This window comes from Cheilinus undulatus, linkage group 7, assembly GCF_018320785.1.
Source record: "Cheilinus undulatus linkage group 7, ASM1832078v1, whole genome shotgun sequence".
Lineage (NCBI taxonomy): Eukaryota > Metazoa > Chordata > Actinopteri > Labriformes > Labridae > Cheilinus > Cheilinus undulatus.
The window spans coordinates 37,632,775-37,867,795 of NC_054871.1; the positions used below are offsets into that span (position 1 = coordinate 37,632,775).

A 235,021-nucleotide genomic window follows, 5' to 3' on the forward strand; every position below is an offset into this window, starting at 1 on the left:
TCCATTTTTGTTATTTAGTACACATTTAAATTTGGTACAAATGAAGAACCTTTATGGAGCCTAGAAGTCGGCCCTTGTAACTGATCTGAGCCAGTTAATTCAAATCTCTGTAAGAGACAACTGTGCCAGGCATTGATGTTGAAAAACAGACAACAATTTACAGAGACACACTGTACTGGACCAAACTAGACTGCTTGGTGGAAACAGATCACATGTGAGCTTTGTCTGACCTTACACCTCCAGACTCTGGCATATTACTCTATGTTTGCCCCTGAAGCCAAAAAAGTTATTCTCTCAGAGGCAGAAGGCCTAGTGGTTAGGTGATGCCTCATGAAAATGGATGGCCTGGGTTCCAGTCCTGCTTGTGGCTCCTTTCCAAGCTGTCACTCCCTACTCTCTCATCCCTGTTTTTCATCCACTTTTCTCTACAAATAATGGTATTCTCAGAGGAATCTTTTTGTCTTGGAGCTCTTTTGAAAATGTGACTTCCTTTTAGGCATGAAAGCCAATCTACCTGACGTTACACAACAGGTCTATTATTATGATTTTTAAAAGATTAGTTTAAAAGATTTTGAAAGATAGCAGAAATATACGGAACAACTCAAGGTGGATTTGTGATGCTTTTCTGTCAGTTAAAACAGCAGCAGCCTTTGAAACAAGATTGACTGTCATAAACACAGACAAATAGTGCTGCCATAACATGAGACTAAATATATTTACAATCAAATTTTTATTTGACTTTATTTCTTAAAAAATACTATTTTATCAAGTATTTATTTTTGTTAATTTTACAGAATAATTTATATGCTTTTTAGTTATTGTAAATGACCCGTTGTGGCCCACCTGTAGTAATACTAGGGCCCACAAGGGAGCCCTGGCCCACACTTTGGGAAGCACTGGCCTGGTGGTTAGGATAGGCTCCTTTCCTGCATGTTTCTCCCCCACTCTTTAATCCTTGTGTCTTATTCTATTTACTGTTCTTCTCTTTAAGTAATGGCAGAAAAGTCTCTCAAAAATATTTCTTAAAAAATAAAGTGTCACATCTTTGGACATGGAGTTTGAAAATTGGATGTCTCAGTCAAAACAGGATGCATGGTCGTCCTTGTTAATATATCCTTAAAACAGCCTCACATGGGTTAGCATGACTGCTGTGTTAATGGTTTTTTGTGAAACTGCACATTACTTACTTCATAGTCCACAATGGAGTAAGTTCCCCACACTGTTTTACTACCCTGAGAATTAATGGGGTGCCAGCTGTGAGCTAGTTCAGGCAGACAAGTCAAGCTGTGCTAATTTCACATCTGACATGCACCATTATCCAATCACCTGCCTAACACACTCCCTATTGATGGTGTTTGTGAGCTGCAAAATTTCCAGTCCCTCTTCTCTGCCATTGCCAGCTTTGGCATGAATCATAACTGAATCTAATCATAAAGGAATCTAAGATAAGACTAGATGTCAAACAAAAACAGTTTTTCTACTGCAATAAATCTTTTAACCATCACAAGCATCAGTTCTCTTACTGAACTTTAGTGTGTTTAACACATATAGTAGCATACAGTTTGATCAAAACAAGTCTCTCTAACAAAGCAATCTTCACCATCATGCATTGCTCTGGAAAAAAAAAACATTGATTGCATTCATTGAATCAGAAAAGACTGTAGTAGTGTTCAAATTGTATTTCATTTTCAAGAGAACTTGATATAACTCTTCACCATTTCTTAATGATTTTATGTAAAGACCCATTTCAGAAAGTGGTTACACAAACGATGGCTCGCTTCAGCTTTTTTTAGCCTTATCTAAAGCTAACATAGCTACATAAGTAGCTAAATTACATAAGCCCATGTAGCTAAGTTAGCTTAAGCAACTTTAGCTTTAGTAAACGTCACTAAAAGTAATGTAGCCACACTTATAACATATCCACATAGCTTACATAGCTGCTTTGTGGGCTAAGTTTTACCTCAATAGCTATGTAGCTACATCATTTATGTAGTTCCAGTATCCATAACTAAATAACCTTAAGCAATGCGAAAAAAGTGGCTAAAGTGAACACTGATGCTATAGGCGAATAATTTTTAAAAAACTGCTTTGTTAGCTTAGCTTTACCTACATTAGCTATGTAGCTACATGAGCTTTAGCAAATGTAGCTAAAGATAACTTAGCTACATAGATAACGTAGATACATAGCTTATGTAACTTACATAGCTGCTTTGTGAGCTTGATTTTACCTATGTTAGCTATGTAGCTACCTTATCCATGTAGTTTCATTATCTATGTAGCTTACGTAGCTGCTTTGGGAGCTTAACTTTGGCCATGTAAGCTATGAACTCTTTGATATGTAGCTCAGTTAGCTACGTAGCTCTGTTAGCTATGTAGCTCATGCAGCTAACATAGCTATGTAAGCTATGCTTGCTGCACTAGTTTATTAGAGGACAAGCTTTTTCCTGTTAGCAGACTTTTACTCACCTTCTTTTTCAATCAGTTTTTACAGGTCAGGTTCTTAAATGTCATCTTATCACTTACCTTAACCTTTACCCTAACCCTAGATGGATATTTAAACCAATTTTATTTGTAAAGTCTTATTTCTGTACTAAGATATACGGTGTCTCAGATGAGTGGTCTGTGAGAGTGGCTGTTAGAGATGAATGGTCTGCAGTCAGACTGTTGCTGAAGCTGCTGGGAGAAAAACGATACGTCAGTAACCAACACAGATGGTTTCATTGGGGCCATATCAGGTGCATAGCCTCTGTACACAGAGCATGTGACCTAAGTGGAAAGCCAACCAGCAGCCCTCAGTTTGTGTACTGTGATCAGGGGCATTGAAAAAAAACAGAGGTGAATTATAATTTAAAAAGCTTTATTGTCTGTTTGTTTTAGGCAGAAATGTTCATTGCAGGTACTTGAACCAAAATGATCAACCCCTGCATTACACTGTTACATGTCAATGTAATGTAGAGCTCATACTATGGATGTGACCTGTACCCATCTGTAAATCCGTTTTATTTTGATGTACAGAAGAAGATGCCAGTTTGTATGTCACTGTAAGTTTGCCTTTTGATTAACAGAGCCTATGTGATTATCATACATCAAGCAAGTGCCTCTTAATAAGTGTATTTTCCAAAGTAATTAAAGTTATGTTCTACATGTGCTTGTATGCTGTTTCTTACTTTAACTAGCTGTACCCACTATCTTAAAATTAGATTTCCATGTTACATATTGAAGAGATATTTCTGTTTTTTTGAAGTTGGGTTGTAGTTGGCAATAGTGCCATTAGTCTCCAGAGTTTTAAGTGAGCATTGTCCATTCAAACGAAGCAAGGCTATACAGCGTAGCAGATGGGTATAGTTTCTCTGTGTATATTAGTGAGTTTCAGGTAAAAATGGGAGAAAAGACAATACTGGCTCAATCATACGCTATAGCGAAAGTTGTTGAGGCATTTTATTTTTACCTAGAAAGCCTCTGTGTTTGGCACTGTTGCAACACAAGCTTCCCCACTTGTAACATGTTCTTCCGACTGAGCGTATCTGAACAGCTGCTGAGGTCTGTGGGCTTGATCAGAGAAAACAAGTACCTAATCTAGAGCTAATTATTTCAGCTCAACTTAAACAGCTGACACGTTTCCATAATGCAAATGTATTGTACTGACTGTTCTATTCATCAGTCTTTAGAAGAATAAAGCAAGAGCCAAACCCTTACCTGGATGTCAAATTACCATTCAGCTCTTCTGGTCAGGGTCGGTTTCTCCAATTTATCTTCAAAGAAAGTCCATAAAACACTGGCATCCAGTAAGGCAGGCGACTCTGGATGGAGAGTGATGTGGGCTGGAAGTGTCTGTAAGCTGCTATCCTCAATCAGAAATGTCCTGACAAAGTATTATGAAGTATCACTCATGTCAACAGCAGCGCTTTGGTGCATGGGTGTTGCAGTTTGCACACATGCCAGCAGGTAAGTTATGTTATGTTATGCCTTTATTGATAGAGGAGGACAGTAACCTTGCAAAGTAGATGGAATCGCCCGTTTCCTTGATTTTCACTGGCGAATCCATCTTGCAAAGCTCCCATTTGAACCGTTTGGCCCGGTTAGAAAGCGACAGGACCAATCAGCGACGAGGGGCAGTACTTGGTGCAGCGGAGTGGTGACGTATGCAAGTAGCAGCAAGACGCCTGTGTAACTATGGCGGAAGAGATTAGCGTGGATGCTGCTAAAGCACCAGTTTTATCAGAACTTGACATTTCTTCGTTAAAAGAACAAAGAACAGCAGTGAGTCAAAAGGTGAGTACTTATAGTTACCATATTTTGTGTTATTCCTCACTAGCTGAGCGCGCAGCTCGATAGCTGCTACGTCACATGTTTTGTTGCTCTGATTGGCCCGTAAAGATGTGACTGACAGAGCGTTCATCCAATCACACTCCGAGTTTTTTTCAAATCCTCTGCCTTTTCTCAAGCATTTCCTGTTGAAGCTTTCCCAGATGGATCTGTGAAACAAATCCATATGGCGTGTCAGGTTAAGGTTAGGAGGACAGTGGATAGAATCGTAAATAGGGAGGACAGAGTGGGGGAGGGGTATGTGGGAAATGGTGCCACAGGCCAGACTTGAACCCGGGCTGGATTGAATGTGGCGCGCCTTAAACCACTAGGCCTTCTGCACCCTAGGCCTATACTTTCTTACTAGGTTCTTGCCAAAAGGTTTTGCATAAACAATCCATTATTATGTTGGCATAAAAGAGCAACACAAAAAAAAGAATAAGGGGGACCTTTTTTATTTTCGAGGGAAAAGTAGAAATTTGCAAGTTTAAAAGATTGCAAATTTAACAGAAAAAAAATCTTACTTTGTAACTTGAAAGTCGTAAAATTGTGAACCGAAAGTCCGAATTTTTTAAATTATAAAATTGAAAAAAGCCAATTGTGTGGGAGTATATTATTAGCCTGATATCAGTTTTGGCAGATACTGGCTTTAAAAGGCAATTATAGGTATCAGCAGATATCAAAATTTCTACCGATATTTAAAACTGATGTTTTGGCTGTGCATATCAGCATATATTGGCTGTAAGTTTATGTCATTTGTACTAATTAGTTTGTGATGTTTAAGGGTGGATCAACAGACCAAGGGCTTTTTCTTTGTTCAATCTCTATCTTTTAACTATAAAGTGTGTTTTAAGTACTCAAGTTTTTTTTTGTTCATCCTTATACATTAAATTGTGTTCAACAAACTGAAGGTTTAAGCCTGAAATACATATTTCAATTTCAGTATCTATATCAGTATTGTCTTAAATTAATCTGTAAATATCAGCATATTAGATATCGGCAAATAATGCAATATTGTGCAGAGAAAAACATACTAGATGAAGCAGTTTTCCTTGCACATGTTGCCATTGAGAGCCTCATCCAATGATGTCTTTTACTGGGGCTGAGCAATAAGGGAGTACATGGTTTTAGCACAAAATCATCACATTATCATCTGGACTTAGAAGAGTCATTTCTGGAAACAGGGGCTTTCCAACCAGCTGTTTTCAGTTTGGTTTCTCAAAACTTTTTGTTTACAATGTTGTGAATTTATTACTTTAAAAACAGGAAATTTTCAAGTGTCATTATATGTAAACACAAGTGGGCAAAATTGTTGGTATCCTTCCACTAAGGGAAGAAAACCCAGCGATAATCTGTAGGGTAACTAAAAACCTGACAAAAGTATTAATAAATTAAAAAGTACTGAACATTTGCTAATGAAAATCAGACATTGATTTTAAATTGTGTTTCAAAAGATCATTATAAAAAACAAACTAATGAAACTGACCTGGACAAAAATGATGGTAACCCTAGAAAAGATTGAAAAAATAGGGACATATTCAACTAAGATGTGTCCTGTTATTAGCATCACATATGTCTTTAAACATGTAATCAGTCAGTCTGCCTATTTAAAAGCTGAAAGGTAGTCACTGTGCTGTTTGGTTTCATGGTGTGTACCACACTGAACAGGATCTGACCTGTACCTCCTAACACGGACAAATATTTGAATACACAGTGAGTCATCAAATGTTCACAATAATCATATGAGGGCACAGAGGTGAGCTGAAATCAGATGAAGCTGTGAGCAGAGGGAATGCTGGCAAAGTTGCTGATGCTCTGCTATGACTGGCTGATCTGCTGATGAACACTCTAATCAGGCCTTGTCTGCTGGCTGAGCAGGGGAATGGTATTCAGCCTTGAGGATACCACATACACCAACACACAGAATATTCCAGAGAGCGGATAATCACCAGGAGAGGGGGGCAGTCAGGCTGTAATGAGCTGGTGGTAGTTAATCTTCACTAATCAGCACCTTTCACCATCTCTATTAAATAAATATAGTGAAGAAAAAGTGTCAGACACTTCTAGTGGAGTAAAAGTACAGGCACAAAATGGGAACTATTCAATGAATGTCATATTCCACAAAGTGAATTGTAACTTTAAATATGACTATAACCCTCAGAGGATTGGATCTTGTATGCAGAGAGGAAACAGAAGTTGATCTCCTGACACCATTCACCAAAGTGCCTTTATTTTCAAATCCCCGAAAAGGTGGCTGCCAGCAAGAAGCATTCAAAACAAAAATTATGATCACAACTCCAGAAATGATGGTAATTGCTTTAAACTGTGCTCTGTCAGACGGGGAAAATGAACTGGAATTATCATTTCTCAAATTTATGATAAACTAATTCACCTTGTTTGTGGGAAGCTGTGAGTTGCTTTGCAAATTTGCTATGACAGACAAATTATACAGTCTGTGTGACTGCTGGTCAGAAAACTAAAGAGATAAAGATTCAGAAATATGATCTGGCATAAAGTCCAGGGGATCCATATTTCAGAGATCAGAGCCTTTTATGTAGGCTCCAGGGTAACAGTAACTAACGATTAGATTTCCAACACAAAAATTCATAGATGCAAGGCTACTAGAGTCCAAATGGGTACTGCTAGTTAACCTTCACAAAAAATAGTTAAACCAGAAAACAAATGATTAACTAACTGCTTGTTGATAGGGATTAATAGGGATAGGTTCAAAATGTCATGGTTAATTAAGCCTAATGTGTTTACACCAGATGCAAACAATCCCATGGTCTTGTGTATGTGAATGTACAAAGACAGGTAGTTCATTTGCTTAATTTCTTAGAATTCACCTGATTAACTCGCTCTACTCTAGCCTCAAATTGTGTGTTCACAAGTGTCCAAAAGACACAAGAGGGAAGGGGCTTCCTTTTCCTGACATTTCAGTCAGTTGTCAACAAACATGGCTTAGGTTACCTACACTGAGAGGATTGCTGCTTTGCATCTGCTGTGCATCTGACTTACAGACATCAAAACCACACAATCATTTACATATTGCACTGCATATCTTAGGGTGGCCATATGTCTAGCTTTTTGCCAGACAGTCCTGAATTCAAGCACCTCGTCCGGCGTGCTGTGCAACCTCAAGCCGGATGCTTATTTGTCCTCCTTTTGGAGTCACACCTGAATGCAACGCAGCATATTGTCCATTGCTCTCTTTCTCTGCACATCAGTCCGGTGGTTGTATGTTAAATATGATCCAGTTAATGTTTATAGAACCTTGACCAAACATCAACTTTACCTGGCCGTCCCACATTAGTAAATTAACCATAGAGATATCTAGGCTACATTTGGAGATCAGTGCCATCCATAATCAGTGAAGTGTGCGCAGTGTCCGCTGGCTCTCCCTCTCTCCTTATACTTGCTGCACAGAAACTTTCATCACGTCTGTCCTGTAAATTCAACTGTTGTTCTGCAACCTCTCTTGTAAAATGTCAGCTTCTATCATTGTTTAGTTTGTGAATTTATGATAAGACTCTGTGAAGTTCCCGCGCTGGCTCTGATCAGATATTATTTGACATTGTCAAACTTCCTCGCGTGTAAAACTGCATTTTGTGAGTTTTGGAGAAAACAGGAAGTTAAGACGCTCTGAGTTGTTGCTGATTGGTCAGATACTGTGATGTCACTTTCTGCAATGTTGACTAATCTTCCATGATTGGCTGAGAAAAATCATTTTTCTATTGTATCACATAGAGTTGGAGGAAGGCTATGAAGGAAGAGGACTGAAACGAATATATAGCATTCCTTTTTTAAAACTAGCAGTCTAATGAGCCCAAAATTGTGCTTTTTTGCTATGCTTGGCAGACATCAAACACTTCAAATCACCACAAACGCACCATCCCTACTGTAAAGCACTGCGGTGGCAGCAACATGCAGTGGGAGTGCTTTTTTCAGGGGGGGTCGCAAGATGAATATGGCAAAATAAAGGAAAATCCTGGAGGATAATCTCATTCAGTCTGCAAGAGAACTACAGCTTGGGAGCGTTATTTACCAGCAAAACAAAAGCTACACAGAAATGGCTTAAAGACAACAAGATGAATGTTCTGGGGTGGTTGAGTCAGAGCCTAGACCTCAATTTCAATAGAAATTTTTTGACTGAACTTGAAAAGTGCTTTTCTCGCCCGATCCCTGTGCAAACTGACAGAGCTTGAGCAGTTCTGCAAAGAAGAATTGGGTAAAATTACAGTGATCCTTTCGCTGACCCCTTTATTTTCCTTTACTGCCTTCACCAGGTCAAAAAGTCAAGCACTAATTTGGTTTATAAACTTATATTTGAAAACATAATCACATTCCCATTATCCTCTGAAATAACTATTTTTTTTCTGTAAGATTGACATACAGTAAACTCTGGAGGTAGTATGTACTCACTGAGGATGATTGCAACCTTGATGCACCTCCCTGCCTGATCACATGTCCTCCACAGCTGCTGGCATATAGAAAAATGTTACAGCACTCTGAAGGGGCTAGATTTCCTTAAAAAACATTGTGACCTTGCTGACAGAAAAATGTTTACTCTGTTCAATAAAGAGGTCTGACACAGGGACAGATGGGGGCGGTGCACGGTTGACACATCAAACACAGTGTCCTGTGGACATGGTGTTTCTAGGTAAGAACAGGCTGTAACAACATATGCTGGATAATTTAGGGAATGAGTCCTGGATGATAAAACCCTGTTGAGGGAATTGCCTGATGCCTTAAGCCTGAGAGCCACAGACGGCAGACTTGATGGCATTGACGGCATTGTTGATGGCACAGTAGAGCTAAAACAAGGTCATTGATTTTCCACAGAGGAGCACACTAGGAGCACCCAGACACTTGCCCACTTAATAACATAAGACTGGGGATGTATGACTTTAATGCCCTGAAACATTCAAAGTTGATGGGTTGAGCTGGGACAGGAAGAAATGTTTGGTGTCTCATGGAACTAAACAATAAGAAACCAAAAATATGACAATTTGGGTGATTTTATAGCTGTGATTTCAATTAAATGAAGGCTGCTGGGGTTTTTCAGTTTATGTGCATTTACATTATTATAAAATTCAGGATCTGTATTTGTGATCTTTATCCCAAATAGCCAAGTCATTCTAAAATTTCATATGCCTGCTGAGATGTTACAATATTAAGCAGAAGTTTTTATCCAAAGCCACTTAGATCTGAGTGATCGACTGCATTAAAGGTCCATGCTGGGTACTGACTGTACCCAGGATTTGAACACCCAAATTTTCTGCTGCACAGCCAGCAATGTAAACCACTGATCCATCCAGCTACCAAGATGCAACAATGCATAGAATTAACAGGACTATTGGCCCTGCTGACAAACATCAGCCATAATGTGGCATAAATGGGTATCAGTAGCCAATACTTAACTGTTGTGCTGGCCCGTTTTAGGAGCCCATCATGGGAGGGGCCCCGTATCAGGTAAGTGACTATATATGGTAACTTCAGCAGACTTCCAAAATAGCGTCACTACGGCCCAGTGAGGTCGACAAATCACGTGACTTCTCTCAGCCATTCAGCATGAATTTACACTATGTCACAGACAGTGACTTCACGCCTTTGGACCAATCAGCAGTGCCCCAGAGCTTCTCGAATTGTCAAAATGTCTATTTTTAGACATACGCCTGATGCTGGTAGTAAGTCACACTTGGTATTTTTTTACAAATCATGCATGATTACTTAGGACAATAGTATTCAGTAGTGACATAGATGTTGCCACAAGTTTATATAACATTATACAGTGATGAAGTGAGACATTTATACCCGTTTTAGCTATAAATAGTGAAATATGTGTGATTTTGGTACGACTTTAATGTGAAGAAAAATATGGTTTCTGTAAAATGCTTTGAGTTTCATGAAAGGTTCTATATAAAATTCATTATTATTAATATCATCAACAGCAAATCAGCAGCCTGCAGGAAAACCACCTGGAAGAAGGCTGACCTGAACAACATGCACCTGCCTAAATACACAGCACCCTCCCCTGAACTCTTAGACTGTCCCATTCTTAGAGTTTTTATACATATTAAATACATATTTGTTATTTAAGTTTTTTAATGTGTATTTGCTATTTATTTTAAGTGTATATATATTTATTTGTTGTGTTATATTGTTACATATTTGTTATTTATGTTATAGTGTTATATAATATATATGTGTGTGTGTAGGGGTGTGTGCATGTGTGTGTATAGGTTTGTGTAGGTGTGTGTGAAAGTGAGATTTATATGTTTGATGAAAAAAAGTTAAAATTCAATGTTCCTTCAAGGTTTTTTGTGTGTTTTTCTTATATTTTTTATCCATATATCCTAAGAAAAAGTTTTACCCTAAACGGGCAAGGAACCATATTTGGTCACTTCATTGATCTTGATTTTCTACATGACAATGTGAAATTTTCAAAAATGTAACTAAAGTAGATCAGTATTGTTCTGCCCTGCAATGACACTCTGAGGCTGAAATTTTCATTTTCCAGGTATTTCAATGAGTGCCTGATAAAGGGTTAAGGCCAGGAGAATAACAAGAATCATGCTTGTCTGGTTTGACTGTTGTGTGTATGTGTGTAATGGCTTGAATAAACTCAAGTCATTGTGATTGGTTAATGGGAAGTAGGTCTACTATGTAGTCACTTTTTAATGAGTAAGGGCCATTCCCATTTGTACCCCTTAATCCATCCCTTTAATGCATGTCCCTTTGTCTACCCCTTCCCCTTGCCCCTAAAAACAGAGTGGTAAGGTGTAGGGGTGAAAGTCTTACCTTAAGAGTTGCCATTGATTGCTGTCCATCATCACACATTGCTGAAAAATAGCTGAGTCATCGGAGGTGACAATAAAGCTTCGACCATCTCTTTCATACTATGGATCTCTATGTTGATCTCCATTAATGTTTACAGTTAAAAGCCCTCATTTACATGTGCAGTACATACCAAAAATACAATAAACTCCAATCCCCAGTGGCTTAAAATTGAATATGAGAAAACACAACTGCTGTGTTTTCTATAATCATTATGCCAAATTTTTGTTTACATTAATGCGCCTCCTTCGTAGTCCGTGTCCATGCCATTTCACAATTGAAAGCAGTGCATGGAGGGAAATTCAGCATAACCCCTTGATTTCAAGTGTGGTCCTGGAAAATCTTCGTTTCAAGGGCTATGTAGCCCTTGGCTCTTAGTCCTAGCCCTTGATTAAAAAGAGAATTGGGACAACCCTTCACCTGATGTGAACGCAAAAAAAGGGGGTGGGTGGGGTAGGGCTAAGATAAGGGCAAAGGGGTAGAAGAATCTTCCTCAAACTGGACTGAAATTTTTTCGAGTTTTTGTCAACTAAAACTAGAATTAACACTGTTCCACAGATTAGCAAAATACTGTCTGGATATTTTTAACCAAAAAAAAGTGTTGAGTCGAGACACACCAGTTTTCATGCTGATAAAGTGATGAATTTTAACTATAATACTGGATGAGCTCTTTGGCACTGAACAGGATAAGCGGTGTTAAAAAAAATGGATGGATGGAGTTAGTGACATTAGCTGAGTCAAGGTTTGCTCACAGAATGTGCTAGGCCCCTGAAAAACCCAGAGAACAGGCCCTCCCCAGTTTTTAATTATTGATGATATCAATGCAGGGCTGTACGTTAACTTTTTTGCCCATAGCGCTGGTGCTACAGAGGTTGACATTCTTGTAGCACGGAACAAAAAACCTGTAGCGCAATATATAAAATGCTTGTTACAGCTCTAAAGCCAACCAGTAACCAAAATATATGCTTAGTAAGTGAATGCACTTGAAAAACAAAACCAAAAGAATGTAAATTACAGCTCTCAGTTAATGTCTAACAAAGCAAACAGCCAGTCACAGAGAAGAGATGCTAATGGCTCGTTTCCACATTCGGACAAAAAACAGGAGCAAACTGCTGGAAGCTGAGTAACTTTATAAAAATGTTCATGCTTGAGGATGATTAGAGCAATATGATTTGGAAATCAGACCTTGAGATAGATCACACAGAGGTAAAAATGAGTTCCATTCATGCAGCTATTTGCTTTCATCCATTTTTTTAACTTTTGGCAGGACCAGCAGACAGCTGAAGTCTTTTTCTGTGTTCATCCTTAATACTTAAACTTTAATGTGTTTTAAAGACTGGAGTTTGTTTCTTTGTTCATCCATAAACTGTGTTTCAAGGACTGAAGTGTTAGGTCTGTGCATTTTTATATTGGTATTGATCTGCTAAATTTAATTTTTAAGTATCCCCATGTTGTATAAACCTCAATACTCTGCATTCCATGTCAAACTAGGAAATAGAGTAAAGTTTTATGTTCTTATGTGGGCCTTTTTAATGGATTTTTTGCGGGCCAATTTAAAAGGACCAAGGGCCACAGTTGGCCCATGGGCCATAGTTTGGACACCCCTTATATATTTACTGATACTCAGAGTAATAAGAAAACATGTCTAACATTATTAGAAATTCATTAAAGACTGTTAGAGTTTGGTCCATATTGTAGTATCACACTAGGGTCTGATGTTTGTAGAGCTAATGTAAATGAACATATCCCTCGTGGCTCTCTAACGCAATGTAATCACAACATCAGAACTATTGGAGTTAAATGGTAAATAAAACAAAAAAATATGAGCAAAATGTGGTTGTCATGTTTAAGAGAGCGCTGCTTAAATTCAAGTTATTAATTAAGGGAGGTAGGCTAGATGATGTTAAAAACAAGTATCTCCTCGACCTCTCCAATTACGCATGAATGGTCACAGTGAGTTGGCTGTAAGTTAGAGGACAGTCTACACTAACTTCTGATTAAAGGTTAATGTATAAAATGATGCTTTTCCCCTTCAACAATATCGTAGCTGCTGCTGTTTGGTTAACAAGACAACACACGTCTGAATTTAGCATACATGTCCGATATGAGACAGACAGACAGACAGCAGTGTATGAGGGAGAGAGAGTGACAGGAGCATGGAGGAGTGGATCAATACATCCAACACTACATAAACTTTATGTTTATTGTTAGGGTAAAGACACGGCCCTGAGCCTGCCCCTTCTGTAAGAGCTGCTGCGGGTCACTTTCTCACCATCGCATCAGCTGCGGAGCGTGGCCATTCACACTCCAGACGTGCAGGATTACGGATGACGAAATGGCACTCCGTTTGATTTTAAAATCTGCCAGAAACATAAATTAATGGACTGGGCATGAATTTCAAATCTCAAATCAAATTGGAATGAAGTTTTTGTGGCAACAAGTAAAACCTAAAGTCTTATCTGCATGCCTGGCGTGCACGCACCTCTCTCACTTTGTCATAGCACCTATGCGATGAGGGGCAACAACCTCTTAGCACAGACAAATTTTCTTGTAGCATTTCCAACATAAATGTCACACTGTACAGCCCTTCAGTACATCTGTGCTGGATCAGTACATTGGTGCTAGTGTCCTGGCTAACAGCTACCTCATGCTGGAGCCGAAAAGTGGTGGGAGTATCGATACTACAGTACTGATATATTGATATTTACCAAGTACTCTTTTGGTATCAATCCCTCCAGCAAAGTATCAATACCAAAACATTACTATAAAATACGTCTCACCACCGCTTCTCCGCTGAGTGCCTCCCTGCCTCTCTCTCTTCCAGACTGTTTCTGCTTTACCACCCGTCTGTGTCGTGAACTTGGAGACCAGCCAAACATGTCTTACCTGCTTGTCTGTGTCACATGGCTTTAAGGATCAATCTGACATTTCGATCCTGCCAGCAACTCCACTCGCTCGCTTATGAAGTCATTTTATAGTCTGTGATGTGAACCTGGCTGTCTTTCTCACTCTGTGTGGTCTCTAAGCAAATTTCAAAATTGTAAGAAAACATTAAAAAAATACTGTGACCACATGCCAGTAACAACAATGAAGACCTAGTTGTAGAAACAAAGCAAGATAAATATTTCTATGAAAATCTTTGATACCTTGTATTTCTTACATTTTTGTTCCAAATTAATGGGTGCAGGAAGCCAATATAGCCCTTCTATCTGAATTTTGTGGCAAAATGTGTCCAAAGTAGGCAAAAGATGTTGCAGAATTGGGCAAAAAGTGGCAAATAAAATTACAAATATTGGCAGAAAGTGGTTTGAAAAGTGGCAGGAAAGGTGAAAAAAAGAAAAAAAGGATAAATGTGCCATTAAACGGGCAAAAAAACAGCAAAAACTGGTTTAAAGCGGAAAAATGATGTGGCAATAATATATGGAAAAAAGTGGTGAAAGTGGTAAAAAGTATGTCAAATTATTACAACATCAGAAAGCAATAACAATAATAAAATTGACAAAAAGTAGCAAGTGGCAAGAAGTTGCAAAAACATGTTGCAGAAATGGGCCAAAAGTGCTTGAAAATATAGGACAAAAATGAATGAAAGGGCCAGCAAGGTCAAAAGTTCAAAAAATGTTTGAAAAAACAGCAAAAACTTAACCTGACACGTCAGATGGATGTGTTTCACACATCCATCTGGAAAAGCTTCAATAGGAAATGTTTGAGTAAAGGCAGAGGCTTTGAAAAAAACACGGAGTGTGATTGGGTGAATGTTCTGTCTGTCACATCTCTACGGGCCAGTCAGAGCAACAAAACAAGTAATGTAGCAGCTATCGAGCTGCGCGTGCACAGCTACTGAGGACTAACACGAAACATGGCGACAATAGACATGTAAGTAAACGATTTTGTCGTTTTTGAATAGAAACAACTCACCGCTGTTCTTTGTTCTTCTTTTAACCAAGAAATGTTGTCAAGTTCTGATAAAACTGGCGCTTTAGCAGCATCCACGCCAATCTCTTCTTCCATAACTGCACCAGCTTTTGCTGCTGCTTGTTTACGTCACGACTCTGCTGCGCCTGAAAATAATGCCCCTTGTCGCTGATTGGTCCTGTCACTTTCTAACCAGGCCCAAATGGTTCAGATGGGAACTTTGCAAGATGGATTCGCCAGTGAAAACCAAGGAAACAGGCATATCCATCTGCTTTGCAAGGTTAGCAAAAAGTGGCAAAAATGGCAATAAAACTGCCAGCGAAATAATTAGCAAATATGGACAAAAAGTGGTTAAAAGTGTTAAAATTGGGAGGAAAAGGGCAAAAATAGGATAAAAGTGGTAAAAATGTGCAAATTGGTTAAAAGCCGCAAAAAGATTTGACAATGAAGGATGGAATAAAGTGAAGAAAGCAGTTAAAAAGTACCACAAATAAACCATTGCAACATCAGAACCCAAAAATAACTTGATATATTTTTTAGTTCCAAAATGAGGCAACTGTTAGCCAGGATGCACCAATGCTACTGATCCAACACACCTGCATTGATATCATCATAAATCACAAGTAGAGAGGGCTTGTTCTCTGGGTTTTTCAGAGGCCCAGCCTATTCTGTGGGAAGACCTGACCTTATGGACTTGGAATATATCCTATTCCATAGAGATGTGAAACAGTCTGACGTGTCAGGTTACAAACAACATGCTCTCTCAAAATAGTGAGAAGTGCAGAGCCCTTTAAATGTATGTTTTCAAGCTGTTCTCATGCCCATGGCTGCTCAAAAGCCTGGTGTGTTTAAGAAATTTGATGATGGCCAGTGCTTCAGGCATCAGACTGATGTTTTGGTGTTTTGAATGGGATCTAAAAGGCTGTTCATGAGTAACAGTCTCCTCACTCCTCAGTAATTTGCAAAGCAGCAGAAGAAAATGATAATGATGATTAAAAAAAATGTATATTCGTTTAAAATCCCAAGAGGGGAAATTGCATTTCTTTTCTGTGTTTTTAAACATACTGCATACACAGGCAGGTGTTCAGAGTTCAGAGCTTGCTCAGGAGACAAGCTACGGCAATATTTCCCTATATGTACTTTGTCCATCCTGGGATTTAAACTCTCTCTTGTCTCCATACAGTTCCTGCTGCTCGGTCTTCTGCATTCCCTTATATACTGTAACAGTTACAATTGTGAACACCCAGACTGCACTGAACATCTCCGTTCACAATTTGGCAGCCTCTGGTGCCACCTTCAGGCAGACCTGTACTCTTATCTTGTTGGATTCAAATTCATCTCAATTTTCTCCGTACAATATTTCCATCATCTTTATCAGCCTTTCAAAAGCCAAAGTAAATGCTTCATTTATTAGCTCTATAGAAGACTGGGTGGATGGCATTTTATTCTAGACTTCAAAATTCAAGAACAAAATATTCCTGGAGCAGACGTGGTATTTGAACTTATTTATTGGGTTTAACCCTGAGACATCAACACTCCAGTTTATGGATGGTGATTTGTGGATGTGATGTGGAATCATTTTCTCTATGTACTGCTGTGTAGTCAACAGAAGATGAAAAAGTACAACACTATTGTCCTCGATAGAAGTACAGTTACTCTTGTTCAAACTTACTTAAGCAGAAGTAAAAGTACCGATTTCAGAATGTACTTTAAAAAGCACAAGTACATGCGAAAACTAATCAACCACAGTTACTTCAGTGAATGTACTTAGTTACTTTCCACCCCTGTACTCAGATTTAGATCTCCAGTGCTAATCTGATAGATTTCTAATGCTTTCGTAAGTAAGAGTGGACATCCATCAATCCATTTTCTATACCACTTCTCCTGTTGGGAATAGCGGGGGGTGGGGGGGGCAGATAAAACACACCTGAGGCTGACTGGGCTGCAGGCTTACTCCTTGTGAACCTAGGTTTCAGGGCTAGAAGTAGGTTTTCATCAGGCCAATGGAACATAGGTTTGATATGACATGACTAATAATAATACATGAAACTGGGTAGGGCTAGACCTACAAGCTTTCGAACCTGACACGCCAGATGGATGTGTTTCACACATCCATCTGGGAAAGCTTCTATAGGAAACGTTTGAGTAAAGGCAAAGGCTTTGAAAAAATCTCGGAGTGTGATTGGGTGAAAGTTCTGTCTGTCACATCTCTACGGGCCAATCAGAGCAACAAAACATGTGACGTAGCCGCTATCGCAGCTACTGAGGAATAACGCGAAACATGGCGACAATAGACATGTAAGTACACAACTTTTGTCGTTTTTGAAAAGAAACAACTCACTGCTGTTCTTTGTTCTTTTTTTAATGAAAAAATGTCAAGTTCTGATAAAACTGGTGCTTTAGCAGCATCCACGCCAATCTCTTCTTCCATAACTGCACCAGCTCTTGCTGCTGCTTGTTTACATCACGACTCTGCTGCACCTGAAAATAATGCCCCTTGTCGCTGATTGGTCCTGTCACTTTCTTACCTGGCCCAAACAGTTCAGATGGGAACTTTGCAAGATGGATTCGCCTTTGAAAAACAAGGAAATGGGCGTATCCATCTGCTTTGCAAGGTTACACGTTTTCAGGGTCTCTGAAGAGGACTCCATTAAATTGATATGGTTCATCATTGCAAATGAATGATAATACAATTCTGTCCAGAGGTTTGAACAATTCCTTTTTGATTAGAGTGGGGATGGTCTGGAAATAATAAGTACATTCAGGCAGCACTTTCATTTTTACAATATTAATTCATCCAGCCATTGACAGTGGAAGGTTCCTCCATCTTTCCAGATCCTTTCTACATTTTTCAAAAAAAAAAAAAGCTCAAATTCTTACTGAACAGGGATGAAGATACTGAGATGGTCCCAAGGTCTACCATTACTATTTTTACCAGGGGTGTCCAAACTTCATTTTATTTCTTGAACTGTCCAAAAGTTCAAGAAATAAAATGAAATACAGCCAAATTAGAACTGGAAGCTTGTGCTGTATTGTACTATTTTACTCTTAGTTTAGATAGGGGAAGCACAATATGCTGATATTTAGCCCAAAAATTCCTTTTACCTGATAGACTGATATCAATATAGATAAACATAGCTCTGACCTAAAATGCCAAAAGGACCATGGCAGCAAACATCAGCATGAATTGCACTCATTGGCTGAATCATCTCCAGATCCACTTTACAAATCATATTCAGGCACCATCACTCCTAAAAAGTTTGTCAGCTTTCTGTTTACTGTTATTTAGTGTCTGAATGTTAAGATGAGCCTCCAGCGTCTCCCCTCTCTGCTCTCATCCTGACTAGGGCCAGATCCAGGAGCAGACAGGACCACTTTATGTTGTGGCTAATAATGGAAAGCTCTAATAAAGGCCTTTTTTGAGTGAGGAAACTTTGCTCTTTGTAGAGTGCAGTGGCCCTGAAAAGGGCCTTTTGTTTGTGAAGTACTGTAGGGTTGGTCACAACTAAATGCCTCAAGGAGCGCTCGGCAGCCTCACAGGTGAACTACCAGGTGAACCTCTCCCTCTGCGGCATCAGCAACCTGGTGGACTTTTTGGATCCCAGACAACCGGCACTTTCCATGGGGACTGAGTCTTCAAGGTAGAAGCTTGGGCCTCTGTTGACCTCAGGGGGCTTTGGAGGAGGATGGAGGAAGCAGGTTGCTTTCACACAGGTGTCTACATGTGGAGATGTTTCTCCATCACCTGCCAGAACATCCAAAACCTGGAAACAAAGATTCCAAATGTGCGCTCTACCCCCAGCAGAGCCCAAGACACATGAACCATATATTCATATATATGAAACACATGCATGGGGTATCCTGCCGTGTGATTCTGGGAGCCACAATGGCAAGAACAGCATCAAAGTGTTCCTGGGACAGCCTGAAGAAGTTCCAACAGGACCCAACAGGAAGAGATATTTACGAAGAGAATTGTAAATATCAAACGTTTGATATTTACGAATAGGTCGTAGTGCCTCGAGTGGAGTACCCACAACAACCATTGAGAGCAAGCAGACGGGGTAGCGTCACAGGCGGATCATACGTACTTTCACCGCTCACAACCATAAACACAACTGTACCTTAATTTCAGCCATGATTTCATCCCAAGTCTTTCCCATGTTTTATGATTTTTGCTGCACCTGTAACGCATGCCAGGACAGCCTGTTGTGGAGAGACAGCAAGACGGTATCAACAGACATCCGTGTTTTGTATGTATTTAAAGCCACTTACAAGTCTGGAATTATTTGAAAAATCTAAAAATGAGAAGTTTATCTAGATTTGTCAGGTGAATGAGGCCTAAAGTAAGTGTTCAGAGGTATTTCTGACTAGAAGTAAGATGGACTGAGTCTGAGTTTTTGCAGGTGTCTGACACATAAGGCACTCGATAAGATTTCCAAGGAGGCAGAACAATCAGTGAGCTAACGGCAGCTGTTCTAAGTCAAATTACATTACTATTTACAACATTAAATAATCAGGAACAGTTCAACTGAAAATGATATCATATGCCTAGGAAAAAAAAAACAGTAAAAAAACCCACTCAGAAATCCAAGCTCACCATCAGGAGCAAACAAACAGAGGTATGGTTGCTAAAGACCACAAAACATATCCTCAAAAGTCCCATTTCTTTTAATGGGAAATGAAGACTTATAGAAGAGCTTGGTTGTATTTAAGAAACATAAGAGACTGCAGCATTCTGTGACAAAATTGTGCATTCATTATTATGATGAGGAATGGGGATCACTCCGAGAAGGAGTAAAAATGCTCTAGAGTCCGAGACAAGACCAAGACCTTCAAAATGTAGTCTCGAGTACAACAACACTACCCGCCACCATCCCCCCTCATCGTAGGACAAATAATTTATTATAGTGGGAGAAAAGCAATATTTTTCTTTTTCTTTACTTTTTAGAATTACTTTAATTTGTTTTGAAATTAAATATAAAAAAAATCATTACCCCCATTGGAGGACAAATAACTTTATTCTAGTGGGAGAAAAGCAATTTTTTTCCTTTTTTTTTTTAAATTGTAAAACTATTCTCATTCTAATTTTAAAATACTTAAACTAGATGATTATTATCTTTGATATTCTAAATATACTACCACCACCCCTCATCAGAGGACAACTAACTTTATTCTGATGGGAGAAAAGCAATATTTTTATTTTTAAAATTGTAAACTTATCTCATACTAACTTTAAAATACTTAAACTAGACGATTATTATCTTTGATAATCTAAATCTATTATCGCCACCCCTCATCAGAGGACAAATAACTTTATTCTAGTGAAAAAGACTACATTCTACTTTTTGATTTTAACAACTACTTGTATTCTATTTTGAAATCAGTTAACTGGACGTATATTATCTTTTTAATTTAACCTCGCCATCCTGCATCCTGCTGAGATTACCAAACCAACAGATCATTGCAAAGGTTAGAATAGACTCAATAAAAGAGGAGAGATCTATCAACATTAAATCCTCTCAGCTCTCTCAAGAACAGTCTCTGATTGGCCTTTTTGCAAATGGCGCCAACATAAGCGCCAAAGTTTAGCTTATTATCAAGGATGAAGCGTTAGTATTTACACTAACTCTCCACAGCAATGCCATCAATGAATGTTGGTGCACTAACAGGTCACTGTAGGCAGAAATCAATGAACTCCTCTTTAGTCTTTAGTCTTTCTCATTAAAATGCAAGTAGGAGTCCTGGCACCATTTAACAAAACTTTCCAGAGCTGGATCGTGGCTCATCTCATGGTCCTGCAAGAGGCTGACAAGTTAAGTTGTAGTTGAGTTATCCCTCTTTTACATACATTTTATTCATATTATATACAGTGGCTTGCAAAAGTATTCACTGTGGAACTTTTCCACATTCACATTACAACCACAAGTGTAAATATATTGATGTGTAGATCAACATAAAGTGGTACGTAATTATAAAGTGAAAGGAAAATTATACATGGCTTTCAAAATTTTTAACAAATAAAAATCTGAAAAGTGTGTTCTGTAAAAGTATACAGCCCCCTGGACTCAATACTTTGTAGAGCCACCTTTCCCTGCAGTTACATCTGCAAGTCCTTTGGGGTATGTCTCTACCAACTTTGCAGACCTAGAGACTGACATTTTTTCCCATTCCTCTTTGCAAAATAGCTCAAGCTCAGTCAGATTTGATGGAGAGCATCTGTGAACAGAAACTTTCAAGTCTGGCCACAGATTCTCACTTAGCAAGTCACTACTGACTTTTTGGCTGTTCCACAATGCTGCACTGACATAACAAAAAAAAAGAGATCTTCTATATAGACTTCTCAGCACTTTCTCCCTGTCAAATCTAGAATATACTTTAAAATTCTTCTCCTCACTTACAAAGCTTTCTTGACACTGGCCTGCTCGTAGTACCGTCAGTCTCTAAAAGTAGTGTGGGAGGTAGGTCCTTCAGACCCCTCTCCTTTGGACTCATCAACCTATCAGAGTCACTCTCAAGTTTTAGAGGAGGCCAAAAATGTGCCTTTTTAAATAAGCTTTTTCTTAGGCATTCCTAAGGCTTGAATCAGCCCTAGTTACTCTGCTATAGGCTTCGGCCGGCCACACACGAGACAATCTTCAAATCTGAAATGATTTTTAAAACAAGGGAGATCACAGACATGAGGTCAATTTTGAATGATTTTTTTTTCATCCTTTATCCTCTGAAGGCACACATTACAAGGCTCAGCCAGGTCAGGTCACTGGAGACCACACACCTGCCGACTTGCAGCGACGTCACGTGATCATGTGACCTCAGAAAAAAAAGAAACAAACTCAGATTAATGGGTTTACTCCGTATACCTGTGTGTACCCTGCACAAGAACAAGGGTTTTAGCTAATAAACGAGACACTTAGTCAAAAAGGACGTTTGTCTCACACTCCCGTCTTCATTCAACACAAAAAGAATTTGGCAAGCTCTGCGAATGCAGTTCTCTGTAAAATCTCACTCCTTACTTTTCTGGAAAGTTGGCAGCCCTGTTTTTACTTTTACTTGAGTAGATGCAGACCAGTAGCCTACTGTTACTTATTAAGCACATTTTGACCAGAGTATCTGTACTTTTACTTGAGTACACTAGTCGTGTACTTTTTCCACCTCTGCTACTCCGAACGAAGACAGACTCCCGGAGACACCGGAAAAAAAACTAATTTCTACACTTCTCCGGGAGGATTTGAGGATTAAACATGACCTCAGACTGTGGGGGGCAGCATTACGCCACTGCTGCGCCTGCCAAGCCGTAAGAAGAAGAAGAAAAGGTGGGAAGCGGAAATACCTCCATGGAGACGACGGACGCCCGAGTGGTTACTATGCATTAGGTTTTTGAACAGTAGGAGTGGAGGCCGTCTTGTGTTGCCTAATTGTGTGTGAAATCAAAATGTTAGCCTCAGAATGGACCTATGAAGCTCGCTTTGTTGGCGTCGCAGAATGAGGTAAGCTAGCAAACGTGGTTTTGTGTTTTTGCCTCTAGCGTGCTACCAATGCTGTCTTTTCTACTCATGTTAACATAGTTGTTAAAATAGTATTCCGTTATGTAACATGTTTGTAATTTATAGTTTATAGCTACAACTTAAACCCAACAGTTTAAGTCGAAAGATGTGGAAACGTGGCAGTCGAAGCTCAGCTCTGGACCGAGCTGAGGCGCTGCTGTCCGCCAAGAGAAACAACAGAGGAGTCGCTGAGTCTGTGCAGGAGTCTGCAGCCAGGCTACGGGCTCTAACAGTAAGTCTGACGTCCTAAATGAGGTTTAGTGGGGGTTTAGTGGTTTATTTGGGTTTTGTTTGGCAATAGAGCTTACGCTTTTTCCCCTTTCTAAAGGATACTGTGGATGGACATAGGATAGCCAGAACTGCGCCCCCAAACACCCAGATTATACTCTCAGATCTGAGCGACCTGTCCTCAGTAAGCTTATGTCCTGAACCTGAAGCAGCCACTGTGGGCTCTGCTGCTGTTGGGAGGACTAAGGGACCAGAGGAGGGAACCACCAGGGTAAACGACGTTAAATAAATATTGCTACAGTTGTGTCTGAAAGAAATGGGGCTTTAAAATATGACTAGGATGTTAGGAGCTACTAGTGCATCTCAGTAAATCAGAATGTCATCAGAAAGTTCACATTTTTGATGTGTGTTCAAAAAGAGAAACTTCCATGTTCTAGATTAATCACAGAGTAAAATATTTCAAAGGTTTTCTTGTTTTAATGTTAATTATTATGGCTTACAGCTCATAAAAATGAATTAGCCTATGTCTCTAAATATTAGAAAATTACTAAACACCAATAGTAAAAAGGATTTATGATACAGAAATGCTGACCTTCTGGAAAATTGTGCTCATATGCACTCCGTACTTGGTCAGTACTCCTTTTGCCTCTTACCACACTTTTCCCTTCCAGTCAAGTTTATGAATATGCTTTGATACAGTCTCTGAGAACAGCCTGCCATTTCAGCATTGACTTTCTGTGACATGAGACGGCACTTTTCCCCATGATTGTGGTTGTGTGTACTGAACCAGATTGAGAGAATGGAGGCTCAGGAAACCTCTGCAAATTGGACTTTTCCACAATGATCTCAATTTAGAGAGAGTGGATTTTTAGATTTTCGTAAGCTGTAAGCTCTACCGATCAAGATTAAAACAACAAAAAGACTTTGGAATTAGGGATGCACGATATATAGGTCTGATATCGGTATCTGCAGATGTTAGCTTAAAAAGGCACAGATCAGTATCGAAAGATATCAAAATTTTCTGTGTATTTCAGCATTTGACTTCAAATTTTGTCCATACGTACTAAAAAATTAGTGGAATTTTAGGCTGAACTGACTGACCTATGTCAGTATTTCTTTATATATCCTCATTCTTTAAATTTTTATGTGTTTTTTAGGAACTAAAGTTTGTTTTCTTGGTCATCCAAAGACCTTAAAGTGTGTCCAAAAGGACTAAAATTTCTTGTCCGAAGGGCATATTTAAATATCGGTATCGTTATTGGTATCAGCTAAAATGAATCTGTAAATATCGGATATCCGCAAAAATCCAATACCGTGCCTCCCTATTTGGAATATTTCACTTGGTGAAGTGATGTTGAATATATGGAATTTTTACTTTTGAAATTGAATTATCAGGAAAAAATGAACTTTTTCATTATATTCTAATTTATTGAGATACACCACTACATCTGGGATGCTGCTTGAGCCTTCCGTGTTTCCTTCTGCCAGGATGTCAGACCTCAGAGCTCTCTGGGTTTAGGAGGGAGCAGGTTCTTGAAGAAGACTTCACAACCTGCCACCAACAGCAACTATGAGCCACAACCCAGGTACGATTCTTTATCTGTGAGAGAGAGTGTATTTTCAGATTTATTGAAATGGTGAGCCATTTTCTGTCATTTGATCTACAGCTTCTACTATACTAGTCTATGCCCAAAATTTGGCTCTGTTGCTAAAATCTGTTTTGTGTTTACCTCTTTATTTGTCTGTACCATTAGGTGTGTGTCATCTTCACAGAGGAGCTCCCAGAAGGCTGCTTTGAATAAGCTGGCTCAGATTGAGAGTCGCATCCGCAGCCGTACACAGGCTCAAGAGCAGGCAGGATGGGGGTCAAAATCTGGAGAGAAGCTAACTTCAGATCTGGAGATCTCACCACCACCAGCTGCCAAGTCACTGGAGGCCCCTGTGCAACTCTCAGCGAAGTCTAGCAGTGACCAGAGCCTAGGAGGGAAACGTTTCCTCAAGAACACCACTGCTGTTGCTGCTAAAAGCAGTGATGCTGCTGATGGTGGTTTCAGGTCCAGGTCAAGAGTAGCTGAAGGTGGTTTCCCTTTAACAAGTTTTAAAACAAAATCAGTGGGGAGAGTGAGTAGTGTGAATCTGGAAAGTGATGAAGAGGACATGAAGAAGCTGCTTGGGGACTCATTGGATTCAATGGACAACAGCTTCTCAATACCAGTGAGGCCCTCCTCCGAAAGGACAGCAAACAAGGTACCCTTCTATGGAATGATTTTTAGTGAAACACTTTTTTCAATTGCATAAATAGGCTGATGTGATGGCAGTGGGCCTCTCATTTGGCTTTTACATTTAATTTTTGCAACACTTGTGTTGTGCAGAATGTACAACTGTATGTGTCAAGGCTTTTTCTTACCTAAACTCTGACTCAAATACTTTTTGCGATTTACTTTCATGCTTGTCTTTCTCTTATTGTCAGCACCCACAAGGTTTATTTATTATCAGTTCATTGCTTTCTTTAAATGTACTTTTACAGTTTGCTAAGCCGCATTTCTCAAACTATTCCTCCATTTTCTTGAAACATTGAACACAAATCCCAATTTTCAAGCTATTTTCACAAAATCTCTAAATCTGTAGTCAGAATCAAACAATCACAACAAAACAGTAGTAATTGTGTTCCGAATTAAACTGTCCTCACATCCCAAACACAGTAGTCAAAAGTCAAACACCAGAGAGCAAAATTAGAAAACGCTCTGGTAAATTACTGCTCCAGGGGGAAAAAACTGTTAATTTTTGAGACATTAATAAGGCAGAAAATAAGTAAAGTACATTACAACACATAATACTTTTGAAAAAAAAAACAGTTTGAAATTTGCCACAATAGATATTTAAAGGACAAAACCTTTTGTACATCTGGAGAAGTGAATATGAGAGATGCCAAAAATCACACTCTAGCACACTTCTCCAGCACAATTACAAAATTTGCTGGATTTCTTCAAAACTTTGCATTACTCAGACCTTCATCAGTTTGATTCATTATAGCAAACAACAAAATGAAGGTCTTGGTACCAAAATGTGACACTGTTGGGATACAACAGAGACAACAGTGTGTTAGAGTCTTTTTTTTCCTATTTCTGTTTTTGTTAGTTTGTTTTTCCCCAAAAGAAACACTTACAGCTTCATTATCGTTTATATACGGTGCATCTGGAAAGTATTCACTGCGCTTCACTTTTCCACATTTTGTTATTTTACAGCCTTATTACCTCCACCAGGGAGGTTATGTGATCGGCAGGGTTTGTTATTAGTTTGTTTGTAAGTTTGTTAACTCAAAAAGTTATGGACGGATTTTGACGACATTTTCAGGAAATGTCAGAAATGGCATAAGGAAAAACTGATTAGATTTTGGGAGTGATCCGAATCACCGTCTGGATCCAGGAATTTTTTAAGGGATTCTTTACTATTGGAAGCTAGGGCTAATGGCAGAGGTCTGCGCTCTTTGAGTGCTTTTCTAGTTCCATAGTGGATTAAATTCATTTTTACCTCAAAATTCTACACACAATGCCCCATAATGACAAATTGAAAAACGTTTGTTGGAAACTTTTGCAAATTTATTAAAGATGCTATTCAAAAATGTAGCTAACATCTACATAAGTTTTCACAGCCTTTGCTCAGTACTTTGTTGAAGCACGTTAGGCAGCAATTATAGCTCCAGGTCTTTCTGAGTATGCGTGTATGGTGCCTGGCACACCTATTTTTTGGCAGCTTCTCCTATTCTTCTTAGCAGAACCTTTCAAGCCCCATCAGGTTGGATGAGGCGCATCGGATCAAAGGCATTTTTCAGGTCTCTGCAGAGATGTTCAATCAGGTTCAAGTCTGGGCTCTGGCTGGGCTACTCAAGGATATTCACAGAGTTGTCCTGAAGCCACTCCTTTGTTATCTTGGCTGTGTGCTTTGGCTTATCCTGTCAGATGAACCTTCATCATGGATGTCTCTGTACGCCACTGCGTTCGTCCTTCCCTCAACCATGACTGATCTCCCAGTTTCTGCTGCCAAAAAACATCCCCACAGCATGATGCTGCCATGGCCATGCTTCACTGTAGGGATGGTATTGGCCAGGTGATGAGTGGTGCCTGGTTTTCTCCAGACATGACACTTTGGTATTCAGGCCAAAGGGTTCAATCTTTATTTAATCAGACCAGAGAATTTTGTCTTTCATGGCTTGAGAGTACTTCAGGTGGGCTGTCATGTGTCTTCTGGCTTCTGTCTGGCCACTCTACCATACCATGATTGGTGGAGTGCTGCAGAAATGGATGTCCTCATGGCAGGTTCTCCTCTCTCCACAGAGCAATGCTGGAGCTCTGTCAGAGGGACCATCAGGTTCTTGGTCAGGCCCTTCTACCCCAATCGTTCAGATTGGACGGACAACCGTGTTGAAGTCCTGCCTCCGGTGGTTACCATTATGCATCATAAGTGCATTACAATGAAAAATGTGTTTTGGAGAGAGATTGTAAGAGTTTTGAAAAAAGAGCAAATGAGTTTTGCAACTTGTGTCAGTGGAAAAGTGTTTTAAGCTTTTGCCAACAGTGAGGAGGATTCATTAAATGAGTTAAGGCAACTGACTGTTTGGTTCAGCAATTGTAGAAAAAGTGTGTATTACAATGTGGGGCAAAAGACGCACTGGTAGTTAGCTAATTTACCCCATCATCTGTATTGTAAACAGCTGATTTTCAATGTAAGGCAGGCTGGGATACCCTCTGTGTCTTTTAAGTTTTTGTGTGGCGTAAGGAAAAACAAATCTAGCTAATAGTCCAAATGATTTTGATCATATTAGATTTACACTTTGGTACAGACTGAAAATAGATACCATAAATTGCACTATGTTTTTAAAAAAAACTTAAAGTTTTAATGAGTCCTAAAGTAACTTTGTGAACTCTCTAAAGGCTATTATTTTAGTTTAACACAAAATCATGCTTTCCTATCTTGACAGATGTTGAACAAAAGAAGTCCGAATGTGGACCCCACTGCTGCTACATCCTCCTCCATCACAGTCCCCCCTCGCTCTCCTGGCTCTCCTTCTTGCCGCAGTTCTCCATTCCGTTTCACCGGCCAGGCTAAGGCCCACTTCAGTCCCTCTGTGCTCTCCCTGTCCCCCTCTCCGCCAAGACAGGATTCCTCTCAGAGAGCGGGGAGTCCTCAGCGATCCCTCTCCTCCATGTCAGGTCGCAGCGAGGTGATGTCTCTGGATGATCTCTGCCCTTTGCGGTCTAGTGCTCAGGATCCCCAAAGTGAGATGAGTGAAGTTTCCACTGAAGGTGAGAGAAGTTTGAGTCAGTAGGACTTATTATCAAAAGTGCTCTTTCTCTCCCTGTGTATCATTTAAACCAGTATCTTAAATTGTTCAGCCTGTATTTATGCAAACAAGACAGACAATATGGTGATATTGTCCATATTCTTCGCTTCATCCATCATGCATCCCAGATGGACAACAAGGTACTTAAATCATCCATCCGTAGAACTAGCAACAAATAAACAAAAAAGGGAGATAATATTAGTTATCATTGTTATGCTTTAAAAAAATAAGAGGATAAGAATATGATCAGGCATCATTGTTGAACATACAACACCATACGGAACAACTTTAATTTTCTAGTTTTTACTTTTGAAGATAATAGGGTATCTAATGCATTCAAAGTAATAACAGGGAAGATATGGACAGTTCATAGGGTGTAAATTGTCATTAATAATGATCTGCTTTTTTCAGACTTCAAAATAAATGTGATGACTTTAGATGACCTTGTTCCAGCCTTTCTTGGAGTTAATGAAGATACACCAGGAGATAAGGTGGGTGATGACCGTAATCAACCAAGCACTGCAGAATAACTGAATTGCTGAAGTACCCTCTCATAACGATTTGTCTTTTCACCCTACCTTTATTTTTTTAACTCCATTATTGGAAATTGTCCTTTAACATGTTTTGATTATATTTAAAAGTTGTAGAATTGCAATTATATTGTCTTTTATTAAACTGAGAATATTACTGTTGGAGTCACACCATGAGAGTCATTTTCATAGATTTACCTGTTTGTTAAATATGCAGTTGCTGTATTTGTGTTATTGTTTTTTTTTTTTTACCTTTATTAACATTGCTGGAAATCTGGACTCAAGTGTTTGCTTTATTTCTGAACAGAGTGAGGCCAAACATGGTGCTCTTCAACAGCTGCAGACAATAAAGGAGCAGAAAGAAGATGAAAGGCAACAAACAGAGGAAGACTTGGTTGACTACCAAAGTGACTTTGAGAGCGAGAGCAGAAAAGATCCAGAAAAAAGTGCCAGCCAGGTTTCAGAACACTTACAAGGGCATGGAGATGAAGAGGAGGTTATATCAGAGGTCAATGAGCGATCCTCGGATTCAGATGTTCCCCATGGGAGGACAGAAGATGATTACTCAAGCACTTTCTCAGACACAAGTCGCTCTTACACTCCAGGGTCTGCAGACCACAGTCAAACAGTTAGCAGAAGCAGAGACTCCAAATACTCCAGATCTTCAGTATCGAAAGACAGCAGATCGAGGAGGCGTGAATCAACTAAAAAGGTTTTAAGGGAGAAAGAAGCACAGACTCAGCCTGATCCACTGGCTGGCACACTACCTACTGGTTAGTTTGCCAAAACAATCAATCCCCTTTTTTATAAGTCATCAGTGTATCCGGGTTGTGGGAATGAGAGATGCTTCACAAGGGTGCTCGGTATTGCTGATTTTTTTTTTTTTTTAATTTTGGCTCTGCTTCCATTGTAGGTATACCAACTTTGGATCCAGCAGAGGGCATGGCTTACACTTATCCCAGCCCCATGGTCACTCATACTCTCAGTGCAGAAAGGGTGGATGGTAAGAACAGTTTAAACAGATGAAAATAAAATGAGTCAAAAGTACTATTTGCACAGGATTAGTATTACCTGTGGTTGACTGGCTCTAATTCTTATTTATTTGTCTTTGTGCTTCTGTTCCTCCATCAGCTCTCAGCACCTTCAATCCTGCTGCCTTTGCACTCACTGAAATCCTGAAACAGCAACTTACCATGATAAAGTGGTTTATGGATAGCAGCAGACAACTTTACCTTAACCAAGTGAAGAGTCTGGGTCCCCCAGACTACAGATACACCACGCTGGAGGATACGTTGGAGGTAATAAATGCCGTCCCACACAACCACAAGCTTGTGGATCATTTCTGGAAAGTATCACCATAGAAATAAACTCTTCAGGAGATTTTTTACGATATACTCATAACAATGTATACACATCAATAATACATACATACATACCTACATAAATAAACATCTTCATCATCACTTGTCCACCTACCTATAAGATTCTTGTTCTTTGTACTGATCTATTAATACTTGATTAAAACTAAATTTGAATTTCTTTATGTTATTACACATTTTAAGTTTAACATCAAGGCTGTTCCAGAGGATTACCCCACAAACTGAGATGCACATACTTTTGAGAGTTGTACGGACTGCGGTTTGTCTAAAATGAAATTCCCCCTGCAAATTTTACCCCCCTTGTCTGCTTGAGAAAAATCTCAATGTGTTTTCTGACAGTGCTCTGTGTTTTGCTTTCTACACAATCTGACCAGTTTTAAACTTAATTAAATCCAAACTTTTAGTACTTTAGACTTTTAAAAAAGCAGGCTAGTATGATCATGATATCTTGCATGATTTATTATCTGTATCACTCTCTTTTGCAATATGCATAACTTTTGTAGGTTGCTTTGTATGTGTTTCCCCAGACTTCAACACAATAAGACAGATATGGTTCAATCAGAGCACAGTATAAAGTATGCAACGTTTCTTGCTTTAGTCTGTATCTGGTTTTACTCACTATTCCTATGCTCCTTGAGATCTTGGTGCACAAACATTTTATGTGTGGTTTCCAGCAGAGCTTGTGGTCTGTTAAGACACCCAAAAACTTTGACTCATACACCTTTTCGATCTTTATCTTATCAATTTCCAACTAAAATTCTAGATTCTAGTTAGCTGTTGCAGGTTCCCCCTGGAACCTAAAATATTTGTGTCATCTGCAAAAATTACAAATTTCGATATTTTAGATACCGTATAAATGTCATTTATAGACAGGATATATAATTTGGGTCCCAGGACTGACCCCTGTGGGACACCACAGGTAATGCTCAGGCATGTAGACCTGTGGTGACCCATCTGTACAAACTACATCCTGTTACTAACGTAGTTCTTATAGTATAGCATAGTATAGTTATAGTTTCATATTATACTGTCAGCATTCCTGCATTTATTGTCATTAAACAGACAAGTACATTTCACAGAGCCTTTGAATAACATTACCAGTAGACGATCCATGCATGTATGAGCCTATCTGTAACATTTCTTCATTGTTTCAACAGAACATTCGCAAACAGAGATCACCCAAACCCACATTAGAGGAAGCCATGGAGGAGGTGATGAAGGAGATGAAAGACTTTCATCACATCTGACCACTGACTGAGATTGTCCTTGATTGCTTAAACACTGTCATAAACAAAAGACACTTTCCTTAAAGGTACATTTCGGTATTGATGAAGTTGGGTTGTTGAAGGTACTTGGCAATAGTAGTGGCATTAGCCTCAGGAGATTTAAACAGGATTCGCTTCTCAAACATTTTCAATATAGGGTACAATTGAGCCATTATTTTTTTGGCCCATTTTTAACTTAAACTTACTAAATTACACAGAGAAATTTATACCCATCTGCTGCGCTGTTTATCGTAGCTTCTCCAAGTGCATCCTGTTTGAAGTGATAATTCTTACTAAAATCACTAGAGGCTAACAGCACTACTATTGCCAAGTACCTTATCCAACCCAACTTAAAAAATACCAAAATACCACTTTAAGATGAGTTTTGTACCTTGTTATTAAATAATATTTTTCTACTATTAGCAGAATTATTTCTTGCATTTATCAGTGAAAAGAATGTGCCACAAAATTGGTACGCTTTTGTGAAGAATTGATCATACAGTCATTGTATATTCAGGTGTGAATATTTGTATGTTGTATTAAGACTTGAATAAGAGCACACCAACCCTGCTGTAAAAATACAATGTCACCATAACAACACTGTTATTCTACAAGAAGTACTAATGAAAAATATAAATCGAGATTTTTTTTCTGTTTTAAAATATGTAAACTATTTAACCATGAAAGAAGTTTCTGCAAACACTGTCATTAAACTCTAGATGTCTGAAACATATATCCTGTCTTTTAAAAATACTATGACTCACAGGACAAATATCAGTATTTGATATGATGGAATCAGAAAATAGCTTATAACATTTTTCTGTTGTTTGGCACAGCACAATGTAGCTCTTCATTTTGAAAGATTAGGCTGATACCATACTGACATGATCCCACAGACAACCTGTAAACACTCCTGTGAAGGAGTTGTGTTTTCTGTAGGTTCTGGCACCCTCCTGATGACACAGCAGTACCTCTTATTGCTTTGTCCCAAACATGTCTAAGATTTTTTTTTTTCTGAGTTAAAATGTCATCCTGTATCCAGTCAGATGTATCACTTCGTGAAACTCCTTTCCCATAAAAGTGTGTTAGTGGTGGTCTTGTTTTGTTTTTCTAGAACACAAAGGGGCAAAAATATAATTTCAGTCAGGACCACTTTGTCAAGAAACATGGGGCCATCAAGTTTGGGTGAGTAGCCAGTTGAGGATGCCTCTGGGTACCTCCCTTTGGAGGTCTTTCAGGCATGCCCAAATGGAAAGAGACCTCAGCGGATTATGTCCGATTTGGCCTTGGAACGCCTCAGGATCCCACAGGAGGAGTTGGAAAATATTGCTGGAGAAGGGATGTCTGGGTTGACTTGCTCAGCCGGGACCCTTACTGTGTGGCAGGATTAGTTTAACTTTAACAGTATTCTCTTTGGATGCACAATATTACCAATACGATATTAGCTTAAAAGGTTAACTATATGTATCTGCAGATATAAAGAAAATATATTTATAATATTTACAGCCAATCAGCCGTACATATCTGCAGTATAAATCATATGTTGGACTTAAATATCGGCAAAAAGCATGAATGTGAAATTAGGTTTAGGCGCCAACTTCCAGTCTACATCCCTGCTCCTCTCTTAGCTCAGCTTGACTCAGCCTCTCTTTGTACAGGAGACACTTGGTATTTTTTTAATTAAATTATAAAAAGGTGTAAAATTATCAGTAGTGTTATCGGTATTGGCTTAAATGAATTTTGATAAATCTTCATATCAAATACCAACAAAAATCCTACATCTTGCCCCCCTTGTATTTTCAGTATTCTTGCTTTTTTACACACAACAAACCCTTCTTTTAGAGTTCATTACAATAATCAACTTGCAAAAAAGACATCTAGAAGTGCAGTAATAAAATGTTTATTTAAAAAATAACACATACAGTACATGTACAGTCATTACAGATTTCCCAGTTTTAATCACAGACAATAATTTGAAATTTCTAATGATAGGTGCTCGATTTGACATAATCTTAAGATGAATCGTAGTACTAAGAACATTTATATATGTTTAGGAAGGTTGATGTGGTATCTGCAGTGATAATTGAAGGCACAAATTCAAGGTGTAGAGTGAGTGCTCAGTAGGGGTCGTTGAAAGGGTAGTAAGGATGTCCTGCATCCCTGGGAACACGTTTTCCCTCCACCTGTAGCAAACAAACAGTTAATACATTTCTGCCTGTACCTGTATTAAAGGGGTGAGCCACTTTAAGAGGAGTTGTGTTTTAAATTCATACTTAGATCCATCAGAGCAACAAGAATAATGACTTGGTCTTTTCAGATTACGGGCTTATCCTTATTATGATTACAAAGACGGGCTGGATATGTGATTGATTTTTCCAGTATTGTAAAATTAAAAGTGAGCACCATCCCACAATGAAGCCAAAAGCACCAGAAAATGGTGGCTGAGCATGGTATTACTGTGTTTGGTTGGCCAGCCAACTGGTCTGAACTGAACCCCATAGAAAATCTCTTTGGAAATGTCAAGAGGAAGATGAAAGATATCAGACTCACCAATACAGATGAACTAAAGGCTGCTATCAGGGCAGCCTGGGCTTCATAACACCCCAGCAGTGCCACAGACTGACTGGCCCCATGCCACGTTACATAGATGCAGTAATTTGTGTAAAAGAAGCTTCAACCAAGTTCTGAGTGCATACATGAGTGTAATTTTCCAGATGATCAACATTTCTCTATTATAAATCTTTTTTCAGACTGGTGTTTTGTGATATTCTAATATTTTGAGAGAGTGGATTTTTGTGAGCTGTAATCATCAAGATTAAAACAAAAAACTCGAAATATTTCACTTTGTGTGAAATTAATCTAGAATATATGGAAGTTTCACTTCTTGAATTGAATTACAGGAAAAAAAGAATCTTGGAATTGGATTGCACCTGTATTTAAGCCGACTTACTTCAATCATTGGTACGATGTAGCGCCACCCTTTGTGCAGTGCTGTTACACTTTTCATTTCCTCAGGCTCAAGGGTGAAGTCAAACACCTAAAACAAACAAATATGGTGAAAAACACAACACTATTAGTTATACAAAGTAATGCAAATCATGCGCACAACCTTGATGTTTTCTAAAGTGTGAATATTCCATTTAAAAGGCTCAAAAAACTGCCTCATGGTGAGGAAATTATTTGCAGTAACTGAAGTTCTACTCACCTGAATATTTTCTTTGATACGGGACTGGGTCACACTCTTGGGGATTGTTACCACTCCTCTTTGTGTCTGCCACCTGCAAACGCATCAAACCTGGGTTGAAATACAACACCTCCATTGCCAGCGAGTCTCATTTTACAAATTTTAGTAAAGTCAGTTGGGTGCAGAGTACATTTTCCATATCTGCAATAAGCTTCAGTGCATTTATTAACGAACTATAGTTTTTTTTATACCACAGGTTACTTCCATTCCATTAAATTGAGACCTACATCAAGACCTGAGAAGTACATGATGATAACTTTATTGTAAAACTTCACATAAGTTTAATAATGGCCACGGCCATTGGGTGGAAAATCATCAATAGACAACTGAAAGCAATGGCAGCAACAAACTCTTCAGAAGAGCCACTGTATATAAATAAATGCATGTGTATCAAGTTGAATTAAGTATTTTTTCTCGTTTCTTGAGTAGAGAAATCTTATCTATATGATTGCCAGTGAGACTAATATATTTTATTTGAGCACACACATCAGGACAGATGTTTGATGAGTGAAATGTAGTTGAAGTTCAATCACCTCAGGATTATCTGGGCTGGAGACTTTTTATATTTCTCTGCTAATGAGGCCAACACAGGCTCCTGAAGCAGAACAGGTTCATCAGGGTGTTTCCAGGCCCGATCAGGAGAACCCAGAGGACTGTAAGCTGTCATCACCAGACCCTGGTTCTTGCAGTGGGCCAGCAGCTCTACCTGAGCCAGGTAAGGGTGGCCCTCAACCTGTAAGACCAACACACAGAGATAACGTTACCATCTGAAGCTTTCAGAACAAAGAATTAAACCTTTTGCTCACATTTCAAAACGTTACCTGTAGGACAGTGGGTTTGATGCTGGCAACAGACAGAACATCATCAATTTGTCGGCTGTTAAAGTTGGACAGACCGATGGATCTGACAAGGCCTTTTTCAACCAGCTTCTCCATGGCAGTCCAGGTCTGCTTGTAGTCTATGTTGTCATACAGCAAGGTGCCGTCCTCCTTTCTGGGGAAAGGAATGTCTCCTCGTCTACAACAGAGAGAGAGGGCCATATTTGAAGCCAAGTTTTGAGGTTACCAAGTATGCTGGATCAACTGCTTTACCCCTTCCTCACACAAATTTGACATGGATATCTTGGCTCATCTTGAAATAGCATGTTGCACTGTAAACCGACATTTCCTGTCACCACCAAGGGGCGCTTTGATCTGTATAAAATATGACCTTATGAATGCATGCAGGCATGCACACTGAGTCCAATTGGACTATCCACAGCTGAGCTATGAACTACTTCCTGTTTTCAAAAAAAAAAATGCTAATTTGAGGGCTCGCCATGGACACACCCTTTGATGAAAGCTAAATTCCTTTAGAACTTTTCATCAATCATGTATCATCTAGCGGTATGCCATAGGGCAAGTTGATCAGATGAAATCCGATGGAGGCAATAATCCAGTTATGACCACTGGAAATGGTGGAAATTATTTGTTAATTTATTCAAAATGGCAGACTTCCTGCTGGAGATAGAGTGTTGGCCCAAGAGGCTTTGTTGTAGATCTCCCCAAGTCACATCTGCCCACAAAGTTTCATGGATCTACGACAGAGTCAAAGGAGAGGGGCTGTGACTGTGAAAACTTTTAGGTGAAGCTATTGAGGCAATTCTGAATGGTCGCATTAGAGACAAAAAAAATATCAATTTTTTTGCAATACCGGATGAGCCTGCAAAGTTTCCTACAAATCAGAGTATGTTCAGGGCGTCAAAAGTCCATGCAATGGTGGCAAAGTGTTGTTATAATAATCCTTGCAGAAACTATTAGGTTCTCACACCACTCAGTGTTCGGGCCCGAATAAGAAGTTATCAACATTTCTGTTTTGGAAAACATTTTTATGGAAATTTGTTTCTCTTTGTCATTGAAATGGTAACTACTTTCTTATCTTAACAAAAACAGAAGTGCTGTTTCAGGAAAAGAAGTCAGTAATCTCATTATCGGACATATATGAAGGTATAGCTCACTGGAAGGCATAGGGCCAGTGGATGAGGTAGAGATCCAGGTACTCCAGCTTCAGGTCCTTTAAAGTCTTCAAGAGGGCCGGCTCCACGTCCTCTGGGTAATGTCGATTGTTCCACAGTTTGGATGTAATGAACACATCCTCTCGTCTCAGGGCCTGGTGCATGGGCAACATGTCAGTCACGTTTTGACAATAAAGCTCAGTCTGGATAATAACCTTAAGGTAGCGATCACTAAATTCCAGTTCCCTCTGAAATATAATTTATTGTCATTTTGTTTTATGAAACAAAAGAAATCCTGATAAAGCTTTAGGATTATTACAATTTGATGAGGTAGGTTTACCTTGCCAGGGCCAAGTGTTTCCTGTAGTGCTTCTCCAATCTCAACTTCATTGCCATATATGGCTGCACAGTCAATGTGGCGATACCCGGCCTCTAAGGCCCAAAGAACTGCCTGCTTTACCTGTGAGAATAGATAAAACAGGAGGACAATTTTACATTTAAAGGTTGTGCTAACGGACATGCAGGCATGGCCATAAATTTGCAGAACGTTCAAATCAAGAAGTAAACATTTTATCTTTAACGCCCATTGTTTTTCATGAAAATAAGAGAAAAAAAACAACTTTGATTGCATAATGACATTGCTGGATGCTGAGATTCCTATCAAACTTAAGTATTCAAAACAGAACCAATATTTTCAGCAGCATCACTTTTTGATTAATCACAGTTAAATTATTTTTCATGTATAAATATTGATGAGTGCAGCTTAAATGTGCAAAAATAATTCATATTTGGATTCAATAAGGAAACTGTAACTGAAGCAGCAGCTAAGAGGCAGAGGGCATTTCTGCTTGTTTATGGCATTCATCTGGATACAAGAAATTATATTAAAGAATGCCCAATTTATTTATTTTTAAAGACTATGACTGCATATTTACCTGTCCTGGCTCACTCTTCCATGTCCCCAGCCCAATAAGGGGCATCTTCCGGCCCGTGTTGAGAACTGCAAAGTCATTCATGCCTCTCAGAAGCACCTTAAAGGACAAAGAGAGCCTGATTCAGACAGTGAGGAGAGCTGATGTTTAAAGCTACAGTAGCAAGACAGCTGTGTGAAAGTACACCCTTATATTTATTTTAGGCTGCATTCACACTGCAGGCCAAAGTTACCTGAATCTGATTTTTTTATTTTACCTGAATCGGATATTTTCATGAGAGTCTGAACAGAATGAGTCTCACTGAAATATTGTTTTCAGTGTTATCGTTTTCATATGTGAATCCAGGGAAGTGAAGGGAGTAGTCTGATACCCTGTTGAGACACTGCATTATGTTGGATTTTTACTTGTGTTGGGCATTAGAAAACAAGTGGAAATCCTTGTGTTTTTTGTGTGAAAGCACCTCAATGTGTACTGGAAACAGTTTGATATCCAATAGCCTCAAGACTCACCCTTAGACATAGCTTGCAATTTTTAGCTTGTACTTTTTTATTCAAGCCTTTTTAGTCTCGCTCACAGTGATGGACATTGCAGCTCTTTTAATAGATTGGGACTATTTGTCTCAAAAAATTAAAATTCCACTATCTCAAAATATTAGAATATTACAAAACATCAGTCCAAAAAAGGATTTATGATACAGAAATGTTGACCTTCTGGAAAACTATGCTCATTTATGTGCCCAGTAAATGTCACTGCTCCTTTTGTTGCTTATGTGACATGGCATCAATCAGTCTGTGGCACTGCTGGGGTGTTATGAAGCCCAGCTTGCTCTGATAGCAGCCTTCAGTCCATCTGTATTGTTGAGACTGGTGTCTCTTATCTTCCTCTTGACCATACTCCAGAGATTCTCTGTGGAGTTCAGGTCAGGCCAGTTGATGGGCCAATCAAACACAGATACCATGGCCAGCAAATCAGTTTCTGCTAGTTTTGGCTTCACTGTAGGCAGGTGCCAAGTCCTGCTGAAAAGGGGAATCAGTATCTCCATAAAGCATCTCAGCAGATGGAAGTATGAGGCACTCTAAAATCTAACAGCATTTACTCTGGACTGGATAAAGACCAGTGGACCAACATCCACCAACGACATTGGCACCTCAAACCATCACTGACTGGGGCAACCAAAAAAACACAGGATTTATAAACCTTTGGATTCTGTGCCTCTACAATCTTCCTCCAGACTCTGAGACCTTGATTTACAAATTAAATGCTACATTTACTTTGATGAAAACACAACTTGGGACAACTGAGCAACAGCCCAGTTCTTTTTCCCCTCAGCCCAGGTGAGACGCTAATGACATCCGTGAATCAGGTTTCACTCAGCACCAGGAACACAACACTTGTAGCTCATTTCCTGGACCCGTCTGTGTGTGGTGGCTCTTGATCCACTGATTCCAGCCTCAGTCAAGTTCTTGTATCTGCTTAGTTTGACAATCCTCTGAAGGCTGAGCTCATCCCTGTTGCTTGTGCATCTTTTCTCACCACACTTTTCCCTTTCAGTCAACTTTCCATGAATACGCTTTGATGCAGTCTCTGAGAACAGCCTACCCTTTCAGCAATGACCATACTCCTTAACCTCCTTGTGAAGGATGTCAATGATTGTCCTTCAGGACAAGAGTTAAGTCAGCAGTCTTCCCCATGATAGTCGTTGTGTGAACTGAGCCAGAGTGATAGAATGAAGGCTCAGAAACCTTTGCAAATTGAACTTTCCCACAATATTCTAACATTTAGAGATCGTGGATTTTCAGATTTTTATAAGCTGTAAGCTGTAATCACCAAGATTAAAACACAAAATTGTGAAATATTACACTTTGCATGAGATTAATCTAGAATATATGGAAATGTAACTTTCTGAAGTAAATCGTGGGGAAAAATAAATAAATAAAAATAAAAATTTTTCATAATAATCTATTTTTAAGATGCATCTGTATATTCTGAACTTCTTCAACAGCTGTTTCAGAGGAACTCAACAAGAGTACAAAGATGGTGCTGCCACACATGATGATCCATTAAAAAAGCTTCAGTCATGTTAGAAAGGTTTGTCAAGATCAACTGGATTTATATCCTGATTAATATTTACTTCTGAGAGAAAATTACAGCACAAAGCTCTGGAGATTTTCTCATCATAGTTTTGTCCAAATCAAGACCAGACAGCCCTAAGGATATCTTCTACAGACCAGCAGCACAGTTTGTTTCCATAAAAGCAAAAAAAAAAAGAAGCAGTAGATTTATAAAGAAGATAATTATAGAAAGTTCTATGTATTCAGACAGTAAACTGTCACAAACTGTACATAAGCACTACTTCTAAGATTAAGGGAAAATGAGATAGACACCAACATTTCTCACTCCCTTCATGAATTAATTTTTAAACTTTATAGCATTTGGAAACCTTAGAAGACAGCTGAATGAGATATAATAAACGCAAAGAAAGACTTACGGTAACCTGAATCCTACTTATCCTGGGTTACAGTTCAGTGAAAGTAAAGGACTTCTCTTTCAGTTCCACTCAGCCAGACAAAGGAAGAAGGAAGTGCTGACTGGCATTTTCCTCAAAGTCAGGAGACTAAGGGCCAATCCCATTTCTTCCCCTTAACCCTTCCCCTTAGCCCTTCCCCTTCATCTACCCCTTCCCCTTGCCCCTTGAAACAGAGGGGGTGAAAACATTCCCTTAAGAAATGAGACATCACTTGATTGCTGTTCATCATCACACATTGCTGATAAACAGCAGTGTCAATGGGAAATGACAATAAAGCTTCAACCATCTCGTTTATACTCTGGATATCCATGTCGATCTTCTCCATTTATTTATACAGTTAATAGCCCTCGTTTACAAGTGTAAATACTGAAAATTCAATTAACTTCCATCCCCAGTGGCTAAAGATTGAATATATGAAGAGAAAGAGAAAACCAGGGTAGAAATTTAAGGGTCAACGTACATGTCAAAGTAATACCAGTTCAATATAAATATAAAAAACTAAGTGATTGCATAAACATTCACCCCCGTCAGTATTTAGTAGATGCACCTTTGGCTGTAATCACAGCACTGAGTCTTTCCAGATAGGTATCAATCAGGCTTGCATATCTGGACACTGCAATTTTATTCCATTTTTCTTTGCAAAATCGCTCAAGTTCTGTCAGGATGCACGGGGATTGGACGTGAACAGCCCTTTCAAGTCTGGGCTTTGACTCAGCCACTCCAGAACATTCACCTTTTTGCCTTCAAACCATTTCTGTGTAGCTTTCGCTGTATGTTTCAGGTCATTCTCTTGCTGGTAAATAAATCTTCTCCCAAGTCTTAGTTTGCTTGCAGACTGAATAAGATTGTCCTCCAGGATTTTCCCTCATTCATTTTACCCTCTGCCTTTGCAAGCCTTCCAGGGCCGGCTACTAAGAAGCATCCCCACAGCATGATGCTGTTACCACCATGCTTCACAGTGTGAATGGTGTGTTTGTGGTGAGTTGTAGTATTTGGTGTCCGTCAAAAAAAGCGTCTTGTCTGACGGCCACAAAGCACCATTTTGGTCTCATCAAACCAAAGAACTTTGTTCTACTTGTCAATGGAGTCTCTCACATGCCTCTTGGTGAAATCTAGTCGAGATTTAATATGAGTTTTCTTCAACAGTGGCGTTCTCTTTGTCACTCTCCCATAAAGCTTTGACTGGTGAAGAACCTAGGCAACAGTCATTGTATGCAGAGTCTCTCGTATCTCAGCTGCCGAAGCTTTAAACTCCTTCAGAGTAGTCATAGTTGTCTTGGTGGCCTCATTCAATACTCTCCTTTTTGTATGGTTCCTCAGTTTGTGATGACGGTCTGATCTAGACAGATTTATGCATGGGCCATATTCCTTCCATTTCTTGATGATGGATTTAACTGAACTCCAAGGGATGTTCAGTGCATTGATTTTTTTGTATCTATCCCCTGACTTACACTTTCCAATAACCTTTTCTCTGAGTTGCTTGGAATGTTCTTTTGTCTTCATGGTGTAATGGTAGCCAGCAATACTGATTAACCAGTGACTGGTCCTTCCAGACACAGATGTCTTTATGATGCAATCACTTGAAACACATTTCACTGCACTCAGGTGATCACCATTTCACTAACTGTGAGACTACTAACACCAGTTGGCTGGACTTCTGTTGAATTATGCCAGTCACTTTAAAGAAGGTGAATATTTATGCAGTCATTGTATCATTACATTTTCAAATGACATTACTTTGTAGAGAATAGTTTTCACTTTGACATTTAAGACATTTTTCTATTTTTCTAGAAAGCCAAATTATGTTGACCATTGTTGATTTATAAAATCAATAAAAGGGTAAAACATCCAAGGAGGTGAATATTTTCATAGGCACTGTAACAGCTTCTTCAACTGTTCGTTTGCTTTTCTGTTCTGCAGCATCACTGAACAAAAAATCCACGTGAGCTTGTGCCACATCATCACTAAAGGTACACATAACTAGGTAATAGACTGTTTTTTGCCTGTGCCACTATAAATTCAATTTTAGAGTAGTGGAGAGGAGAAAAAAGGCAAAGGGTTAAGTTAAAAAAAAAAAAAAAAAAGATCTGGTGGCAAACAGGCACAGAATGGATTTTCTGTTTCTGTCTAAATTCATTTAAATGTCCAGTGTGCCTTTGGTTAATCATATCTTTCTCTTGCTTTATTCACTTAGCTGCAACTCATCACAGCACTGCATCTGAATTGAACCTGACAACATATCGTGCATTATGAAATCAAGGGTTGAAATAAGGGAAAGCTTACATCATTTTGACACTATTACGAAAAAAAAAATCTACAAAGTATAGCTATATGTCAAGTAATTAAACTGGAGTGCTGGATCGATACACCTTAGTAGGTGACCTGTCTGCAACAGCTCTCAAAATACGAAATCCTGTTTACGCCAGCATTAATATTTTACACGTTAGCACGAATTGGCTCAAGCAATATCCGAATTAGATGTAGTTATGAAGAATCGTTAATACGTAGCGCGTGGTGTGACGGTTCGACTGGTCACTAGTGAAAACAAAGGTCCATAAAAATCAAAACAGCTTGCTAACTCTACGCAAAATGACAGCTAGTTAGCGTTAGCCTCCTCTGAACAAACAAGAACTCTTGCAACTGCAAATATTCGCTCACTATCATCTTTATAAGAAAAACCTTTTAAACACTAGGAGCACTCACCCTGCTGCTGCCAGTATGAAAACATACACGACGCGCTATCTGCTTCAATACCTGCTGACATATGAATGACTGCATGATGGTTCCGCTCAGCTGGGTTGTTACATAACATGTAATACCAGCAGCGCTGCAAATGAACTTACTGTTTCAAGACTTTAAAACCTTCGTATTCAAAAAATGGAAATCTTCTTCTTTTCTTTTGAGCAGGAGAAATATACAAGACCGTTGTTTTCAGCCAAATGTTCAAAAACTCCACCTCATGTCGGTGACATTTCCCTTTCCGGGATGATCATTCCTCCATTTCCGGTGAAACCTGTCACCGAAGAGGTGAACGAAGACACCTTTATTGTTTTGAATATAATCCCCACAATTAAGTCTTTACTTTTAATCCTTCAAGTGTTTACTTTCTATATAAATAACAACAAAATCCCACTATTTAATCCATCTCTGAAGAAAATGTTATATAATTGGTATTTTACTTATTACAAAAATGCTGAACTCTGTTTTTGATTCCGTGTTTGGGTGAAATATCAAACACAAAAGGGTTAAACAGCACAAAAACTGCTTGACAGTCTAAAAGACTTTTCCACTGACTGGGATTGATATAAAATGTAATTATTCTTTGTATGCATATCTATTTTTTGAATTAAATTGTTAATTCCTTTGTTATTTTCTATATGAACCTCTGCTCCCTGTGTTATATGTGGATTTTGACTTTATTGTATTTTATTTGTTTAACTGATTATTTATTACGGCCAGAGCATCGAGGGTGGGGACTTTAACCTGAGAGTTCTGACCTTTTTTGTTTGTTTGTTTGTTTTGTTTTTTTGTTTTGTTTTGTTTTGTTTTTTTGTTGTTTTTTTTTTGTTTGTTTGTTTGTTTGTTTTTTGTTTTGTTTTTTTTTTTCCCCAAAATTAAAGGGGGAAAAAAGAGTTTCTGTTTTTTTTTCAGTGGCACTAATCCTCTTCCATACATATCGGCTACTTCCATCGGTGAAAGAAAAACTAACTATTTGGAATACGATCCCCAAATATATATTTAATCAAACTGGAGGACTTGAATTTCTGTTAAAATGTGATTACAAACCTGAAAAACTACCCATCAAACTATCAGACTTCCACAAACAGGCGTTGCTCTCCTGGAGGCTGATCCACAGCTTCTCACCAACCAGCTGCTACCTTTGGAACAATCAAAATGTTTAATATCGCAACAAATCACTATTTCTCAAAACCTGGTATGACAGTGGGATAGTGTGGGTCAACCAACTCATCAGTTCACAGGGGCAAACATTTCCGTATGATGAATTCATTGCAATGTATAAACTTCAAATCCCGCAAATTGAATATAGTAAAGTTTGTAAAGCAATACCAAATGGAATCTTACAACTCCTAAAATAACCTCTCAATTTAATAATCACATACAGAAAATTCAGAACCAATTATACATTGGAGAGATCGATAGTATGAAAAAACTTGCACTAATAAATACATCAGAAACCTCATCCAACCTATAAAAAGGCCAATAACTACTTCACAATGGAACTCATCATACAGAGAAATAAACTGGAGCAGGGCGTGGCTGGTTGGTGAGAAGCTCTGCATCTACAATAAAATCAAAGAAGTCTCCTTTAAAATCTTACACAACATATACCCTGCAAAAAAAAAAAAAACAATAGAGAGATTCAAATTAGATATAGATTAAAAATGTGACATCTGCCAAACGGAACAAGAAACCATTAGCCACCTGTTTTATCACTGCACCTACAGTAACAACCTCTGGTCTCATATACAGAAACTCATCCATAACAAAACAGGTCATGTGATCAGTCTTCAGGAGAGTGACATCATCCTTTATTTTGAAAATACAACAATTCCCACAGACCTTTCCCTCCTGATACAGACTCTAATCATGCTGGCCAAATACCCTATACATAAAGCAAAATGGACACAGACAAAACCAAATGGACATCATTTTGAAAACGAGATACACCAATACTCCAATACTATAAAATATGTTAAAAACAAAAGCTGTAAAACTGCATCACTCATTCTGCCAATACTTCAAAACTGTAAACCGCTAAATGTTGCCCTGCTGCCCTCTTTTTGTTGTTGTTGTTGTTGTTTGTTTGTTTTTGTTTGTTTTTGATTTTGTTTTGTTCTGCTTTTTGTGTATAATTTTCTCTTTTTTCTGTCTTCTGCTTCACTGACTTTATCTGTATAGATGTACACTTTTGGATCTATAATCTCATGTGACATATGTTGCACTTTTACTTAATGTGTTGTTACTGTTAACTTGTGTTCAATTAAAAAAAAAAAAAAAAAAAAACTTCCATCAGTGCCATTTTCAGCCAACAGGGCTAATATATGCTGACCTCAAAGTACATCTGTGGAATTCCTCCAAATTGCCTCTCAGCTTCTCAAAAATACACTTTTTGGTCTTTGAAGTGGGTTCTCTTTACATTGGAACCCATAACCATCCATGGTTTATATCTTTTAAGGTATTTACACATAATTTATCAATGTATATAAATTCAGAATTTAATATTTGAATGTGAGGACATTTTTTGTTTTGGATAGAGGCATTAATGATATACCCACACCACAAATCAGGTTATACTTCACCTTACTCTACCCCAGTAAAATACGTAAACTCAAAAACTCAGCTCTCATGCTGACAAATGACTTAGGTTTTCTTTTTTTTTAAGTCAACATGATGAACGATTTTTTAAGGGCTAAAGGTCGTTTTTCAGTTAACTTGGCTACAATACAAAGTGTTGTTGATGTTTTGGGTAACTGGCGATCAACTGAATATCTAACCGAACATGAAATTTAAAAACAATTTGATATTTTTTAATGGAAGCGCTTATGAGGACCCTCCTAACCGACAGGGGGCAGCCTACAGGATAAGTTAGGCTGTAAACATACAGGGAGGAGCGCTGAAACGGAAGTGAGATCGATATCAACAACCTAGGTTACAAGTTAGTGAAAACTTTACTTCACTCGAAAGCGAAAAGCTTCCCAAGTTTCAAAGAAGATTAAAACAATGCCGTGAGATTTACTGGTACGTTATGGGTGAGGCATTTTTCCAGCGTGTCGTCGAAGTGGAGTGTTATCTGCTCGAACTCAGAGGCTAGTTTAGCAGCCGAAGCAGCTAAGTTGGCTAACTTTTGTCAGCTGACTTATGTGAATTCATTTTGTCAGTAGCAGTATGTAAACAGTAGACTAATATGCACAGGCGTAGCTCTGCGTTTGCATTTAACAAGGTTGCAGGTGTAGCTTGGTTGTATGCTCGCTGTCGTTGACACGTCCAGGAAGTTTTTATGCGGCACTGACAGAGCAGTGCAGTTTGCAATGGTGCTGCAGCTGCTCCCACCTGTCAACTAGCTGGCCCCTCTCCTCCTCTTCTCCTATGGCTCACTGCGGCTCCTCCGAGCCGAACGCTAAGGTACAGACTCCCCGTCCTGCGGAAAGCATCGCGTCCTCGCAGGGCAGCGTCGACCAGAGCATGAAGCCGGTATTGTTCGAGATCTTCGGCGAGATGTGGACCGTCGAGTCCAGGCTTGGCCAGGGAGTCTCGGCCTCGGTGTACAGGGTCAGCTCTGGCAGAGCCACCACTGCTGCTGTCAAGGAGTTTCAGGCAGACACTCAGGGAGGAGACTACGGGTATCACAAGGAGAGGACCGTGCTGGAAGACATCCAGGGACACAAAAACATAGGTAACCACATCACGTTTGATTACTGCTCTGATGTAGTCACTGTAGACCGACATAGCCTTATTTGTTTGTTATTATGTCGGCACACAGAATTTAATCGAATTAAGTCACTTGTCTTTGATGGCATACATGGGAGAACTTTAACTTTGTCAGCTATAAAATCTCCACTTAAAAACCAATGAAATAGGATCTTATTTCAGTGAAACATCGTGCTTTAAGTTTCTAGTTTGGCTATTCTGCACATTAGTAATTCTTTGCATTAGTTAGTAGTAGGGCTGGACATTAACTCATTTGCCTTCCTGCCATAGCTGCTAGTGGATTCAAAAACCTACCAGCTGCTCATTTTTTGTACAAACATTGTAGTTTTACAAGCAGCAAAATGTATTGAGGCATAATGATTTAATGAAGGCTAGGTTTATAGTATTGAAGTCACAGATGAGGACGAAATCATGGAAAATTTTCTTTTTTAAAGTATATTCAAAGTGCTGTTAATTAAACAGAGCAAGAATTTTCAACACAGCTTTTCCAAACATCATAGTTTTATTTTTGATGCTTACATTATTTTACTTTGCACACAGAAACAAAATTATTTCACAAGAAAAACAAAAACTACCAGGGTCTAAATTATTTGCTACCTGATGCTAGTAATCAGTTGTGTCTCCGCATTCATTTGTTTTAGTTTTCAAACGGTCTGAGACACTTAGAAGACAAAGTGCTTCTAATTTTTAAGCTGGTTATAGTCTCCATTGCCACCAGGCACTCAAATTTAGATTTAACTGAAATAATCCCCAACTGAGAAAAAGATTATCAAATTATTGTTATGAGCTTTTCTTTTGTTCTTCTGCCTGCTTCTGCACTTTTTAATCCCTGTAAACTACCACTTTGTAAACTTTACAAATAAGTTATTATATTAGGCGAGTTACCACGATCATAAAGATTATCCTGGAAAGTGCAAGTGTTAGTTTGTTGTTACGTGATAATGCTCTTTCTACATATCTCATGTTTAACAATGGCAGGATGTTTTAAGAACTATTTAGACATGTACAGGACAAGATCAGCAATGAGCAGATGTACCATTTTCTTTACAGCGCTCCCCAAAATAAACACAAACTACATGCTTGTCACAGTAATGTTAATCATAAGTAGGTGAGCGTGTAGGTCTGTTTGGCTCTTCTCTTAAAGTAAGAAAGTATAAGAAGATTGCTGAGATTCAGAAAAAGCTGTTTATTGTTGCAAAATCAGTCTGTTGTGTCACTTCTGTTTACCCGCCACAGTGGCTGGTAGGTTGAGCGGATTCACCCGATGCTGCTAAAAAAAATGCCAACATTTGGCTCTTGGCTGGTGCTGATTTCCCACCCCTGTTTGAAAGCATGCTCAAGTTGTGTTTTTTTTTGTTGTTGTTTTTTTTTTTTGCTGATATTTAAAGATTAATTTAAGCTGATACTGATATTTGAGACCTAAAGATCAGCCCTTTTTAAGTTTAATGATGAGCAAAGAAACAAACTGCAACTGACACAGGCCTTTTTATCTAGCATAGTCTTCAGAAACCCATTGGACCATATATGGTCCATATTTACAGTGGATATATGCTGATATTTACTGCCAATATAAATATATCTGTTGTAAATATGGGCAAAAAATGTCATACCTACCAATATTTTGAGTTGCTTTTGTAAGCTCTTATGTGCTGAGATCAGGTTAATAATATTGTGCACCCCTAATTGTCCTAAAATTCAGCATTTGTTTTCATATGGAGAATAAAATGTACGCTGACAGATACATTCTCCCCTCAGTCACTCTGTATGGGGTGTTCACCAACCACAGCTGTATGGGTGTTGCTACCCGCTGCCTTCTTCTGGAGCTCCTGGATGTCAGTGTGTCTGAGCTGTTGGTGAGAGGAAGCAGTGGCACTCAGGGTGGTAGGTAAGTGAAATTCTGACTCTTTTTAATCACGCAGTATGACTCTGTTGTTAGTATAAAGGTAATTCTTTTATCTACCCACATTGATAGAGAAGTATTATTCACCAGAATAATACTGCCAGGAAACGGTCAAAACTCTGTATATATAATTCATTTGGCCACGTAAAAAAAACGTAAATAGAACAAGACCTTAAATGGATATTAGTAAACATCTGCAGAACAGCTGGAGCTTCTTAGAAATAAGTGTGGTATTTTTTGGCAGATCACAGCAGGGTCACTCTATGTGGCTAGTCCAGCATTGTGCCAGAGACATCCTGGAGGCCCTCGCCTTCCTTCACAGAGAGGGCTACGTCCATGCTGACCTCAAGCCACGCAACATCCTCTGGAGCGCTGATGATGAGTGCTTCAAGTTAATTGACTTTGGCCTCAGCTTTAAAGAGGGAAACCAGGTGGGTGTATGCAAATATTTGTAGGTCACTGGAAGCTGACTGTGGTATTTCTAAGTCTGTTTTCACACTGGCACTCATTAAAACTTCAAGCACTTTGCTCTGAAATCTTCCTGAATTGCTTGTTAACCCATGGACCTCACTGGAGGGGACTTTCCCTGTTAGACAGGGAGGGGGCTTAAGAGGCATGACATGACAAAAAAGGAATCGGAGGAAATGGGGGATGAAGCAGCAAGAGTGTGATGCTCTGATGAAAGTTTTCACCTTGATGGAAAGAGTGGTTTTATGCACTTCAAATAAAAGATAGGTGTTGGGCAATTCTAAGACCCAAGCAGGAAAAAAAAGAGGTATGCCCACACGTTTGTTCAGTAATACAAAAAAGTGTATAAAACCTCAACACTTATGCCAGTCTTCTCCAGGTGGTATTTTTCTGTTACATTCTATAAAAACATTATTTGCCCCATTTTAATTTCTTATTTTTCGCAGAATTGTCAGACTTAAATAAGTCATATCATTGATAAAATTGGTATTAGACAAAGATAACCTGAGCAAATACAAAATGCAGTTTTTAAATGATGATTTCATATATTAAGGGAAAAAGCCACCCAAACCAACCTTGTCCTGTGTGAAAAAGTAATTGCCCCCGTGGTTAAATCATGAATCAACTGTGACTTACCACATTTCTTGGAAAGCTGAGTTCAATTTCACTAGCTACAGACCTGAGTAGACCTGATTTCTGCCAGACATGTTAAATCAAGAAATCTCTTAAATAGAAACTGTCAGACAAAGTGAAGTAGGCTAAATGATCTCAAGAACCAACACACTCATGGCTGCTATCAAAAATTCCAGAACTGATGAGAAAGTCATTGACATCCATCAGTCTGGAAAGGGTTAGAAAGACATTTCTAAGGATTTGGGACTCCAGTGAACCACAATGAGTGCTATTATCCACAAATGGAGAAAACTTGGAACAGTGGGGATCCTCCTCAGGTGTGGCTGGCCTACCAAAATTACTCCAAGAACAAATCCACAACTCATCCAGGAGGTCACAAAAGAACCCAGAACAAGATGTAAAGACCCCTGCAGACCTCACTTGACTTGGTTAAGGTCAGTGTTCGTGATTCAACTATAGGAGACTGGTTAAAGCCTGTTACATCTCGAGTTAACTGAAAACAGCATTTCTTAAAAAGAACATCAAGCCAACAGTCAAGCATGATGAAAATTACTTTTTTCACATAGGGCCAGGTAGGTTTGTACGACAGAGTATTAGGGCCACACTGAGAAAAAAAATTTGATTATTATTATTGTTATTTTTTTTTTTTGACATTACAAGAATAAAGTCATAATATTACGAGAATAAAGTCGTAATATTACGAGAAAAAAGTCTTAATTTTACTAGAATAAAGTCGTAATATTACGAGAATAAAGTCGTAATATTACAGGAAAAAAGTCATAATATTACGAGAAAAAAGTCGGAATATTACGAGAATAAAGTTGTAATTTTACAAGAAAAAAGTCATAATTTTACGAGAATAAAATCGTAATATTACAAGAATAAAGTTGAATAATGAATAAAATATTACAATAAAGAGAGTCTGCCACGGCACCGCCTCCGTTAAAATGAGCAATGTTGAGCATCTTGTGAAGCTACTTTAGTATCGGTTTCACAAATAAGGAAATACTTCATCTTTTGGCACATCAGCATAAAATTATTATCAGAATCAGGACAATACTCCGCTGTAGATCCGTGGTGCCGCAGTCGTAACATTACGACTTTAATCTCGTAATATTACGACTTTTTTTTCGTAATATTATGACTTTAATCTTGTAATGTTACGACTTTTGTCTCGTAATATTACAACTTTATTCTTGTAATATTACGACTTTATTCTCGTAATATTACAACTTTATTCTCGTAATATTACGACTTTATTCTCGTAATATTACAACTTTAATCTCGTAATATTACGACTTTGTTCTCGTAATATTACAGATTTATTCTGGTAATGTCAAAAAAAATTTTTAAACTCTTTTTTTTTTTTTTTTTTCCCCTCTTCATGTTTGGATGTTTTTTCCCTTGATAAATGACATCATCATTTAAGAACTGCATTTGTGTTGACTCAGTTTATCTTTTACTAATATGATTTAATTGATGATCTGAAACATTTAAGTGTGACAAATATGCAAAAAAAGAAATCAAGAAGAAGGCAAACACTTTCTCACATCACTATACTATCAGCTGAAGAAGAATTCTGGTTGTATTGTTGTGGTTAATACTTTTTTTTGTACTGAACAAGTGTATATGCCTGAACATATAGTCAAAGTGGAGAAAACCTACTGGTAAAGAGAAACTTAATGAAGCAGTGTCATATAATAAATCATATTGCATTGGTATAAATCTGTGCATTTGCGTTTGCACATGTAGCTCATCTTGAAAATTTCAGGACTACTTTTTTTAAGAGTTTTATACAAGTGTGAAAGAACTCTAACTCTCTGCCCATTTCACCTCCTCCAGGATGTCAAGTACATTCAAACAGACGGCTACCGAGCTCCAGAGGCTGAGCTTCAGAACAACCTTGCTCAGGCCGGTGTAGAGGTGGAGGGGGACTCTGGCTGCACGTCTGCAATTGACATGTGGAGCCTCGGTATTATCCTGTTGGAGATGTTCTCAGGAATCAAACTTAAAGACACTGTCCGCTCAAAGGAGTGGAAGGTATGACAAAGATTTTCTCAGGGTAGACTCATGATAAAGTTTAACAAATCAGGCGAGCAGAGAAAATTGACAGAATAGTTCCATTATAGCACAAAAGCTTGATCCATGTTTTTTAAAACCAAATTACTGTCTTAATAAGAATAAAATATTTACCTCAACAGTAAGGTGACTTGGGATTTCCTACAGTAAAACCTTTTGTAGAATATTCTTCTTTAGCTGCATTTTCACCAGGTGGTTCAGTTTGACTGAGTGCCATCTGGTATGGTTCAGTACGCTAAACCCCAAAATAGTTTGCCTTTCCACAGACACCTGTACCCTCACTTGATGTGAGGACTGTAGAGGGTATGCATGCGATGTCACAGACAGTGCGAGTCTCTGCTGTTACAGGCACTGAGTGGCAGAAAGCATGAGCTGGTTACAGAAAATAGTTTAGATCCTCAGCTGATGGAATGTTTATAGAAATGTCTGGAGCCGTAACGGTGCGTTACTAACGACACAAGATGAAGTTTGGCTACTGTAGTAGACTAGAGCCCTGCGCTGGACTCTTTTTCTTAGTCCTGCTCCCGCTGGATTTCTAACTTTTACTGCCCTGCTCATGCAGTGCATGCCATCCAATCCCACCTACACCAGCAACAGGTCTGTACATCCCATCTGCATCCCGCACAGATTCTGCCAATCCATGTTTACTATTCAGAATAATAGACAGTGTGTTTGATTAAAGGAATGGCAATATTAATGTGTTCACAGAAACAAAGTTTCCTGATTTTAGGAAAATTCTAAAGAACAACTGCAACACTCAGATTTCATAGAAAATCTGTAGATATTTATGATTTTGTTATGGCACCATTTTCCAACCAGTACACCAAAGAAGTCTTCTTAGAGGTATCAAGGACAATTTGAGCAATGATCTTAAGCTTTGTAATTACAAAACTTCTACATTTATTCAAATTTCATATCCATCACTGATGAACCAGGCTGATGTGTGTCAACGTCCACAGTCCAGGGAACAGTATGGATCTTGGTTGAGTCCAGAATTTAAGTAGAAATTAGTCTGTTTTTCTCCCATTTTCACTCACTCCATATAGAGCAGACAGCCATGTTTTGTCACTCAGACCGTCTGAGCAGTTGTTTCTCACACTTAAAGTGACATCAGTGCATATCCCTATTGTGTGTGTAGCTCCACCTCTTTGGACCAGGTAGGGAAGCAAACACGTACTGTGCTGTACCAAAGTGAAGAGGATTGCTTGGTGAAAATGGCCCATTAGTCTGAGTTTGAAATCTTGCAGAATAGTTTTCTGTTTTAAGTTGCAAAGTAAAGGGAACAATAGTTTCTACAGAACTCGTGAAAAGTCAGAGAAACAACTTCACGCAATATAGAAGTTTCACAAGTTCTGAATCAGCTGTGAGCAAAACCAAAAGACAGAAAAACATCATCAAACTAAAGAATAACTGTTCTCTTCTCATTCAGGATAACTGTGCTGCCATTGTAGACCATATTTTTGCAAGCAACAGTCTGATGTACCCTGCCATCCCCGTCTATCACCTCAGAGACCTTATCAAAAGGTACAGTGTCAAACAGAGCTGTGAAACTCACATGCTTTTGTATGACCACACTTTTCTATGTTGTTTTGTTTATTTGACTTTAGTTATATTTAACTTTTTGTTACTCTGTATGTGCAGCATGCTTCTCAACAACCCAAAGCAAAGATGCACAGCTGAAACTGCCCTGCTGAGCCCATTCTTCAGTATCCCCTTTGGTAAATATTTGAAGTGTTTGTCAAGATACATTTTTTTGAGTATATACAACATCCATCTAAACCAAGCACCAAAAGTAAGGAAATTAGTGTTTAGTAGATGATTTTCTCTGTTGTAACAATGCTTCTTATCAGTACATCTTAAACTATTGGAAAGCCTCTTTTTCCCTTTTAAATGGTGCCACATTCGTAGGGAACATGCTTTTGTGGGACGAGCAGCAGAGCTGAGCATGTGGGTTGCACCCATGAAAAATTTGCCAGTGACTTTCTGCCTTTTACTCTTGTTTGGTGTTTGGAGGGTCTGATGATTGAAGTCGGAACAAACAAGACATATTGGCAATTTAACAATTTATTCATTTAACAAACAGAAGCCTCAGTAGCTTGTGGAAGAACCATACACAGCCACAACAGCCTGGCACCTCCTCCTCATGCTGGTCACTAGCCTGGTCACACACTGCTGTGGGATGGCATCCCATTCTTCAACCAGCATTTGTCGCAAGTCAGCCAACGTGGTTGTGTTGGTAACTCTGGCATGAACAGCACGCCCCAGCTGATCCCATAAGCATTCAGTGGGGTTTAGGTAAGGACTGCTGGCAGGCCATTCCATCCTCTCCACTCCCAAATTCTGGAGTTAGTCTCTGATAAACCCCGCTCTGTGGGGGCAAGCTTTGTCATCTTGGAGGAGTTTTGTTCCAGACTGTGGAGATATGGGATTTCCACTGGTTGCAGAGTCTCATCTCAATATCTCCCTGCATTGAGGTTCCAATGATGACAAGCCTTGTTTTTCTAGTGAGAGAGGCCATCACACTGCCTCCACCAAAAGATGTAACTCCATCCGTGCAGAAATCAGCATTGCATTCAGTGTCTTCTCCACACATTGACCCTGTGATCCAACTGCCGTAGGCAGAATCAGGCCTCATCACTGAACATAACAGGTGCCAATCAGGCACCTGATTGTCAAAACAAGAGTCAATAGTAACAGCAGAATTCGCTTTTTGGCATTGGCAGAGAAGATTTGGCACATTTGTCAATGGTGCAGCCCACATACCAGCTCTGCTGCTCATCCCACAAATGAAAGTTCCTTACAAATGTGGCCCGATTTAAAAGGGAACTAAACAGGCTTTCCAACGGTATAAGAGTTAATGCAAAGAAACATTGTTACAAAGAAGAAATACTCCACCAAACACAAATTTCCTTACTTTCTTCTTGGTTTATACGAAAACATGTATGTGTGTATTTGTGTGTGTCAGCTCCTCACATTGAGGACCTCGTCCTGCTGCCTTCTCCTGTCCTGCGTCTGCTAAACCTGATAGATGACAGCCATCTGCACAACGAGGAAGAGTATGAAGGTATCTATTCAAATTAGTAGTTACTTTTTCATAAAAGTAATCCATTACTGGAAAAATTGAGTTCTCCTCTTTCCCTTTCTTTGTCAAAAAAATGAAATCAAAGCATCTGCACAGTTTCTGTTTCTCTTTTACTTGTTGGCAGGTTTCTGCATAGCTGACAAAGTTAGACCTACAGTTTAGTCAGTATACATGCAGAGCTAGCTGATTAAACCAGTGACATGGCAGATGGCAGGAGGGGGCAAGAACAACATAAATAAAAAATAAGTTTAAGAGCCTATGCTGTATTGTAAAAGGGTTCTACTGAACCACTTTTTTCAGTATGTAACACGGTATCACAGAAAGTTACTTTTTAATTGCAGTTATCTTGTCATGTTAGAAGTTACTTTTAAAAGTAACATCTCCTAACACTGCTACAAGTGTACCAGCTTTTAAATAAGTGAACTGTCATTATTTTGTGCAGACATCCTGGAGGACATGAAAGAGGAATGCCAGAAGTACGGCTCAGTGGTTTCTCTGCTCATCCCCAAGGAGAATCCGGGGAAAGGACAGGTAAGACTGAATCACGGTGTCCTATCACAAGCAAGCATTGCCAACAAAATCACCTTCTGTACGTTGATTCTGTCGTAGCAACCTGACAGCCCACAAGGGATGTGGCATGATGCAGCACATTTTCCCTCCCTTGCCCTGTCCCTGGTTTCCTCTCCGTCACTCACCTTGAGATTGACAAGGAACAAGTTTTGAGGGAAATAAGAATCCATCAGGATTGTTGGACAGAAATATTTCCTATATTTTCTTTCACTTTTCTCACTCATTAGCCTCCATGTTGACTTGTGTCAACATGGAGGCTCACTGTCAAAGGCACTTCTGTTGGTCTGTATTCAAAATAAGAGGGCCGGATCACTGTTAGTTTGGCAACCCTTTTAAAATGTAGTCTTAGTCTTCAGATCAACTTTTGTTTGGTTTTAGTCACAGTTAAGTCATTTCTAATTTTAAAGCTTTAGTCTAGTTTTAGTTGATAAAAACTAAAAGACATTTTAGTTAATAAAGAATAATTACATATTAATCTTTATGTTCAGTCGAGGCATTATTTTCTTTGAAATAGTTTAAACAACCAAGTCTAAAAGTTGGACAGAAAATTGAAAAATAATTATTTAATGTCAAAGTGAAAACAGCTTTCTACAAAGTAATGCCAATTAAATATAATTTTGTAATGTAAAATAAGTGACTGCATAAATCTTCCCCACCTTTAAAGTGACTGACCTAATTCAACAGAAGTGCAGCTAATTGGTGTTTGTAGTCTCACAGTTAGTGAAATGGTGATCACCTGAGTGCAGGGAATGTGTCTCAAGTGATTGTAGCATAAAGACACCTGTGTCTGGAAGGTCCAGTCACTGGTTAATTAGTATTCCTGGCTGCCATTACACCATGAAGACAAAAGAACACTCCAGGCAACTCAGAGAAAAGGTTATTGAAAAGTGTAGGTCAGGGGATGTATACAAAAGACATTTATAAGGCACTGACCATCTCCTGGTCTTCAGTTAAATCCATCACCAAAAAATGAATGTGTGTAAGTCTGCCTAGATCAGGCCGTCCTCACAGACTGAGTGACTGTGCAAGAAGGAGAATAGTGAGAGAGGATACAAAGACGCCTATGGCTACTCTGAAAGCGTTACAAGTTTCAGCAGGTGAGATTAGAGAGACTCTGCATACAACAACTGTTGCCCAGGTTCTTCACCAGTCAAAGCTTTATAGGGGAGTAGCAAAGAGAAAGCCACTGTTGAAGAAAAAGCATCCAAATGTGCAAGCCTGACTGAGACCTATCCACACAGCCTCAGTGCTGTGATTGCAGCCAAAGATGCATCTAAATACTGACTTGAAGGAGGTGAATATCTATGCAGTGACTTATTTTACAATATACATTTTGTCTGAAAGCCAACATATATTGACCATGATTGATTTATAAAGTGAATCAAAGGATAAAACATCCAAAGGAGTGAACAATTTTTATAGACACTGTACCTGATGTGATTCACACCTGAAATTCCAAAACTTATTAGAATTAGATAGCTGCATATTTAATAGTATACATCTGCAATAATAAGAAGATACAAGGGAACTATGTGAAACTGAAAAATCACCCAAACTTATTGTGCACTTAGTGAATCATTGCCCCTCTCACTCACTCATCTACTTGTGCTTTGTGTGTCTCTCAGGTCTTTGTTGAGTATGCCAACTCCAGTGACTCCAAAGAGGCTCAGAGGCTGCTGACGGGCCGCACCTTTGATGGGAAGTTTGTTGTTGCCACTTTCTATCCTCTCAGCGCCTATAAAAGAGGTTACTTGTACCAAACTGTGCAGTGAAGTCCTAAAGCTTGAGTTTATACCTCTGCACTGTTTGCATGAAAAAAACTCAACTGCATAGAGCACCATAGGGGGGCTTGTCTTTTTCTCCCAATAGATATGCAGCTAATTTTGAGTTAATGCGTGTAGTAAAACTTGGGCATGTTATCCATGTAGTTTTCAAGAGCACATCCAGTGTTTCATGCAGAGTGTAAACTAAAGACTTTGATTCTGCTGCCTCCAGTCTGTGCATTACTCTTATCAATGCACAACCTTTTAGTGCTTTAAGGTAACCTACACCTTTATTATTTTAGAACTCTGAACAGAACTTTATAATCTGGCCTCCAGAGTTCACATTCAAACTACCATTTCACTGTCAGTTATTCACAGAATTTCACAGACTTCATTATAAGGATATTAAACCTTCCATTATTAGGGTTGCAAAGTAAAAGCCTTTGTTAAATAATAATGTTAGGAATGGGACTCATCCTTGAGGGCTAAATAGTTGCATCTCCTTGATAAAGTGTGAGTGAAACTCCAAATATCATCACTTGAATCAGGGATGTGATTATGAACATGTAGCATGATGACATTGATCTCCCAGCAGTCATGAGTGGGGAAAAACTTTTGTCAAATAAGAGTTTCCTGTGGCAGAATAATATTCTATCCTTGTTATATGAGTAATGTTCTTATGTTAATGTTCCTTATTTATATTAGTTGTGTAGATTTAAGTGATAAGTAACAATATGGTACAGCAGGATCTGCAGTTATCCTCTGCTGGCTCCTCAGGCAGGTTTCAGGGATGATGCCTTTAGTTGGTAGTCGTAACACACTAATTGACTCTCTGTTGTTACCGGAGCAGAGCTGAGGGCTTCTAATGTCCTGCCCAAGCCTTATGTTTTCTAACTTTTTGTTTGCAGAATGTCTAAGAGTGAGAGCATAATTATTGTTAGTTTCTATGCTCCCATTTACTTTGTGTTTGGTGTTTGACTGCAACACTGAAAGGGCACATAAAGACAATAACACTTTGAATACATGCTGAAAATGGGCAGATATATTAAAGATGTGTCATCAGAAAGTGATGCATGAATTGTTTGGAGTGCTTTATCCAGTAGGAAGAAGACTCTCTGAACAAACAACAAAATGAACAAATTAGCTTTAATTCTCTCTTATTTTTCTTACCAAGTTTATTTAACTCTGTGGAATATGAATTTGACTAAGCTGTGTATTGTTGTGTTTTCTTTTTGCAATTGCCAGTTTACACGCTTGAGTGTTCATCCGTCATGTAGGAATTTAAAGCCACTGTATGCAAAACATTTAGGGTGTTTGTCAGATATTACTAACAGCTCATGTTGTTGCTGTACAAAACAAAGGCAGTCGCGATTTGAGCTGGTGCAGTCTGTTTGTCTCCAAAGTCAGAGTTGTCAAATCCTTCATATAGTAGCTTTAAAGAGTGACTAGCAGGAGCTAAAGAGAGACTATGCAGCAGTTTGTGTACTGACCAGAGAGAAGTAGGGACATTTTATATAATTGTTGTGTTTGAACTGACTCTCTCGGTCTTTCAAAAAAATTTCTTGAGAAACTACAGCAATTAAATTTAAATATAGTGAGTTTAATGAATCAGCATAAATGTAATGAATTATGCAGTCTTGAAACGAATTAAATTGTGTGGTTCTTGAATGACTTTAAGACAGATTAACTGTAGAGTCGCGTGATTGTGTTTGATAGCAGCCCGAGAGCCAACCTGCTTGGCATTTACCGTATGAAAATATTTTTGGGCGTTTTGCCTTTATCTAACAGAGACGGCTGCAGAATGACAGGAAATGTTGAAGACAGACAGATGGAGAGAGAGATAGAGAGAGAGAGAGAGAGAGAGAGAGAGAGAGAGAGGGTGTGACATGCAGAGAAGAGGCCAGGTTGGACCTGTACTCAGGCCACTAGGAATGACTCTGCCTTAATGGTTGGCACTATGATAGGTGAGCAGCATGGATGTATTATTCAGATCTGGATACTTCACTCACTTCAAAAGTTTGTCAACATTATTGGCCTTTTTTTTTTGGTATGCAATTCTAGTTTCTCCCATTTATTCTGGATGAGTAGGACCTGATAATTTTAAAAGTTCAGCTTTGTCTTTGAAATTTTGAGCAAAAATGATTTCAAATCAGCACAATTATCTAACATCTCAAAGAAACCACCTAAAACTTCTGTGAAAAACTCTTAAACATATTTTCAAAGTTTCCCATAAAACTACCCCAAAATGTGTTAAAATACTCTTCAAATGTTTCAGTGAAACTTTATCATAAAGCCAAATTTTTTTTAAGATTTTCCCAAGGATTCCATATAAATTCCTGAAATTTCTCAAAAAGTAACCCAAAATCTTAACACAAATTCCCCCAAACAAATCCCCTAAAATTTCCATGAAATCTGAAACCTGAAATCTGACACCTTCTCTATCAATTCCTAATCAAATTCCCAAAATTAAAGAATAATTTCCCAAGTATTCTTGAGAATACCTCAAAGGTTCACAGTCAATTTCCCCCCAAAGTTCAACTTGAATTCCCAAAAATTACAAATTCAGAATTCCCTCTGAAAAACTTTAAATGAAACTCTAAAAAAATACAAAAAACCCAAAACTTCCCTGAAAATTCTTGCAAATTTCCAATTTATATTCCACCAAATTTCTCTGAAAATTGCTCAAATTTCATAGCAAATTCTCCCAGTATGTCAAGTGAATTACTCAAACTTAAGCGGACATTCCAGACATTTAACTCAAAAATCTACTAGTATAAATTAAAACTATGTTGTAGGACAGCCAAAATGTAATGTCCTCATGTACATGCAGTTTCTTAGGAGGTAATAGATTTCTCCATTAAAGTGTTGATTGAGCACCTTAACATGCATGCAATGAAATTAAGATCATTATGGAAACTATTGACATTACAAAGAAGTAACCGCAGAAATAACAACCTTTTTGGTAATGTGTGCCAGACTTGTACAATTCTCAACTCGTAAAGCATCAGGACTTATAATTTTCCTCCACATGAGCAATCGCAACCCAAGTTGAAAAAAAAAAAAAAATCAACCGCTGACACTAAGTTAAGGAAAAATGTCTGCATCTTAGGTGAAAGAATACCTGACTGAACAGAGAGAAGTACGGAAAAAAACAAACATATTTAAGTGGACAGAGTTGTAAGCATACATTTTATTTTACTACTACAGAAACTGAGAATTTAACTAAAACCAGTAGTAGTAGTCATTTCAGTGCTCAACTAAAAAAATGTTTCTTAATCATTAAGACATTTGAGAGAGAAAAACCTACCTGTTGTACTTTTAAAGTATTACTTGTTTTTATTTAAAACATGATAATAGAAATAAGAGGCATGGATACTTATTTATAAATTGACTTTAACGTGAAAGTTTTAAAAAATTAGAAAAACTGAATCAATTACTGTGATATGTGCTGTATCATTGTATCCCTACTGGACTGAATAGCTGCCCTCTTTTGGATCAGGTGTCCAGATCTAAATATTACATCAGGCTCAGTGTTTTTGCTGTGGAATATTTTTTTGTAGTAGAACTAGTCTTCTTTTTTCACTGGCATTTTTGTTCTTTTGTCTTTTCCTAATAAGACGTCAAAGATGTAGTACCCCCACCCTATCACAGATAAACATTAGGCAGTTTCTGCACAAGTGCCCTATGACATTCAAGATAGCTAACTAACCAAAATGCTGCTATAAAAACGGGTTGTGCTACACCAACATGCATTGCTTCCTTATGTAGCCTGAACCGTCTCATATGCCTTAGAGAGTAATCTCTTCCCAGCTGATGTAGTTCTGCTCAATGACAAAACTAACTGTTTGAGTGTCTTCGTAAAGATAAGTTCACATCTTAATCTGATTTATGGCTATTACAATTGATAATGACAATGTTGGATTTATTCTGCTGTTAATCACAGAGTTTGATAAAACTGATAGCATTAGACAAGGGAAGAAGGTCAGCAAAATGACTCAGTTTAGCTGCGATTTCAATCATGGATACTTAAGTTTACTATTGTTAGCTAACATGAGACAGCACACTGACAGTTTAATTATAAAGTCTGGTGTGTGGAGACTTCAAACAGGTTAACTCCTGTTGTAAGCACAAGTATGTAGTTCACCACTTTCTAAATGGCTAGCGTCTTTAGCGTACCTGAAAGATCTTCACAAGAAATGAGAAAATATTTGATATTCACGGATGTGCAAATCATCCTTTTCCTGTGACCAATTTACCAAATAATACGCGGTTCCCTCCTTGTTTAAAAAAGTATTTGAAATCTTGTAAATGATGGAGAGAAAGCTGTTGTGTGGTATTATATAAAAGCCTAAAAAAATGTATTTTTCTATAGATTTTATTGGTTTGTGCCTAGACTGTGAATTCCAAAGGTTCCACTCGACAGTGTAGCTGGCCTAAAAATCTTAGCAGTGCTGAATCATCAGTGGTACGTATGCTTGATTGTCAGTGTTGTTAGTTTGAAACCAATTACAAAAATGTGTTTAAATCTAAAGAACACATTTTCTTCCACAACTGATTGATATTTTTATAGTTTGTGAAAGAGCTGGTACAGAAAATGGATGTGTCCAGATATTCCTTTAGGGCCTTTGAAGTTTGTTTTGGTGTTTGAATTTTATTCAGAATATATTTCGCATAAGCGTTTCATTCTGTAGCTTGTAAAGCAAGGAGAGTTTGACACTGCTACAAGACGACACCCTCTTATTGTGAGACGACAGTGCATGATGACCAATAACTGTGTGAGTTGTGCTGCTGTTTACATACTAAGCAGATGTGTAAGTGTGTAGGGATGGGAATCAAGAACCGGTTCCAATCGGTTCAGTCTGTCGATATCATTTACGTTTAATCTTCACAATTCCCTAATCGATGCCTTACTTCAAGTTGCGGTCAGCACAAACAAGAACAGAGAAGTCGAGGAAGCAAACATCTTAGACCGTCACAAAAAGTGGTTTAATTTCTCAAAAAAAAAAAAAAAATGACACAATCAGCATGATGTACAATTTCTGTTTGACTGTAATTTCATGAAAGGCATGCATCTTTTGGCACAAGAGCTGTTAATTTTTTACAGGATTTCAGTTTACTTTTTATATGTCCAGGAATCTAGGTTCCAGAGACTGCGTTTATATTTATTTTAAGTTTTTATCTTTTACATGAAATTAGCAGTAGTGTTGTTTTCTAACTCAAGTTCACAGACTGAATGTCCAGAAAGCAGTTTGTTACCTCCGCCAAGGAGGTTATGTGATTGGCAGGGTTTGTTAGTTTGTTAGTTTGATTGTTAGCAACATAACTCAAAAAGTTATGGATGGATTTTGATGTAATTTCCAGGAAATGTCAGAAATGGCATAAGGAAAAACAGATTGGATTTTGGGAGTGATCCGGATCACTGTCTGGATACAGGAATGTTTTAAAGGATTCTTTACTATTGGGAGCTAGGGCTAATGGAGGAGGTCTGCGCTCTCTGAGTGCTTTTCTAGTTTTAACTGAGACATTTCCAATAAAAAGGAGAGTTTTGTACTTTGGCATGTTCTCCTCTCAAACACTTTATGTTTTACATTTTTAGTCATCGAAACTGTTTATTTTAGCCAGTAATAGAAGTGTGCTTGCCACTGATCTTCACTGAAGGTGGCACGCATCTTGTTCAGAGATGTTGAGTAGTTAACAGTGAAAACCTATATAGTCCACTTTTCCTAAAAGAAAATTCACAAGTAATTGATAAGGGAATCGATAAAAAATTTGAATCAAAATGAAGAATTGATAATGGCATTGATATCAATAAAAATCTTAACAATTCCCATCCCTATAAGTGAGCGTGTGGAGAATCTCATGATTGGAGCCTTGGTAAATGTTTCCGGAGATAAATAGTATTTTCATGACAATTTATTTAAAAGAACCAAAAATTCCTTCTAATCACCTGTAAGAGGAAATAGAACATTTGTGGGGAAAAAACCCAAGATAACCCACAAATTTAATATTTTTAAATGATAATTTACATTTTAAGTTTAAACAGTTGAGATTTTTGTGTGTTGAAAGGTCAAGAATTACACTAATAAAACATTTAAGGCACAAAGGACTTTTTAACAGCTAATATTGAATATTGATTTCCTTCAAGCACCACAAGCTTGAAGGAAATCATGACATTTTGTAGAAATGTGGTGTTTTTGTTGTTGTTTTTTAATATATTAGAGATGCAGCCCCCGTGTTTGCCTTTAATGTGAGAGCTACTAAGAAAACTTGAATGGGAAAGAGGGTGAAAGGTGGCATGCAGTCTTGGACAAAATTGATTTGGGTGGATCCTGGTCCATTTGTAGGCGGGTATTTTTGAAAATGGAGGTTTACAAAAATAATCTCGTCCACACTCTACATATTAATAACATCTTCATTCACATCAAAATGCACTGGTATGTGTTTTTAAGAGCGGGCCACATCATCAGTAGTCTGTCCTTCACAAAGTGGCTCTGTCAGAGACAGCAACAATGTCCTGTTGTGTGAACATTTTCTAGCTGTTCCTCTACAATGACCGTTTCATTTTCAAAGATGTCTCACCAACCCAAACTGGGTCTCAGTACCGCTGATGTAGGCAGTAGAGTTTGTGTCTTAAGACTACACGAATTCAGACCAGATTTTGGCCTGACTGCAACGTCACACCCCATTATCAAATGTGGATTATGAGAGTCAGGAATGACAAATGGTCTTGTTTTGCAACATAATAGACCAATCAACCAAAAAACGAGTCATCTGTATCGCCCCGCGGCCACAGTTTACAAGACTAACATGTAAAAATTTTTCTTGCATCATTGCTAGGGATGCCAATGTTATTGGCCTGAAATCAGTATCAGCATTAGATAATAGTTTTAAAAGGTAATTTCTGGTATCGGCAATTGATACTTGAATGTTTGCATAATGTGTGAAGCAGTGGTTTCTAGCCTGGGGTCCAGGCACCCCTAGGGAAGGGCGCCAAAGATCTCAGGGGGGGCACAGGGCTCTGTCTGCTCTGAGGTTGTCTAAATCAATTGTATTTTTTTAAAACATGATTTGAAACATAATGTACCATAGCATACTAGGGTCATACTTAAAGATACAAAAATAGAGAGGATCCTTTGATTTTTGGAGAAAAAAAAAAAAACGTTGACATTTTTGAGTAAAAAATAAAATTTTGATCCTCACAATACCTCTTATTGCCCATTTTGGTTCACTTTTTAAGATGGGTTTACACATTGTCTCAAAAACTACAAAAGTTGAAATTTCCTTTATTTTTCATATGATAAGTGAAAAATGTTGTATTGGATGAAGGCTTCAACACCTGCCTGGTTGTTGACTGTAAATGTTGCTGGGCAGTTTCAATGCTTATAATGGCTTCTAGCTTTATAAATCCCATAAGTACTGTTTGGATACACGAATGATGTATTGTAAGTGGTGATAAACCAAAGAAGCATTGAGGCAAATCCAAGGAAGACTATAATACCATGGCTTATTAATGAGAGTCAGTAGAAGAACACCCCTAGATAAAACCACAGTGCCATAGATGTTTGTAACTGGTTTATTGATTGGTACAGTGGCATCGTGGAGGAAGGTGCTGCTCCCTGATCCTAGCAGCATTTGGTGTGCTTTAATGTTAAAATGTTATAACTGATTGTACGTGGCTTCTACTGATTGTAGTTTACATAGAAAAGGGAAAAGCAGGTTTCTCTTTGACGGCTGCACCTTAGTTTTATAATGTGACCACCCTGCCTGTATGAATAAATAAGAATTGGACTAAGTGATGATATTGACAACAATATTAACAATATTTGATCCCTGCGCATCTGAGTTTGCTGCTGCTCTGACCTGGTCAGCTTTAGTCCTTCTTGGCATAAATTGTGCAAAAGAAAACCAGCTGTAGCAGAGAGATGATACATTTAGTAGTAGTGTTTAAATATTAGACCAGGGTTTCATGTAATTTTCACATGTAAATGATCGTGGCGTACCGCCATGCCCAAATAAAAGCCGCCATGCCTTCAGAATTATAATCTTTTTTATCAGATGTTAAAAATGTAAATTATACCGTATGAATTTCGCTTAGTTTAGTACTTCCCTGATTATAATCCGATGATTAGTGGTAAACTAGAGTAGTTATCTTCATCATCAACCGTATCACATGATGGAGATGAGATGCTAGCAATCTAAAAATATCTCGTTGTCGTAAAAACTCCTGTGGAACTTTAGTTTCTTTTCTGTTACAATACACGACTGGACAAAAAACAATAGCAATTGACTGTCAGGCGTTCATCTAATCCATGATATTTGCCTCACAGAGAGAGGAAGGAGAAGTGCGAGCTTCACAGTCACAGGGCGACAGGAGCAGTTGTGCTTGTGTGTCTGTGTGTGTGTGACAGAGAGTAGAGATAGTTTGTGTGTCCAAGCATTAACGAACTAACGTTAGCTTGTTGAATAACTGAGTGATAAATGTTTATAAGTTATCATAATATTAATAACTTTTATAGGCTGAGACTTACCTGAGGCTCCTCTGGGATAAAATAATTGCAAGAGGACGTAATAAAAGCAGAATCCCACTATAAGAGTCTTTCATTCAAATCATATCCCCAGGCTGTTGTTATTAGAATGGTCTTAAAGTGTTCATGTATGTTTGTAAGGGGGGAGGCAAAGTAAAAGCATAAAAAATATAATTTTAATTTTTTTGGAAAAAAAATCTATCCGTGTTTATCCTGTGGCATGTTCAAGTTATTTAATTTAACAGAACTAAAAAAAATGTTTTCTTTTAGTTTTAAGAATATAGACATTTAAACTCTAACATTATTATATATATCCATGTTCAATGGACCCCAATGTTTTTTTTTTTAATTTCTAAAAACATTAAGTGATAATTTTACTTTAAAAAAATCCGGGGGGTGGAAGGCAAAGCTCTCCCCCAGTGTTTCAAAAAATCTTGGAGGAAACCCTGAAGACTAAACATTTATATTTGGTACTGTTGTTCTGATCTAATAATATAAACCTGTAAAAATTGCTCAGTTTCAGTTGAGTGAACTGAAATCTTATTTTGAAATATCTGTCATAAAAACTGAAACTATTACTACTCACAGCAACTTGGGTCTCATGATGAGTTGAAGTGAAGCTTTGAGTTGGTTTGTCTTCCGTTATTTGTCCTCTAAAGAACGTTTTTCTCTCCTTTGCTCAGAGTGGCATCTTAGTGCACTGTCAGGTTCAGGCTTGTCACAGCTCCCAACCCTTAGGCCTGACTTAGATAATCTCCTGGCACATTTGTGCATTAGTAGATACTTCTGACAAGATGAGTGTGTGCTTGTGTAGAGTTTAGTAGCAGCAACAAGCTGTTAAAGATTTGTCTACCCGAGTACATGAAATGTATGTGTGAAACAGATATGCCACAGTGTGTGTTTGATCATTTTTCTCCACCACTGTTTGGGTGTGTTCGGTTGAAAGCTGACATATTTACGTCCAGTTCTTTGCAAAGGCAATCTTAATTCATTTACAATCACAGTCAGTTTAGAACTGAAGAATGAATATGCAAAGTGATTTATACTGTGACATCTGTAATATCCATTTGTTATAACAAAGCACACATTGTTTAAGGCTGATCTAAAAAAATGGAACATTACAGAAGGAGAGAAGTGAACTGAAGAGGTGTACAGATAAGATTGAATATAAAGAAAATGAGCATGATTGCTTTTTGAGTCACCCCTGAAGTTAACGCAAGAAATATGAACCAAGAACTTAAAGCTTACACATCAGAACTTTTTCTTAATGACATGAGTCATTTTTCCTGCAGAATCTAATTTAAAGGTGCAATAATTGTTAGATCTGTGTGTGACAAATCAAAACTATACTAAGGCTGGCCACACAACAAGATTTTAAGCCCAGTTTGAGGCCAGATTTGCCACTGACGATCATGGGGGCGTTTCCCAAGTGGGGACTCGTCTCAAGTGATTATTTGCCTGAATAATCCTCAAGTGTGTTGTGACAACACTATTATTTTACTGCTCCAAATAGCCTCATAGCCTTATGGACACTAAATATCAAATGTGTTTGATATTTGCGATTCTGGGTTGTAATTCCTCTGGCAATAAACCCACAACAACCAATGAGAGCAAGCAGACAGGGCAGCGTCACCAGCCGCATGTCACGTACTTTCACTGCTCACAGACTTAAACACAGCTGTATTTTCATTTCAGCCAGATTTTTATCCAGATTCTTTTCCTTGTTTTATGTTTTTGCTGCAGCTGTAATACACGCCAGGATCAGCTTATTGTGGAGGGACAGCAAAAGGTTATCAACAGACATCACGCAAGGTCATTGGCAGGTCAGAGTCGTCTAACAGTGGTTCCCAAACAGGAGGGGTGCCAAAGATCTCAGGGGGGATGCAGGGCCCGATCTGCTCTGACATTGCCAAACTTAGATGAACATATGCCATTGGGCCAAAACCTCGTACCTCCAAAATCCCCACTTTTCAGAAAATGAAAAAAAAAGCTGTATCTTTAAATTAATTTAACATTTAATGGTCATAGCTGGCATCTTTTTGAAACATATATATTGCTTTAGAATTTGTTAAAATCCACTGACATGTGTAAAGGTTAACTAAAAGTACTGCTATATATGAGAACAATTTAAAATCATGGAAAATGGTGATAGGAGGTTTTGGTCCAATGCCAGTGATGTTTACTTTTTTAATCTTGATTAGGAGCATAATGTATTATGGTGTATAAGGGCCACTGAAAAGATTTGAAGAATTAAGAGGATCCATTATTTTGTTAGCAAAAAAAAAAAAATGTTTTTTAAGAAAAATAAAAGAAAATTTTGAAATTGTAAAGTTGTATATTTACACCAAACAAACTCAGAATTTCAGACTTTAAAAAGTCATTAATTTACGTGGAAAAAAATGTGAAATTTCTCAGTTAATAAAGTCTTAAATTTTGACATTGATCGGAGAATCAAAAAATTCAAGTTTTAGAAATAATAAATCCACAACAGTAACAAGTCCAAATTTATCAGAAGCCAGACTGAAAATAGTTTTTTAATTTTTTACTTTTAGCTAGAGACCACCAGATTGGTGGTTTTATTCAGTCGGTGGGGGGTGGGGCTTTGAATTTGTCCCTATGTCTCTGGTCCCCGCATTTTTGAAAAATCATTTCAGATTTGAAAATCGTCTAGTGTGTTGCTGGCCTCAGTTGGATGAAAAAGGGGATTAGGGGTTACACATAGTTTTTGTATCCATCACTGATTTAAAAAATGCTTTGAATGTCATTTTATAGGATTAAAATCCTTTTTTCCATCAGCCCAAACTTAGAGGAATAAATTAGTGAATTACACCTAAATATTACCTTGGCACTATTCTTGAACCTCACTAGAGAATAAATGAAATAAATGCTGGATAAACTAAAACTAAAGATAATCAAAAGCAGGCACAACTTTCACAAGTATTGCTTTGTACATTCAATCTGACCAAGTAAAATGACAAGTCTGCTATGAAATATTTATTCAAATATCAAAGACAATCCTTCAAAAAGTTGTTTAAGGTAACTTTTTGAATGTTGTGTTAAAGTTCAAGATGGTTCAGAGAAAAGAAGGGTATTAGAGAATGTGTCATACTTTAATCTGGTTTGTATCTTTTTCTCAATGAAACATTCAAATAAAAAAAGTTAATGTAAATGTATTTTTCTTGGTAATCTTGGTAGGAAGTCATGCTCCTTTCAATGCCCCACTGGATCGAATGAAAATGATTGTTACGTTTTTGTCCACAAGTTTAAGGAAGCACAATGTGAGAAGGTTAGTGTTTGTGAGACAAATGCAACATGTGTAAAACTTTGTGAGTTTTTCATGCTTTACAGCCTTTTTTGAGTGAATCATGGCACACATGCTGTAGTGTTGGAGTTTCTCAAAATAAAAAGGATGCTTGACTTGAACTGATATTTGTCTGATCTTTTGTTGTTTGTGCTACATACAAACTATAAAATTCTATTTAAATCACTGCACAAATATGCAGGTGCATCTCAACAGATCTGAACATCATGAATAAGTTTTATTTCGTGATTTAATTCAAGAAGTGAAACTTGCATTTTCTTGATGCAGTTCATACAATGTGAAATATTGAAAGGCTTTAAAAATGTTCATGATTACAGCTTACAAAAATCCAACATCTCAAAATATTAGAATTTCACAAAACATCAGTCCAAAAAAGGAATTATAATACAGAAATGTTCACCAACTTTGTTTCCTGTGTATAGGCCTTGTGCCTTCTAAGTTCTCTTTTTGCAAGACTTTGAAAATAGACCTTGGTGAGTTTTGGAAAGCAATTTTTATTTTGCCACTCTGAGCCCATTTTACACATGCCACTTTCTGACAATTTTTGCAACTTTTTTAAAAGTTCTTTTTGCCCCCTTACCCCATTTCTCAGTTTCCTCTATTTTATTTTGTGGCGTTTGACATTTGTACACCATGCACATCATGGCCTAGTTTTAAAGTCTGATAGTATTTTCCTAATACATCAGTGTGTCCATCCACATTGTTAAGGTAATTCTGTTAAATGAAAAGGGTTTACATTTTGGAAAAAAAAGCTGTATTGTACTACAGCATAAATAAATGAAATTCCTGTTTTGTTGCTTTGATGAGAATAGTTATTATTCAGGTTAAAAATAAAACACGATTATCACAGCGTAACTTTACAATGGTCCATGATTTTGCTGACCTCCATGGGTCCCAAGTTTGGCTGGGCCCCAGAAAGCTCTCCCCTTTATCCCTCCTTAGGGACGGCCTTGATAGGGATCTATGAAAAATGTTTTTGATCATTTATGGATTAACAGACTCAGTGTTGTGGTTTTTATTCCATGCACCATTTTTAACCTTGGCCTGTGCCCTTCTTATGGTCCCTTCAGTGGCTGGCTTTTAACCAGTTTTTTGATGACGTACCTTTGTTTTGGATATTTCACTGATAAAACAATTAATTCAATAAAAGTTTTTTTTTTTTGTTTTTTTTTTTAACTTGTTTCAGAAGAGTGCCTTGGTTTTTATTTTCAACTTTTTAATGAGCATCCTGTGTTGAGCAAAATCATTCAGTCAGATCTATCGTATCAAACTAAAAAGGCATTTGACAATACAGCCTTCAGAGTTCCACATAGCACTGGACAAGACAGTTGGTGGTGTTTTATTTGTATTATTTTTATTTGATTGCTCTTTAGAGCCCTCTCAACCAACAATGTTGAGTTTGGTGCCACCCTGTGGCTGAATTTAGAACTACACCCACCATATTTCCAGTGTAAATTAAAGTCCTCACAGTAACTATAAACACTATTTTCTGCTCCTTGAGTTTCTTTGTTAAATTATTTCTTAATGTGAAAGTTTTCAGATTTTTTTTATTGTACCTAACTGTCTAATACCATGTACCAGTAAAGTCTTAAGAGTTTTCTGTCCCACCAAATCATAACAGACATTATCCTGGGGAATTCTCCCTAATGCACAAATATAGACTGAACTTTGTTTTTATTTTTTATGGCCAATCAGTACTTAGCCAGAAATATTAAAAAATAATCAATATTCATTTTTCCATTTCTCTAATCGTTCATGTAACCATACACTTCTTGTGTAAAGTTGCATGGTTTAAATCTATTATTTATTCGATATTTTTGTAATAATAGAAGTCAAGTGCACCACTAATTGGCCTTTAATTACTTGAACACATTTTCTGCATGTTAAGATGACTCCTGTAAATATCTTAATATTTACATGGAAAGAATAGAAACAAATTATTTTTACATGTTAGCTCCAGAAGATTTTATTTCCAACTTTTTCAGGTGAAAATCAGAATATTTGCAGAGATTTCTATATTTGGTATTGAATTCTGTTTGGATTTTGTTCCTGAGGTCAGATTTCTTGGAGTGCTCAGTGCTCCTGTACTGGAACAGAGACGTGTTCTAGATTTCTTAGCTCATCCAGATATCTATTTTCTCTGGTTGCCTGGTCGCTCTTCTACTGTGCTCCAAATCCTCCAGACATTTCCTACAATCAGCAAAGTGGCTGCTCCCCCAGTCCCTGCTATGGCTGTGACCACTACGGGTTTATTAGCAGCCACCTGAAGAGCACATTGGTCTGCTGTCTTGTATCAGGAAAAGACTGAGACATCAGCAGATCAGAAATAGCAGAGGAGAAACAGAGACAACATGATCTTAGTTTGGAGTAACACTGTGACCTCTCTGATGTCTGAATGGCTCCACACCGTCCAGACTGAAGAGGAAGTAGGCATTATCTCCTTTTATGTAGTTTCTGCTCTTCAGTCTGCTGTGGGTGATGAGCATACCCATCCTGTAGCCTGAGCCTGGGTAGTAATAGCTGCGGTCTGATGCAGTCAACCACCTCCTGGGATCGTCCCAGTAGTACTCAGAGCCTGAAAAAAAGAAAAATTCTCACTTAATGTTATGAACATATTTGCAACATTTTCAGCAAATTACTAAAACCTGATGAAGTATGTTCTCCTGTCATTATTATTTAAGAGGTGCTCCAGCACTCCTGAAATGGGTCTAAAATCATTTATTGTTCTGTCCTTTAAATACTAATTATTCTTATGTTCAAGTAAAAAAATCTCTCTTTTGTTAAAACTTGAAAATTAGTCCTTGTGGCTGCTTGGGGCTTCAGGTATATGGGCCTTTTTATGTTGTGACCTGCCACCCCTAGATAGGGGCATAACACAGCATTATTATTATGGTAATATGATAAATAAGTCTAACCCAGCATGCCAGATGGATGTGTTTCACACACCCATCAGGTAAACCACTCATACACAGTGTTTGGGAAAGGGCAAAGCCTTTGAAAAAACTCAGAGGGTGATTGGATGAACATTCTGTCTGTCACATCTTTACAGGCCAATCAGAGCAACAAAACACGTGACGAGCTGCACCCCTACCAAGGAGTAAACTCCATATAGAACTGCATAACGCGAACCATGGTGACTATAGACTTGTTAGTACACAACTTGTCATTTTTGAAAGGAAGACAACTCACTGCTGTTCTTTGTTCTCCTTTTAACAAAGAAATTTCATCAAGTTCTGATAAAACTGACGCTTAAGCAGCATCCACGCTAATGTCTTCCGCCATAACTGCACCGGTGCTGCTGCTTGCCTATGTCACGACCAGAAAGTACTGCCCATCGACACTGATTGGTCCTGTCCTGAGGAAAACTCAAATTTTACATAGTGTCATAGGAAAATGGAGAAAAGTGTATAGATAGATTTCTTCTTCGGGCTTCTTATAAAGATTTGTTTTGTTTTTGATTCACTAAAATGACCTTTAAATCTGTAGTTTGTTTTTTTTATTTCAGGTCCAAAATCAAAACACTTAATTCCAAGTTGAAGGAATAGCTCAAACCTTAATCAAAGTTCTTTTATAGAGGCTGATGTGAACATGTCAGGCTTACTCCCTGAACTTCCACTGGCAGTAATGTAAACACAAAAACTGTGTTGGCAGGAGCTTTATGAAATGGACTTCCATGGCCGAGCAGCTGCATGCAAGCCTCACATCACCACGGCCAAGCATCAGGTGGAGTAGCATAAAGCGCACTAGCACTGGACTGTGGAGCAGTGGAAACATGTTCTGACAAATCACACTTCTGTTTGGCAGTCAGATGGGCGTGTCAGGGTTTGCTTGATAAAATAATAATAATAACTTTATTTGTATTGCACCTTTAAAAAAAAAAGAGGTTTACAAAGTGCTCTGACAATAAACAGAATTACAATTACAAAGCATCAAACACAAACAGCAAAACATCACAAGAAAGACCAAACCTCCACAACAGGAGAACCCATGAAAAACTCATCCAGCAATGTAACATCATAAAAAACTAGCTGAACATTCTAAGCACAAAAATGATGTCAATTCAGGAAGACATCATAAAAACCCAGATATGTAAGACTTTGAAATAAAAGTGAAGACCAAGAATAAAAACCCAGAATAATCTAGACCAATCCAGGCAACACAGGCACCAACTACAAACAATTAAAACAACTAAAAACAATTAAAATGTGTCGCAATTAATAAGTCAGCATACAAAAATTAAAATTGTAGACAGTAAAAGATGTTATTAATGGTAATTATATTAGATGATGGAAGAACGTTACCTGCCTGGCTTCTTTTTGCCTACTGTGAAATTTGGTGGAGGAGGGATAATGTATGAGGATGATTATCAGGGTTTGGGCCCTTTGCCTCCACTGAAGAACAATCTTAATGCTTCCACATACTGAGACATTTAGGACAACACTATGCCTCCAGCTTTGTTGCAACAAATGGGTGAATGTCCTTTTCTATTCCATCATGATGGTGCCCCAGCGCACAAAGCAAGGACAGTAAAGACATAGTTTGCTGAGATCTGTGTGGTAGCCTGGCCTGCACTTAGCCCTGACCTCAACACCATCGAGCACCCTAGGGATGAACTGGAACTGGACGGCCAGGCCATGTTGACCAACATCAGTGCTTGTCCTCATAAATGCTTCACCAAACTGAATGAGACACAAATTTCCACAGAAACACTTCAAACTAGAAAAGCACTCTGAGAGCGCAGACCTCCACCATTAGCCCTATCTCCCAATAGTGAAGAATCCTTTAAAAAATTCCTGGATCAAGACGGTGATCCGGATCACTCCCAAAATCCAATCAGGTCTTCTGTCATAAGGAGGGGGTTTTGGGACGCAATTGCAGACCAAGGGTTTCTGAAAGTTATCCTAACAGGATAACCACTAAAATCACGAGCGATCAATGGGGAAGGGGAATGCTTATATGCAATAACTGAAAAGCTCCCTTTAAAATATAACCAAGAAACTAATCCACTGCTGCCATGCAGCTGACCATAAACTAAAACGTGTAGGGAGAAGGAGAAACTCTCCTAAAATAAAATACAAAAGCCACAAGGCTGGTATGAAAAGAGACACAAAAATGCTGAGTAAAGACATTCAGTACTGTCACACAGCTCTCTTGATACAGCTAGTAATAATATCAACAACAATCACCCAGAAAAGATTCTCAAAAGCTTAGCAAACTCTTCTTCTCATAAACACAAAGGAAAACACAAAGAGATGTCCTCACTATCTCTGGTGGTGAGATAATGAGTCAGCACAGAGTGCTGCAACCTAGGAGTATAAGCTTGCCACACCTGGCCACAATCAGTGGCAATCAGCTCCACACACCTGACACTGCACTGACTGATCACACTCAGTGAGTGACCAGAATAATCATCCTCACACCTCCTTATGCCATTTCTGACATTTCCTGAAAATTTCATCAAAATCCATCCATAACTTTTTGAGTTATGTTGCTAACAAACATACTAACAAACTAACTAACTAACAAACTAACAAACCCTGCTGATCACATAACCTCCTCGGAGGAAGTAAATATTGTGGAAAACTTTCCAAGAGGAGTGGAGGCTGTTATAGCTGAAAAAAGGGGGTCCAGTTCCATAGGAACTATGCAGACTGTAACCCTTTGTGATCGGTCTGCTTATATTGGGTGTTTGCCAGTCCATATTGTATGTGCTTTAGTGGGAGATAAACGGTGCATTTCTTCATCCATGTATCTCAGTGGCTGAACGAACATGAAAAATTACCCTGTCCCCTGCCTTAACTGACTCAGTGGCTGTACTTTCCATCTCTTTTGATGCCTACTTCCTTTACCTCTTTGCGATAAGTGCAGAACAATCAACTTCTGCTCAGTATTTGTCCGTTCCAAAATAATATGCTTGGTTTTAGTCTCCATCCTATATACAAACAACAGAGAACATGACATGACTGGAAACTGCCCTTATCACAAGCATTGTAATCGCACTGCTACTTGGCATTCTGGTGGAGTACTGTTGAGTTACACGGACACACCAGTTCACACGTATGTGGTGCTCACAGTGGTTTTGGCCACTACAGTGCAGCCATGGCACAGATTTGGCACAGGTATAGAGTAGTATAGACCAGGCTTATTACTGTAGCCGCACACACAGCCGCACAGAGCCAGACATTAAGGACTATCACATTGGACAACTGTTTAAACCATTTTTATTTTTCAGAGTTTTTGAAATCTTTCTCAAACAGACTGGAGAGACTTATAATCTGGTTTTCCCAATAACTTATCACTGGAAAACCAGGGAGTTTTTTTCTCAGGTAAGGGCATACATACGTCAAGATCTCAAGAAAAAAACCTGGATATTCTTTGCTTTAAAGGGGCAATGGAGTACAAAAAAATACAGGACCAAGTAGAGGATATTTGCTGAGGACCAATCCTCTACCTCTGCTACGTCCTCAGCAGTGTGCCCTAGGCTTTCAAAGATTTGTTTGTCGTTCTTCAGGTAGATATTTGTGAACATATCAGCAGTCACTTTGTCAGCTCTGCTGAGATCAGTCTTTAGCCCCTCTTTGGAGACCTAATACTCAAACTCTGTTATCTATGGACCTGGCTCGATCAGGCTGATACTGAAGACAGAAAAAGAAATACAAAATACAAACATAATCATGCAGGTTATTTTACTCATTATACACTGTGCAAAAAAATATGGGGTGTGGCTTCTTTCTGGTACCACCCTGCAGAGCTATTCAGGTTAATATTAGTGAGAGAGTGAGTCTTGCCAGCAATGTGGTGGCTGGTATGAGTAATACTCCTCTTTGTCAGTGGGTGGCAGTAGGGAGCGCAGTCATTACCTTTTTAATTTAAGACAACAGAATTAGTGATGCATGATAAATGTGGTGGTGACAAGAAGTGTGACAGCAATGGATAAATGTTTGAAAAGGGAAAATGAAGACTCTGACCAGGGTCCTAGCCAAAATTCTAACCCGGATGAGATGCCAAGAGTGAGTGGTGGTCAAAAGAAGCCAAAAGCAGTGAGTTGGAGGCAGTACAGCAAAATTTACAAGGGATGCAACATATTATCGGTCTGGTATTGGTATAGACAGATATAAACATTTCTGCTGATATTTATATCTAATATTTTTCATGTGTATTTCAGCATCAACTGTAAACTTTGAGAAAGAGAAACAGGCAAATTTAAAGAGAAAAAACACAAAGGTGTCTGAGAGAGCTCTCAAAGCTAGCTACTTAGTAGCTGAACTCATTAGCTGACACTAATGTGTCATTTTGTAAGATTTTTGGCTTGTGGTGTGCCTTGGGATTTTTCTTAATCTAAAAATGTGCCATGCCTGAAAAAAGGTTGAAAACACTGCTCTAAACAGTAAGTGTACACGCAAGAAGTTTCATGCTGTTCACACAGTTTATGGTCAGCGTTTTATTATGGACATAAATGGAACATCCATCGAACTGGAAGCAATGCATCTCTTGTTGAAAATTAGATTGAAAATCTATTTTTTTGTTTGTTAAAAAAAAAAAAAAAAAAAAAAAAAAAACGAATGAAACTGGCCTGGACAAAAATGATGGTACCCCTTGAAAAGATGTAATTTGACCAGAGGGACATGTTGAACTAATGTGTGTCCTGTTATTAGCTTCGCAGATGTCTTCAAACTTGTATCAGTCAGTTAAAGGGTGAAAAGCAGTCACTTTCTGAGCACACTGAACAAGGAACACAGAAAGCCAAGGAGACAGTTGTCCCAGGAGATTAGAAATAAAAAATGATGGACAAGCATGTTAAAGGTAAAGGCTGTATCTCAAAGCAGCTTGATGTTCCTTAATGTTCATATGCTGCCCAGTGTCAAAAAGCTTGGTCTCAGTCACAGGTCATGGGTCCTCCAACAGGATAATGACCTGAAACACAGGAATGCTAGTAACAAAACATTGGACTATTCTGAAGTGGCCTTTATGAGCCCTGATCTAAATCTGGTTGAACATCTGTGGAAGGAGCTGAAACATAGATAGTGCAGGACATTTTACATTAAGCAAGGCCAAGGTGCATATTACATGAAAGTTGTATTCTCTGGTACTCTGCCTGCTGAGTGGATGTATATATGCTGTTTTGCCAGAAATGTAAACCAGATTAACATATTTCAAACATAATGTAGTTTAATTTTTTCATAAAAATGATATTAAAGTATTGGTTGTGGTATTGGGCTGAGTTTGTGTTGAAAGGGTACTAACAGGAGTGGTTACATTAATGTTAATATTTTGCTGATTAAGTGAAAGGGAGAAAATGGTTTGACTGAAGACATATGACTGAAATTTACAAACTTTATATATTGACTTAAACTGGAATATACTCAGACTAACCTTTAAAAAATGAGTAAAATGGGACCAAAACTAATCAGCATTTTCTCCTAAAGACTGAGAATATCTCTGAAAAAGCTGTCAAAATTACCATAATTTCATAGAACATTTCGCTATTTCGTTTTCAGTCCATTTTCTTAGAGGTCTGCAGCGCCCCCTGCAGGATCATTTGGTGGACCTTGTGTTTGTTAAAAAACTGTGAAATCAGAATGAAAACCTCCGCATGTATTTAGTACGGATTTAAGACAGGGATGTCCAAACTAGGCCAGGGGGGCCAGATGCGGCCCACAGTCAACTTTTGTTATGCCCGCATTAGATTTTGAAAATTAAATGAAATATGTTCCACATTTGAACATGAAGTATTTATCGTGCTTCTTACTTTCAGCAGGAGGTGCTATCATGCTAATTCTGTAAACAAACATTTTGACAAGAAGAATTTATTGATGTGTGATCAAACTGAGACAAAACTTAAATGATCAACATGTTGGCAACCTAAATAATATTGGCATCTTAATTTGTAACTACCTAATTGAGTGCAGTAGCAAGTAGCAGTACCAATAGCGTTCCAGGGACGAAGCCAGTGGAAGCCAGGGCAAACCAGGGTTCCCTGAAATCTGATTGTCCTTCCAGAAATACTTAAATGAATTGTCTATTTGCCTTGTCAACCACTAGCTAGCCATGTGAGCATACTCAATCACTAAAAATATCTTAACCTACTTAGACTGGAAATAATTACTTTAATATCCTCAAGGTATGGTATATGAAACCGGCCCCCAAGTTCCTTTATATTTCTGTATGTGGCCCTCAGTGGAAAAAAGTTAGGACACCCCTGGTCTAAGGTATTTTATTTCTTTCACTGATTATAAAAAGTCAGTGTAAATGCATTGGTTTCTCTTCATTCTCAAACAAAATTTAGTTTAGAGATAAATTTCTTCATGTAACATCCATGATTACACAACCAACTCTTACATATGGGTGGATCAAGTAAGAAGGTGTGTCAGATTAAAGATAGAGTGTTATATAATGGGTGTTTCAGGTTTGGCAAAACAAAACAAAAACCCCAAAATCAATAAAAAAAAAATTAAAAAAAAGAAAGAAAACACCCCCCCGTTTCTCTCTCTCTCCTCTTTATTTTATGTTGCCTTGGTACCCAAATGTGTCTCATCCTCTCGAGTCCTCTGCCTCCCTCTTCTTCAGCCAACTTCTCAACCCTAACATGGACAGAAAAGGGCACAGGCCCTGAGCTGTCCCTTCAGGCTCAAGACTACCTTTGACCTTTGCCCTTTGGCTTTCAGCATGTGACTGTGTGTGCAATGAGCTGTGCTTAATTAGGTGTGATCACATCGCTGCCACAGGGAGGGAAGGCACAGATCCAGCTTTCAGATGGCTCACCACAGATGCACAATGCACTATTGATCCCTGTAGACAAAACACTGAAAGCATTTCTTGGTAACCTGGGAAAAAATACATTACAGATATAAAAAAAAGGCATACCATTTAAAAATTACCTCAAGATTTGGCCATTTCTGACAACAAATCACCAAACAGCGCATATAGAAAACAAACTGTGCTACTTTTGTCCGTTGAGCTTTATCACGTCTTTTAGCTTTAATATATACTTTAGATAACTTCACAGTAAAATTGTACAATTTTAATAACATTATAATAGATATATGTGGATGAACTTACAGATTTACAAAAGAAGTTATATGTTGTGAATGGTAGGGTAGTTATCGGAAAAAAAAACTTGATGAATGCACAAAAAACAAGAAATGCAACAGCTAGATAACGCCAAATGGTCATCAATAATAGACATAATTCATTTTTTATTCTAAGACAAGCATACACCAAAATGCATTGATCAGGCTACTATGTGTGAAATTAAGGGCATGCTATGTTGTAAAAGAAGACATTTCAACAAGTGATTTTTATGGTTCTTTTCTCCTGTCTTACATTAAATAATACAATATCAACATTCCTTTTCAAGCCTTACAATTCTACTTAAATTAAATGATAAATGTATGATTGAAAAAATTAAAATTATACCTGATAATTTGTTTTTTAAGTAGAAGTTCCAAAAGACACAACAAGAGCACAACAAGCAAATGCTAAGATCCAAATTTGTCACTATTGGGCCTTCGAACTATGGCGTTTTTGGACTTAGATGGGGGACATATAAAGCAGGTTGGGAAAGACGACCAAAAAAGTCCATGAAATTAAGTCTTTGAGTGCCGAACGATGACTTCCTGCCGAGATGGATGACCTGTACAGAGCTGAATTCTTTCCTCTCCATTGCCAAACCAGAGTTTAAGGTGTGGTCTTACTTGAAGAAAATGTTGCACAGCACCGACAGGATGCATTAGTTGGAGCTCAGAAACCAAGTTTGGAAATGAAAGCAGCTGCAGAGCGTTTGGTTCACCTGAGCCCTGCAGCCAGCTTCTCCATCGCAGCTTTCCGCTCCTCTGCCTTCTGCTGTGAGCGGCGCAGGACATTCCTGAGCTCTTGAAGATGATCCAGTGTGCCCACTAGCTCTCCTTTCACTGTTTTCATCTGGCTCTCCAGCATCTGTGTGTGATGGAGGGAGTTTCTCCTGTACCGTCTGCTGGAGCGTACTTTCTCCTCCAGGTCCTCCACTGTAACACAGAAAAAAAATACATTTAGTACAGAAAGAGGTGAATTATATTCAGCAATGACTGAAAAACTAATGTTTTTTGTTTGTTTGTAATACAGACCCATGTTCTCCTGGAGGTCCATGCTCTCAGAACCAGGCTCTGTCTTCTTCTCAAACCGGCTCTTAGTCTGCTGCAGCATCTTCTCCATCTTGACAAGCTCGGCAGCCTTTGTGTCACTGTCCCGGCGAATTTTCAGCATGTCCTGCTCCCTCTTAGACAGCTCACTGTGATAGTTACTCATGTTGAGTTTTCAAAAAACCTCAGCAAAAACTGCAACTTCACTCTGCTGAAGAGTCACCTGCTGCACAGCCACTAACCTCAACAAGCAGAAGACACAACGATAATGTTCCTAAGACAGATTTCTGCATCCAGTGCTGTTCTCTCTAAAAACAGACTCCTCTTTGTCCTGCATTGGAAGATGAAACGCTATGAACTATTCTGCTGGTCATATTAGGCTTTTTATAGTCCCTGACCTCAGTACATGTCTGGAAGACATCTGGAAACAGTTGACTCTCAGTACACACTGTTACAATTGGCAAGTCATAAGACCGGCTTCACAAAGCCTCTAAGAAAAATTATTCAGTTTTATACTTGATAACTGGTGACAAAACTCTGAGGAGAGCAGAAGTGAGCAACGTTACCCCTTTGTAGTATTTGACTAGATAAAACAACTGCTCCCACACCTGAGGAGATCATTGCAGCTGTTATATGTACAACAAAGTGAAGTAACTCTGGTAATTTGGGTATTTTACACCAAAAAATTCACATCAAAGTGAACTCCAGAGCTTCAGCTGAGGTACAGCTACCCTGGAATTTCAAATAATGCCTTCAAAGAAAGGGCTGGGATGAGGGGGATCAGACATGCCCACTTCCTCCTTCCTGCTGTCCCTAATCAGCCACAACATTTCTCAGTCATTGCTATTTTTTAGATTTGATTAGCAAAAATGTCACAAGCATTTAAGGTAGACTTATATTATGGTTAACATGCCAAACTACAGAAAAACTTTATCCCCATAAGTATTTGAACTTGATCCACACAATACAATGGTTAGTCCCAAGACTTATGTAATTCAAGAGACATTATGTTCTTCAACTTCGAGCTGTTTTCTGACCACATGTCTCTGTTTCCAGGTCTCTCAGTTTACAGGCTGCCATTGGCTTCTCCTCTTGTTCTCTTAGCGTGTTAAAAACTTTCCCAACCTCTGTGCCCTAGGCTGAAAGGTTGGAAACAAACAAAACACTTTGATTCTCAAAATCTCATCATTACAAAACTGACTCACACGGCAACAGCATGTACGCAGACATGCTTGTTATCAAGTATCTTTACTGAGAAAAAGAAAGATGGTTATAAACACTTTTTTTCGTTTACTTTAGCACATATTAATTGAACCTCTTAAGACAAAAACAAGATCATGTATAAATATAGATCATCCTGTTTTAAGACTGAAAGCATGTCCTTGGCAAAACAAACACAGGGCCTCATTCACCAACTGTTCACAAATATTTTTTCTTTCCCACTTACACAGTTAAAAAAAGTTATGACATTCCCCAAAGTTTTCCAATCTGTATTTTGTTTGTAATCAAAAACAGAATTGAAGGTCACTCCACTTATGCACAAATTACATTAAGAACTAGGACTGTAATCTGCACTGAACAGGCCCTCACACCTTCTGGGACTTAGTGCAAGACAGGTTATTGCTTGTTCATTGGGGTCTGCTGCAGTTTTTTCTTTGAAACAGCCATCATCTCATGCCTTTTAGAGACAGCATTAAGTGAGAGCACAAAGGGTTAATGCAATGTCGAGGGACTGAGGCAAATCCTGCAGGAAGTACTGCACATTACCAATAATTGGGACGATAATAAATGTGTATTGTTGGCATAAAGACGTGGTCAAGAGGGACTTGATTTTAGTTTGTATGAATAATTGTTACCTAGCCTATGCCTCTGAGAAGTGCATGTGACACAACTGTAAAACTTTGGTTGTATGTTTCCACCTTTAAATTAATGGACCATTTTGTGGTATGCCTGACTCAGCAGCAGTTTCTTTTTTTCTCAAACCCTTTCATATCAATTGTTTTGAAGTGTAATCATCATAATCAGGAATTCAAATGTATGCCTTACTACCTTGAAGTTAAAATCTTCTATGTTATCAGTCTTAGAATGGATGAATATATCAGAATTTTAAAAAACACAAGTAGACTGTGTTTAAATTTAACTGAAATATAACCCAAGAAACTATGCATATTCATTTATACTGTTGAATGATACTTTGAACTTCCAGATAAATTTTCATCCTCACCTAATCTTACCTTCTGAGTTTCAGCCATCTACTTCATTGTCCTCAGCAGTTTTTTTCTGCTGTTCTGACCATTCAGAACAGTGTTCATTTGAAAGCTGTTTTTCATTTTACTTTTAGTGTTAAAGCTATGATATTAAATAGTTTTAGTCCCATTTAATCATTTCAAACATTTATTATTTTACTCTAGATTTAGTCACTTAACAGGAAACTTCATTTTGGTCCAGTTATGGTCCAAAATAAGTGATTGGATTTTGGTCAAACTTTTAGTCAAACCATTTATTCTCTGTGCCCCAATCTGCAGCAAATTCTTTGTTCATTCCATAAATCCTAAACTGGAATCCTACTATCTACAGGTGAGAGGCAGAAGAGGTGTTGCGTACCTGTAGGGTAATCAGTTTTTGTTTTTGTTTTTTTCACAATGCTGTGATTAATCATGATAAATCACAGCATTTCTTTATTTTTAGTCATTTTTGGATTTTTAAATGTTCTTATTATCAAGTGTTTATTTACATTATTTTAACTTTATGTACAGCACTTTGAAAGCGCTTTTTACTAAAAAATGTATTACCATAATTATTATTATTATTATTATTATTATTATTATAAATCAAAATTTAAAATACTACCATTTACCTGTGTTCTGTTGAGATAAATTAGTACAAGTATGGTGTTTAAATGAAGAAATATTAAACAAAATAGAGTTTTAAACTTAATTGTGGTTTGTAAATCAGAGAGTCTTAATTCACTGAGCAATAGTTACAGACTGCAACTAGCCAGGAAGACAAACACATCAGGTACAAAACAACTTCTGCTGTAAAGTGAATGATCAGGTGTGCTGTTACCCCGAGCTAGCTGAAGTTGCTGACTGATGTCCAGTGGTCTCTCGTCAGAGTGATAAATGTAGCTCGAGCCAGCTGCTCCACTTTAGTTGCCTTTTAAGCTGTCATACAGTTCACGGATTCTTGTGACAGTAGTTCTCGTAGGTGTTCTGTGGTACAGGTCATCTGAAGCGGCCTGGATGATGTCTTGAAGCCCCTTGTCGTCAACGATGTCGATGGTCTGCAGTCTCTGGTGACCCATTAGAGATCACATTGGTTCGCTTAGAAGTTGTCGTTTTGGGGACAAATCCAGGTCTGCTGGACTGCGTCGGTTTAGCTTGGCGTCATGGGTTGATCCCGGGTTGTTGTAAGCATCTTTGCTAGCATTAGCAATATCAGCTATCATAGCTTGATCCCGTGTTGTTATTAGCGTCTTTGCGAACATTAAGAAAACATGGGCTTTTTTGTAGAGCTAAAAATGTTGTATAGGCTAAAGAATTTTACAAAATCCTAGGTTTAACCTGCTGCTGGGGCTGAATTTTTGAAATATTATAGGGGGCGCCACTGAGCAAAAAGCCACACCCACCATCAATTACCATCTCCATCATTTCATTTTACTACTGGGTATTTTTGTAACAAGTTTCACAGCTTTGCAAGTTTTGTAAGCACCAGATAATTCTACTTCCTGTTACATGGGGAATGGAAAATTGTCATGGCCACACTGTTTTAAGTAAGGACTCTTGATCTTAAAATTTGAGAAAGGTCAACACTGGGGGATGTGCCTGGTGTAATTTCAGCAGGATTTGGCCAATGGAATGTATGGAATCTAAATGGAAATTTTTAAGTGAGGACCAGTCACTTTTATCACATTATTCAACATTCAATTTTGAAGGGCCACCATGGCCACAACTTTAAGCTTATGATAAAGTTATGAATAACTTTTGACCTAAGACATCTCTTCTAGGTCTACACCAAAGATCAATTTGTTTGCATGAACGCTCTCAGACAAATTTTTTTCAAATACGACCCTTACAATATGCCTTGTTTTGCAAAAAAAAAAAAAAAAAAATCGAAATGGTGGACTTCCTGTTTGTTTTAAGATATGGGTCCAGGAGGTTTTTTAGTGCGTCCTGACATGTGACATCTGCCCACCAACATTCAAAAGTCCTCAGTTAAACCTGCTGGGGGGGCTGAATTTTTGAAAAGTTGTAGGGGGAGCCATTGAGTCAACAGGCCACACCCACCTACAAAATGAAAAAAAAAGAGTAAAGTAACTCGGCATGCGAATTTGATTTTTTTTGGTTACGAATCATTGCTCTACACTGCAAAAAATGGGTGCCTTGATATAAGATAAAAACACTAAATATGAGAAGAAAGGTACTCAAAACTAGTGAAATTATCTATCCATACAGAAAGATAATTTGACTTGACAAGATATCTTGAAATAAGATTGTTAAATCGGTGTAGACCGAGTCTAAATCCATGTTAAACTAAACCATAAAACTTAAAACTAGTCCATATTTTTAGACCATACATCTTAATGTATCTAATGAAATCAAAACTAGGATGGCAAGTAATAACTGTCACCATTTATTAAACCGTCAGCACAATCAGCAGTGAGTCAAGGTTGCTGCACATTCTCAAAATCAGTCTGACAACATTCAAGAACTTTTTATGGCTCAAAGACATTTTGACAGAACTTTGTCACCACAGAGCAAATGGCAATTATTGTACAAAAAGTATTTTCTTAATGCTAAAGGAAGACAAGACAATCCATAAGAAAAAAGGAAGAATAAAAATTAAAATAATGCTCTGTTATCTTTCAACCATCTTAGTTCTACATCAACATTTTTCAATGAAAGTATCTTTTGAAATTCAGGCCTCTGTAAAGTAAGAATTAGACGTAAGATAAACCCAGTGAGTGATTTAAGTAAACCCAGAAAAATGTGGAATAGCAAGCAATCCTCTTTTCTATTGATGCTTTTGTGTGATTCCTAAATCAAGCAACTTGAGTTTGTTACTTAATCTTGAAACAAGATCTATTTTAATGAGACTGTGGGTGAGATAACTAATGTAGCTTATTTTAACAGTTATTTACTTAGTTTAAAGACTTCCTGAAAAAATGAGACAAAAAAGACATGATCATGCTTGATTTAAGATTATACTTTAAAGTTACAGACTTAAAATAAGAAATTAACTATTAAAATAAGATAAATTATCTAACACTTCTTAATCTAAGTTTTTAAATTTTGGTAAGCACCAAATAATTTGCAGTGTGCATACCATAAGCCCCTGAAAATGTCTACTTCCTGTTGCATGGCGAACAAAAAATCGCCATGGCCACGCCTTTTGACGTATACCCTTGACCATCAAATGTGTAAGGCCAACTCCTGGGGTACTGCCTGAGCAAATTTCAGCATGATTTGACCAATAATGTCGGTATCAGAATGTGAAATTCAGGGGAAGTGACTTCCTGTTGCCAGAGGGTGACGCTGCACAATTCTTTCAAATTTCAACTATAAATGTGTTCTGACGTTGACTGTCATCAAGCACATGAAATTTGGTGTCAATGTATACCAGAGTTATGACCGTTAAAAAATTTAGACAGAGACTTTTTTGTTTGCCGCCCTGCCGAGGCCACACCCTCTGGCAAAAAGTCAGAGATGTTTGCACAGACATAAATCCACTTCTTTAGGCTTTCCTGACACAAACCTTGACATTTTTGTCACCAGTAGGAGGTGCTATGATCTATAGAAAATCTGATCATATGAACATGTGCAGGCATGGACACTCCATAAACACTGGAAGTTTGAGTCAGATTGGACAATGCACATGTGTTATAAATAACTTCCTGTTTGTCAAACGACATGCAAATTTGCGGGCTCACCTTTAGACTTATGAAAATTTTCCAAGGAACATTTTTCATTATCCATGTCTCATCTAGCTCTGTGCCAAAGTACAAGTCAATCAGATCAAATCCCTTGGACTAGGATGATCAAGCATGACCCCTGGAACAGGCCAATAACACCTCATTTTGGGCTAATTTATTCAAAATGGCAGATTTCCTGTTTGAGTTAGAGATTTACTCCAGGAGACTTTTTTGTAGAGCTCCCTTAGTCAAATCTACTTACCCAAATTCATAACTCTCGTTCAAAGTCCCTTTTGGGGCTATTCATTAAAAGCACTAAAGGTGGTGCAACTGAGCCAATTCCTGAGGGTCATCTGTGAAACCTATATCAACCTTGCATTTTACAGACCCCACATATGTATGCCGATTTTCTTTTGATTTGAGAATGATAAGGGGCCCAAAAAAGGCTTGGGACGCATAAAAATATAAAAAAGAATGACAAACCCTTTCAATTTCAATAGGGCTCTCGCACCCTCGGTGCTTGAGCCCTAATAATTCCACATTCCCTGACACATTCCAATAGCATAATACTCCCACCACGGTGTTTCTCTGTGGAGACTGTGTCCGTTAGGTCTTCTTTGGGACTTCAATTCCTATTTTGGCTAAGTCATTCCTGACCCTGGTAGTTTTTTTTTTTTTTTGTGTGAATAATTTAGTTTCTGTGTGCAAAGTAAAACAATGTAAACATCAAGCATAAAACTAGGTGGTTTGGAAAAGCTCTTTTTAACAGCACTTCTCATCAGGTAAGGACTTGTATCATTAAATAAAATGCCCAAATTTATGACCTTAATATGGTCAGCTTTTCATCTAACCATGCAATGTTTGATCTCAATTGTAACATGTAAAATCATTACATAACTGAAGAAATAAGAAGTACTTTTTCTAGAATAAGTGCAGATTTCCATCATATCATATCTATTTAGGAAAAAAATGACCAGAATGCCTATTTTCTTAAACATGTTTGTCTGATAACAGGGCTATGTGACTGAGTGATTAAATCTGATTAATCTATTTGTAGGATATATTTGATATCCCCGAGTTGTTTTTAGTATATATGTTAAATGCCACCTATTCCTGTTTCAATTCAAGCAGCACTGCATTGCCTTTAGAACTATCGAGACCTAAATATTTCTCAAGAGGGCAGTTAATGGTTGTTTTATACAATTTAGACATTAGAGATGTTTTGCTACATCTCTACATGCCTCTGTCCCTCCTTTATTTGTACAGCCCTGCAGTCTCATGTGCTTAGATGGGCATAAAAGATGTGACCTTCTATGCTAATTAGGTGAAACATGCACAAGCGTCCAGCTTATGAGCACACAGCATTCATCAGTTTAAGGTGTGAACAATTCAGCAGTTTCATGAATGTGATATAAGTTCCCCTGCAAAAAAATCTTAAGAACAAATTTAAGAAAAATCTAAAGAAGACATTAGTGGATGAGGTCCATTCTTTCTTATTTTAAGAAGAAAAGAGTGTGCCTTTTAAGGTTTTGGATTGATGTAAGCTCTATTTCAGGAATGAATTGAATACATCCTCAGGGTAATCTTTTCATTTCAAACCTCTCAAAGGCTCTAGTGTCCAAACAGATAAGACTTATCTACAATGAACTGACTATGCGGCAAAAATCCCCATACATACAGACTGGAGCTGTTGTAAACAAGGAATGTTCCTGATTAAATAAATTAAGATGATTAAACAATGCATATCACTGTGTTCAGCACATCTGATCCTTATCTTACAGCTCAGTGTCCAGAGGCCTGTGGCTGCAGCAGCAGCTGCTCCTGCTGGGTTATTTTAGATGGTATTTTAGATGGAGCTTCACCCGAGGATCTGATTCTCAACCCTGCATGCAGTGCATGCATCTGGCCACCAGGTGGTGCTTAAAATAACATATTGGCAAGTCAAACAAATTTTCTTTGATTCCTCATCAAACTTACAAAATCATGCAATAACAAGACAAAAACAAAGTTCACTCAAATGTATTAAAAAAGGTTAGAAAGCAAAGTTAAAAACAATCATTCTACGTGCTTACTTTATAAGCTTGTGACTGCTGCCACAGGCTTGTTTCAGAGCCTCATGCTGGCCTTTTTTTTTTTTTTTTTTTTTTACATTTTCCTCAGCAAAGGTGGGTACATTTTCCCTGCCATACAGCACTAGTTGTAAATACTTAAGATTTGCAAAATGAGGTGTACATTTTTATCTAAAGACCTCTTGTAATAACTTGATTTTTCAGGTATGTTGTACAATGAACTTCGCCTTTTTCTGCAGCATAAAGCCACAGTAACTGACATCACACAGACGTCTGTTAGTCATATGACTTGCCCCGATAAAACAGCTTTTCTTATGTACATCCTTGAAGGCTATATAAACATTTATAGGAACAAGGAAACTGGGGAAGAGTCTGAGGATAATCAGTAGAGGAAGGCAGAACTTTCCTCAAAGTGAGGAGGGCCAGCCAAACCTGGGGGTGAGTGTTTACTCCCCATGTGAGGTCAATAGGTGTAAAATTTGAGAACGGCTTGTTTCAGCACACATTTTCTGAAGGTAGAGAGAGACAGGGAGAGAGGGAATGGATTTTTCTGGTACTTGAGGAGATTGTGGACAGGCCAGGTGGACATATTTCTGTTAAAAAAGCCTGAAAAAGTGATTTTTGCATAATATGTCCCCTTTAATTCATAAATTAAATCACCACAAATATTATATATATCAACATGAATTGGAGGCTTACCTGTATTGTGAGTTATCTGTAATGTTGTCTTTGCGTACTACTCTCTATACATTCATTCTTGACCTTCAAAACAGAAAACACTAAAGCATAGAGGCAGCATACCTCCAGCTGGACAAATTGTATTTGTTACTGTCCTCAGAGTACTGCTCGTCTTTATAAAACAATCAAATACAAGCTAAATCTGATCAACCTGCTGTTGTCAGAGAGATGTCGGCTAAGCATTCAATGACTTTTAAAACAGAGTAAAAGCAGACCTCATCATATTGTGTATTCCTGCAAACCAGGGGTGTCAAACTCAAGGCCTGGGGGCCAAATCCAGCCTGTGGTACAGCTACACCCGGCCCGCAAGGTCATATCATATTCTTATTATAACTAGCCCTAAAATGTGGGGTCTGCAGATTTCCTGCAGTATAAATATGTAAACTTAGCCTTGATGATATGAAATATCCTTAAGTCATAAAAATGTGGGGTAAAAATAAAGACTAAAAATAACTATATCAAAAGAAATACATGGGAAAACAAATTTATTTGTGTTTTCATTTTATATTTTCAATTTTGCATTGCACAATTATGAGTTCAATCTATTATTTGGACTTTCATTTCACATATTGACCATTTTCAATTTATTATTTTAACTTTTTGTCACATATTTTGACCTTTTCAACTTATAATTTTGACTTTATCTAATATTTGACCTTTTCAATTTATGATATTGAATTTTTATCGCAAATTCTGACCTTTTCAATTTATTATTTTGACTTTGATATCATATTTTGACCATTTAGGTGCACCATTTTCAATTTTAAGCCATATTTTTGCCTTAAAACATGATTGTGATTTTCTTTTTTATATATACAGTGCTTTACAAGTTTATTAGACCACCACCCAAAGTAGGGTTTATGCCACAGCTGCCCTTAAATATCAGCATTGGTAATTACCAAAATCATTTTTTATGTTTCTGCAATGGTTAATACACCAATATGTAGAAGCTCTTAAACCCAAATGATATTTGTAATGCTAAAATATAATTATTATTGTTATCCATGAATTTTCAAATTTACTGATTTACAAAAAAACTGAAAAAATAGTAAAGCACATTATCATCTCTTGATTAATATGTCAAATTACAGTTGTCTACTTGCATTCCTGAACAGGAAAATGAGTTTTAGTAGTTGAATGTTATGCTTGATTCATTTCTGACCTCTCAGAGAAGCCCAGTGAGCCGGCTCAAATTTGGGAATAAAAAGGTGAATTCAGTTTGAAATCCCTCATTCCTGTTCAAAACGGTAAAATGTCGAGAGCTCAATGAAAATGAAAGAGTCTGCATTAAAGCACTTCATGATGCTGGATGGTCTCTGAGACAAATAGGGAAAGACATGAAGTGTTCTCACAGTGTGGTCAAGTATGCTTTGGGAGTCAATTGCTGAGACTGGTACTTACAAAATGCGTCGAGGAAGAGGCAGGAAACCAAAGTTAACTGAAGCAGATGTCAGACACCTCAAGATTTTAAGTACTAGAGACAGAAGGAAGACCACTGCTGATCTTCAGGCAGAGATGAATGCTTTTAGATCAGAGTCTGAGAAAGTCTCCAGAATGACCATAAGCAGACAACTGAGGGAACAAGGCTTAAAGGGAAGAATAGCTGCTAAGAAGCCATTATTGAGGCCTGCAAACATCCAGAAACGCCTCAAATTTGCCAGGAAGCACAAACACTGGACTGTTGATGACTGGAAGAAGGTACTCTGGACAGATGAGTCCAAATTTGAACTCTTCGGTCAGCATCATCGTGTTTAAGTCCACAGAAAAGCTGGAGAACATTTTGATGCCAGATGCATTGCACCCACAGTGAAACACGGTGGAGATTCCATTATGGTATGGGGTACCATTTGTGGGTACAGTGTGGGCACATTAGTGAAAATCGACAGTATGTTGAAGGAGAACGTCTACCACAACATCTTAGTGCATCATGGAATCCCTTCTGGACTGAATCTGATTGGTCATGGGTTCATATACCAACAAGACAATGACCCTAAGCATACCTCAAAGCTGTGCAGAGACTATTTGACCAAGAAAAAGGAATCTGGAGTACTGGAACTGAGGGACTGGCCACATCAAAGTCCGGATTTGAATCCTATTGAACAATTTTGGGATTTAGTAGATTCAAAGATTGATGGCAGAAAAGTTTCATCTAAAGCAAGTCTGTGGGAACAGCTAGAAACTATTTGTAACTCAGTAACAAAAGAGACAGTGGAAAAGTACATAAAAACAATGCCAGCAAGAATGAAGGCTGTTATCAAGGCCAAAGGAGGCCATATAAAATATTACGTTTTTTGGTTATAATGTGTGAAAAAGGACTATTTAGTTGTTTCAGTTTGTTATTTGCCAAATAAATAACAATAACATTTTTAGTTTTAAAAAAATAAGATAACAAAATATTTTTGTTTTCACGTTTTTATGACAGGTGGTCTAATAAATTTGTTAAGCACTGTACGTTCCTCTTTCTGTAAAACACAGCATTTCAGTCAGTCATTCAATTTCCGCAATTTCTGAGTTCCGTTGTTATTGGCCAATTCCACAATTCCGTTAATGCAGAAATCATAGGGCCCAAGATTTCTTGTCTCAGCTCACTTGTCTTTTCGTCTACTCTCTTTGTCTTTGTAATGATTGTAGGTCCAGGTCCAGGTCCATATCTGATGGCTTCTAGGTCAGGACACGGACCTCAGTTGGCCAGTAAGTGACCCCTGATTCAAAGGCTCAGTAAACCTTTGCAGGCGTTTTGAGTTAATTAGCTGATTAGGGTGTGACACCATGACTTACCAATATTGAACTTTTTCACAATATTCTAATTTTCAGAGACACTGAATTTTTGGTTTTCATTATCTGTAAACCATAGTCATCAACATTTCAAGAAATAAAGGCTTGGAATATTTCACTCTATGTGTAATGAGTATATATAATATGGGTTTCACTTTCTGAAATGAGTCACAAAAATGTTGAACTTTTTCACGATATTCCAATTTTTAAGATGTACCTGTAAATCAGCCACTGCTGTGGCATCTGGAACAAAATCCATTGTTAGTTTCTGAGGTGTACCAGTCCCTGTATGCGGATTATGCTATTCCTTTCCCTTGAAAAAAAAAAGACATAAAAAAGGAATGCACAGTTAGTGACACCAGGTTTCATGTGATGTCTGCTATTTACCTATAATTAAGTATGCATTTCAACATGTAATCTAGTTATCCAGTTTTTAAAGTGTTGATTTAATATTTAATATAGAGGCAATCACCAATGAACACAACACAATAGGCGTTTAAATTTTGACAGATGATGTGAAAGAACATCAACAGTTGACAAGCTACTAGTACTCTGTTGGAATGTTTGAGAAGAAAGAATAGTACTCTTGTCATTGAGAATTATTCCACCACTTCAACTTGTACTGGACAACAGATTTACAGAATTCTTTTCACTATCTTATGGAAACGGCAGATAAATACCTGGAATCCTGTGAGCCTTCCATGATGGCACAAATCTGTCTAGTCTAATGTGGGATATCTGGCAGGTCAGATTGGACACACAGTATTTGGTCAACAGATCATCCATGTCGAGTGTCTCTCAATCAATCATTTGTACCAGAGCACTTTTGATTGGATAGTTGACTATCAGGCCACATCCTCTCCTCCATATGGATCTGTTGAAGAAAAACATAAATGTATTTGTGAAAGTAGTACAATATGTCAAGCATTTGATGCAAACATTGCAGAACATACAAACAGTCTACCATGCTTTAATATGCATCACCAAAAAAACAATGCAGCAACTGAAGCTCAAACACGTGAGTGTACTTGACCTTAAGACTTGTAGTCGTAGTTGCCCAAGGTTTTGCTGCTACTAAAGGATGTAAATTTTGAATATACAGTTGCAAGAAAAAGTATGTGAACCCTTTGGGATTTCTTGGATTTATGCATAAATTGGTCATAAAATGTGTTCTGATCTTCATCTAAGTCACAACAATAGACAAACAGTCTGCTTAAACTAATACCGCACAAAAAATATGTTTTCATGTTTATATTGAACAAAACATGTAAACATTCACAGTGCAGTGTGGAAAAAGTATGTGAACCCCTAGGCTAATGACTTCTCCAAGAGCTAACTGGAGCCAGGAGTCAGCCAACCTGGAGTCAAATCAATGTGATAAGATTGGATGTGTTGGTTAAAGCTACCCTGTCCTATAAAAAACACACACAACAGTTTTGAATTTGCTGTTCTCAAGAAGCATTGCCTGATGTGAACCATGCCTGGCACAAAAGAGCTCTCAGAAGACCAACGATCAAGAATTGTTGACTTGCATGAAGCTGGAAAAGGTTACAAAAGTATCTCTAAAAGCCTTGATGTTCATGTGTCCACGGTAAGACAGACTGTCTACAAATGGAGAAAGTTCAGCACTGTTGCTTCTCTCCCTAGGCATGGTCGTCCTGTAAAGATGACTGCAAGAGCACAACGCAGAATGCTCAGTGAGGTGAAGAAGAATCCTAGAGTGTCAGCTAAAGACTTACAGAAGTCTCTGGCACATGCTAACATTTGTGTTGACAAATCTACAATAAGTAAAACATTAAACAAGAATGGAGTTCATGGGAGGACACCACAGAGGAAGCCACTGCTGTCCAAAAAAACACATTGCTGCATGTCTGAAGTTTGCAAAAGAGCACCTGGATGTTCCACAGCACTAACAGCAAAATATTCTGTGGACAGATAAAACCAAAATTGAGTTGTTTGGAAGAAACACACAATGCTATGTGTGGAGGATAAATTGCACAGCATACCAACATCAAAATCTCATCCAAACTGTGAAATAAGGTGCAGGGGTCATCACGGTTTGGGGTTGCATTGCTGCCTCAGGGCCTGGACTACCTGCTGTCATTGACGGAAAAATGAATTCCCAAGTTTATCAAGACATTTTGCAGAAAAACGTAAGACCATCTGTCTGCCAACTGAAGCTCAACAGAAGATGGGTGATGCAACAGGACAACGACCCAAAGCATAGAAGTATATCAACAACAGAATGGCTTCAACAGAAGAAAATACACCTTCTGGATTGGCCCAGTCAGACCACAGTCAGTGTTCTTTAAAATTTTTAGTTAATTTCACGGACATTTCAGATAATTTATTTATATGTTTCTGTTATTTTCAAGGAATTTTGTGGAATGCATTTGTAAATGTTGGGAAATTTACTCAAAAATCTGGGACTTTCTTGAAAATGTCAGGCAATTACACGGATCTTTTAAAGAAATATTAAATGGAATGTTAGGCTTTATGATTTAAGTTTCATTCAAACATTTGAGGACTAAAGAAATTTGGGGGTACTCTATGGGATACTTTTGAAATATTGTTTAGCATTTTCACAGGAATTCCAGGTCATTTCTTTGAAATTTCTAGGAACTTGTGTGGATCTTAAAAAGCAAAATGTCCAAGGCTGATGTTTTAACTGATCAGGTCCTATGTTTCCCAAACAAGTGGGAGACAGTTAAAATGCATTACAAACAAAGCCCCAGTCTCTGGAAGTCATAGGACATTATTCTGTATGGAGAATTTTACTTACAGTGAAAGCATTTAATTTTAATAATGCCATTACTATGATATCAATTATTACAGAAGCGGATTAGGGCCATTTTTGAAGGAGAAAATCATTTTGGACAATTTCGAGATTAAAGTCGAAATGACGAGAAAAAAGTCAAAACTTGTTATTACTAGCGGATCATAGACACTGTGTGTTTATGTGGCAAAGAGAGATAATCTTTGTTGTTAAATCCAACAATAAGGTATAATTTCACATATTCATTCATGTAAGGCACAAGGCATACTGTAGAGACAGGCATGATTCTCTGTTATTGTTCTGAATATACATCAATAGGAGCACAGCAGCGCTCGTGTCTCTCTTCCTCTTGTTCTCCGTCTGATCACCTGTAGAGAAGCACACGTGACAGACTCAACCTCATTACGTAACAGGAGAATAAAGGGAGATTGATTGCTCTTTTATTGATCATTGTATCGTTGATTGTTGTATTGGAAACTAGTTAACATTGTGTCTGATACAGAAAATGTTACCTGCGAAACACCATTTACACGATATACATTACATTTGTGTATGGAATTTAGAAATAAAAACCCCCATATGTTTTTATTGCTGCTTTCATACAGCACCTCAATGCTTCCCTTCAGATACGTCAGTAGATCTGTTTATATTGATATTGTCTGTCCCACCACAACAAACACTGATCAATAAACAAGTGATGAATCTCCCTTCGCTCTTCCATTACTGAGGTTGAGTCTGTCACCTGTGCATCTCTACGGATGATCAGACAGAGGGGAAGATGAGAGCTGTTCTCTCCTGTTGATGTATGAGTATTTAAGACAATAACAGAAAATCGTGACTGTTAGAGATGGGCGATACCAGTGTTTTTTAATTCGATACGATACTGATACTTTTTTATGTAATTTTATTGATACTGATACCGATACCGATACTTTTGAAGAAAGAATAAATATTGGACTTGCAAACTTTCAAAAGTTACACATTTCAGGCAGCTAAAAGGTGTATGCAGGTCATTCAGAAATTCATTTGGGGGGAAAATTCAATTAAATAAAAATGTTTTAGCAGGTAAAAAAAAATAAATAAATAAAAAAGTAAATAATAATAATAATAATAATAATAAAATATTAATAAAAATAAAATAAACATAATATCATATCATAGCACAACCTTGTATATAGAATTAAAATAGCCACAACATAACCAATTTCTTTTCTTTTTTTAAATTCAGATAGAAGGGCTATTTTAGCCATCTATACCAACTAATTTGAAACAAAAATGTAAGAAACACAAGTCAGTATTTTTTTTATGTTTTCTTACAATTTTAAATTTTACTAAGGGACCACAATGAGTGAGAAAGACAGCCAGGTTCACATCGCAAACTATAAAATGACTTCATATGCAAGCATCTTCTCCGCCTGCCTTCCAGGTAGATTTCAGGACCGGCTGGCAGGTTCGTATTTAAAAATCGCGTTTCGCTCTTTCTGTCCCCAAAAATGTTGCCGTAGACAACATGGCGGTTCGTTATGTCAGCCTCCATGAGCGCGACCCGCAGTAATGTAAATTTAAAAAGCTTTTTTCTAATTTTGTAAAAAGAAAACTAAAGTTTTAAGGGGATGATTGTACACTTATTTTAACATACTTCACATAAATATATAAACATTATATCCCATTTACACCGTTTCTGTTCGGCGAAATGCTGCCAACTTCTACACACTGCACCTTTAATCTCAAAATTGTGTTTCAACGTTATTCTCAAAATTTCAACCTTTTTCTCATTATTTCTACTTTATTCTCAAAATTGTGTGAAATTGTTTTTGGTTATCATATCCATGTACGGCATTCACGTGTTTCACACCTGAACATGCATTTTCTTTGTTTCATACATTGTATGCACTGATGGATTACTAGCACAATAACCTGCTAGCGACGTGAAATGACTGCTTCAGATGAACACATACATTTACTGAAGTTTTCATCATTTATCTCCCATGAATCTAGTTCCCCATAGTTTATACTATCTAAGATGTAACAGACTAACAGACAGATGAATTTGATCTTCATTATTAAATCAATTAAAAACATTTTTTATCACGTTAACTTATGTCAATCTATTCCACTTACATTGTTGCTATGCCTTCTATTATCGTGATTTTTGTCACTCGTTCTTCCATTTAGCTCTTCTTCGTACTGTTAAAACAAAATTAGACATCAACATGTCCTTGTTCCTGTCAACTTACACTTCTGAATTTTTTCATGATGTCAACCCCATATTACCACACCTAACATTGCTTACAGATGCTGTAATGTTTTAAAAACAAACTAATATTTTTCTAATAGACGTGCTCTCTATTTTTATTTACCTCTATTACATGTTATTGATGTGGCTGCTTGACTTAGGGGCATTGTACTTGTAACTGAACATTTACCCACAAAAACAATGAGTTTTAGAGTTTATAAAATATTAGATCCCCATCCATTTTTTTTACAAACCCACAAAAGGAATTTGATTGTTATCTCATTACAAGACTATCATAAAAGTTTCTTTTGTTTAAGATATGCTTCTTTTCTCACCTGACCTTATGATGCTCATTGCAAAATTGTCTTAATCAGCTTTATCTTCATGGAATTATATCCCTGCTTGTCTTAGCAACCTTTTGTAATAACTGTATTTTGACTCTGAAAAAAATCCTTTTGCATGTTTTAATTCACAGTATACCAGGTAATTAACTATAACTTTTATGGGGAATATTTACAAAGACAGCACCAATAAAGAAGATAACAAAAATAAATCCCAAAATTTCCAAAAACCAACTTTATGAAGACAAGTCTTAACACTTTTCAGGGTTTTTTTCTGTTTGGCTTTTTCTTAAGGCTGTTTTGAACAGAACTGCCTTATGTAATTACACATACATACAAGTGTTTCAGTAACTTACAGCTTTTCTGCACGTTTATGATTAAAAATCTGTGTAGGAGATTGGCAACTAACTTTTCACACATATAGGCTATTCTCTTTAGTTAAAAGTAACAGGAGAGGTTCATAGGATCCAGATCAAAATCTTAAGACCAGTTGAAAAATTTCAAGAATTTACATTTTGCGCTGTTGGATCTTAAGAAGGTTCTAGGTAGAGCTTCAAAGTGCAAGAAGAAGAAAGGGGAGTGAGACAAAAAAAAAAAAAAAATTTGAGTAAGCAATTTATTGATAACAATTAAACTGAAATAGGCAGTTCATTAGCTGATCAAAAGTTTAAGACCACAGCTCAAAAAAAGAAGAAGAAGAAGAAAAAAAAAAAGAAAACCCTTCAAAACAGAAATAAAAGTTTCAAAAAATGGCTCAGTAATTAGTAGCTCCACCGTTCTCGTTGATCACTTCAAAAATTTGTTTCTGCATGCTTGATGGTAGTGTTTCCAGGAGGTCAACCATGCATTTTGCAGATTTGTATCTGCAAAACGAACAGTGATACAAATCCCCATCATACTGCTCTACACTTTGAGTCTCATTATCCAAAAGAACAGTGGGATGTCTCTATACACACAAAAAAAGACAAAAAAGACATGTCAAAGTTAGTTTTCAAAAAATAGCATGACATAGACATAAATGTTTCTGTTCAATCAGCAAAACCTGTTATGATATGACAATAATTCATTTCGGATAAATGCAGTGAGTAGAGCAGTAGTAGGCATATGTGTGGAATAATAAAATGTAAATGGTACATTTTGAGTATTCTGAAACTCGAGTCATTGAACCCATCCTAAACAGAAACGTACGATATATGCAATACCATATTTGGGGTTTTGATGGTTTATTGTGATTAATACATTCACAATAACGAATCTGTGTCAGCTTTGGCATTGACTATTTGCTTCTTGATTTCCTAAATGAAAATCAGTTATCAATTCTGTACAACTTTATTTTAATCAAAATTAACTCTCAGCTCAATTTTTGACATTTTTTTCACTGGAAATTATAGCTTTTGTGGGAGGCAGCACAATACATAATGGTGCATCTACACAGGAATTCATTCTGTTCTGTTTCAGTGTTTATAAAGTTTATGTTGAGAAACATTTCACTCTTTATGCAAATATTGTACGATGAAGAAAGTCAACAGAAGTCAGCAAAATGGCTCACATCTACATGGTAACAGTGGGCAGTGTACTTACAGCCCGTAATCACCGGTGAACCTGTCTTTTCTAAAAACCTTAAATAAATGTCGTACCCTATAATAGCGTATAAACCATTGTCTGACACCCTGGTAGCTCGTGGAGAGAATTTAACTGGGTTATTTACTTTTTAGTGGCATACTGCTTAGCTCTGTCATGCTAACAAAAACATACCTCTAGTGCCTGAGTAATTACAAACAACCTTACCAGTAGACTGGTCTATCATTAAAGTTTTGAATATTGTAAAACAGTTATGTAAAAGTCCGACTTACCTTTATGATTACATATCGTACATAAAATCCATGTAGCATTCAACTTTAAGTGCGTCCTCTTCGTTTCAATCGCATCTCAGCAACTTCTTCTTCTCTTGTTTTAAAAATGGTTAAAAAAGAGCAGAGCCAGGGTCCGTTTGAAAAGTCAAAAAAATGACCTCCTAAGTCCTTTCCTATTCACTTTTCCTTAACCCTGAAACAAAAGGTCACAGTTTTAAGGAAAGGTGGGAGTAAGAGGATAGGAAAGGAGAACAGGGGTGATTAAGAAATCCGACTGCACTTTCCCTAGGCGGATGTTACGGACGTGACGCATGTTTTTTGTGTAAAAACTAAAATTTAATGTTGATGGACTACAAAATTCACATCCACCACGATGCAATCTCTGTGTTGTTGTTCTGCGAATGAAACGCTAAAACGTCAGATATGAACTCTGAAGATTTTTATATGCCAAAGTCTCTTCAGGAAGAGGAACTGTGACTGTAAACATCCAGAACAGCAGAAACTTTTCTCTTAATCTGAACTTCATGCTGTCAATACAACAAGATGAATAATGTTCAAGTACTTTTATTTTGCAACGAATTGTTTTGCTTTATTCCCAACCTATCCATTTTTTTCTTAAATTTTCTCATCTGTTAATTTTATTAGTCTACTCTGGTTCTGTCTTTCTTTCAGCGTGTCATGTGAAAAGCTCTATAAATAGCATCTTCCCTGCGTAATTATGATGATAGATATAGCCTAATATTCACAATATAGCAACATGCCGACCTTATCGCTTTAATTGGTTGTGATTTACAAACGTTTATCACATTTACTTTAATATTTCAAAATAGTAAAACAAACACAGTTTAAAATACTGATTGTTTACTATTTGAAGAATATAGAAATGAGAATAAATGAAATCGTGATCATAAGTTGAATGATAAAGTTTTCATGTCTGTAATATTTCTCTGTTCATGCCTACTCCCTTCCGTTTATCACATGGATTATAAGTTTGACAATGAATTTTACTGTTTAAATCGGGGCTAGTAAAGTTACAGTCAAGTTATTCACTTGTTCTGATGAGTGGTCAACATGTGCGTCACTTTAAATGAAGTTTACGCAAAGCGTTGTGGGTCGTCTTTTCATCTCTCCTTTGGTAGAGGATCAAGCGGCAACCTCCCGTCCTGAAAAATGAAGCCAATGCGGAAGTGCAAAAAAATTGCTATACCACGAGTGTCCACTTGAGGCTGGCTGCAGGAACAGTGGAAGTTCCGTCTGCACACATTAAACAGCCAGTTTTGACTCTAGAAATAAACTGGTTTACAGCCTGGTTCAAAACACCAAACGTGTCTCATTAGCTAGTGTCTTATTGTGCTTCCACTGTACAGGGGTGATTTTTTCTTGTATCACGATCGTTTGGATTATATTTAGGATGAAAGCTGATTGGCGCGTCTCAGTTGATTGACAGATAGCTCGGCAGGCAGGGGCTTCGTTTCTGTCAACTGGAATGCTAGCACTTAGTGGGCGGGCCGTTAGGTTGATCCAAAGTTTGGTTGAGACCGTGATTTCAATATGGAAGCCTCCACGAATGGGCTTCAAGAACTGTTTGAGTCCGTCTATTGTAAGCAGACGACTTCCGTCACACGGGGTTTGTCCAGTTCTTTCTACAGTCTATGTAAAGGATGGTCCAGAGTTTCCTAGGCTAAAGAAGATAATAAAGGAAGTAATGAAGCTCCTTGCCTTTTCAGTTGGAGAATTTGAACGGCCTTTGTCACGGCCTACACTAAAATGCTTCCAGGTCATTTCACTCAGTTAGGAACCTTCCTAAGCAAAATGGACTATTTGAATGGACCCCCCATTCCCCCCGTGGGTGGGAGTGGCGGACTGACCATCGGGAGCACCAGGACATTTCCCGGCAGCCTGGGCACCGAACTGGCCCGCTCAGCGATTGCCGAGAGTTGGGACCAAAGGCTCGGATCGGGTTGCGCATTATTTTTTAATAAACAATCCATCGTGCGGCTCAGGGTATCTGTCTCAATGAAGCTCACACAGATTAAACAGCAATGTAGGGCACAAACACACCCCTTTCTCTCTTTTTCTGAGTGAAGGCAGACACACCAGGTTGTGCCCCTGGCCCCCTCCTCCTGCACCCGTAGTTCTACTGTAACGTCCCTCAATAAGCAGACGGTGTGACGTTAGTCAGTTTCGCTGCAACTTTATTTCGCAAAGTCAGGCTAGTGTGTCCGTAGCCGCCGCCAAAACAACAAACATTACTTGCCGTGACTTCCTAAAATCTCGCTCGTCTCTCATCATGCAGCAAACTCTTGCGTCTCTCTCTAACTAAAATGTTCACTGACACTCCGAAAATCTTAGAACTCCGCCAACAGTCACACTCTGAACTACTGGACAGTAAACCTGCCGTGAACAGTCCATTACGAAACGTTGAAAAATGGAGCGAGCCCGCCAACCCAAGAGGAAAGGTGGAGCAGAGAGGGAGTGGCTCAAAAAATTAAAAGGACTGGCTACAGATGCAGCGAAGTGCTGTAAAATTACTGACATCTTTGTCAGTAAGGGAGCAGGTAATAAATTCAACACTAGTGGTGACAACAGACACACAACCTTAGCCTACCCAGCATGACTAGCTTAATGAGGAGGTTAGTTCCACTTTGTGGAAGCTGATGGGGCTAAAACTGACTTAATAAAATAAGTGTTTTAAGTTTTAACAAAGGATATTGCAGATTTTAGAATATAGTTGACTAACATAGACACAACATAATGAATTATATGAAATTCTTGTATTATATTATTTAATTTAACCTTTAGGCTATTTAACCAGGTAAAATCCAATTGAGATAAAGAACATATTGGTTGTTATGTGAACATAACCGATGCATATAAAGAATGTCAATTAGTGAATTTGAATAGCTTGGAAATTATGGGTGGCTTTTGGATTTTTCTTTACAAAAGTGGAGAAGGGAGCAGTGTCAGCACGGTCAGCAGTGCTAGACAAAACAGAATAAGTTCAGTTTATGTGACTTGAGTACAGGTTATCGCAACACAACAGAAACATTTATTTTGTAGGGAAAAGAAACAGAAAAAGCTGTGTGTGGGCACATGCGGAGCCTTTGTTTTATTATTTTACACTCTTACATCAGTAGGTGCCCAACCAAACTCACTCTTGGTGTTTTTCATTAATCGGGTGGTGGTGGCCTGGGATGATATCAAATTCCCAGCCTGAATTATTAAACCTACTCTTTGCCAAATCTCGGCTGTTGAAAAGTTTACATGTTCAACCACACATGTATAAAGCAATTAGGTTGAAACTGCAAATATAGAATATAAGCTGCTGAAAGCCTGAGCATATCTGTCATTGTGTTAAGCTAATAAAACGTTTAACTTACAGGGACAAGATCATTAGGGCTTCATTTTTTCACAAGTGATAAGTTAAAGAAGTTAAATAACAGTACACAGTAGCGGGTTTCATCTTTATAAAAAAAAAAAAACTAGGTCTATGCTGGCAAAAAAGCCACAGAATACGAAACTTGACTCACCTTGTTGGTGTTACTGCACTGTGTAGTAAAATAGTCTTGTCCTCGTGTCTGGCTTAACACGGTTACATTGACCAGATTGCTCTCTGGTCCACTCCGAAGTTTCTGAACCAAATACATTTAGCTGGCCACTCGCTAACAGATGTTATCACAACACTGCTGTCACACGGACCTCTACCGTTCGTCTGCCTTGCTGCCTGCCGTGAGTCTGTAGGTTTCGGCAGCATTTATGGTCCGAAGCGGTGAAATCTCATCACTTTCCCCGTACATCTCCGGTAATCACGCTGCACGCAGCGTGCTGACTACGTCATCATTGTTTACATTTTCCCCGGGAATTCCCCCTAGTCTTCCTGACGTCATCAAAGTCAACATCCATTTAAACAGAACAGAGCAGGAGACAGTAGGCTTTAAGTAGTAAGTGTTTGTGACGCTTTAAAAGCCAACCAGTCTTTGCGTTACCTTGGCTGGACTCCGTTGAAGTAAGAAAGTAAGTTAGTAAGTAGGCTGCTTATTGTTCAAGGAACACTGTTTCATAGATAAAATGGACAGCCAGACGAATGAATTTGATGAAATGCCAGCAGAGTTATTCAGCAGGCTCATTGCTGATACCACTGATAGGGTTGTCACTGACACAAGCGAGGTGAAGCAGGCCGTTGCCCGGATTAATGCTGAAGAGGGCTCCAGTCCAGGTGCTGAAAAACGCAAAAATGAAAAGATTCAAAAGCATTTGAACCGTTTTTTTCAGTTTCATACGGAAACTGGGGATTTAAATGAGAAAAGCTTTTCAGAAGAAAGAGGCTCTTTTGCAAATCCGCTGTATTTTGCATTTCTCAGCAACTTTTCCGCACTGGACTATGATGATGAATCTGCTGGTGTGGAAAGCGTTGCAGAGCCGAGCTCAGAAGAGGAGGCCAAAATGGATAGAACCATTGTGGATAAGATACAGAACTTTTTTGGTGTAAAATCAAAGGAACAGACTACAGAAAAAGATAAACCAGAAATTAATGATTCCCCACCACACTGTGAAAAAACATCTTTGAGCTCCACTGAGATTATTAGTGATTTAAAACAAAGCTCAGACAATTTGGAAATATTTGATGATTTGGAGCAAGATCAAATTACCATAGACAGAGCTCTGTCCTCCACGGGTTCAGGTGTGATTAGTATTGAAGTGAAACCTGCAGTCATTGATTCAGTTGATGATTTGGAGCAAGATCAAATTACCAAAGACAGAGCTCTGTCCTCCACAGGTTTAGGTGTGATTAGTATTGAAGTGAAACCTGCAGTCATTGATTCAGTTGATGATTTGGAGCAAGATCAAATTACCAAAGACGGAGCTCTGTCCTCCACAGGTTTAGGTGTGATTAGTATTGAAGTGAAACCTGCAGTCATTGATTCAGTTGATGATTTGGAGCAAGATCAAATTACCAAAGACAGAGCTCTGTCCTCCACAGGTTTAGGTGTGATTAGTATTGAAGTGAAACCTGCAGTCATTGATGTATTTGATGATTTGGAGCAAGATCAAATCACCAAAGACGGAGCTCTGTCCTCCACAGGTTTAGGTGTGATTAGTATTGAAGTGAAACCTGCAGTCATTGATGTATTTGATGATTTGGAGCAAGATCAAATCACCAAAGACGGAGCTCTGTCCTCCACAGGTTTAGGTGTGATTAGTATTGAAGTGAAACCTGCAGTCATTGATGTATTTGATGATTTGGAGCAAGAGCAAATTACCAAAGACGGAGCTCTGTCCTCCACAGGTTTAGGTGTGATTAGTATTGAAGTTAAACCTGCAGTCATTGATGTATTTGCTGATTTGGAGCAAGAGCAAATCACCCAACAAACCTATCAATTGAATGGAGATTCAGTGGGGGATTTTGATGAGGAATTCTTTTCAGAAGAAAACGACTTGAGTTTTGCAGCAAAACGTTCAGATTCTGATTCTCTCTGCAACTTTTTCGTACTGGACGATGATGGCGAATCTGCTGTGGGAAGCGTTGCAGAGCCAAAGTCAGAAGAAGCTGAAGCAAAGAAGGACAGAACCATTGTGGATAAGATAAAGACGTTTCTTGGTTTAAAATCGAAGGAGCAGGCTACAAAAGAAGATAAACCAGAAGAAAATGATTTGGCACTACATTGTGAGAAAAAATCTTCAACTGGTTCAGCAAGCTCCTCTCAGAAGATTATGGATAAAAACCAAAGCTCAGACACTTTGAATGTAATTGAACCTTTGGAGCAAATCACCCAAGAGAGAGTCCCCTCAGCGTTGTCCTCCAAAGGCTCAGGAGGGATTAGTAATGAAGTAGAACCGGCAGTCATTAATGTAATTGATAATTTAGCACAAGAGGATACCATCCAAGAGAGAGTCCCCTCAGTTTTGTCCTGCACAGGTTCAGGTGTGTTGCGTATTGAAGTGAAACCTGCAGGGATGGAAGAACAAGTTAAAAGCCCCACATTGCCTTCAAATCAAGTTGGCTGCCTTAAATCTTCATTGGTAGACGTTAAAGTCGTCAAAAACATGGAGGAAAAAAGCAGCAGTAAACCATCAAGCTTTGGCTCAGTGATACTAGGAGTGGTGGAGGACGAAAGCTCTAAATTTAAGAAAATAGGTTCTGCCACAGAAACAACCCCTTCATACGATCAAGAGCTCCAAGAGGCTGATGAAGCAGCACAAATGGGAGCAAAAAAGCTTTTTAAATCCTTAAATAACAGCTTTTACACCATAATTAAGGGATTCTTTGACAGTCTCAGTGAAAGCCAAAGAACTGACTTAAGCAGAGGTGTATTTGACAAGGATACAAAGGACAAGCTGACTAGCATGTCTGCAGACATGCTGAAGCTCTCCTTACAGACAGTCTTACCACTGTGTCATAATTTGCCCAAAAGTCCCACTTGTGCCACAGAATGGAGAGAAGGGATAGCTGGTAATGAGTTGCTCTCAGAGCTTAGAAGAGCTGCTGATTATGACAAAGACTATGTCCAGCAGAGTTTGAAGAGCTCCTTCAGTGAGGCGTTCATTGAAGTGGTCTGTAATGATACATCAATAAGGATTACTCCCAAATTCATAAAAGTCATCCTGGATATGTTCACTGAGGAAGGCAAGTCAATTATGAAAACAGCTGTGACAGGTTCAAAACAACCCTCTGTTGTCCACATGAGTACCTGCGCCATACATTCATTATGCAGTGCATGCAGGAAGGTGTTTAAAGGCATCACTAGGACACTGAAAGATGTTATCAAGAACCTGCACAAACGAATCCACACTACTAGGAGCCAGACAAGTCCAGATGTTAAAAGTAAAGAACAAGTCACCAAAGTCCAAGGAGAGAGGTCAAAGTGGTATAGCTGCTTCAGAGACCTGGGGAAAAAAAAGGTGCATCCTGCTTCTGATGAACAAGTTGTCAGCTTGTCATCTTGCAGTAGGAAACGCCCCTTACCTTGGGACCATCCCACTGCTTCCCAAGTGCACAGCAGTGAGAAGAGCTCCACCAGGCTGGCTTCACACTCCACAGACACAGATTGTTGTCCATCACCATCTAAGACATCAGCTAAAAAGATGACCTCTCCCTGTCTTCAGCCTGGAGCAAACCTTCAGAATGAAAGCAGGTCAAAGGCGGGGGTCATGGCTGCAGCTGATGTGGATTTGGTAGAGAAAAGCAAAGGATCCGTGGGATTCTTCAGCAAGGACGACCAAAAGGAAGAGGGGATTCCAGATCTGCAGCAAGAGGCTACGCCAAAACGGAGGCCACTGTGGAAGAGGATTTTTTCCTTTGTCTTTAAAAGTGACACCTTGGAATAGGACCCCCCCCCCTCCCAAAAAAAACAACTAAATACTAAAAAAAAAAATAAAAATAAAAATCTAAAAATAAATAAATAAATTGGAAAAAAACAGAAAAATGCTTGATTTTGTCCTTTCTTTGTCAGAGTTGATCTTTACTACCTTACATTCTGTTTTAATAAGTAAATACCTTCCATGTACTACGTGTAAAAAATAGCAAAGAAAATAAATTGTTATTGTTGCTTTACTAACAAAGTAAATCTTTTAAGTTTTAAGTTCTCCACATTCATCCTGGTTCACTGTCAGGTTCTCTAGTTGATCAGAAGGTGTTGCCTGAACTTGAAAGGGCTGAGGTGACACCAGAGGACACAGGACTCAATTCTCAATTCAACTCAATTCTTGAAGTTTTTGTTCATTTATTTTCTCCAAAATGAATAGGTTGAAAACCTGAACAAATAACAACAGACAAATCAACATCACATAATTCATGAAAGAAACCAAACATGTTGAAATACTCAACCTATATTTAAAAAAACAGATTTTTTTTAATGTCTATTTCCTGATCAAATCATAATTACTGCTGAACCAAACTGCTTAACTCTGCCCAACCCTAAATAGCATTGAAACTACTACAAACTACTACAAACTACTACAAACTTATCTACATTTAGGTAGTTCTATCATATCAGTTTACATTCACTTTATTGTTTAAATAAACAAATAAACTGACTGATGGCGTCTCAAATGTCTCCTCTGATCTCCTGATCTGCTCCTGCTGCTGCTTCTGCTCTGCAGCTCCTACCCAGCACAAACAACTAGGAAACCCAAGATCCACCCACCATATTAAAAAACAAACCAACAAATACACAAATAAACAGTAAAATGTCCTTTTGCCTATTCTGGCTTGACATTCACTATTATGCCTTTAAAATCTGCTGTCTTGACAAGAAGGGTGTACCCTGCTTACGCTCATGCATATTGGTTTAATGTGTATAAAACTGTTGAAATGAAAGGAAAACACTTGTAAAATCACAAAAGTACTTTAAGCTAACTTGCATCCCTGCCTATCAAAGTCCTGTCCACTGAAGCAGCTTGTTAAATTGCAATGCTTATTCACACCGCTGGGTGGTGCTGTTGTGAAAAACACAGGTCCTAGTTCTACGGTCCCAAATCTGGAGTCCTGAAACTGCAGCCTGCAGATATCAGTCTTTGCTGCAAGGGTACGGAATCTCTAACCAACTTGTTCATATTTTATTCACAAGGTATAAAAGGTGCATTTCAGTTGTTTTCTGGAGATCTTGACTTATTTATCTTAACTCAGAAACAAAATAAACAGAAGAATTAATTGTACCGTTTTCAATAGCATTTTAATATCATGGTTAACACTGCAGACAGTGTGCAAAGTAGGATTGTTTATCAAAGCAGGTTATACTTCCACCACCCTGCTAATTATTGTTGCTGTTCAGGCGCAAAAGACTGTTTTCCCATGATTTACTTCAAAAAGTTACATTTTAACTCTTAAAGTGAAATATTTAAATACTTTTTTTTTCTAAATCTTGATGTTTAATGCTTATGGCTCATGAAAATCCTGATCATTCCTGAGATGATTTTACACCTTGATTGGAGTCAAAATGTGGAAATTGAAATTTACTGGACCTAATTTGGAAAGGCACATAATTCTTCTAATTCTTCATAATTCAGCTGACAATACATATCAGAGCAAAATCCAAGCCATAAGGTCAAGGGAACTGCCTGCAGAGCTCAGAGACAGAATTGTTGCAAGGCACAGATCTGGAGAAGGCTAAAAAAAAATGTTTGCTGCATTGACGGTTCCCAAGAGCACAATGGCCTCCATAATTTGGCACAACTAGGACTCTTTCAGGAGCTGGTCACCCGGCCAAACTTAGAAACTGGGGGAGAAGGGCCGTAGTGAAGGAGGTGACAAAGTACCTGATGGTCACTCTGACTGAGCTCCAGAGGTCTTGTGTGGAGATGGGACAAAGTTCCAGAAGGACAACCATCAACACAGCCCTTTACCTGTGTTCTTAATTTAATGAATGCCAGGTGCTCATAAGCTTGAAGTATGTACATGTTTCTCCTAACTGGCATAGAGAAACACCCCTTTTATGTCTAAGGGCATGAGACTGCAGGGCAGTATGCAAACACAGAAGGCACATGTGACTGAGGGCAGTAGCAAGATGTCAGATATGTCCAAATGGAAATTAAACATAAATACTATCAGAAATATGGCAGGTGTAGACCGTACTAACATCAATATATGTTACGCAGACATAATGGATACTGGATGAAACCACCAGTTTATGCATCATGCTATGATAACAAAAGGATGCTTTTCAGGTCATTTTTAAAAAAGGTAACTATGGCATAGGTAGAGGAGAGGGGTTTCAAAGTGAGTATGATTTGACTAAAATGAACATTTATTCCAAAATTTGACACTTTTAACATATTTAAATGCCATGTGACAAAATAGGGTTTTATTGTAAGTCAGAAATTAATCAAGCATAACATTCAACCACTAAAACTCATTTTTCTGTCCAGGAATGCAAGGAAATAACTTTAATTTGACATATTTTTCAAGAAATAATAATGTGCTTTACTATTTTTTTTTTTCAGTTCTTTTTTGTAAATCAGTAAATTTGAAAATCCGTGGATAACAATAATAATTATATTTTAGCATTAACAATATCATTTGTGTTAAAGAGCTTCTACATATTGGTGTATTAACCATTGCAAAAACATAAAAAAAATGATTTTGGTAATTACTAATGCTGTTAATTTAGGGCAGCTGTGGCATAAACCTTACTTTGGGTGGTGGTCTAATAAACTTGTTCAGCACTGTATATAAGTGGTAAACTGATGGAAAGGCAGTGCAATAGAATCAAAGAATGTATTTAATTGTGTCATTCTTACTCTAACAAATCTGAGTGCAAGATTTAACATTATATTTTGCCATATGAGCACTAAAATGTTCCTGAAAGTGCAGTTTTCTCATCAAGGATTGATGAATGGGGGTCAAAGATTATATTTTGATAGCCCTTGAGGCACAAAAGCATAGTTGTTCTTTTTTTTTTTTTTTTTTTTGTTGAAGGATACCTGCTAAGTTTAAGATTAGTCTCTTTAGTATGCCATGGGATTTAATAGAAGTTGCTTCTGTTGTAAAATTGCAGTACTGGTAAGACACCACAAGGGGGAAGCCTAACAACACTTATTTCTTATGGACTCCTCTGCTGACTCTCAGAATAGCATGATAAATGTAGCACTATATTCCCTGTTTTTATGTTTTAGCATCCACTTTAAAATCAGGAGTCATTTCAACACATCATCATCGGTTAGCCTGTTTCAGAATTTCCCTCACAATCTGTGTTGATGAGTAACCACACAGGTACAGATTGTTCCAGATCAGGGATGTTCAGATTATTTCTGGAAGGCTGTATGACAGACACATCTTGTCATTTGTTGACTTGGTTACTCATTAGAGCTGATGGATGCTGAGGCAAAGATGTGGTAATGAGCAGGTGTGGGCTGCAGGGTTTAACAAAGATCGTGTTCCTGTGTTAATTGGTGGTTAATGTTGTTTTTGCAGAGGAGGCCTTCATTACAATATACATTGTGTTTAATTATCCACATTTTCTTTAATCAGGCACAGTAAATCCAGACCATACATCTCTGGCATTTTCACTGTGCGCTCCAGCGGTGCCACAGTCTCCGTCTCTGCATCAACACTGTTGTTGTTGGTTTGTTCTTATATGGAAATAGAATATTTTATCAACCCACTCACAGAGCCTCAAGGTAATCAGCGTTACATAATCTCAGGAAATACCTTATCTGCATCCAGTTTCTCCTCCATGCTTCTGCCCTCCTCGACATTTTGAGCCTGTCTCAGAGAAAATCCAATATCACAGCTTTGTTTCTGGCTTTTCTAACGTTCTCCCTAGAAAGAATTGATCGATGCAGCTATCACTACGCCTTTGTGCCGCATGAATTCTTTATTCTCCTGCAATTAAATCCATCATTTCTAATTTCACAGACAAATAGCATTTGCGTCTTCACACATTGAATACATAAAATACGACCAGTATAAAACTCTTGTCTGTTTTGATGGATGATAATGTGCATGATGCTCACACTAATGTGCTGTATAACTGAGTGCCCATTACCTTTTGTCAGTACGTTCCCAGAAGATGCAGTCTAACTGTCTTGTGTGATATGAGCTCTCACTGCAGACTCAGAGAAAGAAACTTTTCAAATACACAGCTAGTTAATGCAGCTTCAGATGAGGTAAGGGCTTTAGAAATGATGTGTTTCATAGTCAGAGGTGAAAAGTAACTAATTGTATTTACTCAGATAACTGTAGGTGAGTAGGTTTTTTGGGGTACATTTTAAAACCACTACTTTTACTTCTACCTAGGTTGGCTTTAACCAGAGTTAACTGTACTTTAATTTTAGAGTAGTCTGTTGTTTTTTACCTCTATTCAGTAGCACAGAGAGAGAATGATTCCACATCCCATCCCAAATAAAATGTTGTATTGAAAACTGTGTTGATTTGACTGTTGATCCACCAGTGTCAGTTCAACTTTGTAAAGAAGTAACCGATCTAAGCTCCGCCCACTGAGTTTTCAAATCTTTGGGCCTGTTGTACACGGATCCCTGCTGGGGTTCTTTTGCTTATGTTTCTGGTGGATTGTTGTTTTTGGCATGAGACACATTTGCACCATGAGTGAAGTTATCCGTTGGGTTAGAGTCTGTGAGTTTAGGCGACCTAAAGGATGTATAGTGACTAATATAGACGCTTTTTTTTCTAAGGTTTATTTTTGGGCATTTTGTGCCTTTATTTGATAGAGGAGAGGATAGTGGATAGAGTCAAAAATAGGGAAGAGAGTGGGGAGAGACATGCGGTAAAGGGCCTCAGGCTAGATTCGAACCCAGGCCGCCCGCGTACATGGGGCGCGCACCTTATCCATTCTGTTACTTTCTAACCGGGCCCAAATGGTTCAGATGGGAGCTTTGCAAGATGGATTTGCCAGAGAAAAACAAGGAAATGGGCGTATCCATCTGCTTTGCAGGGTTAGTCTAGTTTAGTATCTGCACTCTTTAACTGTTAAGCCATGGTGTTGTAACTTGTTTCAAATGTGGCTTGGCATTGTCTTGCTTAAATAAGCAGGTATGTCTTGAAAGAGAGGTCAACCGAATGGAAGCATACAGTGCATTCAGAGAGTATTCAGACCCCCTTCATTTTTTTTCAATTGTCTTATGTTGTAGCCTGATGCTCAGTTTAAAAAAAAAAAAAAAAAAAACATATTTATTCTTGGAGTTTGCCAAATACTCCATGTGCCAAGCGGGCTTTCAGGGGCTCTGCACTGGAGCTTACATCTAGCCACTGTGCCATAAGCCAAGATCATGTAGGGCTGCAGTAATGGTTATCCTTCTGGAACTTTGTCCTATCTCCACACCACAAAGGATCTCTGGAGATCGACTAGAGTGACAATCGGGTTCTTGGTCACCTTTCTCACTTAAATGTTGCTCCCATGTTCTCTCAGTTTTGCCAGGCAACAAGCTCTTGGAAGAGTCCTGGTTGTGCCAAACTTCTTTCATTTGAAAATCATGGAGGCTACTGTGTTCTTGGGAATCTTCAGTGGAACAGAATTTTTTTTAGCTGCCTTCCCCAGATAGTATTTAATTATTTATTTACTTTACCACAGGTGGACTTCAATTAAGGTGTAGAAAAATCTCAGCAGTGATCAAGAGAAATAGGAGGCACTTGAGCTGCATTTCAAGTGTTGTTGCAAAGGTTCTGAATTCTTATGCCAATGTGATATTTCAGTTTTTGATTTTTTAATAAGCTTGCAAAAAATATATATAATTCTGTTTTCACGTTGTCATGGCGGGGTATTGAGTGTAGATTAACGGGAGTAAAATGTGTTTTTTTTTTTTTACTGTAGCATCAGGCTACAACATAACAAAATGTAATAAAATTAAAGGGTGTCATTTTATGAATGCACTGTATGTTACTTTATAACCTGTGTCAGTATCAACGATGCCTTCACAGATATTCAGGTTTTCACAAATACACCCAAACATCATTACAGAGGCTTTTGAACTTTACACTGATGACAATCTGATTGGCCCTTTTCCTCTTAAGGCAGGTGTATTCCATGTTCTTAGATACACCTTATGGTGCCCCTGGACACATCATCAGTGATGTAACCTGGGATCACAGGGGTTTCGGGTCTTTCAACAATCAAACCCCCTCTCCCAGGTGACCCAGCCGGGGTTGATCAGGCCCCAGCTTGTGTCCAGGTAGCACTACCCTACTTGCCACTCTTCTCCCCTCCTGATCCACAGCCACCTCAACGCCACCTCTGCTGCGTCGCTGGCCAACTTGATGGCCCTTCGCTGGCTGGCTCCTGTGATGCCCAGCATCTTGTAGGCCCTGCAGAGGGATTGGCCCACAAATCCACGGCATCCCACTTCGATGGGTTGGCATCTTGCCCGCCAACCATTGCTCCGGCACTCCTCCACTAGCTCGGAGTACTTTGCCCTCTTTCTATCGTGGGCCCCCTCCATACGGTCCTCCCACGGCACAGTGAGCTCGAAGAGAATTACCTGCTTGGATGCTACCGAAGTGAGGACGATGTCTGGCCTTGATGTTGTCTTGGCGACCGCTTCTGAGGACTTCAGCTGCTTCCCCAGATTAACTTTCAGCTCCCATGAACATTATTCCAAAAATAATCTGAAATGTGTACTTGTGTGTGTACTCACAGCACTCTTTCCCACTTTAGCTCACTTCATCTCAGATGACCCTGGTCCAGAGGATTCAGCAGTGGATGTTTCTAAATGCCTTTCAGTTTGCATGGAACAGTCTTTATGTACATCTGTAAATGCATTGATATGCTGTGTTAACTGACAATGATTTTCAAAACTGTTCCTGAACCCACACTGCAATGATTACAGTTTTCATTGTGGTGCTGCCTGAGGGATCAAAGGTCACAGGCATTCAGTTATGTTTTTTGGCTTCCCCTTTAAGTGTAGAGATATCTCTTGATTCTCTGAATCTTTTGATGATATTATGGATATCAGGTGCCTGATTGGCAGCACCTGTGAGCATGGGCCCTGCTACAGTGGTCATTAGACATCTGCTCCAAGAATCGGCATGCCACGTTTTACTGATCTGGATAGGGCCCGTCGGTTGGGCAACTTCAAGCTGGTGTTCCACAAAACCAAGTTGCGGCATCGTTTGGAGTGAACCCTAGTACCATCTCCAAACTGAAGGCCAAGTTCCATATAACGGGGAATGTCAGAGACAGGCCGCCAAGTGGGCGTCCCAAGAAGACAACAGCCCAATAATAGTGTTTTCTCACCCTGTCAGCAAGAACTCAATCCTCCAAGATGACACTCACCCCCACAGAGCGGGGTTTATCAGAGACTACCTCCAGAATTTGGGAGTGGAGGCTGTTGTGACTGTGTATGGTTCTTCCACACACTATTGAGGCTCCTGTTTGTTAAATGAATAAATTGTTAAATTGTCAATATGTCTTGTTTCTTCAAACTTCAATCATCCAATCTACCGAACACCAAACAAGAGTCAATGGCAGAATCAGCTGGCATTGGCAAAGAAGATTTGGCACATTTTTCATGGGTGCAACCGACATACTCAGCTCTGCTGCTCATCCCACAAATGCATGATCCTTACAAATGTGGCATCATTTAAAAGGGTAATAAACAGGCTTTCCAACGGTATAAAATTTATTACCAATAAGAATTGTTACAACAAAGAAATAATGTACCAAACACAAATTGCCTTACTTTTTGTTTTAAGATTAATTTTGACCGCTTGAACCCACAATCTCATTCTTTTAAAAATAACCCAGAGTTTATGACCATAGGTGTGGTGTTTATTTTGTATTGTGTGTTTTATTTTGTGGAAACTTCCGGTTTCCAGAGCTGGTTGCTGGTGCTAACTTTCCTCTGCTTCTCCTGAGGCTTTCACCCTGCCCCCCTGGTGCTGTGGAGAGTCACCGGCAGCGAATCATCTAATCAACTCATGCTATTTAAGACCAGCCGCCTGAGTCTTGTCTACCTTACCTCACGGTAAACGTCCGCTCCAGGCTCCTTCTCAGATCCTCCAGAGAAGTTCTCGTGATTTTTTGATGATTCTAGTTATCTCCAGTGTTTGTACTTACCTTGTGCCTCTCACTAACGTGCCTCTCCTCCTTCTTCCAGTGCCTCCTGCTCAGATCACCACAGCCAGCTCCAGCTCACCCTCACCTCCTCTTGGACTCTTGGAATCCCCCCCACTCTGTACTTACCTGCCCAATAAACTGTTTAAAACTGCTTCCGTCTCCGCACCTGAGTCCTACCACCACTCACACATCACAATAGGTGAGGGTTGCAATAAAGATCAACCAGTAAAGTGAATTTTGTCTTGCGGCTCAACTCTCTTCATCAGCACAGTACAGTACAATATCTGCTATGCTGCCAATCAGCCCATGGTTCTCTGCAGGAAAACAGTGGTTTGCTTCATACAGGTTGGGAGGGGTCCTTTTCATGAGTGAGGGTAGAATGGAGATCGACAGGCAGATTGATGCAGCAGCAGTAGTAGAAGATTCTTACCTAGGCAATGCACAATGTGTTTGAAGATTTCAGTTGCATTTAAAGTCCTTCACTAAAGTGGCTGAACCAAATTTCCATATATTCCTTTTAATGTGTGTCTAACAGCATAAAGAAACTCATGCACCTCTCCTCTTCTCTGTGCTCCCCTACTGTAAAGATGACCATGGATTTAATACAGATGTAAGCCTCAGTCTGTAGGATTTAATAAATAATAAGTGATTCAAAGCAAGAATGTGGTGATTCATCATCATCCTCACCCTCCTCCTCCTCTGCTGACACCAGCTTCCCTCTGAGCTGTGAGACTCGTCACTTTCATGTGCTATTTTTCTAAACCCTACAAGCCAACACAAATCTTTCCTTTAGACAGTTTAGAACTGAGGTTTAGAAACCATTCTTCTTAAAATGTTTAAGTTCTCTTTTTAACTACTTATGGGTGCAATATTCACAACAGAATTTCAATCATGAGGTACCATTTTTTTTGTTGTTGTTTAATGGCCATAAAGCTTCACACCACTACTTGTTAAATCAGTCTTTCCATATCAGTCTTAAAAATGTTTTTCCACTTTACACAATGCTTAAAAATGTATGCTTATCAACTGAAGTCAACATTTACGGACATATACTCCAGTTCCAGATAACTAGAGTGTATGCTGAGTGTGTCTGGTAACTGAGAGAAAATGCAGTCTGGATTGATTTTTTGCATATTACATTATTTGATCGACCAACAGTACAAAGGTACGGTGGCGTATTGCATTCACTTGAAACTAAAAAAAAAAATCCTCCTGTTTTTACAGCATAACTATCTCATAAAAACAGGAATTTATTTATTTTTTATTTTATTTTTTGAACAGGTCAAGTGAACAGTTGGCTGACACAATTTGGCGTGAAACATGTAACTGTTAGCTAAAACACATTAAAAAGCCTACCTTAACCCCGCACCTCAAATTACTGGCTGATGAATGCAGCAACCAGTCATGCAGGAGAGCATCAGGGGAATCCTGTTTTTACGAGATAGTATCTCATAAAAACAGGAGGATTTTTTTTTAAATTTTCAAGTAATGCAATACACCACCATACAAAGGTATGCATTTAGTCAAGGGAAAATCCTCTCGAACTCAGTCAGGTTGGTTGGGGACCATCGATGGGCAGCAATTTTCAGGTCTCTTTATAGATGTTTGATAGGGTTCAAGTCAGAGCTCTGGCTGAGCTGCTCTTAGACATTGACTCAGTTGTCTCTAAGCCACTCCTGTGTTGTCTTGGCTTTATGCTGGGGGTCAGTGCCATGTTGGAAACCTTCAGCCCAGTCTGATGCTCTGCAGAGCAGGTTTTCCTTGATGGTATCTGTGTAATTTGCTCCATTCAGCATTCCCTCAACCAGGACCAGTCTCTCACTCCCTGCTGCTGAAAAACACCCCCACGGCATTATGCTGCCACCACCATGCTTCACTGATGGGATGGCATGAGATGGGTGATAAGCGGTGCCTGGTTTCTTCCATTTTAAGGAGCACATTCAGTATGTTGCTATAAATTGGAGGTTTTACTTGGCTTCTTTTACAGAAACAAGTGCTGTTTCTCTTTTTATGTCAAAAAGAGACTGGTTGACTCTCTTACCTATTCTTGATTATGGTGATACATTTTACATAAATGCCTCTACTCAGAGGCTTTATATGTTGGACAGTGTGTATCATTGAGCTATGAGGTTAACTGTGGATTTCTTACTTATCTTTGTACTTTATTATCTGAAGTCAGCTGGACTTCCTTGAGCACACGTTGTCTTGGACATTGGTATGTCTTCATTTATAAAGCCATTCTAGGCAAATTCTGGAGTACCTTTCGTCTCTTTTTATCTTGACGGATGGATTGCACAATTTACGTTCATTTGACTAAGTGCAGTTTGTTGTTCCCAAAGTCCGATCTGAGCTGGGAAAGAAGACATTTAGGTTTTCTACTCCTTTTTCTTGGAATAATCTGCAGACTGATTTTAAACAGCAAAATTTGGTGACTTTGATTGTTTTTAAATCTTTAGTGAAGACTCTTGAATTCAAACCCTCCGAATGTCACAGTTTTAACTGATGATTTGTTATTGTTGTTCCCATTTATTGTGTATTGTATGAATTTGAGTGAATGGGTTGTTGAAACTGTGTGTTGTTGCCATTCTTGGCCAGGTCTCCCTTGAAAAGAGATCTTTGATCTCAGTGGGACTAGCCTGGTTAAACAAAGGTTAAATAAAAATGTTGAATCGAGGCCAGACAGTTCATTCTTTGTTTAATCAGACCAGAGAATCTTGTTTCTCACAGTCAGAGTCCTTCAGCTGTTTTTTTTTTTTCTTTTTTTTTTTTGCAAACTCCTAGCGGGCTTTCATGTGTTCTGCACTGAGAAGAGAGTTTTGTCTACTCTAGTTGCTCTGCCATAAATCGCTGATCAGTGGAGGGCTGCAGTGATGGTTGTCCTCCTGGAACTTTGACCCATCCCCACACAGGATCTCTGGAGCTCTGTCAGAGTGACCAGAGTCACGGGTCCTGGTTGTGCCAAACAAACACTAATGGATTAACAAGGTAAAATTACTCTAACACTGAAGGCTGTTTCACTCAGAATGGAGTTAAAATGACACTTTGAGACTTAAAATCTACTCCGAAAAGTTTAACCCTGAGAGATCCACCCGTTTTTGCTGTTTTGCGATGTGATGTGGAATCATTCTCTCGGTATGTGCTGCTGTGTTGTCAACAGAGGTGGAAAAAGCAGTATAGTACTCAAGTAAAAGTACAGTTACTTGAATTAAAACTTACTTGAGTAAAAGATTTCAAAATTTATTCAAGCACCAAAAAACCCTACTCAATTACAGTCATTTGAGAAAAGGTAATTAGTTATTTTACACCCTTTCTTTTACTTTACATGTAGATTGGGAGTAACACCTCACTAAATCTACATACTGTATATTTAATTTATAGTTAAGTGTTACATAATGTAGGTAACTATTGCCCAGGCTATTTATTTTGGAATAGATGAGGACCTAATTGTTGTTAAATGAATGTGTAGTCAGTAAGTAAATCCCCATCAAATTAAAAAAGAAAATAAATGAACTTTTAGTTGATTATTATGATTGATTAGAAGTGAATTATTTTTGTGTCCTTTAATAGGCTATAGTATAGCCCAGAGGTTCTCAACCTTGGGGTCGGGACCCCCTTGGGGATCACAAAAAACTGAAAGGGGGTCTCCAGATGCCATATTTGACCCATTTTAACAATTTTTAATCCATTTTAATCTTTTTTTAACAAAAAAGATATTCATTTTTAAGGAGGCTTTTTACTACACAAATGATTTAAAAAAGATAGTTTCTTTGATAAGAGTGGGTTTTTCATGTTAGATATGAAATATGGATATCACAGCTTGACTTTACAATAGACCATGATTTTCCTGATGTCCCCAGTTTGGCTGGGCGCCAGAAAGCTCTCCCATTTACCCCCCCCCCCCCCCCCCCTTATGGACGGCCTTGTCTGCTCATGACAGTTCTTAAATGTGCATGGGTGTGTTCTAACACCTTCAGGTACAGTGGGGGTCCCCAGTCTCTGGCACCTTTATTTTGGGGGTCACGGGCTGAAAAGGTTGAGAACCACCTTACCCCACCACCACCACCACCAAATATTCTATAATGGACTGCTGAATGAAAAATGAATATTGCACTGGTTAATATAGTCAGTATGTATGATGTATACTTTGAATGAAGCAGCAATGGTTACAGACTATTACTCATCAGTCATTACGCTCCTGCAGCCGTCATCTCCAATGTGAGGCTGACTTCGCTGCAGTCTCAAGCGCAGCTCAGCCTGCCGCCTCCCGCATCCAGAGACGCACAGTGACGGAGCCTCCGACAGAATCCATCATGTTTTATATTTGGATAATCTCCGGGGTTTGCCCGATAGGCGTTGCCTGATGGTCTCCCATATGAAGAGCACGCGGCGTGTTCCTCCTGCAGAAGCTGATGTGAGATGTTCTGCTTCTGCCATGGCACGAGCTCTGTTTCCATGGGGGTTCTTCAGAAAGCCTCTGTACGTCCAGGTAAGCTTCTGGGAAATCCCCCCACTCTCTGATGTAAAGACTAAATGGGAATCCACACAGGCTCGTGCGCGTATATCTACCGGTAAGAACCAACCGTATGGAGGCAGACATCGTTCGTATGCAGTCACGCAGTAATTGTTATGGCTTACACCTTGGAATTATATCGTCTTATTGTACATGTAGCATAATTGTGCAGGCATAAGCCTACTGTATGGGTTTGATATAGACTGAATTACAAAGTCACTTGATGCTCGGCGGATCAGCCATCCTTATCCCCGTTGCTGTAGCAACCACGTCCGTGATACATCTGCTACAGCTGATACATCCAAAAGAGGCTGCAAAAGTTTATCTTCACCATATATGATGTAAAATGTGATGCTTTAATCGTGTGTGTGTTGCACTTTTTCAAAATCATTGAACTCCAGAAAAAGAAATGCATGCATGCAAGTGATGTACAGTATTATCAGAATGACACCAGTAATTGTAGACACCTGGTTCTCACATGCAGCACAGAAACAATCAGAGAGAGGAGAAAAGAGAGGGAGAGGGAGCACTAATGCTGTATACACCACACAAAAACTCGGATAAACCACACAGCAGGACGAGTGACCTTAAAAACAACAGCCGACCAATGTGCAAGGCTATTTACCATTAAAGCCATAGGGTTTAACAGCACCCACACACTGTTTAAGCAGCTCTGGTTCTGGAAGTAAAATTTCCATTGAAACCCACCATAGACATGCCACAAAATTCTAAATACAGCACTTAAAATGCATGTACCAAGCTAGTCAGCTGCCTAAATACTCATGGCTGTAAAACATTTGATGTGGAGCTAAAAAATAACATGTAAACACATAGAAAATAAGGATGTACCAGGAGTCTAGTTCCCTATCCAGCTAAACTCCCATTCAAATTGCAATTAACTGACTAGTCTAAAGAGAAAAAAGCGCTAAGAAAACAGTCCGATTAATCACAGAGGAATAATGTCAGCAGGTTTGATGTGAGGCTTGCATGCTTAGTTGAGCATGGCTAAAGCTAGCTCAGCTAGCCTTCACTCCTCTTTGCAGGCCAATATCATGTTTAATGTGGCTACCTGTTAGTTATATGTGAGTATTACCCTTGACAGCCTCCATACAACTTTATTTCTTTTTTCTAAGCGTTTATATTGCACTGTTCCTATGACATGCTAACTGCTAAGCCTAGCATGTTTATGCTCTGGCAGGAATGCAGTGGCCACTGAAGCTACAGCGGCTGCTAGTGGCTGGAGTGTTTATTGTAGTTTTAAAAGGGCATTGACCAGGATTTTATCGTTACTGAAGAGATAGAGGGGGCGTTAAAAGAAAGAAACTGATGTAAACAGAGGGCAAGAAGTATGCCTCAAATGGAAGATTTATTTAGCAATGGTAATTTTCGTTTAAAAAAACAGACCAAAGCTGGAAAAAAACAAATATTTAAATAAATGGCAAACTTTACATGATAATTGATAAAATTTGCTATTTTGTAAGATCTGTTAAAACTGATATTTCTCTGTGTAAATATCCAAATGTTGCAGTAAAACTCTAAAAGTCTATAAACTCATAAAACTTGAGAAAAATGTGGTTGTGTGCATTTTTTGTGTGATAACTTGCCTTAGGACATATGAAATGAAATGTAGCTATTGTTTTAATTTTGGCATATTTACACTGAATTGTATTGTGGACATGTTGATTAATATGCAATGTCCGTATCAAATAAAATGAAGCCTAGCGTTAGTTCATGCAGGACACGGTAGTCATATGTCCAGCCGTGATCATCTGACAGCCAGCTGATCCTAATATCGCCTTCCAGCTCCCACAGCCTATTGCAGCTCTTTTGCTCAACACATGTGACGTACTTCTCACTTATCCCTGCTTGCATTAATGCTGATCCACCACACTGCTGCTGCTGGCAAAGCTTAACCTCCTCCACCCAGCCTCCTCTTTTATAGCATAAAGCTTGTTGCACCCTCATATTCAGATTCATGCTACTATCGATGAATTGCTTTTGAATTAATTTTATTGTATCCAGTATGTATTGTCATGAATGTATCTATCCATATAGGGGTTTCTAGCCATGTGCTCCCTGAAAAGTACATTCATGCTGCTTGAATAATGCAGGGGGCATCTTCTGAGCAGAGCCTTCATCTGCCAAGTAAAACTGTTTATCAATTTTGCAATAAAATAGTTAAATGTGGAGTTTTTGCAGGCAAAGGTGGGATTGAACAATCAGAGCGCTCACTGTGAAACTCCAGGACTGTGACCTTTGTAGTGCGTTTGTAGTGAATTAACTCAGTAACATACCAACTTGTGTCTTCTACGTGACCATGTATTGTTTCACAGTGAAGCAGCTCGTGGTAAGTCTGCCTTGAATTGCTATAACATTACAGATAATAATCAAGTCTGAAAAGCAGCAGAGAGTGAATGATGTGGCTGATAAGGGACAGTGGGTACAAAGGAGTGGGCATGTCTGATAACCCCTCCCTCCCATCCCTTTCCATGATCTTTTAAAGGCATTTTTATAAAATTCCAGGGTAGATGTACCACAGCTGAAACTCTTGAAAGCATTACAAACTTTAAAATCATGCAAATTGGTATTAAATCATATATTTATTCATTTATTAGAGATTGCATAAAGGCCTGTACTTGGTGCTACCCTGGTCATCCTCATGTGGGAAGCTGTTGAAGAACATTATGTAACAGTTGGCTGTTTCTGAATGTAGGTGAAGTCCACAGCGGCTTTCCTCATAAGCAAAATTAAACTCTGTAACTGAAGCCCCTCAAGGACATATGGAGGTCTCAGAAACCCAAATTTAGTCCAGAATTCTCAAAGTCAACTTAAACACATTCACCAGCTGAGAGCAGAACTAGAAATGTGCTCCTTTACAGACTATTCTGAATAAATATGTTGGTAATTGTGCCTCAGCATTCAGCCACAAACATTGGCCCAAGTGGGATTGAACAAAGTCTCATCTCAGCTGCTCTGTGCTTCCTGTGTCTGCCCTTGCATGTAGGAAAAAAACCTGTCAAGTGCAGCGAATAGAGGGAGAAACGGCTTGTCTCAGGGGACAGCCACCAGCGTAGCTCTGTTTTCTAGGCCACCTCTGCCTTCCAGTGACAACTTAAGAAGTGTCATTCAGTGATCCTTGGAGAGAAGCTATTCCCACTGAGACACAAAAACTCACAAGAGCTGCTAGCCAAAAATTGTGGTCTTGATCATGAGCAAAATATTTTTCTTTTTTTATTATTAGATTAAATAAGTTTTACAAATCCAACTATATTTTGTGATTGAAGATCATTTTGTTTCTGCTTCCTAAACACTTTATAGGCAACATATGTAGAGATTACAGAAGCCTTGGGAGGACATGCATCCATGCACTTTATCTTAACTTTTTTCCACCAAGTTAATGAGAAAAATCAGTTTTGTAAAGACCTCAGTTAATTTATGCAAGGCCTGAAGGATATATCAGATTATAACTGTGATAGCCCCGTGCTTATACACAATATCAAAGGACATGTAATGATAGTCACCAGGCCTGAATCAGGCCATGCTGCAGCTTCTGACAATGCCTCCTGGTCTTGTGCTGCTGCATGCTCCCACAATGCTTTGCGTGTAGCTCATGTCCACTCCAGTCACAAAGCCAGAAGGTGTTGCCACTTTTAGAGCAGTTTTCCCCCTTAAAGTGGGAAATTCATCCATGGAATGGTAACAGTGGTTTATTGATCTGGAAATACTTATCTTTGATTGCAGTTCTTATTGAAAAAACTCTGCTGTTTGTAATGCATGTAAGCAACAGAGGTAGGCAGAGATGAGTGGTCTGTCACTGTTTGGATTAAATGCATTCACTTTAGCCATGCCCCTCATTAGGCATAACTCCTATCCTTCTGAAAACCAAAACAGACAAATTATTTAAGAATCCCCCTCCCAGACAGTTTGTCCCTATAAGACATCAACTTCAACCAAACTCTGAACCAGGTTGTAAACATGTTTATTTATTTATTTATACTGTAATAATCAGCCTTTTTGTAACATGGGGCTGTATGTTGCTTCTGCATCTGCAGTGAGTGAAGTAGACACTCAAGCATTGCAGTTTTTCCACTTCTGCAGTGGCTTCATTGTTCAACAATGACTGCCACTTGGTCCAAAATTGCATACTTTCATTCTATTCATACTCAGTATGACATTGCATTAAGTTATGTGGTACGCTGGGAATTCATAGTATGCTATCTTGGATATTTATTTTACTAGATTGGCCAGAAATTATAAGTATGGCACAGCTCACACTCAATGACCTACAATGCAATGTGGTCTTTTGGTCAATGCAATGAAGTTTGCAAGTCAGCCCACAAGTGGGGGGAAAAATAAATAATGACCCTATTGTTATTGTTTTGTATATGGCCAAATGATGAGCTGTATAAGTAATGAACCTATGTATAGTGTTGTGTAGTTTTATATTGAGTCTGAAGTAAAACCCCAATTACCAAAACGTTGGGAAGCTGGGCAAAATGTAAAAACAGAATGCAATGATGAAATCTCATGTTGTATTCACAATAAAACATAAACATACAGTTGTTGAAACTGAGACATTTTACCATTACATTAAAAATATTAGCTCATTTGGATTTGATAGCAGCAACACATCTCAAAAAAGTAGGGACAGGGCAACAAATGACTGGAAAAGTAAGTAGTATGCATGAAAAACAGCTGGAAGAGCATTTGCAACTAATTAGATTTGTTGGCAACAGGTCAGTAGCATGACTGAGTATAAAAGACGCATTTTACAGAGGCATAGTCTCTCAGAAGTAAAGATGGGCAGAGGTTCACCAATATGCAAAAAGTGTCTAAGAATTGTGGAACAATTTCAGAAAAAGATTCCTCAACACAAAATTGCGTAAACTTTGAATATCCCACCATTTAAAGTACATAATACCATTAAAAGATTCACAGAATCTGGATAAATCTCAATATTTGATGCTTGTGATCTTGGGCCCCCAGGCAGCACTGCATTAAAAACAGACATGATTCTGTACAGAAAACCACAACATTGGGTTCAGGAACCCCTCCGAATATCATTGTCTGTCAACACAGGGTTAGCAAAGCAGATGGATACGCCCATTTCCTTGTTTTTCACTGGCAAATCCATCTTGCAAAGCTCCCGTCTGAACCGTTTGGGCCCGGTTAGAAAGTGACAGGACCAATCAGCGACGAGGGGCAGTACTTTCAGGCGCAGCAGAGCCGTGAGGTAAACTAGCAGCAGCAAGAGCTGGTGCAGTTATGGAGGAAGAAATTGTCGTGGATGCTGCAAAAGCGCCCGTTTTATCAGAACCTGACAATATTTCTTCGTTAAAAGAAAAAGAACAGCAGTGTGTTGTTTTCTTTTCAAAAACAACAAAAGTTGAGTACTTACATGTCTATAGTTGCCATGTTTCGCGTTACTCCTCAGTAGCTGTGCACGCGCAGCTCAATAGCTGCTACATCACGTGTTTTGTTGCTCTCATTGCCCCGTAGAGATGTGACAGACAGACAGAACGTTCATCCAGTCACACTCGAGTTTTTTTCAAATCCTCTGCCTTTTCTCAAACGTTTCCTATTGATGCTTTCCCAGATTGATGTGTGAAACACATCCATATGGCGTGTCAGGTTACGGATGCTGTGTCTTGTGGACTAAAGAGGGAAGGGACCATCCAGCTCTTTATCAGTGCACAGTTCAAAAACTGGCATCTCTGATGGTATGGGGTTGCATTAGCGCCTATGGCATGGACAGATTACACATCTGGAAAGGCACTATCAATGCTGAAAAGTATGTAGAGGTTCTAGATCAACATATGCTCCCATCCAGGCAACGTCTTTAATGTTTCAGCAAGGCAATGCTAAACCACATACCGCATCCATTACAACAGTATGGCCTCACAGTAGAAGAGTCCAGGTGCTGAACTGGCTGGCCTTCGGTCCAGACCTTTCACCAAATAGAACACATTTTGAGCAAATCCAACAAAGACCCAGGACTGTTGAGAAGTTAGTCCTACATCAGACAAGAATGGAACAACATTACTCTCCCAAAACAGCAACTGGTCGTCTCAGTCCCCAGATGTTTACAGACTGTTGTTAAAGAAGAGGGGAAGCTACAAAAATGGTAAACATGGACCTGCTTAAAGTCTTCTCAATTTTACTTTGAGGAATATTTTCTGAAATTAATCCATTTTTGAGGCAGTTTTTCACAGGTGGAGGGAACCTCTGCCCATCTTTACTTCTGAGAGACTCTGCCTCTTTTAATTGCTCATTTTATACCCAGTCATGTTTTTGCATTTATTTTTATTTTCATTTCACACATATCTTATGTTTAAAATTAAATATGTAATATTTAAAGTATTTTCATCTGTATATTTTTAACATAAAACCTCAGTAGCAATTGTGAAAATGCAAGCTTTAAATCAACTTTAAATTCACTAGCGTGCATGGTTTTCCTCTTTGCTTGTAAAGTATGTTGCTTTGACTGAAATGCATCTGCTGAAAGGACTTTAATCATACATAAGCTGAGGATTTATATTCTTAGGTGAGGACACAAAATCTTTCTCTTCTTTTAATGGTGCTGTTGGTCCTTTTGCAGGTGCTGTTGCATATCAGTGCAATAAAAGAGAAAAGAACTGTTGTGCATAAGAAATCCAGTCGAGTGACAGAGACAGAGAGCTCTGTGACTTCAGCTGTGTTCAGTAATTAAGTTCTTGAGAATGGAAATGAAAATAATTGGGCCTGCATCCAGTTTGTGACTATTTACACATTGTGGAAGAGTAAATGAGTGCATTGATGCTGAATCAGGCAGTATTTTGTTGGAGATAAGTCTTAGGGATATTTTGCACATCACCACTCTGGTTGAGATGTAGGAGGGGGCTTTCCCCAGACAGGAAGCTGCTGGTCTTGCAGGAATAAAATGATGTTGTGTGTGATATTGTGCATGTCGTCCATGTTTTGTTCTTGGTAGTGTATTGTTAAAATAACACCAACAAATATTGTACATCTGATGATAAAGTGGCGTTCACATGCTGTAATGTCGCAGTATTGAGTCAGCAGGAAACTGTGAGCACTGCCTATGTATGTGAAGGGGTGGAGGAGGAGGAGGAGGTGTTGTGTGATTGTATGTGGGGAGGGGGGTTGCCTGCTGTCTGGACTATGATGAGTCAGATCTTTGTAGTGTCTGTGCAGAGAGTGTGGCATCCTTTTTTCAGCTCAGCCTGTGACAAGCAGAGAGGCATGCTGGGCTGCAGCTGAAACAGAACTCTTAAAGGCTCTCTTTTTCTTTTAGCATTTAACTGAATCACTCTATATGAACAAACTGTGTATGAACATGAATGGACTCCTAAAAATGTCAAGAACATTTCAGGAAAGCAAACAGTGCCTATAAAGTTCTCTGGTCAGATGATATCAAAAACATGCCATTTTTTGCTATCCAACAACACACTGTGTTTAGTGGAACTCTGCAGATCACCACAAACACACCATCCTCACTGTAAAGCACTGTGGTGACAGCATCAATCTGTGGGGATGCTTTTCAGCAGCCAGCCCTGGAAGGCTTTTAAAGGTTTTACTTTGTAGAAATCATCACTTTGGGGTATTTGTAATGTAAAAAAAAGCACAAGGTGGTGAATACTTTTAAAAGGCACATTACCCCTGAAATCTTCACAATTTGCATATTCACAAGTAGAATTGGGCGTTATCTATTTCTTATCACTGTCAAACCCTCCCCAAATTTTGCAGGGGTATATGGTATTACTGCCAGGTGATGATTAAAATCTACATTATGCAAGCACTTGATGATGTGTTTAGGCAGAGCAACCAGAGCATGCACCACTTTACAGTTGCAGCATTGTTTTCACACTTCACAGGTAAACTGAGTTTACAGAGGATCAAATGAGGCTTTGTCTCGTTTCTTCCTCTCTTCACATTTGTGGCTCGTGCACAGATTCATGTGTCCCCATGGTCTGGTGGAGTTTGATCAGTGTGAACATAGGCAAACCATACTCACTTGTAGAACTGGTCTTGGGCAAGGTTTGGGCTCAGGCACAGTGTGCAGGAGATGTTAATGCAACCATGCTCAAGTACCGGCTGTCATGTAGAGTTTTAACAGCAGTTCCAACTGTCTCCTGTCTAATTGGTATCTTTAAAAAAATGAGACTTTGTCTCTTCTTCTCCCTCCTGGTGGGTTTCCACACCAACTATGCGCATACCGCCACCTACTGTATTGGATGTGTACAAGTGTGCTTGGACTCTAAGCAATGTTATGAAGTGAAAGCAGACCACTGGAGGTGAGGGAGGAGCAATCACACTTTGGCATGGTAAGAAACAATCATGCCTAAAGTGCACTAGAACTCAGCCTGGTGGTTATAGGCCTCCATGAGGTATACTGTTAGAGAGTGAAAGTATAGTAGGTCTAGAAGAAGAGCTGAGGTGGACAGGTCAGGTGCCAACAACTGGGAGATACGGGTAAATTTGGGAGGGAACAGGAGAAAGTTTTCTCTAATTTAAGGCACGACATAGTGTTATGGTCTGCCAGTCAGCGTGTACTTTATTTTATCGAACTGACTGTTCCCAGAAAGGATTCTGTGGAGGAAGCATATGAGAGGGAAAAGCTTAGATATGCAGATTTAGGATGGAAAGTTAGGGGGTTTATAGCAACATCAGCAGTTTCATAACTTAAAGAGCTGGGGCAGAATTTGTGAAAGACAGCTACATAGTTACATAGATGTCAGATTCAAACCAGCCACTGGATTTGGATCACTGTCAGCCATCTACAAGGGAATTTTAGAGCACTTCATGCTTCCAACCAAATCCCACCTTTCACAAACTCATGCTGAAAAAGATGAGAAGAGTGAAAGCATCTTTTCCATCATGGAAAGCATTCATCGTGGTTCTTTGCTCTTTATTTAACAAAGAATATAACCTTGCTTTTTAGGGTTAATGTCATGTGACAACATTTAGAGAAGTTCAAATAAATAGAATATTTATGGAGGGCATTGTATGCAGAGTTAATGACAGTTGCACACAAAGGCAGAGTAGATTATCCTGCACACTTACCAATCACTGGAACAAGTCAAATAATGGCTACAGGCCCAATTTAACAGGGAAGTGATATATGATGATATTTTGTGAGTTTGGGCTTAATGCCTGTCAGGTCTTAGTTTAATGCTGCTGGACCAGCCTTTATACAGATGCAATAATAGGCTGAGTTGCTGTCATGAGAAATAAGCCTTATTGTGAGGGCAGCTGCATGTCTAAAGATAATGTTTGTGTAGTCCAAAAACAAATGAAGGCTTCAATCATGTGCTTTCTTTCAAGCATGCAAGTTAACTCAAGTTTTTGGACCTTTTTTTGTGGGGGGGGGGTCGTCTACAAAAATGTGGAAACAGTCATTTTCAATGTGGCTTGCCACATGACATTCTCAGTATTTTAACCTTCCAGAGTGGCATTCTGCAAAGAAGACTTACTGTAATCCTTGACATACTGGCTACAGTGAAGAGCATGCATTTAGTCTTGTTTGCATTCTGAACTAATTTGATGATTCACAGACATTATTTGTGAGTGATATAATCTCCTGTCGTTCACTCCTCCCTACCCCTCTCTCTCTTTTTTGTTTCTCTGTTTTCACATTTTCTCGGCTCTGCACTGCAGCCCATTAACCAGCGCTCTCTGAGGGACGGCTTTATAACCATACATAATGGATGAAGAGTTTTCAGGCTGCAAAACACCCAAGTGTCAGAACAGGATTGTGATACTTTTGATCAGCTCTAATCTCCTCTCTGCCTCAGTAGTTCAACATCAGGTGGCACTTTGTAAACCTAGTGTGTATTTTTAGGATAAAATCATTTTTAGTGGTTTGACTGCCACTGCTGAGGAGCATGTGTTTGATACACATGCTCCTCAGCAGAGATATGTGTGGGTTGAGAGGAACAAGTTCAAACAGATGTAGACCGACCATTTCTTTCCGCCCACCTCGGCATATGGCCACAGCTCCCAGCCATTCTCTAATTAATAGCTGTCACAGCAGCCACAATCAATATGGCCTCATTAGCCATGTTTGTGTAACTCTTCCTCTTCACTAAGGGTCAATACGCAACCCCAGAGATAGAAATGAAACAGCCTGAGTAGAAATGAAAACCACAGAGTATCGATTACGAAAAGGCTAACCATACATTTGTTTCCCTGCAGTGTTATTTCCATTATGCTTTGCTGTTGATGCATTTCACCTGCGGGAAAATCAATGAGAACTATATGCAGCACTTACTTGTGTGGTCACTGATGTTAAGACTGTAGTGGATCTGCATGGTCAGATTTGTGAGTAAACCAATCAATAAACAAGGCAGCAGAAATCTTATTTAAATGGCAATGGTGAAATAGGTTATCAGTGGTGATAACATGATACATATAGTATTATGCCTATAAAATATATTCACCCCCTTGAATGTTTTATCTTTTTATTTATTTTTTTTTCTAAATCAATTGCGGTCATTATATTTTGGCTTTTTTGACCAAATTAATTACAAGAATTACAGAGTAGTTACAATTAGACAAACCATGTATTCCTGGCTACCATTACATGAAGACAAAAGAACACTCCAAGCAGCTTAAAGAAAAGGTTATTGAAAAGTTGAAGTCAGAGGATGGATACAGTTTTCCAAGGCATTCAACATCATCCAGTCCATTTAAATCTAATGCCACCAAGACACATATGACTACTCTGAAGGAGTTACAAGCTTCAGCAAAGTCCTCAGAAGCTTAAAGAGTGTTGTTAGAGGAAAAGGTGATGTAAAAAGTGGTAAATATGCTCCTGTCCCAACTTTCTTGGAATATGTGGGCAAACAGTGTTGCAGGCGTCTAATTCATAATGTGTTTATTTTATTTTTTTAAGTTAGTGTGGACATTAAATATCTTGACTTTTTGCTGTATTTTAATTACCTGACACACCAAATAGACCATGGCATATATCGGTATATATTTCGTATTCATCTGGGAAACCTCCCATATGAAGTGTTTGGGAAGGGCAGGACTTTCCAAAAAAATTGTTGGTGAGTGACTGGCCGAATGTTCTGTCACATTCAAAAAGGGCTGACCAAAGGTGTAACACAAAATGAGGTCGGGAGAAGTGAAAAAATATCTTCTGCAAGCAGAGAAAAACTTTCAGTGTGGCCCTTTTGCTCTTGCTTTAACAAAGAAATGTGGCCCAGTTCTGGTAAAATTGCCACTATACTAAAGCCACATCTGAGCTAACTGCTACACCAGTGGCAGTCATTGTATATACCAGGTTACAGTAATACTGAACCTTAACTGTAATCGCAAATTTTCAGTGCTGTTCTTTGCTCTTTATTGTGGTCCAGCTCTGATTCTGTAAAACTGCTGCTATACTTCCTAGCTGCAGCCATTGCAATTAGCTTCCAGTACAACTAAACCCCAACCATAGCTACCGCCTCGATCTCTTTAAACGCTGATTGGTCTGGTCCATTCTCAGATCTGGCACATTTGCTTCAGGTTGGAGCTTTGCAAGATGGTTTTGCCTGATGACTGACATGGAATCTTGCTAATCCTTCTGCTTTGCAAGGTTAATATATTTGACCTTTCAAATAAAACAGTGTGAGATTTATAATAAGAAAACACTACTATTGCACGCACAGGGCTAGACTAGCAAAGGCATGAGAAGAAGTATTTTGTCCACAGGGGGCGCTAAAATAAACATTCCCCAGAATTACTGCAAAAGATATTTCTGTTAATTGGACATTCTTGGAAATAATACAGAAAACATCAGCTCACTGTCTACACTTAGCTGCAGTTGTGACAATGGCAGAGAAATATGCTCCTGTGCCTTTTCCCCTAAAAGGAGCATACCATTAAAGGCTGCTGCATGGACAGAAATTAAATTACACAGTGACACATAGATGCTGTCTGAAAGCTCCATTCCTGCATTATCCGTGGTGTCCATGGCAGAAAATGGAGGAATGATCCATTTAGAGACTTATCCAAATGGGAGAAAAATGTAATCTCTGAAAGTAAACTTCACATCCACTGCTTCAAAGTTTGCTTTTTCTGAGGCTGAGAGTATGATCAAAGAGCAAAGCAACTGTCCTGCTAATGTTTGGTCCAGCAAAAAAAATCCCAGAGGACGACAGAGCTCTGAGTGCTACAAAGAGAATACAGAAGCAGGGGACGGGAAAAGAGAGACTTGTGCCAATAAAGACAATTGGAAGTGAAAGGGGCAGAGAGTGCAAGGAAAGGGAAGTCCATCACTGTCAGGCCTCAGTGAGAAAAATCATTACAAGCCGGAAAGTAGGACTGCTAAAAAAAAAAAAAAAAAGTCGGTTATTCCTCACTAATGTCCTCCGATTGGAGAGATGCCATTTTGGATTTAGGCAGACTGTATCTATCAGCTGGGGAAACAGAGAGAAAATCTGTAGAAGGTCTGGAGCTGTTCTAAATGTTTGGTTGTTATGCTCCACAAACAGCCTGCAATGTTAATTACTGAGTGCTCAATTAGAAGCAGTTTGATTGATGATGTCCTCTGTGATACAACTCAATGGAGAGCTCATTTATCCTGAGATCTTTTTAAAAATGATATTTTTATTGTTTTTGTCCTTTGTTAGGCCGTTATTATGAAAGGACAGTGGAAAGATCCAGAAATAGGGATGAGGGAGTGGGGAATTACATATGAGAAAAGAGCAGCTGGCCAGACTTGAACCCTGTTTGCCTGCTCACATCATCTTTTAGGGTAAAGATGAACTACTGTATTTCTTTACCAGCCGAAAGGTTGTCCACAGTGAGTGAGCTTTCTGGGGCCCAGAGTCATGAGGGGGCCAGTGGAGTTGAGCAAAGGCATTGTCTATCTGATATTTAAGCAATGATGAACTTTTATATTAAACCTGCATTGCCAATTAAAAACAGTTCACACTCTTGGACATTTTACCCGTTTATTAGTTTTCTAAGTAAATTATAATAATATAATATAATAATATCATTTGTCTATTGAGCCAAAAAGGTCTCAAAAAACCTCTTTAATGTCAAAGTGAAAAAAGATTTCTACAAAGTAATGTTAATTAAATTTGGAAAAAAAAGTGAGGTAAAATAAGTGTCTGCATAAATTTTCACCCCTTTTTTGTGTCTCGAGTGATTGTAGTATAAAAACACCTGTGTCTGGAAAGTCAAGACTCTGGTTCATCAGTATTCCTGACTGCCATTACACCATGAAGAAAAAAGAACACTCAAAGTAACCCAGAGGAAAGGTTATTGAAAAGTTTAAGTCAGGGGATGGATACAAAAAAATCAATGCACTGAACATCCCCCAGAGCTCATTAAAATCCACCATGGAGAATGATAGAAATTTTGGCACATGTATAAATCTGCCCAGATCAGGCTGTCCTCACAAACTTAGTAACTGTGCAAGGACACTAGTGAGAGAGGCCACCAGGACACCTATGATTGCTCTAAAGGAGTTAAAAGCTTCAGCAGCTGAGATGGGAGAGACTCTGCATACAAGAACTGTTGCCCGGGCTCTTCACCAGTCAAAGCTTTATGGGAGGGTGGCAAAGAGAAAGCCACTGTTAAAGAAAACTCCTTCTAAATCTTAACTAGAGTTTGACAAAAGGCATATGGGAGACTCAATGGTCAGGTGGAAGAAAGTTATCTGGTTTGGACATCAGACGAGACGCTATGTTTGGCAGACACCAAACTCTGCATATCACCACAAACACACCATCGCCACTGTGAGGCGGGGTGGTGTGTTTGTCATGCTGTCATCATGCTGTGGGGTTGCTTCTCAGCATCTGTCTCTGGAAGGCTTGTAAAAGTAGAGGGTAAAATAAATGAGACAAAATACAGGAAAATCATGGATGACTATCTTCAAATCTGTTTCACTTTGGCATCAAAGAGGTTATTTTTGTCAACAAAGTCAAATTATATTTACCATAACTGATTTATAAAACCATTTAAAGGGTAAAACGTCCAAGGGGCTGAATACATTTTGTAGGCACTGTAAATACCTATTATATCTTGATTTTCTTCCTGCTCCTTCTCATTTTAGATTGGAGACTGAATACTGTATTATTGACTGTATTGTAATTTCTGCCAGTTTCAAAATGTGAAATGGGTTGGGCCTTTATCATTGTAATATTAATGGTTTTGGTTGGCCCATTGGCATGGCAAGTAGGTGGCTAGTGCTAATACTACAGATCCAATGTGCATGCATCGATACTGTTACATGGCATCTGGGGAGGGCCCATTGACAGGGTCTTCCAGGGGCCTGTGCGTGGGCCTGTCCAGCTGAATGATTCCACTGTAACCATAAATGAAAATGTTGTTACAGTATATCATAGTTTTGTTCATAGTTCTCAGGTGGTGTCTTGGTTTCCGGAAGGGGGTTTTAGAGTTGGTTTTAGTGGGTGACATATTTGTAATTAATGTAATTAAGTACAATAATTCACTCAAAATATGCTTAAGTAAAAGTAAAAGTAGTGATTGTAAAAACTACTCAGAAAGGTACAAGTACACAAAAAGCTACTCAATTACAGTACTTTAAGTTAATGTAATCAGTTATTTTCCACTCCTGGCTGGAAGTCGTTATTGGATGCTGGTGATCTTGGGTCCCTCAGGTGGCTCTGAATCAAAAACAGACATGATTGTGAACTGGAATTCCCTGCTTGGGTTCAGGAACACTTCCAGAAATCACTGTCTGTCAACACAGTTCGCTGTGGTATCCATAAATGCAAGTTAAAGCTGTATCTAACAAGAAGAAGCCATACTGTATGTGAACACATTCCAGAAATTCAGCTGTCTTTTCTGGGCAAAGCACTCAAACATCATCAGACAACAGTGGGCATTACAAATGATTTATTGATGAGGAATCTGGTGCTGTTAAGAGCTCTGATGTAATGCCAATAAATCTTAATAAATGAGCATATTGGATCTTCACTAAAGATTCGGTGTACATGTCGAGCTTTTGTTCTTTATTGAAAGTGATAACAAGCTTTGAAATATGTTTCCAACAGGCCAGATTTTCCTACCTGCACATGAAGTACCTGTTCTTTTCCTGGCTGGCCGTGTTTGTGGGGAGCTGGATCGTCTATGTGGAGTACTCGTCCTACACAGAGCTGTGTCGTGGGCACGACTGCAAAAATTCAATAGTGAGTGTTTTCCCTTATCAAGTCTTAAATCATCATCTCCCTTAAGTTCCCTTAACCAATATTTTCTCTGGATTTTTCAGTGCGACAAATACAAAAAAGGAGTCATTGATGGCTCGGCCTGCAGCAGCCTGTGTGAGAAAGACACCCTGTACCTGGGGAAGTGCTACACTGCCAAGGCCAACAGCCAGGTCAGTCTCTTCTTTATCAAACACTCTTCTTAAATCTCTTTATTTTTAATCCAGCTGCCCCTCACAGGTTTACCGTGTTTATTTTAGGTCTACTCGGGGGTCTGGGGGGATCTGGAGGGAGTCATTAAGTGCCAGATGGAGGAGGCTCCACAGTATGAAGTGGGGAGCGAAATGGAGCCCAGGAAGGAGGCTGCTACCTTCAACAAGCCAACCGAGGGGACGTCTGTGGAGAAGTTCAGAGAGATGATCCTCAACCACTTAAAGGTCAGGGAGCCCTCGTTAGTTACTCTCAGTGATGAATCATACTCGGTTCGATAACAGATGCAGATGTAATCTGACTCATTCTGGTGCACTGTTAATGCAGATCCCATATATGGACATATTTTTCCTACCTGTATGCAGAGACACTTTTACTGTGATAGAGCAGTGGACATACAGTGCATTGCTTTTTACATGTAAAAACCCAACAGGCAGAATAAGACACTACTACAGCTTGAACACACTGTACGGCTGCGTATGAAACATAACATAATGTTTAAGTTTCAAGGGTGTACACTGCCACCTGCTGGACTGAAATGAGTAGTGACTTGTATTGGATAATCAGCTATGCCCGAGCCTAACTAAGCCAAACAGGTAATTAATGAAGGCAAATCATCTAACAGTACTGCAATCCTACTGACTGACTTTTAGAGGTGATCCAAACATTAAACTGAAAATTACAGTCATATTTTCCCCCACTATTTAAGTGCTAATGTTATTCTGAATTCATAGATAACTTACAGAGACATGCTTTTTTCAATCCTTAGCCTTAAATGAAGTATTTCACATGAAACACAGCTCATAAAAATCAAAAATGCACAAAATATTAGAATACAACCACACAACCACAATCAACTGGTTAGCTTTGCTCTAAGTGTACAGCAATTAAACATTAAATGCAAGAAAAAAATCTGAAAAAAGTATTTTAAAAAAATATTTAAACATGTACAAGCACTTGTGGGTATTATTTCTAGTGTATATAATATTCTGTATGCATTGATAGTATGGTTGCAAGATGTGCAAAGTTTACAAGAATTTGACATGTGACGCTAGACATGATCAGAGAATAAAACATGCAGGCAGATTTAATGAGGTAGATAAGTTAATTTAAGTTCATTTTAATATGAGGTACAACAGAGAGCCTTCTTATAGCATTTGAGGTACAGTGAATATATTAATAACTTGCAGCATTTGAATACAGTACAATTATTAAATTAAATAAGTAATTGAGTAGAGAGTAGAATATGTGCAAATATGCATAAGAAGTTTGGCATTTTACCACAGAGAGCCTTCTTAGAGCATTTAAGTTACATTGAATAGATTATTAACTTGCAGCATTTGATGATGTTAAATACTTTAGATTAAATTAGTAATTTGTACAGTATTAGTGCAAATATGCAGAAGAAGTTAGGCATTTCACCACAGAGAGCCTTCTTACAGCATTTGAGTTACAGTGAATAGATTGATTACTCGCAGCGTTTGAGTAAGGTAAAATTATTAAATCAGTTATTAGTACCGTAAATGGATTAATTAGTGTAAGTATGCATATGAGGTGAGTCACTGAATTGCAGTGATTTAAGTTACAGTTAATAGGTTAGTGAAAGCAAATGTGCATATGAGGTGAGGCTTTTACTGCAGTAAGCTCTCTCACAGTATTTGAGTCAACAGTAAGAGACTATGCATATTTTACATTAAGCAGAGCTAATGGTGCTTGTTAAATGAGAGTTCTATTTTCCCCCATTATGACTGTTGAGTAAGGCAGGCTATGAAGGCTGCTCTAGAGAAGACTATTGTTATTACAAATAATCAAATGCACACTCATCAAGTGTGGAATTCAGCATCAGAGCCCTCGGGCACTTTAATGATTTGACAGTGAGACAGCACTCATGCAGTTACCACTTCATTGTCTGAATGTGGAGACAGGGATAGAACATATATCTCTAAAAAAAATTATTTTTCTCTGCAGGCTAAAGTGGGGGATCAGGCCAACCTTGCAGATCTGGCAACCCAAGTATTATCCATAACAGATTTCAATAAGGACGGTCACATCTCCCTGCCTGAGGCCCGCTCCACATGGGCTCTGCTGCAGCTCAATGAGTTCCTGTTAGCTTTAGTCCTGCAAGACAGAGAGCACACACCTAAGTTACTGGGCTTCTGTGGGGACCTTTATGTGATGGAGAAGGTGCCATATTCTCCACTCTATGGGATCAGTCTACCCTGGATCATGGAGGTGTGGATTCCTGCTGGTCTGCGGCGCAGCATGGACCAGTGGTTCACCCCGTCCTGGCCTCACAAAGCCAAGATCTCCATCGGACTGCTGGAGCTGGTGGAGGACATTTTTCATGGCACTTTTGGCAGCTTCCTCATGTGCGATGTAAGCGCCAATAGTTTTGGATACAATGATCGCCACGACCTGAAGGTGATGGATGCACGGTACATTGTTCCTGAATCCACCTTTCAAGAAATTATCAGGCAGCAGCGCTGTGATGTGGATGAGGATTGCCTCTATGGGGCAGACTGCCTCACTTCCTGCGACCTCACCAAGCACCGCTGCACACCTGAGGTCACCAGGCCGAACTTAGCCAAAGCCTGCGAGACGCTCAAGGACTACATTCTGAGAGGAGCGCCGTCTGATGTGAGGGAGGAGCTGGAGAAGCAGCTGTATGCTTGCATTGCACTGAAAGGTTCAACAGAACAGATGGAAATTGAGCATTCGCTAGTTCTGAACAATCTCAAGACTTTACTCTGGAAGAAAATCTCTCACACTAAAGACTCTTAAAAAAATATGGCATTGCACAAAAGCACAAGGATTTATTATCCTTAGTTTTTTAATCAATATATGGACTCTTTCCACTGTGGAAACAGAGGAGGGATTCCTCTCGCATTTATCTAAACATGCATAACATTTTATCCTGCAGGAATGTTGTTTTCATATTTAATTATGTATAAGAGATGTTTGTTTTTAGTATTATTTATATACGAAGGAAAATGAGCAAGTGCAATTTTTGAAACTATCAAAGAGGAATTCAATAAATTTGACTTAAGGATCATGCTAGCCTCATGTGTTTAACTTTTACCTTTCTGGTCTAATCAAGAAAAAGGTGGCAGGCCTTGCATAAAATTAAGACTTTGGAAGGCTCCTTAATTGAGGTTGGGGTGGTCCAATAATAATTGCTACTCTAAGACATTTACACAGACCATTAATTAATAAAAATATATGTATATATAGTAATCAGTACGTTCAAATTTAATAGAGCTTTACTTGTATGATAGAAGAAAAGTTTATATTGCCAAAGCAAATGTGAAATAAAATCAAATATCCATCAGTGGAGATGCATTTGAAAATGGGGCTCAATGAGATCATCTGTTAAGACTCGCAAAAATAAGTCTCCAGCACAGGTAAGTTTCAGTAGGTAATCTACACTCGTCAGCTACTTTATTAGGTACACCTTGCTAGTATTGGGTTGGACTCCTTTTGTCTTCAGAACTGCCTTGATTCTTTGTGGCATAGTTTCAACAAGGTGTTGGAAACATTCCTAAGAGTTTTTGGTCCATGACATGATAACATTACGCAGTTCAATGATGTGAATCTCCCGTTCCACCACATCCCTAAGGTGCTCTATTGGATGGAGATCTGGTGTTCAATAAACTAGTTTGAGATTATTTGAGCTTTGTGACATGGTGCATTATCCTGCTGGAATTAGCCATCAGAAGATGGGTACCCTGTGGTCATAGAGGGATGAGCTTGGACGATCACAACAAAAAAATTCACCTGATGGGTATCAATAAACTACATCAGCAGGAAGGAAACATTTTGGCTTGGACTGATCAAAAACAAGTGGGGTATTCCATCAAAGTAGCTGACAAAGGCTGAGCATTCCTGAATTGGCCTGTCTTGAACTAGCATCCACTGAAGCTTCAACTCGTTCGACAAATGCAACTCAACTGCATCTGGACACAGCTAACCCCAGTCTGGCTTAAACAATCAGCATGTGCTCTTGCATGGGATTACGAAGCCCAAATCAATCAGTAGTTGAAAAAGAGGTTACTAAATGTGAAAAACATGAGCGGAGTACTTTTCCATGGTCAAACTACATATATCTATAGTTTTAGGAGGAAACTGGACAAGTTTCGACCAAAGAAGGCAACATCTTCCACTTTTAAAAAAAATCAAAGAGGATGCTACTGTCAAGAAATGCCAGTGGATTAAAGGCATTTATACAATCCTATTTTGGCGATCCAGGAAGCAGTCACCTGGGACTTCTGGGATTGCTTTGTGGGATAGAATGTGTTATTTTACTGTTCTATACTGTTCATGTTGCATTGCTAGTTGATAATTATGCCTGTGTTGTTCATTAGTTCATGTTTTAGTGGGAAATGTTTTATAAAGTGTGACACCAGGAGTGAGGGAGTCATTGCTGCAGACTAGGGTGTCTGGCTGCTCCTGCTTACCATGAAAGTGCTTGTTTAATTCTTGAAACTTGTTTGAACCATTCCTCACCACACCATTTGGTTAATTATGTTATTTTTATGGCATCGCCATTTTTAAAGTTTTCTTCTCATTCTATGAAACTCAACCATCAAGCAGAAGTGATGCCTCACTGTTCCTTAAGTTCACCCAGAAGTGTAGCTTTCATTGAAAAAGATTCATAAAAAAAAAGCACAAACACAAAAGGGATCGACGGAGCCCCACACCATTGTGGTTTGGCTTGATTCAGTGCGGCTGCATAAAAAACTGCTGCATAAAGACTATTTTGTGGAGTTTGCTGAATGAAAAAAGGTGTCATCCCACAGGATGTAGTTTCATCCTCTTTTTGGGGGAGATGCCAAAGAACAGACCACATCTTTTACACCAGTGCAAGTTATATTAACTTTACTTCATGATCTCCGTGTTTTTATCTGGGGAAACAAAAACAACCACTTGGCTAACAAACAAAACAAAGCAAACAAGGGGACTGGACTGTTTTTCGATATATTTATTAGAACAAAATTTTTTTGCCATTGGAACGGAGCCGACGGATGACTCAATCTGAAGCCTCCTGTTCCTGAGCCCGGAGGAAGCTGGCCTTCTTCTGGGCGATGCGGTCTTTCCTCTGGGCCAGAGAGAGCTTGGCACGGTTCCACCTGGGTCACAAAGCAAAGGGTTAGGAATCTGAAGCTTGAATTTCAAAAAATTAGTTGGTCAGGTGTTCAAGTCCATTTGTTCCTTTGAGATGGCTAAATGAGCTTTATTTGTACTCTTTAAAGCTACGTTTCCTCTCACAGAGCTTACTGGCCGCACTTACCTCACCTAAACTTGACCAAATGTTACATTTTAAAACTGAAGTCTGTTACTTTAATGATCAACAGTTAAGTCAGGTACTGAAGCTAAACCCCAAAGATCTTCGGGTATGTTTAACTAAAGCCTATGCACATTGAACAATATCAGTGCAAACATTTTTGATTACAATCCAATATCTAATCACATGCACTATACTTACTATGCTACTATTACGTGTACTACTTTTATTTCATCAATCAATATAAACTCCAGTTTTGAGACCCTGAAATAAACATTTGCACTACGTCTGAAAATCATCTGACTTTAAATATTCTTACCTCTTCTTCTTGACTTCTTTGGGGGGCTTCTTTTCATGGACCGGGTTCTCACGGATGGCAGCATGAGCCTTCTGATACATCGCCTCAATCTGGAAGAAAGAAAGAGCCAAACTAAGTTTCTCTTCATTTGTTTCACTAGCGCCAGCTTGGTTCAATACTGTATTTTGGCTGATAAATTCAGAAGATTCAAATATTTTTTGGTTAATCGAAACTAAATCATGGAAAATCTTTTACTTAGGCATTTCCCACGTAGCCTTGATATCACTGTGTTTAACTTTTTGGCTATCCAGTCAAGTGGATCGATGATGAATTTGATTTAACAAGATATAGTGTGGTAATGTACAAGCACAACTTCTGAAGAGCCCAGTTGTTTTTTCTGTGTACCCAAGAGCTTTACCATCTGTTGTTAGAGTTAGGAGGTTAAAAAAGCTGATCATCTGGAAGATTGTTTCAGACATGCAACTTAAATATTAAGAAATAGAAACTACGATTATCCAATAATCAGATGTTAATTAAGTCCAACCAAGACTCTCTCAAGCTGGATAGGAGGTATGTTTGCATCAGCCAAACTTTGGCCAGTGAGAAAACTTCCTGTGTAAAAGTAACATTATACAAAAGTATCTAATGTACAATATAAAACGATGCTTTGGCTGATTTAGAAACCATCTCGTTGCTTCCAGAAAGCCGCCTTCTCATAATCTACAGGAGATATGATCAGTAAGATTGGACAGTATCCATTTTATAATACTGCTAAACCTTTCCAAAATTTTCTCTAGGTGCACAGTGTTACCACCAAGTGTTGAAAAGCTGTAATGTACAAGAATACAAGTCATTTATAATTAAAGCATTGTTTTCAGGATGCATTGCCAGGCGCTGATGCACAAGTAAGGGTGCATCTCAAAATATTTGAAAATCTTGAAGTATTAATTTTCGTGTGATGTAATTCAAGTAGTAAGACTTCAACATATTCTGGATTCATCTCATACAAAATGAAATATTTCAAGACTTTTTTAATGTTGATGATTACAGGTTACAGCTCACAAAAATCCAAAATCTGAATCTGTTAAAATCACAAAACACCAGTCCAAAAAAAGATTTCCAATAGAGAAATGTTGATCTTCAGGAAAATTATGCTCATTTATGCACTGGTTGGAGCTCCTTTTGCACAAATTACTGCATATATGTGACGTGGCATGGAACCAATCAGTCTGGGGCATTGCTGGGGGGTTATGTAGCCCAGGAAACCCTGATAGTCTTCAGCTTGTCTGTATTGAGTCTGGTATCTCATCTTCCTCTTGACATTTCCCCAGAAATTCTCTATGGGGTTCAGGTCAGACCAGTTGACTGGCTAATAAAATAGTAATACCATGGTCAGTAAACCAGTTTCTGATAAGTTTTTGCTTCACTGTGGTCAGGTGCCAAGTCCTGCTGGAAAAGGAAATCAGCATCTCCATAAAGCTTCACAGCAGATGGAAGCATGAAGTGCTCAGAAATCTGACAGCCATGGCTCTGAACTTGATAAAGACCAGTGGCCCAACAGCAGCAGATGACATGGCATCCTAAACCATCAATGACTGTGGAGACTGAAAATACAGGACTTCAAGCACCTTCAAGGATTATGTGCCTCTGATCTTCCTCCAGACTCTGGGAACTTTATTTCAAAATGAGTCCCAAAATTTAGTTTCATCTGAAATCAGGAATTTGGACCACTGAGCAACAGTCCAGTTCTTTTTCTCCTTAGGCCAGATGAGATGCTTATGTCTGTGGCTCAGGATTGCCTCGACACTAAGAACACAACACTTGTATACCCAGACAAATCTGTGTGTGGTGGCTCTTGATCCACTAACTCCTGCCTTTAGACCACTCCTTGTGAAGTTCTTGTGAAGTCCCTAAGTTCTTCAATCTGCTTTGTTTGACAACCCTCTGAAGGCTGAGCTCATCCCTGTGGCTTGTGCACCTTTTCTTACCACAGTTTTTCCTTCCAGTCAACTTTCTGTAAATATGCTTTGATACCACCTCTGAGAACAGCCTGCCCTTTCAGCAGTGACCTTCTGTGGCTTGCCCTCCTTGTGAAGGGTGTTGATAATTGTTCCCTGGACATTTATCAAGTCAGCAGTCTTCTCCATGATTGCAGTTGTATGTACTGAACCAGAATGAGAGAATTAAGGCTCAGGAAACCAATCTTTGATTTTCATGAGCTGTACGTCAGAATTGTAAAGATTAAAGCAGAAAGGTCATACTGGAGAATCATGTACCAGCCGCTACTGGTTGACAGAAGAATCCAAAACTCAAAACCTCTGCATTGTTCGGGTTGAGCATAAACCAAGAGCACTGTATCTCAAAACACTGTATAAATAATTCTGAAGTGTTGTTAATGTTCTGTTATTGGATTGTTATGATCATTGGCCCTGCAATCTCCAAACTTTGCATCTCTGACCAAATCACTTAGAGCGCCATCTCTGAGCTGGGCTTTGTACAACTCGAGTAATAGTAAACAAACAATGCAACAAGTGGTTACAAAAAAGAGAAAGAGACTTACCGAATCAGGGGTGACTCCATTCTTGATGAAACGAGAGAACTGCTTCTTGTAAGCCTCCTCATCTTCCTCCATCAAGTAGCTCATGTACTCGGAGACGTTGGTGCCCATGATGTGCTTGCGGTGGACCTCAGCGTTGAACTCCTTGCTCTCTGGATCATACCCAGGGAAGCGCTTAGTGCTGTGGACAAAATCACAGAAAAAGGTGCAGTTAGAGTAGGTAAATAAAACCAAGCAGAAACTCTAATCAACACATGAGCCACAATTCATTCATGCCACAATCAGCAAAACACCAGGATTTAATTTTGCCTTATTTGGATAACATCTCTGCCTTCTATATTCATACTGGGTTAACACTGCTCCTGTCGTCTGTATTCTGTCCTCTGTGACTTGTGTTTTGATGTGACAGCAGAATCAGAGCTGACAGAAGCTGTCAGTTGCTATTATCAACTTGCTTTCTAAGGAGTGCAATGACTAAAGGGAGGGGGTCACATTGAGGTCTCAAGCACAATTCATGTGGGCTCAAGCACAAGGGAGATGTAAACAGTGAGAAGAGTTGAGGCAATTCTAAACTTCTGTCTTTTCACAAACAGGCATATCAGCACAGCGCAGGCCCATTCAAGCCCGATTTGCATGGCAGAGATAAAGGTCGCTGGTGTGTAAAAATAATAAAAACTTCCAAGGGAGCAGGATGGAGTCCATGTCTGCATGAAAAAAAAACAAACAAATGGAACACAGTTCTTAATGGCTGATGTGCAAACCAACTGCATGCATACCGGCACCTGGGGCTGTGTGCAGCTGGTCATACACCTGGGTGTAACATTATGATGGACTTAAACTTTACCTTGCACACCAGCAGGAGTAGGCGCAACTCTAAAAAGTTGGACTTAACCAATGTGTTGTGAATGGGAGGCGTAAAGCGATAGTCAAAACACAGGGAGCACAACGGAAGCGCACTTTAACAGATTTATCAATGTACAGTCATTTATTAATAATAAGTCATCTGTGATTGGACTAAAAACCTGAACCTGAAAAAGTTTACCCCCGGACAGTTGGCCGATAGAAAAGCTTTGTTTTAGCAGATGAGCTCTGATTGAATAGCAGAATAACATCCCTAAATATGCTACCAGATGTGTCAAAGAGTTTATATAAAAAGGAGCCTTCCCTCCTTGCAGGTGCTGATTCTCTCATTGGGTACCAACTTTTCTCCCTCAGTAGGGCTGTGTTATCATCCATTTAAGGAAAAAATGCTGTAATAATCAGTAAACAATGTGAGATGCTAAGAAGTGTCTTTTGGCTCTACAAAGAAATTATGACTCTTTTGGTTTTTTATATTTAAATCTTGTGTGGCTAGTTCGGAGTTTTGTTTCTTGGCAACTCTCACCTCTCAACAAAAGTTCACGTGAGCATGCACAGTAAGACCAGGTGTAGCCAAGACCGTTCAATGTTACACTTACTGCACTGTGTAAAGTTGAGCCTAAAAGGTGGCTCTTCTAGCTGTAGGATTTAAGACTGACTTACATTCAGCCCCTGCTGTATCAGCTTTTGCAAGCAGTTGTGCTTAAGTACAGTACTAAACAACTGCCAACCGGAATTTAATTCTCAATTTCAATACTAGTAAAAACTTGTACATTGACCCCCATTTTGATATAAAGGAACTGGTCTTTGACAGCTAAAACTGGTCGATACGGTAGAGTGTAGTAGGGCTAAAAAATGTAAAGGAAAAAACTGACATTCCAATAGTTTTTCTTTCTGAGATATAAATTGAGATTTATATGAAAAAAGCAAATTAAAACTGAAAATGTAGTGCCTTTTCATGTGCATTTCTTAAATTCAAAACAACTACATATGTTTTTTCAGTTGGGTCTTAAGCTGGATCTGTGCCATTATTCAAAGCAGCTCCTGTCTGCAGTGACACAGAGGGCCACATCACAGTCTCTCAGTCTCTCTCCATTATGAAATATTCAGGCCAAGTCCACTGGTAAGACATGCGCAGTTTGGCAAGGCTCACAGCTCATGTACCAACCAATGAAGGAAAACAGTATAATGGCTAATGCTAAGCTAACAACAGAAACGACCAAAACTTGATTAAAAAGACGTTTGATATTGCAGTCATTGGTGTGGATTAAAACTTTAAAGACCGTGGAAAGTCACTGAAGTTCCAGACTGGCTAGAGAAGTGTCTAAGGGCTATGAAGGTGCCAATGTCATTAGAATGCCAAAAAAAAGGGCTTCCAGAGGAAAACAGTGGCAGAACTATTTATGGTTCAAAAATTGATCAACTTTTTGCATCCTGTGTGTCTTGTCATAAATGGTCTCAGTGGGTTAACAAGCACCAGGATAAGATGCTGCTTATAGCAGGCATCCACTCACCTAGGAGTAACTTGTGCAACAGTCAGGCCTGTGTAACTGCTACAGGTGATGGCAGCACTTCACCTTTACATACATATTGATAATACCAGTAACAACCAATCTCACTCAGACTCTGTACTGACTGCAATAAAATCATGATTGTGGCATTCCTACAAATGACTTGTGGTTTGTGTTTTACCCTATCAATGAAATGAAACAGCTCAACATCAGAGGTTCCTGATGACTGTCATGATTTGGTTGCAGGATACGTCATCAAACCCCTCACACTTGCCTAAAGGTAATTTCCCCACATTTCCCATATCACATACTGGATACAACGTGCAACTGTGAAAAGATGAGTCCCTTGGTGGCAGAGCAGCAAAAGTATACCACAAAAACCACATCACATGCTGGGCTATCACCTTTACACTTAGGTTAGATGTATGCTACACACCTTCCTCTTTTATCCTGTCCTTTCTTGACTTCTAAACTGTCCAGTCAAGGCAAAATGTACCTACTAAATAAAACTGACCTAACTTGTCAACTTTCAGAACATCTTTTCTCACACAGCCAACTAAAGCATTTCAACAACTCCATTATTACCTGTGTGGGATGGACAGGCCTCCATCCACAGCCCCTTTCAGGGCACCGAACACCTTGTTGCCTGTAGTGGTCCTAGCAAGTCCAGCATCCAGGTAGCAGGTGAAAGCGCCGGGCTGACCATCAATGCTCTCCACGTTGAACTCATCGCCTGTGACCTCCACCTGACCTTCGTACACCTTATCCAGGCCAAACTTGTTCAGGAGCTGAGGACAGAAATTCCAGGGAATTTATCTCAAAAGCAGCAGCCAAAAACATTGCATCTTTATAAAATGATATTTTGATGACCTTGTTAGAGATAAAAACAGTCTCAGCTTCATGCAAAAACTATCAATACTTACTCTGCGTGCCAGCAGCAGACCAGTGCAGTAGGCTGCTGCGTAGTTTGTCAAGCCCACGGAGATCCCGTATTTCGGCAGCTCGTGTGAGTAGGCAGCGCACACGATCATATCGCCCTCGATCTTGGCATAAGCGATCTGCAACACAATCACAAGTGAGGATGAAGTAAAGCACATGATTTAACATCTTTATGGGATGCATAAAGCTTAAAAAAGCCACTCCTAATCTGCATATGAAAGTACTGAGCATTACAGAGCAGTCCTAATTTTTCTGTCACTATATTATATCATCTCACAGCTAGGTTTGTTTACTTTGACCATGTTGGCATCTCTGAAAAGGCAACATGCATTTCCCATCCAAACAACCCAATAGTGGAAAAACTACTCGCCATAGTAGGGTGGCACTAGAGGTGAAACTGATCACAGCTGATCCACTGGGATCACCGTGCAGAGTTGTTGGGCTGCAGTGCTCAACATGCTGTTTCACATGGGAAGTAAATTTAGTAAGGGCGCACGATATCAGCATGATATATAGCATAAAAAAAGGTCATTACCAGTATCGGCAGATATTTACATCCTATATTACAGATTTGAATATTGGCCTTTAAACAATATTAACATCCTTTCTTATGTAGGAATAAGTTTGTGGAGTTTAAGGCTGGACCAACAGACCTATGTCAGCTGAGGTCTTTTTGTTGTGTGCAGAAGCAAACCAGAGCAGGTAGATGTGTTGCAAGCATTCACAGCTCACAGTAATGACAGTGCACAAAACAGCTTTTAACTAGAGCTGTAACAAACTATTTCAATCGACTCATTGGATGATTGTTTTCCTGATTCATTGACGAATCTGATGCATTTTTTAAATAAAGAATGTAATTCCCCATATTAAAAAAAGGTTCAAATTATGTTCAAGTCTAATTATCTATATTTTAAAAACTGAAAAACGTATGAATTCTGTTACACTGAAAAACAAAGGCCACAGAATAAAAAAAATATGCTTTACAATGTGTAAAGTGCGTTTTTTGCCTCCCTCACTCATAAAAATCCTTGACATTTTAATGATAATAGCCTAGTGATGTGCTCTGAATGACGAACTTTTAGGTATAGAGGGAGAATAGTTTCAGTGTACTGATGCTTTTACCACCTATGATGAACATCCAAAAGGAGCGACTGATTTAATCAAACCGTTTTTTATACACCTTTATGAAGGTAAGCCTTTGCCTTCAAATATTGTTGATGTGATAACTTCCACACCTCTGTCACTCAGTGCTTACTTCAACCCTCTTTAACTGACACACACAATCTTACCCCCTCTCTTAAACGGAAACACGAGCAACTGTTCCTCTTGCCCTGCACCTCATACTCATTCTTTCTCTCCCGCTCAAATCTTGGCACACATTTAAGACAAAGTAAGGAAAATATTATGGATTAAATAAATGCCCAACAGCCAAGCCCTATTACTTTTATTCTGTCGTGTCTCATAATAGAAACAAAACTAGAAATAAAGAGAAATAATGCGATCAATGAACAAACGCTCACTGTGACGCACTTTGGCAGACGGATGCACACATTGTGCTGTGGAGCATGTTGATTTCGTAAACTTACTTCTTGTTTTTGGATGTATTCTATTAAATATAGTCTTTTGCCATAGTGTAATAAGCGCAAACTTTGTAGTTTGTTAACATTATCACGTTGATGCAGATAGTTTTAATACTACGTATTAAACAAACTCCACTCCTCACGCATTCTTAGTCTTTTATTTATTTAATCAAGAATGATTTTAGACTCTAAAACATTCTTTTCAAATGTATTTATCTCAGGTCAAAGTTGTATATCAATAGAGATTTATTCAAACCGCAAGAAACTGACCAATCAGAGCGTTTTCCTCACGTCACAGGTTTTGGTCCACTTGGAAATATGTGAACACAGATCAAAGTTGACATCAAATGCAACTATGCAATAAATCGGTCCTTGATTTGGACCAGATCAACTTAACTAGAGGTGCCAAAACACCCTAAAACATCAGTTCAGATTTGAAATTGTCTCACGTGGAGGCAGCCTTAAAGCAGCTCACCTGGCAGATGATGTCCCTGTTGGAGAAGCGGACTATCATCCGGTACTTAGGTGTGTTGTACTTGTTCTTATCTTGAACAACCAGGCGCTTGCGAGCAAAGAAGTCAGTTTTTCCCTCTGAAAAGAAAAAATACATGTGTTGTTCAACTGTAATGCTGGAGAGTGGAAGGAAATAGCTGCAGGAAAGCCACTGTTAGCTGCCCTTACCTCTCCTCCTCCTGAATTTGACCTGATACCTCTTGAAGTAGGCCTTGTTCTTCACCACTTTAACAAAACCCTGCAAGGACACATACAGAGGCTTAGCTTCACAGACTGCACCATTGATGACACAGGCTAACATCAAGTATGTTGCGGTGTTTGAGCTGTCACTGTCATGGGGTAACCCTAGACCCGGCTATCGTTGGCTAGCTAATCAAATGGAAGTGAACGGCAGGAGTTAGCATTATGCTACATAGAGTTTACGACAAGCTAACAGGCTAATAGTAAGAGAAAATAAGGAAAGTAAGGGTTACAAAACTACGGTAATGCCTCGTAACATACTAGTGAAGAAATTAGGACAGAGCAGACAGCAAACAGAAGGAAGCAGGGAGTTTGTAGAGGCAGCCATTAGGCCACGTTTAAGCAGACCCGGGTGAGCATTAGCAGGACATAATCTAACTTCATCTGAACATCAGCAGCATGTTTTTAAACGTCTGACACCTCGCAGCACATGGTGTATGTCTTAGGTATACATGGAGGCGCATATTGGGATGAATTACAAACCATTTTGCAGTCTTTTCGTCTCCTTATGAAGGAGCCCGGAGCCAAAGACCGAGGTTTGACTCCGCTGCACTGGAAAAAGGAAGATCGTCGTGCGCATGCTCCGTAAATAGCATGTCACAGGAAAGCCACGGAGACGCCATTCAGCTGGAGATTCACCACGCTGCCCCCTATCGAGCTGGGGACGGCAATTACAACAACAGCATCACTCTTACAAGTATGTGCTCAAACTTTTTTTCTCTTTTTTGGCTTCAAGGAAATAAAACATATGAAAAAGCATGTAAACATACAGTCTCAATAATGTTGCTCCTCAATTAGTGCCTCAGTGCATGTTTCCAATTTATCAGCCTTCTAGCTGGTAGAGACCACAGGAACTCTCTGAGTGGAGTTTGAATGGTCTCCCTGTGTATGTTTAGGTTCTCTCCACCTTCCTCTCAGAGTCCAAAGGCAGGCTTGTGAGGTTAATGAGTGACATAATTTTCCTCTATGGTATTTCAGTTGAACTTAACTTGACCAAGTCTCTTTTCAACAGTGTGGGAGTATGAAGTGCTCTACAGTCTCCTGCTAGATGGCTGCCAGCATTGAACTTAAACTTGGAAGCACAGTGGACCAACATCAGCAGATGACATGGCACCTCAAACCATCACTCACTGTGGAAACTGAGAACACTGGACTTTGAGCACCTTGGTTTTGTGGCTCTCTGATCTTCCTCCAGATTCTGGGACTTTAATTTCCAAATGAAATTCAAAATGTACTTTCACCTGAAAACAGGACTTTGGACCAGCAATCAACAGTCCAGTTCTTTTTCTCTTTAGTCCAGGTAAGAAGCTTATGATGTCTTCTGTGATTCAGGAGTGGCTCAACACTAGGGACACCTGTAGTCCATTTCCAGGTCCCATCTGTGAGTGGTGGCTCCTGATACAATGTCTCCAGCCTCAGTATACTCCTTGTGAACCTTCTCACACACTCATACAACAAGCAGTGGTGGGAGAGGGCTTTAAAATTAGAGCTATGAGACAAGTCGTGCTTATGAAAAACGTCCCCACAGTCCAGCTCAGATGTATTAAAGTCAGAGCTTCCAGTCTCTAAATTGCCCGTAGGTGTGAGTGTGAGTGACTGCTTTTTAGTCTCAATGTCAGCCCTGTGCTTGACTTGTGACCAATCCAAGATGTAGCCCACCCTTAACACAATGACGGATTGACTCCAGCCCAGTATATCAAACTGGCCCTAGTATTTGAAACAGACTGGCCTGAATAGAGAAATGTGCAACAGACATGTTTGTTGTTTTTCTTTCCAATTGTTACAAATGGTGGTGTAGAAAATGGATGGATGGATAAAATTGCATGTTATAGTGGGCTTGATATCATCCAAAACAAATGTGTGTAAAATGTTGATATTTATATATGTTTAATCCAGCTAAAACAGCATGGGGTCAAATTGACCCCAAACTTGTAAAGTGGGTAGGCTACAGGACTTTGGAAAAGAAAAGTCATGTAATATGAAGCATAAGAAATTATGTTAAACATTTATTTAGAGAAGTTTAAGAAGTTGTACATTTTTAATTTACAGTCATACTGTACATTTACAACAATGTAAAGTCAGAAATTTACAACAAACCAAACTAAAACAGTAGTTGAATAACCCCAGTTCACAGAAATGTCTCTTCTAAGTCCAGAAGATAATGATAGTGTGATGATTCTGGGCTAAATCACAAGTATTTCCTTATTGATCAGTGCAGTAAAATTATCATTTGATTAGGTTTTCAACTGAAGGACTTGTTCAAGGAAAAAAAGCTTCATCTGGTTTGATTCTCTCCCATGTAGTTGGCTATTTTCTTCTAAATAATCTAAAAAGTTCTCAGTTTTGTTTTAACATTTATATATTTTAAAGTAAAAGTTTTCATGTACTTTTAAAACTTTATAACCTTGATTTTTTTTCAGAGTGGCCCTAATACACTGTCATAATACTGGATAGTTTACACATAGATCTTTTATTAAAAACAAATGTATGTAGGCCTATTATCTTGGGATTTTGTCAAGGAAAACAATTCAAATAGATTTTGAATTTTTTCCAAGTGCTTAGCTTTACAAGTTGAGGGCGGTCCTTTGGGACAAGAGATTGGGAACCACTGCTCTATATCATGATTTTTCTCTGTTGTGCTGTCATAATACTTACAAGTAATCTCAGTATTTCATTAAAGGGGTTTCTTGTATTCATGGACGATCAGCTATATCAGCAGAAGTCAATTGTGTAACCCTGTTACAGATGGGAGTGTATCTGAGTAAAGGGGTGTGACTGAGCAGGTCCAACAAAATCAAAGTCAACTGAGTAATCAAGTTATGTTTATATTTGGTGCACCTGCCACATCACGATACTGGCCCTTGAAAGCTCAAAAATCCACTTGTTTTGCCCAAAAAGAGAGGCAAAGTGACAACAAAAAGTTGAAGTGTAACTTCCCTGAGTACGTAAATTGGTAAATTACAGTGATGGTTATTTCCATCAGGCAGACTGAGATGTGATTGTTGTTTCTGGGTATCACACTAAGAAGCCTTCAGCCTCTATGGTGCAGCCAAGTTGAGCCTACGTCATGTCATCTGCTTTTCAGCTTTTTCTATGAGCGCAGGAGTGTCAGACACACAACAAAAGACATGCGTCACTGCTGCCATGTGAAACCAGAAAAGTAGGTTTTATGACAGTTTGGTATGTCAATCGAGGCAGTCTGCTTAGTCACATTTTCATTCAGACTACTTTGTGCTGATGTGGTTACTTTAATGTTGGTTTCTATTGACTTCTCTCGATCAGCTGTCTGTACCAGTCAGAGAAGCTTTGCCTTGCTATTTTTGCTGTTTTAAAGGGAATTTAACTTTATTTTTCATCCTTTTTTAAAATTTCATTTGGGTTTATTGATCAGTTAGGTAAACTTTTGTATAATGGATTAAAAGTGCTTTACTTTTCTGTGGACAACATGGACTAACTAAAAGAAGACTCAGACGACATCTTGAACCTTCAGTCTGCTCAAACAGAAGAACTGTATCTCAGCAATGAACTTCAGGTAAGGTAGATCAGATGAGATAAGTACTACACACACAGAAGAACAGGAAGAATAAGACTCTTTTCTTTGACTTAAACACTCAATATTCTTGGCTGGGTGCAACAGTATGGTCAACTCAATGAACTTCACTGCCATTTTACTTTGAAATCCCTGAATAAATTAAACACAAGCTTTAAGAGGAGATCATAAGGAGAAAATATTCATTAAATATTGTCTACTTTTGCATGCAAAAACAGAAATTTGTCATTGACATACATTTGCAAAAGTCATTTTAAACACAAGGTGATACACTTAAAACCATTTTAAGCACACTCAGAAACATAGCATACACAATGAAACAGCAAAAGCAGTAAATATTGAAATGGTGTTAAATAATAAGTGCTTATGTAGCAGGCTGACTCTTAAATATCCTCACTGATTCTAATATTTTATGGCAGCTGAGACAAGTAATTATTGGCAAATATATTTGCATGTCATTATTTACAAGAATTGTTGACTAAAAATGATGTTTCCTCACACACTTAATATTTAATCATTTTTAAGAGGCTTTTTTGGCTATCCTTCAGAATTAATCATGCTTACATTGACCCTTGATGAACCCTAATCTCACAAACAAAGCAATGTTCAAGGTCAGCGGCTGTTTTGGGATCACTTTTAGTGGCACTCAGTTCCTAAAATATGTGACATGTAGGGAGTTTCTCACATGTGATGCCCCTGCTAATTTTATGAAACAGCATGAGAAATTTTCCTACATATGAGATTTTTATTAACAACAGTAAGTAGCGTGTAGTAACATGAGTTTTTTACACCATCAAACATGTAAGAGGTTTGTAATGAATATGCTGTTTTTATTCCATAGAAAGAGCCTTCCCCAGATCTGTGCCTTTCAACAATCCTGTCTCTGGGCTCTGCAGGCAGTTCCTTTGACCTCATGGCTTGGTTTTTGTTCTAATAGGCATTGTCAGCTGTGAGACTTCTATAGAGAGGTGTGTGCATTTCCAAATCATGTCCAGTCAACATAATTTATGACGGGTGTTTGCTTTTCCCCCTTGTCAGACATTAATGGAAAGCTATAATGTGCGCAATTTTTAAAATCAAGTATCTTGGCATACGGTGCCTATAAAAGGTATTCACCCCTTGGATGTTTTACCCTTTTATTGATTTTAAAAATCCATCATGGTCAATATTATTTGGCTTTTTGGCTAAAATAAACTCTTTAATGTCAAGGGGTCAAATAGAAGTTCTTTGGTCTGATGAAACCAAAATTGTGCTTTTTGGTCATCAGACAAGGCGCTTTGTTTGGCGGACACCAAACATTACACATCACCACGAACACATCATCCCCACTATGAAGCACAGTGGTGGCAGCATCATGCTGTGGGGATGCTTCTCAGCAGCAGACCCTGAAAGGCTTGTAAATGTAGAGGGTAAAATAAAAGCAATAGGAAAGTCCTGGAGGAGAATATTATTCAGTCTGCAAGAGAACTACAGCTTGGGAGATTTACTTTCCAGCACTACAATGACCCAAAGTATACAGTGAAAGCTGTACACAGAAAGACAACAAGGTGAATGTTCTGGAGTGGCCAAGTCAAAGCCCAGATCTGAATCCAATAGATAATCTGTGGCCGGACTTTAAAAGGTCTTATGACACCCAATCCCTGTCCAACCTGGCAGAGCTTTGGCAGTTTATCAAAGAGGAATGGAGTAAAATTACAGTGTCCATATGTGCAAGCCTGACTGAGACCTATCCACACAGACAGGCTGTGATTGCAGCCAAAAGTGAACTACAAAATACTGACTTGCTGGGGGTAAACATTTATTCAGTGACTTATTTAACATTACATGTTTTTATTCAACTGGCATTACTTTGTAGAAGTCTGTTTTCACTTTTACATCAAGTAGGTTATTTTTTTAGGCAAAAAGCTATATATCATATTGGCCATGATTGATTTATAAAATCAACCAAGAGGTCAAAGATCCAAGAGGGTTAAGTAAACTTTTCATTAGATTCTTTTTACTTTTACTTGAGTTGATTTATAGACCAGTACTTTTACTTGTACTTAAGTAAATTTATATGGAGTAACTACTTTTACTTGAGTACAGTAGTGGTGAACGTTGTCCCCCTCTGGTTTAATTAGATTATAATGATATAGCACTGTTATCCTGCATAATATGACGATAAACAGTGAGATTAATAATCACCCTTCTGCATGAGACAACGCTTCAACTCTTGGCTGAGCACATTCTTTAAAAAATATCTGTACCTTAAGTGAATAAAAACCTTCTTAAGGTGCAGGTTCATATCCTGACTACTTGATGGCAGTGTTGCCTCATGTCTACGCTGAATGCGCATGCCCCGTGCGATGTAAACAGTTGGTAGGCCGCCGCCGTCTGTCTGAGCTCCGCAGACATTTGTGTACACGTATTACACGGCTGCATGGGCTGGACTGTAGAGTCAATGGGAACTAGCTAACTTAACGCTGGCTAGCTTTCAAGTGGAAACCTGGCTATGCTAACTTGGAAATTATAGCTAATGTATTCGATCAACGTGCTTGAAAATACGTCTTTTATTTATAAAAGTAGGACTATACTTTCGTGCATGGGAAGCAGACGACGTTTGCTGCGGTCGGCTCAAAACGCTCCAAGGTAAAAAAAAAAGATGTTCTTTTCGGGCTCTGTCTAATAACTGGAAAGCGCACATTCAGTAGTCATAAAACACCGCTTACGTTCTCTGTGAAGGTCGAAGTTAAACATATGACATTTAATTTGTAAAGCAAACCTCGAAATACCAAAGTTTTAACATCTAGTTCGTCGCAATGTCAGCTTGTTTCTTAGCTTATAACTGTTGCCAACGAGTGATTGTTGTTGATAAACTACTTCGTTGGCTTGCTAAGGAGTCAGCATAGCTATCACCAGAAAAGAAATGTAGTAAAATGGGAATTATGATGCTTTCAATTTGAAAAATCCTAGCTGTGTGGTAAAGTAACCATAATGTAGCCCTGTTTAGCTCGCCAATCTGGATAAAGGAGTCTGCTGCGTACTGTTGCATTTGATGCTAGATCCCCATTTCAGTTTCCAACACCAGCGAGCCATAAAAGGACCAGACTTCTCCTGTCTGTAATTTATCTGGATTAGTACCCGTGAGCTTTTTGATAAGTGAGAGCATGATTTGCAGCCTTGCTGCCCTGCAGAGGCAATTTCTGTGCCCATGCCAAGGATATCTTTAACAAACTGCAGAGAAGTGACTTGCAAGTTGCAACAACAACTCAGCCCTGTGGTCAGATGTAGTAGGCGATACTCCCACCGAGGTTCAAGGCATTTACTAATAGGGAAATCACCACTCTGTCAGAAAATCTTGCATCTCACAATGCCCTGATGAAGAGTATAAATGAGGATAACGTTTTAAAAGATAGATACTCCCTGTGATCCTCCCAGCATGGATCCAGTCAACGAAAATTGGATGTGGGCTATTAATAGTGCTAGAGGCAACATCCAAAAAACGAATCATTTTGCATGTGATGCTTCCCATTTCTCATTGCAGGACACCTGGCCCTCATAATCAAAATTTCTCACCCCTGCAGAGTAACAACACGTTTTATAATCCTTCTAATATATTAAAAATACAATTACATCCAAGTAATACTTTTTATTACACTGTGAATGCTAGAAGAGCATCTTTATTCATTTGTCAGGATCCTCATTAGCTGTAGAGCACAGCTACTCTTCCTGGGATTCCACATGAAAAGGAAGTATTCTTACAGGTATATCAAATGTACATTTAAAACATAATTAAGCACTACAGTCTGTACAGCCCAGTGTGTTTTGGTGATGTGTGTGCATGGCGTCTTACAACTATGATGCCTCAGGATATTTTTGAGTTGATTTTTAAAAGTTTCGAGAGGTTAATTTAGTCAGTAAAGATGAAGAATTCCATATTTTGGTTAACTGATACGATGCTGTATGTTTCAGGAAATTGGCCTTGGCTTTGGGGTAGTGCTTCACAATTAATCTAATCACAGTTGTATTTTCAGGCTGTGCAATTATACATAATTGCATAAAAGTTAGCAGTTAGTTGTAGGTAGAAGTTGAAAGGATTACAAAAATGCCTGCAGAAAGGTCTTCAAGATTACAGTAGTGTCACTGTTGCACTTTGTAGAAGTATCTTTATTTTCAAAAAAATGAGGAACATTATTTTTAGGGGAAATTGTTCTTTTGAAAGCAGTACTGTATTCAGGTTTTGTATCTTTTGTGCAAAATACCTATGTTTAAAGTTTAGAAATACACATTGCAAAACTGTCATTATTCTCTGCATTGTCCTTGAGAACTAAAGAAGTAGACTCATGATGCCATGTATTATATCCTTATTGCAATCGCCGACCAAATCTAGTCCTGTATAATCACAATCACACATTATTACCAGCCTGCCTGCCTGCCTGGTTTCATATGTATAGGATTCCAAAGTCCCTTTAAACTGACTCTACATACAGCATCAATGCAGCACACATTACTATTGAGTGATTTACTTTAAAAGTGTTCCACTAATAATCACAAGGAACTTGGGACTTTTTCAGGTCACATTATTTTTGCCCATATAGGAGTAATAACATTAGAGATGCACCGACTGCAAAAAATGGGCCTAAACCAATAGTGATGTTTAAAATATCAATTTATCAGATGCTGATATAGATGTTTTATTCATTGTTACTTGAGGTGTAAGACTCTGTGCCAACATTTTCTCTCATGCTTGATACTCATAAGATGACTTCTTCTACATAATAAAAAACTCTTCTTTGAATCAGTAGTTAGGTAAACCAGATGCCAGCATTATTGACAAGAAAAAACAAAAAACTGGCTGCCTGTATCTTTTCATGCCACATAATATGCAGATGGCCGATGTTTTTCAACAGGGCTGATATTAGCTGGTACCTATGATAAAGGGATGCATTGGTGCGTCCCTAAATGACATGTTTAAGCTCGCCTTAATACTGTTATCTCATCAAAATTGAGCCTTATTTTAGCTTTAGTGCACAGCCCTTTAGTCCTGGGAGTGAAATAAAGATATATTTTTGCACAGTAGTTTATAAAAAAGACCATTTCACAAATGCTTTCCGTAGAGTTAAACTCCACAAACATTAAAGAAACAATGCATGAAATAGAAATTTGGTGAAGTATTAGTTTTAGTCAGATATAATAAGAAGTACTTCAACAATCACAGACATAAAATGCAGATCAGTGCTCTAAATCATAATGTTTTAGTGTTTTTAATGATCAGACTTAATGGAAATACGAGAGATGCATATATCCTTAAATGTGCAATTCACATTAGTCAGCAGTAATTTGCATTTGGAAGAGAAAAGGTGGCTGTGTCAGACGATGCACATGTCTTTACTTGTTGCATTTACGACAAAGAGCTTACCAAGCTACGCTCAGCCCCCAGCCTCAGTGTAGACACAGAGGAACATACACTTCAGGAGAGTTATAAAACATGTTCCTTTTGTTCTGAGAACAGTGCATGAGGTATGTTTTTTTGAGTATGTAACACTGGCATTCATCCACAAAGCTGCAAAAGTACAGAAAAACAATAGAGAAGACTGAATAATTTGCTACTAGTGGAAGGAGTGAGCATTTCAAGTAACACCCTAAGTGCTAGTCACCAATATAGACCATGAATCACACACGTTTTAACAGAAGACGTTGTGGCTTTAGTTTTTCATTGACTCATGCTGTCAGTCCCACAGAATAAACCAGCTGAGGCTCTGTGATTTATGTGTTGGCGTTATTGATTGAAACATTTACTTTCCCACACTACTATAAGGCTACTTTTAGCAGTGCGGGTTTTGTAGGCCAAGTGTAAGGCGTTAGCTTGTGCTTTTACCTCACATTATGTGGCAGTATGGTGAAGAATAGCCCTCAGCAAGTCCATTGAAATGCTGATTGTACACTGGGAAAATGTGAGCTTCCTTCTGTGTGTGAAGTGAAAGGCCTCTCTACTTCAGTGTGAGTGTGTTATTGTAAGTCAGGACTGAGCTTTAATTCCCTTACACAGCACATGAGCAGCATTTTTCCCTGAAGATAGCCCTGCTCCCTCCTGCTGGGCAAGACCACTTTGTTCTTATTCATCCCATAGAAATGGCATGTGATTACAGAGACACTGAGAATTTGGCTTATTTTTTTATCTTATAGTTACACTACATGTGAATGTTGCAGCTCAACTTTCATGTTGCTTTAGAGGATGTAACAGTCTTATGCTTGCTTTTTTTTTTTACACCACTGTTAACCGTATGTTTGCTGCTGTGAAATCATTTTTGAATTTTAAATTAGGAGAAAGGAAGTGCTTCTGTGTTCCTCCTTTGCTTTTTCTCAGTTCCCCAATCGTCTTGCTTTGCTGAGCCATTCTTCTTGTCCCACTGAGGGTTTCATTAGCTATGCGCGTTGCATCTCAGGGCCCCTTTGAGGTCTCCGGCAAACAAAAGCAGAAACAATCTCTCTGTATCCAGGATTTATAGGAGAGCTTTGCTTCAGTTGGCTGGTATTACTAGAAAGAATGTCTCCTAAGGCCACCTGGACGTCGGCATCTCTCGAAGCAAGGCCTTCACCTCTCCTGACAAAGTTGACTAAACTTTTCATCCTCTCATGTTTTGCTCCTTGAATTTGCCGATCAGGTAAATTAAATTTCGCATGAAGGCACACTACACTTTTTTAAACAACCAACAAGGTTCATGGTTAATGCGATTTATTTTTAATCAGAGCTCATAAGAGCACACATAAACAAAGCAAGGTCCAGGCCTCATTTCACTCTCATCTTCATGGTGTTTTGTCAACATGATCATCTTTTCTCTTCCGAGTTAGTTCTGCATGGCATCCCACATTGGGGATCGGTCTTTGAGGAAACGTCATGCCCTTACATTCCCTTCCTTTCTTTCAGAGAGGGTGCAGACAATGACCTGAGCTGGGAGTGTGAAAAAAGGAGTTGGGTAGAGTGGAAAGAAACTTTTTTGAAGTATCCAATTGGAGGACTGAAATCTGTCATGTCCTTATGTTGCTAACATTAATTTATTTTATGACAGTCTTTGTTTTTAATGTGTTATTTTAATAGCACCCCCCCTCTTGCTAAGCACTTTCTTCAGATGTCTTTCTATTTTCACTTATGCTCTTCTTGTGTGTAATGCTCGCACCAGGAATAGTTGTCTTTTTGTAGTGGAAACTCTTGAGTCATGTAAGGGTAGGTTGTATCAGCATTGTCACTACCTGGAGCTTGCATGTGGGTCTGTTGAAGGTGGCAATGTTGTTTGGGCTGTGATGGCCATGTGGTAGAGTAGGTAAGATAAAGAATGTGTCCGCATGGTGGGTGGGGAGAGCTAGGAGCATGGGGGGTGGCTCTATGATGACAGAAATTGGCAGTAAGGGTGCACAATATTGGATTTTTGAAGATATCCAATATGCAGATATTTCCAAACTCATTTTAACTGGTAACGATATTCACATATATTTTTATTTTTATGTGCAAAGAGAGGCTGGCTCAAGCTGAGATGAGAGGGAATGTAGACAGTCTGGTAGTTTTACGTTTTGGGGCTTCTTTAAAAATGTTCAGGACTCATGCTGGACCTCCTTGAGTGTATTGCACCTTTGGGCAACCACCGATATCTGGTGGTACATTTGTACATTTTTCAGGGGTCAGAGATGGGATAATCGTTCAGTAGAAGAAAAAAAGTTCAATTCATGATGATTTGGAAATTTGCCATTATCGCCCATCTCTAGTGCATGATATGCAGTCGGTTTGAACCACAGCACATGGTCTGTGCAGCACAAAGATGTCTATTACTTGCATGGAGGTTGTAATTTTTGTTAATAACAGTCTGAGCTCATAAATGGAACCTACAATTTAAAAGGAAGTATTGTTAGACTGTGAGCTGTGTTAACTGGAAAAATATATAAATCAAAAAGCTTTCAGAAGTTGATGTGTTATAGTTTCAGAAATCATGTAAGAGAAATTGTGTTACAGTGTCATTTGTCATGTATTAGTTTGGATTCAAATCAATGAGTCACTAATGATAAAACATTCTGTATTCTGCACAGCAAAATATTTACTTGTAATTCTAGGTGTAATGATGTAAAAAGTAAGATAAAATTACTCAGAAAAGCACTTTGACGTCAGCAAACAGTTTTATAACAAATATCTAACATATACCAGGGCAGATCTTTATAATAATATAAATACAATGCACGTGTCACCTGTTACTGGTTAGGTGTCATCCTTGTTGGCTTAATGCAGGCAGCCTTAAGTATGTACAGGATATGTTTCTGTTAGTTTAGCTGTATTGTCAAAGGGGGTCAGTAAATGTGCAGCTCATAGTGACAGCTCAGGAACAGGGTGGTGTTATGAAAATATTAAAAGCTTAGCATGATGCCTTCCTGTTTCCATTCTAGATTGATGTGTCCCTGCTTATATTTAGAGATGCCTGAGGTAGAGGGTTTAAAACAGATTGTATTAGAGCTGCACAATTTGGAAGAAAACGATAATCACAACAATTATGTTGATCAATAAAGAGATCATAATAATTAATCAGGGGTATATATATATATATATATATAGAGAGAGAGAGAGAGAGAGAGATAGAGAGATAGACAGATAGATATAGATATAGATATATATATATATATATAGAGAGAGAGAGAGAGAGAGAGAGAGAGAGAGATATAGAGAGAGAGACATATATACATACATATTTTAATTGGCTGTAACTGATCTGTTCATGCCAATAAAGCAAATAGAAATAGAAATTAATGATCTTTTAATTTAAGAGTTTATCCGTGTGTGAAAAAAAATCCAGTACCATGCATCTCTTAAAATAAGACTACTTCATCCTCAAGATCAGTGGTTACCAACCTGGGGTCCGGGTACCCCTAGAGAGGGCGCCGAAGATTTCAGGGGGGTGGGGCTTGTCTGCTTTGATGTTGTCAAAGTTAGACATACATTTATGACTTTTAAAGTTTGAATTTTGTAGTTTTTTTTCTTGTACATAAATGATCTTTTAAATTTAATAATTTTGAGTTTTTTTCTTGAAAATTATTTTCTTTTTCTAGAGTGTCCCTATTACGTCATAAAAATGAATAGTTCTTACATATCTCTTTTTCAAGAACGAGTGTCTCAAGTTCTGTTATGTTTGGGTTTTGTCAATGAAACAATACAAATTTATGTGTACTTATTCTTAGTGGGTCCTGGGTCCTTAGCTTTAACTGCTCTACATCAGTGATTCTAAACTAGTCGAACATAATGACCCACTAACACCTCCTCATGAGAAATCATGGCAGAAATAGAAAAGTTCAACCAAAATGCATTTAATGCAAAATGTTGCCGTTTGGACCTTAGATGGAACAAAATATGACTAAACAAAAATACTGGACAAAAAAGCGAATAATTACAGAAGCACATGAAAGCATACTTTTAATTTTACTCAATTTTTTTCAGGTTAGCATGGAAATGTAGGTAATTTTTTGAGGAATGATCTTATCTTGACAGAAAATATCATAAGGAAAGGACATAAATAAGTTGAAATATTGAAAAAGAGACCAAAATTTGACTTCTTATGACAGAAAGACAAAGTAAAATAAAATGTAAAGATGAATTATTTGGGAAATTAATCTAATTGCTGCACCCCACTGACAAAAATGAGGACGTAGTATTTTTGGTGAACTATTCTAAAAAAAATAAATAAAAAACTTGAATGATTCCATGATGTGTAGGGTATAATATCTCTGTTGTGAAGTAAATGTTTCAACTTTTGAAAAATTTCAATAAATTCCCCAGTAAGGCTGCATGTCTGTGTATGGTGGTGTTAGTTTTTCAGACTAAAACTATGACTTAAGATGTTCATCCACTCCTTTTTTGTCCTTGAGGAAGATGAGAATAATACTAGCTAAAAATTAAATTGTTGATTACAAAAACTCTTACAAAAAGTGAGTTTAGTGTTTTGTTTTTTTTTTGTTAAGGAGACTAAAGTGAAATTTCATATTTGTCTCACATTCAGATTTATGATATTTCCCCACTGGGGCTAAATCTGTCAAAAACCCAGCATATTCGTTGCTCTTCTGCCTCTCAAATGAAGAAAGCAAGGATCAAAAGTTTGATTTTGGCACTAGATTCAGGCAAAGAAAATAGCCTAAATGTTTTGACTCAAAGTTTTGACTAAAATGTAAGGACCGTTTACAGATTAAAACTGGACTAAAATGTTTTTGTTGACTCAAACTGGACCAAAACTATAAAGGTTAGAAATGACTAAAAAGCGACTTAAACTTGTAAACATTTTATCCTGAAGACTAAGCTATTTGACGAAAATAGCATTGAAAATAGTTGTCAAAATTAAGAGTGGTTGATAGGACTTCACTATCCCACCATCGGACCCTGACCCACAAGTTGAGAACCATTGCTGCAGTTCCCCTGTTAAGCTGTTATTTGCTCTAATTATTAGAACACAAAACATAATAAGCTTATTGCTTGTTTAAGGACATCAACTCCAATGCATTCACATCTTTTGTCAGTGTGATGCTGGCTGTTTCACTGCTGGGTTAGAAAGCACAGCTCACTGTCTTCTCCTGACCTTCACTCTCTTTGTCGTCTCTCCATTTCCTTTTTGTTGCTGGTTCTGACTTGATAGTGAAAAGTAAAATGAGTCATCATTTTTCATAAAGTGATATGCATCTAGTACTTTCCTGCTGAGAGGAAACTGAATGCTGGGCCAACCCCCTTTTTTCTGGTGTAGGTTTAGGGAAATGTCACAATTTTTGTTTCTTACTTTCCATTTTTGTGCTGAGTATGGACGTTTATTTCCTGAACCGCTATGACTTCAGCAGTCCATGTCCTATCTGTCTTAAAGTACTTTGACCCGTCTTGACTGTATGATAAGCGTATGACTACAGGGCAGTGTGTCATTTATATGGTTGAAGGTTCAGACGAGTGGATTACCTCAAGGAGATGGGAATTTTTGCTTCTTTTCTAAATGAGTAGATTATTTTTTTGTGGTGCTGTCAAATGAGTAGAGGCAGGATTTCCTCATGAGGTATGTGGGTGTCTTAAATCTTTAGAATTGGAATTCATTTGAATAACAGGTATGAATTTACAGCGTTTAGCTTTCATGCTATTCCATGACAGCACATTTTGGGTTGTGCCAGTAACCAGTGGTGGGTTATTTTAAAGGTATATACCGTGATTTATTACGGTGTGTGCACAAAAGGCTCTCAAAAATCTGCATTGAATGTGTAGTTTATTTTGACAGACATAAGGCTATTTCTTGAAGTTAATTCAATCCTAACACAAAACACTAAAGTTTCTGAAAAATTAAATTGTAAATTTGGCAGACCAGCTGTTGAACATTGTGTTTTGAGTGTGGGGCAGGCAAAATAAGAATTTTTCTTCTCCCTGCTCCTTTCTAGCCATGGAGTGGAGTGAGGTTGAATGTCTCTTTGAGAGTGAATATGGATTTGCCATGACTAGAACAAATAAATGAAATGAAATGAAATGAAAATGAAATGAAAAATGAACAGTCTGTTTTAGTATCGTTTGGCTTGAGGAGTAGACCGATAACTGAGTAGTTGCATTGATCATTATAAAAGTGACTACTCTTTCTGGGTGCAAATTTCTGTACGTGCTCTGCAGTCCTGACTTAGACTTTTATCAATCAAACCTTTACTAGACCTATCAGTCATATCAGAGTCTTGGCAACATGAATACAGTGTTTTGAACTAAAAGATGGAAGTTTTAGTTTATGTAAGCCATGTCTGTCCAGTGAAAATCAAACTTGTGCTGGCCAGTTGATTCAGTTTGAAACACGATTTCAGCTTCCCGCTATCATGTAGACAAAATAACGGTTATTGTGCTGCATGCCATGTTGTTGTGAGCTGACGATGATGACATAAAGGCTGATTGATTGATGGTAAAGTCAAAACAACCTAAGTCATACAAAACCAGTCTGGCTGGACCCTCAGAAAAAGCAAAACTCATATGTAGAATTTGTGACATGGTCGTGGCTGCCCCTCAATGCACACAACAAATGTATTTAATCATTTGAAATGAGCAAAGTTGCGAATCAATAAGTAATTGTCTTTAATTATTGTGACTCCAGTTTCAATCAAAATAATTTTGATTTTTGACGCTGTTGAGCAGCCCTACATCAAACCATACAAGTGACTGCATTTATAATATTTTAAGTGTCATTATCTTTTTTTATTTTTTTTTATTTTTAAAGCAAACTGGAAGCCTCTGTGTTTGGCACTATTTTGCAATGCAAGCTTCAGCTATATGTTCTTCCACTTCAGCATAACTGTTCAGCTCTTTGAGTATGTAGACTTTTTTAGAGGAAACAAAAACAAACCAAAGTGAAACTAGTTATTTCAGCTCAGTTTTCTACTTTAACAGCTGACACAATGTTTTCATAAGGTAATCATATTGTGCCAACTGTTGCTTATCTAGTTATCAGCTATTAGAAGAATAAAGATACAAGCTTACTTGGATGACAAATTTCTGTTCACCTCCTCTGGTTGGGGTTGGTTTTGCCAATTTCTCTCCAGAAAGTTGAAGAGGGTTTGTAAAACACCAGTGTTCAATAAGACAGGGAACTCTAAATGGAGTGATGCAGGCTGCAGGCGTCTGTGAGCCGCCATCCTCAAAGTGTTGCAGTATCCCACTCATGACAAAAGTTTGTAGGCATAAGCTCACAGTTTATACACCTACACCGCCAAGTAACTCAGCATCTCTCCTTCTTAGCAGTCTCCACTTAACTTTCTCCTCTCTCTCTTTCTTCCTGCTGAGTCTGCATCAGAGGTTGTTCCTTTGTGAACGCCAGTGCATAAAAGTATTCCCTCATATCCACGGTAAATAGCATGTCAGTACCACTTTTTATTTTTTTTTCCAGCTTCATTTGTTGTTGCTTCCTCCGACAAAGCCTGCAGACTCATACTGCTGGTAGCCAAAGCTTGCATTGCAAAATAGTGCCAAACACAGCAACTTTCTGGGTGAAATTTAAACTGCTTCAGAAATTTTTGATATAGAATTGAGCCAGCATTGTTTTTGGCACATTTTTACCTAAAACTCAAATCAGCAAGTCTTCTTAAAGGGGCAGTGCACACTGAAATCTTTGGAAGCTTATGTTACTACGATTGCAAAGTACGCCATACAACCCACCTTTGAAAATACCAGAAATGTCCCTTTAAAGTAGCTCTAGCCTTTTTTTCTGTTTGAATTGAATCCATGATGCTGTGATTCAGCTCAGTAAAGTAAGTCTGCATATTCTTGGGTTGTTAATTTCATTCTCCAACTTCCTTGGCCACTTACACTTTAGGAAAGAGATTGTTGCCTTCATGGCAATTAAAATGTATTTGATTTGCTTATGTGTCATCTGTCAAAGTTTATAGCCTGTAGTGCTGCACCGCTCATACATTAACACGCCCAATAAGTGGTCTTATTATTAGAAATTATTTACGTGGTGCCAAACACAAACGTGCTTCCCGTAGACACAAAATAGTTTAGGATTTAGCTGTTTAGAATAGACTGGCCTCATGGCTTGGACCGTTGTTACTATTACCTGATCTACAGTTCAGAGCATCTCTAGTGACACTTTTAAGGACTAAATGCCAAACATAAAGAGATCGTTTAAATGAACCTCTAAATCATTTAACAGGTATTCTTCTTGATCCACAGGTGGCGACAGACAAGGTTGCTGGTAAGCTGAGTTCTACTCTCTCATGGGTGAAGAACTCGGTGTCCCACACCGTCAGTCAGATGGCTAGCCAGGTGGCCACGCCCACATCCCTGCAGACCACTGCTACCTCATCGTCCACCTCTCTGTCCTCGCCTGGCCTTTCACCGTCCTCCCCAGCGCAGCTCAGTCCTGATGATGTCGAGCTGCTCGCCAAGCTTGAGGAGCAGAACAGGTAAGCAGTCAGTTTCTAAAGCCTCAACTGTTCTCTTTTTGTGATTTTTCAACAGAGAAATCTCACATAAAAACCATCCACCCACTGCTTGACATGACACTTGAGCTTTCTTTCAGATTCTGAATACGGAAGTAGTTTATAATTAAATTCATATCAGCCGGGGAGCAGGTGGCCTAGTGGTTAAAGGCGCTCCCCATTTAAGCGGGCGGCCCGGGGTTCGAATCCAGCCTGAGGCCCTTTACCGCATGTCTCTCCCCCGCTCTTGACCCTGTTTCCGATTCCATCCACTGTCCTCCTCTATCTAATAAAGGCACAAAAATGCCCAAAAATAAATCTTTGAAAAAAAAAACAATCATATCAGCCTTTCTACCATCATTTTATAACTTCTATAATCAATACGAGCATTGACAATATTTGTATTTTGTTTTATTTTATTTCCAGTATTCATGGCAGTATAAATACTGCTTTATATTTTTGTTTTCTAGCTGTGAGTTTTTTACACATGAGCTCTACACAGCAGACTCAGACTGCACATCCCCACCACCCCCCTCCTGATTTACTCACAGACAGAGTGTTGACATCCAGCAGGTTGTTACATGCCCCCCTGCTAGCTGGATAATAAAGGCAGTGTAGTATAGGTGGTTAAAGTTACCAGTTTGACAAGTTTGTGAAAATTTTGTTGGTTTTTAAAAAAGAATAATTTTGCTGGCTGGCAAAGATGCAGTTTGCTTGTGTTTTTGTTGAATTTCTACATTTTTGTTTTGTTATGGATGGTTAGAGCAAAGTAATGAGTCAGTTTCAATGTCAGCATTGGTAGTCAGATCATCATGTGCTGGTTTGTGGATTCAGGATATTTTATCTTTTTTTCCCCTCTTCCTTAATCAAAGTTAGATTGAAGGATTTTACAGATGTACTAGTGCATCTCAAAAAATTAGAGGATCATGAAAAAGTTTTATATTATATAGACTCATTACACACTGAGTGAAGTATTTCAAGCCTTTACTTCTTGAAATGTTGATGATTATGGCTTACAGATAAGAAAACCCAAAATTCAGTGTCTCAAAAAATTAGAATATTCCATAAGATCAATTAAAAAAAGGATATTTCAACAGAAATGTCAGGCTTCTGAAAAGTGTGTTCATTTCTGTGCACTCAATACTTGGTTGGGCCTCCTTTTGCATGAATTACTGCATCAATGCGGCGTGGCATGGAGACGATCAGCCTGTGGCACTGCTCAGGTTGCTTTGATAGCGGCCTTCAGGTCATCTGCATTGTTGGGTCTGGTGTCTCTCATCTTCCGCTTGACAATACCTCATAGATTCTCTATGGGGTTCAGGTCAGGCCAGTTTGCTGGCCAATCAAGCACAGTAACACCATGGTCATTGAACCAGCTTTTGGTACCTTTGGCAGTGTGGGCAGGTGCCAAGTCTTGCTGGAAAATGAAATCAGCATCTCCATAAAGCTTGTCAGCAGAAGGAAGCATGAAGTGCTCTCAAATGTCCTGGTAGATGGCTGCGTTGACTCTGGACTTCAGAAAACACAGTGGACCAACACCAGCAGACACCATGGCAGCCCAAATCATCACTGACTGTGGAAACTTCACTCAGCAATTTTGGGTTTTCTTATCTGTAAGCCATAATCTTCAACATTTCAAGAAATAAAGGCTTGAAATACTTTATGTGTAACAAGTATATACAATATATCGGTTTCACTTACAGAAACATGTGACAAAAGATATTGAACTTTTTCATGATATTCTAATTTTTTGAGATGCACTAGTATTAGACTTAGACTATCTGATTTGAAGTTGTATTGTTCGTAAAGGTTTGCTTGTCCGTTAGTCATAATATGCTAATATTACGTCATGGTTCTGTGAGCTGATTGAAGTTTAATCGTGCTTTTTCATGCAAAATGTGCCAAACAAGGCAATAATTTCAAGATTCTAGTACCAAGATTAACTTATAATTTCTCATTCATGGGCATTTTATTCTGCTAAATATCATCCAACATTAAAATAAACTGGTAAAATTCATTCTATGTTAGGACCAGATCTAGGAGAACTGTATTTTGCATTTTTGTGCACCTAAAGATACTATGAAAACAGAGAATAAATAGCTAAATTTAGTGATAATTTCTCATGACATTGCCTGTTTCATAGTTGAGAATACTACTAGGGATGCACGATGTTAGATTTTTTCGGATATGCTGATATTTACAGATTCATTTTAGCCTATACCGATATCAACACTTAAACATGCTTTTTGGACAAAAAATTTCAGTCCTTTTGGACACACTTTAAGGTTTGAGGATGACCACGGAAACAAACTTCAGTCCTTTAAAAACACTTTTAAGTTTAAAGAATGAGGATAAATAAAGAAAATGACCTCAACTGATATAGGTCTGTTGGTTCAGCCTAAAAGTCCCCTAATTTATCAGTATATATGGACAAAATTTACAGTCAATATATGCTGAAATACACAGGCAAAATATTGGGTGTAAATATCAGCAGAAATTTTGTTATCTGCTGATACTGATACCAGACTGATAATATTGTGCATCCCTAAATACAAAATTAAAATCACATGGGTGGGCATGTTGCATTTTAAAGTGTGCGTTTTCACGCAAAATATGCCAAAGGATGCAATAATTTCAAGCTTCATCACACCATATTTGCCTTACTTTGGTTATTATTTCAATTTTATTAAATCCTATACTCATTCTAATACCGTGCTGGTATGCTGTTACTGGCTGATATAAAAGGGACAAAATGTGTAAAAAAAAAGGATAAAGTGCTGGAAAAGATAAGGTAATTTATCCAAGATGGAGGCAGGGAAAGACTGAAAACATAATCACACCTGTATAGCTGTCGAAAATCAGCAGGTTCTGTGGATTGACTCCATTGACTGGTTGCTGATTATGACTTTGGTATATATTTTGTTTCCTACTTACAGAAGCCTCCTTTAAATTGCAGCGTGAGCTATCTTTGAATGCAAATAGCTAAACTTTTCACCCCCACTTTACCTGGAAATTTTCCTGCTTGGCTCCAGTAAAATTTCCTTGTAAAGTCCTGATGAGCCATGTAATTGTGCAGGACATATATTTTCGCTTCCCTCCATGCTTTTCTTCTGCTCTTTTGTAATTGGAATATGTCAGACCATACATTGCACTGATTTAAGGGGAAAACTGTCAACACAGTGTGTACTATGCCTCTTTGCCTGCCTTTCCTGAGTCACTCTGTTACATCAGGTCCTGTCTCCTGACGACAACAATCTCCTGCTATAAGGTGAAAGCGTGAAAAGAGTCACAGGATGATTTTGGGGACACCCTGCCTGAAATGTTAATCATTTGCAGCTATTCATGTTTTTAAAACTGCTTGCAGTTTGCTTCAGGGGCATTTTTCTAAACTGGAAGGTGGAGACTGGTTGGGCTGGCTCATAAAAGAAATGTATCAAGTCTGTGTATTGACCCACTCAGTCTTATTCAGTGTTACAGCCACTTGCAGTAACACTGCTGCAGTCTTTACCTTAGTAAGCTGTGTTCTGTGCTCCGTTCCTGAGGTGCTCATTGTTCACATCAGAATAAAGTACTGGTTGAGGATGACGTGATGCCCCTCTGTAGCCAGCACTGTGAATTCTTCCTCTGTTGTTCCTCTCACCCATGGCTAGTGCAGTCAGTGTCAGCATGGAAACCAAGCGTGCCGTTCAGAGTTCAGGCTTGTGTCACAGTTAACTCCAGAGAAGAAGAGACAGCACAGCTCTGTTGAATTCAGAGGTTGGTGACTCATCGTTACGCCCAGAACAGCCAGTGCTCCAAAATGCTGAGTGACACTTGTTATAATGCTTTCCCTCATTAGAGAAGATCAAAACCGACCCAGGAAATATTTAATTTTCCTTTTAATATCGGTTTTAAACCTCCGAGAAGACTTCCATCCATCTGGTGATCATTTTGTCACGGGGCTCATGGTTCATTTGCCATTTGACCCTGAGCTCCTTTACACAAGGATCTTTCACAGGACACATTTCTTTGCTGCCACGCTTTTCTTCTGACTGACAAGGGAGCCTCTTGTTTCTGGGAAAAAAAAAAACGTGCAGCAAAATTTCAGAATCCTGGAAACATACAAATCATTTTATTTCATCATCAAAGTTTTAAAAAAAGACGTGCACAGGGACACCTGTGACGTTTCCCAACACACACACAGCTAGTTCCCAGCAATAACTTGGTCTAAAATAAAATGTAATACATGAACCGTTTGGGACCTGAATGTCAATATTAACAGAGCTCACACTTTATTGTTAAACATACCAGTTTTACAGATTACATCAGGCTCTCTGGTCAAATGATCAGTATTCGGCATGATGACGGGGGGGTGCGGCAATGCAAGACTAAGAAACACCAGCTAATATTTTCAGCACTGCAGAAGAGGAGCAGTTCATTGATGTCACCACAGATTCAACAATGTTATCGCAGTCCAACACATGTCTGCATTTTGGATTGGAGTAGGAAGGAGTTCCTTCTGATAGGCAGGAGAACCGTGGCCACACTCTTCCTTTCTGTAACGTCCTCGCTATGTGAGAAGGAGTTTTCTGGCATTGCCTCAATCAAGACAAAAAGCTAATTTTGGACCTTGAAAATTATCTGATAGAGGCAGTTTTACAGCTACACCCAAGACTGGAAAAGATAGCACCAAATAAGCCCAGAATAGTCAATGAAATTGTTGCAGGATTGGGATAATAATTCTTCAAGATGTTCATTGAAGTTTTATTTTTCTGGGAATGACCCTTGATTCATCTCCAGAGTCAGATTTTTAAAAAATTTTTAAGGCAGTGGTTATTTTACAAATTTCTTAGGTTTTATTTTGCTGTAAATTCTCAAAAAAAGCATAGAAAGAAATTTGTTCGCAAAAATCATGACTAACAGTGTGTTTGTTGTTGTTTTGTATGGCGAGGGGTGGAGGAGGTGGCCTGAAAATATTTTTATTTGCCGAAGGGGGGACTGGTGGAAAAAGTTTGGGAACCACTGCCTTAAATCTTCATAGTTTATAAAGTCTGTCCTAAACTAGATCCATTCAAACTAGGCCGGATTTTAACTTTATGCATAGCAGGTGTGACCTAGTTCTGTACTTTATAAAACTCCTCCGCATGTTTCAATTGATTCAGCTTATATCTGCCACATGGTTCAACTCCTTGCAAGTGTTATTAAGGAACAGAATTAATAGTTTACAGGGATAAAATCAAAGATAAAACCAATTTAAGGACAAAAATACAAGCATCAGGGAGATGGAAGGAGACAGGCTGACAATCAGGCCAGAGTTGATGTATTACAGCCAGGCTTACCATAGCCGTAATAGCAGCCGCACATATTAGACCTTTTTTAAGCTCTGGGGAGGGTATGGAAAAAGTACACAGTTATGAAAGGCATTAATCTAATTAACTTTGGCAGCAAGCACTCATGAAACAATAGCAGACTTTATAGAAATGACTTGTTAGGTAATTCACAATTACTTCAGGGGTCAGGAAGAGTGCAGCTAGGGAGTGTAGCTGGAAATGGCACTCTTCTTTACTCACATTTGATTCTTATGGAGTTTTTAGATGTTAATATACAGCAATAAAATAAGCATGTGGAAAAAAGGCGGTTTAGTTGTTGTTATACTGAAGACTTTAGACAGAAAGTTTTAGAAATCAGTAGTTAAAAAGACTAAGTATGTGTTTTTCTCTGCACAAATAAAGAAGTTTCTACTGCAAATTAGGGCATTATAAATTCATCTAAATAAGGGAAGTGAATGTTTGGCACTAAAAGTTTTCCTGGGAAGAAACCCACTCACTGGCTGGTTGAACAAAAGAGGGAGCTCGTTGGTATTCATGTTTGTATTACAGATACTGTGATGAATACTACTCCTGCTTACCAAGTGTTTGTGTGTTTGGTGAGGCCTTTGTACCCTACAGAGCAGATAAAAGGGACAGGCATTCGTTCAATAGCTTCACACACACAAGGAAGTCCCACATTGACAGCTTCAGTCTGTAAATCAGGCATGCCACTGCTTCTGAATTCCTTTAGACAGGAGATATGAGGAAAACAGCATGAATTTTTCTTGGTAAGGTGTATTGTATCCTTTTCTTGTTATTTTTCTGTAATAAACTTTAAGTAAAGTCAAGATTTTGAAAAATCTATTTTAGGAGAATTTACCTCATGTTTGCTTTTGGTTTTATCTAAAAATATTACAAAAAAGCATACTTTAAAATACCCGCATAGTGCTTTTTGAATGTGAATTCTCTGTAGTTTTTTGGCCCTTTTGCTTGTAAGGCTTCTGACTTGTGTTTGGATACTGGTGAATTATTAGCAGGGGTGTCAGTACATTCAGGTTCATGTGAAACACTGTTCTGGGTTGCAGTGTGAGTGACTTATTTTGAGGTACAAAATGAAGTACTACAAAAATCTGACAACTTTTGTGGAATTGCAGCTATTGCATGTTTTTGATTCAACTTTTTGGCTTCCCATTAAATCTGAATAAGAGTAAAGAAGCTCTGTTGCAGGCTGCTCTCTCTGCTTGTCCATTTCACTCCTCCCACTCGACCCAAATTTGGCTGTAACCCTAGCCAATCTGGGAGCACCCTCAGTGACATCACGGGCCCCTGTGCAGAGGCCCCGGCCTTTTTCCGAGATCAGGTGTCTGAGCCTTTGTGTGTCTGTCATGAGCTCCCTGTGCAGCGCAGGTTGGGTGTCGCAGCTTCTTTCCTCTGCACGCTGATCCTTGATCAGGTCACTCTGTCAGTAACTCAAGTTACAGTCTGATAACAGAGATAGAGAGCAAGATTGACTGGCTTAAAAACAAATTACTCAAGATTGTTAGCCCCGGACATTTACCCATGGCTGCCCATAAAGGAGAGAGCTTTCTGGGCCCATCAAAACTGGGTCCATGGAGGTCAGCAAAACCCTGGTTCATTATCAAGTTAAGTTTTTATAACTATATTTTTAACCTGAATGATAGCCAAAATGTATTTATTTATGCTGAAGAACTTAAAAGCCCTTTTCAATATGTAAACCTCTTTTCTTTAAACAGAATTACCTTTTGATTGGAGATATAAACAATGTGGGTTGGCACACTGAGCTAAACCATAAGGAAAGTAATGTTAGACTTCATAACTAAGCCATGATGTGCACAAATGTCAGGATGCAAGAAAATAATATAGAAAAAACTGAGACAGCTTTAATAGAAAATGATTACATTGTTATCATTGTGAAAAGAAGCAAAAAATGGGTGGGAAAAACAAAGTAAGTAAGTGGGTGGGTAATATCAGTGAAAAGTGGAGAAAAAAAAGAGGGCAGAACTGGGAATAAGGTAGCAAAAATGGGTTTAAAGTAGTAAAAAGAAATCTCGGAACACTGATATAAATGGGATTAAGTGGCAAAGATTGGTTAGAAGTGGCAAAAAAAGTGTTATGGGAGGGTCACAAACAACAAAAAGGGCTAAAAAGTGGCAAAAAAAATGGCAAAAGGGGCAAAAAAACAAATATGGGTTACAACTGCCAAAAATGTGTGAAAAGCAGCAAAAGTGAGTTAAAAGTGTCAAAAAGGGCCAAAAATAACAGGAAGGGGTTAAGTGACAAAATCCAGTGGCAACCATGAGTGTAAAGTGGAAACATTGTGGCAAAACTTAGCAAAGAAGTGTCGAAGTAGTGCCACATACAGCACAAATGGGTTAAAACACTGGTTTTCAAAGTGTGAGGCAGGCCTCCCCTGGGGAGCACCCAGTGACTTCAGGGGAGGCGCAGAACCATAAACCAGAAGGTTATTTACTATGCTAACTTCTACTGTCTGTGGGACAAAATGGACAGATTTATATTAACAACAGAAACTATACTATAGAGTTGACTATTAAAGTTTGGATTTTACTGCATTAGTCCTGATGATGCTCAGCAGCCACAGTGTTTAATTTTCAAAGATGAACAAGCTGATGACAGTAGAAGGCTATGTAAACTCCAGGGGCATACAGGGACACAGCACTAAGTCCAGTGACCAAAACCATGGGGAGTTTTTGACAGGTAGTAAAAGGAATTTTGGTCACTGAAGGTAACAGACATTTAGTGCTGTCAACAAGTAGGCAGCCACTGCATGTGCAGGTTTTTGGCAGCAAAATCATGTACTAGGCAAGGTTGAAGGTGGAGGATGAACTGCAGTTATGCAAACCTGCATTAACTGCATAGATGCAAACTCACAGATCCCACTTAAACAGAGCATGAAGCATAAAAATCAGGTAGTATTCACACCTAACTCATTACTGAAACGAATTAACTGATTGCCTTGGTAAGATGGATGTTTAAAGACATACACAGATCAAAATATCAAAAAACATTTAAAAAATGTAAAAATGTTAAAAGATGAGACATAAATGTTTGAAAAAATAGTTACTTGTATTTTCATTATCTTGTTTTATATGGAGGTGGGGGTCCACAAACAAATTATTTCCTCCTGGGGGTGGCTCACTCTCAGACATTTTTAAAACCCCTGTGTTAAAAGAAGCAGACAAAAAGAAGTTAAAAAGAGTAGCACAAATGTAGCACAAATAAATAGTCCAACATCAGAACCCATTAATAGCCTCACACAATTTTCAGCTCCAAATGAAGTAACTATTAGCCAGGACGCTAGCACCAACGCTGCTGATCAATCACACATGCCATGACATCATCAAAAAGTCACAGCAAAGAACTTAGAAAATGATAAATAAAACCTTCTTGCAGATTTGTTGTTTTAACTTAGTATCAACATCAGTTTTGTACAGTTGAAGTTTTTTTTACAGTTTCTTGAACTACATTTAGACCTTCAATCTGTTTAAATTCACTTCAGTCCTCTACAGGTAATTTTCTCTGGATTAAGTCCCAGTATTATAATTAACAGTTTATTAAATGATCTCCAGATATTACCAAAATTAGTTACCTGTTTTGTAATCTGTGATTATACACAAAGAAATAAATCTGTTACTACTTACAGCTGATGACTTGGTTTCAGTGGGTCACAAAGCTGTAATAAATCACTATTAAGTGGCTTTAAAATGAGCTGTCCATTTTTAGCTCTGCCCTAGAAATGTGGTCAGCTTTGATTTCAACATTGGATGTGGTTTGTCTGTCTGACTCGATCACAGCCTGTAAATTGTCAGGCACTGACTTCAAGGAGGACATTTATTAGCACCTTCGCACATCTGTCCAAAAGCTGATAAATTGAAGGACAAAAACTTAGAGTGGTCTTCTTCAGGAGGGCATTTCTCCAAATTTAAGCATAATGGGGGGCCTGGAATGATTCAGATACAGAACCTGGCTTTCATGGAAAGTCTTGGTCCCTTTGATTGTTTTGCATTAGAGATGCACATGCTTGTTTAACATGGATGTTACTTTGACATGCTGTCATTCAGAATGCTCCATTCCTGAAGTTGTTAAAGTTGATTGCTGTGCTAGACTTTCAAACCAAAAGAGCAGAATAACAATATACACCTGGATAAACATGTATTTCTCTAGAAAAAGCAGGAATAACCTAAAAACATTTGTGTCTCAAGAACAGATTTAAATCCATATTATTACATCCTTGTAATTTTGTTCATAATTGTATTTAAATACTTTTATTTTTTCACTTCCTGTATACTCTTGGAGAATGACAGCTAAGAAGAGATACAATCAGGTTTTCATATGTGTTGAAAAAATTCAGTGAGACATGTTTTTGTCTGACTCTGTACACAGGGTTAAAAGTACATCTTCTCTCTTGCCTTCAGGCTGCTGGAGACGGACAGCAAGTCGCTGCGCTCCATGAACGGCTCCAGGCGAAACAGCGGCTCCTCCTTGGTGTCCAGCTCCTCCGCCTCCTCCAACCTCTCTCACCTGGAGGAGGACACGTGGATCCTATGGGGACGTATCGTCAATGAGTGGGAGGAGGTGCGCAAAAAGAAGGAGAAGCAGCTTAAGGTGAGACGAGTGCACATGACTACCTGTTGAGTGACTGCCAGGTCCCGTGCAGACATGATTAAGAGCTTATTGACACATGACTGCTTTAACAGCTTACTGAGACACATTGACCCATCTACAGAAGTCAAGGCTGATATTTTATGAGTTATTAGACACATTTTTATGAATTTGTTAAAAAATAAATCCCCTTACATTAGAATAATAGAATTTCATACCCCACTTATAGAGACAGAGAGCCAGCGACTGTTTCTGGATGTTAACTGCTGTGAACTTTATTATAAAGTTAAGCTCTAGGTTCATTCTCGCCCTTGTGATGTTTTTCTGAGATATTTGTACATTTCTCTGCCTTAGAGCTACAATGGCCCCATTTGTTTGAATGTTTACTTGGTGCAGAAATAATTTCTGAGGTTATCTTAGTCCAGGGTGACCCTGTAGTGTTGTCCTTGAATGTATTTTAGTCCTTGACATTTGCAGCTAATTTTAGGTTGTTTGTTTCTTTGGTTACACCCTGACATCTTGTGATTACACCGTGTCCAGTCCTGCTGTCACTGGCAAAATCCTGTCCACTACTTAGTTTGTTAACTGTCTGATAAACTGGCAAAAGTTTTTGCTCAGTAATGGCAGTTTCCTTATGTTATGAGAAGCCCAGTGCAGCTGCAGAAGTTTGAAAGTAACCGGTTATTTGAGGTCATGAAAACTGAAGGCACCTTTAAACAAGGATTCTTTCACTCTAGACCAAATAAACAAACCGCATCAAGTGAAACATATGTATTTATTTAATTTAAGTCAAAATGATCTAATTACACTTGATTAAAGCCTTGTTTACCTGAAAGTCCAGATGAAAAATTATCTAAAGATATAAAAGAATAAAAAGTAGGGTGTAACAGTTTTTGTAATTGTCCTGAACCATCACATTTTGGGGGTCATGGCTAGGTGCACATAGTCACAGGATAGTACGTCTGAACCATTATAAAAGAAAAGAAAACAAATCAAAACAAATGTGACAGTATTTACTCATCAATCTTGGTGGCAGTAAGAGTTTGCCAACTGCTATTAAACCACCAATGAAAAGAGGAAGTAGCCGGCATTTAAAAACACACGAAAAAGAAAAGTTTGCTCCTGCTGCAATAGAGGCAGAGCAGCTAGACTCGCAGCCCTTTTCTCCCTCCTCATCTCAGCACTGTTTTTAAAATGCCTCCAGACTTGAAGGGGTCTAAGATATTTCCGCTGCTAAAACATTTTAAAGACTTTACACAGATCAGTAGAAAAAGAGAACACAGACAACAAATGTCTTTTTAAGCGCTCTACTCAGACTCCATTGCAGTATCCTATTCCATGTTTACATGAGCCAGTCTGTCATCTCTCACTGACAAACACAAGTCAGGATTTTGCAAGAGAAGCCACTGCTTTTGCTTTTGTATAAAAACAGTGTTACAGAACTCTTTGTATAAATCACAAATATAATAAAATGCAGATTTTAATCTGCATATGATGTATTTGTGTCTTTTTTCAAACAGTAGATATTTAGCCGTTTCCTGTTTGTTTTTTTAATTTAGCATATTTTCTTTTTTCAAAGTATTGATTGATTCAAATGTATATTTCAAGCATGTAAAAAAAAATTAGTTGCAGAACTGTTTTACTTTCTACAGGATTGGGTATCATTTGGGTTTTTCCGACACCTCTGCTAAATTTATACTTTTATGCTGTTCTGGTTCCTAAACAATGCCTGAATCGATTAACCTGGCATGCCAGATGGATTTGTTTCACACATCCATTTGGAAAACCTCTCATACACAGCGTTTGGGAAAGGGCAGAGCTTTTGAAAAAGAAAACTCAGAGGGTGACTGAATGAACGTTCTGTCTGTCACATCTTTATGGGCCAATCAGAGCACTCGCGACTCCACCGCGCCTGAAAGTACTTCCCCTCGATGCTGATTGGTCCTGTCACTTTCTAACCGGGCCCAAACAGTTCAGATGGGAGCTTTGCAAGATGGATTCGCCAGTCAAACATGGGATATAAAAGGACAGCAGCGTAACTTAAAACATAAAACACACAAATTCGATAATATACTTCTTGGCTTTCACTGGGTAGCAGGGTATCAAAATAAAGTATTGAGATCTGTGTAGTTATTCGGTCCGGTAGGTACCTGATGTGTCGGTACCGGTTTTGGATATTTATCCCTAACTTTGTATGAGAAGAATCTAGAATATAAGGAAGCTTCACTTCTTGAATTACTTCACAGGAGAAAACAACCTTCTTCATCATATTCAGTTGTTTTAGATGCACCTGTATATGTATGCCAAAGCACAACACAGATGTTTTATTAAGACCACATACAACTGTGTTAATAGGTGGCAAAAGGCTTTAAAATGTAACACGCATAGAGAGCCACCTGAAATTAGCAAACTTTTCTGATGTCAGTTGTAAATTTCAGGTTTACCCCTACAATTAAAGGGATATATTTACATATTATGGTCCAAGTGACATGAGCTTTCCTCTCTGCTTATTTAATGCTGCTTTACTTGTGTATTTGATAAACCTGACCTATTTACCGACGAGCATAACTTCTCAACTGGTCTTTTGGGCTTAGACTTAATTTATGAAAACATTAATTTGACAAACTTTCTTATCTGTTTAACACACCACACATACTGATCATACAACTAACACCAACATTAACATAGGCAGAGCTCACTTGCCCATGTTGGTGACAGGAGGTGAGATAAAACTTGCTGAGTCTTCCTCTTTCTGGCACCAAATCCAGAGCTGTCTTTTAGCATGTTTTCTGTTTGCAGACAGTCTGCATAGCCAAACCCTTCTTTATTTAAGTCCTCTCTTGTTCAGCTTTAAATTTGTTGTCTTGGGTTCTGGTTTAATTCAGTTGGCAAACAGGTCATCCATGTACAGAAGCTACAATCTTTGCACATTGCAGCTGTTTTGACTTTTGGCCTGTGAACATTTGGTGCATGTCATCCTCACTATCTCTTCCCCATATTTCTTGTCCCTTCAGAAGAATTAAGCTATAGTCTGACACACCTGAAGTCTATTGTATGCAGTCTGTTAACATGCAAACACAAGTGTTGATGTTGAATTAACCTGCATGTAAATGGAGTAGAGCATCTGCATTACTGTTTTTCTTGCCACTCAGTGTGTTTATGGGGAAGTAGACTGGTGAACATGTATTGGTGTTAGGTAATTTAACAGAAGTAGTAATGACCAGATGGTTGTTGTTGCAACTAACATGGAGCGTTAATCATAACTGCTGAGGCCTTCACAAACGATGTTTCTTCCTCCTTGACCTCCAGAGAAAAATACAGTGACAGCTGCGTGAGGGAAGGAAACTTGTCAGCAAAATCCTGATGGTGTTTTTCAAAATGATGTATGCACACTACTACTAGAAGACATGTATTAAGATCAGTGAATCTCTAGATAGCCATGTCAGAGTTTTATCAGTCAAGCTGGAGTTGTGTTTCCATTTTTAAAGCTTTAACTTAAATTTCTTCTTATTTTGGTTCAGGATCTCATGAGTAAGCTGGCTGCAGTTTTTCTCATAACCCCTTATGGCCTCTTAAGTTGATCCAGTATCATTGAAGAATTGTTCATTTTAACCTTAAATTTTTTTTTACCTGCTTTTATCAATGATTTTTTAGTATTGAAAATAAATGGCTTCTGCAGATCATTTGTATTCAGTGAAAACATTTCAACACTGAAACCTAGGGTCCAGTTTGAGTCTTGTCTTCTGGAGTGTGCAGCCTGCTGTGCAACTCCTACTTTGCTCAGTGTTGCAGAAAAAAACTATGTTCATCTAAACTGATCATTGGAATAAATGGACACCCCTACTTATTGTTATTCTGTACATCCTATGCTACCTTATAAGCAGCAAAGTGAGCATCAGAGTGGTGAAGAAAGGGGATTTTGTTCAGGGGTTTCCAAACTTTTCAGCCTATGACTCCCAAAATAACAGTACCAGAGACTGTGGACATTTAACCGTCCCTTGAGGTGGTTCAAATGTGTGATATTGCACAAAGCATCGTGTGCAAATTTATATTAAATGGAGTTTTTGTACACATTACTTACATTCAAGAAGATGAGAATATTAATTGTAACATGAATGAGCATATTAAGAATGATTGAAATCATTTCTGGTTGGCTAGAAAACAAAGACTGGATAAAGGTATGTCTTAGTTCGTGTGCCATCTAAAATTTAATTCCTCTCACTGGTAAAAAGTAAGACTTTTTTAAGGCTTCGAATTTCAAATGTCCAATTTAAGACTTGTCAAGGCAGCAGGAACCCTGTGTATGAACTGATAGATGGCAGCAGTGACTTCAGTAACAACTCTTGCTCAAACTTAGGCTACAGTTTGCATGGGCTTACTAAAATAGCCAATAGAAGATTGTCTGATGTGTCTCCATGTCTGTCGACATTTGAATGTTTATGTCAGAATTTGGCCAGAGTGGCATGAAAGCCTACCAGAACACCAATAGCATGGCATGTTCAAAGTCACATAAATCCCCTTTCTTCCTCATTTTGATGCTCCGTTTGAACTTTAGCAGGTCGTCCAGACATTGTATATATGCCTGGATCAATTGGTTGCTTCCATATCTATATTTCAGCCTGTCACCCAACATTATAGTATGAATATCAACTAGGAGATAAATCAGCTGTTTGTCTCAGAAAGCAGCTTTTCCTGGACACAGCCAAGATATGAAGCGTTGCATTGTTTTAGCACAAAGCTTGGTTTGTCTTGTCTAACCTCTGCGAGGCGAGAGGGATCCCCTGCTGAAAGCCTGAGTGGGAGGACCTCTGCTCCAGATGCACCCTGCACTGACCAGATGTACACATGCACACACTCACACACATGATCCTACCGCAGCAGGAAAGTCCAGCGTTCCCTGTCAGCACAGGAAATTGCTTAATCAAATTGTATCAGCAGTAATATATGAAAACAAATCACTCCAAAAAAGTGCCTCGCTGACAAGATTATATCTGGCAATGGAAATTGTATTATTACAAGATGCACACTGTGCTGAAGTGAGGAAAGAATAATAGAGAACAAAGCATGCCAGTGGCTTGGCCCTGTTTTAATAAATCCAAGTGTCTTTTCTTTTCTTCACAGGGAACAGATGCTGGTTTTACACTCTCACACTGTTTCACACATTGAAAATGAGAAATTAAGTTGTTAAAAGCTCATTCAAATTCTTGTTACTTCCTATAGAGGTTCTCAAAATATCTGATACTTAACTTCTTTCCCTTACACTTTGCTTTACAATCTCCATTATTTAATGATTATAGTGTTGTAAAGGACCGACACGCTTTAAACAACTACAAATCTTCAGTCATATTTGTTAACCTAAAGCTTCTGCAAACAAGAGAGCAGCAGTGATCAGCTTCAGAGGTCAAACAGACAAAAAGCAATGTTGTCACTGTTTGAACTATGAGGATTTTCAGCCTATGACTGTTACTATCATAACTGTTATTATAGCCATACACCAAAAAGTAAGTTTCAGATAGATTTATGGCCAAAATAGCCGTAACCTGCATTTCCTCTTCTCTCTTTCTGCACCCCCCTTGTCTTTCTTTCTGTATCTCCCCTTCTCTTTTTCTGCACTTCTCTCCTTACTCTCTTTTTCTCCCCCGCTCTATACCTCCTTCTTTTCTACTTCTGCTTTTCCGTTGTCTCTCTTCTTGCCTCTCCCTCCTCAGTTTTTGCATATCCCTCTTTTCTTTTTCAGTATCTCCATCCCTCCTTTTCTGCATTTTCCTCATCTACAGTATATCCGCATCCCCCTCTTCTCTCTTCCTGTGTCTCCCTCTTGTCTTTCTGAATCTCCTTCTTCTTTGCTTCTACATCTCCCTTCTCTTTTTCTGAATCTCTCTCTTCTTTCTGCATCTCATCTTGTTGCTGATTTTCCCTTTTTCCCTCCACTTCTACCTCTTCTCTTTTCTTGCACCTCCCTTTTCCACTATCTCCATCTCTCCTTTTCTGCATTTTACTCATCTCTCTATCTGCATCCCCCTTTTCTCTTTACCTGCACCTCCCTTTTTTCTATACGCCTGTCTTCTCTCTCTCAATTCAGTACAATTCAAAAGGCTTTATTGGCATGGGAATCGATCACTTTTATTGCCAAAACAATTTACAATCAATTTGCTCTCTCTCTCTCTTTTCTACTTTGGCATCTCCCTCTTCTCTTTTCCCTCCCTCCTTTTCTGCATTTTCCTCTCCTCTCTTTCTGCATCCCCCTTTCTCCCTTTCTTTTTTCTTTCTTTCTTTCTTTTCTTCTTTCTTTCTTTCGCTCCATCTTCTCTTTTTCTGCCCTTCTCTCTTTACCCTCCTATTTTCTTGCATCTCCAGTTTCTCTCTTCCTGCATCTCCCTCTCTCTTTCTCTGTATTTTCTTCTTCTCTCCTTATACACCCCCTTTTCTCTTTTTCTCCCACTATCCCTTTATAACACCAACACAGCTAAGGCAGATGGCTGTTCAACATGAGATTGGTTGTGCTTGAGGCTTCTGCTTCTAAAAATAAAGTTTTTCCCTCCCACTGTAACTTTGCTAAGTGTTGCTTGGTGCTGAGTTAATGGTGGAAAAATGCTGGATCTTGATGCATTTTACAACAAATAGTACAGTCTTAACCTGGTGTCTTTAAGTGTCTTGAGATAACCCTGGTTATGAATTGGCACTAAACAAATAGAGATTAGTTTATTGATAAATTGCATGAAGACAATGGTTGCCATTTGGACTCAAAAACGCTGATAATGCTTTGACATGGCGCAGAATTTTGATTGCCATTTTTGGTGAAACAAAAAAATTCAACAACAGTAAAATTCCCAATATGAGGTTTATCATTGTGGTATTCAAGCAGGTGTTGACATTATGTGATTTTTTACCAGAATGGTATTGAAGTATAATCTTCTGGTATTATTCCAACCTTAGTCTCTGTGTAATATCTAACATATATTTTTTTACTTTCCTCAGGATCTTGTCAGAAAAGGGGTCCCTCACCACTTTCGAGCAATAGTGTGGCAGCTGTTGTGTAATGCCCAGAATATGCCCATCAAAGATCAATACTCAGAGCTCCTGAAGAAGACGTCGCCCTGTGAGAAGCTGATCCGCAGAGACATCGCACGCACATATCCTGAACATGAATTCTTCAAGGAGAAAGACAGCTTGGGTCAGGAGGTGCTCTTTAACGTCATGAAGGTAAGTCTGCGAAGATTAAGATGAACTGATAATCTTATTGTGTATAGATGACAAAAAGAGGTGTTTGGCCTTCTGAGTGCTATTTATGGCTAAAACTGTTTGAGTAAATTTACAGTGAGTGTGTACAGCTTTGACCCTTATCCATCACTGAAACTCAAATAAAGTTAATCCCTCTTCCCTCAGGCATACTCTCTGGTTGACCGTGAGGTTGGTTACTGTCAGGGGAGTGCTTTCATTGTTGGACTGCTACTCATGCAGGTAGTAATCTCACCTTCACCACAAATGCAAACAAACACTGACTCACCAGCTGTAAGCAAACAGGTTTGAGGTTTGATGTGGCCATGTAATTTTTCTTAATGTTCTAGATGCCAGAAGAGGAGGCTTTCTGTGTGTTTGTGAAGTTGATGCAGGATTACAGATTACGTGAGCTCTTCAAACCCAGTATGGCCGAGCTGGGACTCTGCATGTACCAGTTTGAGTGTATGATCCAGGTAGGAAAGTCAGTCTTTTCAAACAAACTTATCCCAGTTGCATAAAATGATGCTCATGTGGTTTGATTTGTCACCGTGTCAACAAAAAAGTGCAAAAGGTTGATTTAACAGGATATAAACACAATCACCCCCTCCCACTCAGTCATGAGGAATTACCATATATACAGTGCCTGTAAGAAGTATTCACCCCCTTGGATGTTTTACCCATTATGATTTTATTAATCAACCACTGTCAATATAATTTGACTTTTTTGGCAAGAAGGAGACTACTGCAAGAGGCCACCAAGACATTTATAACTACTCTGAATGAGTTAAAAGCTTCAGCAGCTGAGATTAGAGACAACAACTGTTGCCTGGGTTCTTCGCCAGTCAGAGCTTTCTCGGAGAGTGGCAAAGATAAAGCCACTGTTGAAGAAAACTCCCATTAAATCTCAACTAGAGTTTGCCAAAAGGCAGGTGGGAGACTGCATAGGCAAGATGAAGAAAGTTCTTTGGTCTGATTAGACCAAAATGGTGCTTTTCGGCCATCAAACAAGATGCTTTGTTTGGTAGACACCATCCCAACTGTGGAATAGAGTGGTGGTAGCATCATGCTGTAGGGATGCTTTTCAGCAGCTGGCCCTGAAAGGTTTGTAAAGGATTGATTGAATGTAGCCAGATATTGGACAATCCTGGAGGACAATCTTATTCAGTCTGCAAGAGAACTATAGACTTAGGAGGAGATTTATTTTCCAGCAAGACAATGACCTGAAGCATACACTGAAAGCATCACAGATATAGTTTCAAGACAATGAGGTGAATGTTCTGGAGTGGCCGAGTCAAAGCCATGACCTCAGCCCAATAGAGAATTTGTGGCTGGACTTGACAAGGGCTGTTAACACTTGATCCCCGTGTAACCTGACGGAGCTTGAGCAGTTTTGCAAAGAAGAATGTAGTAAAATAGCAGTGTCCAGATGTGCAAGCCTGATTGAGACCTATCCACACAGACTCAGTTCTGTGAATGCAGCCAAAGGTGCATCTATAATATTTATGCAGTCATTTCTTTTGCATAGCATTTTTTAAATTTAATTTATATTGCTTTGTAGAAAAAGAGCCAAATTATCTTGACCATGATGGATATATAATATCAATAAAAGGACCAAACATCCAAGGGGGGAATACTTTTTATAGGCACTGTACCTGATAGTGACTGCTGTCTTTTGTATCTCAAACTGAAACTAAAAGAACTCAGCATTGGATGTGTGACTGTAGCTAGATACTGCGTGGAGTAATATGAATAATAGATACTTTGACATTCAGTAATTTCAACTCAATTAACCCTTTAGTTTGTCACTATTATTTTTAGTACACAAAGAAGTCTTATGAAAACAAGAAGTAGCTTGAAACCTAAACGACTAGCAGCCCAAAGCTGAGTGTACAGTTATAAATGCCTCTATACCATGACAGTTCTCATGCCTTGGTATCTGCTCTGTGTGTTCCTATGCCTAATCATTAATTAGGTTTTGGACTGCTGCAGCTGTTGACTTGTACTTAAATGTAGTCGTTTACAATTGCAATGGTGTAAATCCATGTGATCTTTAAACCTGCAGGAGCAACTCCCAGATCTACACATGCATTTCCAGGCTCAGAGCTTTCACACGTCCATGTACGCCTCCTCCTGGTTCCTCACCATCTTCCTCACCTCCTTCCCTCTGCCTGTTGCTACAAGGATCTTTGACATCTTCATGTGTGAGGTAGGAAATTTGTGATTTTTTTCTTGTAATATTCTGTATAACTTCTATTTTAGAGTTTATATCACAGTATTTTTAGCTTATTTTTTACTCCCGTGTATGGTTTCCATAAAAAGGGATCCATGGCATCTGTCACATGCATGCTGGTCTACTTTCTAATCTGATATCTAATAGAAGAACATTCTGTGCTGCACGTCACTGTGGCTACTCAATAAAAGTTGTGTCAAAAGCAGATATGAAAGCTGAAAGAGGAACTGTGAACCTTTGCCATTTTTCTGCTCAGAAGAAAATAGGTTAACATTTGTTCTACATTGACAACATGGTTGGTGAGATGGAAATGTTATCTATTGGCACCACCTGTTGGAGAAAAGAGAAGAAGGAAAGGTCAGATCAATTACTAGCATCTGTTTCATCACTCCTGAGAGGCCACTTTGACTTTAACGATAAAACATTTATCTATTGAGTACTTTTCAAATTAAAGTGGTTTAAAACGACAGCAAAATGAAAACAGAAATGTAAAATCACAAGCAAAGACAAGGCCTCCTCACTCTGTCTCTGCTTCAGTGTTATAATCAGTAGCCTGTCTTTTATTAAATCACCTGAAAATATTTATCTGTATTTGTTTTCATCTGTGATCTGATTTTAAAACAGCTGATCTGTGAGAGGACGTTTGATGACCCAAATAATTCCTGACCAGAATTATCATGGGAACTGCAGAGCTTTATCTTAAATCCACAAACTAAAAACAACAGCAGAAGTTGCAATTGACAAGAGAGGTTGCAGAACAGCCAATGCATTTATGGGAAAGATGTGATGAGTTTCTGTGCAGCAACTTTCAGTTAGCGAGAGAGAGAGACAGACAGACAGACAGACAGAGACAGACAGAGAGACAGACAGAGACAGAGACACAGACAGAGACAGAGACACAGACAGAGAGAGGAGAGCGAGGCAGAGGGAGTGGACACTGCTCACTTAATTCATCACGGATCGCACCGATCTCCAAAAAATGGATGTCTTGAGGGTTAATTTACTTATGTGTGATACCCAGGTGAAGTTTATGTTTGGTCAGCCTCTTATATACTATACATACCTTGATCATCTTTATTATACAAACACCGGCCTAATGGGCAGAGAGAGACAGAATAGAAAAAAAAGCTGAAGGTGAGGCCCCCCTGGGTGATGAGGCCCTATGCACTATTTGTAGTCTGCATACAGGGAGCAGCAGGTGTGCTTACACTCAACATATTGAGCTACTCTATTGCCCCAGTTTCCTCTAATGGAGGCATGGAAGGCTAACAAATATTCTTAAAGACTTGAACTGTTAAAATGAATCCAAAAAATAAAATAACTTAAAGAAAGATATGGAAAGACTGGCTAATAATTTTTTTGTTTGTTTTTTTATGAAAAAATTTAGAAGAAATCACGTTCTTAGCTAATCTGATCTCCTCAGACAGCTCAGGTGCGACAGGATTAAGAGAGCAACGATGAAGATAAAAGTGCACACCACACGTTAAGAACGGGAGTATTCAAACAGAAAGCAATGTAAGGCAGAAATTGAGAAGCCTGAATATTTAAAGCAGTTACAGTAGTAACTATTCAGCAATGTTAAAACAATTCTTTTGCAGCTGACTCAGTGTCAATTTTTCTTTCAAAATACAACCACAAGTTTACAGTTGCTTTCCTCCTTCAGGGTCTGGAGATAGTTTTCCGTGTTGGCCTTGCCATCCTCCAGATGAACCAGACTGAACTCATCCAGCTTGACATGGAGGGAATGTTACAGGTAAATCACCGCGACCGTTACATAACTTGTCATTTAAACAGCTCAGATTTCTGCTGTAAAATACATGGCACACTCTTGAGAGTAACCTCCACCACACCCAGGTAATTGATACCTCCCAAAGTGTACCTTTGTAAAGGCTGACGTGTGATGCAGCACTTTGAGGTCAAAGAAACACCTGACTAAGACATAAGTATGTTTGAAAGTAGCTGTTCTGTGGGTGTGTGTCACTCATCCTGCTTCTGTGGTTCTTTACTCTGTGCTGCAGCACTTTCAGAAGGTCATCCCACACCAGCTCGACAGTGGACCGGATAAAGTCATCCAGGCTGCTTATCAGGTTAAATACAACGCCAAGAAGATGAAAAAGTAAGCTCAGCTCTCCATTCATCAGCACCTTCTTCTCTGTTGATGCAAATGCACATCTTATGTTGGTAGAGCTCTTCAATTTTTTGTTATGATTCCAAACATAAGGCAATGATGGCCAAGTGGCTGGGCCTTCGGAGGATGGAGGATTTAGTCCGCAAGCAGACAGCCTGAGGCTGACCTACTGCTTCTTTTCAAAATGTAATTTCTTACTGTCTGACTCCCTAGTTTCCCAATGGCAATAAAGCTAAAAATAAATCTTCAAAAAACCCTCTACAACTTATCCAAAATATGGTCTGTAAATAATATGTCATCTTTTTTCCATTTAGACTCAATTCATTGTATAGTCTAACTGGACTGGGAAAAAGTCATAATAAAAGCAGTCTGTACAAAACGATTGGATTCCTCCTCAGGAATGATAAACTGGCTATTCATCCTGTCCATGACATATTCTGCCAATGTGGACATACATGTCTTCTAAAACAGGATAAATACGGCCCTCTGTTTATCATTTTCCTGTCTATTTTGCAAGAGGGACACAAGCAGCTCATGGTAAAATATTTTAAACTTCTACGCTCTAGGTTCTCAGCATGTGAGACATGTGAGACGTGGCGCTTACACAGGGAGTCTTAAAGCCCGGACTTGTTAACGCCCTCAAATAAATATATGAAACTGAGACAAAACCCTTAGGCTACTGCCATACACCCTGTTTAAAACAGCTGTTAGCTCTGCTTTCATTGCCGTTAATCATTTCAGTACCCACCACTATAAAAATTGTCATGTCTTTGTTTGCTGTCAAATTTTTCTGGTCTTTTCTGACTGACTAAGATGCCTTTTTCAGGTTAGAGAAAGAATACACTACAATCAAAACTAAAGAGATGGAGGAGCAGGTGGAGATAAAGGTCAGTAGAGCTTGTTGAGTGATTACAGAAGTTTCCTGGCTGCTACACTGTGCTTGTTCAGTTTCATGTGGTTTTACGTTTTTTTTTGTTTTGCAGAGGCTTCGAACAGAGAACCGGCTCCTGAAGCAGAGGATAGACACACTAGAGAAAGTGAGTGCATCACTGTTTGTCACGGGTGCTCCATCCACCAGACAAACCATCAGACAATGCTCCCTGCTCATCGACATTACATTAACCCATCCAGCCGTGTTTGCTCATACATCATGCATCTCCTCATAATGATGGAGCCGTGTCTTTCGCTAACTGGCCTGTGTTAGCTGAAAGACGTGCATTTACACAATGAACTGTCATGGCTTCATCGCTACGGTCTGGGGAGTTTTCTGATTTTAGATCGTCAGAAACAGATGCCAGATTTTGAACTTGATGTATTGATGATTGTCTGTGTGGCTTGTTATGAGTTTTAAAATTCACCACCAGACATCGCTAACCAAGGCAGAAACTATAACAAGCCTGTTTGGATCTGAAAGTGGCTGCTTGATGCTATTCAAGCTGATACAAAGCACTGCATGCTCAGTTGCACTGTATCATTCTGCACCCTTTTTGTGTCATTTTGACACCGCTGCTGCCAGGTAAAGGCACTATGCATGAGTCTAACATGGATAGGTGAAGGTGTCCGCTATGCTGCGTTTTCCTGCAGGGAGAAACACTGCGGCCTAATCCAGTCCGTTTTTATAAACCAGCTCGGGTCTGCTGCCCTTCTTTTTAACGTTTACTAAATATTCCAGGCTTGAAGAAACCACGATTAACTAAACTTAAACAACACCTAGCTCTCTTTAACACTTTTATTGTGCTGCTGTTGCACCACTCTTTGCTTAAACTACCGCTATCCTTTTCTTCTTCCTGTCTGAAACCTGCCACTTTATCCTGCAGTTCCTGATTTTTTTTTCACTTTGTCACCAGCTTATTTGCTCCTTTTTCATCACACTTGCATGCAATGTTCTTTTTCTACCCCTAAATGTCAACATCATGGTACTATATGTTAAAGTTTAATTCTCAAAGGGGAAATGAACATTGCATTTCTTCTGTAAACAAAATCAATTGTTCTTTTGTGTGCTTTAAACTGTCCTCCGGATTCTCTCTCTCTCTCTCTCTGTGCTGTCTCTTGTCGATATTTCTGTTTTTGTAGGAAAGTGCTTCCTTGGCAGATAGATTGATCCAGGTATATTCCCTCATTTTCTCTTTAACCGTGTACTTCATGTTGCACACTTCTTCCCTTCTCTCTCTGTAGCCTTGCATGCTTATGATAAGCACAATGAAAGACAAAGAAATAAGACAGAACCTGATAAATCTTATTGATTCTCTAAATTAAGAACTAAACCAGGTCATAACAACTGATTATAGGGTTTAATTAAAGCATGACTTATGTCAGAAAAGTTACAAATCTTAACAAAACTGAGGAATTAAAATGTAAATTACACATTGCTAGTATTAACCACGCATGTCCGTAGAAAACCCAATCCCTCATCTTGACTTTTGATTGTCCCCTTCCACGCCGACCCCTCGTTTTCACTTTCTGTCGTGCTCACTTCACTCCTCCTCGGTTGGTTACGTCCAAAGGGACAAGTGACTCGAGCTCAGGAGGCGGAGGAGAACTACCTGGTCAAACGGGAGCTGGCTACAGTCAAACAGCAGAGCGAGGATGCCAGTGCTCAGCTGGAGCAGGCCATGAAAACCATCGGGCAGCTCCAGCAGCAGCAGCAGCAGCCACATGGGGTAAGGAGGGCCACAGCGCCCCCAGCTGGCAGGTTCCACAGGCTCAGGTCCTGCCTAATCCGTCACAGGAGCCATGACTATGAGGATGTTTCACAGATCAGTTTCTGAAACTTACACTGGACCTTTTTAAAAACCATGGCTCGTGCCTGAAGTGACATCTGGTCCAGTTAAAGAGGATGTCTGTAAATCCAGATGTGTCACAGTTAATGCCTTGCCAACAAAAACCCAAGCTGTGGGTGAGCCGAGCTTTTCTCACTTTGTGTAATGACCTGTTTTGGCATGCATGAATTCAAATTGGGACATGGAGCTCTGCATAGTTCAGGCACCATTTCGGGTCCTCTGCATTCTCAGAAATGCATTCATGAATTTGTAAGCAGCTCTCTTACAGGCTGGTGAATTTAACACATTGCACCGTGTTCACAGGCTGCGCTCACTGAACGCCTTCTCACCTAAAATGCTGAATTATTGATGATTGGACTCAAGATGATAATGTGCATGCATTACAGTGTTTCACATAATTTGCTGTCATGCTCTACACTGAGCAGTTAGTCATTTATTCATGTGAAAGCAAAGGAGTTGATGTCAGCTGAAATTAATGAGAGTGAATTGAAAGCAGATTTAATTTTTAGAGCACAACAAATTTTGTATTTTGACACTGATAGAATACAGATTTTGAAGCATGGAGATTTTCTTTAAAGATATTCTATGTGTTAAGGTTACCATGTGCAAAAGTACCAAGAAGGCTTTTTCTTCTATGGCAATGGCTTGCTTTTAAGGGGAATGGTTACAGTGCCTTAAATGTATTTTTGAGTGATCAGTTTTTCAAAAATGGGGAGTTTATAAAACTAGGGGTTTTTGTTTTAACAGAAGCTTGAAATTTGTTGAGTTTTTATCTGGTCAAGGATCAGACTCAAATTCATACTTATGCCTCTTTTTTTACCTTTTAAAGCAAACAAAACCATCAGAAGATGTATGATTATTTGTTTATTTGTATTTAATAGCTTATCATCTCTGCCCTTGGATTAAAATTTCTTGAAAATTTAGACCGAAAATGCCTTTAATAAAAAATTTCCACTGACAAGATATTGATTACTAAACATCAAAAGGATGTTTAGGATCTTTTCACCCAGTTTAGTTCACCAGTTTTGCATGAACATTGAGGAAAATACACTACAAGATGCACTTTTTTGTTTACAGGGGTTATCAAACCAACTGTTCCTGAAATTAGGAAGTGAAAAGATAATATGCTGATTAAAAATGAAAGGAATCATTATCACAGAAGGTGATCTTATGTGGGCAACTGGGTGTTCTGTGCACAGGCTGGTTTTCTGCATGTTTGTGGGAAAGACTGCATTGTCAGAGCACCACCTCCACTTTTCACTCACATCTGCCCAAACGTGTGCATTGTGTCAGGAGAGGTATAGAAATCAAGCCAGTGTGCAGATTATCCAGACTTAGGTCAGTCATTCTAATGCAACCAGTCTATCCTCACCTCAACGTTGCAGACGTTTGCTGTGTGGCTAATTTAAAACATTGTAACTTTAAATTCATAACAGAATTCCCTGCATTCTAAGAGTCAGACCTGCTGGAAATTAGTATTTTGTGCATGATTCCTGCAATCCTGCACCCAAATTAAGGTTAACGTCTTTATGCTCTGTAAAGTAATCCTTGTGCAGGACATTAGCTGCTCAGCTGAGATGCTCTGCTACATGTGTTACAGAAAGTATTGAAAATATGTAATAAGAGGTGTCTCTTTTTCTGTTGATGCCATTTCAAATTGACCATTAAGGGTTTTCTGGCTTAGGCAAGGCAACAAGGCAGATTTATTTATAAAGGACCATTTTTCTAATGCATTCAGTTGTTCAAAACAATATAAAGACCAAAAAGGATATACAATATCAAGTAAAAATAGGCCATTAAAATACTTAATGTATTTAAAAAGATTTACATTTGAATTACTTTATATCCTAAAGATTTCTTGTTAGCATGCCTTCAAACAAATGCATACAGATGAAGATGAACTTATAATAAGAATAATTCTGACCCTGACAGTTTTAGTTTTTTGTAAAACAATTGTGTTTCTGTGTGAATGTAAAATAATATAAGCATCCAAAATAAAACTTTGATGTTTGGAACAGCTGTCTCAAATAAGTCAATTAATGGGACCACCAGTATACCCCCCATAAAAAAAGATGTCATATAATATACCCTTCGATTTTCTTTAATTAGCTGGACTTATTTTGGGAACCTTGTTACATTACTACGTTTTAGGAGGTTGGTCTTCATGTACTTTTGCTTTGTTAACTTCTCTCATTCATGCTCCTGTTCTGTTGTAGAAGGGAGCCCCTCGGTATTCTGAGGAGTCTGTCCTGCAGCTGGAGCGAGAGCTTGTGCAAGCCAGACTAAAGGAGGCCGAGTCTCAGTGTGCCCTCAAGGAGATGCAGGACAAGATCCTGGATATGGAAAAGGTTAATTTTTATAAAATGCACGGCCAAAACCTCCTCAGTCTGCACGACTTCTGCTGTTTTAAACTTCTACTTCTGATTTTAGAGAAACACATCTCTACCAGATGACACCAATGTGGCTCGTCTTCAGGAGGAGTTGATAGGGGTGAAGCTTAGAGAGGCCGAGGCTCTGACTGGCCTGAAAGAGCTGAGACAGCAAGTCAGAGACCTGGAGGAGCACTGGCAGGTGAGCAGGGATACTTTACAATGTAATCACTATATTTCTGTGCCGTAGATTAAAAAAAGGTGACTGACCTACACCTCTCCTTAGCGTCATCTGGCACGTACGGCTGGTCGCTGGAAGGACAGCCCTAAGAAGAACACGCTAAGCGAGCTGCAAGATGAGCTGATGAGTGTGAGGTTGCGAGAAGCTGAAGCCCAGGCCGAGCTGAGAGAGACACGACAGAGGATGCTGGAGCTTGAAACACAGGTAAGAGATAAATTCATAAAACATTAACCTCTTTAGATGATTGTTTATACTGCAGTTTTAGATTTTCTATGCATGATATTCCATAAAAAATGTATGGAAATATTCTATAACACTGGCTCTCAGCGAGTTAGGTTAATGCACGATTCAATGCATGATCTTAATGGAAAGATAGTATGTCTTCTTCCTGTAATGTCACATTGTGTCCTATAGATAGCAGTAGTCATCTTTAATAAACAGCTCAGCACTGTAAGTGGTGCAGGCAGTTCTTCTGCTGTACTTTGTACCTGCATTGTTTAATGGACTTAATCATTTATTAAGTTCATCTTTTTTTTTTGTGCCACCTGTGCAGAATCAGATCCACAGTAACCAGCTGCGACGGGCGGAGCAGGAGAGTCGCTGTCTGCAGGAATGTGTGCAAACACTGACAGTGCAAAACAAAGACTTGCATGTGCAACTGCAGGAGATCAAACGGAAACTAGCTGAGATTGAATGCAAGGTAAAACTCTGCTGCTTATCTGCAACATGTAAAACATTTTGCAATATTTGCAGGGGGAAAAAAGAGCTAATGTTAATGCATTTAGCAAGTTTGAACATCATATTAATGAAATTATTAAAGTTTGGTATACAAACCTAGAGAGTGAACAACTTGGTTGTTTTTAAAGATAGTAATTTATTCTGTTAATTTTACCGATGCACCAACAGTCCTGTCAAAAGTGTCCTGGTTGTGCCAAACACATGAAAGCCCACTTGGATTTTATGTGGAGGTTTTTGTAAATTCCAGGCAGGGTTTCATGTGTTTCTTTTATTTGAGAATTATGGAGGCTGCTGTGCTCTAGGGAACCTTCAGTGCAGCAGAATTTTTATTCGTTACCCCCTCCAGATCTGTGCCTTGCAACAATCATGTGTCTGAGCTTGGCAGGCAGTTAGTTTGACCTCATGGCTTGGTTTTTACTCTGATATGCATTGTCAGCTGTGAGGGCTCTATAGAGAAGTGTGTGCCTTTCAAATCATGTCCAATCAATATAATTAACCTCTGGTGGACTCCAGTACTGAATCCTTATGTCAATGTGATATTTCATTTTTTTTTTTTTTTAATTATTTTGCAAAAATGTTTGAAGTTCTGTTTTCACTTTGTCATGCTGGGGTACTGAGAGTAGATCAGTGAGATTCAGCATCAGGCTGCAACATAACAAAATTGAAAACAATAAAGGGAATGAACTGTAATAATAGTTATTGAAAAACATTTTGCCTCTTTTGTCTCACTGCAGAGTAAAGAAGAGGTGATGGCAGTGAGGCTGAGGGAAGCTGACAACATTGCTGCTATGGCTGAACTTCAACAACAGATCTCAGAGCTTGAGATTCAGGTAAAGTCCCAACTTGCTCCTCTGCTGTATTTGTCTGACACACTCCTACCCCTGCATCTAACTTTACATCTCCACAACTCCTTCACAAACCACATTAAACATAAATAACTCTGACAGAGATATGTAACATTCATGTATGGGTACAAAACTGTATGTTCTTATTTCAGTCATATCGGGAGCATGGTTTGGTTGGTCAGTTTGCTTAAGGGCTGTTAGGGTTGTGTTATGGGGTTGTATATATTGTGAACAGAAACAAGAAAAATATAAATTCTCAAATAAAGATCAAAATGAGTAGTTCTTTAATTTTCAAAACCTTTAGCAAGTTTAAATGCATATGAAGCTGCAATGTGTAAAAGGAATTAAAACCAACATCATTAAATTAAAAAGGGATCATGGGTGAAGATTTAAAACATTTGTATGTTTCTTACTGGACATCTAACTCTGAGTGAGAGTCTTTGGTTGAGTTTGAACAGGTCCTTTGACAAGTCAGATACTCACTGTCTTAAAATAGGCAGGGTTCTGATGGGAAAAGGATATCACAGGTTCTTATCCACCGATCAGATCTTCATGATGTAAAATGGCTTGTGTTTGGTTTCCTTACATTGCCAGGAAGACGCAAGTATCAGTTATATTAAATCAAACCACACAGTCACAGTGTTGATGACACACATAAGCTGAGCTGTTTCCTTCTTCACTTGAACAGGCCTTTTTGTCTTTTTTTTTTTTTTTTTTTTTTTGGATGTGAATGTAAGGATATATATTGAATATTTGTACATCCCTAAGGCCTTAGTCCTCGACCAGTTAGGTCAGGATCCAAATGTGGGTTGCAAAGCCATTTTCAGTGGGTTTCAGATGCGTGCCTGACAAAAAGGGAAAAGGTCTTTGATATGCTTTTAATTTATTATGTATTTCATCATCTTTTTGTTCCATCTCAAGTAAAACTGCTCAATTTTTTTTTTTTTTTAAGATTTATTTTTGGGCTTTTTCATGCCTTTAATTTGATAGAGGAAGGACAGTGGATAGACTCGGAAACAGGGAAGAGAGCGGGGAGAGACAAAGGGCCACAGGCTGGATTTGAACCCGGGCCGCCCGCGAACATGGGGAGCGCCTTAAACCACTCGACTGACTGCGCTCCCAAAACTGTTCAATTTTCATCAAAAACAACTGGTTATAATTGAAAAAATTGAGGAATTTTAAAGTTTCAAGATTTTTTGTTATAACTGATTCTGGGGATTAACCTGTTCTTAGGCTTTTCGATCTCACGGCTGCTTTTGACTCTGTGGATCACAAGATTTTAATTTCTGGTCTGGATCAAATGTTCTGCTTTAGAGTGGTTCAAGTCTTACGTGGCAGACAGGAACCCTTTTGTCAGCCTTGGTGACATGGCTTCATACTTGGCCCAATTCTTTCTGCTTTGTATATGATCCCCCTGGGGTCCGTTTTAAAAAGATACAATGTTTAATTTCAATTCTATGCTGATGATGTGCAGCTATATTTACCTCTGAAAATCAGAGCCTCTAACCCCTTGGGTTCACTCCTGGAGTGTCTTATGCTGACCTTACACTAGAGGACTTCAGCTTTTTATTTTTAAATGAACAAGATCTATTTTACATCAAAACTGGCACTAAACTGACACTTTGGAGCAAAACTTCAAAAGGAAAATTATGGACTAGAGCAACTCTACAACCGAAGAACTATCCCAGAAAAACACTTCAGAATAAAAGTACAAAATGAAAAGGTGTGTTGTCTCACCATAGAAACAAACTGATTGGGCTTTTACTTTTAAAAACACAATGAAGGAGTACTGTGTGTCAGTGCAGAGATCTGACTGTGGCTCTGAGCAGAAAAGTTTCTCTATCTTTTGAGTTATGAGCGGACATTCAGCGGCTTCCGGCTACGCTCACTTTCATGTTTTGTAAAATAAAGATTTAACATGCTTACGCACAACACTGGCTCCCATTGGTTGTAGATAGCGGTCACGTCACTGAAAACACAATTTGCATAAGACCAGACAAAAGACCTACAACGACAGAATTGAAGAAAGGCGGCCTTAAAACTGCTCAGATCAAGTTTTATGACAACCTTACACCTAACAAGTGAGATCAGGGGTGCGCGCCGCATCATTAGCAAGACTCACGTGATTTTATTCCGACTTTTGTCTGCGAGTTTGACATTGCTTGAAAGGTCGTTAGGTTTAAGGCCAGTGTTAGAGACATTAAAGCCCAGATGGCTTTTAATTTTCTGAAGCTCAATGAGAGTAGGACAGAGGTCATTGTTTTTGGACCCTTTGTAGGCTTTACCAGTCCCAGTACAGATCATTCCTTTCTCAAGCCCTTTCTAAAACCCAATGCAAAAAATCTTGGGGCTATAATGGAAAGTGATCTTAAAATTGATCTGCAGATCAACACAGTTATGAAAGCCAGCTTTTCCATCTTCAACTTTTGTCATAGGTTAAGTCCTTTTTGTTCTTAAACGACTTTGAGAAGGATGTGCATGCTTTTGTCACGCTTTGTCTTTATTATTGTTTTGCACTTTATTTTGGTGCTAGCCAAGTCTTTCTTAATCAATTACAGCTTGTTCAGAACGCCACAGCTCGTCTTTCAACTGATAAATGTAAATGCAAACACATCTCCCCCTTTTAAGCCTCTCTTCATTGGCTTCTTGTGCATTTTAGGATTGATCTTAAAAATATTTATTCACTTATAAATCTTAAAATGGCTATCCCTCTGACCTTTTAGAACCCGAACTTAAATTTACCACTTGAATTTAAATTAGTTTATCTATAGTACTAATCAGCTCAGGGAGCCTCACCCTGGCTCTGCTTCCTTTTTCGTCTTTTAAAACTCTCCTGTCAGACTTGTATCTTTCCAAAACTTGGTCAAGGGGGCAACTGAACTTAATAGAGGTTCTTGAAGACATTTAGCCTCTCCTCCAAAAGAGTTCTTCAGAACTGAGGACTACCCGGAGCTTGCATGTATGGACCCTGAATCTGTCGCAGGTGGCTTTGCTGTGGCAGATAGATGCCACATGGTTGGTTATGTAGCCTCGTTCACAGGAGGAGCATAATTGGAGGTTCTCTTCACTAGGTGCTTATCCCTTTATTAGGGCACAGCTTTCTGATATTTATCTCAAATTAAAAAAAAATTCACTGTGTGTACCAGTCTCAGTGAGCAAGCGTGAAGAAAGCGGTATTTATCCCCAAACAAATGTAACGCTACACAAAACAAGGGTGACCAAAACAAATACAGGCCTGCTCTGACTCTGCCCGCAATCAGCAGCTCTGATTGATCACAGATTATCTCAGAACCAATCACAAGTAGTTGAAGCTTTGTTTGTAGGTTCAACACTTAGAAACGTTCAGTTTTCATACAAGTAGAGCTGTTATGAAAAGCGAGTGCAGCATGAGGCTATTGCTGTGATGATGTGTCAACAGTCTAAAGGGGTTATTCACTCAGAATTTCTTATGAGGAACCGGGCATGTAGGATTAAGTGAAATAAATCATCTTTCAAACAGACATAGATATAATCATGCTACTTTAGACTCTATGTGTAAGTTCTGGTAATTGGTTGGTCAGCTGGATGATTGTAAATTATGATAACATCAGTAAAGACTGGAAGTAAGATTCAGCATTGGTGTTTTTTTTAGCATCTAATGAAACACACTGTCAGAAATTGAATCATTTCACATGTTGCCTTGTTTTTGATTCAGTGTTATCTTAAACTCTGCCAGGTTAGAGAGGTTTCAATGATGAGTCTGAGTCTGAGTTTTTATTAGTGACTGTCTGACACTGTCTTGATTAGTATTGAACTGGCATACATGCATATACATATTGGAATTTTTAGAAATAAATCAAGTATGATGTCAGAGGCAGTGATTGTACCATAGCTCTTTTCTTCCTGTTAGTGCTTGTACTAAGCAGCAGTTCTCCTTTTTAAGTCATGCTGTAGTTGAGATCTGTGACTCTTCCTGTGAAGCAAAGCAGGAGAGACTGCTGTAAAAAGTTAATGAATGACTAGATATAATCATCCTTAGGTGCAGTAGTATTAAATATATGAATAGTGGAGCAATAGTGATAGCTCAGAGGTTAAAGACTGTAGGTTGAGAACTGGAGAGTTATCAGTTCAAATAGTTTGTTTGGGGTATGGGCTATATTTGTGGTAAATATTTGTATCAAAAAGTCGCACTTCTTTTTTTGATTGACTCTTTTTATCACAGTTTATTAGATTTTTACTGACATATTATATGCTGATATTTCCAAACTCACTTTAGCTGATAAGATACTGATATATACACACCATTTTGATTGTGAAAGACACCAAGGCAAGGAGCAGATACTCTAAAGAATAGCGCAGCTTTTGGCTGTTCAAATGGCAAAAAAGAAAAACAACTGATCCACAGAGCACATGCAAAGGGGAAATCCAGTCGCTTTGGATAAAAGCATCTGTTAAATGACATTGTAACACTGTAAAAGTAACTGCTCAGCCTAGCAAACAGAGACCTGTCTCATTTACATATATGTAAAGGAGAAGGGGGAGTAGGATTTAAAAGACTGTGCAATAATGCTCCCCTCGAATACAATTAACCCCATTAAAAATAGCAATGTATCCACAGAGGCTAGGGCTATCTGCCACAGGTATTAAAAGGGTAGCAATTTAAAGCCCAATGAAACCAGGTATTAAACTGGCGCTATTTCCCTCTTCCCCTCTTTGCTTCTCCTCTCTGCTTAAGTCAGTTGTTTCTTTGTATCCTAAGATACAGTTTTTATTAACAATAATGGGCCGTTAACCGGTAGTATCTGGGCATGAGTAACTATAGAATAGACATGTTTTCAAAAATGAAATATTTTAATGACCAGATACCTCCCTTTATTCCCTCATCTCCCCTGAGGCTGCTGTTACTACTCACAGTAAAAGAAAATTCCTGAATTTTCAAATGTATTAATTGATAAAATATTGATTGTGCAGTGGAAAGTTTAACGCCATAAAGGATGACTTCTCTCAGCCATAGCTGAGCAATGCTGATTTCCAAACATATTAGCAAATATGCTAGTTATGTGTTTTATGGGATTGATAACAGGAGATGAGCTGTATGGTCACTGCGTTTTCCTTCTTTTACCCCAGTCTCTGAATCGCACATATTTATCCTATAATCATATAATGTGCTGACAGGTGTGTGTTTAACTGCATGAACAAGTTCTCTGTCTGAAAATTTTCTTTTTCTTTTTTTTCTTGTTTTTTTCTTGTCTCACTGTCGTTGTGGTGTTGGTCTCAGCGCACAGCCACTGATGTGCCACTTGGCCTGTGGCAAAACATGGGTTGGCAAGCCTTCTGGCCGTTTTAGCGCCTGCATATGATTAGAGCAAATTCTTGGAGTGGAGTGTTTGCAAAAGAGGAGCTATTAGCAGGCGCAAATCTTGCATGCTATTAGTGTTGCGAAAAAAAAATCTTAGTGGATCTACCCCCAAGCATCTCCTGTGCAAAGAGATGTTGAGTCAAGCACAGCAGAGAGAAAAGCGGGGTAGTTATTTTGCAATTGGGTGTGCAGATTCCAATATCATGCCAATAACATAGTGCATCCCTCATAGTTATAAAAAGTGATAATTAAAATGTGCTTGAAATATCGTTAAAATGCATTAACTTTGATTCTGTATTGTTCAACCCTATTGCTAAGGTGCCTCTGAGCAAGGTACAGGCGCTGTTGTGCTCCTTTGTGTGCAGCAGCCCTTCACTCTGACAGGATTCTGTGCATGTGCATATATTTCAGCCTATGTGTGTGAACCAGGTTCAGTTATAGAGTAAAATGAATGAAGTATTTCTTGTTCTTCTCCATGTTGTCTTAGAATTCTAAACACAAATGAAAAATTAAATTTTCCTTACTACAACATGCGGCTAGTTAACCTTGACTTAATTTCCATAGTATGCATGTAAATGTCAGAGAGGGCTGTTATGCTAAAGATGTTTAAGCTAGAGCCTTGACTATTTATAAGTTTGACACCTACAGCTCCTCACAGGCACTCACACAATCACACAGTGTGGTCTGAGGTTTTGTTACTAAGTGATGGGGCCAAAACACACAACACCAAAAATTTACCACTACCGCCCCCGTACAGAATCTGCATCATGAACTCTCAGTTGAGTGTTTTAAAATGATGAACAAAAGCCTTGAACTGTAGTTACCCCCCATTTTCATCTAATATCCTTTTGATAGGTATTAAAAAGTGAGTTGTTTTTCTGTAGGGGTCTGTGTCATCTCGCCTGTTAAATCACTGTACAGTTTCTGGCTTCTGGTCTGTGGTTTTTTACTTCTCTAAAAGTAGTGAGTGAAATCAGCTTCTCTTATTAGAAAATTAAAAAATCTGTCTCTTCCCACATTTGACAGAAATGCTGTGACGCATGCTTGTTTGACAGTTTTTATTTAGGATGTAAGAGGTCACTGTTTGATCAGATGAGCTCACTGATGGTAAAAAAAAAAAAAAAAAAAAACAGAGCAGAGGTTCACATCAGTGACCTAAGTATTTAAGTGAAATGCACCTCATTGACCTTTTAATATAACCACAGAGATTGAATGAACTGATTCATATCAGTTATAAAAACCTCAGATGGACAGCCTTCGTCAGTGAAACTAAATTGTCTAGAAACGTTTGTGTGTAAAACTCTGTCATTATCACAGCCGAAGCTTCTGTTTAACGCCACAGCAACACCGTCTCTGAGCTGATAGGAAGTGGTTTCTCATTTTGAAGCAGAGACTCTACCAAAGGTGACATGCATGGTTTATTTTGAGGTTTCTGTGACATGCTCAGAGATTTATACGAAATGTTTCAGCCTGCAACAGATATTCGTATCTTTTCTCTTAATTTATATCAGTTAAGGGGGAAATGCAACTTTATCACTAATCTTACACACATTTGATATGATTTGAAAAAGTGAAACATTAATGCACACACCCTGATAACAGTTGACTTAATCATGATCCTAAGAGAATTATCATGCTAGCACTTGTTTTTCCGGGACAGACAGATGATTGAAAAACTACAATTCAGAAGAAGCTGCTCACTACCTCAATAATTACGCTCCATAAAATCACAGATTTTCATGATGATTTTAAATATCCTTGTTAAGTCTTAAAAAATTTAAAAAAGTAAAGAATGAAAATAACTAGATAAAAATTCAGGAATTTTGGACAATAGATTAATTTTTGTTTTCATTGAATATTTTCAATTTTGCATCTCACAATTATGACTTAAACTTGGGATATTTACTTTTTGTTTCAGATTTTCATCTTTTAAACTCATAATTTTGAATTCTCTCTCATGTTTTGACCTTTATAAACTCCTAACTTTGACCTTCATTCCTATATTTTGACCTTTTAAACTCATGATTTTGAATTTCATCCCATACGTTGACCTTTAAAACTTGTGACTTTGACTTTATCTCCTATATTTGCCTTTTAAAAACATTATTTTGACTTTTTTGTGGTTTGTCCTTTTGAACTAGCAAGTTTGACTTTTTATCTCTTATTCTGAGCCTTTAAACTCATCATTTTGACCTTTTCTTATCTCAAAATCATTTCTCAAGAGTGCTAAGTTTGTTTTTATCCTGTGACCCATTATTGGTGAAAATGGGGCTGACAGTTTTTGGATAAATGTTGACCCTGCTCTGCTCTCAGGTTAGACCCTTGCTGCGATTGAGTTTGACACCCCTGCCATAGAGTAACTTTTCTCGAGTCCTATATGTGTTACAGCCTCTTAAATAAATTATAAACAACAAATTAAGGCTCAAACACAAAGAGACCAGTAACTTACAAAGAACCGACATGAACAACGAATTCATGTTGTAAAAGAAAATTCAAGCTGTATTTTGTATTAAATAGAGCAATGCAATGAGGAAAGAAATCAGTGAAACAAAAAAGGCTGTAGGCAGAACAAAAGTAGGGTGGTGGATGTGTCTAACCCGCTAAGGGCCATTAGACCAGCCACCACCCCAGCTAAAACTACCTAACTAAAAATGAACTTTTTAGGATTGAAAAAGAAACAATGAGAAAATATTCCAAACCAAAACAACAAAACCCATCAATCTAAACATGCGTGGGGGAAAACTACCTGTAGGAAAAGAGCAGTAGCTTGGAAATAACAATGAATAGTCAACTATATCAGAAGATTAAGGGAAATTAAACAAACCTCCTCGCACAATGTCCACGAGTGTGTGCCAGGCTGCATGCTGTTCTCCCCTGCCTTTCTATACTGATCGCACTCAGGTGTGCTGCACCCTACAGGTAGTAGTTGGAGGGAGGCCATAGAGCCAGGGAGAGAGGGTATGCAGCAAAGCAGGCTGCATGCAACAGCCTTAAAAGTTTTGATGCAGGTGGAGCCAGGGGTTCTCCTGTCTTTGGTCCTAGGAATGTGCAGCTGCACTGGCAGTCTCTACCTCAACAATAGAATTGTCAGACTCAGAGGACATTTTCTTTGTTAATTTAGGCAGAAAATGATATAACAAAAATGTCTGCCATCTCTTTGAAGAGTCATGAGCAATTGAGGTCAGCTTACTTAGGTTGGTAGTTTATATTGGTGGTAGATGGAGTTAAATCAAAGCCTTGTTCACATGGAGATGAAAGCCATATGTTTCCATTTTGTTTTGACAATGTTTTCCATAAAGACAGCATCGTATCAAGAAATGTCTGCATAAGCAAGAAACCACTTAAAACGACTGAAAACGCTGCAGTATATATGCCAGGCATGTAAGTGGCGCTGTAACACTGCCACGGAAATGCACCAGAAACAGAGAAGAAGATTATGCAACCCTTCTGGTTGCACTATGCAATGGATCTAGCAACGTGGCCTATGCTGTTCTCCATGACCACTTGTTGCTCATAGTGGAAGAGGAGCAGAAGATTTTTGCTGTCAGAGCCATAATAAGCTCAGTAGCTTCTGCAGCACAAATCATGTAATCTACTGTTATTGTTGTTGATGGCTGGGCTCGTGCATACAGGTGAAGGGGGCTATAACGTGATCCTTTCAGGAGAGATGTGCCTCATTTGACACACTCACATGAAACGGGAGGCGTATCGAGATTTGTTCACTCTGGGACCTGGTTTCAAAAAGTAGCGTTTTCATGTGGATGAAACTGTGATACGATAAAATACTTTTGCAGATACTCCTATACCTGTCTCCTTGTGGACGGCTCCTTAGTGAGCAAAAATGATGCTTATGGAAACTGACTGTAAAAGAAGTGAAAGGTTTTGATTAGTAATGCACTGATTTAGAACATCTGGGTTGGTGCCAATACTGATGTTTAATATAACGATGTAGCTGATACTGATGCCTTTACTGATGTTTTTCATTAACTGTTATTGAATCCACCAACAGCACAGGTCTTGACAATATTCAGCTAATTAACAATGGCAAGGAAAAAAGCTATTATTGTAGGTAAACTTAGGCTTGGGCTTTCCTGTTGTCTACTTTCAAGTTAAAGGCTGTGACTTTGGAAGGATGCCATTTTGAGAAAGTCTGTTTCCTCTACAGAGGAGATGCACTGTTTTAAGAAAAAGTGCCAAGGCTAACAACTTTTATTCTGTATAAATTTTAGTGCATGTGGCTCACTTACTGAAGATGGGATGATAATGATGGCTGTGATGATAAATGTATGACTTGCCTCAAACAGCTGCTCAGTTCACAGTAGATTTATGTTGTCATACTAAATGCATATTTGCCCTTTTCTTCTGTTACTCTTCATTATATGTTTTTGAGATTTAAAAACTTTAGAAACGCGAAGAAAACACTTCTAAGAGATGTCTGACAACTTTGTCAAAGCCTGGCACCTGTTGATTCACACAGCTGAACACGAGGAAGTCTCAATAACTGCCCCTCCTCTTTTTTTAACGTTGCAGTGTTTTGGAGCTGAAACCTCAAAAACAACAGATTCTTGGAATAATCTCTTTTTTTTTAGACTTCTCCTTGTGAAAAAAGCCTACTGGGACCAGTCATATTCAACCCCACCTTACCACAGGAGTCAGACATCCTATGTATATTTTGGGGTGTTGGCCAGTTAAAGAAGCACCCAGTATCACACTGAGGTGATACTGGGTGCTGTTTACATGTGTTCCCTTTTTGTGTCGGAGTGTTCCCGTGTTGCAGGCTGTGGTTTTAACTTCTCTGTACGTAGCTCTAAGTAAAAAGATGGCAGGTTTAAGGCTGTGACTGAGGCTGGACTCAGTGTTTGTCTCCAGGTGTCTTCACTGAGGAAAATAAACATCACATGGGCTGTTTAACTGTTAAAGCGTCAAACCAACGTATCCCCAGGGCCCCAAGAGGAAATCAAGCACAAATGACACTGTTTTGTTCCCCTGACATCTGTCATTTCAGTCTGCCACCACACAAGAGGGGCACTTCTCAATGCTTCTTTTATCACTGCTAAAGCTCTTTTTTCTGCTGCTTTTTGGTCTGTGCTTTGGTTCAGTGGGTCTAAAACGTAAGCCAGTAATGCATCCCCTTTGAGGCATTTTTCAGCAAAGCATCTCTGAACCCAAAAAGCCTATATAAAGGGGTACATTGCTGTGCTACTCCATCAGTAGCCCTGTTTTAAATTGTTTAAGGCAGGGCCGTGATGCCTCGCAGTTACTAGGGTAGTTTACATACAGTGGAGACATTAGGCCATTTAACTGGTCCTTATCTGAGTATACCAGCACAGGGGGTGAACTGATTTATGACCGAGGTATGTTCGACCTCCTTCTAGTTGCCAGCTGACGAGAAAACAAGCAGCAGTTACTAGTTACATGTTGAAACATTTAAAAGCCTCACAGCTCTGCACATTTGTACCTTCTCTGCATTCTACTTTTAGAACAGATACGATACACCCTATTCAGGGAATATGCAGAAAATCTGACATTAAATGTAGTGCTTTTTACAGACCCTGTTCACACATTTTAAGACCCTATTGCATCTGAAATTCCTAACTTGTTACATTATCGACATAGCTGTGTATTTTCCCTGGTAATTGTAAGATAAAAATGTGACAACACCAAAAAGAAAACGCAGGTAGTATGTTATTGTAGTATACAAGAAAAAAAAGCTTTTTTGGAACATTTTATAATTAAACTGTGAGAAAAAAAAGACCTGGGTTTGATACCCAAAAAAAAAACAGTAAAAGGTCAAACTTTTTTACTCAAACAACTTAAACAACCTTAAGTAAAATGGCCTGAAAGTCATAAACGATCTAAAAGTAGCATGTTTGATTAAAATTAAGAATGGAAAACAATGGACTCTGATAAACTAACATACAACCTTTTGTAATGGATAGAAAAATTGAAAACTGCAAAATGTATACCTTTAAGTTTTACGTTCAAGACTTTTCAATACTTTTTAAAAGCCTTAATTTTCACTAAATTGATTTATTAGCAGTCAATACTGCTATCTCTCTAGCCCATGGGGATATTTGCTATGTCACACATTAATGCTGTTCAACATCTGGCTAGATGATGATAGTCACAAAAAGGTATGCGGGACGGATTAATCTGTGATATTGATTGCCTTTATGCCAAGTGAAAATGGGGGTAAAACTCACTCTTCTATAAAGTGTAGTTATCATACTCAATGTATGCAGAAATTCTGATGATAATTGCAGTAATTGCATTTAGAGCTTTAAAGTACTAACTTTCCTCTGTTCCCATTCATTCGTTATGGCTGTCCGTCACTACCTGATTCCTAAAAGTCATTCAGGATGATGTGATTGCAAACAACCTGTAAGGTGTTGCTTAACCCAAAGTAAAATCCAACAAATGTTTTTGAATGAAATGTGAATCAGTCTCTCGCTATATGCTACTAAAAATCATTTTTTTGTGAAAGCCAAACTTCTGGTCGTTTTCTTGTGAGCTGTTTTGTTTTTTACCCAGCATTTGATGATTTTAAAAATGTAATAAATAACAGTACTTCCCCCAGAACATACTAAGTGAAAGTAAAGTTGGGATTTTAAAAACTACTCAAAAAGTACAAGTACACAAAAAGTTACTTCCCACCCATTATTGCAGCCCATTTAGGTTGAATTCATCAAAATACAGTATTTTTTTTCATCTGTTTTTCTCTTGTCTTTTTATTTTTTTAGTTGTTTTGTTGCTACTTTTCAACAACAAACCCTTTTTTGTTTTACGTCTTGCATTGAAAATTGAAAATGGCTCTGCTGTCAGCAATCATAATCTTGTTGCATGACTATGAGGGGGATAAAAAACGTTCTCAGATGGGGTTTTTTTTCATTAATTAAACTTTTATTGTACTGTTTTTTTAAGGAAGTATTATAACCCACAATCTTTAAAAAAGGATCAGTTTAAAATTTCTCTCCCCCAGCTAAAAACAAGTATTATATCTGTGCTTTTACACAAATTGTTGTAATGTAGTTTTTTAAAAAGAAGTCTGACCGTTTATTCTGCAAATGCCAAACTGTTTTTACTGTCTTTAAAAGATGCCTGCATCACTAAACTCTGCTTTTCTGCTCCTCTCCTCTGCTCACAGAAAGAAGAAGGAAAAGTCCAAGGTCAGCTGAACCACACAGACTCGAGTCAGTACATCCGAGACCTCAAAGACCAGATAGCAGAGCTAAAAGACGAGGTGAGACTTTGAAAACAAGCGCTTAGGTCCACCAGTATTCACTTCATTTTGTTTTGCAAACCTTTTTTTTTTCCTTCTTTGGACAGATTCAGATTTTGTTTTTGTCATCACTTTGATCTCGCATTTCAAAACATTCACTCAGATATGGGTCTGACTTTGAGGCTAACAGATTAGTAGAAGTGTTAACTACACCCAATGACTTCCTGTGCAGAGATGAAACTGCACACATCTTGCAGACACATTTGCAGTTATCACCTATAGATGTTTAAACAGCAGCTTTACATGTTTATCACAGAAGCTGAGGTTAGATACAGCAGTTAAAGGTACATTTACCGCTCAAACTCTGACTAGTTCATAAAGAGTAAGTCAAATAGGATCAGTTATTAATTTAAGTTAAATCAGAAACATGATCTAAATCTTACTACCACATGACTTTACTTCTATTGATTACCTGCTTTTGGATTTGTTTTTGTTGCATGTTAGGCCTACAATAACTGCTTCAGGCTCTGCATGAGGAAATGGTCTTACTATAAGATGCAACATGTTGCAAACTCACTCAAACAAGTTAAGCTACAACTTTTTATGCTGCTTGCTACAAAGAAAAGCTCTCAAGTTTCTCACTTTCCTACATAAATCCACATTAAAAAAAGTCGAGTGTAACACTACAACTGCAGACCTTCTCCAGCGTATTTCGTAAAATTTGTATATGATTCATTCACTGCTAGAAATAACGTTATCTGAATAATAGAGGTTTTGTGCACATGTATTCCCATTCCCACCCTGGTGCTGGTGTATTCTACATGTGCATATCGGTTGAGCTGATATGCTGAGGAATGCAGTCTTAATGGCTACACATGCTCTGTACACAGAGATGAGTCAATGGCAGCACAAGACTGTAAGCTTCATTACAGAAAGGTTATTGATCAACAGCTCATCTGTGCCTGATTGTCAGAAATACTGATCACTAAACCAGCCAGTGTGTGTGTTGGATCATGAGTGTTGGTAGCCTTGTGGCTAACATTTTCCTCCTTAAGAAGCCAAAAAACATGCCAACAAGTAGTTGTATGGGTTAAAGTGCTGCCTAGAAAGTTGCCTCATTTCTTCTGTTCTCTGGCATCCTTTCTTTTTATCATGGTAGGCCATGCCTTTACTATGAAGTCTGTTAACATTACCAATAAAAAGGCTGATCCTGTAAAAGAGGAAAGAGGTTTACATATACAAACAGGCTACATTTGAATAGAACTGGTATTTTTGTTGCTTATACAAGAATGGTTATTATTTAGATTATGGATGTCATAGCTTTACTTTACAGTGGACTGTGTTTTTGCAGACTTCCATGGGGCCTTGACTCAACACGTGCACAAAACTTGCAGAAACCAGATTAATCTTTGCATCTTGCTAACACACAGATAAATGTGTTTGAGGCTTGATTTTGTGATTTTTAATCTCATCAGTGCACTGGAAGATCTGTTTATCTCCTGCCGTGTGGATTAGGTATACATGTAGTTACAGAGAAATCAGTCAACAACTCAAAAGCGTTTCATATAGGGTTAGGCTAGGGTATGGCTATTTAAAACAAGACTAATTCTGTAATACAATTTTACTGAACAAAAATGTTTTCAGGGTCTTTCTCCTTCAATTTCCTCCCCTTCTCCATCAGCACAGACTCACAACGTGTTCCTTTGAGCACAGATTTGATCTTAGGAAAAAAGGAAAGTCACACACTGCTAGATCAGGTGAATAAGGTGATCAAGCACTTGATGAGAATGAAGCCATTTTTCCACAATTGACTTTTTCCTCAAAGTTTTTCTACAACCTTGTTTGCAAAAGTGTTGATTTACCATTGACCCTTCTGGAACCCACTCCTCCAAAATCATACCCTTAATATGAAAGAAAGCAATCAACATAGCCTTGAATATGGACTTGCTTTGTCGTGCTTTCTTCATCCTTGGTGGCGAAGGTGTTTTCTAATGCACTGACTTATGTGTTGTCTCAGGATCATACTGGAAGATCCAAATTTTCTCCCATGTAATCACTCCTTCTAAAAAAAAAAAACAATGTGTTTCCTTCACAGTTTGTTCCAAAATGTCTCCACAAGTTTGCTTGCTTTCCTCCCCTTGACCAGGAGTCAGACATTTAGGGACAACTTTGGCACACAGTTTTGTCATGTTCAAATTTCATGCAAAATTTGCCGGACTGTCTCTTTATCAATGGTTGTCATTCTTATACTGAGCTGTCATTCATTTCGAACTATTTGTTAAATTTATTTACTTTTTTGCAGAACTTTTTAATGTGCATGGGTGCCCAGAACGTTCACTGTCTTGGACATCCTCTCTGCCTTCACAGAACCTTTTGTGCCATTCAAACGCACGTGCACATGCCGTGCAGGGTTCGCCATACACCTCAGTTCATGTTAATTTCAAGTTAATGTATTGCTCAACTTTTAAGCTAATCGTTTTCTGAAACCTTAGCAAAACCTGCACTTCAGTTAGTAGCTAGCCGTGAACTAAAGATGTCACATATTGGACACTGAAAGCAGTTGTGCGTGACTACCCAACCTTCAATGTATAGCACTTGTTGGGACCGTGAACCATGGGGTTTAATCCCCATAAGTGCATTCTCGTTACTCAATGGCCATACTTTGTATATTTACATCTGCCAAAGTTGTTAGCAAAGAACTGAATATGGTCTGATAGAAACTGCAGGGGATTTTGTTTGGTAGAAAGTTTCTTAAATGTTTATAAAACATGGTAAATATGTCCCTTTTGTAGCATAATCAAAACTAATTTCCTGTTTTCTTTTCAAATATTGCATGAAATATCCCAGGAGAGTTGCAACGACAGCTAATTTTAAAAATTTAGACGTGTTTATCTGCCCTAATTACAATTTATTGTTTTTCAAATGATGAAAAGCATCTTCATCTTCACCATCATAATCATTATTATTTACAATAAGAAGCACATATCTTTACTGCCTTTACTGAAACAAACTTGACCATTGGTGTTAGATTACTGATATAAGTGTAGAACCAGTCATATCCTCTCTTACTTTCTTTGCCTATGGGTCAGCTTTTCTGAAGTGCGACCTTCTATGACTCATAGAACCTCAAGTGCCTGCAGTGAGTAAACCTGAAAGCTGACAGTGGTTTATATTGTCCCACCATCCCCCTGACTAACTACATGCATCATATTGCTGGAAATGTTGACTTCTGCCTGTCATATATGTTGAATACATTAAAATTTCCTTTAAAGAATTTAACAACAGGAAGTGCTGACTTCAGACAGGTGCGGGTAAACGTAGGCTTATTGTGGTCAGGTGGTGCATATACTGAGCTCTGAACTGGCCTCTAAATGCATCTCTTCCTACATGTCTGTCTGTTGAATGGCAGGCTGACTCAGGTAAGTACAAGCAGATGCTCCTTTGTGACCCCAGTGTTTAACCCTTATCCTTGTGTAGCCCTCTCCCTGACTTTTGTCTGAATGTGAACATAAACAGCACTGGCAGCTTCCATACAGTTAAGCAAATGAATAGAGAATAGTTGACACATAGAAAAGGACAGAATTATTAACCCCCTAATGAAAATTTCACTTTTAAAAGTATTTCCCAAGTGCTGTTGAACAGGGCAAGGTTTTTAACACAGCTTTTCCAAACAGCCTAGTTTAACTATGCACACAGGAACAAAATTATATAAAAAAAAAAAAAAAAATTCCAGGGTCTTATTATTAGCCCCCACCCATGCTAATAGTCATTAGTGTATCCTTTTTGTTTTGGGTCATAATTGTGTTGGATGATGGTGACGACCCAGACCCAGTTTTGCTGCTGACTGAGCATCAACAGTTCTTTTTCTCAAGTCTAAACTGATTTCTTTTGTTTTTTCAGCATGCTGCTTTTTCCAGTGACAGCTCCAACCCTTATTTAAGTTTTTATACCATGTTATTTGGAAGATAACCCTCAGTTTTAACTTGATTTTACAAGCTTGAGCATTACAAAGTTAAAGCATGTCGTTGCAAAACAGTGGTTTGTGCTATGAGTCAACAAAATGGTGTATTAATAATTTTAAATCTGGTAGTTTTTGTTAAATAATTTTATTTCTGTGTGCAAAGTAAAATAAAATTAATATCCAAAATAGAAGAATATAGAATGTTTATAAAAGCTGTTTTAAAATTCCTTGCTCTGTTTAACAGCACTTGGGAAATACTTTAAAAAAATGAAATTTTGGTTGGGGGTTAATAATTTCGCCCTCATGGGTTGGCAGTAAGAAAAAAGGGAAAGTAGTACTAGAACACTTGGACAACCACATAAAGCTGAGGTTTGTGCTTCATGAAAATGGTTTCAGTTTTACAAGAGAGAGATTCTGTGATAAACAACCACACACACAATCCCTTTAGTCCTGAGAGCGCACTTTCAGGATTCTCCCCATGCAGTCCTCAAGGGAGCCCCATTAAGGGGAGGGAATAACACCAGAGTTGATCCTGATTCCTCTCTTAATCCTTATTTAAGGTATTTTTAGTAGCTAATAAATAAAATTTCCAAAGATATGCAGGAAGTAATTCTTTAAAGTATTGAGACGAGATGTTGGCTGACAGCTCTTACTCTGCTGTTTAAAGACTGATTTACAAGGTTGTGCAGCTTTTAAACCTGTGCATATGAGTAAAACAGGTTAAACCACAAACACACACAAATGCACTTTCCATTTAACCCTAACAACACATAGTCAGAGTGCAAAAATGACTGTTGAGAGTTGGTGGTAACTGTGCCACAGAATGTAAAATTATGGTTGCTCATAAACTTCTCTGTGATAATGAGAAAGACTGCATAACTTAAGAATAAAGCATTTGTAAACTAGGTCAGTAAATAATTTTTGTCATTATAATTATTAATATAAATAGGGGTTACATCAGTCTAGGGTGACTGGTCTTTTACTTTAAGTCCTCCTTTGCTCCATTTAGGGAAGAAGCTTTGTTTTTCACGGTGAAACTGGTATTAGAACATACATGTTATTACAGCACATGTTGAAAACAGAGGAGGCCTTCTGTTTAGTTTGCTATTGTAATGTCAAAATATCCTTATCAGATATGTATTTAATGAAAAGTAAATCCCACACTTGACTGAAAGTCACCAGTTTACAGTGGAACTTGTTCACCTAAAACACTAAAACTATCTTTATTGCTTTTATTGGTTTGAATGTTAACTTCTGAGACAGAATTCAGCAGCCCCAGCTAGTTTGGTGGCAATGTTTTTACTCTGTGCAGTGCAATAGTCTTTAAAACTTTTAGTCTTTAGGGCTGCATGGTGGTGCAGGGCTTAGCACTGTTGTCACACAGCGAGATGGTCTCTGGTTCTAATCCCGGCTGTACAGGTTCTTTCAGTGTGTAGTTTGCATGTTCTCCCCATCCATGCATGCATGGCTTCTCACCAAGTATTTAAGCTTCTTCCCACAGTCATACTCATTAGGTTAATTGGTGGCTCTGAATTGTCTGTAGGTGTGAGTGTGGGTCAGTATTTGTATACAGTCAGTTCAGAAAGTAGTCAGACCCCCTTCACTTTTTTCAGTTTTATGTTGCAGCCTGATGCTGTGTAAATCCATTTTTTCCTTCTCTCATCTATACTCAGTGCTTTTTAATGACAAAGTGAAAACAGAATTTTAGAAATGTTGGAAATATTTATTAAAAAGAAAAGAAAAATAGACTTTTGGCAGCAAACCTTGAAATTTAGCTCCTCCGACTTCTTTTGATCGTTGCTGAGAGTCCGTCAGTGGAATATTGAATTAATTGGCCTCTCTATAGAAGGCCTTACATGTGACAATACATATCAGAGCAAAAGCCAAGCCATGAGGTCAAAGTAACTGCCTGCAGAGCTCAGAGACAGGATTGTTGCAAGGCACAGATCTAGGGAAGGCTACAAAAAATACTGAGTGTAGATTATTAAAAGAAAAAAATGAATGTAAACAGCTTAAGCATCAGGCTGCAACATAACAAAAATGAATTAAGTGAAGTGGGTCTGAATATTTTCTGAATTAACAGGCAACCAGCCCAGGGTGTCCCCTGCCTCTCACTTCAAGACAGCTGGGATTAGCCCAAGCCCTCACGATTCAGAATGGAATGAGTAGTGTAGATAATGGTTGCATTCTGTTGTTCTTCTTCTGCTGTGTTGGCTGTTTCACCACCTTCGCCTCTACTCAGCCTCAACCAGACATGTGTATACTGCACCTCCCATCTGTAATGTGTTGATTTTTGAGGATGTGTACAGCCAGTGCAGAGGATGTTTGACAGCTGCGATACATCCGTATACATGTAGTTAACACTGAGTATAGCTCCGGCCTAAGAGTGCAGATAAGTCATTATGTGCTTCATGAATTAGACTTTGAGATGGAGCAGATATAAGAGAAATGATTAGGGGTGCACCGATTGCAATTTTCTGGCCGATCACTGATCACCGATCTTTAAAAAGCCTGACCTGCCGATTCTGATTTTGGCCAATACCGATTTTTTTAATAACTGACAGCATACACCGTCAATGTTCCTATCTTATTTTATTGAAAAACATTGAACAATACCTGTGAAACAATACAAACTTGTTGTTTTAACTGCACATGAGGTAGTTGTCTCAAATATAAATGAAAAGTTTAGAGCATTGCTGTCCAAACTACTAAATTATATCAGTTCCTTTAGTCTTTTATTTTTCACATTTTGGTAGGTAGAGGTACATATGAAACCGATCTTATCCACCGATCTTATCTAAGTATTGGCGGATCACCGATCCCCCAAAATTAAGGAAATCTGCGCCGATTCCGATTTTGGCCGATCAATCGATGCACCCCTAGAAATGATGCATAAATGTATGAGATATTAGCAGCTGTGATCCAGTCTTACTTAAGCAAGCTCTCAGCAGCACTGTCTGCAGCCCATGTCATTGACGAAACTTTCTTTTTTTCCAAAATGTAATAGTTCCAAGTTACACTATTAAGTTTGATTTCTTGTATATTTTCAAAGAAAATATTGTATTAAAATATCTTTGCACTGCTGTATGTAGTGTAGAATCAGGACACACATCATACCTTGTTCAACTGATGCCTGCATGTTAAATTTATAAAAGATATCTCATCCTGTCCTGTTAAAACATCACCAACTGCCAACCATATCGTGTCTGCCTGTTTTTCCTCCTGAAAAGTACGTTTGTGTTTGCATGCAGGGCTGAATAATCTCTGTGTTGCTCCTCATGCTTCTTGTGCTTCCTCCCACAGATTTGCTGCTTAAAAGGACAGAGGGGCTTGGCCAATCCACCCACTTTTGATGGGATCCACATCGTCAATCACTATACGGGGAATGATCGGTCTTACCAGTCTTCAGACGAAGATGGAGGCAAGGACCCCATCCTGCAGGACACCCAGCAGAGGAGCGGGGGTCGTATCAGGCTGCGGCCAAACCTCCCGGACACCGACAGCGAGGAGGACGAGGACGAGGACGACGAAGCCCTTCGACTCTCTGTGCCTCCGAGTAGCAAGTCCACTACTGTGTGATAAGAGTGATGGGACAGATGCGAGGTGTTCCCAAGCAGCCATTTCAGGGAAGGAGTCTGGAATTTCAGAAAGCAGATGCATCATCATTTCATATCCTGAGAATCACACTTATGGATTGAGTTTATATAGTTTGTTTGTAGTTTTCTTTTCCTCCTGAGGGCAGCAAACACCACTGACAGAGGCAAGATCATCAGCATGGACCTCAGCAGAAAAATCACTAATGTGGAGGAGAGTATCAATCTCTACTGGGTCACAACGACCAGGAAAGGAGGAGGAGGAGGAGGATCATGACTCCTCTGCCCCACTCCTCTCGTAGGTACAACACAGAGAGAGAGACTGTGCAATAAAACATTTTATGCTATATCACACACTTCATCCAACATGTTTTTATACTTTTAAAAGCATTTTATAAAGAACATCAAACATGTATTGATGCCGTTACTCCTAAGTGTCCATCATGCAGAGACACATTGTACTGTGTGCGTGTTAGTGTATATATATATATATATATATTGTCTTGATGAGCTCAATCAGAGGCTGCTTGCATCCGCCAGCGCTGACGTTTTGGCCTTAGCACACGCCGCATGCCTTTTACCAGGGCTGATGAAGCACGAGGTCAGTGTGACATCTGCATACTTGTAGATATGTAAATGTGTATCATGTTTGTTTGTTTGTTTTTTCAATTCCTTTTGAACTTGAAAATATGTATCTATTGCATATCTGATGTGTAGATTATATTGTATAATTCAGAAAGAAAAAAGGGACATGTAAGTTAGTTAAATATGGTCACACAAAGGACAAATCCTGTTTGTAGGAACAGTGAGATGACTCAGAGAAAGAAGAGAGAAGAAAATAACTGATATTTATCCTCATTTAAAAGCTTTGGCTTGCTTGCTCTCCAGAAAATTAAAAGAATATCCAATAAAAGGGTGAGTACGGCCAGGGGTAAAGAAAAAAGTAAGAAAATAAAGATTTTTGTTATAATCTGTAGTTTAAAAATGAAGCTAAATTTCAAGAATAAAGGAAGTATTGAGATAAAAGTAGAAAGTCAAGGATTAACTTTCAGCCTTCATGCCAGGTAAAGAAAAAAATTCAAGGCCCCAAGGCTCTTTACTTGTTTTTTCCCCCTTATGCATGGCCCCCTAATGGTGTGTTCAGACCAAAAGTGGAGCACATTTTTTGTGGTTGCTCTTGTTGGTTAACCAGAACTTGTCAATATTATACATTTTCAGAGAAGTTTGGAAACCCCCTGCCCTCTTTCGACAGTTTGCATTGATAAATCTGCTGACTCCAGCTGTTTAAGGCTAGCCACTGCACAGTTTCACGACCTGTCAGATAAATCAAGCTCAGCTATAATCTGCAATCTGGTTTTCGACAGCTACAGATTTTTTTTGGTCCAAAAAGTTACCAAAATCAGTCCATCATGATGCAGATTGATGCTAAACATACAAACAAACATGAACTCTTCATTTTAAAAATGGTGTTTGTGTTCACAACCACTGAGCCGCTCTGAGGACTTCACGATCCTAGAGTTGAGATGCACTGATTGTTAGATAGGGGCATTTCCAATACTAATGATGAAGATAACAATTTAGACGATTGCCAATGCTGATACTGACTACTTCATCACTTCTTTGATTCAAGACTCTGTCTCTATTCAGCAGTTAGGTAAACCATATGATCATAAACTGGTGGCAGAAAATTATAAACACTGGCTACTAACACCTGTTCATGACACATCATTTGTAGATGGTTGACGTTTGTCAAGGCTGGTATTGTCCAATAGGAAGCCGATGCTACAGTGCATTTGTATTATTTTAAAGATAAAGGGGTTTGTGATGCTTGGCATTAATGTTAGAGATGCACCAGTTGTGGACATCAGGGCTGACACTGATGTTGAAAATAATACAGCCCCCCAAAGATTGGGGGAAAAAAAACATGATTGATATTTATTAGAGATGGCGATATAATCAGTCTGATATCAGTATTAGCAGATATTAGCTTAAAAAGGCAATTATCTGTGTTCCTTTGTTCATCCTTATACATTAGAATATGTTAAAAGGACTTAAATTTGAGGTCTGAAATGCATATTTGGATATCTGTATTGATACTGGTATTGGCTAAAATTAATCCATAGTTATCAGCATATTGGATATTGGCTAAAAATCCACCATATGTTCATCCCTAATATTGATTTGAATTGTTTCAGTGATAAAAACCCAAGCAGATTAAGCTTACACATTTTTCTTAGCAAAATCTCTTGATATAAACAATTTAGTTAGTGATTAATCATAATTTAATCAGTTTATATCCAATTTTGACAACCTCTTAGAAGGCAATGCCTCATACCCCTTAGATCTCACATCTGACCTTGAAAACAGCGAGTTTGTCCAACAGGTGACTTTCTCTGTCCAATAGAGAAAACCTCTTCTCTGAATCAGCAGTTAGGTATAAAAGCAACAGGGCAGATATCGGTTGATACAGATGTTAACGATACAGTTTTTTAGAATTTGTGCACTGAATCCACTGAAAATATCGAACTAAAAATGACTAAACCTACTTCATTTTTACAGTTTTAATGGGACATGTCGCCCACCATGATGGACATATCCCATTAAACGCCAGATATTACACCTAATGGTCGGCTTAGACTACACAAATTCAGTCCGATTTTGGCCCGAGTGTATGAGTGTTGAAAACAACAAACGCTCTTGAAGCGTGACATAATCAACGTCCCGTCCGAGACGCCCCATGACTCCACAAGTCTAGCATGTCAGAATTTCTCTTATCTTTTTATCATCATTTACCAGAATGAATCCTTTGGGGCTCTTCTGTGTGCTTACAGTGAAACTTTATGTAGTAGCTAGGCTAATTGGGCTAATTTTCTTTACGCTACCACATTTTATACCTCAGATTCTACCTGAAGGATATTTGGTTCATATTGTCCTCTCCATACATCGAGACAAGTCCATAATTGTTATCCATACTCCACGATGACTATTTAAACTTAAATAGCCTGCAAAACAACCTCAGATAATTGTTTTTGTATTATCTATAACGATATCTAGCAATAGAGCCATTTGTTCCTGCTCGAGCAGTGTAATTTACAATCATATATCAGACCACATGCAGCCTTTATTTACTGAGGTGAAGGGGAAAAAAGTTCACAGTTTGAAACTTAATGACCAGGAGACACCGTCTTTTCTCTCTGTCTAACGTGAACACTTTAATAAGATGATAAAGGGAGATGATATCACATATTTGCAGACTGGTGAATTGAACTAACCACAGGAGTTGCAATACAAACAGCCTGCATGTCGGTGTCAGTTGAAGATGTGTTGTTTTTAAGTTATTTTGAGTAGAGCTGCTGTAAAGTGATCAGAAAAACAACACATTCTGCATCACTTGGTTTGCTTCTCTCTACATCCTGCAGCGCCGCTCCACCAGCTGTGCGCTCATGACCCTGATCGAACGAAAGCTTTCCTACCAAATAATGGACCAGTCGAATGAAGTCACCTGGCCCTAATTCTTTTGTTGTTTTGATTAAGACCCCCAGGTGGCAAAAGCGGATGCATATATGCATCCCTGATAAATCCACATCTGTTTTTGGTCTGACCACACCTATTCTGTTCAAATAAGTGTAGTAAAGAGGCCAGGTTTACTTCTTCACCATGATGCTTTTGGACTGAGTTCTCTGACATCCCAGCTTACCTCTATAAACAAGTCGGTTTATTCAGATCATAGATCATTCGTCATGCATCAGTTATACCTGTCATAAGTTTCATTTATCATTAATTTGCACATTAAATGGATGACAGCCCTGAAGAATAACAAACTGGGAGATGAATCTGATGAAAAACAACATGGTACACTTTACTGCAACAATCTGAAGAAAAGCCAGGAGCTGTCAAGTGTTACCAAAGTAAAAGCAGTGAATTGTGCTCGTCCACAGGCCAGTTTCACTCCATTTCATGTGCAAGGACCTGGATGTGCAAGAATTTCTCTGAATGTCTGTATTAAACACTAACTTCTGTATTCAGTTAAAGACGAGGTGAAAGTGAACGCAGCAGTGTTGGCAGTCCAGGAAACAGATATGAAAAGTCAGATTAAAAAAAAGTCCCTCTTATAAAAAAGAAATCCTGTGGTTGTTTACTGGGAGAGAAACACATTATGGCACTTTGTTTGAGTCTGCAGTGCAGTATACAGACACTCATGGCAACACTATGGAGCAGACGGCACACTCTGGAGACTACATGAGATTTGTGCGTGCGTGTGTGATGAGTTCACAATAAAACCATTTGATAAACTCCTTTACTCATGTCTTCACTCTTCAGTGTGATGTATTCTAGTCATGTGCAGTTAATCTAGTATCCAGCACATCCTCCTTTCCTTTAACTCCTTTGCATTTACGTGAAGAGAAGAGGGAGAGAACTACAGTGAGTTTGAAAAGCAAGAGAGCTAAAGAAGATGACAGAAAAGCAGCTGCTGATTCACAGGAAAGGTTACTCAGTGGAATGAAACCACTCAGCTTTTGAGGAGTCAGACCTGGAGCAATGCAAAATAACTTTCAGAATTTGTTACACAACTGTTGCTGCCTTTTAACCCTTTGATTTGCCCCTTGATCCATTGGTGCTTAAAATGATAATATCAGTACTGAAATACAGTTCCTATAAAACGCATTCAGACCCTTGGATGTTTTATCCTTTTATTGATTTTATAAATCAAAAACAAACTCTTTGATATCAAAGTGAAAACAGATTTCTACAAAGTAATGTTAATTTTAAAAATTAATTTAAAATAAGTCACTGCAAAAATCAGGATCACCTGAGTGCAGTGAAGTATCTGTAGGGATTATAGTATAAAGACATCTGTGTCTGGAAGGTCCAGTCACTGGTTAATCAGTATTCCTGACTACCATTTCCCCATGAATACAAAAGAACACTCCAAGCAACTCTGAAAAAAAGCTTCTGAAAAGTAAAAGCCAGAGGATGGATACAAAAAAAACTTCAAAGCACTGAACAGTTAAATCCATCATTATGAAATGGAAGGAATATGGCATGTCTGTAAATCTGACAACCAGGGTTTGTTTTCTAGCTACACAGTGACCCAAATCATACAGCAAAAGCTACACAGAAATGGTTTCAAAACAACAAGGTGAATTTTCTGGAGGGGCCGAGTCAAAGCCCAGACCTCAGTTCAAGTAGAGAATTTGTGGCTGGACTTGATAAAGGCTGTTCACACCTTCATGCAACCTGACAGAGCTTGAGCAGTTTTGCAAAGATAATGGAGTGAAATTGCAGCGTCCAGATGTGCAAGCCTGACTGATACCTATCCACACAGGCTCAGTGCGATGATTGCAGCCAAAGGTGCATCTACTAAATACTGACTTGAAGTGGGTGAATACTTATGCAGTCACTTATTCTATGGTTTTATTTAATTGACATTACTTTGTAGAATTCTGTTTTCACTTTGATATTAAGTTGTTTTTTTTTTTGTAAAAAGAACCAAATTATATAGACCATGATTGATTTATAAACCCAAAGAGGTGAATACTTTTCATTGGCACTGTATTTGTGATTATGATTGTTGCCATGATCAAGCAGCCATGATGATTCAGAGACCTCTAACCTGCTCCCCTCTGCCTTTGAACACGTGTGATGATGAGCCTCAGCTCTGCCTTCCTCTGTCAAGAGTCTTGCAAAGATTGAGAGCTTTCAGGAAGTGATTTCTCGCGGTTTTCAGAGCTCAGCCTCAACTCCTAATCATTTGAAGCAGAAAACCACATTTCAAAAGAGCACGTTTTAAAGGCACTCTTGAAGATCACGCAGGTTTGTGATAATGCCACATACTGATGAAGACGATTATTTATAATTCATTGAGAAACAAGACGGTAAAGGTACAGGAGCTCAGTGTGGTCTTTTATTTTCTACTGCAGTGATTGAAGATGCTCGCTGATAGATTGATAATGGGTCTTATGGCGCAGTAAAGGAAAGCAACAGATTAACAACATGGTGCATTTTGTGCGTGTTATAAGCTGTCATTCAAATAAGATATTTTTAGCCTTACTGTGGAAATTTAGATTGACATTTGAGCCAAAAAGTACCAAATACATGCTTTAAAAACAGTTTTCTGAATATATATTTAGAATTTAAAATACTTTTGACGAACCTTACTCTGGCCCAGGACGTGAAGTTTATCCTAAAGATGCTTTAAAAATGTTAACTGTGTCTGGATGTAGGAGGCTTGAATAACTTACGTGTTCTTTTACGTATGGATGTTGTGTTTTTTTCCTTAGCATTTTAATGTTATGTGTGTCATATCGTTCAAACGCGTGCATGCGCAGAAAGGGTATTAAACTTTATCACTTACTTTATTTTTACAATATTATTTTTTATTATTATTAATAGCAGTAGTATTTTCATTACTATTATTATTTAGTGCCTGTTGTATTTATCTCCTTTTCGTCGCATCATTTACGCACTGTCCTCTCCGCCGGTCTATCCGGACTCCAGGCCTGTCTGCTTCGGTTTTTATCGGTTCATGTCTCCATATCTTCGCCCACACAGGGTCCGGATGCCCCGGACTTGGTGTGTCTAATCGTGCCGGGCGTGTGGAGCTTTGATTTCCTGTCGTCTTGGACTGATAGGCTCCTTCTGGAGAGGCTTCAGTGATCTGTGGCTTTAAGATTGCGTTCTCACATTCAATTTGATAAATCCGGATCACAACAATCACAAAAAAAGTAAAGTATACAGACATAGGATATCTCGTTATCACTAAATATGGATGTGGATGTTTTTGAATTTAGACAAGATTTAGACAGTTTGATCAATAAAACTGATCTTTTAAATAATTCAACACCTATTCTGTCTTAAATATTAAAAGAAAAGGAGGCTTAGACCAAAAGCAGACAATGCAAGGACTTTATCATTAAATATAGATTTTTAAAAAATATATTTATCAAATTTGATGATGATGATTTTCTGAGTAATAGTCGGGGTCTTTACTGTAAGAGTTTTCGGCTTCATTGCGGTGGATAAAAGGCACCATGACGCATCCTTTGTTCTGTGCGTAGTGACGCTTACAAGGCGCACTGATCTGCGTCCTGCAGGGCGAACAGAAAACAAATTGTCTCTGTTTTGGGCTTCTTTCTTTTGAGTATAACGCCGGGGGTAATGTGAAACTCTCACCGCAGGCGCGAGGACGGCGAGTGTCTGTCGCATAATGACAGCCTCAGAGCCAGCAGAGCACCGAGTCAGGGCTTACCTGCACCCATCTCAGTCATGTGCAGACCCTTGGACAAGCAAACTGTTTTAAATTTAGGCAATTCTGACAAAGAAAGGATTTATTATGAATCATCGCCACAACCTGTCGATATGATGCAGCAACATCAGGCCTTTGGAAAACAGCAGTCACAGGTAGCGTCTGTAACATTCATGCTAGAATGGTCAAATGTGCGCATTTAGAGGCGTAAAGGAACTATTATTACGCATCAGGGGCCACCGTGAGTTCAGAGTTTCCCCCACCTTTTTATTTCACCACTACATGCTGTATATTTTCAGTAACTGACACCCTGGGGTGCGCTTCCGCGTTTCCTTTCTCTGTAAGATTGAGTAAGTCGCTGATAAGGCCTGTAACACTTCAGGGCTCTTTTGGGGGACACGAGCCGCAGTCCGATCCGGGAGGGGGGCAGGAGCTCCGGGCGATGGGCTCCACGCTGCAAAAAGTCCTGGTGGAAAAAATCACCAGACTGGGATTCTTTTTACCCCATAAATGCTTCCTCAAATGTTTTTAGTGTGTGGTAGGATGATAAGGACTAATGATTACACCTCAGTATTTTTAGCTGCATATGTGTCCTGTGTTGAGATAACAAATGATGGTCAATATATAAAATGTAGTAAAACTCAAACAACAATGAAACCCGTACAAAAACAAAAACAGAAGTCCTCGCCACCGACTACTGTGATTTATTATTCTCGTTCATCAAAACGTGGAGACAAACTCCCACACCCTGCTTATATTATACAAAAAATAAGCAACATATACAGTGCTTAACAAAAGTATCAGACCACCCTAACCAAAGTAAGGTTTATGCCACAGCTGCCCTAAATTAACAGCATTGGTAATTACCAAAATCATTTTTTATGTTTCTGCAATGGTTAATACACCAATATGTAGAAGCTCTTTAACCCAAATGATATTTTTAACGCTAAAATATAATTGTTATTGTTATCCATGGATTTTCAAATTTACTGATTCACAAAAAAACTGAAAAAATAGTAAAGCACATTAATATTTCTTGATTAATATGTCAAATTATAGTCATTTACTTGCATTCCTGAACAGAAAAATGAGTTTTAGTGGTTGAATGTTATGCTTGATTCATTTCTGACTTCTCAGAGAAACCCAGTGAGCCGGCTCAAATTTGGGTGAATTCAGTTTGAAATTCCTCATTCCTGTTCAAAATGATAAAACGTGGAGAGCTGACTGAAAATGAAAGAGTTCAATTAAAGCACTTCAAGATGCTGGATGGTCTCTGAGACAAATATGACAGGTGGTCTAATAGATTTGTTAAGCACTGTATATGTACACTGAGGTTGTCAGCGTCTTTTATAGTCTTCTAATCTCCATTATTTTCATGATTGTTTGGTATCAAAAAGTACAGAAACGTCATGATTTTTAGTCATATTTTTGAAGGAGAGATGGAGAGAAACTGTCTAAATTGCACAAACATGTTGGCAACATTTGAAAGAGTTGATGGAACTGGCAAAAAGCCGGGCTCCTGGACAGTTAAATCTATGTAAATGTTGGGAGCAGGGGCGTAAGCAGACTTGTTAAATATCCGGGGCTGAGCCTAAACAAAGGGGGACGCTTTCCCAGAAATGTTTTGCTCATTGGGGAGTTTTACATTATTTTTTACACAATTTGAAACAATAGTTTATAATTAAAATGGCGACAAATATATGCATCATTTGGGCAAACAACATGCAGTTCAACCTAATAAAATCCTCAGTGATTACATTTTTTTTAAATCTAACTACAATAAAAAATATCATTATCCACCACATTAAAGTTCAATAATTTTTACTTCTGCCTCCTAAAAATGTACATTTCCTTTTTAAGTTACACTGCATAGCTGGGGTAGGAATTTGGTGTTAAAGTTTTTAGCTGAAACAATACATTTAAAACAAAGAACATAAGAAAACATATGGGGTTACAGATACTGATTTATTCACTAAAATGCTGACAGTGGTGTGGTGGTGTAAAAGTGCTCTTTATACAGCAGTAAGTGTAAACGTGGTTAATTAAGTTTGGTTTTAGGAATCAAATTTCCATGTTGTTATCAAAAAGAGGCAAATTGTTTATCACTTTTTTTTAAACATTTATTTATCATATTATACAAAAGCAATAGTTTTAACCAACCCTGAAAGATTCAGAGCTTTAAAGAAAACATTCTGGGCTTGAGCCCCCTAAGCCACCCCTCGCTCTGCCCATGGTTGGGAGTGAATAATTTAGATGGATTCTGCCTGCTATTTCTGACATTTAACCAATAAATGACCCAATATGGATAAACAGCATGAGACCACTGAACAGTGCCTGTGTTTCTGAATTGTTATTTTTGTTAAAGATACTGCACTTTATCGCGTAACACCTTGCTCTCACAAAAATATGTGTATTCTAACTTATTGTATATTGCCACCATTCAATATGTTTTTTCATGACGTGTGCTGCTGACCTCTTGGCCTGGTCACCCTTGTGAAAGAGATCTTGATCTCAATGGGTTTTTATCTGGTTAAATAAATGTTAAATAAAAAAATATATATATTGTTCATCTAGGACTTCTATTTGTGTTGCTGTGGTTTTCAACAGTTTTTAAAAGAAATTCTTCTAAATGAAATGAAATAGATTGAATTATAATTCTCAATGTATACTAAGCTTTTAAACAGATAATCTTGTGCTCATAAAACATACTCCTGTAATCAGTCATTTACCGATGACGAGGCCTGACGTCGTTTTTTCTATTCGAGTCAGCATCAACTTTAACTCTGACTAAAAACTCCTCCAGGATATTTTTTTGCAGCGGAGGAGCCGCCGCAGTGACACCTGTCCGCGCAACACCTGGCAAACGGGACAGGCAGTGCTGCGCATGCTCCGTTGTCAGGTTGAAATCTCTTAAAGCACTTGGGGCAGCATCTCCACAACAGAGCAGTGGAGCTCAAATGTTTGCAGGGTTCAGTCAGCGCGCACAGCTCTCCTCCTCCTCCTCCTCAGTGATTTGTGTCTGTCACAGCTCTCAGAGATGCCTCGCTCCTTCATGGTGAAGAGTAAGAAGGCGCACAGCTACCATCAGCCGCGGAGTTTAGAGGATGACTACAGCAGGCTGGACTCCATGCTGGCGCACATATGCTCAGGTTTGTGCCGAATTCATTCTCTCTTTCATTTAAATGCTTTTAGTGCAGATGAAAAGATTGAAATGTTTTCTTTTTACTCTGTTAAGCTCTCTGAATTGTTTTGTGCAGAAATGGTGCACTAGAAATGCCTTTCAAGACATGAAACTAGTGCCTAAATATGTGCGCAAATTACGCGTTGGGTTTTTATCCAGAGAACATGATATTTGTAAATCGTTTGATTGGAGGAACTATAATTGTTTAAGGGATTATAAATCTAAAAGACTGGTTTTCTGCTTTAATAAAATTCAAATCTTGGACAGGCTTGATTCAAACAGGCCTGTAATTTCGTTGTAAATGCTTGGACTAACTCTAAGGAAGATTTTACGCAAACGAAAAGTAATTTCCATGGATACATTTAAACAACTTATTTTTAATTATGATCTTATTTCGACTGACCAATGCACCTTTTCTTTAAATTAATATTTAACTTAAGAAAATTTGAATGACTTAATATTGCTGCTATTCTAGTGATGGCACATCTAATAACTGTATGGATTTGAACTAAATGAGGGTGTAAATGTTCAGTCTCCCCTGACATTCGAGCAAAAATAAAATCATAAGTTTTGTTATTTTACTCTCATTATGCTGCCTGCTCTTGCTTCCCCTCAGAGGTGGATAAACTCCCGGATGACGCAGACATTTCAGCGGACAGATACGCCCTCTCTCCGGACTCTCACCTGGCTGATGCTGCTGATTTCTCCCCGAAGTCTCCGCTCAGCTGCGCCGACAGTCTGTGCGCTCCCTCCTCGGACTATGAGGACTTCTGGAGGCCTCCTTCTCCCTCTGCATCACCAGGTACACTGACAAATCACAGATGAGCAGGGATGAAGGATTGTGAAAGCTTTTGGATGCAAACATAAAGTGAAGATAAGCTTGATGCTCACGTGGAAAAATAATCTAACAATTACGCATGTTTTCTGTCCGGATTGTATTACAAGATATTTATATTTTACTACATGTGTGAGCCTGTTATTCCCTGAATAATCTCATGAGGGTTTGCGTGAGTCAATTTGAAATACTAGTAGACAAATCAGCCATCAAGGATTCCACCCTGGTAGCACAAATACAAGAAGACAAACAACCATTTCTCTTATTTGATTAATGACATAATACTTGTTTTTTACAAGAAATAAGCAGATGTTATTTTATATCTCTGTAAAGCTTTAGAGATATTTTCAAATCTATTTGAGAAAAAAAATAGAATGGTAAGTAAATTATGCTGAAATAACCAGTAGATCCTCTGTTCAATGCACTGAAAATTTCTCTAATTGTCTTCAATTCTGTTTTGCTCACTAACATTTGGCATCATTTGTTAATAAGTTTCACATATTAAATGATTTTATCAAATCACCAGTGACCTTATTATAATAATCTGATTAAGAGCATTTGTAACAATTTGTCCGCCTAGCAGACACAGCTGCCCATCTCTGGTTTATCTGACTGCAGTCAATCTACTTTTCCATGTTTACATCTAAACTAATGTGTTTTATTTAATTTCCCATCAGTATCGTTTTGTAATTCTCTAAGGAGACATTGCATGACTCCTCACGCCCCATTATTGCCCCGTTTTAACCATGTCACCACCCTCATTAAATTTTCATCCGTCTCCCCTGTCCAGTTGATTCAGAGAAATCCCTCTCCCCTGTGGTGGACGAGACTCAGCCCTTCACTGTTCCCTTCCGGCCGTACGCCTGGAGCAGCTACCCGGGGCCCGGGCTGAGGCCGTTGTTGCAGCAGAGCCTCCATCCAAGCATGGAAGTGGACAGGGGCCCTGGGCCCATTACATTTTACGCGGACAGGAGCACCCACCCGGCCCTGGACTCGTACCGGAGTCTGGGAGAGGATGCTTATGGAGACTACAGGAGACACACTGCTGCTGCTGCTGCTGCTCTGCTGTTCCCTGATGGAGGCCTGAAAGCTCACAGTGGGAAGGCCCCGTCTGATCTGCTCTGCTCCAGTCTGATCCTCAACGGGGCCTACAAGTGTGTCAAGTGCAGCAAGGTGAGGAGGGAGATGCAGAAAAAAAACAGTTAAATTAATTTGATGAAAACTATTGCAGGTTTAACCTTAGATAAAACAAACATATGTCAGGACAAACAAATCTGTTTAAGAATGAACCATATCAGAAGCCCTGCCTGTTTTTATTTAACTCCATTTCCCATGATAACAAAAGATTCAAGGTTCTCAACTGGTCAAGCCTCAGGGCTTGCTTAAAAGAGAAAGTGGGATCCAAATTTCCATCAACCATTTAAATATATGTAATGAAAATTGTAGCAGTTTGGGCCTTGGATGGATGAAAAGATATGACCAGGGAAAAAAGACAAAACATGTTCAAAAAGCAAATATTCACACATTGTTTCCTGTGACAACATGCAAATTTAGTTTTTACTCGACAGATATCCAGAAATAAGCACATTATCATAGGAAAGGCAGTTTTTTTTAACCCTGAGATGACAAGATTAAGTGAGTTAAGTGCTTGAGAAAATGACCAAAATGTACTTATCAGGCAAAATTAGTGCTGTTAATTTAATCTAATCACAATGTCAGGCTGTGCAATTACATAATCACATAAAAGGCTGCACTTATTTTTGTATAAAGTATTAATGGAAAGGTTCACAAACATACCTGCAGAAAGGCTTTTCAGTTTACAACAGTGCAGCTATTTCACAAAGTAAAAGCTTTTATTTTGGGAGAATATGAAGTTATTTTAAAAGCATACTGCAAAAACTTGAGGATTTGTATTTTTAAGTGCTACATAATATTTGCATGTTTGGAAGTGAGAAATACAAACTTTCAAACTATCATTGTTCTTAGGGATTCTCTTGATAACCAAACAACTAGATCCCATTCATGGCTTAGAACGTAACTGTAATATTGTAATTGCAGTCGCAAAGTATTACCAAATTATGCGGCAGGTAAAATAAAAGATGTGGATTTATGTCAGCTTAGGGCTTCCGTACAGTTGGGTCTTTTGTCTTTTTTTTTTCCAGGCCCACATTCACAACCTATCAAAAACAGGTCCGCGACCGACCAGTTGAGCACCACTGTTCTAGAGAGCCAGCGTTTTAATTAAAAAAAGGGTTCAATAATTTGAGCTCTTATATTAAATGATTCGTTGACAGTTTTATTGCCATTTTCAAAACTTAGAGGTCCTCCTTTTCTCCCCCGACAGGTGTTTTCTACTCCGCACGGTTTGGAGGTCCACGTCCGCAGATCGCACAGCGGCACCAGACCATTTGCGTGTGAAATCTGCGGCAAAACCTTCGGACACGCAGTCAGTTTGGAGCAACACAAAGCCGTGCACTCGCAGGTAACCATCCTTACTAAAACTTAAAAAAAAAACAACAACAACACAAGCAGCGACCCCGGATTTCACACCTCTACTCTGGGTTTGCATCTTCTCGCATTCCATACCTGCTTTTCTGTCACCTCTTATCTCTCCTCTGCTCACGTTTCAGGAAAGAAGCTTCGACTGCAAAATCTGCGGTAAAAGTTTCAAAAGGTCATCGACTTTGTCGACGCATCTCCTCATCCACTCCGACACCCGGCCGTACCCGTGCCAGTACTGCGGAAAGAGGTTTCACCAGAAGTCAGATATGAAGAAGCACACGTTCATCCACACAGGTAAAGAAGGAAATGGTTTTTTTTAAGTTTCAAAACCTGATCGAAGATAAACAGCTGCTTTCGATCATTGCGGGGAGGGAAATAATCCGTGCGTAAATTGTGCGTAAAAGTCCGAAATCAACTCGAACGATTGCGGAATTTAGCTGTTGTATAATATGAATAAAATGTTTTCTTTACTATTACTCCAGGTGAGAAGCCACATAAATGTCAAGTGTGTGGGAAAGCGTTCAGCCAGAGCTCCAACCTCATCACTCACAGCAGGAAACACACAGGATACAAACCTTTCGGCTGCGATCTGTGCGGGAAAGGCTTCCAGAGGAAAGTGGACCTGAGGAGGCACAAAGAGACACAGCATGGACTCAAATGAAGCGAAACAGACTTCTGAACAGATTCCAGTCATGATGTGACCTGACTTTAACGTCTTTAATGCATTTTAAAGAAACGATCTCGGACATTTGGCAAAGACAGAAGAGGCGTTACAAATCTGTCAGCATGAGGACGTTTTTTGGATTGAAGATGACCTTTGATCCATACTGTAAAACCAAGTGTTAAAGTGCATTTCAGATAGAAATATATGTATTACTATTTATTTATGGTGATAAATTAAACATATATGATCAGATTTAAACATTTTTCTTACAGACATTTTAAAGAGAAGATGTTAAAAACACTAAATATTTTCAAGATTACTCCAGAGGTGAAGATGAAACAAACACATCTGGGAAAAAGTCTGACTGCACATGATGACATAAATTCATCAAATCAACCAGGATCAGCCCCTTCAGTGGGGTTAAACCCCTCAAGTTCTTTGTGCTCTCACTTTAAAAACCCTGATCAGCTGCAAAGCTGCAAATCTGCGCCTCTCCTCAGAGCAGAGGCTTTGTTTTCAGTTTGAAGACATGCTGGCAAAACAGCCTCCTCACACTGTGTGATTTAATAAACAGCAGGCCTTACTCACAGAGATGTTATCTTCCACTCTAACATGTTGCACAGTTTACTGTCGTAATGAACTTTTAAAATATATTTTCTCATCAGTTTATTTCATCTTCTGGTTGGTTCATTGAAATTTTAAAAGATGCAATAAATTCCAAAATGAAATGATGTGAGATGATTTCTTTTCCAAATCAGAGGAATCTGCACTGACTTTATTCAGGTTGGAGTACTTTCATGATCATTTAACACATATTACAGGTGCATTTAAAAAATGAGAATATCACATAAAGTCCCGTTTCCCCTGTGATTTACTTCAAAGAATTAAACTTCTATAAACTGTAGATTCATCTCTTACAAAGTGAAGGTGGAGTCCAATTTGCAAAGGTTTCCTGAGTCTTCATTCCCTTACTCTGGTTCAGTACACACAACCACAATCATGGAGAAGACTGCTGATGTGAGAAATCAGGAGAGTTAGCCACAGAAGGTCAGGCCAGGCTGTTCTCAGAGGCTGCATCAAAGCATATTCACGGAAAGTAGCTTGGAGGGAAAAAGTGTGGTAAGAAAAGGCATACAAACAACAGAGTTGAGCTCAGCCTTCAGAGGATTGTCAAACAAAGCAGATTCATGAACTTAGGGGAGCTTCACAAGGAGTGGACTGAGGCTGGAGTCGGTGTGTCAAGAAGCACCACACACAGAAAGTACCAGGAATTGGGCTACAAGTGTCATGTTTCTAGTTTCAAGCCACTCTTGAACGACAGAAAATGGCATCTTTTTCTCACCTGGGCTAAGGAGGAAGAGAACTCAACCGTTGATCAGTAGTTCAAAGTTCTGTTTTCAGATGAAACTAATTTTTGCCATCAACCAGGAGATCTTAGAGCACTTCATGCTCCCATCTGCTGAGAGGCTTTATGGAGATTCTGATTTCCTTCTCCAGCAGGACTTTGCACCTGTCCACAATTAAGCCAAAATTACCAGAGACCCCTTGGCTGACCATGGTATTACTGTGTTTGATTGGCCAGCCAACAGGTCTGACCTGAATCCCACAGATAATCTCTGGGGAATGTCAAGATGAAGATGAGAGACACCAGACTCAACAATACAGACGAGCTGAAGGCTGCTATCAGAGCAACCTGGGCTTCATAACACCCCAGCAGTGCCACAGACTGATTGGCTCCATGCCACATTGATGTAGTAATATGTGTAAAAGGAGCTCCAACCATACTGAGTGCATAAATGAGCATCACTTTCCAGAAGATTAACATTTCTCAGTTATAAATCTTTTTTGGACTGGTGTTTTTGTGATATTCTACTATCTTGAGATAGTGGATTTATGTGACCTGTACGCCGTAATCATCAACATTGAAACAAAAAAAAAAGGATTTAAAATATCACTTTGCATGTCATGTGATTCTGATTTATTTAAGATAAACCTTAACTCCTAAGAATGTATCTTTTTCTGACACATTTCAAGCTGTGTAGCCTCTAAGCCAGTGGTCCACCACTGGTCTGGATTCAAAGTGGGTTGCATTGCCATTTATTATGGGTCTTTTTAATAGAAGGAGAGGTGGGTAAAGAAGTTTTAGATTTGGTTTTATGCTGCCATTTTAGCATAACCTGACATGCCAGACAGACTTTTTCACATTGTATCAATGGCATTGGATTTACAGCAAGTCCATCTGGACAACAGCCCATATATGGTGTCTAGGAATGGCAGAGCCTTTCTACAAAAACTGGGAGTGTGATTGGACGATTGTTCTGTCACATTTATTTCAGGCAGTTGGAGCACCAAAACACATGACACCATAGGTGTGCGCTGCCATGGAAGTGTAACTATATACAAGCTTGACAGGCAGCTGTTTTCTTATCAATACGTGACTCTTCACTTTCAGTGGAACCAGTTTGTAAATTAAACTCTTGCCAAAGCAAGAGCAAGAACATCATTTCCACCAAGAAAAGCTTTCAGAAAAGCTGTCTGAGTGACGCTAATTTATAAGCCTTACAATACACAGTTGTGCTTGCTTGTACTGAATGCTGTCAGTAATGGCTACCTCCAATGTGTTAACTAGAGCCACACATACAGAGTTGCACTATGGGCAGGGTTTACTTGTGCTGAAAGCCCTCTAATATCCGCTTCCACTGCTCTAAATACTCAGATATAGCTTTAGCATGGCCTCTGTTTAACCACAACTGGGCCACATTTCTGTATGGCAAAGAATAAAAACAACCCTATAAGCTTTTCATGTTGGGAAAGATGTTTTCACTCCTCTGCTGACCTGCTTTGGCATGACTATGTGATAGTTGAGAGGGGGTAAAGGTAACCTGTTAGCTCAGCCTTAGCCAGACCAACACATTTCTTCATCACAGTTAGCACTGAGAGCAACACAGAAAGCTTTCTGTGACAGAAAACGATGCTGTCACTCTTCTGATGCACTGCTTTGGCATGACAATGTGATAGTTACAGAGAAAGGGTTAGTTGTTGTATACAGCAAATGAGTTGTTGTGTCCCAGCTAATGACTCTAGCAGGCCTGCTAGTCATTAGCTGGGACTGAGCTGCAGCAGCACTTCTGTCTGAACCAGACAACGTGTCTAAATCCAAACAAGCGCAGAGAGCAACACTGAAAGCTTTCCATGATGAAAAAAAAGTTCTCGCTCTACTCCCGGTCTGTTTTGGCATGGCTTTCCGATCATGGCAGTGGGCTTGTCCAGTACTGTCCGGCATTAACTGTTAGCTTGGATGTTGCTTTGGGACCGCTGCAGATTAATCCTAACTGGACCGCTGTTCTTGTTAAAACCAAAGCAGAGAGCCACACCAGCAGCTTGTCTTGAGCAGAGGAGAGATTTAGATATCTCCCCTCTGCGCACTAATATCAAAGAATACAGAGAGCGTACATTCCCCTCTGTTCTCTAGCTGCAGCTGATTCGATGTGTGTGCTTGTCTGTGTTTAACCAATCAGATGGGGTAGGAGGAAAGCAGGGGGGAGGGGGGATGATGCTGCTTAGGGCTTTATTACACACAGAAGGAGACAGAAAGACAGAACATGTAGTTTTTTACATTTCAGTAACCACTGCCTATAACTTTGGCTAAAATAATAAACTAACAATCATGACAAATTCACTCTGCCAGAACACATCTCTGTCAGGCATTTCAAAAGGCATCCCAGATAGTTGTGGTCAGCCATATACTAGGATTTAACCTAGTCTTGTTCATCATGGCGATTGCCACTGATTGGTTTCACAAGGCAGCTTCAGTAACCAACAGGGTCACTCAGACTTCATCCAGTACTCCATACAGTCTGTGTTGTGATGTTTTGTTTTGCCTCAAGTCCAAACTGCCCATTTAAAAAAATGAACTGATAATAAGATTCAAATAACCATGTAGCAGCTCTTTAACTGCTTTCTGCTCTACCTTCTAAGATCTTAACTCTCCAATAGGCAAATTAAAGCTACAGACACAAACAAAGACGTGGGACATCTCAGCATCTAGCTGCTGTGATTGTAAATGCCCAGAGGCAACTGCAGCTCCTGTTTGTTTTGACCACTGCAGCAGAGTGTTTCAACCTTAAACAGTCTGAGCAGATTTAACCGTTAACCAAGTGTGTTTTTACCCTCATGGCTGTTATTCTAAAGAACAAAACAAAGCTGAATTTTGGCAGGAAGCTGGCAGACACATAGAGCAGCTGTGATCCTCAGAGGGATTGGGTTGGAGTTTCACAGATAGAGATTTGGATTTGCCAGGGAGGAGTGAAAACATGTCTAACCACGGGGGTGTTGTTGGTTCACAGGGCATCAGGTGCACAGTTTGAAAGCAGGTGACGATAAACCCTGTAAAACGGACAACGGCATTAAACATTCATCGAAATCAACATAAAATGGAAAGGACAGTGCAGCAGATTATTTAGGCCAGTCCAACAAAATTTAGACAAATGATCAGATTGGATCACACTGAAATTTGTTTTTTCAGAGGGCAAAAAAGGGATCAAATCAAGTAATCCAGTCCAAGTAGAGCAGTCAGTATTAATCCTAATTAATTAAGATCCATAATTAGTGCATGCATCTTTTAACAGAATTAATTACATGCTTTATTAGGTTGTTTTTGTAGTCTGCAGTCTCCCTGCAGCCACAGTGATGTAAAATAAGTCCGCCACTGCTCCTTAATGTCTCATTTCACTTAAGAAAAAACCTCAGACAGCAATTTGGACAAGTCAAAAGCCATCAGCGCCTTGTAATTTCAAACATTTACCTTTTTACTGCTCTCTTATTTCCCTACGAATCCATGACAAGTTCCTCTTGCCATGGTTAAGTTAATGTCACAATCTTTGATCCACCTTTTTGTTCTTTTTTTTTTTTTTTTTTTTTTTCAAATAAAAGTAGGTCTGTACACAAACAAGAAGTCTAATACCCTTAGTTTAAAACCGTAGAAAAATCCCCCAAAAACTGCTAAATAGAGGAATTTTAAAACATGGCAAAAGAAGAGATTAATCACATAAACTACAGAAATTCTAAGCTCAATATTTCTTACAAATTTTGATCATTTTACAAGCCTAACTCCATGTTTGAATGCTGATTAAACCTTAAGTTTGATTTGTTTATAACTTTTAAGTGGACTTTGATCAAAACAAAATCAGGATTCAACCCAACAGTGGTCCGGACCCCCCCCCCCTGGATCCAGCTACGAAATTAATCAAATAATACAACATTCAAAAAGGGCTGGTGATATCATAATAAATTTGTATGAATATATTTTGGACTAGAAAGCTGTAATGCTTATGTTACTGATAGATATGTTAAGCAAAAAAAGGCAGCCCAATAAAATATTACACAAAATTGTGTAAAACATGAATAAAAAAAATTACAGAATCTGTGAAAAATATCAATTTAAAAGGCAAAATATGAACTAAAATGTTTACACTGATTAAAAAGAATCACAAAACTTAGCTTGTTTTTAGTTGAATACCCACAGGTGAGAACAAAAATTATTAGCCCCACCATGAAAATATTTCAAAAAGTATTTCTCAAGTGCATTTCAACACAGCTTTTCCAAACATCTTAGTTTTATTTTGGATGCTTAAATTATTTTACTTTGCACACAGAAACAAAATTATTTCAATTATTAAATCAAAATTAACTAGGGTTGAAATTATTAGCCCCCTTTAGAGCTGACATTTTAGTTGAGTCATAGCACAAACACTGTTGTGCCATGATGAGCTTTAACTTTGCAATACTCAAAGCTTGTAAAATCAAGTTAAAACCAAGGGTTATCTTCCAGTCTACACACAGCATAAAAACTTCAGTTGAGCACAACAAAAGAAATCTGTTTCGACTTGAGAAAAAGTAATGCTGATGCTCACATAGCAGGAGAATGATCTACAAAGATATCACAGTCTTTCCAAGTGTCAAGAACTGGAGTAAGAAGTATCATCAACAAATACAAAAAGAGGCAGAGGCAAGAAGAGAAGGATGGCAAAGACTATGGAAAGAAAACCAGTGAGATGTGTCTAAAGACCCCAAAACAACTGCTAAGACACTAGTGCATGACTTAGCCAAGTCAGGCATTGTAGTCTCAAAGAAGACCATCACTAGAGCCCTGCATAGCACAGACTGAGAGGTTGAAGACCAAGAAAAAAAATCTATAACTTTAAGCCAGACTGACATATGCTAAAGACAACGTGGAGAAAGATTATGCATACTATAAGCACTTCCTTTGGTCAGATGAGAGCAAACTAGAGCTCTTTGGTCTTAGAGAGGCTGCTTATGTATAAGAAAGAAAAGAAAGACATTTATCCCAAAAGCCAGAGAATCTTTTGTTCTTGTGTTGATTGGGAGTCCCTTTCACTCAGGGGACTCAGAGTCTTTGGTAATCTTTAAGTCTGTATCTGGGCTTTGGTTGATCCCGTGCAGTTATTCTTTGGTAAACAGTGATAAAAGTGATCAGAATTACAAAATCATTGAGAGAAAAAGTGGATTACAGTACCCTGAAGAACCAAACCTCGATTTAAAAAACAACAGTAAAGAAACAAACACTGTATTTTTTTTAGAAGCGGTAATCAGTGGACAAAAAAATTAGACTCACCATAATACAAAATTGCTTCTATAAGACTATTTGTTAGTATAGTTAATGCCTTTTCTATCCTTGACCCAGACAACTTTTTCCTTCATCA

General features: G+C 38.7%; 8 protein-coding genes across 15 annotated transcripts; 5 read left to right on the forward strand and 3 right to left on the reverse strand.

Moving 5' to 3' along the window:
- The first annotated feature begins 22,398 nt into the window (after window positions 1-22,398).
- On the forward strand, window positions 22,399-32,369 carry c7h19orf44 (chromosome 7 C19orf44 homolog). The gene is made up of 11 exons (XM_041790561.1): window positions 22,399-22,538; window positions 22,662-22,827; window positions 22,924-23,094; window positions 24,312-24,409; window positions 24,578-25,070; window positions 27,802-28,126; window positions 28,576-28,655; window positions 29,002-29,467; window positions 29,608-29,697; window positions 29,826-29,992; window positions 31,231-32,369. Exons 2-11 carry the CDS (start codon window positions 22,702-22,704, stop codon window positions 31,318-31,320), a joined length of 2,106 nt encoding a protein of 701 aa, XP_041646495.1. The 5' UTR covers window positions 22,399-22,538; window positions 22,662-22,701; the 3' UTR covers window positions 31,321-32,369.
- Window positions 32,370-33,222: 853 nt separating this feature from the next.
- Window positions 33,223-43,030, reverse strand: akr1a1b (aldo-keto reductase family 1, member A1b (aldehyde reductase)). Of its 3 annotated transcripts, none has more exons than XM_041790444.1 (9): window positions 42,878-43,030; window positions 37,511-37,606; window positions 36,916-37,035; window positions 36,579-36,730; window positions 35,404-35,599; window positions 35,116-35,315; window positions 34,544-34,616; window positions 34,289-34,375; window positions 33,223-33,521 (listed from the first exon to the last, which is right to left on the reverse strand). In XM_041790444.1, the coding sequence occupies exons 2-9, from the start codon at window positions 37,589-37,591 to the stop codon at window positions 33,456-33,458; spliced, it is 975 nt and encodes a 324-aa protein (XP_041646378.1). In that variant the 5' UTR covers window positions 37,592-37,606; window positions 42,878-43,030; the 3' UTR covers window positions 33,223-33,455. The 3 variants fall into 3 exon arrangements, with proteins under 3 accessions (XP_041646378.1, XP_041646377.1, XP_041646379.1); XM_041790443.1 differs by lacking the exon at window positions 42,878-43,030 and adding an exon at window positions 42,738-42,832; XM_041790445.1 differs by lacking the exon at window positions 42,878-43,030 and adding an exon at window positions 39,996-40,070.
- Window positions 43,031-45,675: 2,645 nt separating this feature from the next.
- Window positions 45,676-62,335, forward strand: uhmk1 (U2AF homology motif (UHM) kinase 1). The gene is made up of 9 exons (XM_041791848.1): window positions 45,676-46,449; window positions 48,240-48,369; window positions 48,629-48,815; window positions 51,328-51,525; window positions 52,994-53,088; window positions 53,206-53,282; window positions 54,530-54,628; window positions 55,089-55,177; window positions 56,842-62,335. The coding sequence occupies exons 1-9, from the start codon at window positions 46,143-46,145 to the stop codon at window positions 56,986-56,988; spliced, it is 1,329 nt and encodes a 442-aa protein (XP_041647782.1). The 5' UTR covers window positions 45,676-46,142; the 3' UTR covers window positions 56,989-62,335.
- A 16,541-nt stretch (window positions 62,336-78,876) lies between these two features.
- Window positions 78,877-102,384, reverse strand: si:ch73-389b16.1. Its single transcript, XM_041791746.1, has 5 exons — window positions 102,173-102,384; window positions 92,117-92,310; window positions 91,654-91,749; window positions 79,929-80,092; window positions 78,877-79,829 (listed from the first exon to the last, which is right to left on the reverse strand). The coding sequence occupies exons 3-5, from the start codon at window positions 91,677-91,679 to the stop codon at window positions 79,612-79,614; spliced, it is 408 nt and encodes a 135-aa protein (XP_041647680.1). The 5' UTR covers window positions 91,680-91,749; window positions 92,117-92,310; window positions 102,173-102,384; the 3' UTR covers window positions 78,877-79,611.
- Window positions 102,385-117,062: 14,678 nt separating this feature from the next.
- LOC121512662 (divergent protein kinase domain 1A-like) lies at window positions 117,063-136,941 on the forward strand. Its single transcript, XM_041792042.1, has 6 exons — window positions 117,063-117,133; window positions 118,350-118,634; window positions 133,670-133,804; window positions 133,885-133,992; window positions 134,080-134,256; window positions 135,998-136,941. Exons 2-6 carry the CDS (start codon window positions 118,509-118,511, stop codon window positions 136,808-136,810), a joined length of 1,359 nt encoding a protein of 452 aa, XP_041647976.1. The 5' UTR covers window positions 117,063-117,133; window positions 118,350-118,508; the 3' UTR covers window positions 136,811-136,941.
- A 2,051-nt stretch (window positions 136,942-138,992) lies between these two features.
- Window positions 138,993-148,426, reverse strand: LOC121512648 (60S ribosomal protein L5). Its single transcript, XM_041792016.1, has 8 exons — window positions 148,290-148,426; window positions 147,735-147,804; window positions 147,529-147,644; window positions 145,458-145,592; window positions 145,120-145,322; window positions 142,169-142,346; window positions 139,630-139,718; window positions 138,993-139,155 (listed from the first exon to the last, which is right to left on the reverse strand). The coding sequence occupies exons 1-8, from the start codon at window positions 148,290-148,292 to the stop codon at window positions 139,056-139,058; spliced, it is 894 nt and encodes a 297-aa protein (XP_041647950.1). The 5' UTR covers window positions 148,293-148,426; the 3' UTR covers window positions 138,993-139,055.
- Window positions 148,427-153,753: 5,327 nt separating this feature from the next.
- Window positions 153,754-218,163, forward strand: evi5b (ecotropic viral integration site 5b). 6 transcript variants are annotated; one of them, XM_041790863.1, is made up of 20 exons: window positions 153,754-153,984; window positions 165,032-165,264; window positions 175,022-175,211; window positions 182,187-182,411; window positions 182,595-182,669; window positions 182,777-182,902; window positions 184,492-184,635; window positions 186,323-186,412; window positions 186,678-186,775; window positions 187,614-187,674; window positions 187,771-187,824; window positions 188,861-188,893; window positions 189,292-189,447; window positions 191,784-191,915; window positions 191,998-192,138; window positions 192,223-192,381; window positions 192,731-192,877; window positions 193,650-193,745; window positions 206,243-206,338; window positions 213,582-218,163. In XM_041790863.1, the coding sequence occupies exons 2-20, from the start codon at window positions 165,113-165,115 to the stop codon at window positions 213,855-213,857; spliced, it is 2,451 nt and encodes an 816-aa protein (XP_041646797.1). In that variant the 5' UTR covers window positions 153,754-153,984; window positions 165,032-165,112; the 3' UTR covers window positions 213,858-218,163. The 6 variants fall into 6 exon arrangements, with proteins under 6 accessions (XP_041646797.1, XP_041646802.1, XP_041646803.1 ...); XM_041790865.1 differs by lacking the exon at window positions 153,754-153,984 and adding an exon at window positions 154,990-155,099; XM_041790864.1 differs by lacking the exon at window positions 153,754-153,984 and adding an exon at window positions 162,183-162,395.
- Window positions 218,164-219,409: 1,246 nt separating this feature from the next.
- On the forward strand, window positions 219,410-228,897 carry gfi1ab (growth factor independent 1A transcription repressor b). The gene is made up of 7 exons (XM_041790776.1): window positions 219,410-219,685; window positions 224,146-224,266; window positions 224,915-225,100; window positions 225,924-226,306; window positions 227,478-227,615; window positions 227,764-227,929; window positions 228,118-228,897. The coding sequence occupies exons 2-7, from the start codon at window positions 224,155-224,157 to the stop codon at window positions 228,294-228,296; spliced, it is 1,164 nt and encodes a 387-aa protein (XP_041646710.1). The 5' UTR covers window positions 219,410-219,685; window positions 224,146-224,154; the 3' UTR covers window positions 228,297-228,897.
- Window positions 228,898-235,021: the final 6,124 nt, after the last annotated feature.

What these genes read in the sequence shown, in the direction of transcription:
- c7h19orf44 (XM_041790561.1), top strand. Translation starts at nt 22,702, where the DNA reads ATGTGGAAACGTGGCAGTCGAAGCTCAGCTCTGGACCGAGCTGAGGCG. An exon ending in CAGAGGAGGGAACCACCAGG is followed by an intron (nt 23,095 to 24,311) that starts GTAAACGACGTT and finishes TCCTTCTGCCAG; the next exon opens with GATGTCAGACCTCAGAGCTC. An exon ending in CAGTGCAGAAAGGGTGGATG is followed by an intron (nt 29,698 to 29,825) that starts GTAAGAACAGTT and finishes TTCCTCCATCAG; the next exon opens with CTCTCAGCACCTTCAATCCT.
- akr1a1b (XM_041790443.1), bottom strand. Translation starts at nt 42,812, where the DNA reads ATGCAGTCATTCATATGTCAGCAGGTATTGAAGCAGATAGCGCGTCGT. An exon ending in GGAAGAGTGAGCCAGGACAG is followed by an intron (nt 37,036 to 37,510) that starts GTAAATATGCAG and finishes CTATTCTCACAG; the next exon opens with GTAAAGCAGGCAGTTCTTTG. An exon ending in ACATCGTACCAATGATTGAA is followed by an intron (nt 33,522 to 34,288) that starts GTAAGTCGGCTT and finishes TGTTTGCTACAG; the next exon opens with GTGGAGGGAAAACGTGTTCC.
- uhmk1 (XM_041791848.1), top strand. Translation starts at nt 46,143, where the DNA reads ATGGCTCACTGCGGCTCCTCCGAGCCGAACGCTAAGGTACAGACTCCC. An exon ending in CCAGGGACACAAAAACATAG is followed by an intron (nt 46,450 to 48,239) that starts GTAACCACATCA and finishes TTCTCCCCTCAG; the next exon opens with TCACTCTGTATGGGGTGTTC. An exon ending in CTCAGAGACCTTATCAAAAG is followed by an intron (nt 53,089 to 53,205) that starts GTACAGTGTCAA and finishes CTGTATGTGCAG; the next exon opens with CATGCTTCTCAACAACCCAA.
- si:ch73-389b16.1 (XM_041791746.1), bottom strand. Translation starts at nt 91,679, where the DNA reads ATGCCACAGCAGTGGCTGATTTACAG. An exon ending in CAGCAGTGGCTGATTTACAG is followed by an intron (nt 80,093 to 91,653) that starts GTACATCTTAAA and finishes TAACTATCACAG; the next exon opens with TGAGCTGTCTAAGAGGGAGC. An exon ending in GGACCTCCAGGAGAACATGG is followed by an intron (nt 79,830 to 79,928) that starts GTCTGTATTACA and finishes TCTGTGTTACAG; the next exon opens with TGGAGGACCTGGAGGAGAAA.
- LOC121512662 (XM_041792042.1), top strand. Translation starts at nt 118,509, where the DNA reads ATGGTCTCCCATATGAAGAGCACGCGGCGTGTTCCTCCTGCAGAAGCT. An exon ending in ACGACTGCAAAAATTCAATA is followed by an intron (nt 133,805 to 133,884) that starts GTGAGTGTTTTC and finishes TGGATTTTTCAG; the next exon opens with TGCGACAAATACAAAAAAGG. An exon ending in CTGCCAAGGCCAACAGCCAG is followed by an intron (nt 133,993 to 134,079) that starts GTCAGTCTCTTC and finishes TGTTTATTTTAG; the next exon opens with GTCTACTCGGGGGTCTGGGG.
- LOC121512648 (XM_041792016.1), bottom strand. An exon ending in ACAGGGACATCATCTGCCAG is followed by an intron (nt 145,593 to 147,528) that starts GTGAGCTGCTTT and finishes ATTGTGTTGCAG; the next exon opens with ATCGCTTATGCCAAGATCGA. An exon ending in AAAGAAGTCAAGAAGAAGAG is followed by an intron (nt 139,156 to 139,629) that starts GTAAGAATATTT and finishes TTTGTGACCCAG; the next exon opens with GTGGAACCGTGCCAAGCTCT.
- evi5b (XM_041790863.1), top strand. Translation starts at nt 165,113, where the DNA reads ATGGCTAGCCAGGTGGCCACGCCCACATCCCTGCAGACCACTGCTACC. An exon ending in TGCTCTTTAACGTCATGAAG is followed by an intron (nt 182,412 to 182,594) that starts GTAAGTCTGCGA and finishes CTCTTCCCTCAG; the next exon opens with GCATACTCTCTGGTTGACCG. An exon ending in ACCTGGAGGAGCACTGGCAG is followed by an intron (nt 192,139 to 192,222) that starts GTGAGCAGGGAT and finishes ACCTCTCCTTAG; the next exon opens with CGTCATCTGGCACGTACGGC.
- gfi1ab (XM_041790776.1), top strand. Translation starts at nt 224,155, where the DNA reads ATGCCTCGCTCCTTCATGGTGAAGAGTAAGAAGGCGCACAGCTACCAT. An exon ending in AGTGTGTCAAGTGCAGCAAG is followed by an intron (nt 226,307 to 227,477) that starts GTGAGGAGGGAG and finishes CTCCCCCGACAG; the next exon opens with GTGTTTTCTACTCCGCACGG. An exon ending in ACAAAGCCGTGCACTCGCAG is followed by an intron (nt 227,616 to 227,763) that starts GTAACCATCCTT and finishes CTCACGTTTCAG; the next exon opens with GAAAGAAGCTTCGACTGCAA.